Consider the following 243,793-nt stretch of genomic DNA (forward strand, 5'->3'; position numbering starts at 1 on the left):
GGCTGTCAAAGTTACAAAAAAATAGGTGTGCTCCTAACCCAATACTTGTCTTTTTAATTCTGTGCATCCAAATACTTGTAGTTAAAAGTTTTAAGAATTAAGCCTACTGTATGTTGTTCTGTCCTAAACCAGCAGTTTGTCACCCAAATTTATTAAATAAACAGGGGGGGGGGGGGGGGGGGGGGTCATCAGATTATTCTCCATTTTATTGTAACTGAGGTACCGTTCAGTTGAGCGAAAATTGTAAAGGGGTACTCGAGCTGAAACCTCCAGATAGAAGGGGTAGTTTCAAAAAAAGGTTGAAAACCCCTGACCTACAGTATAAACTATCAGGAATAGATAAGGGAAATGTTGACTAATACAATACAATAGGATTTATTTGAAGTTGTTGAAGGGCACTGGTCTCTTAAACCCAGAAGTTCTGATAAACCCCTATGCCTCACTATATATTGATGGACATTACATAAGCAAATGAGATGTTCTTTTTTTTTTTGGTATACCATGTTCCTAAATGTTTTCTGGGAGAGTAAAAAATACATTAACTTTGATTCATGTACTAAGGGTTACTCTTAAATGAATTAGCGGTCCAGTTTATGGTAAACTGTGCATGCATGACTTAGAAACTCGGCTGTCAGCTAAGCAGAATATCTCAAAAACTGGCTTGAATTCGAAAATGCAGTTGGGACATTATCTAAAAGCCAGAGCAGCCCAGAAACTGGGATGTTATCAGAGCGGCCCAGAATTTGGGACGTTATCTGCAAACCAAATCGGCCCAGAATTTGGGACGTTATCTGCAAACCAAATCGGCCCAGAATTTGGGACGTTATCTGCAAACCAAAGCGGCCCAGAATTTGCGACGTAAATGAAAACAGGGGCAGTCTATATGTAAAACTGTGATTACTAAACTAATGTATCCTGTAACAAAACTGCAATAGTGTATACATTTTATATTAAAATATATCGCAAAAACGATTATAGATATATGCTACTTGAAAGAAAAAAGTACACCACCACAGAAAGCCAATTCTTACATTCGTGCATAACATGATAATTCATATAAAGTAATTACCCATAGTTTGTTATATCAGTACAGCGTAATACCACATTATATTTTAATGGAAAGGTTGTGGAAAGCAGATCACTCTCTCTCTCTCTGATCACAATGTTAAAAATGCCTGCAAGCTTTTCCACTCGTGTGACGACATATTCATGTGACAGACATGGACCAATCAAAACGCGAGACTGTTATGCGGTTCCATCCCAAAAACCTGGCCTGTGTCATACCTCGATTTCCTGGTTGCCAGCCACACTTACAAACTGTCAACACCAATACGAAATAGTCCTTTGGTTGGTAGCGCACAATTTATGGCATATTATTATTATTTATTTCTTAGCAGACGACCTTATCCAGGGCAATTTACAATTGTTACAAGATATCACATTATTTTTACATACAATTACATTATTTTTTACATAGAATTACCCATTTATACAGTTGGGTTTTTACTGGAGCAATTTAGGTAAAGTACCTTGCTCAAGGGTACAGCAGCAATGTCCCCCACCTGGGATTGAACCCACGACCCTCCGGTCAAGAGTCCGGAGCCCTAATCAGAGAAATAATATTGAGATCAACTGTCTTAGTGTCAGTGTATTTCACCGTTTGGTAAATAAACAAGGTCCCACAATCACATTCAGCTTAAATAGCATTCCTTCTCCAGCCTTCTGTGCACATTACTTGAATATATCAACGGAACGCCGCTGTGCTCAAGGCAACTGCGGAATCCTAAATACTACTGTAGGTATGCCTAACCCTAGCCAAATACTGTAAGGGCAGCACAGAAACCAGGATACAGTTTGAAATTAAGAGGAGACAGACTTTTCACAGAGGGTTGGAGACAGTTCTTTACAGAGAGAGTGGTGAGGGGATAGAATGGGTTACCCAGTCATGTTGGTGAGGCAGAATCATTGAAATCCTGCAAGAACCGACTTTGAGTCCAATCAGCCACTAAGTGAGCCGAATGCCGCCTTGTTCGGAAATTGCCTTTGTATTTTATTAGATCTTCCTGGTGTTCGGTGTGCCTCGTTTAGGACAGCTCTGTCTATGCCTTGTAGTGAAAACAAATTTGAGATCATGCTTAGTTTGGGCTCTTTTTAGACTGCTGATGGCTCTTTATCTTCTGATTCCGCAGACAAGATGAGACGCTGTTGCGGGCTTGTGACACTGAGAAATGAACCAGGTAATGCAATTCTCTCTGTGCACAGAGCAGCGACTGTAAGAACAGGTTTCAATGCTTTTCTAAGGAAACTAATTTAATGTGAAGTCTGGAAATAAGTTCTCTCCCTCCCTCTCTCTATCTTTCGCCCTCTCCCCTCTCTCTCCCCCTTCTCTCCCCTCTCTCTCTCCCCCTCTCTCTCCCCCTCTCCCCTCCCTCTCCCCTCTCTTTCTCCCCTCCCTCTCCCCTCTCTCTCTCCCCCTCTCTCACAGTGCCTCTAAAGGGGATCTCTGTGCAGTTAAAGGTCCAAGGCTTTGTAGCGGATGTCTGTTCCACTCTCAGCTATGAGAACTCCGAGTCCAGCCCGGTGGAGGCTGTCTTCGTGTTTCCCATGGAGGAGGACTCCTCGGTCTACGACTTCCACGCCGAGATCGGGGGGGTCAAAATCCAAGCTGAGATCCAAGAGAAACAGGAGGTAGCAACTTCTGGGTTGTGTTACAGTTATGTTAACCCTAAACCAGCAGCCTGAACTAAAGAGAACCTGTCTGTAGTGCAAGACCGCCCAACCATGTGTAACATGGCAGGAGGTGGGCGCAAACCAGTGACCACTCGCGCTGCAAGGGAGCATCTGTGCCAAAGAGCCTGGCTCGTCTCGGAGGTCAGAATCCTTAATACAAGCGTGGGTGACATTGGTGGGGTCGTCCCTTTGCAAGACTGCAGGATGTCTCGAGTGGAACCCTGTCACCTGACTTGGTCCATATCTATACTATTCCTATGTGTAGTGATCGTTTCTGTTGCTTTTCCCTCTTCCAGCTTTGGAGCTAAATTGGTTTAACAAACCCTGAGGTCTGGTGCAGTATCCTAGTGTGAGAAGGTTAAAATCACAAGGCTTAGGTCTTCAGGAGACTGCATTGATCACTTTGCACAGGCAGCAGCTAGTTGGACTGATTGGTCATGGTATAAAAGCTGTGAGAGAGACAAGGTGGGGAAGCATTCCACAGAAGATGTTGGCATTATGCAGAAGTCAGTTGACTTTGTGTTTCCCTTGCCTTGTTCATAAAGGTGTAAGGAAGATAGCACACTTGTTGGTTTCTTGTTCCTTTTTGTTTTGTAGAAATCCTGCCAATAAAAGAATATTTTTTTTCTTTGTGAAACTGTGGTCTTTTATACACTTCCCCATAAGGCCTGAAACAAACCCTCTTTAATATTTTGGCTGTAATACTCGCTTCCCTCTGGTTGTGATAGTCTCAGGTAGTTCTCGTCTGGCGTCAATGTGTTCCCCTTGTCATTCCACTATGATATCACTTTTGATCTGAGATGTATGGCTAGCTCACTGCTCTTCCTATTGCCCTTCTCAGTAATACAGCACCCGACTATCACGCGTTGTTCAACGTCATATCTCTCTCCTTCGAGTCATGGTGTCAAACTTGGTGTCATACAGTTCATTTTAAACTGTTTAATTCTCGCCTCCCAGACAAAACGGTACCTGATCTAGGATCCGTGCGATCCGGCACAAACTCACCCCTGGAGATCAGGAAAAAAAAAAGCTAGGGAGTCTTACAAAAACAGTAAAGAAAACCAGAGCAAAACAGACACATAGTTCTTTTGCTCTACTCCTATTATGCACTGGACTCGCCTGACCTCAGCACCACGTTACTGGATTCTCGGCTGATGCACTATCCTTGCACTATTGCACTACTAACATGTCACTGTAGATATAACTTGTTGTAATCTTAACTTATTGCATCCTAGTTCATATTCTCTCTTTCCAGGCGCGTGACACCTATGACGACGCCTTGAGCAGCGGACAGCAAGCCTTCCTATTGGAGGAGAGCGATGAGAGCCGGGATGTGTTCAGACTGAGCGTGGGCAGTCTGCCTGCGGGACAGAAAGCAACCGTCTGTCTGTCCTATGTGACGGAGCTGGCTGTGGAGGCGGACGGGGCTCTGAGATACTGCCTGCCTGCCATCCTGAACCCCCGATACACCCCTGCTGGTGAGAGCCCAATACACAGGATAGATTCAAAAGAGTAGAGTACAAAGATGAGACCACACTTAGAATAGAGAATTTGACTGTTAACAGCACACTATTATTATTATTATTATTATTATTATTATTATTATTATTATTATTATGATCATCACATTACAGAAAGGACACCTTTGGCTAATTCATGCTTAAAAGAATGACTTTTTTAAAAATGACTGGACATTCCTCTGCATTCCGTTGGAATGTTCTCTCTGTACCGAGATCAATGTGCCTTTTATCTTGTATCTGGTCAAACTGCTCCCCTTCTGAGGTTGTTGTTTCCTTTTCAAAAACATATTCGTGCACCATCTCAGTTTAACACAGAGCTGCAAAACCACAAAAGCCATTATGTGCTACATGTTTTTCAAGTACAGCAGTGAGCAAATGTATTAGAACACCTCAAGATTAGTCATTTATAGCCTTTTATATGCCTACCTGCATGAAAACTTCTGGGGGTGAGGATTTCAATTTCCGCTCAGTAATCAGTGATATAGAAACAATAGGCAGTCGTGTGAAAATGTTAGTCCACTTTGTGCTTTAATTAGGCATCTTAAACAATTTCTAAAAAGTCTCCTGCATTTTACCATTTGTGGCTCTGTGTTCCTTATCTCTTACTATTTTAAATGAATTGCATGTGTGGCCTATTAAAGTCATACATTAAATTAGACTAATTTGCCTATTTTGACAATTTTCTAAGATTAAGTTCCAGTGGTTTGATTTCACGTCAAAACTACAGAAGCAATGGGGTGCTCTAATATGTAGTCAAAAGTGCAGAGTACAAATCAAAGGAGGTTATGATGAAGTTGTATACAGACTGATGAGACTGCACTGGGAATACTGTGTTCATTACAAAAAGGACACATTTGGCTAATTCACGTTTAATAAAATAATTAATTTTGAAGGATTTTAATCTATTAAACCAAGAGCAAAGACGAGTTGGGAGGGGGACTTGATTGAAGTCTTTAAAATCTTAAAAGGAGTTGGCATAGCTAACCTGAACCAATACTGTAAGGACAGCACATAAACCAGGACCAGAGGACACAGTAGGAAATGCAGTTGAGATAGACTGAGGACAGAAGGAAGGAGACACTTCTTCACACAGAGAGTGGTGAGGGGATGGAATGGGCTACCTAGTCATGCTGTTGAAGGAGACACTTCTTCACACAGAGAGGGGTGATTGGATGGAATGGGCTACCTAGTCATGTTGTTGAGGCACAATCAATGGGATCCTTTAAGACCCGACTTGACCAAGTTCTGAGATCAATCAGCTCCTAGAACCGGACGAGCTCTGATGGGCTGGACGGCCTCCTTTCATTCATAAATGTTCTTATTATAAGGTATGTAACCGTATTGATATTCTCAAGTATGATCCCGTCTGTCTCCCTGTCCTGCAGGCGCTCAGTCCCTGACCACTCCAGTGTCCGGAGCCTCTGGAGAGTCGGTGCCCTACTCTCTGTCTTTCAGTGCCCACCTCGCCTCTCCCAGTGGAGTCGCCCAGGTGAAATCCAACTGCGACCTCACGCCTCTGGAGTATCTCGGAGACGACAAGACCCAGGCCCAGGTAACAGCCCCCCTCCGTCTGGGAGTCTCATTAAGGCACAAGCCGAAACATTACTGGATAAAGTTTCTGAAAAGCCTTAGTTGATCCCTAAAGGACCATCACAGGTATTTCTCTCTCTCTCTCTCTCTCTCTCTCTCTCTCTCTCTCTCTCTCTCTCTCTCTCTCTCTTTCTCTCTCTCTCTTTCTCTCTCTCTGTCTCTCAGGTCTCTCTGTCTCCAGGTCACAAGTTTGATCGGGATGTGGAGCTGCTGGTGTACTACAGCCACCCCCACCAGCCCACCGCTATTGTGGAGGGGGGGCTAGCCTCGGCCACGCCTGGTAAGGACACAGTGCCTGAGATGAATGCTTCATTGGGCGATTCATGTTCCATTTGCCCATTGATACTGATATTTTGCTATAGTGTTTCATTTAGCAATTTATATTTACAAAGATGGACAATAGAGGGGGAGAGCAATTGAACAGTCTCCATGCTGGATTGTTTGTTTCTGGTGATGAGAGAGAGGGAGGCATGCCTCTCTTCAGATTGGATGACTTTCTGTTGCTCGTTCTTTTGAATGTAATAGCGACAGATTTGCATAAAACGAAATTATGAAAATAGACATTTCACATTGTCCGTGGAATTTTATTGTGTGAATCTTATTGTGGATTGATTTTGTAGTTTTTGATTTTTGACTCTTGTGTTTTTGAGGCTCATTGATGGGGGACCCGCTGGTGATGGTCAGTCTGTACCCAGAATTCATTGCGGCTGCGTCGACGCCCCAGTCCAGCTATGGAGAGTTCATCTTCCTGGTGGATCGCTCGGGCAGTATGGGATGTCCAATGAGCAACGAGAAAGCAGAGCCAATGCGCATTCAAAGCGCACAGGTATGGACACAGACTTCTTACGACAAGTAATAAAATTGCTATCAGCTTGAAAACAATGTGCATCCTAGGGAGTTACGAAGATCTGAATCGATTATTTTGTGTATTTCACTTTTCTTAAAATCTTTTTTTTTTAATGTAGTAGTCGACAATTGTTTTTATCATTTCTTTTCTCCCAATTTGGAATATCCAATTATTTTTTGGCTCAGCTCACCGCTACCACCCCCGCGCTGCCTTGGGAGCGGCAAAGACGAACACACGCTGTCCTCCGAAGCGTGTCCCGTCAGCCGACCACTTCTTTTCACCCTGCAGGCCCACCATGCAGCCACCTCAGAGCTACGGCGTCATAGGACAATGCAGCTCTGGGCAGCTTACAGGCAAGCCCGCAGGCGATCAGCCAGACTACAGGGGTCGCTGGTGCACACACAAAAGTAGATGTGCAAACATCTACTTTTTATATAACTTGTGGGCAGCGCTCGGCCAACTGTGCGCCGCCCCCTGGGGAACTCCCGTCCACGGTCGGCAGTAGAAAGCCTGGACTTGAACCGGCGACGTCCAGGCTATAGGGCGCATCCTGCACTCCAGCGGAGCGCCTTTACCGGATGCACCACTCGGGAGCACCCTTAAAATGTTTTTAAGCAGGTTAACCAAGGAACAGGCAGAACTTCACACTGTCCGTAGCACTTGACACACCATTGCATGACAACTGTAATGTAACAGACTAACGATCCGTTTACTAGTTTGGTAGATTTATTTTATATCTGGTCTCTGCAGGACACTCTGCTGCTTCTCCTCAAGAGCCTGCCCCTGGGCTGTTTCTTCAATATCTACGGCTTCGGGTCGCACTTCGAGGCGTTCTTCCCGTGAGTAATTCTCTGTGTGTGTGTGTGTGTGTGTGTGTGGGGAGGGTCTCTCTCTCCCTTACGCCGACACTATGTAATCCCAAACAGATAAGGAAAGATAGAAGCCATAATGTTAATAATGCTGTACCAGTTAGTGTTACGGAACCCACTGCAGAGTTTACGTGTTACATTACCGTTGCGCCTCATGGATCATAAATCAACCAGGCAATACATTTGTAAACAGTTACTAAGGAGAGCTTGCCAGGAGAATACATTCGTCTTCTAAGGATCGCAGTGTATCCGGATAACGCTCCCTCCTGCAACACTGTTAGATTTCTGTTCCCACAACACACCACTCATTTCAGTCCCCAGCAGTGTTGCAGGAGGGAGCGTGAACTGGATACACTGCGATGTTCAGAAAGAAAACTCTCTTTCTCCTGGTTACCATTCCCAAGTTGAACACAAATAATTCCCAAGTTGATTTACATATAATGTGTGAAAAAAACAATATTAAAACAATCTTGTTTTGTGATATGGACGACACAGGATACAGCAAAGGTAAAGTAACATGCAACATGTAACACTTTAAAGACTTCAAATACCCTTTGACCTGTGACCTAAAATGGTCGTCATATTGTCGTGCAGTTTTGGTTTTCCAAATACAGGCTTCATATTCGTATTTGGTACAAAGCTGTGTTCTATGATTCTCTGGGTCAAGTTGTATTGTGGGTATCTTACTAGGGAATTACTTTTCATATAAGTTACAATTGCGTTCCTGTGTGTCTCTCAGGGAGAGTGTGGAGTACACTCAGCAGACGATGGACTCTGCTCTGGGGAAGGTGAAAGGAATGGGAGCTGATTTTGGAGGGACAGAGATCCTGGAGCCACTGAAAGACATTTACAGCAAAGCCTGCCGACCAGGACACCCCAGACAGGTGGGAATGTGACTGTGACCGATAACCTGTAAAATAGGATTTTCAATCAAATATAAACTAGTAGCTATGGTGACGTCACCAGTAAATTATGCAAATGAGTACCTGTGGCAAAGTGCCCCGCCCCTGTGTGCATTTGTGTGTTCTGTGTATGTATGTTGCGTGCGTATGTTAATGTTGGTGTATAGATTGGTACACGGGATATAAACGGGTCTGTGTTTCACGTATATTTAAAAAGTGTATATTTGTATTTAGGCACGGGATTGCACATCACGCACGTGCATTTAAAATATAATATGCGAGCACGGGGTTGCACAGAATTAATTCACGTGCTGGGATTCAAGTGAATAATTAATTAGTAATTGAATCCCAGCACAACAGTATATATAGATGCACGTTTAGTCACTCGGTGGTTAGGTGTTCGGTGAGTGGAGAACGGGATTGGAGCGGAGGTAAATGTTAATGAAAAGAGTAAGAATTAGTAGTTGTTTTCACTCACCGTGTTTGTCTGTTTGTCTGTCCGTGCACCGTTTGTTTAGTGGTAGTCCGTTTTGTTTATATGTTTATTTTGGCGTGTAGTGCCGTGTCCAGCGTTTTTGTGTTTCAAACCTTTTATTTTCTGTGCTGTTTTATTAAATGCTGAGCGAAACCATTCGCTCAGCTCCACCAAACTCCAAGTCTCTGTCTGTTTGTGTTCCTGTTTCTGGTCTGACGCCACCCACTCCGGCCGTCTTTGTGACAGTACCATCAAAGGTTCGAACCTTCCTTCGGTAATGTGTTCCGAACCTTCGAAGGTCAAAATGTACCCTTTGTTGCAGCTCTAATAATTTCTAATGATTTGTGTCCAAACAGAAATGAAGAATTTAGCATCTTCATTTGAGCCCAATATTCAAGAGTTACACACATATTATTTAAACATTGTCTTCATACAAAATAAAATAGCACTGGTTATTACAGAAGTGAAGGTAGAGCTCAATTACCTATCCCCCTTCAAGGTCAGCAGCAAGGACTTGGAGAGCATCTCAGTGTCTCTCCTGTGGCTATATTTATATGCCTTCATGAAGCTGTAAGCTATAAGCTTGGTGTGTTGCCAGCTGGTTATTGTTAACTTGTTGATTGTATTTAACAGCAGTATTTTCTCTGGTAAAAAGGGTGTGTTCTTGAGTTCAACCAAAGTGCCCCCTTTTCAGACAGACACACACTCTTCACATTCACATGTCAAAACGCAACTTGGTTCCTTTTCATAAAAGTCTGCATTCTCATTGTAGTTGTTTTTAGCTACACAGACAAAATCTCTTTTCCTATGAAGACAACTTATGTCTGATAAGTTCAGCTTGCAAAGCTTGCTGGACAGTCTGTAATAGTAACAGTACTACTGCAAATGCTATTAAAAAAAGCATACCAACCTACAATCCTCAGCTTTTTTTATTTAGATACAAATATAATATTTTATGAATCTTTTGCGCTTTTTTTTTAAAGAGGGGACCACTATCTTTTCAGGGATACCAACATGTAAGGGTTCTGAGTGTGGTAAAGGTCAATGCACTCCCAGCTGCATGGAAAATGGATAACATAAGAACATAAGAACATAAGAAAGTTTACAAACGAGAGGAGGCCATTCAGCCCATCTTGCTCGTTTGGTTGCTAGTAGCTTATTGATCCCAGAATCTCATCAAGCAGCTTCTTGAAGGATCCCAGGGTGTCAGCTTCAACAACATTACTGGGGAGTTGGTTCCAGACCCTCACAATTCTCTGTGTAAAAAAGTGCCTCCTATTTTCTGTTCTGAATGCCCCTTTATCTAATCTCCATTTGTGACCCCTGGTCCTTTTTTCTTTTTTCAAGTCAAAGAAGTCCCCCGGGTTGACATTGTCTATACCTTTTAGGATTTTGAATGTTTGAATCAGATCGCCGCGTAGTCTTCTTTGTTCAAGACTGAATAGATTCAATTCTTTTAGCCTGTCTGCATACGACATGCCTTTTAAACCTGGGATAATTCTGGTTACTCTTCTTTGCACTCTTTCTAGAGCAGCAATATCCTTTTTGTAACGAGGTGACCAGAACTGAACACAATATTCTAGGTGAGGTCTTACTAATGCATTGTAGAGTTTTAACATTACTTCCCTTGATTTAAATTCAACACTTCTCACAATATATCCAAGCATCTTGTTAGCCTTTTTTTATAGCTTCCCCACATTGTCTTTTTCATAGTTCCCTTCTTCAATTTCAGTATCTCCCATATGATATTTATAATGCACATTTTTATTGCCCGCATGCAATACTTTACACTTTTCTCTATTAAATTTCATTTGCCATGTGTCTGCCCAATTTTGAATGCTGTCTAGATCATTTTGAATGACCTTTGCTGCTTCAACAGTGTCTGCCACTCCTCCTATTTTTGTGTCGTCTGCAAATTTAACGAGTTTGCTTACTATATCAGAGTCTAAATCATTAATGTAGATTAGGAATAGCAGAGGACCTAATACTGATCCCTGTGGTACACCACTGGTTACCTCACTCCATTTCGAGGTTTCTCCTCTAATCAGTACTTTCTGTTTTCTACCTGTTAACCACTCCCTAATCCATGTGCATGCATTTCCTTGAATCCCTACTGCGTTCAGTTTGAGAATTAATCTTTTATGCGGGACTTTGTCAAAAGCTTTCTGGAAATCTAAATAAACCATGTCGTATGCTTTGCAGTTATCCATTTTCAATGTTGCATCCTCAAAAAAGTCAAGTAGGTTAGTTAGACATGATCTCCCTTTCCTAAAACCATGCTGGCTGTCTCCCAGGATATTGTTACCATATAAGTAATTTTCCATTTTGGATCTTATTATAGTTTCCACAAGTTTACATATAATAGAAGTCAGGCTTATTGGTCTGTAGTTACCTGGTTCGGTTTTGTCTCCCTTTTTGTGGATTGGTATTACATTTGCTATTTTCCAGTCTGTTGGTACAACCCCTGTGTCAAGAGACTGTTGCATGATCTTGGTTAGCGGTTTGTAAATAACTTCTTTCATTTCTTTGAGTACTATTGGGAGGATCTCATCCGGCCCAGGGGATTTGTTTATTTTAAGAGCTCCTAGTCCCTTTAACACTTCTGCCTCTGTTATGCTAAAGTTATTTAAAACTGGATAGGAACAGGTCGACATGTGGGGCATGTTGTCCGTGTCCTCCTTTGTAAAAACCTGTGAAAAGTAATCATTTAATATATTTGCTATTTTTTTTCCTTCATCTATGATTTTGCCATTTGTGTCTCTTAGACATTTAACCTCCTCTTTGAATGTTCTCTTGCTGTTATAATATTGGAAAAACATTTTGGAATTGTTTTTAGCCCCCTTAGCAATATTGATTTCTATCTCTCTCTTGGCCTTTCTAACTTCCTTTTTGACTTGTGTTTGCAGTTCCAAGTACTCTTTCTGTGTGCTTTGTTTTTGGTCCCTTTTAAACGCTCTGTAAAGTGCCTTTTTTCGCTGAATATTTTTTTTAATTGATCTATTAAACCATTTTGTTTTAGATTTAGATTTGTCTACTTTTGGGATATAATTGTTTTGTGCCTCTAGTACTACATTTTTTAAAAAACAGCCATCCTTTTTCTGTCTTTGTGCCAGTGAGGCACCTTGATCGTTAAAATAATTTACGAATATTCTGACAATTTATTTATTGGGGATACCAAGATTTTTAGTAAGCAAGTATGAAGAAAATATGTTTCATATTTCTCTCTCACTCTCTCTCTCTCTCTCTCTCTCTCTCTTTCTCGCTCTCTCTCAGCTGTTTGTCTTCACAGACGGAGAAGTAGGGAACACAAAGGATGTCATTAATGAAGTCAAGAAGCATGCTGGCACTCACAGGTACTGGTTACAGATCAATTGCAGTTTTCCACATGGTCAAAATAAGGACATCAGAAAATGTACGAACGAGAGGAGGCCATTCGGCCCATCAGCACTTGTGCGGTTCCCAGCAGCTGATTGATCTCAGGACTTTGTCAAGCTGGGTCTTAAAGGATCCCAGTGATTCAGCCTCAGCAACATGACTAGCTGACGCAGATGGTGAGCGGTAATGTGGAAGTCACGTCACGCACACGCATTCCAGAATTAACCGACAATGGTTTTACTAGTGACACAGTGTATAATACAGTCCAACAACAATGGTGATGAAAATGCAGTTCCAATACTAGATCTACATGCTGTGCAGATTCGTGGTGTGCTGGGGAAGGTGCTGGTGTAAGTGCTGAGTCTCAGCTCCAGTCCTCTCTCTCCCGGGTCACGCTGGTATCATGCGAGACACAAAATTAACAAACACGGCGTTGCTTTGGATAAACAGGTTCCAACATCGAGGGGAGGGTCTCTGTCGCTGCACCCCTAATATACACCTAAATCCCACCCACACAATCAGCACGTCGCCACGCTAGAGCCAATCAGCAAATACAACAGTGCAGATTGCACAGACGGGATTCGGCTGTATTACAGCTTCGCTCCTCACCAAGATGGCCGACTTCCGGTTGGCTCCGGGGTTGAAGTTCAGCACATCCTGTGAAGAGCGTATTGTTCCCCTTACGCTTCCACTGGTCGGGAAGGAGATTTACAGCTCGGATTCATTCTCTCCCTGCCACAAGTAGCCCATTCCAGAACCTCACCCCTCTCTGTGTGAAGAAGTGTCTCTTTCCCTCTGTCCTTGGTCTCTCTCCACTTCATTTCTAACTGTGGTCTCTGGTCCTGGTTTCTGTATTGCGCTTAAAGTATTGTTTATGTCAACTCAAAAGATTTAAAAAACTTCAGTCATGACCACCCTAATTCTTTTGTTTGTTGAAGTGGAGGTAGGGTTAGGACAGAGGGAAGGAGACACTTCTTCACACGGAGGGGCCTAAGGGACAAGATGGGGAATGTAGTGAAAAGATGACAAAGCAAAAAACATATCGAATGACTACTTTGTAAGCAACTATAATCATTTTACTATTGATCTTAATCTGTGTTATTAATGATACTTGACAACAGTGAGTAAATTCAATCCAACTTATTTATTAAAGCTTACATTAAAGATTAGCATTCAAAGGTAGTAATACAGAGATGCACAGTTAATGCAATTATACCTCCAGACATGGTATAGTGGTCATTTAATTTAAATACATTTACAGCATTGGTGTGCAATATCAACCTGAACTGAAGGCCATTCTTTCAGGACAGAAGTGAAGGATGTCATCGTGAGTCTCCCGAATAGCCCACTGAATGTATCTATTTTATGTGCTACAGCTAACAGATAGGCCAAGTCATCTCTATCAACCCTGTACTTCAACCTTGTGCTGTTCACTCTGCCACATACACAATCTTGGTAAGACCAGTTTAAGCCAGACCAGTGGCTTGTTCTTATGAACCTTCACAGCCTTTATTTCAAACGTACAATTTGATCCTTCAAGAGCAACCAGACTAATCCCAGGATGAGCTCTGAAGATTGAGGTTGAGGGCACGGAGTCTGTTTAGCCGAGAACTAAGAAGAATTAAGAGGGACCTGATCTGAAATCTTTAAAATCTTAAAAGGAGTTGAAAAAGTTAATACCTGAAACGCAGTACAGAACCCAGGACCAGAGGACACAGTTAGAAATGAAGTGGAGATTGTAGAGACTGAAGACAGAAGGAGATCCCTCTTCACAGAGAGTGGTGAGGGGATGGAGTGGTTAGTCATATTATTGAGGCAGAATCACTGGGATCCTTTTAAGAACTGACTGAACAGTTTTGAGCTCAATCAGCTTCTAGGGATCAGACTAATGCGATTCCAGTTTTTCTTTGAAAGTGTACAATGGGAAATTAATATGTGTTTTGGGATCATTTTTTAATATTACATTTGTTAAATAAACAAATAACGACATGGGATCTTTAGTGACCCCAGAGTATTATAGGCGCTCTTGGCCCACCTGGATGGCCCTGATGTATATATCCACTATCCCACTATCCAGTATCCGCTGTTTCCACTGGAGTTTGGTTTGTTTCAGGTGCTTCACGTTTGGGATTGGAGAAGGAGCCTGCACAGCTCTGATCAAAGGCATGGCCCGGGCAGGATCGGGTCACCCCGAGTTCATTACAGGCAAGGACAGGATGCAGCCCAAGGTACGAGGCCGGGGATTGTGACGGGAAGCGTGGCTGTAGCGATACGCTCTAGCTTGTTAACCAGTATTTCAATTGATATTTTAGATTGCACTTTGATAGTTTAACAAAAACGTAATCTAATAACATTTTTCAGTAATTTGCATTACTGTAATCTAATTACATGTTTCAGTAACTTGCATTACTGTAATCTAATTACATGTTTCAGTAACTTGCATTACTGTAATCTAATTACATGTTTCAGTAACTTGCATTACTGTAATCTAATTACATGTTTTAGTAACTTGCATTACTGTAATCTAATTACATGTTTCAGTAACTTGCATTACTGTAATCTAATTACATGTTTCAGTAACTTGCATTACTGTAATCTAATTACATGTTTCAGTAACTTGCATTACTGTAATCTAATTACAGTAATGAAATGCGGTAATAGAATTTATGTGACAGAAAAACGTGTGTGTGTGACAGGAAATGTCTTAGCTCTAGGATTTATATGTTGCTTTGCTTTGTCTGTGTATCTTCTTGTCCCTTCTATTGGAATTGTGTAAGTTCTCAATGTAAAGGCAAGCTTGTGTAAATTTACCGATAAGGATATTCCTTATTTGGGTTCCGCGTTTCCAGTTTATTCCGAATTTTACCGAAAAATTGCGGGATTTTTTTTTTAACTGGACGTCGGTTTTTACTGATTTATACCTGATTTTTGTTTATTATTCAATATTTTCCTGGTACTATTTTCTAGGAAATACACAATATTTTGATTAAAATGCTGTTTTATTTTGACTCTGACATTGTAATAAGCAGCTCTACGGTGTCTATCCTAGGATACAGCAGACGTTTAGACATCAGATGATCAAATAACATTCAAAAGTGTTTCTCTGTCACTTCACAAACACATTATCACCTGATTATGTTGCTCAATCAAAGTCTGATTATTGTGGCACTTGCTGGGCGTAGTAACTACTATCTTGATCAAAAACTAAATTGAAATACTCTCACGAAAATATAATATTTTTAGTGGATGAGGAATGGAGAGAAAACATAAATCAGTTTATGAATATTCGAAAGAAAATGAATTGTTTCGAAGTGTACAAAAAGCAAAAATAGCAGAAGTGGGTCAGATGAGGCAGAGGATGCACAGCGCTGCAGATACTGCCGCATTGAGGTACATGTTCACACTGACAATAAAATAACATACTGAAAGTAAGCGACACGTTAAACTAAAACAAGAAAGTGAACCGAGAGGCAAGCAATCCATGTATCCTGCTTTTACACGTGCTTTAATAAAAAGAAAGCGCAGAGTGACTGTTAATGAGTTTGTCAGAGCGCTGTGCTTTGCTGGACAGCCACTGTTTATTGCAGAGAGGTACTGTATGTATTGGTGACTTCGTGCGACACTGTCTGTAGTAAAACACTGTCTAACGCCGACAATCTTAATCGTAAATATTTGACAGAAAATGGTGATGCTTTAGTTGTCAATTTTCTTATCTTTTTTATGATTTCAAGGTGAATAAACCTGGCTTGTTTTGTTCTGATGTCAAGTTCATACCTTCTGTAGATACTATTTCCGTCAGCACAGCGATTTCCCAAACGTTTGCAAAGTACCAGCTAACTTGGGAAAATGTGGCTTCGACTTGCACGGATTCTGCTTCATCATACATGTCAGGGACATTATTAATCAGAAACCAGAACTCATCATATTCCACATGTAAAGTGTTTTTTTTATTTAGATTCCCCCCCCCATTTTTACCAATCTTTCAATTAAAAATTATTTTGTACTGATTTTATGTCAAATAAACTCCAAAAAATTCCCAGAAAAATTTTTTTAAAGATAAAAACCAAAAACGCGGAACACTAGGTATGATATGTGGAGGATGTTGGTGTGTTTGTAACATCTTGCAGTGATATATCTTATTAGCAGGGTGTGTGTGTCAAATGCACGGATTATTATTAGAAAGTCCAAGAAGATACCACAGCTGTCATAGAAACAAGTGACAAAATGACTTGTTTATTAGAAGGACCAAGAGGGTACCAAATTATATTGGAAAACTGTGAAAGAATGATGTAACTGCAGGTTCATTTCTATTGTATTTTGTATCTTGCTCTTAATTGTATTGTAATTCTTGATATGTATTTTTTGTATACAACTGTAAGTCGCCCTGAGTAAAGGTGTCTGCTAATTAATAATAATAATAATAATAATAATAATAATAATAATAATAATAATAATAATAATAATAAGGCTTGTATAGATTTTATTTGTCTGATTCTCCCAGGTGGTGCAGAGCCTGAGGTTCGCACTCCAGCCTGCTGTCAATAACATCGTCCTCAACTGGGACGTCCCGGCTGGACTGGAGGTTGTTCCTGTGTCCGAAACGCCAAAGGTCCTCTTCCGGGGTCATAGGTCAATCCTGTACGCGCAGCTCAAAGGAAAGGTATGACAGAGGAGGCGAACAGATTCAAAGAGCAGCCGTGGACTACCTGCTGGTAAAGTACAGGGAGGCCTTCTGTAACATCCTCTCTGTCTCTCTCCAGTTTGATGAGAGTGCGGTGGGTCTAGCGAGTCTTCAGTACAGTCTGGGAGACGAGCCCCACAAGACGGAGATCAGCTTCAAACTGCAGTCGGACAAGCACACTGGGTATGACTCCTAACCTCTTACACAGCACACGAGCACACTGGGTATGACTCCTAACCTCTTACACAGCACACAAGCACACTGGGTATGACTCCTAACCTCTTACACAGCACACAAGCACACTGGGTATGACTCCTAACCTCTTACACAGCACACAAGCACACTGGGTATGAGTCGTAACCTCTTACACAGCACACAAGCACACTGGGTATGACTCCTAACCTCTTACACAGCACACGAGCACACTGGGTATGAGTCGTAACCTCTTACACAGCACACAAGCACACTGGGTATGACTCCTAACCTCTTACACAGCACACGAGCACACTGGGTACGACTCCTAACCTCTTACACTGCACACAAGCACACTGGGTATGACTCCTAACCTCTTACACTGCACACAAGCACACTGGGTATGACTCCTAACCTCTTACACAGCACACAAGCACACTGGGTATGAGTCGTAACCTCTTACACAGCACACAAGCACACTGGGTTTGACTCCTAACCTCTTACACTGCACACGAGCACACTGGGTATGACTCCTAACCTCTTACACAGCACACAAGCACACTGGGTATGACTCCTAACCTCTTACACAGCACACGAGCACACTGGGTATTAGTCATTAGCTCAATGGGTAGAATAGAGAACGACTGCAGTTCGATTTACACCAGAGGAGGCAAGGGAGGCAGTACCTCCTTAAAAAATACAACCATGTGCAAATGTATTACAGTACCCTAAGATTTGTCATCCTTTATATACCTACCTGCATGAAAAGCTCAGGGTGTAAGAATTTCAATTTTCGGTCAGTAATCTGTGATGCAGAAACAACAGGCACTCGTGTGAAAATGTTAGACCACTTTGTGCTTGAATTAGGCATCTTAACTTCTAAAGTCTCATGCATTTTACCATTTGTGGGTATGTGTTCCTTTTGTCTTACTATTTTAAATTAATTGCATGTGTGGCTTATTAAAGTCACTAATTTTCCTATTTTGGCAATTTTCCAAGATTTTCAGTTCCAGTGGTGTGATTTCATACTCACAACAAATCAAAACAACAAAAGCAATGGGGTGCTCTATAAATGGATTTTAGATTATTTGTTTTACTGTAATACATTTTGAAAAATATTCAAACAACTAGATTTTTTTTTCATTTAAGTCGGTCTCTAACCTGGTATGTTTTCTGCCTTTGTAAAACAGTTTACTTAAATATTTTCACGGTATGTAAACATTATAAATTATGGTCAGTTTTCTCCTTGTGATGCTTGAGTCGTTCTCAGATGTATTTTACAAAGAAACCGTTTGAACAACAAGCACTCAATTCCTTGTGTACCTTCAGGAGTTAACAGTGATTGGCTGATTTTCTCACATGTGATTTATAATCGTACATCTAGTACTGTTTTTTTCTGTATTTTTCCATGACAAAGGAGATTTTTGAGTAGATGCCTTCTGAACTTGTCAGTGATCTAACTGTACCTTCCAAATCTCAGTGCTGTCTCCATGACTAATACCATTGCTCCATGAGTGCAGTGCAGTCCTCGTGGACGTTAGAACCACAGCACTATGAACTTGTCAGTGTTGTTCTGGGCAGGCTGACGACTCACCGCCTGGCCGCACGGACCCTGATCTGCTCCCTGGAGGAAGGAGGGAGTGTGGAGGGAGAGGGTGGAGATAAAGAGAAGGTGAAGGAGAAAGTGGTGAAGATTAGCACCGAGGCCCGAGTCATCTCAACACACACGGCCTTCATCGCTGTGAACAAGGACCTGAATCAGGCTGTGCAGGGGCCTCTGATCCAGAGGAACATGAGGCCACAAAGTGAGTGTTATTCATTTATTTACCCGGAGGTGAGTCAGTGTCTCCCTTAAGCTGAGGGAATACGAATCCACTTTGAGGCTTGGAACTTGGTTTCAGGAGTAGGTTTCAAGCCAATGCATGGCACAGCAGGGGAGACTTGGGTTTGATACAACAAAGTTGCCTCAAACTAGGTTTCCTGGAACCAGGTTTTAAGCCACTGTTCCTGAAAAAGTGTCTTTGTGTTCCCTCAGCTTTATATGGCGACACGCCCACCAGCCGGTCAAAGAAACCGTCCAATCCACAGCTGCGATTCCCTGGAAACAAACTCAGCTGGCAGGCGGAGCGTCAATAATTAACATAAAACCCACGACTGAATAATAATCGGAACAGAAACACCTCTCCATGTGCAGGACCTCATGCGTTCCTTAAATAGATCTATTCAGTTGTACTGTTAGGATGACCCAGGGTCTGATGGGAAATGTTGTAGGAACTCACAAAGACAGAGGATCGAATACAGCACTTGAACAGTAATAACATACTGCAAAAAAAACCAAAAAAAAACCAAGATAAACAAAACAAATATCCTATACGTAGGCTAGGGCTAAATAACATGGCTTCAGCTACCAGGGGTTAGTTATTTAACAGCACGCAGAGCTCAGACACCACCTTCTCTTTCAACCTCTCTTCCCATACTGATCCAGGCTCTGGCTATATATACCTGAGCCTAGGTACATCCCACCCAGGACTAATCCAAAATATTAACAAATATACTTTAAAATCTTAACAGTGATCTTCTAAAACCCCACACAGCTATAATAAAGAACAGTGTTTATAATCACCTTATCAATCTAACACATATTACCATTGTATAAATATTTATTTTAAAACCAACAAGTGCTTCCCTCCCCATTGCTACAATCCCAGAAACACAAACTACCTAAAATACGGTAAGTACAATTTAGCTGCACCTTGTTTAATGTGAATACGGTAAAACCAAAGACTTAACCGTGCCTCCAACAAACATGGCGACCTCTAGGCATTGCTGCCCCTCACAAACATGGTGACCTCTAGGCATTGTTGCCCCTCACAAACATGGTGACCTCTAGGCATTGCTGCCCCTCACAAACATGGTGACCTCTAGGCATTGCTGCCCCTCACAAACATGGTGACCTCTAGGCTTTGCTGCCCCTCACAAACATGGTGACCTCTAGGCATTGCTGCCTCTCACAAACATGGCGCAGCTCAGAAAAAACTAAAAACTTTTAACAAAGTTTGCCATTAAAAGTATAAACTGAGAAGTTTGGTAGTAGTTTTAATACAGTAATTTTGTTTCTTTACTACTTTCATGCCATCCACGTATCTCTCTGAACATGCGCACCTGTCCAGGGAGATAACAGCATTCAGCCTTTAGTAGCTTCTTTTTAACCACGTCTGGTATTTATTAAATCAGTTAGGTATTTATTTATTTATTTATTTTTCTCCCACAGGTTTCCACTGGCAGAGCACCCTCGGGACAACACATTTATTTATTTGGTCTTACAGGCTACCGTTATGCTATGCGTCTTAGTATATCAGAGTTTCCTTATTACAGTTATTTTTTTTAAACTTCACAGCAAGCATTTATTTGTGTTTGCCGTGTTTATTCTGGGATGGGACATGCACCATCACATGTACCTTCCCTGACTTCAGAGGTCTCTGCAGTTCATTCAAAGAGGGTTTGAAGCAGTCGCTATTGAACCCCTTGAATTGCAGGTCGATGCTTTTCATCTGAAAAGGAGCAGTTTTGTCTCAAGCTCTTTGCTGTCGTTTGAACCAGTTCTCTCTCTCTGATGTCTTTTCAGTGATGCAGTACTCCACAATGAAGCGGATGAAGATGTCTAGTTGTGCCATTGGCACTCCTCTAGGTATCCAACCAAGGTTAATGCAGCAGTGTATGATGTCTTCTCCAGGTATCCAACGAAGGTTAATGCAGCAGGGTATGATGTCTTCTCGAGGTATCCAACCAAGGTTAATGCAGCAGTGTATGATGTCTTCTCCAGGTATCCAACCAAGGTTAATGCAGCAGTGTATGATGTCTTCTCCAGGTATGCAACGAAGGTTAATGCAGAACTGTACGATGTCTGCAGGTATCCCACTAATGGCATTGCCGCAGTTTACGGGGTTACCTAATACTGCTGTCAATCAGTGTGGTGAAACTGGGCCAGGTAAGTGAAAGAGTTTATTCTTTGTCTTTTTGTTTCTCTTTCAATTTTCTGTCTTGTACATTCTCTACATATCTATCTTTCTTTCTTTCTTCCTTTCATTTTTAAAAATTCTTTTTTTCTCTTTTTTCTTTCTTTCCTTTTCTCCTTTCTCATCGATGGTCTGAATCGACTCCTCTTTTATACATTTTCTTATATTCTTTTTACACCTGATTCCCTCTATCTATATTCTATCTAAATTCCCTCTATCCTTCTTTTTTCCTTTCTTTTTGTCTCTCTTTTTTCTTTCTTGGTCCTGCTCTCTATCTTTGTCTTTCTGTTTTCTTGTGCATTCTCTAAATTTATTTTTCATTCTTTCTCTTTCTTTTTTTCTTTCTCGACTCTTTGTTTTATAAATGTTCTTATATGCCTTTTACACCTGATTCCCCTGTAACTTAAATAAAACCAACGTGAACAAGATTCTGCTAGCAGAGTGTTTGGGATGGTATATCAGACGCCCTTTAGAAACGTATCAAACTGCTTTTTAGTTGGGTTTCGGATCTTTTTTGTGTTTGACTTTCTGCAGTATTTCAGGTATAAGAAGTCCCTCCATGTTGGTATTGTGTTGAGTTCTGATCTGTGACAGTGCTGAGCTGTCTGGACATGTCTACCTCATTTCTTGATGCTTTTTCTTTTCTTTATAGATAAAGAGGACCCCATGCTAACACTGATCTCCCTGCAGAAAGCTGATGGCTCCTGGGAGCTCAACGAATCACTCGTTTCTGTGTTTGAGAAGGAAGAGCAAGAAGCCATCAGCAAAATGCCAGCCGAGGTAATTAACTAGTGAATGGAAATGTACCTGTTAGCACATCCGTTCGCTATGTAGGTCTTAAGTGTGCAGTTTTGAAAGAAACCCATTTTGTAGCAAACATGGGCTATCGTTTTAAAACCTGACCTCTGGCACTTGTTTAGGTTAAAGAAAGTTCCCATGCCTTATTCTCTGGAGATCGGTTACACTTGCACTTCCTGGGTCATTTCACCTCAGCAGTGTCTTCCGGGTCAAAGCATGTTCTTATGTTCTTATGTCAGCCAGTCAGGGAAGCCATTGAAGGGGTGGGGAGTTGCATAAGTGCATGGCAAATAATGAAACAATTGTAGCAAATTAAACAGGTAAAATAATATAATGGTTAGAAAATAAATATTAGGGAAATATAGATGATTCCAAGTGTGTGAAGTGTCTCCTTCCCTCTGTCCTAACCCTATCTCCACTTAGTCTCCATCTGTGTCCTCTATCCTGATTTCTGTGCTGTGCTTCAAGTCCTGCCCTGTCCCCCAATCCTGTTTCTGTAAAATTTCAAGTGTTGCTCAACTGGAATCTCTGCCTTGACATGCACTTTATAAGCACTGCTGTTTCAGTGCAGTTACTTCCCCTGTTGTGTGTGCAGGTGAGTGACAGGGCCGTGTGGGCGACGGTGCTGGCGTTGCTATGGCTACATGGCTTCAAGGCGGAGCTAAAGGAGGAGTGGGAGTTCCTGGCAATGAAAGCGCTCTCCTGGGTCAAAGCACAAGCAGGTAAAGAACTAACTACCTGACAGTGAAGCAGCAACCAGGCCCTGCTAGCTAAACACTGAACTAACTACCTGACAGTGAAGCAACAACCAGGCCCTGCTCGCTAAACACTGAACTAACTACCTGACAGTGAAGCAACAACCAGGCCCTGCTCGCTAAACACTTCAGTCTGTCTCATCTATATATGTCTCATCTATGTATCTATTTTAAATCTGGCCAGGATCCTGCTTTTATAATTGTTTTCTGTCGATTGTTTGAGTGGTTTGTTTCATTTTATTATTATTTTTTTTTGTTTTAATGTTATTTCTTGCTGCCTTCTGTTGCCGAGATCCCCTTGTAAACGAGATGTATATCTCAAGGGCTCTATCCTGGTTAAATTCAATACATTTCAGATGTGGACCTGACTGACCAGGTGCCTGGTGAGCTCAGGCGGGCACCTGCTGGGATGGCCTTTGTCCTCCAGAGGCCTGCACTGTAGCTCTCTGATTTCGAGTTCCTGGGTGTAAGGGGGTGACTGGCTTGGGGATCGGAGGACGCCCTCTACCCTTCAGTTCTCCTGAGCTGTTGTGGGGATTTGCTGCAATGAGGGAATGTAACTGGACCTACTAAATTGGAGAGAAAATCAGGGGGTAAAATAATTGGGCACTAAATGTATTAAAGAAGTTTGAGATTTACAAAACCAGCATCTCTGACTGTGTCTGTTAGAGCAGGGGTCCTCAAAGCTTTTGGACTGCGTCCCCTTCCTCTTGTCTGTGGTACATGATTCCCTCTTATTGTAATAAGAGCAGACTTACCACTGCAGTAACAGTTTACTGATTGAGTCATCCAATAATATGCAAGCTTCAATGAAAGGCACCAGTCAGATGCACAGCGCCATCTAGAGACTTTGACATGCCAGGAGGTGTCGGCAGTAAGGTTTGCTTCAAGTTAATATATATAGGTGAAGATTTTACTGAACCTTCTCACGCCCCCCCAGGATACATTCTGCGCCCCCCAGTTTGAGAACCACTGTCTCAGTGTATTCTACTCTATAAAACTATGTGAACTGCCACAGATGAAAGCAAGAGCTGAAATGTTTGCCATTGCTTCCCTGTTAATCCCCGCTGTGTGTTTCAGGGGCCAGTTTGAAGCTGTGTCTGGAAGCAGGGAACCGTCTCCTTGGCTGCAAGGTGGAGCCGCAGACACTTGATCTGTGACGGTCCAGACCTCAAAGAGTCTCAATCAGCCTTCTATACCCACTGCAGCAAGCCAGCTCCTGCTTTGAGCAGCACACTGAATATTTAGCTGTGTAGAAATGCTATATCTGATCACTCAAATAGCCTCAATCAGCCTTCTATCTAGCGACCCACTCCACTTGTTCAGAAACAGCAATTGTACTGGAGTGGAGGTCTGTGGGTAGAAAAATGTTTGATTTTTAGTGCAATAACATTATACTAACATACAGCGCCTTTTCATTCAGTCCTTCTGTTTTATTTTCATATGTTACTGATAATGGCTTATCTAAATATTTTCTGAATGTTTCTTATGCTTGAACGTTTCACGTTATGAATAACAAAATTACTTTTATGCATTTGAGAATTTCTTGAAAATAGACCAGGAATTACTGCATTTAACTAGAAATCTCTTGAAATTTCTATCAGTTTTGTGGAAGTTATTTTGTGTTGCTTATATTACTGTTTCAAAGCAATGCTGTAAATGAAGACGGTACTGAGGTTACTAAGCCTTTAAGTAAATCTTATTCTCAAAACAACATACCAAAACCCTTACTGTGTTGCTCCTTTTACCAGACGTCTTTATTTTCACTCAGTCAAAGCCACTTCCTTCCTGTGTTACATGCATTAGGGTCCCACTGGAGCATTGTGTTCTGCTGCACACAGAGTAGGAACCTGGTGGTTGGGTCCTTTTGTGTGTAAACACAGGAAGGAGTGTTACAGTCTGGTGTTGTGACATGACTAGAGGCAGTCCAAATCTGTGGATAAAGGATGTCCTTTGCAGGCTCCCGCGGAATGCTCAGTCTTCATAAACAGACTGCTAAAGTGACCTGGAATATAGAACTTAGCTGGTCGGGTCTAATTTTGTTAAATGAACAGATGTTTTATCTCCTTTTGAAAAGTAGGATTCAATTAAAGGCTGGAGTTGAGGCTTTGAAAATGTGGCCCAATAAGAAGTCTCATGTGATGTGATGTTTTTGTTTGACAGTTTCTAAAGATTTTACTGACAGAAATGCTTGCTATATTAAAATGGAAGTACTTAACCCATACATTGTTTGATATGATTATGTTCACTTTATTACCATTTTTAGAAGCCATTATTAATACAAATACTAAACACATAAGATGCTTCGCAGAACACTCCGCAGATATCTACTGAAACTTTCTCCAGTTATTTGCATATTGTCCCACATATTTCTCCAGTTATTTGCATATTGTCCCACATATTTCTCCAGTTATTTGCATATTTTCGCACATATTTTCCCACAGTTATTTGCATATTTTCGCACATATTTCTCCACAGTTATTTGCATATTTTGATGAGGAGGACCTTGTCTCTTTAAGCTTTGATAATTGCATCCACACAATTGGCACGATGTCCTGGATTGCTGAGCAGGTATTCCTACTTGGGTTTAAAAAATAAAGATGAAAATGTGATAATGAAGTTAAGCGTGACTCTGTCCGATACGTGTGTTTGTCAGTGTGAATGCGTCTGGTATTTTCAACCACAGGAAAGGTTTGCAAAAAGGAGACTGAACTACTCCCTCATATCTACCCAGCACTAGAGGGAGCACCCTTTCTCTTAGGGGGGTGAGGGAGGGAACAGCTTGGTCTCTATGCCTGAGGTCTTCCCTGGACTAGGCTGCTGAACTGCTCCCTCGACTGTAATGTTGTTCTATTGTAAAGATGGTCCTTTGAGTATTGTTTTCAAAGTTTAGTAAGACTGGAAGTAAGACTAATGGGTCTGAAGCTGTAAAGATCGAATATAATTGTGTTATATTCTGCTTTACTTCCTCGGTTCATTTCACCCCAGTAGTGTTTTATGAGTCAAAGCATGTTATTGGCTGAAAGCATGTCAGTCAATTGGTGAAGCCTCTGATTGGCTATTGACAAGAACGAGAAAACAACGTGAGACTGACGGTGGGATTGAAGGACAGTTCTGTTGCGCGGATTTGCTGCGGTGAGGGAAAACAATTGCACATTTTAAATTGAAAGTAAATGATAACGCACATGACATTTATAAAAAAAAAAACTAAAAAAAAATTCTGGTGGAACATAGCCCCAGAAGTTAAGATAATATAAAGCAAATAAGGGAGGGGGGTTTCCGTTGCACTGCAGTGACTGAACCTGTCTGATATAACGCGGCACACCCGTGCAAATACAACATTGGAAAAAGTATTAACAATATCGTGCTGTTTAAAATACTATGTAAATACTGCAACGCCAGCTCTCCTGTGTCTCTATAGACAGAAACAGAATGCACTAAACCGGAACCGCGGCATTGTAATCTGCAGTGTCAATAATTGCGCATACATACATTATAATCAGCAGTCATGAAGTATACAGACGAGGAAGACTCTGTATACTAAACATAGTCTATCAAATCAAACGACATTTCAAAGTTACCATAATAAAGGTAATAAATAGAAGGTATCAAAATTCATATTTTTGAAAATTACGTTATTAGTCAGTATAGATACACGTTTTCAAAAGCACCCCACAACCCCCCAAACAGTAGTTTTAAACAAACAAAAACCCTGTGGTGATACCCTGTGGTGCAAAATGAGTCATAACAGGAGTTGCTGACATTAACAATAGGACGAACGAATAAGCGTGGTTTATTCCGTACTAACCAATGGACAGCGGGTTCAGAGGGGCATTTTTTCTGGGCAAACTGGCAAGTTGCGGGAAATGGAAGAGACATTTTAAAATCCCGTGGGTGCTTCTCAGTGTTTATTAACACGCAGCTGCTGAAAAGACAGACATATGAAGGTAAGAAACTGAAAGTACGCAGTATTTTGGGGACAGGAAAAGACCTCCCAAAATCTACAAGAAACGCTTGCTGGGTCGGACTACATATTTTTTTTTGACTAAGTTTGAAACTTAAAACTGCGTCAATGCTTTCATTCATGCGTGCTGCTCTCGTACAAAGCGTCTATTGATGCGCATTTAGAATTTACTGCACAATTTTCTTTTTGTATTAAATTCCTGCATGCATATTTTTTGCACTAAACTGTATTCGTACATCTGTACATGCTGGGTTAGACCTACAGTCAATAGTCAGTGGTCTGGGTGGAGCCACGGTGCGCATTTTCCTATGCGCAAGGGGCAGTGTTAGACTGGAGGGTGGACGCACTATTTTGGTGTTAATCGTGTTTTATTTCGTGTGTTAAATATTTTGTTATTAGATATTAGAATATTGAAAGTTTCGGGGAAGATTCTTGCTGGCATGCCATGCAGCAATAATAATATTTCTTCAACTGGATGTATGCTATATTGTGGTTATTTTGAGGTCTTGAAAGAGTCTTGACAAAGGACTTGACTTGAGATGTCCTGCAGTGTGTTGATGTCATGCTTTCTATTTTGTGGACGAACTATCTTTGTTCTCCAGTTTTAAATTATTGTCTAATCCTAAAAAAATGTAAATATTCTACCAGACATTTAGTGTATGCAAAATACAATTTATTTTAAATGTTTAAACAATTTCTTGGGGGACCAGGAGATGTGAATAGTCAGATTATTTTCCCAAATGTTTTCATGTGGTGGGTACATCCTGCATTTAAAAACATGTTCATGCAGGATTGCACCGATAGCCTTGCAGCCAAATAATGTTTCTCAAGAAGAGGCAAGGTTAGCCCTCCTAGTTTAGAGAGGGGGAGTCTCCTTTTCTTTATTCTGGGCTGGAAACCTTCCATAGACAATCTACCCAACAGTGACAGCATATGCTCCACTATTAATTCAAATTATTATACTGATTATTGGTAGCCTAAAACTTAGTTACATTCTCCACGTAATATCATTATTTAAATGCAAGTAAAGATTTTCCCATCCAACTAACAGCATGATTTTTCATGGACCTGGCTCCCCAGGTAATATCTATAGGTCAATGTCTTCCATCTTTTTAGTTGTAAAATTGACTCCACTGGGGCCTGGGGTCGCAAAACCCCTTGCGGGTAGGAAAATGTGCACCATTGCTCAACATTGGTTAAACCTACAGAGTCCACTCACTATTTTCTGTCGGAGTCTAACCCTGGCAAGGGGTTTTGGGAAGTGAGGGCCCAGGGGCAAAGCCAAGCTCAGTGCAGTACATTTTACACCTACAATAATTATTATTGTATTGCCAACAAATTATTAACCTTGTTTTTAGAACCAACCTTTTTATCCTAATAAAACCGTCCCTTTAATGACAGTACGGTGGAATATGAAAATATGGTTTATTTTTGTTAGTTTTTTTTATTTTTCAACAGACAAGATGAGAGACTGTTGTGGGCTTTTGACGTTGAAAAATGAACCAGGTAAGAATATGTACAGTCGTGTGCAAATTTGTTAGAACATGCTTCTGTGGTTCAGCAGTGGGCACATATGTTAGAGCACCCCATTGCTTCTGTAGTTTTTCACACACGCGTACCTATTGTTTCTATATCCCTGATGATAATCCTCACCCCCGAGGTTTTCATGCAGGTAGGTATGTAAAGGATGTCCATGACAAATCTTGGTGTTCTAACAAATGTGCACATTACTGCACGTCTGTATTTCTGTAGGGCAGATAAACAGGGATGCATGTACTGTAGTATTAATTAGTGTCGGGTCTGATCGATATATATTTTCACAGTGTGTCTCCCTCTCTCTCTCCCTCTTTCTCCCTCTCCCTCTCCCTCTCTCTCCCCTCCCTCTCCCCTCTCTCTCTTCCCCTCTCTCTCCCCTCCCTCTCCCCTCTCTCTCCCCCTCTCCCCTCCCTCTCCCCCTTCTCTTCCCTCTCCCTCTCTTCCCTCTCTCTCCATCTCCCTCTCTCTCTCCCCTCCCTCTCCCCCTCTCCCCTCCCTCTCCCCTCCCTCTCCCCTCTCTCTCTCCCCTCCCTCTCCCCCTCTCTCTCACAGTGCCTCTGAAGGGGATCTCTGTGCAGTTAAAGGTCCAAGGCTTTGTAGCGGATGTCTGCTCCACTCTCAGCTATGAGAACTCAGAGTCCAGCCCGGTGGAGGCTGTCTTCGTGTTTCCCATGGAGGAGGACTCCTCGGTCTACGACTTCCACGCCGAGATCGGGGGGGTCAAAATCCAAGCTGAGATCCGAGAGAAACAGGAGGTAGCAACTTCTGGGTTGTGTTACAATTATATTAACCCTAAACTAGCAATGTAAGCTGAACTAAGGACCAGGAGCCTGTAGAACTCAACTCCCATGTTAAAGGACCAGTAGAACTGTTTTTTTAGGGTAATTTCCCTTTGAAGATTGAATATTTTCTATAGGCCATAAAGCCTACAGTACTGATTTTCTCACAATACTTCCAGCTGTAATGTTGTGTTTTGAGGCTTGCAGAGTAGAATGGATTTGTGAAATTGTTCATCCATTGCTCCACTCCTTCTTTTTAGTCTCTCTGTCAGTATTTGGGTGAGGAGCTCCAGTGATGAGACTCAATTCTTTCTCTCTTTCCAGGCGCGTGACACCTATGACGACGCCTTGAGCAGCGGACAGCAAGCCTTCCTATTGGAGGAGAGCGATGAGAGCCGGGATGTGTTCAGACTGAGCGTGGGCAGTCTGCCTGCGGGACAGAAAGCGACCGTCTGTCTGTCCTATGTGACGGAGCTGGCTGTGGAGGCGGACGGGGCTCTGAGATACTGCCTGCCTGCCATCCTGAACCCCCGATACACCCCTGCTGGTGAGAGCAGGATACACAGGGGATAGACAGCGCTGTGCAAATGTATTAGAACACATCAAGATTTGTCATTTATATCCTTTCTATACCTGCCTGCGTGAAAATGTTGCACCACTTTGTGGTTTAATTAGTCCTGGGGTTCTTGATGTGTTCTAATAAATGTGTACACTACTGTAGATCTGAAGAACCGCTAATCCAGTTGTCATGAAACCTGAATGAAAAAAAAACACAAAAATGAGGTGAGATAATGTTTCTGAATTATCAGGTCTCTGTCTCCCTGTCCTGCAGGCGCTCAGTCCCTGACCACTCCAGTGTCCGGAGCCTCTGGAGGGCCGGTTCCCTATTCGCTGTCTTTCAGTGCCCACCTTGCCTCTCCCAGTGGAGTCGCCCAGGTGAAATCCAACTGCGACCTCACGCCTCTGGAGTATCTCGGAGACGACAAGACCCAGGCCCAGGTAACAGCCCCCCTCCGTCTGGAGTCTCAGTAAGGCACGAACTGAAACGATGTCTACTTGACTTCTCAAATTTCCATGAGCACGGATTGACAATCCGAGCTGATCCGGGTTCTCCCGCATTCCTCCTGAACCCACGTTGATGGTCTACCCGAGTCGAGTTCTTGACGTGTGTTGGCAGTTCTTTCCCAGCATGCCTTGCAGCTAAGGTCACGTTCATTTGTTTACAAAACCGAAAGGATGCATGCTATTGCTTTGTTGTTCAGAAACCAGGGCCAGTGGACACAGTTATAAATAAAGTGGCGATAGACTTAGGACAGAGGGAAGAAGACTCTTCTTCACGCAGAGAGTGGTTAGGGTATGAAATAGGCTATCCAGTCATGTTGAGGCAGAGTCACTTGGATCCTTTAAGACCCAATTTGATAAAGTTCTGAGATCAATCAGCTACTAGGAACCGGACAAGCATAGAGGGGCCTTATCTCGTTCATAAATTACCTTGTGTTCTAAATTAATTTTCTAATGGTAAAACGTTTATAATCTTATCTCAGAAACTGCAAAGAAGTTGATAGAAACACTCTCTCTCTCTCTCTCTCTCTCTCTCTCTCTCTCTGTCTGTCTGTCTGTCTGTCTGTCTCTCTCTGTCTCTCAGGTCTCTCTGTCTCCAGGTCACAAGTTTGATCGGGATGTGGAGCTGCTGGTTTACTACAGCCACCCCCACCAGCCCACCGCTATTGTGGAGGGGGGGCTAGCCTCGGCCACGCCTGGTAAGGAATGATGCTTTAATATATAGGATGGATAACTTTAAACATGTCCACCAAGAGCCTTATGCTAAACTGTACTTTCGACACGTGTACACTGAGTGTAGACTTAAAGATGCAATAAGTCTTAGAAAGACAAAGTTAACCCTAGCTACTACTTTAGAAGCAGCACAGAAACCAGGACCAGAGGAACACAGTTAGAAATGAAGTGGAGACTTGGTACACAGTGTAGGAGACACTTCTTTACACAGAGGGAGGTTATGGGATCCTTCAAGACCCGAACTGTTCCTTTAAAATAGATGTAGCTAGCAAAACAATTTAATAAATTGTCATTAAATGTGGAGTTTTGAAAGAAACACAATGTAGCACTGTGACAGGGTACACCCCGCCCCTGTGTTGATTTTGTATTGTTATTATTGTAATGTTTTGTGTTTGTTTAAAATTGGAGTGGAGACTTGGTACACAGTGTAGGAGACACTTCTTTACACAGAGGGAGGTTATGGGATCCTTCAAGACCCGAACTGTTCCTTTAAAATAGATGTAGCTAGCAAAACAATTTAATAAATTGTCATTAAATGTGGAGTTTTGAAAGAAACACAATGTAGCACTGTGACAGGGTACACCCCGCCCCTGTGTTGATTTTGTATTGTTATTATTGTAATGTTTTGTGTTTGTTTAAAATGAGGATTTCTTCTTATTGTTTGACCACATGGATGGGGTTACAGCTCCCCATCCAGCTCAGCTCGTGAGAATGCGTGGTCAGCACAGAATGATTTATTGACAAATTGGCCGAGAAACCCTGTGCAGAATGTGGTCCAGGGATAAACTAGGTAATTGATGGCCAGTTAATCCATAAGACACAATATAAAAACCAGCATGCCTTTTGGTTTTGTAAAAGTCTTTTGTTTTTGTTTAAATATTTCATTTGATGTAATAAAGAAAAAAGAGCGTTTTTGTAACCTCTTTACCATCCTTGACAGTCACAAGCACACCTGTATTTTCATTTTAAAACATGATATCTGGTACTACACTAGGCTAAAGAAAGCTCTCGGTTTCTATGCCTTATTCTCGGGTCATTAGCTTCCACTTGCACTTCCTGGGTGGTTTCACTTCGGCAGTGTCTTCTGAGTCAACACGCTACTGGCTGAAAGCATGTCAGTCAATAGGGGGAAGCAGTTGATTGGTTATTGAATTTAAAAAAGCCATTGAAGGGGTCAGGAAAATGTTACCCTCCAGGTAAAGTGACCCAGGAAGTGGAAGACAATCTCAAAAGCATGGCTTGCAAACAGGGATTTCATTAACGCAGAGTAGTACAGATTTTTTAAAATGAAAATCAGGCGTTTTTTAAACTTGTGTTTCTTTCAAAACTGCCCATTTGAGACTTTTGGTTCAAATGGTGAGAAAGGGTGATGAGCTAGACAGTGTAAATGAAACAAAGAGGTGGTTCAGGCAAGGAACTCACTTTAACCTTACATCAAGTTACGTAATCATCAAGCCTGTTTTAGGCGCTTCCAATAGCAGATCAAATCGTCAGTCAAATAACTGGAATCTTATTCGTCTATCAATACACGTTCAGTGATCGTCAAGGAAAGGATGTTTATCTTACCTCAATCCATTACCTCCCCACTGTGCTCCAGAGTTCACCTCCTCCTCTCCAGACTCCATCTGCTTTTTGGTTTCGTCTAACGGGGGAGGGCAGCTATCCTGCCCCCCTGCCCATGGCTTCTCTACTGTCAGCCTCTCCACTTATCTCCTAGCTAATTTATGGGCAGGGGTATCTCTCTGGCCTAACCTTTCGAATGTAGTGTAAAATATGTAGAATGCAGTAGTGTTGGCTAGTCTGTTATAATAAATAATTTATCGCATTATTATTATTATTATTATTATTTATTTCTTAGCAGACGCCCTTATCCAGGGCGAGAATTTCCCGACTGAACTGTAGGTGTCCCATGCAATGTGTGGGAATTTGAGAGAGAGGGGTGAATGGATTGGTCACTCTAAAAGTACATACCATTTTGTGATGCTTGATTAGGCTTTGGTACTTCCTGTAAGCTGTCCTTGATTTTTCTGTTGGTCGATTTGATGTTTTTGACTCTTTTGCTTTTGAGGCTCATTGATGGGGGACCCGCTGGTGATGGTCAGTCTGTACCCAGAATTCCCTGCGGCTGCGTCAACGCCCCAGTCCAGCTGTGGAGAGTTCATCTTCCTGGTGGATCGCTCGGGCAGTATGGACTGTCCAATGAGCAACATGGAGTCGGGGCCAATGCGCATTGAGAGTGCCCGGGTACGGACAGGGTTGGGTTTCATATTCAGTGATATAGAAACAATAGGCACTCATGTGAAAATGTTAGTCCACTTTGTGCTTCAGTTAGGCATCTTAAACAACTTCTAAAAAGTCTCATGCATTTTACCGTTTGTGACCTGTGTGTTTCTTTTCTCTTGCATGGCCTATTAAAGTCATCAATGAAATCAGACAATCACTGATTTTCCTATTTTGACAATTCCCCCCCGATTTTCAGTGACCGTGGTTTGCTTTCATATGTCCAATGGTGTGTTCTAATACATGTGCACGCTGCTGTGTGTTCCTGACATGCGCGTTCAATCTGGTGTCTGCTCTGCAGGACACTCTGCTGCTTCTCCTCAAGAGCCTGCCCCTGGGCTGTTTCTTCAATATCTACGGCTTCGGGTCGCACTTCGAGGCGTTCTTCCCGTGAGTACTGCAGCAAATCGGCCAGCTTCCTGATCCAAAAATCCATTTAGGAGAATAATACCGTTTACGAACGAGAGGAGGCCACTAGGCCCTTCTGTGCTGGTTGATCTCAAAACAGGATCCTAATGATTCAGCGTCAACAACATAACCCATTCTATAAGTGTCTCCTTCCCTCTGTCCTGAGTCTGTCTCTACTTAATTTCCAGCTGTGTCCTCTGCAGCTCGACTGCACTGCAAGTATTAGCTAGAGTTCATTTAAAGATGTCAATCAGACCCCCCCTAATTCTTCTTTTTGCTAGTCTAATAAAATCACTCCCCTCTGTTTATCTTCATAGCTCTTTCTTTAAGCCCTGAGATTAGTAACCTGCAAAGCTAGAAATCATTAGAACCTCCTTTTAGTCTTTTTTGGGTGTCAAAGTTCTAGATGAAGTTCCCTTCACTTTGACCTGTGACCTAAAATGTCCGTCATATTGTCGTGCCGTTTTGGTTTTCCTAATACAGGCTTCATATTCGTATTTGGTACAAAGCTGTGTTCTATGATTCTCTGGGTCAAGTTTTATTGTGGGTATTGTACAAGGGAATTGCTTTTTATATAAGTTGCAATTGCGTTCCTGTGTGTCTCTCAGGGAGAGTGTGGAGTACACTCAGCAGACGATGGACTCTGCTCTGGGGAAGGTGAAAGGGATGGGAGCTGATTTTGGAGGGACGGAGATCCTGGAGCCACTGAAAGACATTTACAGCAAAGCCTGCCGACCAGGACACCCCAGACAGGTGGGAAGGGGGGTGAACCGTAGCCTTCCAAAAGTGTTGAAACCAAGAATTTCCAATCTACTGCTGAAAGACACATTGTGCTAAAATTAGAATTGGGTTCAAGACCGCCCTTAAATCCCACATGCATTTTCCAGGAGGATATTTCCAGTTGCCAGTGGGAAGAGGGAGGTAAAGAATGAAATTGCTGCATGAAACAGTTATCCAATTCTGACCTGTCAGAGAAATCTAAGATGGTTTTAATTCATTTCCATCCCACTCCTCCCCCATCTCCACCCTTGTACTGCAAGCAAACTGTCAAATTACATGCAAGTAAATAGATGTATATTAAACATTAGCTGGCATTGTGAAACATTTGCAGTAAATCGTGTAAGAGTTACATACAAGACAAGTTCAAAATGTGATCATTTAAAACACGGTTTGTGTTCTAGTTACGTTACTGATTTATAATTGAGCTGCTGTGGCTTTAAGAGAGTGATGTCATGTGCCGCAGTGCTTGCTGGGATGGTGGAGGAGTTCTGGTTGCAGTACAAGTGTGGAGTCAGGTCATTACTTTGGCAGCTTCAAGCTTACAAGAATCAGTTCATATTCCTGTTGTTTATAGTCAGAAAAGGCATAATCAAGTGACTGTATATCCGGGAGACACCAGAATATACATTACCTGGATTGCTTTCACAAGCATCTGTCTGGAAGTGGTTTTCTACCTCCGACCGGCTGGCTGCAATTGCATTATGTTACTTGTGATTGCCTTTCAATACAATTTCATACCCCTAGAAACAGATGTGATTCATAGATGGGATGCTTAATCGATCAATAGAAAATGTCAAGATTAAACGTCCCAATAGAACCAATTTTGCACTTCTCTCTCTCACTCTCTCTCTCTCTCTCTCTCAGCTGTTTGTCTTCACAGACGGAGAAGTAGGGAACACAAAGGATGTCATTAATGAAGTCAAGAAGCATGCTGGCACTCACAGGTACTGGGAGTACTGGCACAGACTGGGACAAGATCCAGCCTTTTGCCCTTTGACCTCTCATTTCCAGTGTTCGTTACATCATCCAGAATGATAATGATTCCACAGCAGGGGTGTCTAACCCTGGTCCTGGAGAGCCACACTCCTGCAGGTTTTCTGGGTATCTTTAAATCATTGATGGCTAAAGACCTGGAACAAAATGTTACAGTGTTGATCAATTCAGAAAATAACTGGGTTCAATGAAGTAATTGAGAACTTGTGTGGAATGAAAACCAGAAGACCCTGCGGCTCTCCAGGACCAGGCTTGGCCATCCCTGCTGTATACAGTATAACACTTTATGGTGTTCGTAGTGTAAGAGTTAGTATGGAAATATCCTGTATCTGCTATCATTTCATTTGTGATGACCTGTTTCAGCAATACCCAGCCTGCTGTTTCCACTGGAGTTTGGTTTGTTTCAGGTGCTTCACGTTTGGGATTGGAGAAGGAGCCTCCACAGCTCTGATCAAAGGCATGGCCCGGGCAGGATCGGGTCACCCCGAGTTCATTACAGGCAAGGACAGGATGCAGCCCAAGGTACGAGGCCGGGGATTGTGACGGGAAGCGTGGCTGTAGCGATACGCTCTAGCTTGTTATCCACTGTTTCCATTGATATTTTACCTGTGTTGGGGAGTAACTCATTACTAAAAGCTGTATTTTGTTTCACGGTTATCATGGATTTCACTACTGTAATCTAATTACATTTTTGAGGAACTTGCATTACAGTAATCTAACTACATTTCAGTAACTTACTTTTTCAGACAGGTAATGCAATGTTGTCCTGTATTGTATGTGAATAAAATAATATAGATACTTTTCGTTACATTTATAAAAAGGACTACAGCGAATGCGTAACATAGAAATCAGAAAGCGCTTCAACAGTGCAAGTCAAACCTAACATGAAGTGAAGGGCGGAACCATTAAATCAAACCAGAGTCTGGGGGTGGGACTAGAATAGAGTACCCACGGCCTGGAAGAGAGAATCACAGTTCAGTGATGTACAATGAATGGGTTACCCTGTGTGTGAATCACAGTTCACCGGTCTCCGTGTTTGACTCTCCCAGGTGATGCAGAGCCTGAGGTTCGCACTCCAGCCTGCTGTCAATAACATCGTCCTCAACTGGGACGTCCCGGCTGGACTGGAGGTTGTTCCTGTGTCCGAAACGCCAAAGGTCCTCTTCCGGGGTCATAGGTCAATCCTGTACGCGCAGCTCAAAGGAAAGGTATGAGAGTGGCGAACAGATTCAAAGAGCAGCCGTGGACTACCTGCTGGTAAAGTACAGGGAGGCCTTCTGTAACATCCTCTCTGTCTCTCTCCAGTTTGATGAGAGTGCGGTGGGTCGAGCGAGTCTTCAGTACAGTCTGGGAGACGAGCCCCACAAGACGGAGATCAGCTTCAAACTGCAGTCGGACAAGCACACTGGGTATGACTCCTAACCTCTTACACAGCACACAAGCACACTGGGTATGACTCCTAACCTCTTACACAGCACACGAGCACACTGGGTATGAGTCATTAGCTCTTACACTGCACACAAGCACACTGGGTATGAGTCATTAGCTCAATGGGTATTCACGAGGCAGGAGCCAGGGCCTGTATAAGGGATTACTGAATAAAGCCAAAGTGCTTGTGACTTAGTAACAGAATATGGGTTTCTCCTTGACTATTCGGAGAACTGCACTCGCTGAGGTGAGGCCGAACCGATCGACCTCCCCCAGAGGAAACTAAGGGAGGATAGAGGATGAACCAAGGTCTCCCTGGCTTGCTGAGTCGTCTAGTCGAGAGAGGTTAGACTCGGCTGACACTCCGAGGCCGCATGGAGAGTCTTGCAATCTACGCAGGGAGAACAAAAGCACTGGAAAAGAGAATAAGAAATAAAAACATAGGTTGGGAGCAGCTTTCTCTTCGAAGGGGAGACTGGCATGGGTGCAAATGAATAGATTAGCAGGAGAATGGAAAAGGAAATCTAGTTAAAGTTATTTGGCTGGGAGTCCCCTCTGGTTAGCGGGAACCTTCCTCTCAGAGGGCAAAATGACGTAGTCTGCCTCTAAGGTCAGGAATTGAGCTTCACCTGCCCCCAAAAGAGGACCCCAGGCTCCCCGCAACTGCATCGCCAATTCAAAGAAGAGATATTAACTAATCTAACGACTCGGTGGAGTGGAAAAACCCCGCCTTTGTGGAAGGAAAACTCCGGGCATACTTTGTTTAGTGGAATAATATCGAGGAGAGAAGAGCGAATGAATGTAAGATTCCACTGCTGATTTTAAGGTTGGCTGCTGATGTTGCTGCACCTATACAGAATGAATGGGAGAATACGATTGGAGAGTAAACAGTTTAGAATGAGCTGAAGACCAGACGATTGCAATTGTAAATTTGAGTTGAAAACCAGTTCTCTGGATGGAGGGATGGATTGAGGGGAAAGGTTTGAGCTGAGGGAGTCTGAATTGCGTAAACTAGAAGGAGCATCGCCAGTGTTATTAGAGATACCTAGAAGTTGTAGGGCTTTCAAAATAAATGTATTGATAACTGAAATCCAGACTAGCTGGCGAAGAAGTTGCATAAATAGAAGGGAAGAGGAACGGCCTTAATAATATGAACAGTAGATTCATTAACACAAGAGATTAAGATAGTTTTTTTTTTTTTTTTTTTGTGAAAATGGGCCCCAAAGATAGGCCACAACGACAATAGGGAATACTTGAAGTAAGGCTGTGGATTTAAGCTGAGGAGGAAGATTTTTGATTTCTAGAGGCCAGACATCTGAGAAGCAGACGAGAGAGAGCTGATCTAGGAGTGCTTCAGCTGGAGGGGCTGTCGTTTAGATGAAAGAGGGCAGATGGAATGTGAATGAGCATCGCCACAGAAACTGCACATGTGTAAAAAAAACGGCATCCTTTGGAAATGAAGAATTGAAATAATTACACAGCTGACTGCCGCCGGAATGTTTGATGGGTCTTCCATGGGAATCTTTGCTTGTTAAAAAAGCAGGCGGAGCTGAAGAATGAATAGAAAAAACTGCAGATGCACGATTCCTAAAAAAAAAAAAAGAGGTTGGCGAGAGCAGGGGGGGAATAATTTAAGGCTGACGAGGAGACTGAAGAGGAGGCTGCCTTTGGACACAGAGAGGTAGAATGGGTTGAGGAAGCACAGGAGACCACTGAAGAATCTATTAAAGAGATGAGGATCGGATCAAGACCAGTCAATCAGTGTATTGTCCAATGCTAAGGAAAGAGTCCCGGCTCCAGCCCCCCGAAATACACAAAGGTTCTACGAATAGAGAACGACTGCGGTTCGATTTACACCAGAGGAGGCAAGGGAGGCAGTGCCTCCTTAAAAAATACAACCGTGTGCAAATGTATTACAATACCCCAAGATTTGTCATCCTTTATAGATAGATATATATATATATATATATATATATATATATATATATATATATATATATATATATATATATACACATACACAGTGCCTTGCAAAAGTATTCAGACCCCTGACCATTCCTCTCATATTACTGAATTACAAATGGTAAATTGAAATTTTGTTCTGTTTGATATTTTATTTTAAAACGCTGAAACTCAAAATCAATTATTGTAAGGTGACATTGGTTTTATGTTGGGAAATATTTTTAAGAAAAATAAAAAACTTATATCTTGCTATGTTGCTTTCTAATTCAAAACTAAAACATATTTGAAGTAATACATTTTGAAAAATATTCAAACATTAAAACATCACTAGAAATGTTTTAAAATTTAAGTCGGTCTCTAACCTGATGTATTTTCTGCCTTTGTAAAACAGTTTAGTTAAACATTATAAAGAATTTAAAACACTGAAATAGGCTTCACCCTTTAAGGTACAAGGGACATATTATTAAAACCGATGCTAATTTTCTAATTTCGGCAATGAGGTGCACGAAACAGGGTTTAAAATGTACTGACATCTGGTCATCCAAATGGTCAGTTTCCTCCTTGTGATGCTTGAGTCGCTTTCAGATGTATTTTACAAAGAAACCATTTGAACAACAAGCGCTCAGTTCCTTGTGTTCCTTCAGGGGTTAACAGTGATTGGTTGATTTTCTCATCCATAATTTATAATAGTACATCTCTCCAACCCCAGCCACTCTGCTGGATTCCTCCCACTCCTTCACTCCTTCGACTTCTGTCTCTCCTTGTCCCCTCCTACCCACAAAGCTGGCCGTCAACTGGACCTCACCTTCTCCAGGGCCTGCTGCCCCTCCAACCTCTCTGTCACCCCCCTGGACCTCTCTGATCACTATTTCATCTCTTTTTCTCTGTCTCTCCCCCCTCTCCCTGCTCCTCCTACCCCCACTGTCACCTCTCGCCGTAACCTCCGCTCTCTCTCCCCCTCTGTCCTTGCCTCCACTGCTCTCTCTCACCTCCCTCCTATCGACTCCTTTTCACAACTCTCCATAGACTCTGCTACCTCCACCCTCTTCTCCTCACTCACCTCCTCCCTCGACTCCCTCTGTCCCCTCACCTCCCGACCCGCTCGCCCCTCCCCTCCCCATCCCTGGCTCTCCTCTGTGCTCCGCTCGGCAAGAATCACACTGCGATCTGCTGAAAAGAAATGGAAGAGAACCAAACTCCCTGCTGCCCTAGACCTTTACCGCACTCTTCTCTCCTCCTTCTCCTCTACTCTCTCCTCTGCTAAATGTGCTTATTTCCAATCTGTAATCCAAGCCTCCACTAACAACCCACGTAAACTATTCTCTACCTTCTCCTCCCTCCTAAACCCTCCCCCCCCTCCTCCTCCCTCCTCTATCTCCCCTGACGACTTTGCCTCCTTCTTCTCTTCTAAAATCTCAGATATCCGCAAACTCTTTAACACCTCTCCCTCCCCCGCACCCCCTCCTGCTCCAACCCCTACACCCACTACATCCCCTACTAACTCGCCCTCCCTCTCCACCTTCTTGCCCCTCTCAGACTCTGACCTCTCCTCCCTGCTCCAGGGTCACAAACCCACCACGTGTGCCTTGGACCCCCTCCCCACTCACCTCTTTCAAGCTGCTGCTCCTGCTCTACTCCCCTTCATCTCCTCCCTCCTCAACACCTCTCTACTTTCTGGCATCTTCCCCTCTGCCTTCAAAAAAGCCTCTATCACTCCCCTCCTCAAAAAACCTACCCTCGACCCCACCTCCCTCCAGAGCTACCGTCCTGTCTCCCTCCTACCCTTCCTCTCCAAAACCCTCGAGCGGACTGTACACCGCCAGCTCTCTGCTTTCCTGTCCAACCACTCTCTGCTTGACCCTCTCCAATCTGGCTTCCGCTCTGCTCACTCCACTGAAACCGCCCTTCTCTCTGTCACCAACTCACTTAAGTGTGCCCGAGCTGCCTCTCTCTCCTCTGTCCTAATTCTCCTCGACCTCTCTGCTGCCTTTGACACTGTTGATCACTCTATTCTACTATCATCTCTTGCTGACCTGGGGATCTCTGGCACTGCTCTGGCCTGGTTCTCCTCCTACCTCTCCAACCGCACTTACCAGGTAACCTGGCGTGGAGCAACCTCCACACCTCACCCTCTCTTGACTGGAGTCCCCCAAGGGTCAGTCTTGGGTCCTCTCCTGTTCTCTCTCTACACCCGCTCCCTGGGCCCCCTCATCGCATCCTATGGTTTCCCATACCATTTCTATGCTGATGATGCTCAGATTTTCCTCTCCTTCCCCACCTCTGACTCCACCATCTCCTCCCGTATCTCTACCTGTCTGTCTGCTATTTCCTCCTGGATGCACTCGCATCACCTCAAACTCAACCTCTCTAAATCTGACCTCCTTTTCTTTCCCTCCTCCTCCCCCTCCTCTGATCTCTCTATCTCTGTTCCTCTGGAATCTACCACACTCTCTCCCTCTTCCTCAGCTAAAAACCTTGGAGTCACCCTGGACCCCTGCCTCTCTTATTCCCAGCACATCTCCACTCTGGCACGCACTTGCAGATTCTTCCTGAGCAACATCCGAAGAATCCGACCCTTCCTCACCAACTATGCTACCCAGCTCCTGGTCCAGGCCCTGGTACTCTCCCGCCTAGACTACTGCAACTCCCTCCTGGCTGGCCTCCCTGCGTCCACCACCCGTCCGCTCCAGCTCATCCAGAACTCTGCTGCTCGCCTGGTGTTCTCTCTACCTCGCTTCGCCCACGCTACTCCACTACTCCGCTCGCTCCACTGGCTCCCGATCACCGCTCGCATCCAGTTCAAGACTCTTGTACTAGCCTACAGATGCCTTGATCAGACTGCACCCAGCTACCTCCAGACCCTCATCTCTCCCTACACCCCCACTCGACCTCTCCGCTCCGCCTGCACTAGAAGACTGGCTCTACCTCCGCTACGCTCCCCTGCCTCCCGAGCCCGCTCCTTCTCCACCCTTGCTCCGCAGTGGTGGAACGACCTTCCTACAGATGTCAGGACTGCCCAGTCCCTGACCACATTCCGGCGCCTCCTTAAGACTCACCTCTTCAAACAGCACCTGTAGAACTCCTCTGTTGTATCCTGGGACACTATCACCCTTCATTTAAATATGCTTTATTTTGCTCTTATCTGCCCCCTATTTTACTGCATTTAATCCTGTACCTCAGAATATTGTAATCTCCCAAGTGTTTAATCTGTAGTATTTTGTACTTAATCATATCCTGATGTAACTATCACTACTTAATCATATCCTGATGTAACTTTCACTATTATCTGCTGTATTATTGAATTGTGGTTTGTCACACTTGAGAATTATTGTATTTCTTGTTCTTATTGTATGACTTATATTGTAACACTTGAATGTATTTGTATTTGCTTGCGATTGTAAGTCGCCCTGGATAAGGGCGTCTGCTAAGAAATAAATAATAATAATAATAGTTTCTGTATTTTTCAGTAGATGCCTTCTGAACCTGATCTAGCTGTACCTTCTAAATCTCAGTGCTGTCTCCATGACTAATACCATTGCTCCATGAGTGCAGTGCAGTCCTCGTGGACGTTAGAACCACAGCACTATGAACTTGTCAGTGTTGTTCTGGGCAGGCTGACGACTCACCGCCTGGCCGCACGGACCCTGATCTGCTCCCTGGAGGAAGGAGGGAGCGTGGAGGGAGAGGGCGAAGATAAAGAGAAGGTGAAGGAGAAAGTGGTGAAGATTAGCACCGAGGCCCGAGTCATCTCAACACACACAGCCTTCATCGCTGTGAACAAGGACCTGAATCAGGCTGTGCAGGGGCCTCTGATCCACAGGAACATGTGGCCACAAAGTGAGTGCCTGTCAACCAATCAATCAATCAAAACCTTTATTTATCCAGATGAGTCAATTCAGAACAAATTCTCATCTATACTGTCCAGCCCATTGCACACAGTCACCATGCTGAGGCGCTAGGGAGGCCGCGCTTTGCTGGATCCCTGGAGCCACCATCGCCGTCGTTGTGTGTGCTGATGAATAAGGCTTGGTGGTCCAGTGGTTAAAGAAAGGGGCTTGTTCTACAGGAGGTTCTGGGTTCAATCCCAGCTCTGCCACTGACTCACCTGTGTGTGTGACCAAGTCACTTAACTTCCTTGTGCTCCGTCCTTTGGATGAGACTTAAAAGTGAGGTCCTATTGTAAGTGAATCTGCAGCAGCAGCAGTAGTGATGCATAGTTCATCCCCTAGTCTCTAAGTTGCTTTGGATAAAAGTGTCTGCTAAATGACTTAATAATAATAATAATAATAATAATAATAATAATAATAATGAATTTAATCAATGAGAATAATATTACGTAACTTTATTGACATGGCAAACATACCTGTTAGAGAAGAGATGTATTCGAACAGACATATTATTTACAATGTGAAATAATGTACGTTTTGGGTTTCTGAACAATTTGTTCCATGTAATAGGAAATCGTACATTGCACTGCCTACAGGATCTGTTTTTCTGCTAGTGCTTTTTCGAATGCCCTTCATTCAGAGTCCTCACTCTACCATTTTGTCTTTCAGGGAGGTCTCTGAGAGGCCAAGCCTTGAGTTATAGTTTCATGCCGCAGGTGGAGATGCTTTGTGACGATCAGAGTGATTTGTTTTGTGGAGATGTAATGTATATGGATAGCGGTTTTAATGCCATGTCGTATGATACTGCACCAGACGCAGGTAAGTAACTCGACAAGATTGTGAAATACAGGTTTGTTCGTTCGTTCATTCTTTCTTTCTTTCTTTCTTTCTTTCGTTTGTGTAAGAGAAGCATTTATAAAGTTGGGGCCGTTCTTTTGCACAGGTTATGTAGAGCGTCAGAAATGAGGTGATTTTTGTTCAGGGACACACACTGGAGGAAGCAGTAGCTGAACGGCTTGGGTTTTGATTTCACACTGGTTTTCCTTTTCATCCTGGCTCTTCAGAGGTGAAGGAGGACCCCATGCTAACGCTGATCTCCCTGCAGAAAGCCGACGGCTCCTGGGAGCTCAACGAATCGCTCGTTTCTGTGTTTGAGAAGAAAGAGCAAGAAGCCATCAGCAAAATGCCAGCCGAGGTGAACCACTGAGAATTTCACTGGAGAGCTGAATTGACTGGTCTAGTGATCAGCAATGTGCAGGTCTGAGAATGGAGTGTTTAGACTTTGCTAAAGTGTTTTTCTGCAGAGGGGATAGAAGCCAGTGGGGTTATCTCTCCTCGATTGATCAGAGCATTCACAACATAATGATGGTCTTGATTGTACTAATGTTAACTCATTAAGTGCTATTGTCCTCATTTTGAGGACAAGGCTACCTTTGCAATTGTTTGGAGCATTTTTAACTGGCAGCATCTACCTGTTATCAAAATGTTATCTTTAACTATCTTGTTAAGATAACATTACCGTGATTTTTTTTTTTTTTTTTTGTTAAGGTGAAATTTCAAGTAGAGTTGATAAATGCTCTAATAAAATCCATTGTGACTTAATCCCAGCATTTTCCTCTCAATGCCATTTGTGTGTGTGTGCAGGTGAGTGACAAGGCCGTGTGGGCGACGGTACTGGCGTTGCTATGGCTACACGGCTTCAAGGCGGAGCTAAGGGAGGAGTGGGAGTTCCTGGCAATGAAAGCGCTCTCCTGGGTCAAAGCACAAGCAGGTAAAGACCTAACTACCTGACAGTGAAGCAACAACCAGGCCCTGCTTGCTAAACACTTCAGTCTGTCATTTTTATTTTCTGAAGGTGAAAAATAACATTTAGAAATACTAGAAGAAACTACAATTTAATGACTAACGTAACGTATCCAAAGCACAACCACAGGGTTCAGCAGAACAGGTATGCTTGACCACCAAAAACCCCACTGCCTTTACAGTATTTATTGTAAAAAAAAAAAAAAAAAAAAAAAAAAATTAACAAAACTAGAAACTCTTGTTCTTTTTAATAGTAGGTCTATACCTAAATACTCTCCTGCTATCCTCCTGCTCACTGCTACATTAGAGAGAGACTGCAGCTACATAGGTCTTCAAATGAAACCCGTTTTATAGTGATTTGCATTTTAAAATATGATAGATGGCATTAGACTGGGTTAAAGAAATCTCGGTTTGCAAGCTGTGCCTTCAGTTAGTGTTGCACTTCCTTGGCCACCTGGAGGGGGAAATGATCGCCACCCCTGTCGTTAACCAACCAGCTGATTCCCCCGACTGACTGCTTTTAGTTACATGCTTTGGCACTGCTGCAGAGAACCAGCAAGTGTGACAGTTATCCTGAGAATAAGGCATAGAAACTGAGGTTTCCTTAACCTGGAATAGTACCAGTATCGCGTTTTAAAATGTGCTACAACTTTCCAGACTGCACATTTGAGACCGGTAATGGATGTACCCCATTGCTTCCCTGTTAATCCCCGCTGTGTGTTTGGTGTGTTTCAGGGGCCAGTTTGAAGCCGTGTCTGGAAGCAGGGAACCGTCTCCTTGGCTGCAAGGTGGAGCCGCAGACACTCGCTCTGTGACGGTCCAGACCTCAAAGAGCCTCAATCAGCCTTCTATACCCACTGCAGCAAGCCAGCTCCTGCTCTGAGCAGCACACTGAATATTTAGCTGTGTAGAAATGATATATCTGCTTGCTCGAAGAAAGCAAATAACCTAGACTGGAGGTTCCTAATCGATAGTCTACTGTGAGTCCAAGAGTACTGCTACTGCTGATGTTAAATACACGACGTTATAACACAGCTATTTGTATACTTTAATATTTGACTGTGTGCACGTTCCGCAAGTTACAAACAGTTCTTTCATAGTTTGTCATATCTATTCAGGGGCAGTTATCTTGTAATCATATTTTACGATGACTGACGCCTGTATGCAAGTATCAGCCCCTGTATTGAATAAGATTTGCAGCCGAAATGTTTGCCTGAATTTGTTACCGAGCTTGGCATTGGCTAAATAGTTGGACATTGCTGGAGAGCACTGACTTTAATTGAACTTGTTAACGCTGTTTCTGATATCGATGGTTACAATGCATAAATAAGTAACGCGAAGTACCACAAATACTTCAGATCTCTCCAGTGTTTGGGTTTTTGCAGAAATGGTTTTGATTTATTTTGCAAACAAACTTGTACTGCGTGTGTTAAAAGACAAAAAAAAAAAAAGATTAAAACATGATAACCAAAAGAAGTTTGGGATTGTACTGTTGTGTGTGTTTGTAGTTTTCAAGCTAAGCTTGAGGCATGGAGACTGAACTGCACCCTCCCTCACCCCCTAAGAGAAAGGGTGCTCCCTCCAGTCCAGGGCAGCAGAGGCATGGAGACTGAACTGCACCCTCCCTCACCCCCTAAGAGAAAGGGTTCACCCTCCAGTTAGTTTCTGACCTGGTAATAACAATGGGAAGTTTATTTTGATATTCCCTCGGTTTCTTCTGAATAATCACTGTGTTTCTTTGGTAACTGTAAAAACACATATTAACTTACTTCCTTCTGACGGTAAACTATTCTCTCACCCCTTTTGCTTTGTACAGCGTGTATTACACATAAGGGCTTCTGTTTTTTTTAACCGATAAAACACCCCCGATACAAAAATGAAACTGGTGTAGAGCCAATAAACACCAGAAAAACACTAGACACGGTTCCTCAATTCATGTTGATTTCACCCCTTTCCCATCTAAAAAAAAAAAATACAAAAACAAACTACCTTTCCCAGTGCTTTGAGGCAATGTCCCGCCTTCCTGACTTGCATCTATCATTGATTTGTTCAGAATACTTTAAACCCGCCCCAACTACTGAATGACAGCAAATTCCTACATTTGTATTGGAGAAACGAAATTAAAATTAGGTATGGAGACTTGTTTGCGGGATTTAAAGCTATATTAGTTACAGATACGTAGAATTTAAAACAAAATTGCAAATTGTGGCGAATTGTAAAAAAAAGCCTAGACACTCGTGCCCATAAGGATGTCGTTGTGGAAGACAGCAAAGGAAAAAGGAAAGAACTTAAGTGTGCAAGTACTGTCGAGTTACTAAACATATTGTGACAGAAAATGACGGCCAAGCATTTTGGAAAGTAACCAAGAACAATAATTTCATTCAGTATTTAAAAAGTGAAATCCCCGAAAAAAAAAAAAAAAAAACATTTACATAAAACTGGAAAAAAGTTTAAAAAAAATAAGTACGATACACGTTGCAAACATAAAATATACAAAATGATTAAAAACAAAGCATTAACATCGTACTGTTAGTTACCATATACACACTCATTGCGGAATAATACAAAGCAAATTATACTGTATATCTACTTGCTGAAGCGCTTTTTATTTTAGCCGACGAGTTGTTCAGTTGTAGCAGGCAGCAACAGCAGAAAGGAGAGGAAGGCTCATGAAATTAGTTGGAGACTTTAAATTGATGAGAAGCAATTACCCCCCGTAGTACGAATTAAAACGGTGTGTCACCTTCCTCGTCTACACGCAGGAACTCCACAGCAGATGTCAATGAGCTACTGCCAGCCTTGCAGGTTTCTGCTCTGAGCTCCCTGGGCACCTGGCCAGTACAGGGTCCACAGTAGCGCGATGAGGAGAAACAGTCTCTGCCGGTTTTGGCTCCCTAACCCCACGTCGCATCCGACGCTCCCTTCGGAGTCCCCAGAGAAGACTGGCGACTTCGCACAGCCAAGACGTGAACCTGTGTGACTCACCCTGCACACCACGTGGCCATGCCTTGACCAGGTGAGCCACTCAGACTCTTACTGTTTCTAATATCGACCAATCTTTCTCTGCCCAAATGTATTGATTAAACACTAAAGGAAGGACGAAATTAAACCAGTTAATATCTGTATATACACATGTATTTATTTACTCAACATATTACAAAATAATAAGCCCAATTACACTACAGTAGGTCTACAGTTACACGCTGGCTGTATTTGTTAGTTTCTTATAGTTTTTTGGTTGTGTTTTGAAGTTAAGGATGGTTTGAAGGCATACCTCCATTTTGTCGATGGGTTTCCTGTCACCACTGGGGTCGTCTTCAGTCTGTTCCTTACCCAGCTCCATTTTCCACTTTTCCTACAAAGCAAAAACAGTAACACTTTGCATTAAGTGTCTGCGTATCGGAACACCTGCTAAGAGAACACTTCAGCTAAGAGAACACCCTAGTGCTGAAACTGAATTTTTCCCATTGTAAATGCTCCGCCTAAAGGAACAGGAACTTCGCTTAAAATAACACCTTTTTGGCACCGATAGCGATTTGTTCACAACGGATACAGTACTGTTTTGTAACCTGAACTCATCATCATCAAACTTAAATTCAAATGGTTTATTTAGGGCAGCAGTGTGGAGTAGTGGTTAGGGCTCTGGACTCTTGACCAGAGGGTTGTGGGTTCAATCCCCAGTGGGGGACACTGCTCTTGTACCCTTGAGCAAGGTACTTTACCTACATTGCTCCATTAAAAACCCAACTGTATAAATGGGTAATTATATGTAAAAATAATTAAATAATGTGATATCTGTATAATGTGAAATAATGTATAATGTGATATCTTGTAACAATTGTAAGTCGCCCTGGATAAGGGCGTCTGCTAAGAAATAAATAATAATAATAATAATTCAATTGTTCCAGAACCGCTGTCATATCATTGCTTCGTTTTGCATTCTGATTTCCACGAGCGCACCTCATCGCTACAAAATGGCATGTAAACAAACAGCGAAATGCGCCGCTGTTTCTCTTGCTACAAAAAGGTGGAAATTGTTGGGCTCTTGAAAAAAACCTGAATCAGACACAAGTCGCCGCGCAATTTGGTGTTTCCCGTTCTTGTGAGCTGCTTCACCATTCTGTTAAATTATTTTGTGCGTGTCTTGAATATTATTATTATTTGTTTATTTAGCAGACACCTTTATCCAAGGCGACTTACAGAGAATAGGGTGTGTGAACTATGCATCAGCTGCAGAGTCACTTACAACTACGCCTCACCCGAAAGACAGAGCTCAAGGATGTTAAGTGACTTGTTCAAAGTCACACTGAGTCAGTGGCTGAGGTGGGATTTGAACCCGGGACCTTCTGGTTACAAGACCTTTTCTTTAACCACTGGACCACACGGCCACCTGTACATGTATTCATAATTTAATCTAGCTAACTTCTGTGATTTAACACATACATTTTTTCTTTAGCTACATTTGTTTAACGCGCGTTAATTGTCCTCTGTCTTGACCCTCTCAGCATATCATAATTAATTTCCAGTGGCATTATTTATTAATATATGCAAGTGAAGGACTTATGAATGGGAAGTTTTTTTAAACTTTGACAGTTCATTGGATAGAAAGACTGTTACTTATATTTGATAGTTCCAGTATCGCAGAATGCATCTTGTCTGTTGTACCACCTGCCTGCTGTAAACACGCTTTTTCTTTGGGTGTTGTCGAGTTTCGGTGGGAAGTAAAAATATTTTGGCAGGTAATACGAGCACATCGCCTTCAAGCAAATTCTTTCGGCGAGCTGGCAAACGCGTTGTTTTCGAATGGAATATTTTTTGGTTCCTTGTAATTATATTGTAATTATATATTCCATGAGATTTAAATATGAAGCCACTTGTACTGGACTGTAATACCTGAAACAGAAGAAGAAAAAAAAAACATGCGATATGTCAAACACACTTTTGTGGAAAATGAGCTGGCTTGCGCAGGGTGACACACAGCGAGTCAGTGGCTGAGCTGGGAACCTCCTGGTAACAAACCACTGCCCCCCCAGCCTGATAACTGGGTGCTTAAAAATGGTAACTCAATTGCCTTTCAGGTAACCAACTGTGCAAATGATCCTTTAAACAGTCCTTAATAAATAGGGCTCTTAGGATCTCCTTTCCAAAGCGTTCCCTCCATTCCTTAACCTACTAACTACCAAATTAACTTTTCTCTGAAAAAATCAGAACACAAGCTGTATTTATGTAATTTGATGCGTTGCAATTAGATTTAATAATTGATAAGAAGCCCTGCTGTTTAAATGAAGACCAACCTCTTTATTGATAAAGGGGTGTGTATCGCTGTACACGTCTCCATCATACACCGGCTCCATTACTTCCTAAAAAAAAAGCTGGTGTCAATTTTTGGTGTCTTTCACCTTTCGAGGCCCAGGTTCAAAAACAGCACCAAGTTTGTTATGGTGCGTTTGGGTTTTGTAAATAAAGCCTGTTGAAATTTCAAAGGTGTTTAGTTACATTTGTCAGGGATCGGGTTAAAATACCCATCCCTGGAAAACATGCAGAATGTGGTCTTGTTGATTAACTGGTTGCCAATTAGGGTCTGCGGACATGTATAAAAGAGCAACTGGGAGCTGGCTTCATTGTTCTAATCTGAATAGACTGCGGAGAGCATCCATTTACAAGGAAGGAAGGAAGGAGGCTGTGTGGTCCAGTGGTTAAAGAAAAGGGCTTGTAACCAGGAGGTCCCCGGTTCAAATCCCACCTCAGCCACTGACTCATTGTGTGACCCTGAACAAGTCACTTCGCCTCCTTGTGCTCTGTCTTTCAGGTGAGACTTAGTTGTAAGTGACTCTGCAGCTGATGCATAGTTCACACACCCTAGTCTCTGTAAGTCGCCTTGGATAAAGGCGTCCGCTAAATAAACAAATAATAATAAACAAATAATAAAAGAAGTCGTTTCGTTCTCTGTGTGGATAGCAGTCCCTTGCGAAAACAGGGCTCATTATGCCATATATTCAGATATGTTTGACACAACGTAGGTCACCCAGCAATATCCCGTTCAGTGTGACGCTCGGTCACTGTGAATTGCACGATCCAAAGAGACACTCGAAGGTTCAGTGGGTGTCCTCTGATCCCACGACCGAGCCAGCTTCCTCTTCTACACCCAAGGAACTAGACAGTGGATGTCAGCGAGCTACCGCCCTCTAGAGGACAAAGGCCAGCCCTGCAGGTGTCCACTCTGAGCTCACCGGGAGCCTGGCAGATAGGGGCCGCTGTAGCCCTGCCAGTTTGGAATCCCCAGCGAAGACCGGCGACTTCGCACAGCCAGGACTCGAACCCGTGCGTACAATTCATTTTTGAGGTCGACCGCCACTTTATTTAATTATGAGTAATTGGTGCTAACCCTAATTTAATACTGCGGTGATGTATTTAAAACTCTGTTGGAGTTGCCAACATGCTAAACATATTAAAAGAATGTTCAAGAAATGTAAGATTTTACATTGTTTTACTCAATTAAACGGGATGGAAGTTTTGCACCAAAAGAGGCCCGTAGAACGAAACAAACCCCCCATCTTCAGTCTGGCCGAGTCCCTCTGCACTGACCAGCACCTCGTTCTGCCTTCTAGGCTTCGTTTTCATCTGTCTCTTGAAAAGTGTCCAAACAGATTGATGAACATCAATTTAAAGGGATTGGAACCATCTAAAAAGCAGGTACCCTACAGTACTCCAGTATCCTCTAATAAGAAATGCTCATAAAAAGAATCAATAAGATGGGATTGCTGCCTACAAGGGATGGCCAGAAATGTAGCATTTACTATGAAACTACATCAGGGTATTTGCATAAATGAACTTGTCTGTTTTTTCCATGTGTATCTAATCTTATATCAGGAGGCTTGGTGGTCCAGCAGTTAGAGAAAGGGGCTTGACACCAGGAGGTTCAAATCCCAGCTCAGCCACTGTGACCCTGAGCAAGTCTCTTAACCTCCTTGTGCTCCGTCCTTCAAATGAGACGTAAAACAAACTAGGTCCTATTGTAAGCGACTCTGCAGCAGCATTTGTGATGCATAGTTCATCCCCTAGTCTTTGGATAAAAGCGTCTGTTTAATAATAATAATTAATAATGTCAGCCCACAGAGGATTAGATATTTGAAGAGAGAGAAATATAAGGAAATAAGAAAGCAGAACGTACCTTTTTGTTCCGCAAGTTTACAATGCAGCTGCAACCGAGCACCCTTTTAAGTCTCAGTATTTGCTGCAGTGTGTTTCACAACCGCTGTTAAAGTCACAGTACTGTACCTCTCTAATCTTACTGGCTGTCTTGATCACCAGCTCTGATCAGTGTGCAAAGGTTTCCTCTTCTTGGAAGTCACATGTTTGGTATAGCCAGGTACAGGAATGGGAGAGGATGTCCTAAAAAATCAACCTGTTTGACAAGCTAGTATATTGTACAAAGGCGTGTTTTTTTTTTTTTGTTTTGGCGTGGCACACTTTGCATTCATAATACATTATTCCTCGCTTATCCGATTGTGATGAAACTTGGTATTAACATTACCTAGCTCAAGTTATTGAGGATTTCAGATTCTGGGGTATAGGGAGGCGTCTGCCTGTCTGTTGCATATTTACGTGTATCTTGAAAACACAAAAAGTGATTCCCCACATTGTAAATTAGTTATTTGATATACTTTTTCCATGACCCCTTCAATGGTTACAGTACTGAATGACATCTAGATTATTAGCTTCTAATGTGAGATAGGCATGGTTCAGCTGTGTTCTTCAAGATACAAGTGGCTAAGCTTGCAGTCAAGTGCAATTGAGTGATCAATACTGTGAAGGGTTAAACCCACCTCATGCGGTTTGATTGACACTGCTTCTCTGCCAGAGTGAAATATAAAAGGATACTGAGAGAACAGGGCTGAGGGGCAATCCTGGTTTCAACTCCTTTTTAAAATCAAACGTATTGTTATTATTGTTTGACAGCCTGAATTAAAATGCCCCATCCAGATAAAATCGTGAGACTGCGTGATCAACAACGATTGAGTATTGACAAACTGGCTGTTGACCGGGCTTATGATAAAACCAGTGCTGAATGTGGGTGAGGGATAAACTAGGCAAAGTTAATCCTTCTGCCACAATGTAAAAACCTGCAGCTTTGCCAGATCGAGGTTGGTTTCAAAGGCGGAACGGGAGTTACGAGTAGGAATGAAACCTAAAGTAGACAGTTGCTACGCGTGCCTGGTATAAACCAGCACCATACTTGTTTGCTTGTTCCGTGTTTGTTTTGGCCACTGTGCCATTTTGTTTTATAAAGCGTTTCTGTTTTGTTTAAACCTTTTATTTATAAGTTAAACGTGCGCCTCAGCGCTTTCATACCCTGCAGCACTGACTGAATGTGCCCATTCTGTTCAGGTTCTGACGTCCCCCACGAAGCTATCCTGTGACAGGTGTGTTGGAATTGATTAAAATAGAATATGGGCTTGTGATGGGGTGCAGCCTATTTTGTGGTGGTTTTGTGTTTTTTGTATTGTTTAGAATGGATATGAGTGAGTTTGGGGTGTGGTTCAGTGAGTTTGTGTGAGGAATGTGTGGAATGTGCCTGGGCTAATGAGGTGCGAATTGTCCAATTAGCCCAGGCACCTGTATAAAAGGGAGTGGTGGGGTATGTTAGTTGGTGAGTGTTTGTGAGAGTGAGAAGACCTGTGTGTGAGAGTTAGTGGTTCTTTTTTGGTATAGTTTGTTTTTGTGTTTGTCTTTTTGGTTGGCCAGCGTGCCTTTTGTTTTGTGTATTTTGTTTAATTAAAAGTCTTTTATTTTCCCTGCACATCCTGACTCTGAGTCTCCTTACCTTGGTCAGCCTGTCACATGGCTTTACACAATGCATACCTCTGCTTGCACTGTGCTTTATTAAACTTCAATGTTTTTACTATGGGGTAAACTTGTGTAGGGTAAAGCTGATAAAATATTGAGCGTGCACATCAATTTGCAGTTTAACAACTATATAACGGTGTCGCCATTCTTTGTTTTTTTTCTGTATGTTTTATTAAGCAGATTCGATTGAATAGTCAACATTTTCTGTACGGGATCAAGTTTAAAAACTTCACAAACTGAGACCGAAATCAATATTAAGTATCACAGTGAATGTTATGCCTACGTATGGTCAGAAGTTACTTTTGTTTTAGATTTTTGGCTGCATAATTGCATCCCTACTTCTGTCATTTAAATCCACACTATGCTGCGCGTGGAGAACTGTGTGAAGTAAATTACTTGCTTATTTAGAATTGTGATACCAGCTTCACTGAGGGAAGAGAAACCCAGTTGGATTCACAACGGTCTCCAGGGACTGATTAAATGCCACGAACGTGCAAAGGTGCCGGTATGGTGTCCTGGCATCAACAACGATAAGAGAAAAAGTGCAGACAGGTGAGTTCTGTCAAATCAAAACAAACCAACTCAAAGAAAGGAACCTTTGATGACCACCCCCTTGCAACAAGGGCCCTGGCACAAGATTGCAGCATATCTGTGTGAAGGGACAAAAGTGCCTTGTGGTTGTTGACTACTTTTCCAGGTTGATTTCCAGTCGTCAGGTGATTTACAAGTTCAAAAGTACGTTTTTGAGTAAACTCACAGTCCTTAGATGTTTTAATGTCCTTTTCCACTGGGACATCGCTAGTTTATGTCTTCCTTGCGTCAAAATGATTGTTGTTGCACGTGTGAATTATCTGTACATAATTCAACTGTCCGCTCAGCTTAATCCAGTTCAGGCGCCACCTAGCCCCGGTCACCTTGACTTCAGATTAAGACCTTAAAAATGCTCAAATCCAGATGTCCATTTTATAAAGCTTTTTTTTTTTTATCAGGATCCACTTTTGGGTGGGTCAAAGCTCCGTCACCCAGCCTTGATTGACCGATGTCAGAGGTTGCACCTCTATTTGAGGGCGGCTCTATCCGGACCATAAGTTGAGATCTTGGGAAATGTAGTTTAACCATTCTTCTCTATTTATCTTGTTATTTTCTTAGATATTTTAATTATCACTGAAGGTGTATTTCACTAGGGTCGGTGGTCCTCCATCACCTGGCCTTGGTGACCTCTGACCAACGTCGGAGGTCGCACCTCAAACGAGGGCGGCTCCTATCGGTCCAGAAGGCGAGATCCTGGGCCAAACAGTGAATCATCCTGCACTACACTTTACATCTTACAATGCTGGGCTTCGATCTTTGAACTGCAAATAAACTCCAGCTAATTTAAAAATGTCAGTTTTAGTTCTCTTTTCCATACCTACATTGTCTCTTGGTAGATTTGCACCTTTAAACTTGTTTTTACTTTCAGAAAATCAGGAGCAAATTTTGCTCTGGACCAAAAAGCTGTGAAAATCACTCTGTATTCGCTAAATTCATTTGCCAATTTACAATTCTCAGGTTTTTCAACGTTTTAATTAAGAATCAGAGTCGGATTATTAGCAGTAAAGGGTAATAAAAAAATAGAAACTGAAAAGGGGGGGTGGGCAAAATATATTGCCACTTAGGGGCATCAGCTGCACCGACACTGGTTTCAGGATTGTCTGATTAATTTACTATTGCTGAATGACTTGGGTGGAGCATTCGTTCTCTATTTTACCCCCAAACAAAATCCTGAGTCTTCAGCCAGAAACTGGCTTTTGAGGGTAAATTGAAGACCCCATTTCAGGGTACCATTCTACTCTTGAGACGTCATTAAAATATTGAGCATATTTTTAAAGAGGAAACAGTTATCTATTCAGGGTATTTAGTAAGCAAGGGGTCTGAGTGAAGAGACTTGGGCAATACAATCTGCACCCCTAGTCTTGCTGTAAATCATTTGCTGTTTCCAAGCTTTTGAACACTTACTGCACATCTTTAGCGATTACTCACTAACTAACTCATGAGTGGCAAATTCAATGACAAACAACTTAATTGAAGACATTGAGAAAGACTTCTAGTCAAAATGTTTGTCATTGCGTGAATTACATTTCATTTAGTATTGTATGCATCCAGTACAGTATAGAAGACTTATTGCTCAGTAATGTACGATCTAAACACGCTTAATATATCAAACTACTGATAATGTAAACTTGCACTGATCAACACAATATACTGTGTAGTGCACAGTTGCATTGTAAAACACATTCATGTAAACCCACTCCTTTCAAATATGATGTTATTATTATTATTTTATTATAATCAAGTTTTTTGTGTCTTGTTTGTGCTTAAAATTACTGGAATCATGCTAAAACTAAACCTTGTACAGAGAATAATTCAATCTATGTGAAAAAAAACAATCTTCCAAACTGCAGTGTTGTGCATCTGTGTTTTTACTTCTCTTTGAAGGTAGCTTGAGTATAATTTAAACATTTTCTTCTTCAAATACATCCGAGAGCGACTCAAGCATCACAAGGAGGAAACTGACCATTTGGATGACCAGATCCAAGCTGTCAGTACATTTTAAACCCTGTTCTGTCCACCTTATTGCAGTGTGGGCTGAATGGCTCCCTCCCATGAGCACATATTTTTCTACATTCTTAGACACTGAGAGACAGAGGGATTCAACTGCAGAATGTACCAAATAAGAAGTCTCAGAAAATGTAGTTTGAATCATATTTATTTCTCAAGATGGAAATAAATGGCCAAGGCACAGCTGACAGTTAGCATGACACACAGTACAGTGGACAAATCACTACACACACACACACAGAGGCCAGCAGATACAGGAAGGCATTGTTTAGTGCAGAGAACGCCATGGAAGACACATGAGATCAAACACAGCCTGCTTTTTATTAGCTTCAGTTCTGAGTTTGGGGGGGGGGGTTAAACAAAGATTTGAGTAGAACAGCGAGGGAGGGAGCATAGCGTTCTAGTTGCAGTGGCACTGAAAGGGTTAAAATCCGATCGGAACCGTGGATCTGTGCATGTTCTTTTTTTATTTTTTTTACATTCTATTTTATAGTGTTTGCGATCATTCTAAGTGGTTCTGGGTTCTATTGCTTTGAAGAATTGAGTTCATTTTCCCCTAAATCTGTCTTTACCTGGCTTTGAGCTCGTCTGGAGAATCCTAACTGTCAAGCCTCCCTCGTTCCATTCACATCATGCTGTAACCAACTCTGTTCGCCCCATCTACAGTACACTCTGTCTATATTTGAGGAGCAGATGAGACTAGTTTAAAAGTCCCATTGTCCCGTGATTGGAATGGAATGGGGGAGGCTGTTCAGTCCTGGCATTTAGGATTCTCTAAACAATCTTAAAGCCAGGTAAAGGGAAAACACACACATTATCTGGAGTCACAGAATGATTGTAAGGGGATTGTAAAAAAAAAAATCTATTCAAATGATATCATAGTGACATTATCCTTAAAACATAATAACAAATAAATAAATACATGAATGAATGAATGAATGAATAAATAAATAAATAAATAAATAAATAAATAAATAAATAAATAAATATATACATTCATACCGTGAGAAAAAAATAACATTTAAAAAAAATATCTACTATATTAAGAAGACAACGTCCAGTAAGAGACAGGACACAGGGTTCAATGGGTTACGATTGAATGACCTGCGTGAGGCTGGCACAGCAATACGTTTTCAGCTTAGCGCTGCTTGCTTAACAATCACAATGTACAGTATTAGTCGTGGCAGAGAATTCACACAGCACGTCCGAAGTCACAAACGAAATCACGGTGCTGTGCAAAAAAATAAATAAAAAATAACCTCCACAATTTTTTTCCAATCATTGGAACAAATGCATTTTAACTAAGTAATAAAAAAATAAATAAACACTAATGTTGCATGCCGTCAAATATTTTGGTGTTTTCTAAAGCTGCAGTTGCGGAAGCTGACAGCAGGGGGCGGTGTCTCTCTCACTGGCTCTCCTTCACTTTCTCCTCGTAGGTCCCTGCTCCCTTATACGCCCCCACGTACCCGCTGGTGTCCGGGAGTTCCTCCCGCCCCGCCCGGCCACGCCCCTTCCCCGTTTCATCGAAGCGTTCCTTGTGCGCGCCGGTGAACTTGGCCGTGTCGGTCAGTCTGTCCACTGCGCCTGCCTTTGCTGTTTTCTGAAAAATAATCAGCGAGACGGTGACATTTCTATTGGAGGATCTCAAGAACATCAATAAAATACCAGCCAACTGGAGATAGGGAGATAGGGTTAAGACAGAGGGATGGAGACACTTCTTCACACACAGAGGGGTGAGGGGATGGAATGGGCTGCCTAGTCGTGTTGTTGAGGTAGAATCACTGGGATCCTTTAAGACCCGACTGTATGGGGAATTGCTGCGGTGAAGGGGAAAAGGGGGAGCGGCTTAGGAGAGACGATGCACTCACGGTCACCCCGATGTTAGCTGGCTCCTTGCCCGCTATCAGACGGTAGGTCTCCTGCAGTGCCTCTTCCTCGCCCTTCCCTTTGAATCTCTTGGGAGCGAGCTCCTTCAGAGCCTGCTTGAACTGCTCAAAGTTCACCACTCTGGCTGACTTGGACCTGCAACATGATTAGAACAAAGGGACATAAAAAAAATGGTAACGCTTTACATTGTGTCTCTAATTACTGTGTATTTAGACAGTAGTTACTTAGTAAACACATGTGCACTTACACATCATTACAATGTTATCATGCATCGTTACAATGTACTTAATGTGTAAATATTTTTTTGCACGGTATGTGTAAGTACATGATTGTATCAGAAAGTGTTAGGGATAGAGTTAGGGTTAGGGTAACATAATGCTAAAAGTACATTGTAACTATGAATAATAGCATTTTAATGATGTGTAAGTGCACATGTATTTACTAAGTAACTACTTTGTAAATACACAGTAATTAGTAACTTAATGGAAAGTGTTACCCAAATTTACAATCGAGAAAAGACCATACCTACAATTCATCAGCACTAGATTTATTTTTTATTTTTTCTAATGCTTCATTAGACTTTGCTGTGCTTTTTACTATGGGAAACTTTTAAAGGAATTTTGGGAACTGATTCGGGCAGAATTAGTTGATAAAATAATGAATAAGGCTTTGAGGTCTGAGGTTCTCGCTGTTTCTTACTTGACTTTGGTGAAGACAATGTCCACGTCGGTGCTGGTGATGTTTTTTCCGTCGATGACCCGGCAGTCCTTGCACAGCTTGACGAAGTTCTTCCCGGTCATCTCCTGACCGCTGGCCTTGGTATCTCCATGGACTGCAAACTTCTTGAAGGATTTTGCCAGCTCAGCCAAGTCCGCTGCACCTTCTGCCATCTTGCCTGTGTGAATCTGCAGGAGCAGGGAAGCGGGTCAGTTTACGTCAGGCTGTATTTGCAAACTTTTTTGGGGGTGTTTTAATCTTTACATTGGCTTATAATCAGTTCATCAGTGCAGAATCGATTATTCCCATTTCTCATTTGCCACAGTGTTAGGCTTAACGAAATGTCACGTTTACATTAAGAATCACTTGAATTTGCTAGTTATGCAAGATCTTTTTAGTGTGAGTTTACAGTCACGGTACGGCAGTAAAAATGAGACTGTCCTTCCAATCGACTTTTAGAACTCTCAACGAGGAAGTAATCTGCCATTGATTGGCACGCGATTGTAAAGGTGAGGGAAGGGCAGGTTTTTATTGTTTTTTAAATCATCACATTAATAAATAGGTGTGTTTTGGGTTATTTAATACCTGCGGACAAAATACTTCTTAAAGGTATCAGAACACCACTTCAAATTCAAGTAGACCCTTTGTGTCCCACATTTGGGGTGATAACAGATACAGGGAGATTAAAATCACAATTCAATGAACATTTAATCGAATAACACACAATCATTTTTTATTTTTTTGGTATTTGTTAAGAACATAAGAACATAAGAAAGTTTACAAACGAGAGGAGGCCATTCAGCCCATCTTGCTCGTTTGGTTGTTAGTAGCTTATTGATCCCAGAATCTCATCAAGCAGCTTCTTGAAGGATCCCAGGGTGTCAGCTTCAACAACATTACTGGGGAGTTGGTTCCAGACCCTCACAATTCTCTGTGTGCAATATCTGTCTTGGGTAAGGTTTACTTGATTTATTTTCTTAGCACTTAAATGAATGACCGTCTCGTCTGTGCAGAAAATCAATTCCTTTAATGGAGTCTAATTGAATCACTGAGCAGAAGATTCCTGGAAGAACTGCACAGGTCACATGCTAAGAGCTGATGGCTAAGTGCAGTGCCTGTGTCTGAATAATCACCACAGCTTGGATATCCACAGGGAATCACTGTGCACATTACTGCTGCCAGAGAAACACACTACGGGTAAATGTAAGAGTAGGCGAAGTGCAAATAACTGTGGATGCAAAACTCAAATTGCATTGCAGCAATTATTTTGCACTGCGCCCTATGCAAGCTTAAGAGCAATGCAAATTACTCAACACGCACAAATAATGAGCCGCAATTATGATAATGAGGATGAAATAGAAAGGTTTTCTGAGAAGGAGCTGAGAGTCCGTACGGCTGAGGTCACTCAGCATGAAACTGAGTTGTTTGGAAAAACCTCACTTATGCATGTATCCTTAGGAAATGATATGTATTGGCCTGCCCTTTTCAGCGTGACATCCAGAAATGTGCCTAGCACCCTGGGAAAGGTGGATTGGGCACTCCCTACAGACATTCCAACTGTGGTCTGAAAGGAACCAGAGGCTAAGTAGTGCAGAGAACACAGTGCTTTGACATGTGCAGGGATAGCTGTCCCTAGACTGACTGTGGGGTCTAGCTCATCCCTCAATTTAGCTAATAGGTCTAGGATGACCTGCGGAGAGAGATGATAACGTTTTAGCACTGCATCCTCTGGCATCCCAAACAAAGTGACCCTGGGATTGAATATGCAGGGTCTTCTTCGTCTTGCCCTTCTCCTCCGAACGTGTTCCTGTCTCTCCTCAACAAGAGCCAAGTGTCGCCGCATCAGGAAGTGTACCTCAGCAGCCATCCTGAAGCCAATGACAGGTCTCTGCAGGTGTGCTGTTATACAGCTCTTAGTTACTCACTTCTACAATGGCTTGCACCTTGTAAGAAGAGGTGTAAAGTTTTTGGAGGGTCAGCAATTGCCTAAGTGCAAGGCAAAGTCCTCACATCACATTATAATGTTTGTGCATGCTTAGTATCCTGATCCTGCCCAATTCCATTCTCTTTTCTTCATTTCAATGCATTTCAATATAATTTTAATGGATTAATGATGGCAAAGTGCAAACTGACACCCCATACAGAATCTAACACTAGCACTGTAATAATGCCAGTACCACTTTCATCACATTTGAACAGGCGTTTTCCACTATATCCCTGTAGCTACAGCGATTTCATCCCCTGCGTGGGAAAATAATGTTCTTTGAATCATAAAAATATCATGTTTTCAAATGATCACCGCCAAGCCATTTCTGATTATGACTTACCATCAGAATTCGAGCAATTAAGCAAACAGTATACAGGTTAGATTTAATTTCATTTCTTAAAAGGTTATGGAATAAACACGCTTTAAATACATTTGGTATGTTTGTATACCTTAAAAAAAGCCAAGCCCACCAACAGAACACCTTTGTTTACGTACTGCAGCATTTTTGCTTGTAAGAATCCGTTGAATATATCTTGAAAATGTAATTAGTCTGTGCGTACTACTGTCAGACTGATATCTTGTTTGAGCATATTCATAACATCCTACACCTTTAGAGACATTCTAAACGTTTACATTTGATGACAGTTTATTCAGTGTGGACCTTCCGATGTTTACAGACAGATTGAAAAACAAACGGTGACATACTTTCATGCGACAGAACTCCAGTCGTCCATTTACGTATTTGATAATATACACTTATCGTTATAATATACACAATCGTTCCACAAATGTTTTATATTGTATGTAATAATAATAATAATAATAATAATAATAATAATAATAATAATAATAATAATAATAATAATAATAATAATAATAATAATAATCATCGGATACATTCTTAACAAGCAATAAGACAGGTGAATGTCTGGAATTCAGAGCTTACCTTGTGTAGTGTAGTGTACTGTTTGTGAGGAGAGTATGTCAGTCTCTAGCACAGTCTGGGATGCGCTCGCTGTGTGATGTGTTGTTGTGATGCTTGTCTGCTTACGCACATGAAGCAGGCTGGAGGACGGTACTGCCCAGCACTAAATGACGTCTTTCTCTCCCTCTCCCTCCTCTGTTTCTTTGTGCATCGCTTCCCTCCTCCATCTCACACTCACACAGACACACACACCCATATACCCAAGTCTCCATCTCTCTCACGTTTCAATTTAGTAATGCGTGTGTGTGTGTGTGTGGTACTCAATTAGGGCTACATTTGACATTATATTGTCCCTTGTTTTATAATTATATATTATCTTTTTTTTTTCTTTTATTTGGGTATCGAAAGTAAGCAGAACGCATATGCAGGACATGTTACAGAATAGCAGGTTAAAATAACCTTAAGATATTACTTACAGTCTGAGCTGAATTTTAAAATGCCAATGCAAACCAATAACGACGCAGTGGCATCGGTGCCAAGTTTCATCAACTGGAATACTGGTCCGCACTATTTGCTGCTGTGAGGGGGAGGGGTGCGGACAATGATTAATCTTACCTAAATGATTACAATTACATTTGGAAACTATAAAAGAAAAATAAGACAACAACATTGGCTAATTTCAAATGATCGAATTTTCCACTTGAATTAAGAACCCACCAATGAATGGAATACAATAATATGTTGAGAATAACACTTTTTTTAAACATCATTGTTATTATTTATTTAGCATAGGGAAGCATTGTAAAGCACAGAGAGGTCTGGTAAAGCATAGGGAAGCATTGTAAAGCACAGAGAGGTCTGGTAAAGCATAGGGAAGCATTGTAAAGCACAGAGAGGTCTGGTAAAGCATAGGGAAGCATTGTAAAGCACAGAGAGGTCTGGTAAAGCATAGGGAAGCATTGTAAAGCACAGAGAGGTCTGGTAAAGCATAGGGAAGCATTGTAAAGCACAGAGAGGTATGGTAATGCACAGGGAAGCATTGTAAAGCAGAGAGAGGTCTGGTAAAGCATAGGGAAGCATTGTAAAGCACAGAGAGGTATGGTAATGCATAGGGAAGCATTGTAAAGCACAGAGAGGTATGGTAATGCACAGGGAAGCATTGTAAAGCAGAGAGAGGTCTGGTAAAGCACAGGGAAGCATTATAAAGCACAGAGAGGTCTGGTAAAGCATAGGGAAGCATTGTAAAGCACAGAGAGGTCTGGTAAAGCACAGGGAAGCATTGTAAAGCACAGAGAGGTCTGGTAAAGCATAGGGAAGCATTGTAAAGCACAGAGAGGTGTGGTAAAGCATAGGGAAGCATTGTAAAGCACAGAGAGGTCTGGTAAAGCATAGGGAAGCATTGTAAAGCACAGAGAGGTGTGGTAAAGCATAGGGAAGCATTGTAAAGCACAGAGAGGTCTGGTAAAGCACAGGTTAGCATTGAAAAGCACAGAGAGGTATGGTAATGCACAGGGAAGCATTGTAAAGCACAGAGAGGTAAGGTATTGACTATAAAGAAACAAACCAATGCAAACTAAGGTAACTATAAAGTATAACCATGGGGAAACTTCTAAATGACTATAGCGCACTTTTATAAGGGTATGAACAGACATGACATGGCTCCACAACACTATACATTCACTTCCTGTGTTACACACATTAGGGTCCCACCTGAGTTGTACACCTGTGTTCAAAACTGCACATAGGAATCTAAGTGGGTTTCTATTACCAGTATTATTATTATTATTATTATTATTATTATTATTATTATTATTATTATTATTATTTATTTCTTAGCAGACGCCCTTACCCAGGGCGACTTACAATTGTTACAAGATATCACATTATTTTTTACATTCAATTACATTATTTTTTTACACATTATTTTTACATACAATTACCCATTTATACAGTTGGGTTTTTTCTGGAGCAAGGTAAAGTACCTTGCTCAAGGGTACAGCAATAACACAGGAAAAGCAGAAAACGAATTAATCTTTGTAGCTGCTACTATTTATTAGGCTTTTCACTTTTTATAGATATTTGGTATACAACTTGATTCATAATTCACACAACATTGTCGGAACATAGTGAAAACTGGAGGGTACGTGGAGGAGGGCAGGCACTGGAAAATGGCTATGGCAGTCTGTGATGCACCGTTTGGCCACCAGAGGGCAGCTCAATATCATCAAGTAGAACTGAAAACGAGTCAAAACAATGCAAAACAACTAATGTTGCACGAATTATTATTAATCGCCCTTGTATATTGTATGGCCCTTATAGCAAAAAAGGTTGGACAGCTTTGTTATTAGGTTTTTACTGTAAAACATACTGCCTGCGCGCTAAACATTTTTCTTTCTTTCTTTCTTTCAATGCACCTTGAGATCCCCATCTCTACGTACTGACTGTTATAATTATACTGTACTTCAATATTGTTTTCTCAGAGAAAATGTATTGTTCAGTTCTAATCTAAAAATGTCCCAGTTTTTCACTCTCTAAATCTAAACGTCATCGATGGAACAGTCCAGTATTTTTGGGCGTCGAAATTCGACATGACTGTGACGAGACGCTGTCTGCAGCTTTAAAAAAAAAAAAACTTTGTCCCACAGAAAGTGACTACGCCTAGTAACGACGTATAATAACACGCAGTTTCTGCGATATTGTGAATGAGGTTTGTGTGTGAACAGTGAAACAACACTAGACGCCCGGCTTATTCTGGAAGTTTCTGAAGTTTAATTACACAGTACAACAATGCACTCTTGTGCAAAGGTCAAAGTAAGTGCCATACTCTCTCTTATAGGAACCACAACGAATCGTATTATTCTTTCTGCTATGATAAGCTATACGCTGAATTGTTGTTGTTGTTTTTTTGTTTGTTTGATATAGATATTTTGTTTTGTGTTTCTAAAAAAATAATTAAAGCGACACCGTACCGTAAACAAATCTCTGCGGTAGTACAGTGCACGCCCTCTACAATTTGAGGGCATTCGCATTTTTTAATGGTAGTTCGTGTGTGCGTGTATATGTCGCAGAAAACGTATTTATGAAACTGCCATTTGTTACTTTTCTAGTTTTAAGTGGCGTGTTTGTTTATACAATCGACTCCTTGCCGGGGTGTCACTTTTGAACTGTGCAGCGCTTTAAGAGAAGTATTTTTTTTTCGGTTTTGTTTTCCGTGTAGTTGTGAGACAAGGTCGACCCCCGAGTATTACGACGTTGCTGTGGGTTTCGGTGGTGAGCTGCCGGTATAAACAAGTTCACCTCATTCGCAGATTATACTGAACAGCAGTGTTATAAACCCGGAGACGCTTTCTCAATGACACAGTGGAGTCTGGCAGCGCATTCCAGAACCGCAAGGCTGTGCCTAAGAAAGAACAACACAACTGAAGAGGCGAAAAGGACTGATGGTGAGATCACCCCTTGTGGAGACCTCTCAGCACAGGTCTTACAGAACCTCAGAAATGCAGGAGAACAAAACATGACCTTCTGTCTCTCAGCGGTTTAAGAGAAGAGCGACTAAGTATAGGTTAGGTAGAGTGACCAAGGAGCTATTTAACAGACTGGACAGGCAACACAGCCTCGGTTAATGAAGGAATGAAGTAGAGTGTACAGTAAAAAGATAAAGTTTACACCTTACTGTTCAGGTACTACCAGACTTCTCTCTCCCACACGCTCCGGACCTCATACTGATTACTAGTGAGTTACAGAATTGATTTTAAAGTAATAACTTAATGGATTTGGGCCATCTAATTTCCAAGAACTACTAGCTCTGTGTATTCCTATTGGTTCATTAAGGTCGGAAAATATAGAACATTTAGTTGTTCCATTTAGTTTATTGTCTTAATCAGTTTTTTTTTTTGTTTTTTTTTTTGCTGCCCTGCTTCTCGTTTGCAGGTTGAAACACAGGATTCTGTTAAAGTCTAAATTGAAAACGTGCTTTTTTTTAAAAAAATGTGCTTTTATATACTTGGTTGTAGCTGGAGTGTATTGTAGAGGTGAGCGCTCTTGTTTTTAACTTTGTACAATGCTCTGGGATGCTGTGGCGTGAAGGAAGGGCCGTATATAAAATTGCATCTGGATTGTATTTTACTACAGTATCTACAGGTGTTTTCTGTAGTTTGAGGTTAAACAAAAGCCATCGGTTGTCACTTCTGCCTTGGATTGTATAATAACAGTTCCTAAAACGTTTCCTTTGAAACTTCCCCAGCCGTTTCAGTGAATTCTCTCCTAAGAGAAGTGTTTTATTGCACTTCAAAATCCAAGATAATGGATCATGCACTATATTGATAAGAATCAATAAAAACAGTCATAAAAAGTTATTAAATAAATAACTTATAAATAACCTTGAGTTTTTATTGCAGTGTTAATATCTATGTTTTTTCTTCGCATAAGGTAATAAAACTTCTGAGAAACTGAGTCAAGTAGACCAGCGTGTTTGTACAAGATAAAACCTGCACGAAGATTCGGCTAGCCTTTTCACCAGTGTACCATTATGAAGATACTAATCAAAATGTTGGTCTGCAAAGTTCCTTTGAAGTTTGACCGGATAGTTTGTATAAGAATGTATATAGAGTGTATTTGGGTTAACTCATCACAGTAGAGATGCCCCAGCTTAACAATAATGAACTGTTTAGTTTTGTCGTACTCTGTTTACTTCTATATTCTTCCATGATTTATGGTACTTTTGAGCTGCAAGTTTTCTCTCTCCTTGTCATTCTTGAGTAAACGGGCACGCTGCAACCTGCAGCAGAGAATGAATGTGAGCTGCAAGCTCTCCTGTTACACAGGGACGTGGAACCAGAAATTAATAGAAGGGGATTTTTAACAGGAATCACTTCAACATAGGCTGGCTTATTACATTTGTAAAAAAAAAAAAAAAAAAAATTATGAGGAACACCAACTTCTGAAACGAAACAGAAACAGTAATCAGTTACTCAAATATTGTGGTCTTTCTTTGTTTTTGTTTAACCCTTTCAGTCCTGAATTATTTTTTTTTTGTCGTGCTGACGAATAAACTCCTTTATTGAGTACGTCCACGAGAACGGGACAAAGTATAATTATTTTTGTTTACAAATATGTATACGTGGCCATGAGTGGCTGAGCTAGCAAAAAGCACGGCCGCGTGGTGTGCAGGGGGGAGTCATACAGTCAGGGGAGCGCAGGAGTCCCCGAGGGTCTCTCCTGGTAAAGGCACGGCCGCGTGGTGTGCAGGGGGGAGTCATACAGTCAGGGGAGCGCAGGGGTCCCGGAGGATCTCTCCTGGTAAAGGCACGGTCGCGTGGTGTGCAGGGGGAGTTACACAGTCAGGGGAGTGCAGGGGTCCCCGAGGGTCTCCCCTGGTAAAGAGGGAGCGTCACGGATTAGGGGGTCAAACCCAGCAGAGACTGTTTCTCTTCATCGTGCTACAGCGTACCCTACCAGCCAGGCATCTGTTGAGTCGCCAGGACCTCTTGGCTTGGTTGGGGGATGGGAGGACGCCCACTGACCTTAGAGAATTGCTGCGGTGAGGCAATGTAAATTGGGGAGAATATCGGGAGAAAAATAAGAAGGTACTTATGAATTTTTCTGTTTTAGTGTCCCCCCTCTTTTGAAAGTGTATTTTTTTCACATCAGACTGGAATTTTTGTAACAATTATGTTCTGTTTGTTATCGCATGCTTATTAATATTAACCACAGTGGTTTAAGTCTAAATAATGATATCATGACCACCAACAATAACGCATTGTATGACATCTCGTTTTTTGTAAAATACCTCTATTTTGTCGTCTCTTGTATGAATTAAATTGAATACAGAATAGTTTTGATACGTGCATTCCAGCCACCTCTGTTACCCATAGCTACAGTATTGGTATCACCCAGCACTTAAGAACCATTTATACTTGCTGCAATACAAGATAGATTATATGATTAGTAATTTTCTAAACGATTATTCAAATAAACAATTGCACAACAAATGTTCCTAAATATTTAAACGCTTACCTGAAAAACACTAAATGCTAAATTGTAGACTATTTAGTTTTTTTTATGTCCACCTTTTAAAGACATTTTCAGTGAATTATCAAACAAAATAAAAACATAAATAAATGTAAAAATAACAACAGGCACGTGAAATGTCCCCTTCTTGTATAGGAGAGCGCGATCTTTATCAGAAATATTTCCGAGCTGGTGTCTCTTTCATTTTCAACATTAAGAAATCTATGCAGTGTGTGTTCAAACATTTACCTGAAGCAAACTGAACCGGCTGCCAGGTTCCTCAATGCAGTGTAACAGGCAGTTGGTCAATCAGGCAAACGTTTGCTGTATTTATTTTTAAGTGATCTTTCAGATTACACACATGCCCATCCCTAGCTAGAATGACTATTTGTTTTGCCTCCCGAAGCTGAGTTGGCAGGTAGCAGCAGGATTATTAGATTGCATCTTTGAAACGGCAATACATTTTATTTTGTAAAAAAAAAAAAAAAAAATAATAATCGTGATTGCAAATACATTGAGAAATATTTCATAATCTTCAGGTTATTCTTTAATGAGTCATTTAGCTTTTATCCAAAGTGATTTACAGAGACTTGGGGGTGAACTATGCATCTCAACTGCTGCTGCAGAGTCACTTGCAATAGGACCTCGGTTTTACGTCTCATCCGAAGGACGGAGCACAAGGAGGTTAAGTGACTTGCTCAGGGTCCTGGGAACAAGCCCCGTTCTTTAACCACTGGCCCCTAACCAGACCAATCCCAGCAGGGCTTAAAGCACTGAGCTACAAATGCAGGCTGAAAGAACTGAACCTAGCCTGGAACAAACAAGAATCAGGAGGGACGTGATTGAAATCTTAAAAGGAATTGACATAGTTAACCCGAACCAATACTTTAAGCGCAGCACAGAAACCAGGACCAGAGGACACGGTTGGAAATGAAGCAGAGATAGGCAGAAGGAAGGGGATACTTCTTCACACAGAGAGTGGTGAGGGGGGTGGACAAAGTTCTGAGATCGATCGGCTCCTAGGAACTGGACGAGCTTAGAGGGGGCCTCCTGTCGTTCATAATTTTTCTTGTGCACTTCCATTCTTTAGATCGGCTTCAAATGTGCAGTTTTGAAAGAACCGTTCATTATAGTAAATACAGATTATTTTAAAAACATCTGGTACTGCATGAGGTTAAACAGAATCTCTGTTTTCAAGCCATGCTTTCAGATAGTGTTGCCCCCTGATTGGTGGGCTGACGTCCTTCCTTCCAGTAACATGCTTTGATCAGGAAGACACTGCTGAGGTGAAATGACCCAGGATTTTCTGAGTTAAAAGCAACCAGGTCTTAGGTTGGAAAAAATAAATACAAAATAAAACCAGAAACTGATCAACAAACTTTTCTTTAACCAAGTGTAGACCCAGATATCACGTAACTGAATTTTGTTATGACGTGTGTTTCTTTCAGAACTGCACATTTGAGACCCAGGTAGCTAATGAAAGTGCAAAACGTGGAAAGACTGTGTTCTCTAAGCGAGGTTAAAAAACATTCTTGCCTTTCTGGCACAAACAAAATTCTGATGGACCCCTTTTTTGTTGTTGATCTTTTTTGCTTGTATTTTTCTTTATTTTTCTCACCTGACTTGGATGCAATCTGACTGTCATTTTGTTCTGGCTCTCGCTTTATCCAGCTGTGCCAAACTGTGTTTGTTACACTAATTCTTCTGGGGGCCGGGGTTGAGACTGTTGACCTGTGAGAGTTTAACGGACACCAAAACTTTCCCATTTGATTTCTTTTGTTAGGACACGAGCCCACTGGAGCCTGTGGAGGATGCAGACCTTTTAAATGACAAAGCTCCCCTGTTGAATACTGAGGTATGCTTTCGTTTAAGATAGAGATCTAGGGGTGTTCAATTGCATTACATTAAATAAACATTTTAAAATGAAGCAACATATTTTTGGAAAGTTTGCATGATAACCAGCTGTGGAGAGTTCATCTTCCAGGTGGATCACTCGGGCAGTATGGACTGTCCAATACGCATTGAGAGTGCCCGGTTATGGACACGGTTGGGTTTCATATTCTTTCAAAATCTGCACACAATGAATTGCATGTGTGGCCTATTAAAGTCATCAAATAAATTAGACAAATCACTAAATTGCCTGTTTTGACAATTTTCAGAGATTTTCAGTTCCAGTGGTTTGATTTCACATGCACAACAAATCAAAACTACAGACGCAATGGGGTGTTCTAATACATTAGCACACTGCTGTATATAGGAAAAACGCTTAATAATTATCGAATTAACATTCCGTAGAAGCATAACAGATCATGCAAGCAGGGGTCACAAGTGGAGATTAGATAAAGGGGCATTCAGACAGGAAAATGGGAGGGACTTTTTTACACAGAGCCTGGAACCAACTCCCCAGTAATGTTGTTGAAGCTGACACCCTGGGATCCTTCAAGAAGCTGCTTGATGAGATTCTGGGATCAATAAGCTACTAACAAACAAACGAGCAAGATGGGCCGAATGAATCGTTTGTAAACTTTCTTATGTTCTTATTAATCTGCAGTGTCCCGTTATCATATAAGACACTAAAAAAGGTTTCCTGGTTGTCTTACAGTATTTACAAAGTGTATCTTTCTGGTCAATCTGCTTCATAAGACGCCAGATCTTGTTGTTTTACGGTTTCTTTTACTTTTTACTCTGGTGGTCTAACGTGACCTACAGCCCAGGAAGTGATACGAATATATACAGTAATGCTGTACAAAAAAGAAGACCACCCTAATGTCTTATATTGAGAGCAGCGATAGTGTTGGTGAGACATTTTAAAGCATGGGTTAACATTCCATTAACAGGTGGTTATTTCTGTGGAGTTTGTAATTACGTCTCTGTGTAGATTTGCAACCTCTTTGCAATTCTTGGTCACCGTAAAAACAGGTCCTTCACTTTTTCTACTTTTGAGCAAAAAAAAAAAAAAACACTTTTGACTTTTTTTCAGGACACAAGCACAATGGAGTGGGAAAAGCTGAAAAGTAAAGAGACGAGTCCCCTTGAGAATGCAGAGGTAGGCTTTCAAATCAGCAGTTCCAGAGTTAGTTAGTTTGCAGCACAGGGCCCTGCTGACACTGACTCTCTGACCCTTTCAGGACTTGAGCTTGAAGGAACCTGTGGAGAGACCGACTGGAAATGCTCACAGCAATCGTAGGAACCCCTTCATGAAAACAGAGGTATCCCTTAGCATTCAAAGAAATTGTTCCAACAATGCCACATCAAATTGCATGTCCCGTCACTGGTATATATATAGAAAGTCCAGTTATATTTTCCCCCTCGCAGCTGCTCAGGAGAACTGAAGGATCAATGGGCATCCTCCGATCGCACGACCTAGCCAGCTTCCTCTTCCACACCCAGGAACTCGTTACTGGAGGTCAGCGAGTTACCGCTGTCTGTAGGACAAAGGGCAGCCCTGCAGGTGTCTGCCTGAGCTTGCTTGGCGCTTGACCGGTAGGGTCTGCTGTAGCGCGATGAGGGGAAACGGGCCTTTCTGGTTTTGCCTCTCAAACCGAAGTGACTTCGCACAGCAAGGATGGGAACCTGCGCTCCTGACTGTATGACTCACCCAGCACACCACGAGGCCGTGCTTTTAGCATGTGAGCCACTCGTGGACCCCAGGGATATATATTTGTACATACTGTAGCGTGCACAGTGGTAGGCAGCAGCAGGGCTGGTAGGTGATGTAATCACACACGAAGACATAAGCCCGATATACGCTCCTTGCAAAGGAGCCGACTCTTTCGTACAGTGGTATCGGCGCTATGCTTTAGTGCGAGAGGTCCTGGGTTGGTGCCCGCCCTCCGCCTGTGTGTGGATTGCCTAGCCCTCTGTGATGCGCCTGCCTGCCTTAACCGAGATCGCTACAATCTATTTAGAGAAATGATTGTCAAATTGTAATAGAACTTGCTAAGTTAAGGACATATCACAATATGATACCTGTGGAGCTTTCCGTTTGGCCCGTCGAGCATCAGCTGCCCTTCATTACAAAAGCTGAAATTACAGACAAGCAACATTGAAAAGTCGCCTTTATCTACATGGGCATTTTGTCAATCTTCGTACCGCTCAATCACAGAGAAAAATGATGATGCAGGGATCCAGACTGCGACTAAAATGGTTGCAAATACAACGATAAAACTGTTTTTTAGGGGTTAGGCACAAAAATTTGGCCTCTAAAATTAGCTCTCAGATTGTGCGAATGAAAATATCTAAAATATTTGATAACGTGTTTGCTGTGGTGTACTTAATATAAAAAATATGGCGGAACGAGCTCACTTCATTTTAAACTTGTTTTTACTGAAAAATTAACGGTGACATGTAATCAAGAGCTGTGTGTGTTACATGCTGTCAGCTCAGGACTAACACTGAGCATGGGAGCTGCAGCATGCGATTCTCATATTACAACTGGACACAACTGAAGGTGCGGTCACCAATTCCATACACAACACGTGCAAAATATTTAAAATATAAACATGCTGAGTTCATTGCAGTCATCGGCTGCATAGATGAACCATTCAGCAGAACGAGGCAACAAACAAGTGAGTACAGACTCAACAAACCTGCTTGTAATGGGGTAGGTCTTGGTTTTACAACAGCAGTTTAAGATTGCACACAGTTACTGGTACACCTGGTGGTCCGTGCTGGAAACACTGGTGCTTGAGATGAAAGGGTTGAAAACTACTGACTTAGAGAACCATGATTATGCTTTTTCTTTTAAACATGCACATTTGATCTTAAAAAAAAAACCTGTTTAACAGTGGTAAGAAATGCACCTGTCATCGATGGCATGTTAAACATGCACTTGTTTATTTTCCTACTGTATACAATCAAGCCATGTATTTAAGTTAGAAACTTTTTATTTACATTTAAACACATTGGAGTTAGAACATGTTGATACATATTTAGACACAGGCAATAAGAAAGGGAAATTATTATTCATTTCGCATGAATTTAACATAATTTTATTTTCCTAGTTGAAATAAAATTAAGATTAATAGCATGCTGTTTTAATAACATTAGCGGGCTTTGTATAATTATTTGTGTGTAAAATGTTGTTTGAATATTGTCAGGAAAGTATCGGGACAATTTGCTGTCTGTTTTGTGTTGTTACACGGCGATCAGACATGGTATTGTAAGTGGTTATTTCTGAGATGTGTCAGCTGATTGGTGCAAGTGTAGTGTTGCAACGTTCTGTTATGTAAAGTGTGATTGGATAGTCAGATTTTCATAACCGTTCATAACACATCATGAGCGCCCTGGCCCGCCAGAGAATGCAATTGAATACCACTGCTGTAGAGTGTTTATACCCGTGTTACAGAATTGACAAAATCAATGATTTGTGTGCTTCATTTTTCCATGAATGGTTTTATCCAATATTGACTATCAACACCTTTATAGTGTGGTTATACTAACACAAAAGACAAGCATGTGTCTAATTGTATTAATTTATATTCTTAGTACTGCAATTAAATATGGCAGAGTTCCCTTATTAAGTTGTGTTGACAAGCAATATACAGCAGTGAGCACAGAAGACCTCCAGATTTGTCATTTATATCCTTTATATACCCGCCTGCATGAACACATCTCTGGGTATGAGGATTTCAATTTCCAGTCAGTAATCAGTGATATAGAAACAACAGGAATGAATGTGTAACAATGTTAGACCACTTTGTGCTTTAATTAGCCATCTTCAACAATTTCTAAAAAGTCTCCTGCATTTTACCGTTTGTGGCTCTGTGTTCCGTGAATTGAATTGAATTGAATTGAATTGAATTGAATTGCACGTGTGGCCTATTAAAGTCATCAATTAAACAAAAACTAATTTGCCTATTTTGGTTTTCAGTTCCAGTGTTTTGATTTCATACGCTCAACAAATTAAAACAATAAAATGGGATAAGATTAATGCTTTATTTTTCAACCTTGAGTTCCTCTAGTTATAGAAGTGGACTGTGCACAGTAGTAAGTTGTATACTTTAGTTTGTATTTAATATTCAATGTTATTTCATTTTTCTTATATCCCCTTCAGTCACTGTGGGCATAATTGTACCATGTTAAGTTTCCTGTCTGTATCTATTTTATAATGCATAATGGGTTTAAAAGACTGGGCGTTTTAAAACTTTTTCAGAGAAACACTTGATTTGTTTTGATTTTGGGTTTTTTTTAGGATAAGCGCCTAAAGGAGCCAGGAGAGAATAAGAAAGAAGGTGCTCATTGCAGTGGGACGAGCTCCACAGTGAATACTAAGGTGGGTCGCTGTCTCTTTGTGAGGATTTTGGGTCATCCTCTGCTTTAGGAAATATTCATATCTAGTTATATATGCATCACACCAGAAAACTTAGATATGACAAAAGCAAGCCGCCTCCTTCACAATTCAATAGATGGAAATTCAAAAGAGTTATTATACCACAAATACTGTGATTCTTTCAATGTATTTGTTTACGACTGTAAGTTGCCCTGGATATGGGTGTCTGCTAAGAAATGAACGAATAAATAAATAAATAATAATAATAATAATAATACTTACCTGAAAAACAGTTCATGCAGTAGAATATTTTGTTTTTCTGTTCACCTTTTAAAGACATTCCAGTGAATTATCAAACAAAATAAAAACAGAAATACATGTAAAAAAAAATAAATGACGTAAATAATGTGTAAGAAATGCGACAATAAGGCAAACTGCATTTAGTGATAAAGAGTGTATATTTACACTATTCTTTCAGAAATGGGAATTTTCACAGAGAGCGTTAAATCTGTGATAACTGTGGAAAAAAATGCAGCCTTATTTATGGTTAAGAATGTACAGAGTGTACATTTATCTTGTGTAAGTCACAGCGGATAACGTAGGCAAGGAAAAATTAATGTGCAAAATGTATACGATAAACAAAACATAGCAAAACAAATGTAGAGGATTGGAGCTAGGAGAGAATTCTGTATTTGGAGATTCCTGTAAATGAGAAATATTTAGTGGTTTAATGGAGGTAGCAGCAGCAGCAGCAGTGAGAACATATTCAAGGTGAAGCTGGCACTGGGATCCTTCAAGAAGCTGCTTGATGAAATTCTGGGATCAATAAGCTACTAACAACCAAACGAGCAAGATGGGCCGAATGGCCTCCTCTCGTTTGTAAACTTTCTTATGTTCTTATGAAAGGCAGGGGTCTGTCACATTTAAAACCTGCGTTCTCTCCAATAGGAAAGCAACAGTCTTTTGGATTGGTGGAAGAACGAGGAAGGTGAGTTATAATGAAGTTGATTCCCTTGCTCTTGTACAACTCGTGGTGTCAAAATGATTGAAAGCAATTAAAAAAATATGTATATGAACATAATTTAGGTCTTTTATTTAACATCATGTCATCAAATACACTACAAAATTATAGTCTGCCGGAAGCCATAATAGTAGTACAGCAGTATTTCATGTTAGATTTCAAAATGTCACATTTTTACATTTTTGTCAGTTTTTGAAAACTACAAAGCGGTGTGGAATTCAATATGTTAAAGGGCACATGAGGACCTTTTTATTTTATTGTGTTACATGTTCCCATGTGTTGCTACAACTGTTTACCTAAGGTGTGTGTATTGTTTTATTTTATTTTTATTTTTTTACATTTTGACCACTTTTTTAAACTTTTAAATTGCATTCCCTGCCTCAAGATGGCTTCCCATGTACCTGCATGGACCTCTCAGAACTACATTTCCCATCATCCTCCTGCTCACATACGTAACTGAGATGGATTTACCAGTGAGAAGGAGGGTGATGGGAAATGTAGTTCTGAGATGTCCAATATTATATTAAACATCCTTATTTTAAAATGTGATATCTAGTACTACACTAGGTTAAACAATCTCTGTTTGGAAATGAAACTTTAGGATAGTGCAGCACTTCCTTGGTCATTAACTAATCAGCTGCTTCCCCTGGTGAAATCACCTAGGAAGTGAGTTAAGCATGGAAACTGATAACTTTCTGTAACCTAATGTAGTACCAAATACCATAAATTATTCTACACATACCTGCTAGAACATGTATTACAGTTTTGTAGGAGATATAATATTGAACACACTTGCATGAGGGTTTGCCTTGCAGGTGTTATTTGGTCATCCTCACCCGTGTGATAGAAGTTAGAAACTGGACAATGCATTATAAGATTTATATCCAGCTTGGGGGGACTGTCTGTCATAATGGTCACTTTACTGCAGGGTGGGATGACTGGGACTCTGATGAAGAATTCACTGACGAACAACAAGCCAGGTAAGATTAGATATTTCTTCATATTTCTTCTAAAATTACTTTTATGCCTCAACAACGAGGCTAAGCAGCCCATTCCATCCCCTTACCACTCTGTGTGAAGAAGTGTCTCCTTTCCTCTGTCCTAAGGCTATCTCTAATTAACGACCAACTGTGTGTCCTCTGGTCCTGGTTTCTCTGCTGCACTTAAAGTATTGGTTCGGGTTAACTATAGAAACTCCTTTTAAGATTTTAAAGGCTCACATTGATCTAAACTATGTTTCTTTTCTAATGCAGTAATAATAGACAAGTAACTGGGGTCCTCTTGACAACTGACTGGATGGGAAGCCACAACTTACATTTTGTTTTTAGGAACTTGGTTACAGTTGCTTGCGTTTGATATTGCATCGTGTTTTGTGGCTTTTAGAATGTGGAAGGTATACAGATATGGAGGAAGTTGGCTGACATTTTTCTTTCAGATATGAAAAGACCAGTGAAGTGTGGCAACACATAGTTATGAAAGAGGCAAATAATTTGTGTTTACATTTTTCTCCTTCCTAGGGTCATTGCCACTACAGCTTGCAAAGTGTTCAAAGGCATCAGGCTCTTCATGCAGCTGTTCCTGGACCGCTTTGAAACATTCCAGAAGTACATCAGCGAGCTCTGCGTGATCGCGGACGGAGTCGACCGCTTTCACAAGAAGGCGACGATCGCCAGCATCACTGGAGGAGCTGTGAGCGCGGCCGGTGGGGTGACAGCCATCGCCGGCCTCATCCTGGCTCCCTTCACATTCGGGACCTCCCTCATAGTGAGCGCTGTGGGGCTGGGGGTCGCCACAGCCGGGGGAGTGACCAGCGCCTCCGCCAACATTTCAGACACGGTCAGCAACTCCTTCGACCGCAAAAAAGTGGAGAAGATCATCGAAGGGTACCAAAACGAGATGAAAGACATCTCGGAGTGCTTGGTGTTCGTGAAAAAGGGCATGGACAACATGCAGAGGTTCGATATGTCCAAGGTCAACGACAGCATGTACAACCAAGCTTTCCCAAAGTTAGGAGGGGCGCTGCAGAAAGGGACGAGGGTCGGGGGTCAAATTAACGATATTATCCAAGTGGTCCAGCTGGCCAGACTGACTGGTGGGGCGGCCACTGCAGTCCGAGTGGTCAGTGTGGCGTCCGTGGTTCTGTCCGGGTTGTCCGTGGCTTTAGATGTGTTCTTCATCGCGAAGGACTCCATGGAATTGTGGAAAGGGGCCAAGACCGATTTTGCGGCTAAAATCCGTGAGGTGGCAGCTGACCTACAAACAGGCTTGCTGGAGCTTAATAAAATAAGAGAAGAGCTTCAGCAGACAACCAAAGGGCTTTCGGAGACGCAGGTTCCCATTCACTGAGTTGTTTTTCCTCCAGATCAAATTGCACACAATTATCCATTTTATCGAATAAAAAAATTTACGAAAGCCAACCCCACTGCTGCAAGTTCTACACTTTACATTCCTGAAGCCGTCTGAGATACAGAGTTGTAGGGTTATTGAATTCCTCTACAGAAATGTATGCCCTTAACACTTTCAGTCCTGAATAATTTTTGTTGAGCTGAAAAATAAACTCTTTGCCTATACATGAGAACACTCTACCTCAGACTGGGACTAATATGTGTTAGCATACAGAGCTAGGATAAGGCAGGACAAGGGTTAAAATTGGCGTTTGTTGAATATGGCTGACATTGTTGGGTTTCTGGGTAACGGAGATCAGAGTGAAATAGTGGCTTCACATTTGGTACACGGCTGTGGTCTATAAGTCCGGGAGCCAATATTGCATAAAGCGCTCTAAAAGTTGACTTAATAGTCCCTAAAAGTAGTAGAATTTTAATGTCCATTTTTGTAAGCTACAGGTCTCACAGAGAAATAAATAACAGGTATGCTAAAAAATATGGATTGCAAAAGTCTTTAAATTTGCACAAACGTTTTTTAACAAAAGAACACAGTTGTACATAGTTTGCAGTTCTTCCAGGTTTAATGTCACTTAAAACATGTGTAATGGTTCATTGACAGACTATCTGGGCTCTTTCAGGGCGTTTATTATATAAATATAAATGCTGTAGCAATGCAGGTCAGCGTCTTTGGGGTACCTGTTGTGATGACCTACTTCAGTGTGGCTCTTAACTAGAATGCTTCTCTTTATCTAAATCAAACTAGATTAAGTTATATATTCAGTTGTTTAGTAAAGTCTGTGCAGGCCAGCTGCATATGGGGTGCCAAATGTAAAAAATAACACAAATATTTTTACCTGTCTTTATTCCCCAAAACATGACTGTTTTTCCCCAATTTATAAATATTGTGAATAATGCATACATTCAGGTATAATTTATAAATCTGAAAATATTTAACAACTTCTAACCTTTAAATAAATACTTAAGTTAAATCCTAATTCTGGGTTTTGCTAAATAATGATTTCAATTTTAAACAAATATTTAACTGAAATATAAGTTAAATCCTAAATCTGGGTTTTGCAAAATAATGATTTAAATTTTAAATAAATATTTAAGTTAAATCCTAAATCTGTGTTGTGCATGGGCTGGGAACAGCTAGCTTTTAGTAAAGTCAGTGCAGGCCAGTAGCACAGGGATTTCCCCACGATAACCTGTGTTTGCTTTAGCACAAAGGTACTCTTGGCTTCCCTTTATCTCACACAGTATATAGTAATAATAATATATTTATATAGCACCTTTCATAGTGGACCACCCTCACAAAGCGCTTTACAGAGGTAGGCTGTGAACTGTGCATTATATGCAGAGTCACTTACAATAGGACATTGATATAACATCTCATCCGCAGGATAGAGCACAAGGAGGTTAAGTGACTTGCTCAGGGTCACACAGTGAGTCAGCCAGGTGGGATTTGAAGCGGTGACCTTCTGGTTACAAGCTCTGGACTTTAACCACTGGACCGCACTGCCTCGATTTTGTGAATGCTTTTTAATACTAAGTTTTTGGAGTGTATTGTATTACGCTGTCAGAAAATGGATGCTGAATTTTCAATGCCAAGGAAAAGAGCTCTCAAAAACGGAATGCCTTACAGCAAAAATACCTGTGCAAAATAATCCACCTTCCCTCTTTGAAGATCAGACAATGCTGACTAGATTTGCTATGCAGAAGAGCCAAAAAAAAAATTTTTGATTGGAAGGTGTTCTAATGCCAAAACAAATACTGAAGGAACATGAAGAATCATTTTAAAAAAATCAGGTTCTTTATTATTTAAAATCCATGATGTCAAATCCGAGACCCATAGAGACCTCGGAAAAATCTATCAACGTTTCAAGTCAAGACATTTCATTTTCACAATTAAACAATTATCCATTTAATTATATTGTATACGTTGTCTTTTGTACAGAATTCTTATTATTTTCAAAACAACAGTATTATAAGGGACAGAAAATACAAAAGACGGATAGAAAAAACGTCATCATACTTCAAATAACTATAAAAAAAGGCTTGAAATCCAATTCATCGTTTAAGCCTGTTGGTTTCAAAGTCTCCAAAGTGTAAATCCAATATGTCTCTCTTTTTAGTAATTTTTTTATTGAGATTACCTCCCCTTGTGGAAACCGTTCTAATTCCTAAAATAAAGGGAACCTGCTACATTATCTGAGCGAGTCTGGGACTTCAGATCACCTCAGTCTTCCCTTTGAGCTCCATGTTGTCCAAAGACTCAGGTAAAAGAATTCACTTGACAAAAGAAACGGTTCGATTTCTTCCAAATTTGAGCTGTATAAAGCATAAGGAAGCAAGACACAAGGATTATTACTCACATTAATCGCGCTGCTTCAGAAATGGGCTATGAGAGAGCAGTTGTGCAAGCAACTGACACAGACATAATCCTCCTCTGCATTTCTTTTTCATCAAGAATACCTGGCCTACAGGAATTATGGGTTCAGAAGAAGTAAAGGTTCCAACCCATCTGATTTCCAAGCAACTGAGTTCTAAATTTAAGATTTCAGAATACTGCTTAGTGTGCTTCCATTTTTACTGGCTGTGACAGTCAGTTATCCTTTCAGGAAAGGGGAAAAAATAAATTGCAAAACTTGTTTTGGCTTCCTGCAATGATTTCACTGCCCTTGCAAGCTTTGGGTGAGATACCATCTCATGCAGGTGAAAAAAGTGTTTGACAACGTTATGTCAGAGGCAAAGGCACTATTCGTAAGGCTCTACGGCAGAGAGAAATTTGACACTCTAGACAGACTGAGAGCCCATCTTTTCTGAACAGTGTCTGCCAGAGCCGACCTTAAAAGCTTGCCTCCTACCGATCTTTCTTTTCATCTGCAAGCTGGGTGCTCTTCATCAAATATTAGTTCTGTGTGGTCCAGTGGTTAAAGAAAAGGGCTTGTAACCAGGAGGTCCCCGGTTCAAACCCCACCTCAGCCACTGACTCAGTGTGTCCCTGAGCAAGTCACTTAACCTCCTTGTGCTCCATCTTTCGGGTGAGACGGAATTGTAAGTGGCTCTGCAGCTGATGCATAGTTCACACACCCTAGTCTCTGTAAGTCGCCTTGGATAAAGGCGTCTGCTAAACAAATAATAATAAATAAAATAATAATATATGTGAGCAAAAGTGCTTGAATGATCCAACACTTCCAGACCCATTGCACTTTGGCAGAAGAGTAACCAATGACATCCTTAGTCCAGTACTAATGACAGAGTCACCTAAGCCACTGTCACTGGAAGAAAATTATTTTTGTGGGTGTAAGAAAGGACGATGACTTCGCCATTGCAGATGTGCAAAAAAACGTTTTTTACTTCTCAATCCCAGTATTTATTTGTGGTACTTTTTCGGTACCCAGATTTGCCCATCTCTTGAACTAATATTGTCTTGTCTTAAATACTTAAGTAATACGTTTTGCAAGTGCAGATGTGCTGTGACTAAGCAGTTTGTTTTTTCATGTCTTTTAATCTGTCAAAACTGTATAAAGAATGTATATGGGTTTCTGCTGGGTTCAGATCTGCCCTTCTTAATTGTATTGCTGTCCTTTAATACAGGAGGGAGGGCCTTTTCTTGGAATGCTCTGATTCCGGAATGCTCTGCCTCCTTCTGTCAGGGAAACTGGGACTCCGACTGATTTTAAATCAAGATTGAAAACTGATGTTTACAAAATAGCTTTTTCTATCTTAGTTTTTCTAATTTTACTATCAAAACGGTATTTTCTTTTTGTCCATTTTTTTAAATTTCAGTTTTATTAAATTTTGTAGTTTTGATTGAACAGTTTAATTGTTTTTTTTTGTTTGTTTTTGCTTGAAGCGCTTTGGGATCCCAGGGCTTAAAGCACTGAGCTTCGATGGCTGAAAGAACTGAATCTATTTAGTCTGGATTAAAGAATTCGAGGGAGGACATGACAGTTTCAGTACAGTACGGAAATCAGGACATGAACACAGCTGGAAATGAAGTGGTATTAAGACAGAGGGAAAGAGACACATCTTTGCATGAGGGTATGGAATGAGTCACCCAGTCATGTTGCTGAAGCTGCATCAATGGGATATTTTATCACCCAACATGATACAGATTACTACTAGAAACTGGACAAGGATTGGTAGGTCTCCGCTCATTCGTAAATGTTTGTATGCGCTTATAGCTCTCCAGGAACTAAACAGGTTGTATTTTTAAATACTAGTGTGGAAAAGACTTATGTCATGTTTAAGTAACTATAAACGTGATAATTAAGGAAACGGTGACATCTAGTGGGAAGAATTAAAATAACATTTAGCCACCAGAGAAGGCTTAAGCAGTAGGCACACATTTTTTTTATATATCTATTGTAAATAACAGAACACGGCGAACGAAGTATTAGTATTTTATTTAGTTAGTGATTTTATGAAGCGATTCGGGTATTACAAATTCAGAGTATAATTACATAGAGTTTCTGGATATTGTAAAAGGCGCACACTGACGGAACATACCATTCGACCGTATCTAAGGGGGGTGGATAAAGAAGGAAACGCAACAGGGAATAAGGCATAGAACTGAGAGCTATACGTGTCTGCTATTACATACTTATTCTAAAACTGCACATGTGTATCATATATGTATCTAACGAAACTAAAAAATGGATAAACTACGAATTTACTCTGATTGGTTAAACAGCATCACATGACCGTGCTGGAAAAAAACCCGTACACCCACGGGCTTGCATACTAACGAGCCGCTTCACACTGTGTAAGATCAATACGCACCACATTATCCATTCCATCACAAACTGCTGCTGCTGTTTTATTTGTTATAAAACCACTGCCACGAAATGAGTGACACTCCACCCATTTTCTTTAATGGATTTGCAGATGGGTTTCCAGAGAACTGGTACAGCTCCAACTTTCACAGGAGTCCACCTGAAATAAAAATATAATTTGAAAAAAAAGTACCGGTAAATTCTACAGGGACTGTCAACAAACAGAAGAGACTACATGAGGCACAGAATGGGTTTTAATGTATTTAAAATAAAGTTATAATACTGTATTGATCTCGGTTAAGGCAGGCAGGCGCACCACACAGGGCGAGGTAATCCACACACAGGCGGAGGGCGGGACCTCTCGCACTAAAGCATAGCGCCGATACCGCGGTGCAAAAGAAACGGCTCGCGGTGCAAAAGAAACGGCTCGCGGTGCAAAAGAAACGGCTCCTTTGCAAGGCGCGTGTTTCGGACTCATGTCCCTGTGTGTTTGTGTGATTACGTCACCTACCAGTCCTGCTGCTGCCTACCCCCGTGCACGCTACAATACAATTAATACAAAAAAAAACATTAGTATTTTACTGCTGTGTGAACATCCTAGTCAGGATTTCCACATGACAGACCATGCAATCGAATGCAATGCTAAAGCCAGACTTGATTTGAAATTTGAAATTTGAAATGTGATATAATATAATTGCAGGGCGCTTTACGGACCACCTACTGTTTTTTTTTTCCTGTCATGTTATCATGTCACACGCTTCAATAAAAACGTGTTTCATAAATTCGCCATCAGTTATACTTTTTTTGTTTTTTGTCGTGAAATTAGCCAACACACTTTACAGCTGGCAAGTGTAAGGACTCCACCCGCTGTCGAAGTTCGCTTCGTACGTTTTTGTTGCAACTGCAGACTGTTGTTTTATTATTTCAAGTTTATGTTTTCGCTTGTCACTATTGAATGGATAGAGTTCACTTGTATGCATTTCACAGTGGCGTTTCCTTGTTGTTTTCAATTACAACATTTTCTTTTCTTTTTACCGGCTTTCGCCGATGTTGGCTGATTATTTTCTGTAGGTGTATTGCTGTCAGAAGTTGCTTTAGGCGTAACTCTGGTAACACACGTATCCGTTATGAAACAGTCTACTTAAAAAGCATCACTTAAGTCTTATTAAAATGTATTGCTGAGTGATCGATGAAGTGCAGAGTTGTAAGTGCAGCGTATTTTAATTTTGGCGCCTCCTGCTGGGAGAGTCCAAATAGAAGCCATAAAAGGGGGGTTTCGATGAAACCTCGCTTCCAGTGGAAAAACCAACTCCTGAAAAACAAACGCCTTTTTGTTTTTTGTTTTTTTAATTGACTGAAAAGGATATTCAGTCTCATAAGTAGCTCGAAGGGGAAAGTACCATATTACTTCGAATTAACGTCGGCACTAATTTGAAGTAATACGGTAATGTCGACATCAATCATGTGCTTCGCCCTCTACGCGTGACGTGTCGCTTTTACCAATAAAGATCGTCACAAGAAATGGAAATGTGCAGTTTATTTTTAACAAGTGAAACTTAAAACGAATTATTCAAAGCAAATTAAAGGTTATGGACTATATAACACTGCAGATGTACACACAATAGCATGTTCTTTTTTAAATTTACAAATTGTTTTAATTATGTTTCTTCTTCCAAATGATAATTAACTTTGCAATGGCCGTTTTATACGAGGTATAAACCACATCAGGACGTGCGGTTCTGAAATTGCTCCCTGGTACTGTTCTGCATTTGACAAATCAACTTTATACAGTCTTTGTTGATTAGATGTCTCTTTCAAAGCCTCGATGCAGATCAGAGGATCATTTTTAGGCAACAAAGTTGCTCAGTTGAAACATGAACAGACCTAAAATGACAATCTCAGCGGCGAAAAATTCACAGAAGCAAGGCAACACAGAGACAACTAAACTAGGAAAGCGTTGATGCAGTATGAATCCATTTACAGACTATAAGGAAAGAAAAGACGGTTAGCTGTTGTTTTACACTCTGTAAAAATAAAAAAAAAAACAAGGCTGTAATGATGTCTTCAGTTTTATTAATTAATTAATTAATTAATTAATTAATTAATTAATTAATTCTTAATTTGAGAGCGCTGGATTCTTTTACCACTCTTCCCAAATTTAAAACTATATCCCCTTACTGCAGCATCTCTCCAAAACAGCTCCGGAGGAAGGAAGGTCAGTGGATGTCTTCCGATCCCAATTGCAAAGGTCAATTGCCCCTTTACTCCCAGGAGACACAGGGGAGAGCCAGTGCGACACTCCCTTTGGGATCCCCAGCGAAGTCTGCACATTTGCAGTTTGTACATGGACCTGCACGCCCCTGTCTTACTCCATATTCTCCTTTTAATCATGCTACTGCTTTTTTGTTTTGTGCTTTTCTAAATGTTTGGTCATAGAAAAACTCTTCACTGTAGTGTCTCAGTTTGGATTGTAAGCAATAAGACATCATAATTCTTACCAGTGGAGTTCAGTTACATTATTAAATTACATTATGAAACATTCCAAACAGTACTTTCACAACAGCAGACTTTATCAAACACATAATCTAACTTGCAACTAGTTGGCCTATTTATACCTTCTGAGGCTATAATACACACAAAAAACTTTTTTTTTTTTCTTTTAAAAGCCAAAGTTTAGGAGAAATTATACGGAAAAGAAATACAAAAAAATGAATATATATATATATATATATAAGAACAATAACACTTACACGATACTTCAGAAGGTGCACTGTGGGCTAAAATGGAAACAAGATATCTAAGTACAGTAAGATATAATTTATACACTGAGTGAGATTCTAACTTTCGTTTTACGCATTAAATAAAATGCAGCTTTGCTTTGAGGTGCACTCGCCCAAAATACATGAGATTGCCTATGTTATAACAATAGGCCAACATATATTATAAGCATACATTGCTGTGCAAAAGTCTTAGACATTTTTGCATGTTTCTACTCTGCGTTTTTCACGTCTCAATTCCGCATTGATTATCTGATCCTGCCATGCCTTACATCAATTTAAAGTATTTTTAATAGCCTTTATATATATATATAATATATATATATAAAACGTTTTCATTTTTTTTTTTTTGATCCTTGGATTGCTTTGCTCCCCCCCTAGGGGGCGCACCCCCTCGTTGAGAACCTCTGGGTAAATGTGATGGACTCGCCACCACAACACCTCACACCAGCTGCCCAGGCACACTTCACCTTGAGCTGCCGTGATCACAAGTTCTTGAAGACCCTGATCACCGCGAACACCACAACACATGCAAAACAACAGAATCAGTGGGGTGTTGTAATAAATTTGCACACTGCTGTACGTCTCCCAATCACCTTGCACATTGAAAATATAAACTAATTTACAGTCTGGAGTAACTAGTTTGTAAAACCGCCACTGTAAATCTCACCTGTTTTTCTCCCCTCTCACTCTTGGCTGTTACAAAATGATGACCTTTGTGCTCTTCATCGATACAGGATGGACAGATAAGCTGCTGGTCAGTTCTGCAATACATTTCCAAGAGTTGTTGGTGCGAGTTGCAAAGTTTCTCTTTAAAGTCTTCAACTGGATCCACCAGTGCGTGCCACTTTAAAGCAGGGTTTTCATTGTGAGGCTTGATGTGCTTCTCACAGTAAGACGCCAGGCACACCAGACAAGATTTCACAGCTTTTAGTTGTCTCCCAGAGCAGAAGTCGCACATCCAGATTTGGCCTACTGGCAAACTCTTCCTTACACAGTGGGCAAGTGTAAACCCCCGAATCCCAATGCTTCTCGATACAATCTCTACAGTAGCTGTGGCCACATGGAGTGGAGATTGGGCTGGTGACTATATCTAGGCAAATTGAACATCTGACCTGGTCTTCGTGGATGAGACTACTTGCTTCCGCCATGGCGAACTGAGAGGAACAGCTGGAAGATAACATGACAAGAGAAACTGTGCAATCTTGATTAGGCTCAGGAAGTTGCAAAATCATGTGATTGGCCAAAAGCTGTGTCATTGGTAACACTACATGAAGTGTCTCTAATTACTGTGCATTGACAGAGTAGTTACTTAGTAAATACATGTGTACTTACACATCATTACAATGTTATTATGCATAGTTACAATGTACTGAATGTGTACATTTTTTGCGTGATATAACCCTAACCCTTTTCAAATACAATATATGGAAGTACACATTGTATCAGAAAAGAGGTAGTTTAGAGTTTAGTAGTAGTTTAGTGATTGTCTTCCTATGAAACTGAGACAAATATGGTATGTTTGCTTTTGCCGTGTCGCAAGGTCACTGTTGTAAATGCTGAATAGGGGGTGAACTATGCATCACAACTGCAGAGTCACTTACAATAGGACCTCAATTTTACATCACATCTGAAAGACGGAGCACAAGGAGGTTAAGTGACTTGCTCAGGGTCACACATAGTGAGTCAGTGGCTGAGCCAGGATTCTAACTGGGAACCGCCTGGTATTAAGCCCTTTTTTCTTTAACCACTGAACCACCAAGAAATGCTACATTATTATCATTATCAGTATTAGTGTTACTACTATACTTTATGAGCCCTGTTTTTGAAGCACATGCACAAAGAATTCAATAAATATAAAACTACTATTCTGTCCATCAAAAATATTGTTTCTTACTCATTATGGTTATTTGCATTTCTTTCTCTCTGCACTTTTTTCCAAAATAGCACCTTCTGTGGCACTGAATACATTTGATATGCCAGTTCCCTTACTTGCTTTCCACACAGGTGGGCTCCAGACACCCGATGTTTACGTCAAATTTAAAAAGCTATTTTCCCTGGATAAGAACGCTCTGGGTTAAAACAGAGCTGGCAACTTCCTGGAAAGAGCCACATTAACCTCAGAAACATGAGAAGCTTCCTGGCTGTATCCAGGCCTGGTGTGTGACAATGCCCCACAGTGCAAGGTGTGTCTTGCTGCTTAGCAGGACCGGTTTGGGGACTCTATAGAGGTTCTTTGTTTAATGTACAAAATAGCATCAACAGCATGACTAGGTAACCCATTCCATCCCCTCACCACTCTCTGTGTGAAGAAGAGTCTCCTTCAACAGCATGACTAGGTAACCCATTCCATCCCCTCACCACTCTCTGTGTGAAGAAGAGTCTCCTTCAACAGCATGACTAGGGGACCCATTCCATCCCCTCACCACTCTCTGTATGAAGAAGAGTCTCCTTCAACAACATGACTAGGTAAACCATTCCATCCCCTCACCACTCTCTGTGTGAAGAAGAGTCTCCTTCAACAACATGACTAGGTAACCCATTCCATCCCCTCACCACTCTCTGTGTGAAGAAGAGTCTCCTTCAACAGCATGACTAGGGGACTCATTCCATCCCCTCACCACTCTCTGTGTGAAGAAGTGTCTCCTTCAACAGCATGACTAGTTAACCCATTCCATCCCCTCACCACTCTCTGTGTGAAGAAGAGTCTCCTTCAACAGCATGACTAGGTAACCCATTCCATCCCCTCACCACTCTCTGTGTGAAGAAGAGTCTCCTTCAACAGCATGACTAGGGGACCCATTCCATCCCCTCACCACTCTCTGTGTGAAGAAGAGTCTCCTTCAACAGCATGACTAGGTAACCCATTCCATCCCCTCACCACTCACATGTTTGCCTTATTGACACACCGCCTCTTACACTGCATTCAGGAACCTGGCAGTCGGATTAGTTTGCTTCCGGTAAATGATTGAACACACACTGCATAGAGCTGCACGGTTTCTTTAAAATATTTCAGTTAAAGATCTCTCTGTCCAGTACTAGAAGGGGTCATTTCAGGTGGCTGCAGTTATTTTTACATGTATTTATGTTTTGATTTTGCTTTCACTGATGGTGAAAATAGAATGTCTTTTAAAAGGTGGACATTAAAAAACTAAATATTCTGCAATTTAGCCTTTACTGTTTTTCAGGTAAGCAATTAAGTATTTGGGAACATTTGTTGTATAGTAACTCTAGAGAAAATGATCTGTTTTGAATGTCACAACGGCATTTTTTAATAAATTTTATTAAAACTTTAATAAATATTTTGTTTAATTGTGAAACACATTCAAATACCCATTTTTATGAAATTTAATGACATTTTTTTTTTATTATTATTATTATTTGTTTATTTAGCAGACACCTTTATCCAAGGCGACTTACAGAGACTAGGGTGTGTGAACTATGCATCAGCTGTAGAGTCACTTACAATTACGTCTCACCCAAAAGACGGAGCACAAGGAGGTCACACAATGAGTCAGTGGCTCAGGTGGGATTTGAACTGGGGACCTCCTGGTTACAAGCCCTTTTCTTTAACCACTGGACCACACAGCCTCTTTTTTATCATGAAGAAATGACAGCCTTAGTTATGCACCCTGATTTCAGCTGTGGTGTAACTAAGTCTGCAAAGGACAAAAGCTGATGTTGCTATGGCACTGTGTTCAAGTATGCCTGTTTCGCATTTTCCTTTTAGTTGCCTGTTCAATTTAATTTCTTTTCACCTTGCGTTTCCTGTAAACTGGGCCATTTTGCTTACACGAAGGAGGATTTTGAAAAAAACTGCAAGGAAAGAGTTTATGAAAAAAAATAGAAGTACAAAAATTGAGATGCTGCTATCAGGGAAAGAATGTTTGATTGTCTGAGAAAGGGACTTGAACATGAACAGAGCTGACCTCACCTGAACTGGGGCAATTAAGACTGGTCTGATTGACACACAGAGATAAACCAGCAACTAAGCCTTGCATGTAAAGAGGTGCAGAGACTGATAAAAGAGCCACACTTAGGAGGTGCTCAAGAAGCAGACCTGAGTCCTCTCCTGACCACAGACCGTCTCGTGCTTGCGCTTCTCCCAGAGGATCAGGTAATGGATCGCCACTTCATTTCTGCTTGTAACTAGGTGCTACATTATTAAGTCTCAAAGATAATGTTTAATGTGTGCAACTTTTGACAAAGGGGCTCAATGAAGGACATTTTGAATTGTGCATCCATCTTTGTGGTCTGCGCTCCTTTTAGTTTGAAATAAAAAGTGTAAAATGAAGCTGGTTTATTCAAAGTGTTCCTGAGCTATTAAAAATCAACAAAGAAGCGCATCTTTTCAAAGCATTTATTCTTTAATTAAGTCCTATTTTTTGGAAGATGCAGAAAACTGAGAGGCATATCAATTGAGAGTGTTTAAGAGACCTCCCCAATGCCATTACCTTATTATTATTATTATTATTATTATTATTATTATTATTATTATTATTATTATTATTATTATTATTATTATTATTTATTTCTTAGCAGACGCCCTTATCCAGGGCGACTTACAATCGTAAGCAAATACATTTCAAGTGTTACAGTACAAGTAATACAATAAGAGCAACTACCTTGACGTTTGATGCTATTTTTCTAGTCAGTATTTATCTTATTTTTTTCAGTAGTAAACTCAAAAAAGCGTATTGCGTCACATAACTCGCAAGCGGTTCTGGGCGTTGTAGTCTTTCTGGCTTTAGTTGTAGGAAATAATGGGTGCATGGTTTGCCAGTTCCGCTTCAAAATAGCGGAATTGGGCTTGCCCGTGCAGGCAGTACGTTTCTTCTTCGTCGTTTTTTAGGACATATTTTTGTGGTTTTGTTATTCCTGGTCCCTTATGTCAAAGTAAAAAAAAAACAAACAAACAAACAAAAAAAAAACTGCATTCATAAAAACTGTAGGCTCCCGGTCTCAGTGCACAGCGCAACTCTGCCTCTTTAAATGTTGACAAGCGTGAGCAGAAAAGGGGAGTGGCTAGGGGGGTGCGCTTCTTTTGGGCTTGATTAAAGAACGAGGTCGCTATTTTTCAGTCAGGAATCTGGCGACTGTCACCGGAAGTTTTGGAAACTTGGAACGTCGTATCAGGGGATCTGGAGCCAGATAAGCACAGGTCAATAAATTGCATTTCTTATACGCTATTTTATGATTGTTTCAGGTAAGAATGCAGCATATTGTTTGTTTAAGTGGGAGGTGTTACTATGGGAAATTTGAAGACACAAGTGAGTTCTGTTTTTCATTTAACGTGGGGCCAGTCCTGCACAACATGTGTGGCCTTGTTAATACAACATTTCTGTTTGATATCATTCAAGACTCGTATTAGGAAAGTTACTAAAGTATAATGCTGTCATTTGAGAGCTAAACTTAGACCTATTATATAGGTACCTGATACTGAAAGACGAACGCATGCCTTTGCCTCATCTAGAATTGATTGTTGTAATGCATTTTCTGTGGTATTCCAAAACGTAAAATTTCAATTTTATATATATATATATATATATATATATATATATATATATATATATATATATATATATTAGACTCTTTTAATTGTTCTATTTCTACAGACTAGTTTTTTTTTTTTTAATTAAAACCACATTTTGTATCTCGTTTTTAATTTCTGTTAAATTAAATCCTGTATTAGACTATACAATTGTGAGTTGTTGTTGTTGTAATCTGCTTAGGGAGAAAAGAAAGTCCAAGGTAAGAAAGTAACAATTTATTAAAATGCAATTTATGTGAAATGTACCCATTGCCGTGTAATACTGTTCCCTGTGAAACCTTTGCACTGCATTTAGAAACCTGCCACGTCTGGCGGTTTTTATACTACCAAACAATGATATAAGATGCAAATAATTCATCTTTTGTTAAATTAAGGGAACACAAAGCCACTTTTTCAGGAACAGCAGCTTGAAACCTGGTTCCAGGAGACCGGGAGACCTAGTTTGAGGTTTGCTGAATCAAACCCCAAGTCTCCCCTGGTGTGCCGTTCAGTCTAGTCTCCTGAAACCAAGTTCCAAGCCACAAAGAGGCTTAGTGTTCCCTCAGCTTTAAGGACATAGAACTTTGGACTGACCAGAATAATCTCTTTTGAGATGGAAAGTTGCCCAAGTTACCCACCCTTGTCATTTTATTTTTCAGCTGCTCCCAGCGTTTCATCATGGCCAGCAATCTCCATGAAGACCAGTTTACTTGTTCAATATGCCTGGATATATTCACCAAGCCAGTCTCTGCTCCATGTGGGCACAGCTTCTGCATGAGTTGTATCCAAAACTACTGGGATTTGTGGGACATCTCTAAATGCCCGCTTTGTGAGAAAGTGTTTCACGGAAGACCAGATCTCAGCATTAACAGAACCTTAGCCGAAATTACGGAGCAGTTCAGAAAGGACAGAGTGAGCAGCTCTGTAGACTGTGCTGCCCAGCCTGGAGATGTGCTGTGTGACGTCTGCATTGTGAGAAAGCTAACGGCTATCAAATCCTGCCTGGTCTGCCTGGCGTCGTACTGTGAGAAGCACATCAGGCCTCATTATGAAGGACATGCTTTTAAGAGGCACACACTCGTGAATCCAGTTGAAGACTTTGAAGGGCAAATTTGCAACGTGCACCAAAGACTCCTGGAAATGTATTGCAGAACTGACCAGCAGGCTGTCTGCTATTGCTGTGCGGGTCAAGAACACAGAGGTCATGAAATTGTTACTGTGGAGAGTGAACGAGCTAAACAAGAGGTAAGATTGACAATAAAGATCTAGGCAAAACTACAGAAGAGTTATGTTTTTTTTTCTGGACCATAATCTGCAAATGTAGCTCCTTCATGGTAAGTGAATTGTGCAGAACCATTTATATGAGTGTTGTGTGTGGAGGCCATGCACATTTTAGATGCTTGTATTATGCTCTTTTGCATAGTGGTTAAGGTGCTCGCTTGCAGCGTGCAGGGTTGCTGGATTGCTCCCAGCCTCTGCCCGGTTACATTTGCTGTAGAACATGGCTGTTTGTTTTTGTTTCAGCTCAGTTGTAGATCATAGCTGTTTATACTGAAGATGTCATTGTAAAAAAATACAAAAATACAATGCTGACATACAGGAGGCTGAGTGGTCCAGTGGTTAAAGAAACGGTCTTATAACCTGAAGGTCCCCAGTTCAAATCCCAGCTCAGCCACTGACTCACTGTGTGACCCTGAGCAAGTCGCTTCACCTCCTTGTGCTCCGTCTTTCAGATGAGACGTTGTTGTAAGTGACTCTGCAGCTGATGCATAGTTGACACACCTTAGACTCGTATGTTGTAGAGTGATTTGTGATGGTGGTCCACTATGAAAGGCGCTATATAAAAATTATTATTATTATTATTATTATTATTATTATTATTATTATATGCTTTACCATGCTTTAAATATGCTTTATTACACTTTGCTTTACTTTCACTATGGGAAACTTTGATAAGGGTTAGTTTACCATTACTTTATTTTTTTAAATTTTTTTTTAGTATGCTTTACAACACCTCTCTGGGCTTTACAATGCTGACCTATGCTTTGCCATGCTTTCACTATGCTTTATTACACTTTACTGGGCTTTTACTATGGAAAAAATGTTATAAGGGTACCACGCCTCTGACCTATGCTTTACCATGCTTTCACTGTGCTGTATTATGTTATGGTGTTCCTATAAGTGTTGTCTTTCGACACAGTGTCTGCAGGTGGAGACGCAGAGAGAAATCCAAAAGAGAACTCAAGAGAGACTGGAGAAGATGCTGGAGCTGACACAGACAGGGGAGCTGCTTGAAGTAAGGACTGTCTGGTCAAAAGTCCTCATCATTTTATAGCGTCCTCCCAATGTGCCATAGATCTGAAACCTTAATGCATAGGTCAAGTTGTAATGCTGGGCAGACTGGCGGGGTTCAGCCCCTCGGTTCTTATTGAGTTCTTAGTAGCTACTCAAAACTTTGTCAAGTCGGGTCTTAAAGGATCCCAGTGATTGTGCCTCAACAACATGACTAGGCATTCCATCCCCTCACCCCTCTATGTGGATATGTACATCTGTGTTTGTGTCCTCTCTCAATCAGAGCTCGGCACTCAGAGAGGCTGTGGAAAGCAAGGAGATTATTACCAAACTGATTCGCTCTATTGAGGGAATCCAGTCTGAGCTTATCGAGCAGTTGACAAAGGACCAGGAAGCGGCACTGAATCAGATTGAGGGCCTCAAGAAACAACTGGAGAAGGAACTCTGTGAGCTAAGCAGGAGAAACGAAGAACTGGAACAGCTTTCAAAGACTGATAATCACATCCGTTTTCTACAGGTAACCTTCTGTTGTGGACTGGCTCGCTATAAAGCCAACAGCTACGGCCAAACGTTTTGCATCACCTTGTAGAGGTATTTAAAAAATGGACCAAACTTTCAATGTTATTTGCAGCTGTAAATTCAATCACCTGTAACTATAAACTACTAAAAGAAACTTAAAATTCAGTGACAAACGTTTTGCCAATGTCTTCAATGTGTTTATTTAACCAGGATAGACACAGCAGCGAGCACATTTATTACAACACCTCCATTGCTTCTGTAGTTATGATTTGTTGTGCATATGAAATCGCACCACTGGAACTGAAAACCTTGGGTAATTGTCAAAAAAGGGAAGTTAGTGATTGTCTAATTTAACTGATGACTTCAATAGGCCACACATGCAATTGGTTTAAAATAGTCAGAAAAAAGGAACACATCCACACATGGTAAAATGCATGAGGCTTTTTAGAAGTTGTTTAAGATGCCTAATTGAAGAACAAAGTGGTCTAACATGAGTGGCTACATCACTGATTAATGACTGAAAATTGGAATTCTCACATCCAGAGGTTTTCATGCAGGTGGGTATATAAAGGTGTGGCAAAGTGGTTAACAATGTGCAGGTGCAGGAATGCAGCGGTGATCAATAAACAGACAGACAGCAATAATCCAGGTGCAATGATATTTTAATTGTATTCCAGTTGTCTGATGATGCAAAGACAGTAAATAATAATAATGAGAACAGGCAATACAGAGGTGTGTATTGCTGTGATTTAATTCACGGGTTGGTCTCGAAATAATAGTCCCGATCTTAAACACCCACAGGTAACACAAAACACAAACACAAGTCCACAGTGAGTGCTATAGCGCTCGTGGTGCAACTACAGTTTATTCGTGAACAATTAGTGCAGTGATGTCCGGGTTTAGTGCAGGCCTTTGGCGACAGCTCCGGATCGTGTTCAGCCGTCTAATAGCAACAAACAAAGTGATTCCTTAGACACGACAAAACAAACAAAACACTCACAATTACAATACACGTTCTCCTTCCGGTTCAGCTTTTAACCATACAAAGGAACAGATCACTTCGCTACATCCCCTTTTGCACCGTCACACATGACTCCTTGGTTAACGAGCGCAACAGCTCCTCCAGTCCGCAGCTGCCACATCACTTTGCTTCCGGGTCGATGATTTAGTGTATCCTAGCTCCACCGCCTTTCTAGATGTCTGACTTCCTCCTAACCCTGGGAATTAATTGTCTGGCCATCCAGTTCAGGGCACTCTGTTCCCTTTACACAGCGCCCTCACAGGTCGGGAGGGAGATTTATCACCAAGAATCATTCTGTCTGTCAGAAAAGGTTATAAATGACACATCTTAAGGTGTTCTGATACATTTGCACACTATTGCATATCACTGGGGGATGTGGACTCCCCAATTGATAAAGTGCATTTAGGTCATGCTAGTCCAATTTTCATTTTGTTTTCACAGTTTCAGTAGGAATGTTGCTGGCATGGATGATGTTTTGCTTCCTGTAACTTCTCTGCCTCTCTTGTAGAATTTGAAGTCTCTGTGTGTCCTTCCTAATGCTGCTGCCTTGCCCAGTGTTCAGATAGACTTCTCTTTAGAGAATGTGAGGGAAACTTTCTCAGCGCTTAAAGGAAATCTTGAGCGATCGTGGAAGGGAGAGACAGTGAGGAGATCTAAGATGGGTGAGTGTGAAACCTATTGTCTTCAGTTGCTAAGCCTAAGCTTAGTGCTGACAGTCTATAGGCCCTTTAACATCTCAGTCTTTTCAAAGAGTTTATCTTTATACAGAAACACAGTTTTCTTTTGGTTCTTTTCACGGTGGGAAAAATTAAACGTGATTTTAATTCAGAGGCTGAAGCATGGGAAATCTGAACAGCAGTTCAAAATCAATTTCTTTTAACGTGTCTTTTACCCTGCCAATCTAGTAGCCTGCCATCAACTCCACCCACAGTGAAGCTAAAATGTATCCCATGACTCCATGGAACTGTGGGCAACAACCTCTCTCGGGGAAACCCATGGTCCAAGTGCCCTATGGATTCAGGAATACACAAACACTCCATTACAGCGTATATAAAAGAATTCACCACCTACCATACTAAATAAAAGCAGATGTATTATATCTGTTTATTTTGTGAGGGCGTGAATTCCTGTTCAGTCATTGGTTTCGCCTCTCATTATTTACAGTTTTTATTGGTTGCCGTGTCTACCAAATTTGATTGACAGATGACTTTTACCAGTCCTAAACAAGCAAGACTAATTAGGAATTTAGCTATGCTTTTTAAAATGGGGGGGGGGGGGGGGGGGAAATGAGAGGAGATGCTGTCAGTGATTAACTTCATGAAACGATGTACACAAGTGAATCACTTTGACAATTATAGTCAGACATAAATGTCGGTGCAAATGAAATCAATGTAAAAAAAATATAACGCTTAGCAGTGGTGTAGTGCAATGTTTAGCAGCGAGGGGTTGCTGTTATCTTTGTGAGGTTTATAATATCAGGAACGTTTGTACATAAGACATGTTCTGATCAAATGTAAATTTCATGTCTTTATTTTCAGCGCCAGTCTCTCGGAAGATATTTCATGAGAAAGCATCTTCCATCAGAAGCTGTTCCCTGGCCTTTGCAGTTCAGTTTCTAATACCTGTCATCATAGGTGTGATTGTTCACTGTGAGTATCGCTTATTTCTGTAGTCAAAGAGTACCAATAGACAACTGATGAATCGCTGTGAGGGGTCCTTGGCAGGTCATCCATCAGCGGGAGGTTCAACTGCTTCAGATAAATGACTTCAAATAAATTACTGTATCGCATTTACCTTAATGTATGCAGGACAGTTTCAACAGTCTTGTGATATTCAATGCATTCACATCTCTAAAATGTTCCGTTGTTATATATAGGGGAGCAGTGTGGAGTAGAAGTTAGGGCTCTGGACTCTTGACTGGAGGGTCGTGGGTTCAGTCCCAGGTGGGGGACACTCCAGTAAAAACCCAACTGTATAAATGGGTAATTGTATGTAAAAAAATAATGTGAGAACAATTGTAAGTTGCCCTGGATAAGGGTGTCTGCTAATAAATAAATAATAATAATAAATAATATATAACAATACATCAAATTACCCGTCTTATTAAAAAAACAGTTTCATTTTATACATTTAATATTTTGTTATGATAAATAGCACCATGGCACATTTGCCTTATTGTTTTGGTTTACTGTTTTCCCACAAAGCAATGTAGCTGACTGACTTCATAACCGCCGCCAACAAATTCTGCTGACTAACTTTGTTTTGTTTCTTTTTTTTTTTCTTTCAGTTTACAGAAGCTCCAAGACAAGTAAATATTTATATTTCTAAACCCTCAGAACATCCTAAGCCAAACAGGTTGCTCTGTTCACTCACATTATAATGCTTCTAACTGTATTTAGATGGTTTTATTACACCAATTAAAGGTAAATTAATAGTATATATAGTGGATGGCCTCCTCCTGTTTTAAAAATAATGCTGCAGTTTTGCACATTTACCCACTAGGCTGTTGTTTAATTATTACATTATTAAAACTCATTAATTCTGAATTAGCTGTTGCACTAGTCTTTGGACCAGTTCTATTTATGATACCAAAAAAAATGTATTCTTTTGTCTCTTTGCTCATTCCTATATTTTCTTGATAGTTTGTACCTCTTGTCCATAGCTGATGTCACTCTGGACTCCCGTACTGCGTCCTCCCAACTCATTCTGTCTGAAGATGGAAAACAAGTCCGATGGGAAGAATCTGATCGCCCCAAAAATACACGTGGGTTTGATACCCGGGCCTGTGTTCTGGGCAAGGAGGGGTTCACCTCAGGGAGACATTACTGGGATGTGGAACTGAATGGGAATAGTCTGTGGAGATTAGGAGTCACCACACAGTCTGCCCAGAGAAAGAGGTGGTTCAGCATAAACCCACAGAGTGGTTACTGGACTTTGGTGCTGTGGTATGGAAATCAGTTCAAGGCTCTTTCTAGCCCTGAGACCCTCATCCCACTATGTCTGAAACCCAATAAGATGAGGGTGTATGTGGATTACAAGCATGGGCAGATCTCCTTCTACAATCCAGAGACAGTATCTCTCATCTACACTTTCATTGACACCTTCACCGACCAACTATATCCTTTCTTCTGTACAGTGGACAATAGAGACCTTATCATTGTGTCCCCTGTCGTCACATGATGCAATCCAACAGAGAGACTAGAAACCACAAGGGTTTGTAATAACCTGAACAATGTAAAACGTAACCATGGCTTTGATCGCTTTAAAACAGCAGAATTAATTTTTTTGAAAGTTTATCCTTGCTGTAAAAATGTGTCCATTTTGATTGCTGACCATCTTTGGGCTTTTCGTTTTTATTAGGTACTACATTGTATTGGTAGTGTACTGTGTACACTTACAATATAATGACAATTGTTATGCAAATGTATTAATATGTTTTATTAAGAGTGGTTTAAAATTCATCTTGCTATCTCTTTAGCTTCAGTAACGTTTCTATTTACACGTCTCCCCAGTGACAGAGATACGTGTAAGTCGCCCTGGATAAGGGCGTCTGCTAAGAAATAAATAATAATAATAATAATAATGTTGGTTTTAACTACAGTATATCTGAGGATCGCTCATTATTATTATTATTATTATTATTATTATTATTATTATTTGTTTATTTAGCAGACGCCTTTATCCAAGGCGACTTACAGAGACTAGGGTGTGTGAACTATGCATCAGCTGCAGAGTCACTTACAACTACGTCTCACCCGAAAGACGGAGCACAAGGAGGTTAAGTGACTTGCTCAGGGTTACACAGTGAGTCAGTGGCTGAGGTGGGATTTGAACCGGGGACCTCCTGGTTACAAGCCCCTTTTCTTTAACCACACAGCCTCATTCAGTTGTGCTGAAACTTGTTATGGGCATTCATTCATTCATAATTTACTCCACATACTTTGGATGTAGCTTGCGGTGATATGCTTTATCACAATTCTGAAACCTGATAGGCTATTGAAGGCTATGTCATAGAAACTGCTTGCCTGAATCTGAAGCTTAAGCATTTATTATGATGTATTGTACATGCTGTGGATGTAGGTCATGAGGACTTACATATTAATTATATTGATAAATGTAATGTGTTATTTGCATCCTTGAGAGGAATACCTGGTCATTATTGCTCTGTTCAACTTTCCATTGTGTTGCTAACGATTAAAAAAAAAAAAAAAAAAACTCCTCCCCCTCATCATTGTTTAGTGGAACTTTTTATTCTTAAAGGTTTAGTTGCTGAGGTTTTAAAATTAATTTGCTTACCTCTGCCATGTTCACAGCTCTAGTTCTGCTGAAAAAAAAAAGCATTGCATTTAGGAGTTTATTAATTTAATTTTTCTGTGTTTATTTATAGCTAGTTTCGAGTTTTATACAGATACCCCCAAATTTGTTTTTTTCTATACTGTATGAAAGTATTGTTTTCGCTTTCTTTCCAAAACTTTGGGCTGTTTTATTCTGTCTCAATATTTACAGTAACTCGACAGTACTTGTACCTTCTTTCCTTTGCTGTCTTCCACAACGAAACCCTTATGGTCCCGGGCATATTCTTGTGGGGTTTTTTGTGTGTTTAGGCTTTTTTTTCGGGCGTGTAAGTCCTCCCTCTCAAACTGCAATATAGCTTTAAGTCCCGCGAGCAAGAACAGTCCTCTGTTTCTAATTGTAATCTCGTTATAAATCTTGCAGGCTTGTACAATCCTCCCTGTCTGTGAAGACTCCAATAGCAGCAGGGCAGCAGTGTGGAGTAGTGGTTAGGGCTCTGGACTCTTGACCGGAGGGTCGTGGGTTCAATCCCAGGTGGGGGGGACACTGCTGCTGTACCCTTGAGCAAGGTACTTTACCTAGATTGCTCCAGTAAAAACCCAACTGTATAAATGGGTAATTGTATGTAAAAATAATGTGATATCTTGTAACAATTGTAATTGTAAAAATAATGTGATATCTTGTAACAACTGAGAAACCATTTCCAGTGTTTATTGGATATACGCGGATTACATTTTTTTGGTGTCGGTGGTGTTTATCAGTTAAATCAGAAGCCCTAATTATTATTTATTTTATAGCTGTATTTTTTTTTTATTTTACACCAGTCTGTGTTATTACCCACCTGATACCATTATTGATACCTGCCTGTGCCTTTGTCTGTGTGCTACAACAAAAAATAATAAATTCTGCAAATAATTTCTAAAAATGACATTTAAATTGGGACCAAACTGGTTTCATTTCCCTCAAGCAGATTTGGGGAACATAGGTCAATCGATTACTTGTGCAAGGAATACATTTATTAAGTCATAAGAATTGAGTAAATAAGCCTCACTGAATTTAAAGCCTTGCTCAGCACACCTTTATTGAAGGGTGTAAAGGTGAATTGTCTTCCGCATGCCAGCTAAATCTTTATATGGCTGAAAGCAAAAAGCTTTTCAGTGGCTATCAGGAAATATTACATCACTAACTATTTGGAGGTTGAACTTTGGCCCTGTGTTGCTTCTGAAATCTGTGCTGTGGTGTTTGTTTCAGAGTAGAAACTTATTTTTTTCAGTGAACCCTGGAAAAGGTTGCAGGTGAGTGTCTGTATGTGTTTTAAGCCTTCATTTCCTGGGTCCCTAGGGCAGTGTTCGGGGTTCTGACTGTGGTTTGTAGTTTTATACTTCTGACTGATCATAGTTTTCAAAGCTTTTGTTTTAATCTGTTTATAAACGCCTCTTTGTCAGTGCTCTTGTGTAATTTCTATACTGTGAAAAATAGAACAGAAACCTGGACCACAGGACAAAGTATGAAATTGAGGGGAGACAGAAAGTACAGTAGGTGATATTCTTTCACACACTGAGTGGTGGGGGGTATTGCAATGGTTGTCAAGTCCTTCTCTGATGCTGCTGTGGAATCAGTTTGTTATTAGGAACTGAGACGTGCTGATGGGTCGAATTCCTTTGTGAGGTGTTTATACTTGTAAGTATTTATACAGCCTGCTATATCAAATTAGTACTGTTTTGAAAGTCTGCTGGTGATAAATTATCAAAATAGTATTTTTAACAATGTACCTTTAACAGGGTGATGTGTTACATGTGTGGGTCATCACTGAATAATACTGAGACAGACACAGAGCATTGGTGTTGACACGACGCAGATTTATTTACAACACAAGCGCTAACGCTAGGGTACCAGCAATTACTAACGAAAACAAAACAAAGCTAAAAAAAAAAAAGTTTGCCACACAAAATGCCGAGCGCTAGTCCCACTAACAGGAACGTCCCGCTCCAGGAAACTGCTACTCCACGTAACCCTCTCGCACTGTTTGGGATCCACATCCCCTAAGCTGACCTACTTCTGTTTCTTCCAAAGTCCCGCCTCCCAGCGACTCCAGGCCGTTCCGACGGTCCTGGCCGGCCAATCGCCTTCACAGGCAGCGTCTTGCTGTTGATGGGTAGTTCCTGCAGAGCGGACGCTCTTCTCCTTGATGTAGGCGCACACACACGCTTCAACTTGGCGCCCGTCTGTGTAGCAACGGCCTTGCAATCGCCTTGAACTGTGGCGCAGACGCTTAACTCCACGCAGTATCCCCGGGCACGTCCCCCCCAGCCAATCCAGACCTCGTGGTCCGCTCAGCGCTGGTGAGCCTCACTGCCCAATCAGTTTGCTGCCCAATCAGTTTTTCTCAGCTGCACACACTTGCGCAGGAACCAGGTAGAGGGCTCCCTGTCACCATGCCCCATATCTAATCACACCTGTATTTATAACCATGGTTACCTGCTTTATATTTTGCACAAAGGAAATTCTTAACAAACTTAGACGGCAGATCTGCGTAGCCAAAACGATTGACTTGTTAGCGAAACAGTAGCTCATGAATTCAGCTACACTAATTGATTAGATTTACATTACCTGCAATCGCTGATTTTGAACATAAATCAATGATTTTATGCATCCAATCAAAGCAGGAGTATTTTTTAATCAACAAAATGTGTTTATAAACTAGCAAAGCTTAACTTCCGCGGTAAAAAGAACACTAAACATTATTTTACAATGTATTGTTACCTGTTAAGTCTACTATTGCCCACATACCTTTTTGACTTGCTGAACAATGGATGTAATTGATAACTGTGTAAAAGTGCGCTGTGACGTGTTTGCTATTACTCTCACACAAGCACCGTCTCTCCTGTGTGTGTGGATGAGTGTGGGTGGGTCATGTGACTAGTGCGGACCCAATGAGAAACTATCATCATCTATGGTTGCTAAGGAATAAAATATATATTTTTTAATCTGCTGGCACCAGGATTTAATGTTGTGGGCGCTAGAATCTAGCACCACAGCGCCACATTTGCACACCTGTGTATTGATTTTTGTACAGTAACTATAACACTTCCTGTTTGAACGAGCGTGAACCAAAGTCAGAGAGCATCTCCAAACCAGTTTAGCTGCGCTATGACAAAATGCACCGTTCTCTGTAAAGCTTCGCCTTTAACTCCACAGCGCTCCCTGCTGTTTTGTTTAATGCATTTCCGGCTCTCTTTTGCCACCTGGTGGCAGGAGTTATGACGTGCAGCTGATTCAATGGTGGTCAGAAAAAAACAGGATTGCATGCTGCGTTATCGTACTGCGACAGTCTCGCGACAGGGAAATAGCTGGCTTTGAACACTGCATGTGTGCTTTCCCTTTTTCTTTTCGAGCGGAAACTACAGCACAGTATATTCACTGTTTCTTTCAGGCTCCCTATCGTACATATGAACTTCCACGGTTTCCAGGAGGGTTTACATAAGGTTGGGGTCATGGAGAGTCCAGACACACGGGAAGTGGACACAGAATCCATCGCCACGGAGGCGAGGGAAGCCAGGATCACCCGATGGTTTGGTACAGTTGTCAACACAAGGCTTCTCGTGACTGGGGTAAGGGGAGCCACATACTGCACTCATCCGACTGTACAAAATGTTCACAAAGCAACAACAGAACAGACAACAGTTATAAATTGATGACCATGCCACATATATCGACAGTATGTTGAAGTAGTATAAGATAAGAAATGGCCATTAGGTGTTTAATCGCAATGTAATAAGCCGTTCTTGAAATGCATGGAAACCTGTAAGCGTGACTGTGATAGGGGGTTGTGGGTAATCCACTTATAAACAGGGAGAGACAGAAATGTAGTGAGAACACCGGTCAGCACTCGGGATATGACAATTGGTAACACTTTCCTTGAAGTGTCTCTACTTACTGTGTATTTACATAGTAGTTACTCAGTAAATACACGTGCACTTACACATAAATACAATGTTAGTATGTGTAGTTACAGTGTACTCAATGTGTCATTTTTTGCATGATATAACCCTAACCCTAACTCTATCCCTAACCTTGACTTCTCTGATACAATTGTGTACTTACATATACCGTGCAAAAAGATTTATAGCAGTTACTCAGTAAATACATGCATATTTACATATAATTACAATGGTATTATGTATAGTTTCAATGTACTTCATGTGTAAATTGTTTTGCATGAAAAAAGAAACAAGGACCAGGGCCACAAATTGAGATTAGATAAAGGGGCGTTCAGAACAGAAAATAGGAGGCACTTTTTTACACAGAGAATTGTGAGGGTCTGGAACCAACTCCCCAGTAATGTTGTTGAAGCTGACACCCTGGGATCCTTCAAGAAGCTGCTTGATGAGATTCTGGGATCAATAAGCTACTAACAACCAAACGAGCAAGATGGGCTGAATGGCCTCCTCTCGTTTGTAAACTTTCTTATGTTCTTATATGTAAAGTACGCAATTGCATCAGAAAAGGGTTAGGGTTATAATGCACAAAACGATTTACACATGAAGTACATTGTAACTATGCATAATAACATTGTCATTATGTGTAAGTGCACATGTATTTACTAAGTAACTACTCTGTAAATACACAGTAATTAGAGACGCTTCATGGAAAGTCATATTGTGTAGGTCTGTGACGCTTCTTTCTCTCTCTGGCAGGTCATTCAGATCTTCAGTGCTGTCACCATTATTCCTACAACTCTGTGCTTTATCTGCATGGATTTTGGATGTGCGGTTTCCATGACAACCCCCATGTGGGCTGCCATTTCTGTAAATATGACATTATTTGTGATTTTTTTTTTTTTTTGTATGCTCATGTGACATGTTATGGAGAAATAATAATAATAATAATAATAATAAATACCCCCACAAATATTGTCTATTTTGTTCATGCTTTTGTATACATTATTATTATTTATTTCTTAGCAGACGCCCTTATCCAGGGTGACTTACAATTGTTACAAGATATCACATTATTTTTACATACAATTCCCCATTTATACAGTTGGGTTTTTACTGGAGCAATCTAGGTAAAGTACCTTGCTCAAGGGTACAGCAGTAGTGTCCCCCACCTGGGATTGAACCCACGACCCACCGGTCAAGAGTCCAGAGCCCTAACCACTACTCCACATTGTTTTTCTCAGTTATACTAGTATACCATCAATATATAGCATATCTGTATGTATTTGTGTTAAATATGTTTTATGTACACATTCATTGCAAAAAAAAAAAAAAAAATGCTAGGGTAACGTTAAGTTTGCGACACAAAACCACACAACGAGGGAAGCTGGGGTTCAGTTTTGACACTGCAGCATGTTCTACCTGTTTATCTTTTCATTGTTAACATCCTGACAATTTTTCACACTTATAAGTTTAAAGCCTGTTTCAAAGCTCTTTTCAAAATGTCTGCTCTAGTGCATTATAGGACAGATCTCAAACCCCAGGGCACTAGAGCGGCCATTTTGAAAACAGCTTTGAAACAGACTTTAAAGTTATAAGTGTAAAAAGTCGTCAGGATGTTATCAATGAAAAGATAAATTACAGGTAAGGCGCTATATTTAAAGTGTTACAGAACCCCCCCAGTGTTTACAAGAAACAAATTAATGTACCTTTGTCTGTTGTTAACATATTCCTGATTGTTATAATATTTTATAATCAACTAGGGAGTTGATTAAAAATTCAAGAGTCTGTTTAAAAATATAACGCTGGGATACAGAGAACACAGCAACGGTAACATGATATTATTCTTGTAAACTCTGCAGGATGTTTCTGTAAGACTTTAATACTACTTGTGGGTGTTTTTTTGTTGCAGTATTTGGTGTCCGGGAGCCTTGCTGTCGAAGTGCAGAGAAGACCAAAGAAAGCCAAAGTAAGCGTCCTCTGTCTGTCTATATATCAGGACTTGGGCATATAAAAGGGCTCTGGTGCCTTTCTGGGTAGGCCGCAAAACCAAAAGCAACCCAACAAAAATCTCTTGAGCAAAAACGCAACGAATGAACCGTCTAAAAATGTTAAATACAGTACAGTATGGTTCATTTGTCAGAAACATGTGCCTTATTTTAAGTGTCCATTTGCTTTACACGTTAAAACATTTGTAGTTAAAACAACAACAAACAAACAAAAAAACGAAACACTAAGTGCGGTACAGAAACCAAGACCGGAGGACACAGCTGGAAATTAATTGGAGATAGGGTTAGGACAGAGGGAAGGAGACACTTCTTCACACAGAGAGGGCTGAGGGGATGGAATGGGCTCCCTAGTCGTGTTGTTGAGGCACAATCACTGGGATCCTTTAAGACCCGACTTGACAAAGTTCTGAGATCAATCAGCTGCTTGGAACCGGACGAACACTGATGGACCAAACAGTGTTCTGATAATTGTTGCCAGCCCACTCCAATGCTGTGTCATTGTCTGCAAGCCTTACAGTTTTGCATTACATCTCTAATCTAACCCTGGCCTCTCATTCTCTCTGCAGGTCACAGCTCTCATGGTGCTCAATATGTTCAGTCTGCTGCTCGGGCTGTGTGCAATGATCACATATGGACTGCAGATGGCGATAGAGCCCAAGTTATTGACATGGGAACAGGTGAATGATATAACTGTCACACTAGGACAGCAAGGTTAGCGTCTTGGAGGGATAGTGGCATAAATCTACCCAAAAGTAAAGCAAAAAAGCAACACAAAACTGGTGTTATTATTATTTAAACATTTCAGCCCTTCTTACTGCACATGTTTGGTTTACCCTGCAGAAGATCGGTGTGTATGTTGCAAAAGGCACGGCTGTCTTCTTCACACTCCAGTGTCTCGTCGCCTCTGTGTACACACTGTTCCTGATCTGGAGGGGAGTGAACAAATATCCTTGGAACTACAGCGCCACCTACAGCCAACTCAGAGAGGTACAACTTGATTTGATATGGGAAAAGTATGAAGTATTATTATTATTTATTTCTTAGCAGACGCCCTTATCCAGGGCGACTTACAATTGTTACAAGATAACACATTATTTTTACATACAATTACCCATTTATACAGTTGAGTTTTTACTGGAGCAATCAAGGTAAAGTACCTTGGTCAAGGGTACAGCAGCAGCGTCCCCCACCTGGGATTGAACCCACGACCCTCTGGTCAAGAGTTCAAAGCCCTAACCACTACTCCACACTGCTACTCCAGTATGCATTGTGTGCCTGAAAATATACTCTGTAAAAAAAGATTATTACACAGCAAATGTTAAAAGATCAAGCATAACTTTTTCATATATAGATACAATTTGGGGATCTTGCATAGATTCAAAACCAGTGGATAGAATGACCAAGCGAATCTGTTTCAAATTACACAGCAAGGTTCAGTGATCAAAGGAAGATTCAGGTGTTTTATTTTGGTTTAAACATTTTTTTTTTCCATATGTTCTACTTGCACGGGGGCGCATATGTTATGCAGCGCTCCCGATTCATGGAATAACTCCAGTACTCTCTGGGCGTTCACGGCGCGTCTTCTAGAGATACAGTTGTGTGCAAATGCTTCTGTGGTTTGGATTCGTTGTGCATGTGAAATCAAACCACTGGAACTGAAAAGCTTGGGAAATTGTAAAAATAGGCAAGTTAGTGAGTGCCTGATTTAATTGACTTTAATAGGCCACACATGCAATTCATTTAAAGTAGTCAGAGAAAAGGAACACAGAGCCACAAATGGTAAAATGCAGGAGACTTTTTAAAAGTTGTTTAAGATGTCTGATTTAAAGCAGAAAGTGGTCAAACGTTTTCAGACAAGTGCCTATTGCTTCTATATCAATTACTGACCGAAAATTGAAATTCTCACACCCAGAGGTTTTCATGCAGGTAGGTCTATAAAGGATACCTGTGACTAATCTTCTATTATCCAAAACAGTCCTTCGTTTGTAGTCTCTTGCATGAGGTAGTTGGATAGGGAACAATAAATAAAGAGATGGACTTCTTTTTATCATCCTGACACTTACCACTAGTAGTCACTAATTAAATGCGTCCATAGGCAGTGGCAGACAAAAAGTATTGGCACCCTGCACTTAGCCAATGGTTAGGGCTCTGGACTCTTGACTGGAAGGTCGTGGGTTCACCCAGGTGGGGGATATTGCTGCTGTACCCTTGAACAAGGTTCTTTGCCTGGATTGCTCCAGTAAAAACCCAACTGTATAAATGGGTAATTGTATGTAAAAAAAATAATGTAATTGTATGTAAAAATAATGTGGTATCTTGTAACAATTGTAAGTCACCCTGGATAAGGGCGTCTGCTAAGAAATAAATAATAAGAAGAAGATCATTCAAGAAAACATTAAATACAAGAATCTAGTGAACATTAGCCACAAATTAATAGGACAAAGACCAAAATACGCAATTTCTGGTAGTTTTACAAACAATCCTTTATTTATATATATATATAAGCAATTGTCCTATGTGTTTTGGGTACGTTCCTTCAACGGGAACTAGTTGAAATAGTTGAGTCAAGAGAGGATATGAGTTTGGTTTGGTTTCGTTCTTCATTCTGTCTTGCAGGAAGTGTCATATGATGGCGGTGCAAGAAGGTCCAGTGAGGAAAGCAAATGAATCATAATGTTTACTTCTGTTGTCTTTATTTATGTCATGTGTCCTGAATAAAAGATTTTAGATAACAAAAAAGATGTTTCCATCGTCGACTGAGCTTGGAGAGGGAGGGTTAGGTATTTGAGACCAAAACAGCTAAAAAGGGAAATAGAAAACCATAGTGATGCTTCACATTGTGTCTCTAATTACTATGTATTTACAACAGTAGTTACTTAGTAAATGCATATGTACTTACACATCATTACAATGTTGTTGTGTATAGTTACAGTGCACTTCATGTGTAAATCTTTTTGCACAATATAGGTAGGTACACAATTGTATCAGAAAAGGGTTAGGCTTAGGGTTTTATCATGGAAAAACTATGCCTAATAACATTGTAATGATGCATAAGTGCACATGTATTTACTAAGTAACTACTCTGTAAAAATTAGACACATTTAATGGAAAGTGTTACCAAAACCATGTGCCAGTTGCCAGGGGTAACCGTGCCACAAGAAAATGATCAAAAGGGAGTCTGCTGTTTCAAAGATAAATTAAAGATCCACTATCATAGTTTAAACTTCACGATGTTTTACATGCATTCCTTTTCAATTCTAAACCATGCTACCATACTGCTTTCCCATTTCAGAAAGACCTCCTTCCTGCTTTAAAATGATGTTTTAATGGTGTCTGAAATACAAAAGCTGTTGTGGCAGGGTATAAGGTGTGTGTGTATGGGGGGGGGGTGTATTAGGTAGCAGGGAGGGGGTTAAATTGCTCCCTGCAGAAACATGTGGGAATGTGGCTGGAGCTGTAAATGGAATAAGTGATGATTAATGAGGCTCCTGTCACAGGTGTATAAAAAGGATAATCCTGGGTGTTCATGTGGGTATTAATGTTGGTGATGGTGATGGAGGTGAGCTGTGCTGTGCTGTGCTGTGCTATCCAAGCTGTGCTGTGCTGTGCTGTCCAAGCTGTGCTGTGCTGTCCAGACTGTGCTGTGCTGTGCTGTCCAAGCTGTGCTGTGCTGTCCAGGCCGTGCTGTGCTCGACCTAAAACCACCGTATTTAAAGAATATGTACTGTTTTGTTTAAATGTTTTATTTATTGTTTTATTATTTATATTAAACGTGCATATTAGCCCTTGAAACCTGCAGCTTTCTGTGCTCTGAGTCTCTCTCCCTGCCAGTAACAGTGTGGTCGTCACACATGTCTGAAACTGATAGGTCATTGAGTTCATGCATCCCATGACACTACTTATGACAGGCAGACCGTATCCTAGCAACCTGAGCCGCTACTGTTTGTAAACTCATTGGAACTGTAGAGTAAGAACAATCGTTGCCTCATTGACGTTTATCATGGCACGCCGGCTACTACCTGACCTAAAGAATATAGAAGATGTTTACAGACTCCAAACCAAGATCTGGGTGCCCAGACAGGACCCAAATAAGAAACTGCAGTACCCCCAGGATATGTTCCCTGAATAGGACTCCCGTGGTACTGGAGTGTAGTTATAATTGGGTTACACACCCAAAAACAGACAGTAACACTTAACATTGTGTCTTTCATTACTGTAGTTACTTAGTAAACACATGTGTACTTATACATCATTACAATGTTATTATGTACAGTTACAATGTACTTAATGTGTAAAACATTTGCACAATATATGTAAGAGCACAATTGGTTCAGGATTAGGAGGGTTAGGATTAGTTTTAGAGTTAGGGTTATGTCGTGCAAAAAGATTTACACATTAAGTCCATTTTAACTATGCATAATAACATTGTAATGATGTGCAAGAACAAATGTATTTACTAAGTAACTACTATGTAAATACACAGTAATGGAAAGTGTCACCAAACAGACTTATTAACTTAAAACCAAAGTGTGAATTATTTCCAAATGATTGTATTTTGGTTGGTTTAAAGTGGGCGTGACTTTTACTCAGGCATGATGAAGGGCAGTCTTTGGGGTCCTCATGGCAGCAAGTGCATCGTCAAGATGGCGAAGATGGGCGTGAAGAAAAGGGAGAGGGCGATTAGCCAGAATAATCTCTTGATCACATGACATAGCGTGTGATAAACCCAGCTGACATCAGGGATTTGTTTCAAAGTGGAGAGGAAATTCTCCTGGGGAAAGAAAAAAACAAAACAAGTTGTTCGGATTCCATTTCCTTTTCTTGGTTCTCGGATGTAACAAGAAAATCAGTTGCCAGGTGAATGCGGGTTCTATAATTGTTGGTATGTTTTTTTTTTTTAAAACGTACAATTTGAAAACCTAAAAATAACTAGTAGCAAACCTAATGCAGACCACCCAAGAGACCCGCATTTCGCTGGTCAGACCCAAAAATTGACATTAGAACCCGCAGACCCGTCACAGTCATCGACATCCGCAAAATCAAACTGACGTGTGAGATCACTGTGTGGGGGATGCGAAAAAGTGAAGCTTGTGATTCTCAACATATGATTGCATGTCCACTCCATTCATTGGGTTCTTAATTCAAGTGGCAAATTCTGTCATTTTAAATGAGCCAATATTGTCGTTGAAATGTCATTTTTATAATTTAGTTCAGATTAATCTTCTGAATATTATCTTCAGTATTATTGCATCTGAAATAAATTCAGCACCACTTTTATTTTAAAATCTGTAAAAAGAATAATACATTAGGTTTATATAGTTGGGTTTTCATTACGTTAGCGGAAACTACGGTGACCATAGGGCTCAGTGTTCAGCAGGACATTTCAAGCTTTTCAACTCGCCACCCAATGCATTCTGGTAAGCGTAGTCCTGCTTCTCTAAGGAAAGAATGGTACCCGAGACAGGTAAAATGTACCAGAATGCATTGGGTTGCAAGTTGAAAAGCTCGAACTGTCCCAAACTGTCCTGCTGAACACCGAGCCATATGGTCACCTTAGCTGAAATTAACAAAAAATATGCATGCCAACATAAAAATGGAATACAAAAATCAAATACAGGAATTTGGGTGTGTCAATGTGATCTATAGATATATATGTTACTGGTTTGAAAGGAGGTATAATTGCAGTGTACACTTTTCGGGGGGGGGGGGGGTGGTTGTACACAAAAAGGTTAAAAAATAAATATTTCATTAAGTTTTGAACAAAAAGTAAACCCCGGGCAGTACACTTTTTCAAGATATATGTTTTTACTTCTAGCTATGTATTATAATATTTACGGACAGACGGTGGGAGGTGGGGAGGTGACCGCCTCCCCCCCCCCCGCAGGTCCCAAAAATGAATGTTGGTGGGCCCCTCTTGACTGCCCGAACACATTGAAAAATACACCTCCACACACGCGCTTCAATACTGTTGCCAGTGCTATAACTGGCACGGGCCAATCTAATCAGCCCGAGTGTTGCTTATAGAACGTACAGGATGATGCGCAGAGTGGGCTAAGTAAGTGAGCTGCTCAGAGCAGTGAAACAACCCACTTCATGGCACACTCAGTTCCGCTCTCTCTGAGCAGCTCAGAGCTGCAGAGCGGATTTCATCGGTGATCAGCCGCTCAGTTAAAATACGTTTGTACATTTTTGATTAACCTCTAGCATTTTATTTTTTGCTTGCCAAACCTATTTAATATCAAATCTTATTTTTAATTCAATAGAGCCTTCTGATATAATATTGGCATTAATGTGTTCCTCCTTCCCTCATGTTCATGACAGTGTGTGCCTGGCAGGGAGTCTCACATCAACACAAAGACAGTTTGAATACCTGATCCTCTCATGACAGTGTGTGCCTGGCAGGGAGTCTCACATCAACACAAAGACAGTTTGAATACCTGATCCTCTCATGACAGTGTGTGCCTGGCAGGGAGTCTCACATCAACACAAAGAGTTTGAATACCTGATCCTCTCATGACAGTGTGTGCCTGGCAGGGAGTCTCACATCAACACAAAGAGTTTGAATACCTGATCCTCTCATGACAGTGTGTGCCTGGCAGGGAGTCTCACATCAACACAAAGACAGTTTGAATACGTGAGTCCCCCAAGGGAAGCTACATTTCAAATAGACTTTAGACTTTAGCAGGAGTCTAAAGTCTATCTGAAATGTGAGGAAAACCCATTTCTTTTCAATGCCCTTGTATTTTTCATCAATAAACCCTTCACTGTTTACATTAATGGTATTCCTAAGCAATCCGCTGGATTCTTAGTATCTCAATAGTGGGCATTTGTATGCCAAATATTTGCAACTCCTGTTATGTTTTCAACTATTTTATGTACTGATTCTTTACAGTTTATTGAAAGTTTATCGACTTTTATTTCAGCACTGTTATGGTCTTAAAAGTCTACTTTCTGCACATCAGCATTGCACTATACAGCACCCTACTGGCAATGTGCCGAATGAGCTCAGACAGGACACCTGCAGGGCTGGCCTTTGTCCTCCAAAGGCCGCTAACTCGCTGGCATCCTCTCTCGAGATGAAAAAGGAAGCTGGCTTGGTCGTGGGATTGGAGGATGCCCACTGACGTTCCGTTCTGCAGAGCTGTTGCGGGGGGAATTGCTGTAATTATGCATTCTAAATTAGGGAGAAAATCAGGGGAGGAAATACTTGGGCAGGCTAAATAAAAATAACAAATACAAAGTGAAATTGAAATAAAAAATCTGTCAAAGAAAACCAGATTGAATAATCCATCCTTGAGTTCAGTATTTCTTTACCTGGGAAATCACCTTGATAACGGGTCGACTCTTGCATTGATTTCGTCTCAAAATCTGGTGACTGGGCTTCTGGACACCCCCCTCATCCGCAGTGTCTGTTGTCTCCTGCTTGATGATTGGTTGAGACTTACAGGTAACCGATGTCCGAAACCTGATAGAAAATAATAGGGTAACACCTTACATTGTGTCTCTAATTACTATGTATTTACATAGTAATTACTTAGTAAATACATGTGCACTTACACATAATTACTATGTTATTATGCATCGATACAATGTCCTTAATGTGTACATTTTTTTGCACGATATAACCCAAAACCCTAATCCTAAATCTGACTCTAACCATAACCCTTTTCTGATACAATTGTGTACTTACATATATAGGTCAGGGTTAGGGTTCAAGAAAGGAATAGTAGATCATTAACTGTGTAATAAATGACATCACAAACGCATTCATTGATTTAAACAGAAATAGTGAGTGTTGTTATCATGGCATCAAAAGCCTATAAGCCCCTCCACTGTTTGTTTTCAAACACACTTTGGTATGTTAGACATACTGAAACATTGGGAGGTTGTGCACTTTTTTACCCTATTTTTCTTTTGTATGATATATTGATATATGCTTCTTGCAAAGATAGTCCCTAGACCAAGGGTTGTTAGTGAAATTTCTTATATCGCTGCGGAAATCAGCACATCTAAATGAAAATGAACAGGAATGTAACTGTTCACAAAATGTAATTGCTGCAAAGTTAATGTTTGGATCAAAAAGACTAGAAATAGTTATAAAGCATTCGGATAGACCAACTTAGCCAAGCCTTGTTCGGTTAATACTCAGCTTAATAATATCACCAGAGAGGCTGATAGCACATAAAATGATAAAAGGATTCACTCCTGTGGCATTAATGTTATGTAAATGAAACCATAAGGTACCAGTAAGTATTTAAACAGAGCTGATTTTTTTTCTTTTAAAATGTCTTACATAAAAAAGAAAGAAAGAACAATAATAAAGTCTTCAAGAGCTCAGCCAATCAGGTTTCAAAAGGTTATAACTTGCACTGTGATGTCATTTCATTCCACTCATAGAAGCATGGCTCACTATGACATCATAGACTGTATCCATAGAATTAGAACTGTGAACTTCAGGACAACTGAAGAAGCATTCTTGCGTGTGTTTGTAAACTCAGTGACACACCTTTAAAATAAACAATTCAATAACAGCATGTTGATACGACAGCGTTATACTGAGACATTTCAAAATGGTGCTGCAACACCAGAGCTACCACTGTAGATGGAAGCATCGCCAGAGTTGCAATGGTGCACAACCAAGCACATTTTTCAGGGAAAGCATTAGGTGAGATTAGGGATGTCAGATATTCCTTCAATTCACTGACGCACTCAGAATTTAAAAAATCCACATCGGTGTAATTATAGCAGATCAAAACAACTCATTATTTTCTTTCTTTTCTCATCTTAATCAAAACATTATTATTAAATATATATTAGTGGACATATAATAATGAACACTGATAAATATCGATCTAGGCAAAATCAACAGTAGACAATGATAGAGCAGGAACCTATGTGGAATAGGTAAGAAATGAAGTATTAGCGAACGATCCCTTTAAAAACAACACGCTGCCAGGTAATGATTTGAAAGCAGTTACCTATTCTCTTTACCAGCTGTCACAAGCTTCCTCATCACTGTTCCCCACTTTGCTGTTGGAGGGTTGAGAAATCGAACGCCTGAGTTTATAGCGATTGGTTAGATAGGGAGACATCAACAGTAACAATATTGAGAATGAGTAAAAAGGGGCTCGGTTTCACACGTGTGATGTCATGTGTGTCCATTGTGATGGACTGTGATTGGCTGAAACCTGTCTTGCAGGAGCCTTTTTCAGGGGCTCACAAAACAGCGTACTAAATACCACTTTGAGTAATGTGTTAATTTTGAATTATTTATTTAAATATCGTGAATAGGTGCCGACTCTCTCAAATTTCAAGGAACCAGCAACAAATGTTGTAGGGCTCTGGACTCTTGACCGGAGGGTCGTAGGTTCAATCCCTGGTGGGGACACTGCTGTTGTACCCTTGAGCAAGGTACTTTACCTAGATTGCTCCAGTAAAAACCCAACTGTATAAATGGGTAATTGTATGTAAAAATAATATGATATCTTCTAACAATTGTAAGTCGCCCTGGATAAGGGCGTCTGCTAAGAAATAAATAATAATAATAATAATAATTATACCACTAATCTGTATTATCATGAGTATTATTATTATTATTATTATTATTATTATTATTATTATTATTATTATTATTATTATTATTATTATGTATTTCTTAGCAGACGTCCTTATCCAGGGCGACTTACAATTGTTACAAGATATCACATTATTTTTACTTAAAATTACATAATTTTTTACACATTCTTTTTACATACAATTACATTATTTTTTACACATTCTTTTTACATACAATTACCCATTTATACAGTTAGGTTTTTAAAACATACTTTCAAAAGTTCTTAACAAATTGATGCAATTGTAAGTGTCGCAATTGCCTGTAGCTTTCTTACATCTCATTATAATATTTGAGAACTCTTATTTGCACTGTCTCCACCCCCTTTTTGTGAATTCATGCAGGAACGCCCAGAATTACATATTCATCTATGCTTGAACGCAAACAGAAACTGCAGCCGCAAAGCATTCCCTAAAAAGTCGCAAATAGTATTGCGCTTGTCTAGTACATTTCACCAGACTTCTGACTCGTTTGCAACCAGATTTTGCCCAGCGTACCATTTTCTGACGTTAATCGGGTATGCGTACTACATTCTGACGATGTACCACTTTCTGACACTACAGCGGGAAAAAAATATTAGCCTGCGATGCAAACAAACATCTTGAAAGCAGATCTTTTCAAGGAACAAACGATGTCACAGGGAATCTACAGATCACACTATGAATAAGCAGCTTGTGAGTGATCCACCAAAGTAGACAATGTAGAGAAAACTAACAACTATAACACAGGTTAAAACAACAGACCACACAAGTGACCCGCATTCCATGGGTCAGATCCACAAATTGACATTAAAACCCGCAGACCCACGAAAGTCATTGTACATCCGCAAAATCAAACTGACGTGTGAGATCACTGTGTGGGGGATGTGAAAGAGTGCAGTTTGTGATTGTCAGCATATGATTGCATGTCCACTCCATTCATTGATGGGTTCTTAATTCAAGTGGCAAATTCTGTCATTTTAAATGAACCAGTGCTGTTGTTTTCTTTTCTTGTATTGATTTGAAATTTGAGCTGATGACCTATGATATAATGTAATATACTCGACACCTCACACACATGCTTTACAGAGTTCAATTTGCAGATACGTTGTGAATGTTGTGTTCAAGCATAAATACTGGACACAAAACATATTAGATATTTATTCTGAGCACATGGCAAGCCATGGTAAACTGTTTTTGCCGCCTCCTTCAATTTGCCGCCTGTTCTGCCTATATGGTTATGCCGGCCCTGCTCATAGCTAGTCCTGTGACCTTGACAGGTATGGATAATGTATACAAAATTGTGGACAGAATTTTGGCTGTATTCTTCTTCTTCTTCTTCTTCTTCTTCTTCTTCTTAGTAGTAGTTGCCGATTCTTGCCGATTCTTCCTGAGCAACATCCGAAGAATCCGACCCTTCCTCACCAACTATGCTACCCAGCTCCTGGTCCAGGCCCTGGTACTCTCCCGCCTAGACTACTGCAACTCCCTCCTGGCTGGCCTCCCTGCGTCCGCCACCCGTCCGCTCCAGCTCATCCAGAACTCTGCTGCCCGCCTGGTGTTCTCTCTGCCTCGCTTCGCCCACGCTACTCCACTACTCCGCTCGCTCCACTGGCTCCCGATCACCGCTCGCATCCAGTTCAAGACTCTTGTACTAGCCTACAGATGCCTTGACCAGACTGCACCCAGCTACCTCCAGACCCTCATCTCTCCCTACACCCCCACTCGACCTCTCCGCTCCGCCTGCACTAGAAGACTGGCTCTACCTCCGCTACGCTCCCCTGCCTCCAGAGCCCCCAGTGGTGGAATGACCTTCCTACAGATGTCAGGACTGCCCAGTCCCTGACCACATTCCGGCGCCTCCTTAAGACTCACCTCTTCAAACAGCACCTGTAGAACTCCTCTGTTTGTATCCTGGGACACTATCACCCTTCATGTAAATGTGCTTTATTTTGCTCTTATCTGCCCCCTATTTTACTGCATTTAATCCTGTAATTCAGAATACTGTAATCTGCCAAGTGTTTAACCTGTAGTACTTTGTATTTAATCACATCCTGATGTAACTATCACTATTTAATCATATCCTGATGTAACTATCACTTATCTGCTGTATTATTGAATTGTGGTTTGTCACACTTGAACAAAAGTTATTGTATTTCTTGCTCTCATTGTATTACTTGTATTGTAACACTTGAAATGTATTTGCTTACGATTGTAAGTCGCCCTGGATAAGGGCGTCTGCTAAGAAATAAATAATAATAATAATAATAATAATAATAGTTAAATTATAGATAGTATTATTACTAAAGTTTTATATTTTCATGAAAATTCTTTGTCATCATTCCCACAAATGTTACCACTAAAATAAGAGGTTGTTTTTATTGTTGAATATTTTTGTTTGTGTGACGTTTCTGTTTAATTTATTTTTTTACTTAATGTTGTTATTGTTCGTATGTGATGTGAAAACGTGTGTCTCTCTGCTTTGAGTCTAAAGGCCTCTACACACCGGATGCGATGCGACAAGCGAATGTCTCGTACGACACACCGCACCACGACAAAATAAATAAATAAATAAATAAATAAATAAATAAATAAATAAATAAATAACACATGTATTTTTGATACGAGTCGTTCACACTGTCTGCGATGCGAAGGGCGACACTGAAGCGATAAAGATAAAATAGGACTGGTGTCTATTTTTGCGATTTTGTCCCGCGTCAACTAACTGACCAATGATGAACAGCTTCCCTTGCAAATGTGTTCAGTAAAAAAATAATGATGTACAAGCGGGTATTTTTAATCAAATTCCGGTTCCAAAACTATTTTGAAAAACATGTCTGTTTGTCAAAGTACTCAGTACTGCCACAACCATGCAGAAGTCCAAAACAAGGACAGGAAAAAGCAAATATCTCATAGTTTATCCAGTTTCCTTCGAAATGGAATCCCATATATTGCATTTAAAATCGTTATCTTTATAATTGTGATGGCCTTTGTCATAAAGCTCTGTAAGTTTTTTTTTTTTTTTTTCAAATGCAAGTATTATTTTTTCATTCTTCTGCTTCACCAGACGCGATGTGACAAATGAAACTACAGCCATGGGACAAAATGAATAAAGACTATACTTTCAATAAGCGTCTTTCACACTAGGGTGACACTGGCAGCCTTAACTAAACAAATTATATTAAAATATTTAAACAACTGGGGCGGGCATTGGTTAACCGCTGTGACTTCAAGATTAGACTTTTTTCTGGAAAATTCAGACCATATGATGGACAGTAGCTCCAACCAATAGGCTTTTAATAATATAATTAGGGGCGTGGAAATGCTTATAATTTTGCTTCAAAATAACTCACCAATAACATTTTGAGTTTTATTTGATGGACAAGGGACTTCACCAATAAGTAAGTTAAGAATTTAGAAGCGAGGAATCTATAAAGAAAAACGCGTTTTTTTTAACCAATAGGTGATAAAGATGATCTTGGTGGGTGGGGTGTTTCTGTGACCAATCATTAGGGTTGCACAGCGAGGACGAGGTATCAGTTTTCACATCACAGCCGCCATTTCGTGAAGAAAGTCTGAGGCGAGCGACTTAGAGGCGTAGAGAAATTCAGTCCGATTTAACAGAAAAAGCGAAATAACATAGCGAATTGTAGTATTATTTTTTATTTATAAACTCCTGGTGAGTATTTTGAGTTGGAAACCATATAGCTTTATTTTTTAAATGTGAAATATTTTGGATATATTTTTTACGTATTTTTTGCATGTGAAGGATACGGGTACCTACTGCTTTTAAAAAAAAAAAATTACAGCATCTACATGTGACCAGTATTTTTTAACTTGCTTTTTTTTTTTTTTTTTTTTTTGGTTTTTTCTTTTTTTTTTAACTGATGAACGGTGTTTTTCATAACTTATTTTTGAGCAACCACACTTAATTTTTAGGGAAAAAAAAAGCTGACGTGAATTGCATTTTTGACTGACATTTGTGAATTGAAAGGAGTTTCTATTTTTGGATACGGTTAACTTGTTTTGTGTGTGTCGAGAAGGGTGGATATTTTGATGCAGACGTTTTAAAACGTTCATTATATTGTGCCGGTTATGTGAAGGATGTTTTTTTTCTGCTGTATTAGGCCAGACACTTTTCTTCCAAAGACCAAACAGGCTTCAATATACGAACGTTTTTTTTTGTGTTTTTTTTTTTTTAAATGACAGTGAAAGTAACTGTAATAACTGTAAATTAAACATGTGTTTTACAAATATTATTGCTCATTAAATACATACGGTTAATATTATAAGTGTATACAGTTAACAGTTACCGAAATGTAATCGAACGACCTGTACACAATCCTAGGCCCATTCTGGTTGTGTAATCCATTTGCAAGGATCGCATTTCAAGTAATTTTAATTGAGTGCACAATGACTTAAAAAAAACAAACAAACAAAAAAAAACACCCAAAAATGCATTTATTGTAGCCAGCCATGTTTTACCCCCTCGGTAGTTAAAAATTATGCACAGTCCTAATTGAATCGGGACGATATTTTACTAATGAATGATGTACTGGTTGCTATTATACAACTTTTTTTTTTTTTTTTTTTTTAGCAGTAATGTTAAACCAATGTAGTAAGTGATGTGTCGCATAATTAAGAAAACGTACATCTGCAGCCGCAATACATAGTACAAATAAATCCGTCATTGTGTCCTGGCAAGTGTGTGTGTATCTATATATATATATATATATATATATATATATATATATATATATATAATAAAATCTACAATAGTTATAGCATCACACGGTAGAAATGTCGCGGCCACTGCTGTTAAAATGCTGCTTTTACAGGTGAATTAGTGTCAATGCATTTTGTAGACGCAATTTGTTAATATAACTGGTTGTATTTATAAACCACTTAACTGCTCGTTTCTCTAAACTTGGGTCAGTACAATGCTTACTTTTATTACCCCCTAAAGTTAATTCCATACATTTCAAAATATGAAAGGGCACAAATGCACCTGCTTTTTAATTTAGCCACAGCAATATCAGCCTAGAAACTAAACAAGCACAGAAAATTAACCAGTTTTCAGTTGCCAAATTAATTGTCGTCAGGTTTTATAAAATAGTCGGAGGGTGTAACTCCAGGTCATAATGACCACGGCTTGGTGCTACTGAGGGAAATTCTTGACCAACCATTGCTGATGTATATAGTCTGCATTTCCAGTACTAGCAACTGTAAATATTGATTTATTGAAGACTACAATTTAATCCTGTAAGGCAGTGGTTTTCAACCCCGGTCCTGGGGTCCACTGTGTCTGCTGGTTTTCATTCCAACTGAGCGCTCATTTACTTAACTAGACCCTGAATTGAACAGAATTTGCTTAATTAAGAATAAGAACGTTTACAAATGAGAGGAGGCCATTCGGCCCATCTTGCTAGTTTGGTTAGTAGCATATTGACCCCAGAATCTCGTCAATCAGCTTCTTGAAGGATCCCAGGGTGTTGGTTTCAACAACATTATTGGGGAGTTGGTTCCAGACTCCATTCTCTGTGTAAAAAAGTGCCTCCTATTTTCTGTTCTGAATGCCCCTTTATACAATCTCCATTTGTGACCCCTGGTCCTTGTTTCTTTTTTTCAGGTCGAAAAAGTCCCCTGGGTCGACATTGTCAATACCTTTTAGAATTTTGAATGCTTGAATCAGATCACCGCATAGTCGTCTTTGTACAAGACTAAATAGGTTCAATTATTTTAGCCTGTCTGCATACAACATGCCTTTTAAACCCGGGATAATTCTGATTGCTCTTCTTTGCACTCTTTCAAGAGCAGCAATACCCTTTTTGTAACGAGGCGACCAGAACTGAAAACAATGTTCTAGATGAGGTCTTACTAATGCATTGTAAAGTTTTAACATTACATCCCTTGATTTAAATTCAACACTTCTCACAATATATCCGAGCATTTGATTTAGACCATTTGAATTGTTTTCAGCTCTCAAACAGGTGCATATTCCAAGTTAGCTATAACATGTTATAGTACCTTTAACTCTGCAGCTATTTAAGCGCTGAAAACCATTATTTATAATTAAGCAAATTATCATTTCAGTTAATGGTCTAGTTAAGTAATTGAGAGTTCAGGTGGAATGAGAACCAGCAGACGGGATCCTCAGGACCAGGGTTGAAAACCACTGATTCAAGGTACAAGGGAAATGTGTCCCTCAAATACAAATGATACTAACTTTTAATTTATTTTATTTTAGCAATGAGGTGCACAAAATAGGGTTTGACCGCTTGGATCTGGTCATCCAAATGGTCAGTTTCCTCCTCGTGATGGTTGAGTTGCTCTCAAATGTGTTTTAAGAAGAAACTTGTTGAACATCTGCTCAATTCCTTGTGTTCCTTAAGGGGTTAAAGGGCTTTTTGGCATAATAGTATTAAAACCCTGGAATATTGGTATTACTGGAAGTGCATCCCTTCCTCCTTTTGTGCCCAATTGTGTACACTTATTGCGGTACTCTCAACAGGTAACCATGTAACCTAGACATTTTATCATTTTTATAAGACTGGTTTACAAATTGGCACTATCTTTGGGCAGACTTGCACAATTAACTAAATTTAAAGCATTCCGAATATTCATAAATTCCTGTTAAACCCAGTGTTGCTAAAATGTGCTCTGTGTAGTATGCAACACAGTTCATAATATACAAAAAAACTGCACACTGTCAAAAGAAAATAAACATACTGTAGTTTTTCCATTAGTGAGATAACTATTAGGGCCAGTGCTTTCTGGAACTGCCAAAGTAGACCAAGGCTGTTATTTTAGGATTTCCTTGGACTGTGAAATATTTGTCCTTGTTCTGCTTCAATTTCTGTCCCTATATGGTGTCAAGGATGTCCACGGATAAAATGGTAATTGATCGCATGGTTTTTGCTAAAGCTTTATTTAAATTTTTTTTTTTTTTTCCACCCCAGGTGTTCCCTCTACCATGGAAATATGTAACTCTACATAAGATTCAATAATAATAATTCGGGCATAGGGCAGCAGTGTGTGGAATAGTGGTTAGGACTCTTGACTGCAGGGTTGTGGGTTCAGTCCCAGGTGGGGGACACTGCTGCTGTAGCCTTGAGCAAGGTACTTTTACCTAGATTGCTCCAGTAAAAACCCAACTGTATAAATGGGTAATTGTTTATAAAAATAATGTGATAAAATGGGAACAATTGTAAGTTGCGCTGGATAAGGGCATCTACAAACAAAACTGTTCTGTGCAGTAAAACTGACCAGTGTTAAATGGGGACTTCCGTGCACACAGGAAAGTTACCTTGGTGTGTTGTGATTTTATCGGAGCATATCTCTGGTAGCAATATTCTTGTATACAAACTTAAAACAAATAGAAGGGACTTGACCCACCTGTCCAGTGTTTTTCTGTATTTTTTTCCTGGGCTTCAGACAAGATGGAAGATGTTAAACCACCAGTAGTAGCTAGTGCTGGGCCAAATATTTAAACAAACACTGCCTGGAATAAATTTAGAAGCAGTCTTTTTGCATTACTATAACTTTTTATAAATGACTAACAAAAGAATATCCTGCAAACGAAGTTTGAAATTAATAATTGAATAATCCTGTAATTGGTGTTCTACTTTGTCAGCTTTTTCAAAATGAAGACATTTGAGTTTTAAAGTATTTAAACATGAATACAAAAGAGAATGTTCACCTCCTCACTAGTGCCAGATATACTTGCACGGTAGAATTGTCTTCATATTGTCTAGTACTGTGTTATTTTGCCCTGTTTTCACAGCGGCATGGTCCGTCTAAAGAATGCTGCAGCCGCCTGACTTTTTACTATACTGTATTAAAGAGAAGTTTCCCATAACATGGATCTGTATTGAAGTGGTTTAATCCAATCATTTTATTACAATTTAAAATGTGCGTTTAATTTAAATAATGGGTGCCCGTTGAATTCTGCACTATATGAATACAACCAAAAACCGCCAGGTGTCAAAAGTTTTTTGCAACTTTGTTTGTCCTTGTTTTTCACAAAAAAAAAGTGAGTTGCTTGTCAAAGTGTTTATACCAATAATCTTAGGTGCTACAGTTATAATTGGATTGTAATGTACCACCCTTGTCGGACACATTAGAAATATGCATGTAATTGTGCCCTACAGGAGTACAGCCATGTCTTATTTTAGTAGCGTGTTGGTCCAGGGATGTGACTGGAATGTAAGCACTGTGCAGAAACAGGTTCTCATTCCTACCCTTTTGTTGTTTCTTACAAAATAACCTTCCCAAGGTATCTTTAACAATTTCAAGATGGAAAGGGTACATTTTTTCACCCCTAAGTGTGCTAATACTTCTGTACATCGAGCTTCAATTTAAAATTAATTACTGGGTACACTTGAAGCTGTTGAAGTGGTTGTTAATTAGGGTAAGGCTCCATTCCTAGTGCTTGGAACTGTTCACAACGTTGGAATACGCAGGAAGGGGTTGATAGCGTTTTTTCAACGATCAGATTTTATAATTTTTTTTTTTTTTATTTAAATACCACTACAGCGACATATGTATCTAGGACAAAAAGGATTAGACAAATTGTAGTCCCTGGACCAACAGGCAAATCTTCCATTGGGGGTGAATTGACAGTTAATACAGATAATCTTATTCAATGAAACTGTTTTTTTAATGTTTTTTCATGTGGGTTTATTTATTTTTATTTTTTTGTAAATCTAGTTGTGTATCTGCATCTGACAGACCAGCATTCTGTTAAGGCTCCTAAAAAGTTTACATCTTTTTCTAATTCAATTTTTTTTTTTTCCCCCTCATTTTTTTGTTTTGTTTTTTGCAGCGACTTTTTAGAACAGCGACAGGACCCGTAAGTCATTTTTTTTTCTACTTTTTTTCCGTTCTATTTTTCATGTCAATTTTTTTAGTGTTTTTTTTTTTTCCTATAAAGTAAATCAAAATTCCTTTAGTGATGGTTCCAATTCTAATCTTTTCAGAAATCTGAACAATTTTTTAACTTTGAAAAGAATGTCTCTTGCCTTTTTAAAAACATCTTGAGGAATATTTAAAGTAGACAGTCCAGATTTGTATCTTTTTGCTTGTGCTCGACCTTTCCCCACTGCAGAATTTTTTTTTTTTTTGGGGGGTGGGGTAACTTGTTTTTAATCAAGACATAAACAAGACTGGACAAATGTACTTTCCCTGTACTTGTACCTGATTTTTAGAAGTTTCTGATCTGTATTACAAAATAATTAAGTTGTGCTAGGCTTGGGCAACAATAATCATAATTCTTAACTCCCTATTTATAACTTTCTCCCGTAGCTTATAGTTCTCTCCACTTTTTTTGCCGGTTGCCTTTTTAAAATTAAAGCCATACCACTCTTTCCTGCAACAGAGGAAGTTACTGCATTCAAGTTAAATGGCATGGCACTTAACGCATCTTTTATAGGTAAACCAGGTCTCTACAGAAAATAAGAATACATCTTGCAACAGGGTTGGAAATGACTCTTCGATTGCATAGCAGTTTCACCTGTTCCAGGTTTTACTATGAGCTTGGTTAGCCACAGCATATGTAGGTAACAAGCTCAGGTGTGTCTTCTTAAACTCATAGTAAAACCAGGAACGGATCAAACGTCTATGCAATGGGAGTCTTATTTCCGTCCCTGTGGTAGGGATGCTAATTCTTTGAGCTTTGAATAACTTGTAAGAAATTATTGATTATAAGATGCATTTCAGTACAAAAATCCATATTAAATATTGATATCACAATTACACCAGCTGGTGCTACATTTTCTTAAGTATGTTCTTATGAATCCATGGGGGGGGGGGGGGGGGGCTTGCAAAATTAGCACTAACTACCAGTCTAACGAGGCCAACGCTTCATTGACACAGTTCCTGTAATAAGTCTGATCAATTCAGAGGAGATTTAGCCAGGTCTTACTGCTGACACCTGATCATTTTACTAATAAATCTCCAGTTGTGCAAATCAGGTCTTGGCGCTGGGAAAGTGAATTTGTCTAGTCATGTACATTAAATGATTTGGCTGTAGAGGTAGTTTTCCAGTGTCTCTTTTTGTTTGTTAGTTATTATTGGGGTCAAGACAATTATATTAGATTTATTTTCTTGTGCAACAGGTATTGTGACCCCACATACTTTAGCTGCCTAGTATGTTAGTTTTGGTTGTCACTTATGGGGTCGTAATATCTGTTGCATAGGAAAGAAGTGAATGGTATAAAAATTAGGCAGTGCTTCCAGGGATATATGTTCTCCTCCAAGAAGTTTTGGGGCAGCGGTGGCGTATTTGGTCCAAATGTCTTGGTAGACCTAAACAGATTGTCCCTATTGTTTTATATGGGCAAGCAAGTCACTTAGACTAGGGTTGCCAATGTTCACTATCTTGGTGGCCATAAAAATGGGGATCGGCAATGGAGACTGGTCCGTCAGTCCCAATGCTTTTTGGAGGGGGTGGTGAAACAAATTTTTCACATGGATATGGACCTTTTTAGACTACATGGGAGGGGATGGAATTAAGACAGCAAGTCATTAAAGGTTTTGCAATATTTGTCGTACCTGAGCTGTACCTCTAGGAGGTAACCTTTGTGCATTCAGTCCAGATCATCATTTATAATGATTGAATTGAACTAAATTAATCTCCTGAAAGTGTGTTTTCACAGTCAATAAATTGCAATTCAAGATTTTCATGGTCAGGTATATTGAGTAAGATGCTCGATTCAGTTTATGTGGAGAGCAATGCATTGGATGTTTTAAAGTGGCACCAACCATGTCAACCAATCAGACGGCCTGGATGTGATGTTTCTTCAAACAATCCAGAGAAGCACGTTCAAGGTATTTTTTAAAGAAATCTGATTTTGTTTTCAATGGAAACACACATTTTTAAACACTTGCGTTTTGGTTTTGCAAACCGATCTAATTTGACTGTCCTAAAAATGGGACGCAGTAGTTTTATAGGTCAAAACAAAGGATTTAATTTCTGTGAAGAAATTGATTTAAAATGTGTTAAATTACATAGAGCTTGTGTTCTGATTTTAAAAAATAAATAATAAAAAAATTGATGGGTTAAATTGAGTTGTGACTGGGATAGCAGTAGTTCACAGTAAACCTGGGATGGCTCAGACTGTTACACAAGGGGATCGTATTTCCATGACTGTACTGATTCCTTACATATCCTGTACAGCATCTGTAGATCATCGTCACAAAAATCAACCTTCGATGATGGTCCACCTCCAGATGGACTGAATGTTTGTGGGTGGTTATCTAATGTGCATATTATTTAACCTGCATTCGAGGAGGGGAGAGATGGGGGGCAGCAGTATGAGAGGTCAGAGTAATGAATATTAAATTGTGAAAGCCAGTACATCATCAACAACAAAGCTCAGCACTGGAAATAAAATAACCGTCAAACAGACAAAGCTCAACACTCAAATTTAATTTTATATATGCCAAATTGAAAAGGCTGATGCAAAGCCTAGTAATTTAAAGTGGAAACTGAATCTTAAGTTGGTTGTGATTCAAACTTCCAGCTCGCCATTTTCCTTAATCGTTCAGCTAAATCAATACTGAGCATTGTAGTCAAGTGAAGTATGGAATAGTTGTATGTTTGTCAGTCTTTTTTCATTTTCATTTAAAGTAGGAGGTTAGTAGAAGATGGGGTTATGGGGCTTGAAAAATCCTTTGAGCACATCTACAGCCAGTTCATTTAACAGATTCCTTGTGTAATACACTACTAACAAGTTCAGTCTGTGTGGCACTCTTGTGGAGTTCTGAATTCATGTGCATTTCAGTGGCATTAATCTTCAACTTTTCTAATTTATTTTGTAGGTTTCTTGTAGCATGCTTATTGCATATTAGCTAAAACATCACATGGCCTGCCACAAAGCACAACCACCAAGTATCTTTCTTCACCCATGTAGAAACTTCTTGGGCTTTAACCTCTATGTTTCTTTGCTACTGGTGCAGGTATAGTTGTGAACTTACTGTTCTGGGAAGTATGCCAACCCAAAATTGACATTTTTATTTACTTCAAAGGGCAAACGGTTAGCTTGTCTCCATTTCTTTTAGAGGTGTAATGATTGCTAGCTTAACTGAGTCACATTGTCAGGTTTTAAGACATTTGCTTCTGCTAAACTGGGTTCAGTATTAGTTTGCTCAGATGGGGCAGTGTTTCTGAAAAATTATATACATTTGTGATTTGTTTAAAATCGTTTTGCAATAATTTATTACACACAGAAAAAAGTTGGGAAAGACAGAACCAGACACCAACACGGAGAAATTTATTTCGGGCACAAAAACAATGTCCCATTTATATAGATTCCATAATACCAAGTGAGAAATGTGATTTCTAAATTAAGACACAAGATAAGCTCTGTGTTGGTTTCTGCCTCCAGCTATTCCATTGTTTTCTTTTGCATTTTATTTAAAAAAGGAAAAAAAAAACTGCCAATTTGTTCTTAAACATTCATGGAACCAACCAGTCCTTACGTTTATTTTTAGTTTTCCAAGATTGAGTGTACATACTTTCCCATGGTACCATTTCACATTAACTACAGAGTCAGAGAATGCGAAAGTACATTAATTTTATTAATAAATAATAAATGCGCTTGTGAACTGCATTTTCGAACAGTTTATTTTATTATTATTATTATTATTATTTATTTCTTAGCAGACGCCCTTATCCAGGGCGACTTACAATCGCAAGCAAATACAAATACATTCAAGTGTTACAATACAAGTAATACAAGAACAGCAAGAAATACAATAATTTTTGTTCAAGTGTGACAAACCACAATTCAATAATACAGCAGATAATAGTGATAGTTACATCAGGATTTAATCATTTTACAGTTTTTAGAAGTTTTCTTTTGCAATTCCTGTAAACGTTAACAGTAAGTTGCATTTCTTGCGTTATTTACTTCTGTTAACTGATTAAAATACATACAAACAATATGTATTGGCATTTACTTGAACAACATAGCATAAGTACAGTACATCAATATCAAGTAATAGGTATATGAAATAGAAATGACTTATCAAATGGAAAAGAGTAATGTTGAAACGGAAAATCACTTTGGTCTACGAATTACATTAATATACCCAAGTGGTTGTGGATATTTATTCATTTTATTTGCAGATTAGCACAAACCGACGTAAGCCTTCCCACTTCCTTAGGAGATTAGCATGAGCTGTAAGTTGCCCTGGATAAGGGTGTCTGTTAAGAAATAAATAATACAGGAAATCAGGAGAAGCTTCCCTTTTTGGCTGGTGGTTGCAGTCTGCCAGAAGACCTGCAATACATGGCTTACTACCTTGAATTTGTAGTGGCCACTTACTGTAGAAGTCACATTAGTGTTGATGTATGACCCTGGAAAAGGGTCAGAGTTAATGTAGATTGTACACAGTCTGTTTTAAGACTTTCAATATGGAATACTGTTGTAGCTCAGTTTTGCCAGATCGTGTCGCTGCGAGAGGCACTCGGATAGATCAGCCAACAATACAGCTGGTGAGTGCGTAGGAGTTTGACATTTTTCAATTTGGAACAGCAAATTGACTCTTGAAGTTGACTGTTTTCAATTATTACTACTATGAAAACGATTTTTATTTTATTTTTTTCAAATTCTTAACTTATTTTACCAATTAAGTGCTTTGTTAGCTTTCGCAAATGATGGGCATTAATGGATGAAGACATGTTGTGTTTGATGTAAATTGTTGTAAAATATAATAATATGAAGTTAACGCTAGAACCGCAGAGATTTTGGACTACATACAACCGCCGCACCCGCAAAATGTGCTGCTTCATTTTAAAACGGCTTCGATATGAAAAAATCGGATACACCTTTAATATTTTTATTTATGAACATCATACGTAACATTTTCAGAAACACTATTTACATTGAAATTAAACTTCATTTCTCTTCAAAAAGAGCACATACATGAAACGTATAAAATAAACTATACAATAGACTTGTGTAAACAGGTGTAGAAAGCTGTGTGCACATATAAAATTAAAACATATCTAGTTATAAAAATAGCATAAAACAAATATAACTTAAGCAACTTGAAAAGCGCTTTGAGTGAAACAGTTCAAAGACTGTGTTCAGAGTTTTATTACAGCTTTGTAAGTACAGTCTATGCAGAAAACATGCTTTTCAACTGTACCAGTGCATTTGCCGCAGACTGCCTTTTCACAACGGACGCAGACCTCAGAAGTTCTGTTTTTATTGCATTTAGCAACCTGGTATTGTCTTATTCTGTGTGCCAGAGGGCACAACGCTGGCTGAAGGTTGAGGGGCGTTTGCCAGCCAGCTTTCGTGTCTCTTATCAAAATGTTTCTGCTGTAGCTCCAGGGCTAGCTGCAAAATGAAGTTCTTCTGAGAAAGTGTGTTGTCGGTGCACTCCTTGTACAAAACCAATGCGTTGATGGCTGCCAGGTCCAAAACCATTATAAAATAAAAAAACAGCCACAGGCCACCTGCGAGTACCACCTTTGACCGAATACAGCCATGCCATTTGATCCAGTATAGCCACACCGTACTTTGTTGCATTGTAAAATGCAATAGTCTCTGGCTTTCATTTAGCATGGGTCCCGATGGTCAACAATTTGTGCAGAGAGCTTAGAATAAGCTATTTATTTATTTATTTTTTTACACCTGTTACACTCGGGGTGGTACAGTTGTTCTGCATGAGGAGTGTAGGTGGCTGGGGGGGGGGGGGGGGGTGCTCGCATGGCTTGAGCTGTTGTTGGTAACTCTAGTCTTGCCTTGTTCACTCCCTGGCCAAAGAGAGAAGAAGAAAAGAAAAGGTATTTGGAATTCACGTCAGCTGCAAGCCAGAATTTGATGCCAAACTTGTCTGGTTTGTTGGCCATGTACTGTGTCCAGCCACAGCGTGCCTTTGTGGGAAGCAGCTGCTCATCCACTGTGATGTTAGGTCCAGACTTGTAGCAGGCAATGCTATTTGTGATGAAGCTGCCCCAAACCTCTGATGCCATGGCAAATTTGTATGTAATAAGTCGGGCTGCTCTTATTGTTCTCAAATCAAAAAATATGACTCAGGAGTTCCCAAAAGCGATTCTGTGACATTGTTTCCTTGAAGAATGGAAGACCCCACTTTTGTGACCAGTAGCTCTCCACATAAATGCTTTTGAGCGCATATGCGCCATGCACATACAGAATTGCAATGAATGCTTGTAATTCCTCCAAAGACAGTTCCTGCTGTGCCTCTGCCACGGTACGGCACTGAATGTGAAGCAACAGTTGCGTAGAGCTCAACGACAGAAATACACAGAGTGGCTTATCTATGTTTTGTTTTGCAGCGCTGTTGGGCCTGAAGCTTCAGATAACACACATCAGAAAATGTTTTTTCTCAAAATCTCATCACCGGGATTATATAATTTTCCAAACTGTCCCGTCTTTGCCCGTCTCATGAATTACGCTTGGAGAAGCTGATGCAGCAGGTGTAGTTGTCCTTGGTGCTGGTGGTGCTGAAGCGGCAGATGCAGGAGGAGCCGCAGGGACAGCAGCTATTTCTCCAGTACTGGATCGGCCATGGCCACAGCCTCTCCCCCTGGTCGGCATTTGTTGTGTTTTGATCTGCAGGTAAATCTGGCTTGGTGTCCACGCTTTCACTGTCAGAACTGCTGGTTTCAACAGCCCAGGATGCGTCTGTCATTATCACTCACCCCGCCATCAGAATCTCCTTCAGCCAAATCTTGTAACAGCTCAAGCACGTTCGTATTCAGTACTCGTCTTTGAGCCATCTTCTCCATCAGTATACAGATAATAATGAATTGGAGTGCCCACAAAGTCTAATAAAAGCTAACACCAGCCAGCCTGTCGCCAGCCCTACACCGAATACAAAATAATTAGCATACATGATCAAGAGGTGACTGATCAAGCCATTGATCACAACACCTGGGTTTACAATGTTCAAGATTTTATTACAAAGGACAGTTACAAGCTTGCTGAGCTGATTCAGAGGACAGGCAGACGATAAAAAAGCAGCATAGCTATATCGCACTGTACTGTGATTCAATGTATATTTTGAGACAACTGCTAATAAAATAAATATATGATGTGTAGAATGACTTTCATCAGTGTTTCAGCACTCGACAGGAGTATGTAATACGTTCTTTCACAATGACTGATTTTATTATAACGCCCAGACTAAATTGTTGGCTATATTGTATTGATTGCGATATGGTGCATAAACTGCGGGTCTGGCGATTTTGAAGAAGCAAGTGCTTATAATTTACTCATTTTTACAGTTCTGCAGCTGAAACACCTTATGGGTATTTAGTTCAAATATTAACCCTTTGCGGTCCATTTATTAAATGCGCGTCAGGCACGCCAGGTCTAATTTATTTTCACACGCGCAGTTAATTTTAGATGCGCTGTTTTAAAAGTATTTTTTTTCACAGTCAAACGGGTTTAAATGGCCCTGCATATCAACAAAGCACTCGCTAGGCATCTCCAGCCCCGCCCCACCCTTTCGTTCGCTATAGCTTTCACCTATGTAAGAAATAAATAATAATAAGTCGTATATACCGATCAATCATCTCCTGATCACTCGTTTTATCACCAAACTCCTCAATAATGCGATCCAAGTCATTATTTTATTACTATAACATCTCAAAAAAGCTCTGCAAATGTCCGTGTTCTCTGTGCACCGATTCACAGGCAGCCAGCTTGTTTACTTACGACCGCCCCGTTATCTGATACCAGGGCCATGTATGACTATTCATGAGATACGCCTTTTTTTTTTTTTTTGACTTGTCTTGGCTTCTGTCGTTCCCACTTGGCCATTGAATGGTTTTCTCTACTTTTTCCGGAGAAAAAACGACTAAAACCCGTTTTTTGCGTTTCTATAATGATGTCGGACAGGGTCCGACAATGGACCTGATAGGAATAATTGCAATGTCGGACCAGGTCCGACAATGGACCGCAAAGGGTTAAGAACGGACGTGGAGATATTTAAATTTTGAATTGCAAAAGCCATTCAAAAAGCAGCTATGGCGGTGCTTGTGTTAAATCACTAAAGTATTTTTTAACAAAACGGTTGATACAGGTAAAAGCAGGATTTTAAGCTGCTGACAATGGGATTCAGCTGATGTCACAGAAGTTGACTGGTATGTACTGAAGTACTAAAAACAAAACAGCGCTTCGTTTATAATCAAAATAGCGAACTGTTAAAAGTTACTCAACTTTTAGTTTGGTTGTGTTCTGTTACTTTGGACAGGGTTGGCCTCAGTTGCTTCTTTCTCTTCATGTAATCCCAGACCGACTCGATGTTGAGCTCAGGGCTCTGTGGGGGCCATACCATCACTTCCAGGACTCCTTGTTCTTTACGCTGAAGATAGCTCTTAATGACTTTCTCTGTATGTTTGGGGTCGTTGTCATGCTGCAGAATAAATTTGGGGCCAATCAGATGCCTCCCTGATGGTTTTGCATGATGGATAAGTATCTGCCTGTACTTCTCAGCATTGAGGACACCATTAATTCTGAACAAATCCCCAACTCCATTTGCAGAAATGCAGCCCCAAACTTGCAAGGAACCTCCACCATGCTTCACTGTTGCTTGCAGACACTTGTTCGTGTACCGCTCTCCAGCCCTTTGGCGAACAAACTGCCTTCTGCTACAGCCAAATATTTCAAATTTTGACTCATCAGTCCAGAGCACCTGCTGCCATTTTTCTGCACCCCAGTTCCTGTGTTTTCGTGTATAGTTGAGTCGCTTGGCCTTGTTTCCACGTCGGAGGTATGGCTTTTTGGCCGCAAGTCTTCCATGAAGGCCACTTCTGACCGGACTTCTCCGGACAGTAGATGGGTGTACCAGGGTCCCACTGTTTTCTGCCAATTCTGAGCTGATGGCACTGCTGGACATCTTCCGATTGCGAAGGGAAGTAAGCATGATGTGTCTTTCATCTGCTGCAGTAAGTTTCCTTGGCCGACCACTGCGTCTACGGTCCTCAACGTTGCCTGTTTCTTTGTGCTTCTTCAAAAGAGCTTGGACAGCACATCTGGAAACCCCTGTCTGCCTTGAAATTTCTGCCTGGGAGAGACCTTGCTGATGCAGTATTACTACCTTGTGTCTGGTTGCTGTGCTCAGTCTTGCCATGGTGTATGACTTGACAGTAAACTGTCTTCAGCAACCTCACCTTGTAAGCTGTGTTTGGCTGTTCCTCATCCAGTTTTGTTCCTCCTACACAGCTGTTTCTGTTTCAGTTAATGATTGTGTTTCAACCTACATATTGAATTGATGATCATTAGCACCTGTTTGGTATAATTGTTTAATCATACACCTGACTATATGCCTACAAAATCCCTGACTTTGTGCAAGTGTACCTAGAAGAATTGATGCTGTTTTGAAGGCAAAGGGTGGTCACACCAAATATGGATTTGATTTAGATTTTTCTTCTGTTCACTCACTTTGCATTTAGTTAATTGATAAATATAATCTATTAACATGTCTATTTTTGAAAGCATTCTTACAGCATTTTTTCACACCTGCCTATATATATAATATATTTAAAAAAAAAAAAAAGAAAAAAAAAGAAAGCTTAGATAAATTATATGCAGTATCTAAACAAAATGACAACTAAGGGCTTCAGACTCTTTCGATATTCATAATGTTTAAATACTCATTAGTCAAACACCTCAATTATAATTGATTAAACACATGTAAAACCCTGGGCTGATACGAAATCTGGATGGAGAGCCGATGCGTTGGATCTTAATAACAAAGGAATCGGATGGTGATAGAGGAGGGGGTTGACCTAGGTTCAGATTTTCAAGAATATTGTGTAAAAATTTAAATACAATGTTGAATTTGGTATCGTGCCCAACAAGGGGATTAGGTGAATTAAGTGGATTGAATTTAAGTAAGCTGTAGTAAAACCCACAATAACTTCTCTTAACTTAGGATCATGAACACAGAAATTCACAATTGCACCTCATTTAATGTTGACTGATCATGTACTTTGTCAATACAAAAATGTAGTCCCATTCTAAACAAAGGAGGAGGCTTATTTTTATAGTGCTGAATAATTTATTTTTATATTAAATTAATATTGTAGTACAATATTACAGTACAGGGGTGGGTACTAGATGCTTTCGGGGGAAAATATCTCCCAAATGAACAGAAGAAAATGGGGGAATGGGAGTGGATGACATTCGGCCCAGCTGAGCTTGTTTGGTTCCTGGTATCTGTTTGAAGGATCCTGATTGATTAGACACATTCAGGAGTTACAATATATATATATGGATGTTATAAACATCAACAATTTACTCAGGCTCCACTAGTGTTTTCCACTAGTCTAACAACTTTGACAGTTATTAATACAGCTTAGTTTGGGTGAGAAGAAACCAAGCTTGTCATTTTGCAATCTTTAATTCACATTGATCAGAATCTTCAAAAACTTGTGACCCCAACAGCTCAAAGTAAACTATACATGAGCAGCTAATCTGAAGTGTTGTAGTAGCTAATCCATCACATTTACCAGTCAAATCTGGTGTTCCTCTCTGCACATCCATAATGCTAAAAACCCTCTCTTTGTACTGCAGAATACAGGTCTATCAGGATTAACTGTTAGCTTAAAACAAAATGGCTAAAATTGCAGTAGAAGATCGCCATAGAATTGTTTCTGCATAAAGAAAGAAAAATAGAGTGAAGTAGCATTGAATTGACAACTAAACTGGCAGAAGGCACAGGTGTTGTCCATCCATCAACAGTACACTTTGGAAATCAGGACTTAAAGGATGTGTTGCGGTAAGATAACATGTTAAAGGGGAACGAGACTAAAATGCTAAAATATGCACAAGAACACAGAAATTGGATTGGGAAAATGGTCAAAGGTGCTTTGGACAGACGCGAAACTTCTAAAGAGCCTTGTTTGAAGCCAACAATTAAGCATGGAGGAAGTTCAATTCAAGTTTAGGGGTGCATATCCACAAGTGTTTGAAAATTGATGGTATATTGACAGCAGCAAGGTACAAACACATTTTAATCCACCATGCTATCCCCAGTGGTGCAAGACTTATTGGTGTAAACTTCATCTGGAATAATGCTGGAAACAAAACATCTGGAATAATGCTGGAAACAAAACATCTGGAATAATTAAAACTTATTTGCAAAAGAAAGAGGAAGCTGGAGTCCTTCAACGCATGGAAGGGCCCCCTCAAAGCCCAGATCTCAACATCATTGACGCTGTATGGGACTATTTGGACAAAGAAAAAGTAATAATAATCCCAGCATTTTAGATGATCTTTGGAAGTGTGCAGCACCATTCCACAAGAGTTTATAACACAATGATTTGAAAGTGTCCCTAGAAGAATTTCAATGGTTTTGAAGGAAAAGGGTGGACATACTCATTATTCGTCTGTCAAGTTATATTGTGTATAAATGTGGTGATTTTAAGAATTAGAATTGATTATTTTTCAAAGATATTTGCATTGAACAGAGTTTACTTATGCATCAGAGTAGAAAAATGCAAAATGGCTGACTTGCACAGCTGTGTGTGTAATTATATAATTACACTCTCTCTTTGTTGGCATTATTAGTCATTTTAAAGGGGTTGTTTAGTAACCCTATCTCTCAAGTGGTGCATCTTGTAGAATGTGCAGCAGCAAATGTAGCGGGTATTCGTAAGAGTGGTGGAGTATGTATATGAAACTACGGTCCAAACATGCTCACGTAAATCTGCAAATTTGAATTTCCTGGTTTTTCCTTACAGCAGCTTTTAAGAGAATCCAGTCAAGCAAGTTGCATACAGGTGTTTTCAGTTTTATGCAAAAGCTGGCATTGGACCCACACCATTATTTTAAAAAAACACCCAGAAAACATGGACGCAAGAAATGATAATTCTTGTTTGTATGTTTTAGTGAATACATGCCCTTCAGTAATTTGGGTTTTGCCTTTTTAGCAAAACATTTTGTTATACAGTATAACTACAGTGTTGCCTACCAAGATACCCAATTAAGTCTTCCACCCATTTTCAGAAATGTGTAATTATTTAGTTGAATTGCAGTAAACTTACTGATAAACAAATTATGCAGTGAAAGGAAGTAAAACTTGGGTAAGCTCTGCATTGCTAAAACAGTTCGTCCTGTTTGCTGCGATTGTTGATCTACCCATACACAGACTGTTGCAGTCCTAGAACTGTCACATACTGCTTTATTAATATAAATATAATGTGATGCCACTATATACAGTCATCAAATACATGGTATTTACATTTGCCTTTGCTCTACAGTGCAACACTTGCAGTAAATTGGCGTTGCCTGTCCACTCACACTGGTTTTGCTTGTACCCACACTGGTCTGGCATATATGGAGAAAGCAAATGTGGCTTTGTAACATGTACCACGTAGGTGACGTGAAGGTATCGGCTGGAAAGGGGTCACTGCAAATAAATCTAGCCAACGTAACATCTGCTTGTCAGCATATAAATAAATATCTTTCCTCTTAGGAGGTGCTCCTATATGCGTAGACTACTGTAGTTACAACGCAGCAATGGGTAACCCGTCATGTCTACACTTGGTTAGAACTGATAATCATGTGTATATATACCGACTTTCAGCAGGCCTTTTGAGATTCTGTAATAGGATTTGCAGAACATTGGGTGTAGAAGCCCAATTTTGCTGTTCTTGTGGTGGTGACTCAGCTAAGTAATGTGACACAGGAAGTGTTTCCTGGTAAATGGAAAGGACTGCCTTGAGATTGCCCTCTGCGTTACTGAGATCCCTGTACTAGCATGCCATACCGCTGACTACAGTACATAAGAAAACGTGCGAACGAGAGGAGGCTGTTCAGCCCATCTAAGCTCATCTGGTTCCTAGTAGCCAATTGATCTCACAACTTTGGTAAGTTGTGTCTTAAAGGATCCTAGCGATTGTGCCTCAACAACATGACCAGGTAATCTAGCAACGTACAGTAAAAACTTACTGAAAGGCCAGCTCACAATTAAATAATGACTTGTTTCTGTAGGGTGAAGGTTCTATTTTATACAGGGTCATTCTTAACGCACTATACAGTAGGTACTCAGGAATGTTACCACGGGCGCATTCAATAGAAAAAGCGCTCCAGAGCGTCTGAACGACCTGCACACCGACCCTGCTACGTAACGGTAGAGAATCTAGGTCCGAGCTGCATCGCTGGAGGTTCAAAGTGGTCAACCAGCAATATCGGTGGGGTGGGTGCCTGCATATTGATTTTTTTTTTTTTTTTTTCAAATCTTGATTTGTATGACCAACACACTAAGTAAATCTGTTGTCATTTTAGCTTTTTAAAACCGATTTTATGTTTTTTTTTTTTTTTTAAAGTGACGATTGTATTAGAAACTTGTGCCTCAAGATGTATAACCAAAACAAGTGTCCAATTACAAAAATACAGTTATAGTCATCACATGTAAAAGTACAAAAATTGCAAAACTTGCTAAAAACAACTTTTAGTACACAGTCCAGGGCTTGTAACCAGAAGGTCACCGGTTCAAATCCCACCTGGCTGACTCACTGTGTGACCCTGAGCAAGCCACTTAACCTCCTTGTGCTCCATCCTGTGGATGAGATGTTAAATCAATGTCCTATTGTAAGTGACTCTGCATATAATGCACAGTTCACAGCCTACCTCTGTAAAGCGCTTTGTGATGGTGGTCCACTATGAAAGGCGCTATATAAAAATTGAGATATATTATTATTGAACGCACTCCAGATTGCATGACAGAATTATGATGGTTAAACATCACGCACCTCCAATTTATTATGGACAATGTCCTAATACACTGGAATCAAAGATTTTTCAAGGGCCAGGCTAATGGTAGAGCTCAGTTTGAACACAGTATTGCGTTGCTTTTTAATAATAATAATTTATTTCTTGGCAGACGCCCTTATCCAGGGCGACTTACAAGATATCACGTTATTTTTACATACAATTATTCATTTATACAGTTGGGTTTTTACTGGAGCAATCTAGGTAAAGTACCTTGCTCAAGGGTACAGCAGCAGTGTCCCCACCGGGGATTGAACCCATGACCCTCCGGTCAAGAGTCCAGAGCCCTAACCACTACTCCACACTGCTGCCCTTTTTAATCAGCCTCTGTATCCAATTCCGTGTTTGAAAACTGAAGAGCATTATCCAGTCCTGATCTGCATATCTGAGCTAGAATTAAGCTCGTTAAAATGCACATATTTTAAGACTTGCACTTTCGTAATTATGGACCCATTAATCTCCAATTGCAGATTATCAGTTGAAACCCTTTACTAGCATCAGGGCGTTCTTAATGGTTTCAGGTTAAATAGCTAATCCTGTGATTATAGTCGGTGCGTCTGAAGCAGAAATGCAGTGTGGCTCAATGGTCTCTTGACCTACTTGAGGGATATACCCTGCATTGGTAGTACATTTATTTGGGGTGTCACTGAACTTGTCAAACATAAATAAGTTGACAAACGAGAGGCCATTCTGTCCCTCTAAGCTTGACAAAAATAGTAATAACAGATTGAACTGAACAGACTTGACATTGAAATAGATATATGCATTTTTTTAACCATTGTTTTTTTTCTTCCTCCCCTCTCTAAATAACCCTGCTTGCTCATATTTGTTGACCTGCTGAAAGTTTCATTTCACAGGTTCCATTGTCCTTTTCTGATTGCATTTTGAATGTCGAAAGTGGATCGCTCTAGTTCTGAATCCTGTGCCTGCTTTAAAAATTATATATATCTATATATATATATATATATATATATCTATATATATATATATATATATATCTATATATATATATATATATATCTATATATATATATAAGATAGATAGATAGATATAAATTAAATGGCAGACACAATTCTAAACCGTAATCAACCGTTCAATAAAAATGACTTATGATTAAGCAAATGTTTTTGTCACAGTAAAAGTAGATATAAATCGCATAAATCAGTCAATTTCACTGAATGATCACAGCTACAAATAATATACATATTAAATATAGTAATACAACATATTGTAACATTTGGCTAAATAAACAGCTATTTTAATTTATTTCAACACATGCTTCTAGTGAAGTCATTTAAACAATAAGTTTTCAAACAATTGTAACTTTGTGTGTGTGTGTGTGTGTGTGTGTGTGTGTGTGTATATATATATATATATATATATATATATATATATAAATAAAATGTACACTGAAATGTAACTTTTAAAATAAATGTTTAAGTTGTATGTTAACTTTACACTGCTGCCAACTCGCTTCCTGTTTACACGCTGCGTGGAAACAATTGGCAAAATTCACGGGTGGAGACCATCGTGATAAAATCAAATTCTCCTTTATGATAAATGCTGTGTAATTTGTACAAAGTCATAATAAAATTGGCATTAACCAAGGTAAATACATATCTTGAATGACCGCCATGGTGAAAATTACAACAAAAAAATTGTGAAAATCAAAGCAGATATGACCTGAACTCTCGAAGTACATGAGTTTGTTCTAAAATATAAAAGAAAGCCATGAGACATACCAGTAGCCTGTATTTTACTGTAAATTGTTTGGTTTTTAATTTACTCGAAAGCATACGCTGAGGTTTCATGTTCTGTATTACCTCAGTGATGTTGCTTGCCCCGCTGACTTCTGGGAACGAGACGCTGTGAACCGCAGCCCTGCAGAGACAGACACTTGATAGCTTCTAGCTCTGAAGCCAGACCTCCCTCCCAGCACCCCCCCACCCCCCCCCCCACAGTGAGAGTACCCCACAGCAGCAGATAACATGGAGTGAGTCCCATTTCTCTCCATCTTGTACAGTTACCCCCCACCCCCACGCACACACACTCGCCCCTCTTTGGGCACATGTCGATGCTGCAAAACTTGCTGTTAAACATTTAAGATGACTGCCAGTGCAGGATATATCGGTTTGGCAGGTTGTATTTTAAGTTCTCTAGACCTCATCCATGTATTAGATTGATTTCTGTATTATCAATTTAGACTTGCTGATAATTGTAGCATTGTTTTGATTTTACTGGGTTGGTAATCCTTTAAAAATTACTTGTGCGTCCTATATAAATGTTTGACCAATTAAATCGGCAAAGAATTTAATTGATGACCTTTGGCCACATTATTAGCCATGTGACTCCCCTTTGTACTCCTGAGCTGGAATGAACGTTCTCAATTCCTACTTTTATCAAAAAGAAATGCGTTTTGAAAAAGTGTGGTAAACTGCCATAGAATACTTGGCTGTGGAGTGACATCTTTAACAAACGCTTGGCTGTAAAGATGTTAAGAAATCATTTAAAATAAAATAAAAAAAATATATATTCGGAGGGTTTACTAGCCAGGCTAAGATTCCTTAACTCTGTTTCTCTCTCTCTCTCTCTATAGTCTGTCCCCAACCAGCCTGATGGCGGGCAATATAACCAACAAGAACGACCCTCGCTCCCTGAACTCCCGCGTGTTCATCGGAAACCTCAACACCCTGCTGGTGACCAAGGCCGACGTGGAGGCCATCTTCAGCAAGTACGGCAAGGTCGTGGGCTGCTCCGTGCACAAGGGCTTCGCCTTCGTGCAGTTCCTGAACGAGAGGACCGCGCGCGCCGCCGTGGCTGGGGAGGACGGCCGCATGATCGTGGGGCAGGTGCTGGGTGAGTAAGGCTGGAGTCGGAGCGTCTTGAGCTAATAGATTGAAACTGAGGTGTCCAACGGTTAATCGCTCTTGTCAGTAGAACACAAGAAGATCAACGAATTAATGGAGGCCGTTGGGACCGTCTTTTGTAACAAGCAAACGAAAAGTTCCGATACTGTTCCAAACACATACAGCATGGTAATCTGCTAAAGGCTACTTGTTGCACTTCCATTTACTTAAAATTTAGATTTGTTTCTTTGTAACGTTCTGTAGGCTGTTTTTGTGTGTGTTGTTTTTTTTTAACCCATTATTGATGGTTTTTAATTAAATAAGGTTGTATCATGCACTGGTGCACCTTGTTATGGGGACCAGATTTGAACACAGTATTGATCCGGGTCAGAAGGAGACATTCTTGATACAGGAGGTAGGCAGGACTTTTTACATGGTAGTGAGGGTTTTGAATTGTTTCACAAGCCTCGTTGCTGCCAAATTCACTGTGGTTATTTTAATAATTCGACTAGATCTGGGATTCATCAGCAACTCGGACAGCCATACTGGATCTTTCCTGTGATCTCCATTTCATTTTTTAAGCACATTTAATACTGCAAGTGAAGAACCCCATCTGGCAGCTTGGCTTCTGTTCATACTTCAGTTTTATTGACCTCTGTTAAAAATAAAAAAAAATGAAGATGACAAATACAGGAGTGTTTTTGCTGTTGTAAATTCTTGTCCAGTCCCCAGCTGGATTTTCCGATCCTCACAAATCTGTAGCTCTTGTGGAAGAGTCTGCACCTGAACCCCACTCCTACTTCAAAACATAGCTTTGGGGAATCTCCTGGGGGGTGGGGGGGTGGTATTTCTTGCTCTCCCCCCTCTGGCGATAGTCCAGTGTGGGGGATGTAAAAGCAAATGTACATTTGTTATATCCAGACACATTCTCGGGCACATACACTACAGACACAGATTTAACACATTCACTTTATTTTAAATGCACAATCGGTCAAATTTGAAACACAGACTTGAGTTCAAACGCATACAAAATGAAGGCTTAAACACTTTATATTTACCTATGGGTCTTGCACTATTGTATACAGCAGGTTGTTTGTTCAGAACTTCAGTCGCTACACAATCTCACACCGGTGGGGGAAAGCAGTCTCTAAGCAAGGGTTCCTCGCCTCGATAGTCTTGCGATTCACGCTTGGGCTGAGAACGTCAATCTTTGAAGCATGCTGGCGCACAAGTAGGCACAGCAGACGCAGAACTGCATTGCTGTGTGAACACATGCGCTCGGAACTCTTCATTTCCAAGTGAACTGTAAGTATTGCGGTGCATTTTAAATTATGAAGGAAGCATTTGAAAATTTGGAAAACGCCAGCTTGCTTGTGTAGTTTTACTGGAGCGCTCATTCATTGCACAACTTTTGATACAGTCATTTTATTATACTGATTTGTTCCCATGCAGGGCAGCAGCAGTTTTTGGTCGTCGCTCATTTCAGTTTGCAGCAGCCAGTGACTGGAATGAGTTTTAACAAAAGTTCAAATGAGAACGGTTCATATCTGAGGTTGCTTTTAGCTGTAGCGTTGACTCATTGCTGACTGGCATCTGTTCCCGCTGTGCTGCTGTTGAGTTTTATAATTGATTGTGTTTTTTACTTGTGTTTGTTGTTTGCTGTGGTGGTGGGAGCCTCTTGCCAGGTCGACATTGTAAATGAGATTTTTGTTCATAATGAGAGCTGATTGCCTGTCTATCCCGGCAGGATTGTATCGTGTTGTGCATCTATGTGGGCTGTTCATACAGGCTTGCTGGCTGGACTGCCACTGCTGTGATGCAGGCTGGTTAAGTAAAGTTTCTCTTAGTGGAACCTCAGCCTCGGGACTTATGAAATAGTGACAAGATATACTAGAGTAGTGCTGGGACAAATATCTGAATATTCAAACAAACATTTTTTGACATGTATTCGGATACAAATATCAGATGTTCGTATTCGCTAGAAAGGACAAAAATACCTTGCACTTATTTACTGCCTCACCAGAATTTGCGAGAAAATGGCAAATGAAAAAATAGCTCTGTGTGATGTAAGATAGATCAACACAGCAGAGCCTCTATTTAAAAGTTGTAGACGGCAAAAAGTAAACAAGCCAGATTATGCTGGCGCACGCATAGTGATTTCTGGGACAAAAATGCGTTATGCTGCTTTAGAGCGAGCCAGAATCTCATGGGACAGAAAAAAGGTAAGCACTTCATTCTGAAATGCCTCGCTTAAACAGGACCCGACTTCCTGAAAATGTTGTGTAGTGAGTTTTATATAGACTGTATATATTCTGTTGCGACTATGTGGAATGTAATAAACGAGAACCAAAACAGTGTTTTCTTTTTTTGTTTTTTATCCCCTTCACTTTTTATAATGCGATTTCCACGTTTATTTAATCAGGTGAAATATGGGTTATATTTTCTCAAACGTAATAATACAAAAAATAAAATAAAAAAACTCAATTTTACAAACACGAAACTAAAATCCAATTATCAATGTCTGTCTTTCTTTCATTGAAACATTGCATATTCTTTTTTTTTTTTTTAGCACAACAGTGTGTTGAAGAGACTTCTAGTTTTGAATAGCTATGAAAAACAGATCAGTGTTTCAATATTCTCACCAGGAGAGTTTAAAAGCCTCCCTGCGCGCGCAGGTGGAAATCGGGTTAGCTCAGTATTGCAGGGGATTTGAAGACACTAATCCAGCAAAGTAATCAGTTTTTGAATTGCCCTCCTTCTTGTATAGAGATGGCTGTAGACCCTCTGCACTGATGACAACACCAAAGCAGGACTCATTAGACAGGACATCTGCACTGCCAGCTGGGTATCAACACTAGGCTGTTTTTGAGTACACTTATTTTTTTTCAACAATCTCTGAATAGACTCAAACCTGAATTAACTGGCTACCAAAGTGATTGAACATTTGTGCCTGTGCAGAAACACAAGAGACTTAGGACAAAGGGAAGGAGACACTTCACACAGAGAGTCGTGAGGGTATGGATTGGGCTACCTAGTCATGTTGTTGCTATTGAATCACTGGGGTCCTTTTAAGACTTGATGAAGCTTTGAGATCAATCTGCTTCTCTGAACTGGGTGGACCGAATGGCCTCCTCCTCCTCGTTCGTTTTAGGACTATGCCTTCAAAAAGTGAAATTAAACAGCACTAGATTAAGGGAACACCAAATGCAGGTACTAGCGTTGCTTGAAAATGTAGATTTTTTCATCAGCTGTGGTTGGCAGGATATTGAGAGAGTGAAGGCGGGGACTTTTTTAATCCCTCGTGTTTTCACACAGAGCCAAACCTGTAATCACTCCAGTCCGGAGCAGGCTTGCCGCATGGAGACTGAACTGAGACAGAAAGCTTTTAGTTGCTCCCCCCCCCCCCCCCCGAGTTAAATTGCAAAAATTAAACACACAACGTGTAAGTGAAACTACAGTAATCTGCAGGTATTTATTTTAATAGCTTGTTTTTTTTGTTTCTCGTTCTTGTTTCAGATATTAACTTGGCATGTGAACCGAAACCTCATCGATCAAAGTCTGGGAAGCGCTCATCTGGAGACATGTATGGGTAAGAGTGGAATTTCATTGTTGCTTTATCTTCACAGCTGGGCACGACACTGGATAGCCTCCGACGCACCAGCCCACGCTGTGTGCGATCCTGAAAACTGTGCAACAAAATACAGTGTATACTGGTAGCTGACTAGCAATGTGAATATTTTAATTGTAAGCTGTTTTGAATCAAACAGAAAGCGTGTGGTTTCAGGTGGACGGAGGTGCAGTTGCGTTTGCAATCCATTACGTATAATTTACTTCAGGTCTTTTAACATTTCACATATCAAGCAGCTGAAAATAGAAAACCAGGCAAATGATTATTACTGTGTTTTTTTTTTTTTTTTTTTTTTAAATTACCTGTGGCAGATGGTTGGTTGTTTTCCCCTAGTGTATTGTGGCGCAGAAAATATTAATTATGATGCTCCAGTTTTTAATGTGTAATTAACCTGAAATAAATCTGGTCCCTTGCGAGCCTCTTCCCTTCCTTGTGACCTGTCTCATCTGTGTCGCAGTTACTGTGTCTCTCTGCTCTTATTTCTCATGCAAACTTGATTTAACACATTTCATTGAATTGAAAGACCCATGTTTAGTGTAATCAATATTTAAGTCTTAACCCTGTAGTGCCCAAGCATGTTTGAAATGAGAAAAGCTGCTTTTATTTATGTAACTAAATACCGTTTCTTGTTTTAAAAAAAAAAAAAAAAAAAAACATTTCCTGGCCGGTGAAACACAATGTACTGCATATGAATAATTCTGGCTTTTGAGGCTGGCTGGATTAAGAGGGGTGGCTAAGCATTGTAGCACATGTGATAGAGAAATTGGGATTACAGGGTTAATTTCCTATACACAATGCTTTACGCATTCTCATACACAATTACTTGTGGTGACCTTAATCTGATACGTTGCCAAACATGGTAACGTTAATCATTTAAAACACGTTTTATTAATCTAGTGAATTGCTTTTTTTTTTCCTCCTAGTTCTTCGTATGATCTGGATTATGACTTTCAGAGAGACTACTACGACAGGTAATAGGGTTTCTGCTCATTTTAAAGGGGTTTTCAAATGCCTCAAATCCAAAGATACTGTTACCAATCCATTCCAGGTGATCGAAAAAAGCTAGACGCTTTACAGAAGCCTGAAATGCATTTATTTGAGGTGTCACTGAACCTGTAGAGCATGCAACACCTAGTAATATAATATATCCATCTGTTCTAAGTAGTAATCCATATTAAAAAGCAGTTGATCAATCCGTGTTTTAAAAGCAAGGCTCTGTCCCCTGCAGGATGTACTCGTACCCGTCCCGCGTCCCTCCCCCTCCCCCTCCTCCCCCGTCCAGGCCGGTGGTCCCGTCCAAGAGGCCGCGGGTCAGCGCTAGTGGGGGTGGCCGTCGCACCAAGAGCAGCTTCTCGAAGGGCAGCCAGCGAAGCTCCTCACGCAGCGGTGAGGATCAGAGCACAGATAACCCAAGAACATGAGACCTGGGGTCAATTACAGTTGTGATTGTGAATTTGAAACTTGGCACACCTGTGTAATTGTAATTACCATATACTTGATCAATTACAGTTCAATGACACACCTCTCCAAGCTTAATCATTCACGGTTCCATGTGTTTTACATTGCGACCATTCTCATATTCTCCACCACTTTTTAGTGAAAAACAAAACAAAAAAAAAAGTATGTTTCTGTGTTTGTGACTGTTGTTTAATGCTTGGTAGATTTGCCAAATGTATTATTATATTTAGTACTAACGAGGATTCAAATCTATAGATTTAAGAATTGCATATTTTTGCAGTTGGCAAATTTTGCATCTAAACAAAGCAATGCTGATGTCGTTACTGGATTATACTGTTGTATACTGTGGAAATTTCACAGTGGCATATCTTATGTTAAGCTAGTTGAAATTTGTGCTTGTTCACATTACTAAAAAAATAAAATAAAACTACATTTATTTTGTAAGTTCACAATTACAAAGAATGTTTCACTCTTGTATCGTGATCCCATATCACATCGTTGTGAACCCAGCCAGGCAGGATTTGTAATTCATTCTCTCTCTCTCTCAGTGAAAGCTGATGACCTGCAGACCATTAAGAAGGAGCTGACTCAGATTAAACACAAGGTGGATTACCTGCTCGAGAGCCTGGAGAGGATGGAGAAGGACCACGGCAAGAAGTCGGGTAGGGAGGAGAAGGGATGCAACAGGGCTGGGCACACGTCGGCCACGCCTTGCTTCACTTTCTAATAACCAAGAACAAACCTCCTAGTGCAGGGGTGGCCAAAGCTGGATCTTCCACTGCTGGTCTTTGTTCCCTGGAGTAGTTCATTATATAATTTGTGTTCCTGCCTGTTAAACCTGGAGTGGAATGGCCTGAAAACTAGTGAATTGGCTTGAACGTATTACTGCTGAATTAATTGTTCATTTATTTTTGTAGATATGCAAGTTTATTTGCTTTTTATGCTGCATCTTGATTTTTTTTCTGTAAAGCAAACACTACAAAAGAATGAAACAGCTTAACTACTTGCTTTATACACATTGGTATATCAATTTGATGTTTTGAAATGAATGTTTCCTTACAATAATGAAACACTGTTTTGGGTGAAAGCATGTCACTGACAAATCGGGAAAGCATCCGATTTGAAAGCCAGGTGACCACGGAAGTGCAAGGCTATGTGAAAGCGTGTCTTGCAAACAACAGATGGCTTTAACCTAGTTTAGCACCAGAGATCTTATATTTAAAGCTAAAAAAACATGTGTTTCATGATCGATCGGTATGTACGACTATTATTATTATTATTATTATTATTTATTATTATTATTATTATTATTTATTTCTTACATAGGTAAACGCTATAGCAAACGAAAGGGTGGGGCGGGGCTGGAGATGCCTAGTGAGTGCTTTGTTGATATGCAGGGCCATTTAAACCCGTTTGACTGTGGAAAAAAATACTTTTAAACAGCGCGTCTAAAATTGACTGCGCGTGTGAAAATTAATTAGACCTGGCGTGCCTGACGTGCAATTAATTAATGGACCACAAAGGGTTAACCCTTAGCGGTCCATTTATTCAGCGCGTCAGGTCCAATTTATTTTCACACACGCAGTTTATTTTAGACGCTCTGTTTTAAAAGTGTTTTTTCACAGTAAAACAGGTTTAACCCTTTGCGGTCCATTTATTAATCGCGCGTCAGGCACGCCAGGAATAATTAATTTTCACACGCGCAGTTAATTTTATACGCGCTGTTTAAAAGTATTTTTTTTCACAGTCAAACGGGTTTAAATGGCCCTGCATATCAACAAAGCACACACTAGGCATCTCCAGCCCCTCCCCAGCCTTTTGTTTGCTATAGCGTTCAGCTGTGTAAGAAATAAATAATAATAATAATAATAGTCGTACATACCGATCGATCATCTCCAGATCACTCGTTTTATCACCAAACTCCTCAATAATGCGATCAAAGTCATTATTTTATTACTATAACATCTGAAAAAAGCTCTGCAAATGTCCATGATAGTCTCAGTGCGCTGACGCACTTAGCCAGCTTGTTTATTATGGACGCCCATTATCTGATACCTGATACCATGTATGACTATTCATGAAATACGCCTTTTTTTTTTTTTTTTTTTTTTTTTCCGACTTGTCTCGGCTCCTGTCGCTACCACTCGGCAATTGAATGGTTTTCTCGGCTTTTTCCGGAGAAAAAACGACTAAACACCCGTTTATTGCGTTGCTATAATGATGTCGGACCCAGTCCGACAAAGGACCTGTGAGGAATAATTGCAATGTCGGACCCAGTCCGACAATGGACCGCAAAGGGTTAAAAGGCACTGCATATCAACAGGACACTCAGTACTGCATCTCCAGCCCGCCCCACCCCTTGTTCACTGTATTCTTCACATACCTCTACATAGTAGTGCGTACCGATAAATCATCTCCTGATCACTCGTTTTATCACCAAACTCCTCAATAATGCGATCCATTTTTATTACATCTAAAAAAAAGCTCTGCAAATGTCTGATATTCTTTGAGCGCTGGATGCAGAAGCAGCTATCTTGTTTGTTTATGTCTGTGTTATCTATGTGGTGCCGGGGCTATCTGTATTCATGAGATACGCCCCTTTTTTTTTTTTTTTTTCGGCTCCTATTGGTCTCACTCGGCCATTGAATGGTTTTCTCTGCGTTTTCCGGAGAAAAAACGACTAGAGACCTGTGCCTTGCGTCTTTTTGATGATGTCGGACCAGGTCCGACACAGGACCGCAAAGGGTTAAGATTGATGGAATCCTTGTGCAATAGCGCTGTGTTGATCTGGTGTCCTGCTCCCCATGTGTAGATACGAAGAGCAGCAAGCCGGACGAGCCTCAGCCCCAGCACAGCAGCAGCAGCAGCAGCTCCAAGAAGGAGGAGGCAGTGAAGATGCAGAGCGAGGCGGTGGGAGACTCGGACGATGATGAAGGGGACCTGCTGGACGAGGAGGAGGAGGAGGAGGTACAGAGCGCTTTCACTGCCCTAGCGCCGTATAACAAACAACCATGCAGACCTGGGCTCCATTACAATAATAGAAACATTGTCTGCTGCAGTTTGCAATGGGATTTTGTTCAATTTCAATTAGTTACGATTATGCTGCAGTTATTTCAATTCCAGTTGCACTGAAGTAACATTAAATAGCTCCACACATTTAACACGGTTACTCTGTTTATTGTACCAAGCAGTACTCGCAGCTGCTAAACCTACTATACTGTAATATTTTTTACACTAAAGTGGTTGAAAATCCAAGAATGGTTCGCTCAGTGCAACATGGAACTGAGAATAATTACGCTGGGAAAGGTGTGTAATTGAACTCAGTTACGCAGGAGTGCGAATTACAATTACATTGGAATTACGAATTCCACAATTACAATTGTATTTTACAGTAGCAAACGCTGTCTAAACTTGTATTGAATGCAAGGGTCTGTTTCAATGTTTTGGCCCATATTGTATTTTTTTTTTAAATACGAAAGTTATAGCATAGTGTTTATATAGCAGAAGGCATTTTAGAAGATGTTAGTTAATGAACCTTTTTTTAAAGTACATTTTATTAAGTTAACCCTATGATGAAGTTCGGTTTATCACAGGTTAAACTGTTGTAGAATAAAAGTTTTTCATCCATAATTTCACTCAAAATACAAAGTAAAATGTTTAGAAACTGCTTCGGTGCACTGAAAATGCCATCCAGGAAGATGCTACGTGGCTGTTTTATTTAATTTTTTTGGCTGTGTGAACTCGCTGTTCTTTGCTGGGCATTCCAGAGGGTGTGTTGTGTTGGCTTCCGCAGTTTAGGGAGCCAAAACCAGCAGGGGGCTGTGGACCGTACTGACCCGGCAACGGGTGAGCCGAAGCAGACACTTGCAGAGGTGGCCTTTATCCTCCAGTGGCTGCCAGCCTCCACTCTCGAGTTTCTGGGTGTAAGGGGGTGATTGGCTTGGGGATCGGAGGACGCCCGCTACCCTTCAGTTCTCGTGAGCTGTTGTGGGGATTTGCTGCAATGAGGGAATGTAACTGGATGTTCTAAAATTAGGGAGAAGACCAAAGAAAATCGGACGGAATTTATTTATTTATTTATTTTATTTATTTATTTATTTTTAAAAAGGGGGATTATTTTATTATTATTATTATTTATTTCTTAGCAGACGCCCTTATCCAGGGCGACTTACAATCGTAAGCAAATACATTTAATGAGACATTGAAATGGTCTCTTCATATCCTGAAAGAACATTTTCTGGTATTTTTGTTTTTTACAGGCAGGTTCGATCATGTTCTGCTGACTCTCTTGCAGGTGAAGAGCCGTGGGGGGCGTGAGGAAGAAGAGAACGACGAAGAAGACCGGGAGCAGGAAGAGGGGGAGGATGATGGGGACAGTGCTAACGGAGATGACGACTCTTAAGATACCCTGCCTGCTCTCTGGCAGTGACTCCCCTCCCTTCCCCTGTGAAACGAATTAAATCAACCCTCCCTGCCCCTCTGAAATTAATTACATCAACTCTTCCCTCCCCTCCCCTCCTCTCCCTGCCCCTCTGAAACTAATTACATCAACTCTCCCCTCCCTGTGACTGTGTGTCTCTCTGACCTGTCTCTTCCCTTTGTCTCTCCTGTTTTTATTTTTGATACCTCCTTAAATAAACCATGTGTTTTATATCCTACATGGGTCTTTGTGGGGTTTTTTTTTCAATCTAGATGTTATGGTAGTTCTCATGCATGCTTTGAGTAGGCAAGAGAACAGCAAAACGTCAAATATTGTACAAAAATTTAAAGTAATCCTAGGTAACAATGTGCAGGAACCCATTTTGTACTTCTATTAGCATAATGGGTCTCAAGTGTGCATTTTGTAAAGAATCGGGAGATGCAGTTCTCCTATTTCTACCACCAGAGGGAAGTAGAGAACACAAGCCTCTATTTGTTATCTCTGTTAGACAATACAGAGACTCAAAGCAGTGCTGACCCAGAATTGAATCAGTTTCCTTAATGTCTGGCAGCATTGTCCTTGTGTTCAATTCAAACTTTTATTTAACCAGGTAAAGACATTGAGAACAAGTTCTCATTTAAAATGCCGACCTAGCCAAGAGGCAACATAAATACAACAGACAACAATACATAGACAGTTAGAAACATTACCGCAACACAAAATTAATTAAAACAAACAAACAAAAAAAAAACCTAATAAAATCAGCATCTGCTCTGACAAGCACATGATACAGGGAAAAGAGCTTCAAGCTTAGAAAAGAAAGCACCCTCTGAGATAAAACCAGGAAGTTTAAGTCTTGATTATTTATTTCTTAGCAGACGCCCTTATCCAGGGCGACTTACAATTGTTAAAAGATATCACATTATTTTTACATACAATTACCCATTTATACAGTTGGGTTTTTACTGGAGCAATCTAGGTAAAGTACCTTGCTCAAGGGTACAACAGCAGTGTCCCCCACCTGGGATTGAACCCACGACCCTCTGGTGAAGAGTCCAGATGCCTAACCACTAATCCACACTGATTGATTGTAATTCCAATCGTGAGCAGCTGCATATTGGAATGAGTTATGCCCAACAGCAGATGTTGAAGATTATTTGCAATTTGTTTATTTATTTTCTAAATACTTTCATATCCATCCTGCTTTCTTCTCTATAATGCTTATTTTTGGCAGGTTAAAAATAGTTGTTGAAATAATGCCTTATTTTGTGTATTGAACTACAATAGTTTTGTACCAGCAGCTTTTCCATTTTTTTCCCACCCCTACAATGGTGTCTTAAAAAATCTACGGATCCAAACTGAAGTGAAGAGCCAACATATTTGGGGTCCCCCGAGTAGCTCGCCTGGTCGAAACACGGCTGTGTGGTGTGCAGGGCGAGTCAGTCAGGGGAGCGCAGGTTCCTGTCTGCGCAGTTGACTGCCTTCGCAGGGGATTCCCCAGGGAGTGTCTCATTGCCTCTGGCCCTCCTGCGGGTTAGGAAGGCAGGGACTTTCACTCCCCATCATGCTACAACAGACCCTACTGGCCAGGCGCCTGCTGAGCTCAAAGCGGACTCCTGCAGGGCTGCCGTTTGCCCTCCAGAGGCCGCTAGTTCGCTGACGTCCGCTGTCCAGTTCCTCGGTGTGAAGAGGCAATTCTCTTGGTGACTGGAGGATGTCCACTTACCGCCACTTCTCCTGAGCTGTGGTGGGAAATTGTTGCTGTGAGGGAGCAAAATGGTACATTCTAAAACTTTGGGAGAAAATCAGGGGTAAAATAATTAGGAACTCCTACATTAAATAGGGCAGCAGTGTAGAGTAGTGGTTAGGGCTCTGGACTCTTGACCGGAGGGTTGTGGGTTCAATCCCAGGTGGGGGACACTGCTGCTGTACCCTTGAGCAAGGTACTTTACCTGGATTGCTCCAGTAAAAACCCAACTGTATAAATGGGTAATTGTATGTAAAAATAATGTTATATCTTGTAACAATTGTACGTCACCCTGGGTAAGGGCATCTGCTAAGAAGTAAATAATAATTAAAAACAAATAAAAAGGGGGCTATTTATCCTAAAATAAAGAAGAATTTGGCCAGATTTGAAGTGTAAAATCTTAAATGACTAAATTAACTCTAACCCAGGACCAGGGGGCACAGTTTGAAATATGGGGGGGAGAAGACTTGGGACAGAGGGAAGGAGACACTCCTTCACACAGAGTGGTGAGGGGATGACATGGGCTCCCTAGCCCTGTTGAGGCTGAATCACTGGGATCCTTTAACTTGACACCCAATTTAACAAAGTTTTGAGATCAATCAGCTACTAGCAACTGGATGAGCATTGCATGGCCTCCTCTCGCTTGCACAGTTTCTTATATTCTTAGTAGCCTTGCTGACTTCAACAAGTTTCAGTGGTGTGATAAGCAAATGTGGCAATAATTGGAAACCATATAACATGCATGACAGAGATAAAACAAAACTAAAAAAATTAAGCCCTTTACATTCTACCTTTCAATCCTGAAAACGACTTACAACACTGTCAACAGGAACAAAACAGGACTGTAAAACAAGTGGTCTGAATTGTGAGGTGTGTTGTATAATGCAGTATGCTCTCCAGTATAAATCACCCCCTGGCCATGGCCCAGGACTCTCTGATTCAAATTAGATTGCCTCTCCCCTCTCTCCAGTGACAGGAAGACGAGCAAAAATAAAAAACAGCTCTCTTAATAGCTGCACTGTGGAGATCAGGGGAAAGGTTGAGAATTTAGCAGAGCTCCAGCAGTCCAGGCTCCAGGCCAACACCAGTGTAGGAGATCAAACTGTACACTCTATCCTCTCTATGCCTCTGTCTTCCATGCACTATACTGACAGTATAATTATTCAGTACTTTATATACAATTATAATAGGGTTACCACTCAGACAGCCTGGGGAAAATGGAATTGTCCTAGTGGCAGTTTCCAACCTTCATTTTTTGTCTCGGTCATAAATAATAAAATTGTTAAATCGTCCCGATTTTACTATTCAGTTTTTTTTTTTTTTTTTTTAAGTAAAAAACTTTATTAGTGTAATCAGCAAGTTAACAGCAGAGCCGTTCACAAACAGAATAAACAACATTGTGGATTATGTGTTTAATCGTTCTGATTGTGTTTCACTTGTTTAAATCTGGAGTTTTGCTCATGTAACATGTTTTGATTAGATGAGAATAGAAAGACAATAATGAGCTGTTTTGATCTGGTATAAATACACCCAATTGTGTTATTATACACTGTTATTCACTCTGGAAATCTGGTAACACTAAATAATAATAATAATAATAATAATAATAATAATAAATCTGGGTAAATAAACAATTTAACCGTTTCTTCAGATGGAAAAGCTGCCAATCTTCTGTCCACTGACACGTGTTACCTTCACCAGCTTTACAAAATAAGTAAAATTGCAGCGTTTTGTATAAAAACAAATGTTTTATTTACATAAATGCAGACTTGGGTTAGATCTAGGGTTCCTACCTCTGACTTACAAAAAAACAGGACACCAGAGTCCTTTCGTACAAAAATAAAGAAATAAATCATATACTTTGACATTTAATGTCCCGGGAAGTCTTAGATTTCCCAGGACAGCTGCCTCAAAATGAGAACAATCCAGGGAAAAACAGAACGGATGGCAACCCTAAAATCCAGCTGTTGACCCCGCTCATTCCCTCCTCTTCCTCCTCCTCCTCCTCCTCCTCCTCCTCCACTAAGCCCATGTCTGTCACTCATTTGGTGCAAACACACACGACAGGATCAATTACGCCATCTGCTGGTCCCAACACTAACCTGTTTGAAAGGATTTCAAATTATCTCGCAGTGTCTCTGGTCTGAAAATTGATCCACTCTGAGGTCCAGCCCTGACTAGCTACAAAAAAAGATCTCAATGCACTCGAGAAGGTACAGAGAAGGGCAACTAGGCTGATCTAAGGACTTAATGACATGAGCTATGAGGCCAGGTTAAAATAATTACAGCCTGGAAAAAATAAAGGGAAAGAGGGGAATTGGTTGAATTCTTTAAAATCATAAATGGTATGAATAAAGTTAACCCAAGACACTACTTCAAATTTAGCAGAGAGAGAAGAACAAGAGGGCATACGTGGAAGCTGAGTAGAGTTTAGACAGAAGGTAGGTTGTTTTACACAGAGAGTTACAAATGCAGAAATAGCCTGCCAGGTTAAGTAGTAGGATCTAAAACACTGGGAACATTGAAAAAAAAATTAGATTGTGTGATTTTAAATTAGTTTAGAATCATGTACTAACAAGAGACAAGCCTTGATGAGCTGAATGGCCTTTTCTCATTCTCAAACAAATCCAAATGCCTATGAATTTACATCTGTAAACCTCAACACTTTCAAACAGCCCAAAACCAGACTGCTTGGCATTCTGATCGGCTCGCCGATCCCAATCCAAGAAGACGTTCTGGCCAGGAAGCTCCTTCGTTTCCTCCTTTCCCCAGCCCACGAGAGGTTAAGTCTGCACTGCAGCTTGTTGGTGTTTCAAGCCTGAGCTCCCTGGAATGGAACACAGTGATTTCTATGCTGTTTACCACCTGGGGCATGCTGGGGCTTGTGCAGGGTATTGTGGGAACAGAAACCTCTCTGCGCTGTGTAACCTGACCCCTAGCAGTGAGCCGCAGATTACAGCCAGCTCCCCTCTGCTGCTGATTAATTGCAACAAAGCTAAAAACAACCACCAGACTCCCCTTTGCATTGCTAAGGAAATCCACAAACACCGAGAGCAATAACATCCATTCTACCATGAACAAGTACAGTACAGACCCAGCATCTGCGCTATCTTGGTGCTCTCTTCTAAAGACGGCTGCTCTCTCTCCGGAGGAGTGGGTACGGGGAGCTCATGGCAGTGTGGCACCGGGGCGATGGATGAAGGAAGGTCCGGATACGTGATAGCAGGTGCATTCTTGCCAGTCCGACGTTTGGAAGGGTCCACCATGCAGAAGTAGCAGTTGCTTGAGTGGTCAGTGGGTTCCCGCCAAATTCTTGGGATAGCGAACTTCATGGCTCTCTTTTCCCCTCTGTACCATCCTACAAAAATACATTTATTTCACCCATGACTAATGTGTAAGAGATTCTCGCAACATTTTTCATATATGATAGATTTTTTCAATAACATTGAAAATTGTAAAACATTTTAAAATTAAAAACTTTTACAATTTTAAAAATTTTAACAAATTTTATAACATAAAATTCCGAGCAACAATTGTCCATCTTACCTTCCAGAGTTTTTTTGCAGTGCTCGCAGGTGAAATGAGGTGCCCAGGGTTTGTCTTGATCCCCGACAGGCATGCCGAAATATGCCTTGTAGGCCTCACACATCTTAGCAGATGCTTCCACGGAGTACTTTTTCGCTCTTGTCTTGATAAATTGGCCGCAGACATAGCAAAATGCGTCTGCCGGATGCTTGCAGCCTCTTGATGCCATCTCAGAAAAATGCAGCTATGTATCCACTTAGGCAGCTGGAACTAAACTGAACTGGTGGGCTTAAGGCCCCTGTATTTATACTACTATTTATATTACTGGAAAGTTCTAGAAAGTTCTAGAAGTTACTCAGCACTGAATCTATCTGGAATGTTCTGGAAAATAGGTAAATTTCAAAATATCACTGTCCTGGTCACAAAAGCAAAGTTTGTGGGGAATAATAACCATTTTCTATACTTTTGAGGCATAAGCAATTAGGAAATAACACTTACTACCCAGGAACCAAAAAAAAAAAAAAAATTGTTACACAGTGTTATTATTATTATTATTATTATTATTATTATTATTATTATTATTATTATTATTCATGTCTGTCTGGTTATTCTCGTCTCCGACTTGTCATAACCCACTTATAGGGCATTACAATAGGCCTATTGGGGCGTGGTCATTTTAGTAAAAATTAATACATGCTTGAAGTAGACTGGAATTCTGAGCGCTTTGAAGTTGTGAATTATATAAAATGATAAAGTCTAACAAACAAACTAAAACAAGTATTCTTTAACATTTTAATATCATTAATATTATTTACCACATCTTAACGTTAGTATAGATAGGTGCATTACATGATGCATCTATATACTGACTTTAAGATGCGGTTGCTTCTGTAGCATTCGTTTGATGTTTTGGACCCCGCACTTCATCATCACCGCCTAGAACCCCGCGCAGCCTAGCCAGCCCTGCCTTCTCTGTACTTTCCCCTCTGCAATTTGCAGGCCTTCAAGCAGTTGTTGCAGTTCCTACTGGGGTCAAAACATGTCAGTCATTCGGGGAAGCAGCTGGTTATTTGAGGACAGGAGAGGAGATGAAGGGATCATGTAATGTGATAGAAGACACATACTGTACTTGAAACATTGCGCAAACAAGCAAGGTCTAAAATAGAACTAAAATAGTCTAAAATAACAACCTTTACCATACCTCTCAAATATATACCTGAGCATGCTTCCGCTGTGTTTTAGTACACATCCTGTGCTTTTACTAGGGCATTGCTTGTGCATTGCTTGTGATTTTTATTAATCAGCTTTTATAAAATAAGCTTTTAATATGTTTTCAAATATATATTTTTTTTAATAAATTCCAATTCTTTCTTTCTTTCTTTCTTTCTTTCTTTCTTTCTTTCTTTCTTTCTTTCTTTCTTTCTTTCTTTTTTTTATCAAAAAACTGTTTTTAATTGTTCTGTTTCTAATTTTACAATTAAGACCTCATTTATGTCTCTTATTTATTTCTATTTTAATAAATTTTGTATTAGACTGTTTTTTTTCATTTAATGGTTTAATTGTTTTGTGTGTGTGTGTGTGTGTGTGTGTGTGTGAAGCGCTTTGGGACCCTTGTGATGAAAGGCGCTATAAAAATTTGAATTGTATTGAATTCTTATATTTTAAGTGTATGAGCAGCAAGCACGTTGACAGGTGTGTTTTTACACAAGTGTAAGCTAAATATTGTACGTGTGTTTGTGTCGCGTCCTCCGCTAATCCGGAACCTGCAGCTGTAGAAGCCACAATGAAAATGTGTCTCCAGAGTGTTCTAGCTGGCCTGTCAGCAGGCTTGATGCAGACTCCCTGCTCTAAGAGAGACTTCTGTTCAGAAAATCCGGGGATGAATGCCAGCGCTCTTTGTTTCAAGCTAGTTGATTTATAGAGCTGGAAACAAAGCCCCTCTTTCAGTCCTCGCTTGTGTTTCGAATCGGCTGCCTGGAGCTCACAGATAAAACTCCCTGGGCAAAAATATTTGTTAAACCTTCTGAAAAATTCAAAAACAAGAGAAACAGGGCATTTTGCATTTTGCTGTTTGATGAATCGACCCTGAAAAACATATCTAGATTTTTTTTTGCAAGCTGTTTTTAGCAGCTAGAATAGTACCGTTTAAATGAGTGCTGCCAAGCTTTATTATTTTGCTTGCATTTTGGCATTTATTATACATCGCTGTAGATTGAAGTGCCTCTCTGTTTCATCCTGGTAAAGATTATTTCTGTAGCATCTTTGTTAGCTAGAAATGTACGTGGCATGAACTGCTCCCTTCCTCCCTCACCCCCCTAAGAGAAAGGGTGCTCCCTCCATTCCAGGGCAGGCTTGAGGCATGGAGACTGAACTGCTCCCTCCCTCCCTCACCCCCCTAAGAGAAAGGGTGCTCTCTCCAGTCCAGGGCAGGCTTGAGGCATGGAGACTGAACTGCTCCCTCCCTCCCTCACCCCCCTAAGAGAAAGGGCGCTCCCTCCAGTCCAGGGCAGGCTTGAGGCATGGAGACTGAACTATTCCCTACGGGTAGTTTGTTGCCGGATAATTTCACTCAGACTACTTGCTCACTAAATATGTTTGTATCCCTGAATAGATAATTGTCTCCTCTAAAAATATGCAAAGGCTTTTTTTAATCTAAACGCATGGCTGAAATATCGTGGTGCACACAGGAAGGCTTCAGAGTTTAAAAAAATAAAGCAAGCTTGAAAACGAAGACAGTAAAATGTTAAAAACAAGTACATTAAACAGAGAAGCGTGTCTGTTAAAAAAAAACACAAAGTGTTTTAAAATTAACAAGGATCAGATGCTGTATGTACAGAGCTAAATATACCTACACAGAACTAAAGTGACACAGGCTGGTCTTAAACAGAGAAGCGTAGCTGTTGAAAAAAGACTACAAATGTGTTAAACGCTTTTAAAAACTTCTTAACCCAACACATAAATAAATACATAAATAAATAAATACATACATAAATAAATACACATACATAAAATGTGAGACCCTGTATACATTGTTAATTTAACATTTTAAAAACCTTATTGCATTATTTATTTTACGCAGCTGGATGTACAAGCACGTCTAAAACAGTACAGTCGACTGTTTTCTTAAGATCAAAATTGACTTGAAACTACAATCTTTAAAACTGTTGCTTTAAAACCACACACATGGCCCTTAACCGAGGTAAAACTTCTGTAAAAACTAAAAACACATGACAGGAAGGCTAGTGGCACTTCCACAACACCCTCAGCACACTGGGGGAACTGCCAGCCACACTCGCAATTCTCTCTCAGTTTGTTCAGATACAGACAACCACTGACACTGAAAAGGTTTGTCGCGTTTTATTTTAAAAATGTTTTTTCTTTAAGTAAATACATTGTAAGAAGTCTAACATAATGGCAACCGATCGACATTTTAATGTTTTAAACTCAAGACACTTGGTACGGACATTTCAGAAGTCGACCGTTCTGTTTTCACACGTGCTTGTACATCCAGCTGTGTAAAATAAATAATGCTGGGTTAAGAAGTATTTACATTTCTTAAACAGGTTGTTCCTTAATCATTTTGTCTTTTTTCAACTGACATGCTTCAATGTTTAAGAACAGCCTATGTCGCGTTACTTCTGCATAGGTCTATTTAGATCTGTACATACACCATCTGATCCTTGTTAATTTTAAAACACTTTGTCTTTTTTTTTAAGACACGCTTCTCTGTTTAGTACTTGTTTTTAACATTTTACTGTCTACATTTGCAAACTTAAACAGAGGTCAGAGAACCATTGGCAAACTCAGACCACAACATGGTCTCATTTGAAGTGCTTTTTAAAACCCCAGTAATGACTAAAGCTAAGGTTTACAATTTTAGAAAAGCAAACTATGAAGGTATGAAGCAGAGACTAACAGAAGTAGATTGGAGTAAAATAGAGAAAACATCCACAGAAAAGGGATGGCTGTTTTTTAAAAATGTAGTACTAGAGGTGCAAAACAATTACATCCCAAAAGTAGACAAATCTAAATCTAAAACAAAATGCCCCAAATGGTTTAATAGATCAGTATTAGATCCTCTGCTATTCCTAATCTACATTAATTACTTAGATTCTGGTACAGTAAGCAAACTTGTTAAATTTGCAGACGACACAAAAATAAGAAGAGTGGCAAACACTGTTGCAGCAGCAAAGGTCATTCAAAATGATCTAGACAGCATTCAGAACTGGGCAGACACATGGCAAATGACATTTAATAGAGGAAAGTTGAAAAATAATAATGTACATTATAAATATCGTATAGGAGATACTGAAATTGAATCTAATTGAAGAAGGAATCTATGAAAAAGACATAAGAGTTTATGTTGACTCAGAAATGTCTTCCTCTAGACAATGTGAGGAAGCTATAAGAAAGGCCAACAAGATGCTCGGATATATTGTGAGAAGTGTTGAATTTAAATCAAGGGAAGTAATGTTAAAACTTTACAATGCATTAGTAAGACCTCATCTAGAATATTGTGTTCAGTTATGGTCACCTTGCTACAAAAAAGGATATTGTTGTTCTAGAAAGAGTGCAAAGAAGAGCGACCAGAATTATTCCTGGTTTAAAAGGCATGTCATATGCAGACAGTCTTGAACAAAGAAGACTACGTGGCGATCTGTTTCAAGCATTCAAAATTTTAGATATTGACAATGTCGACCCAGGGGACTTTTTCGACCTGAAAGGGACCAGGGGTCACAAATGGAGATTAGATACAGAACAGAAAATAGGAGGCACTTTTTTACACAGAGAATCGTGGGAGACTGGAACCAACTCCCCAGTAATGTTGTTGAAGCTGACACCCTGGGATCCTTCAAGAAGCTGCTTGATGAGATTCTGGGATCAATAAGCTACTAACAACCAAACCTTGTTTGTAACCTTTCTTATGTTCTTATGTTCTTATTTTAATGAGCAATCTGGCTCACAAGTTCAGTGGTACCCTTAATATGATTAATCTACTAACAATGCTGAATGACTGGGTTTTACCCAAAACATGATTTCCCTGAGTGGAGGCTGCCAAGACTGGTACAGTATTAAATGTAGTGCTGTCCTTGGCAGTCCTCAGCCAGAAACTTATTTTTAAGGGTAAAAAAGAAGAGAAAATTTCATACCCAGTCATACATTGCATTGGTACTAAGTGGATCATATTTGGGGTACCACAGCATTTGTGGGAGAGACTGTTCATTAAAATCTCTTGCATATTTTATAGAGGAGATGATTTTCTATTCAAGGATACCGAGATGTTTAGCGAGCGAGTAGTCTGAGTGAAATTAAACTCCCCAACAAACTCCCCATCCCCCGCTGTGCTGCTTTCCTAGAAAAAGGAGAATATTTCAGGGGACCGCTCTACTTGTGAGAGGTCTTGCTTGTTAAAGTATTTAGCATTTTTTTAAGAGGAGATGATTATCTATTCAGAGATACCCAGGTATTTAGTAAGCAAGGGGTCTGAGTGAGGAGACATACAATCCCACCCCTAGTCTTGCTGTAAATCATTTGTTGTTGCCATAATTTATGCCAGTACTTTTGTGTGTATATATATATATATATATATATATATATATATATATATATATATATATATATATATTAGATAAGGTTTACTGGAATTATTTTGTTAACTCTCTGTGGAATTTGATGGATCTTCTTTCTTATGGTGCAGCAATGTTTCAAATTGTGTGTGTGTGTGTGTGTGTGTGTGTGTGTCACTGTGTGTCTGTGTGTGTGTGTGATGTGTGTGTGTGTGTGTGTGTCTATGTGTGTCTGTGTCTGTGTGTGATGTGTGTGTGTGTGTGTGTGTCTATGTGTGTCTGTGTCTGTGTGTGATGTGTGTGTGTGTGTGTGTGTCTATGTGTGTCTGTGTCTGTGTGTGATGTGTGTGTGTGTGTGTGTGTGTCTGTGTCTGTGTGTGATGTGTGTGTGTGTGTATGTGTGTCTATGTGTGTCTGTGTCTGTGTGTGATGTGTGTGTGTGTGTGTGTCTATGTGTGTCTTTGTCTGTGTGTGATGTGTGTGTGTGTGTGTGTGTGTGTGTCTGTGTCTGTGTGTCACTCTGTGTGTGTGTCTGTGTATGTGTCTGTGTGTCACTGTGTGTGTGTCTGTGTGTGGGTGTCTGTGTGTCACTGTGTGTCTGTGTCTGTGTGTCTGTGTCTGTGTATGTCTGTGTCTGTGTGTCACTGTGTGTGTGTCTGTGTGTCTGTGTCTGTGTCTGTGTGTGTGTTTGTGTGTGTCTGTGTGTCACTGTGTGTGTGTGTCTGTGTGTGTGTCTGTGTGTGTGTGTGTCTGTGTGTGTGTGTGTCTGTGTCTGTGTGTGTCACTGTGTGTCTGTGTGTGTCATTGTGTGTGCGTGCCTCAGTGTGTGTCTGTGTGTCTCTCGTGTGTGTCTGTGTGTGTTTCTGTGTGTGTGTCTGTGTATGTCTCTCAGTGTAGTGTGTCTGTGTCTGTGTGTGTCTCTCAGTGTGTGTCTATGTTTATGTGTGTGTCTCAGTGTGTGTGTGTTTGTGTGTTGTTGTTGTCAAATAGCTGGGACTTTGTCTAGAAAGTAGGTCAGGCTGATTTATGATGTCATCCCCTCTTGAAGCGAACAGCCATTCAGAGCGCAAGGGAGGCTGGGGTCTTGAGCAGTCAGAGATCAACCCCCTGCCTCCCTCCCTCCCAGTCTGAAGGACAAATCAAACATCTAACATGAGGAGGGAGGCGACTGCCTACAAACAACTGCCTCTTTGTACCAAACTGTAGATTGTACTGCTCTCTAGACACTACTTACAGCATGCAATTTAAAGAACAGGCAACCTCCGACCCATGCAGAGGACCGAACCACACACTGTACAGAACGGCAAGCTTAATGTTTGGAGTCATTCTGATGGGTAGTTTGCATCGTCCTTTTAACCCTTTACTGCCCCAGGTATGTTCCTATACCTGTTTAAAGTCAAATATATTGGACACTGGGTAGCAAAAGGTTACAAAAGGAATCTGTTGCAGTTACATTGTTATTTGAGCAAAGTTGGAACTAGTTACAGTAGCTTATAAGGTTGAAAACAATTACAGATACAAATAGTTTACATTTTGTATCCTACAGGGATATCCTAAGAGGAGAGGGTGGGCCTTTTCTTGTAACGCTCCTACATTCTGGAATGCTCTAATTCCGGAATGCTCTGATTCTGGAATGCTCTGATTCCGGAATGCTCTGATTCTGCTTTTGTTATGTCAGTTTTCCTATTTTTACAATCAAAACAGCATTTGTCCTATTTTAATTCCAATGTTATGTTTTTTTTATTAATATATATATATATATTTTTTAAATTGTTCCATTTTTTTTTACTCCCTGGCTTTATATCTTAGTTTTTCTAACGTTACAATGAAACATTTCTTTATTTTTTTTAATTCCAACTGCATTATATTGTTGTTTTAGGAATCTTAATTGTTCTAGTTTTTAATATCTTTTTCATTTATGTTTTGTATTCGACTGTTCAATTTGAGATTTCATTTGTGTGTGTGTGAGTGTGTGAGTGTGTGTGTGTGTGTGTGTGAAGCTCTTTGGGATCCTTGTGATGAAAGGTGCTACAGCAATGTGTATTGTATTGTATTGTACAGGGACCGTTTACATTTTACAGAAACAAATAACAGCGCTGTCAGGCTGCAGGTTGAAATATCCTTTGAAGACCCAGACATTTCCTAGTGAGATGGTATGAAAGGTTTGACTTTTTGAAGTGATGGGGCCGCACAACCCCCCACCAACCCACTCCCTCCTGGCCGGTCTCCCTGCTTCTGCTATCCGTCCGCTCCAGCTCATCCAAAACTCTGCTGCTCGCCATGTACTTTTCCTTCTTCGTTTCTCTTACACCGCTGCTCTGCTCCCTCCACTGGCTCCCTATCACTGCTCGCATCAAAACTCTTGTACTCGCCTATCGCTGTCTCCACCTTTCTGCTCCCTCCTATCTCCAGACTATTATTTCTCCCTACACCCCCTCTCGTCCCCTCCACTCCGCTGCTACCAGCAGACTAGCTGTACCCCCCCTCCGCTCGCCCTCTTCCACAGCCCGCTCCTTCTCCACCCTCACCTCTCAGTGGTAGAGCGACCAGCCCACGGATATCAGGACTGCTCAGTCCCTGACCACCTTCCGGCACCTCCTCAAGACACACCTGTTCAGACAGCATCTGTAAGCCTCATAACTCTCGACTATACTGGACTAGATGGCACCCAACTGTACCAGTACTTGCATTATCTTGTACTTGCACTGAACTGCTCCACACTTTGCTGTATTCAACTACTGGTCTCAATCATAATTATACTTGCTGTATCTTGTACTTGATTTTACTCCTAAAGATATCCATATTCATGTGTTTTTGAAATCTTATTTGAAATCGTTCTTATCCATTAATTGTGCTTACTACTTTGCTCTTAATAGAAGTCACTCTTATATCCAAATATTTTTTTAAGTTTAACTGCTCTTAGTCGAAATCACTCTCAAATGTAATTATTTACTGTATTTATTTTTTCTCATTTGAATTTGCTCTTACTACTGATTTTATTGAATTATATAACTGCTAATAATAATAATAATAATAATAATAATAATAATAATAATAATAATAATAATAATAATAATAATAATAATAATTGTTAGATGACTTAAATATAATTTGTTCACTGTCGGCAGTTAGGATTCCCCAGAGAAGCTCAAATCAAACTCAGACCAAACTCTTTACCAAATACACCATTCGCATGAACCAAGAGTTTGAACCCCAGAGAACAGTCCTGTATTTCAAGCTAAGATATACTAAACTGATGAAAAGCTTTGAGTCCATTTGAATGGTCTTTCGTGCTTTGAAAGAAAGAAATACAGAGGGGGTCTCTTCGATTTTGGGCGATGGTCCATGTCTTTCTGTCTGGGTTTTGATATTTCTTCTTTAAAAGTTGTTTTTTTGGCAGGAAAGGGCTGGTGGAAGAATGGCTGTGAAGAAGGCTTGCTGGGATGAACGATCTCATTTTTAAAGCACTTAGCAACTAAATCTCAAACAGACAGCATTTGTTAACTAGGGACTGTTCCTAATAAAGTGGCCACATCCTCAGTACTGAAAACTTGGTCTGTCTGACTTTCCAAGTAAGCCGTAGGCCAAGCAAGACCCTATTTCAAGATGTATAACAAAGTAATGGCTGTTTTTTTTTTATTTGGCAGAAAGTCATTGATTCACAATAAGAAGTTTAATAATTTGAGTGCAGAAAACAGGACCTGAGGACACAGCTGGAAATTAAAGCGACATAGACTTAGGACAGAGGGTAGGAGACATTTGTTACACAGTGAGTGGTGATGAGGTTATGGAATGGGTTGCCCAGCTGAAACATTGTCACTATTTCAGATCAGATGTGAGAGAAATTTAGAGATCAATCACCAACTGGGAATCAGGCAAGCAATAACGGTCCGAATGTCAGTTTGATATTTTTTGATGTTTCTAACATTATTCCAAACTTTAGCCTTCAGTGTCCTCACTTTATGTGGGGTTGTTGAGGCAAAAAAATAGATTTGGGTCAGTCTGAGACATCAGAAGATCATTAGTCCACCCAGGAACTTGCGTCACTAACACTCTCCAGGGCACATTCATCTATCTTTCTACTGGCTGTTCATGAAAGTGGCTGGTGAGCTGAGGGAGGAGGGGAGGAGGAGAGAGGGCTTTGAAACGGGATGCCCCGTCCACTGGTAGATGGTTCGCAGTTGCCTTCCTGTCCTGTGGCTACAGGATCAAAGTGCTTGTCATTCTCAGACCCAAGTTTCTGCTCATCGTTCGCTGGAACAGAAAGGCTGAGTTCACTGACTTTGAGTTTGCTGTCATGATGTGAGATGCTGTAAGGATGACAGCCATGGAAATGTGGATTAGCATATCCTCGATCTTGGGATTGTTTGCAATAGGAGATGAATTGTGCCGGACACTACAGTAGTATTGCAGATATGAAAAGATTTCCTGGACACTAATGCCACTAATTTAGATAAAATCCCCAATTTAAACCGTGTTGATCTAGGTCTATTTGCTGCAGATGACTGGTTTCAAATCCATTTTCACGTGGTCTATGCAGTGGATAGAAATGTGGAATAAGAAATCCTACACCTTGAGATCTTGACCATGGAGGGATTCACAATATGAAGTTTATAACTTAGGTGAAATGCCAGATCATTTTGTTTCATTCCTCTCATACTGCATCAATAAAATACTTTGTTTTTACCTAATCAACAGTGTCCGTGGGGTTTGTACTGAATTACTTAAGTAGGGTTATTGTAATAGGAATAAATTGCCCATGGGCACTATTTTCAGTATCTGGACAGTAAAATATCTCTGATTAAGTGCAATTGCAGATCCATATATATATATATATATATATATATATATATATATATATATATATATATATATATATTAAAGGGTGTTTTGGAACACATCATGATTTGCAGAAGGTTGTATAGTTATTACTGTAAGTGTTACTGAAGGAAATGGATAAATTGAAAAGAATTGCTCAGTCATTGCTTCTCCACATTATTACTATTTCTTAGCAGACACCCTTATCTAAGGCAACTTACAATTGTTACACAATATCACATTATTTTTACATACAATTACATTATTATTTATTTTACACACAATTACCCATTTATACAGTTGGGTTTTTACGGGAGCAATCTAGGTAAAGTACCTTGCTCAAGGGTACAACAGCAATGTCCCCCACCAGGGATTGAACCCATGACCCTCTGGTCAAGAGTCTAAAGCCCTAACCACTACTCCACCCATTAAGCAATTGACTTGTCCACTCTCTTATTAAGCTATTTTGTCTCCATTGAAATTTCCAGAACCTCCTTGGTTATATATATATATATATATATATATATATATATATATATATATATATATATATATATATATATATATATATATATACACACAGTGAGAGAGAGAGTTATTATCTGATTATGATGAATTCACAACACACAGAACTCCTGCCAAACTGGTTATGCAAAGCAGAGGTTTTCAAACACATACGCACACGTTAATAGAAAATTATGCTTATTGCAACACATCTAGCACTGAAATCCATTTTTGTGATTTGTAACAGGCGTCAGCCGTGGGATTCAGTGCAATTGATCCAGTATGCTGTGTCTGAGCCAAATAAAACTACACGCAAAAAAATCTTTTGCACCTTTTACAATGAAGGATTATTACAGGGGGTTCGGTTAAAGTCTTTACAATCTTAAAAGGGGTTTGTACAACTTATGACCCGGTCGTTTTATTAAACTGCTTTTTGGACGTCGCTCATTTCAGTTTGCAGCAGCCAATGACTGGAATGAGTTTTAACAAAAGTTCAAATGAGAACGGTTCATATCTGAGGTTGCTTTTAGCTGTAGCGTTGACTCATTGCTGACTGGCATCTGTGCCTGCTGAGTTTTATGATTGTGTTTTTCACTTCTTATTTCTTGTGTTTGATGTTGTTTGCTGTGGTGGTGGTGGCAGCCTCTTGCTACGTCAGCATTGTAAATGAGATGTTGTTCTCAATGGACTTATCTGGGTAAGCAGAGGTTTAGATTGAATGGTTGAATGATGAGTTCACCAAGTTAAGCCTCAGCAATACTTGAAGCACAGAAACCAGGATACAGCTGGATGCTGAGACTAGTCAGAAGCTGATCTTCAGTTCAGGAAATGTACCAGAGTTTCTTTATAGAAGCAGGCGCCATCCATAGATCTGCCTCTCTGGGTCACGTTTTCTTTTGTTTTTCTGCTAATACACAATCAATGGTGCTTGAATTTACTAATATGGGCTCGTATATCTTATAATTTGCATTACATGGGAGTAGCTGTTATTTATTTAATGCTAATATTGGTCTTGACTTAACGGCAATGCTAATATTGGACTTGCCGTAACGCTGGCTCCAAGGATCAGCCTATTTGCAGCCTCCCCTGCCGCATCAGCACACACAAAGGCTCCAAGGATGCTGGCATGAAACTAGAACTGAAGACATGGGATTAGAATTCAGCACATCAACAACGTTTTTTTTTTTTAAAAATAATTTCAATCAGAACCACTAAGAAAGAATGAACATTGTAAAAAGATAAAAGCACACAAAAAGACGAAGCTGTTTATTGTGTAATAACATTTGGAACTGGTGTTTGAGGCGCGCTCCTGCATTGTCTCTTATTTCTCGTGCCGTCGCATATTTTAAATTGATATTCTCTACAATGTCTTTGTCCGGTATTAAAAGCGAGGGTTGTCTGTGGGTTGCTAAGGGCTTTAAGTTTGTTTATCCCAGGGTAGAGAGAGACAGCGAGAGCCATTGTTCACACCCTCACTTCTTGCCAAAAAAATGAAAAAGATTTCCCTTTTCATTTCCTCAGAAAGAGTCTTACAGAACGCCTTGACATTTCTAAAAGTTAACAGAGCTGGATATATATATATATTTTTTCAACTGCTTTCCAAAATGAAATAATAATTTAAAAATATGCAGTTGTTTATGTGTGAGAATGGGCCGCCATGTGAGGGTATAAGGTTCAGTTTTTCTAAAATATAATTTATTACAAGTGTAATGCTGTTCAGGCCAGTTTGGGTACAGTTGAATCGAATTTTTTTTCGGAACTTTCTCTAGCCCGCGTAGGATACATTCTGCGCCCCCTCGGTGAGGGGCACGCCCCCCCCAGTTTGTGGACCACTGGACCACACAACTGCAGCCCATAGAAAATAGGACCTGAACAATATTCTAACGCATTGGGCTGCAGAATTGGATAGGGTAATGATGACTAGAGGTTTAAACAGAAATCTACACTGAGATAAAGGCGTCTGCCAAATAAACAGATAACAATAATAACGAGAGCCGTGGAACCAAATGCAGAAAAACGGTTCTTTCATTTAAAATAAATAAATACATAAATAAATAAATAATGAAAAAGGAAGAGATGAAAAAAAATATGAAGCTACGAATGGTTTGCCAGCATAATCCATATTTATGCAACACACAGCACCAACACTCTGCGGTTGCATCACGCAATACACTATATATATATGGAAATGGATAAATAGACTCAATACCGTGATGCCTGAAGGTTTAAATGGAAAGGGAACAGCAGATCGTTACATCATTACCGATGTACATATACGTGAGTGTTGTTACCATGGCATCAAGAGCCTATAAGTACCGCCACTGTTTGTTTTCAAAAACACTTTCCCTTGACAAAGGTATGTTAACCATACCGGAACATTATGAAGCTGGCTCAAATTTGTATGTATATATGTCATTTTAATACTTTTCTTTCTACACAATTGAAGAAGGGCTTTTGTTCTGAAACGTCCTGAAATAATAATAATAATAATAATAATAATAATAATAATAATAATAATAATAATAATAATAATAATAATAATATTTTGTGCATTACATTTAAAAAAAAACAACAACAAAAAAACAACTGTGGTTGTATAATTTATATGTATAAACAAAGAATGCTACATGCTTAATGGGTCTCTTAAAGCTGTCTTTGTCCGTTAATATTTAGTGTTTATTTTTATCAAGACGTGCCTCTGCAGTCTGCAGTCTAGCCAAGTCTCACGAGAAAAAAAGCGGCACTGCCTTTCAAAACAAGCGCAACGCATGTTATAGTATTGGTATTTATACAAATTCCAACCCGCGACTCTCAAAAAAACAGACCCCCTCCCGCTTATTATAAGCGGACTTGGCAGCTGTGAATAGGAGAGGCATTCTAGGCGTTGATATAGCAGCTATCTCAACTGAGAAACACAACCAAACCTCAAAACGGGGGAACCAGGAGAGAGAAAGACCCTAAAACGAGAACAAAGGCACCCCATAGATCTACAAAACCTAACAGACCGTATTAGAAACTGACTTTAGCCAAAGACTTTATTTGTAGGGTCAGCTTTTTGAGCGACGGAGCAGAAAAAACAGATATGGACGACTGCAAAACACCCCTCCTCCTCCCAGAATGGTTGCTCCCTGTTGTTTGATTGACGGCTCCAGTTTTGACGCGGGTTATTATTTGTGTAAAGAAGAAAAACACAGGAGAATTTTAAGGAGACTGAAGGAAGAGGTGGGAGAAAGAAAAAAGCCTTGGAGAAAAGCAGACGGAAGATATTGCATTTGCAGTTTGAGGTAGGTGGTTACGTGTCGAAAGTTGTTTTGTATTTTCTGGCACACTTGCACGATGACAGCAGAAGTTTTTGGTCCGATTTCGATCCTCGCGCATGTGTCTTATTTTTCTTTTGTCGTGACATTACATCAGCGGGATTTTGTTTACGTTTTTCTCGACCACGCAAACTTTAAAAAAAAAAAAGCCCCCAAAAGTGTATTTTTAGTTTATCGGCGCGCATATTGTTCCCTAACAAAACAAATCTAAATAAATAAATAAAAGTTGTTCTACACGTTGTGTCACATTTTTTTTTTTCTTAAATGTATTGTGCATTGGCTTATTGGACTGAAGTTGTTGTAAACGACATGTCACAGATGTGGTGACACACAGGTAACTGGTTTTCTGCACGTACACAATGGCTTTGCAATTATTATTATAGCTACATATCAAGAGTTTCTATACAGAATCTCATTTGTCAGTGTTCGTATTTCTTCAAAATATGTGCATGTGTAACTATTTGTATTCTGTAGCATAACAGTGTATCTGTCATTTTTCCTCTATATACAAATGTAACTGAATAATGCATTGATGCATTTTTTTAAAATCTGTTTAAATCGATTTGTTTTTTTCAAGTTCAGCTGGTGTTTTTTTTTTTAAATCCTGAGAGCGTACATTGAGATCGACCCTTCGCCCCCATATAACCGAGAGGGGCGGGGTGGTGGAGCTGGGAGAGAATATTAATATAGCTTGTGTGTGTAAGCTTCGGAGTTTGACAAAGAAAAAAAAATCCTATCGCGTTATTTAAACCGTGGAGAGTTATTTTCAATGCAAAAGTGGGCGAGTGAAAGTACGTGATTTGAAAGTAAAAACACATCTCAGACACGTACGTTCAATACGGAGGTTTTAAGAGTAATGCTTCTTTTAAAACGATTGTTTGACAGATACAAGGCTTTTACCATTTTTCCAATCGAATCTCGTAATGCAACCATATGCTGTGTTGTCGGTAATGTTTGTGCTCCTCTGTCATGACTGGTTAATTCAGATATATAACAACATTATTTAAATGGATTTCATAAAAGCCGTTGGGCTTTTTTTTAAATTTGTTCAAAAATAATTGTACGGATGTATTTCTAGTACAGTGTGTGCTGAGAGATTGCAAGGGAGACGGCGTGGTCTAGTCAGAATAATAAGAGGACAAAGTCTATTCGTTCTAGCTGGGGGTAGGCTGCCTTGTGGTTTAGTGGTTAGAGCTGAGGGACAAGGAGCGCGCTGCGTGGTCTCATGGGTAGGGCTACAGTACGGAGCAGTGGTGTGGCGTAGTGGTTAGACTTAACCAACTGGGTGTTTGCAATGAAATGAGAAAAACAACACACGTTGTTTAATGTTTTAATTAAGCTACATGGTATTGCTTCTTGATTCAAGCATACTGAATATTGATGTAAAACCGTGCTTATGTATCGGAGCGTTTTCACAGTACTAGATGATGGAGGTTAGACTCTAGAGCAGGCGTCATTTTAAAAAAAAAGTCTGATTGCTTTTTTTTAAATTAAGAAATAAAAGTAAGGGGAACTGGCAGTAAAATAACAGAAGTACAACTGACCTAAAGCCCACAACACAACCCCCCTCCCTTATTATTATTATTATTATTATTATTATTATTATTTATTTATTTATTTATTTATTTATTTATTTATTAGCAGAAACCCTTATCCAGGGCGACTTACAGTCGTAAACAAAAAATACATTTCAAGAATCACAGTACAATCATTAATACAATTAAGAGCAAGATAAAATACAATTTCTAGTGAGTACAAGTATATTACAAAATACGATTCAATATCGGAGCAGATAACAGTGTCAGTGATAGTTACATCAGGTTACGATTTAATGCAAAATACTACAGATTGAATAACACTTGGATAACACAACACCCTCCACCCCCCCCTATATCCTCTTCGGTGAATGACATTTGTAGTAATTTCAAAACAGTTTGTGTGAACTCTGTGGTGTGCCAGAAGTTGCCCTGCCATAAATTAATATACAATCCCCCCCCCCAAACTACCCTGACCACCCCCCTCCCCTACAGTATGCAACCAAAATATTTTAGAGTGTTTCTGGGCTGTGTTCTGCAAGCTGCAAGCGTACCTTTTGTGTGGTTCTGTGCAAACAAGACCGTGCTGTTCATGTGACATGCTTTAATATACCTCTGACATGTGCTTGCAATGATTCTATAGGGTGCGGCCCCTATAAGAGTCGTAATGACTGGCCTGCAGTCAGGCAGTGAGCATGTGCAGAGGGAGACGGCACTTCAACCCTTAGGGATGCAACATAAGAGATGAGCTCAGCAATTCGGAATTCTGTCCGATGTGTGAAGGAATTTAGCACCAATCTAATGTATTATTAACTAGCTGCTCCTGCTTTACCCTGGGCACTGAAATACAAGTAAAAAAACTGCCTGCAGTTGATGTTTGTGTTTTTGTTTATGACGGCAAGTCGCCCTGGATAAGGGCGTCTGCTAAGAAGTAAATCATAATAATAATAATAATGTTAGTCACCCCCTAACCCTCCTATCTAGCTCCGTAGCCGTCCTGCTGTCTTCAAGGGAGATTGCATTACATTTTATTTGTCGTGATGCAACAATGTTGTGACACTGACTATTTAAGCAACTGGACTAACCAGAATTGTATGTGCACTTAGAGTACTGTATCTAATCCTGAGCACATGGCACTGAAGGGACGTTGACATCCCGCAGAAACGCAACCAGACTAATCCCAGCAGGGCTTAAAGCACCGAGCTACGAAGACAGGCTGAAAGAACTGAACCTAGCCTGAAACAAACAAGAATCAGGAGCGACGTGATTGAAGTCTTTAAAATCTTATTGACGTAGTTAACCCGAACCAATACTTTAAGCGCAGCACAGAAACCACGACCGGGGGACACACAGTTGGAAATGAAGTGGAGATAGACTTAGGACAGAAGGAAGGAGATACTTCTTCAGATAGAGAGGGGTGAGGGGGTGGTGGAATGGGGCTACCCAGTCATGTTGTTGATGCAGAATCACTGGGATCCTTTTAAGACCTGACTTGACAACGTCCTGAAGGAAAAGGGCCTAGTTGAAGTGTTATGAGTTTAACTGTTCTCAGCCAATGTCTTCCCAATCCCACAGGCCATACGCTCTTTACAGGAAGGACAGTTCACTTGGAACAGCCCAAACAAATGTGCATTCCCTGTAAAGAAAGCACTCTGATTTTCATTGTTCAGTACAATACCCAGCAACACGTGTTCAGTTCAAAACCAGAGTAAAACCACGATTAGGATCAGCGACTCTGCACAACCAGGATTCAATCTAACTGGCTCCAGTTTGTACGACTCATGCACTCTACACTCTGTTGTTAATTATCTCCCAAGTTGCTTTTTCCTCTTAAAGAAAAAAAAAAGATAAGAGTTCTTGAAATCGAATGCTAATGCTAGTTTTAATTTGTTTGGTTTTCGTTTACTCCTATCACTGGTAGGGGCATTGACCAGACATCTGTTAATGTGTGGCAGATATAAGAGGGGAAATAGTGGGAGTTTGTAGGGGCTGTTTTCTGACTAATAATTATACACTGATGCACAATGAGAACACAACAGTCTTAAGTTTTAAATCAGTAGCTCTTTGGGCACATACATAATGTTATTTACATTTTAAATAGTGAGCAGATAGGTTTGTTGACTGTTTGAGTAGTATTGTTCCTTGGGATAACAAAATACTGAGCTCAAGTCCTGTGACTTCATAAAAAAAAACACCAGGTGCTCAGTGTTTGGTATTTTGAGTTGAATTAAAATTGCCAAAATGAGTTGATTAAGAATCTGTATAAATTCTGATTTGAATTAGCGCAAGAACGGCGAAACAATCAAGACACATGTGGATCACTACTATTATTTATTTAATAATAATAATAATAATAATAATAATAATAATAATAATAATAGAATATCCGAAAATGTTTAGCAAGCAGGTAAACTGTCAGGCTAAGCAATGTTTATTATTGTAGCGTTACTTTTGTACAGCAATTGCAGATCAGTGATCTCTGTCAATCTATGTAAAGCAGTGACATATGTATTGATTTCATAAATGCATAGGCCCCAGCTTTCTGTTATCGGCAGATTTGGACTGGCGTTAGGCATGAGCTAATTTTTTTTTTATACTGCACAGGTAATGCAGCCTGTTTTCTTCTTCTGTGACATTCAGTTTTCATTCAGGCTTTGTAAAAAGAGTTCTTAGTAAGTCGTTCAGTACAGTCGAACTAACATCCACAGCACCGAGTAAATCAGCCCTCACTCCTGCCTGAGCTTTTAACATTCAGAAAACCTAAGAGGTCATTTCTCTCGGCGTATCGCTGCTTCCTTATCTCCTGGCTGGTGTTCACAAAGTTTCCTTTGCAGTTGAGCGTTTAAATAAGATACTTTAGGGTCCTGTTGACACAGCTTAAAAGCCTGTGTTAATACACGCCTGTTCATTAAATACAGTTAACTGTTTTAGAACGTTAAACAAACAAACAAGAGGAGATGTGTTTATTTTCATTTATCAAACCGACTTAACAGCTTTTAAATAACTAAAGCTCTATGGGTAGGACCCTTCGTGGTGTTTAAACATTCAGTTTAAACCATGGGAATCAGATTTCCTGTTAATTTGAGAGGTTTAGGCTTGTCTAGTTAGTTATCTAGGCTGGTAGGCAGAGAACAAATGTCAGTGTGGTCTACTGGTTAGTGCTGAGGGAGTGGGAGGCAGGCAGTGTGGTCTACTGGTTAGTGCTGAGGGAGTGGGAGGCAGGCAGGCAGTGTGGTCTACTGGTTAGTGCTGAGGGAGTGGGAGGCAGGCAGGCAGTGTGGTCTACTGGTTAGTGCTGAGGGAGTGGGAGGCAGGCAGGCAGTGTGGTCTACAGATTAGAGTTGAGGGACAGCTGTGTGTCCTAGCTGTTACCGCTGAAAGGGTTGGTAAATTGATTTTAAAACCCGCTATCTATTTGTTAGTACGTGAGTGTTTATCCTCAGTAAGCGCTCACATTATTCTGTAACGGAAAGAATGAATCGATTGTTGAGGAATAGACCTGAAGTAAAACACGGCACATTTAACTAGATCTAATCAATTCTGATGGCTTGATAAATGCGGCTGCTGCACATTTGACAGGGTCAGAACTGAGTGCCGTGTTGTTGTCTGATCTCGAAAGGACAAGTCAAGGTTGCATTGATTTAGTAGACTCCCCTTCGTTTCTTAGATGAAATCACAGTGACAGATCGTTCGGATGTGGAAGGTACCCTCCTAATAGAGTATTACGAAGCTGTAACGAAAGTTGATTAGAAAAGCAGACTCGGTCTGCCATGATATTGATCATACTGCATTAAATTTGCATTTGATGAATAAAAGATCTTCCCCCAGTTTCATACATACACCTTAGAGAATCGCTTTTCCAATTGCAAATGTGCTTGTAGCATTCTTTAGCGCAAGTTCTGTATTATATCAGAATGGGAACAGTCTGTGGGTCTGTACGGTACAGTGCAAATATATTAGAACCTCTGTAGTTTTGAATTTCTTGAGCATGAGAAAACAAACCACTGGAACTGAAAAGCACGAAAAATTGTAAAAATAGGCAAGATTGTCTAATTTAATTGATGACTTAAATAGGCCGCATGTGCTATTCATTTAAAATAGTCAGAGAAAAGGAACATAGAGCCACACAGGGCAGCAGTGTGGAGTAGTGGTTAGGGCTCTGGACTCTTGACCGGAGGGCCGTGGGTTCAATCCCAGGTGGGGGACACTGCTGCTGTACCCCTGAGCAAGGTACTTTGCCTGGATTGCTCCAGTAAAAACCCATCTGTATAAATGTGGAATTGTATGTAAAAATAATGTGTAAAAAAAAGGATATCAATTTCAGGTCTTGAAGTGTTGTAATAAATGTGCACACTGCTGTGTATCAATCACACTGACGTACAGTCGTCCGGCTGGCCACGCCTACATTTTAACACACTTTGTATTAGTGCTGGAACAAATATTTGAATTTTCAAACAAACACTGCCTGAAATGCATTCGGTGGCAGAAAGAGATGTTTTGGTGTTTGTTCATGTGACACAAACGGCTGATCAGAAAGGTATCGGGCACAGGAAACCGATGCATAAATAAATAAACCCCATTCTGCTGCAGACAAGAGAGTTTCTCTCTTTTATAACTAGGGTCATTTGACGTGGAGCCGGGTTTAGTTAACTCAAGTTTTGTTTACTGTAATATATAGGGTAAAAAATGCACCTTTTGTGTTTCAGCCAATTCAAAAATTCTTTACAAGACATCTCTTATGTACCGGTTATGAATTAATGACAAACATAGAATGAACTACTTTGTCACGCTGTAAGTTTGAGACCAGACCATGTTTCAAATCTTAACAACCATTTCATTAGTTCCAAATACCCACGTTATATTCTGCAGTGAACGTTAGTGTTGCAGTACCTGCCACCAGTATTCACGGAGATAGGCAATTGATTGTTTTTCCAAAACATTTTCTGGATAACAGTGATCCGGATTTTGCAATCCTATATTCTGTAATCGTAATTATTTGTAATCTGAATAAAAGTAATGCAGCAGTGACATTTTCTGATGTGCCTCGATCACAAAATCCCGGATTACAAAATCCAGATCACTTTGATCCAGATTACAGGTTTTGAAAAGGTAATCCAGGTAATCTGATCAGTTGCCAATGTCTGTTAATACCAGTGGCATGCATTATATTAAGATGGTGTTAATGTGATTCATTGCAATGCAGTTTGCAATGTGTTTGTGGGGGTGTGCTTCTTTCTGCCAGTATTGAGTCACAGCTTCACCAGTGGTACCACATTGAAATGCTCTGATACGCAGACGTGAGTCCGTGTGCTAGTGGCATTGCCAGTACTGCAGCATAGCACAGGGTTCATCGCGCACAGGACATGCACAGCTGCCATGAAACCAGACTCTCTGCGCCAGCTGCTTTGAAATATTTTTAAATACGTCCTGTTCTTTCCGTGGCAGGCCGCAGCTGCACTGTGGTCACGTTAAAGTTCGTTCTGCCCAAAAAAAAAAAAAAATTACCAATGACACAAGTCATGTGCAAGGGGTTCCGCAACGCCATTGGTCCATTTGAGACCACTTGGGCTGGAGAGACATGTGGACACTGCTTCCCATTCTTTCTGAGAAGTGTATTGAGGAACTGGAAATGTGAACATTAGTCTGAATGGCCATCTCAGCACGTATACAGAAGCAGCCGCCAACCAGGTGCCTTTTAATCAAAGTCTGTCAGACCTCCTCTCTAACCCCTAAGGATCTGACACAATAAGGTGTGGTGACTTTCACGTAATACAGATTGCACATTTACATAACAGTATAGTCATTCACACAAAGGGTATCCCAAGTATCCTTGTATTGGTTACCAGTGAGTTGCCGACTTGATTTTGAAAGTTGCTGTAATAACTTATAAGGTCCTTCATGGATTAGGGCCATCTTATCTCCAAGAACTACTAGCTCTGTATATTCCTGTTCGATGCCGAACTTGCGTGTGACTTAAATTGGAATTGAAAGAGGGAACCACTGTATAGTATCAAAGAGGACAGCTGCCCAGTGGTTAACCCCAGACTTTATGACTGCCAGTTTTTTTCCCGTGTGGATCAGAATAGCAAAATGTCTTATCTGTCCTCCGCGAGCATGAAGGATTGCAGCAGGGCTGCCAGGTTTGATTGTGGAGACGGGACTCAAACAACTTGTCTGCTTGGCAGGAGAGGGACTATTGAAACTCTGAGAATGCAAATGTCAGGTTCGTGAAAAGCTGTGCGGAAAGCAGGTTCCTTTGCAATGGGGCGGAGGGAGTAGAGCTTTTTATAAACATGATGTAGGTCTCTCTGCGCCCTGGGAACAGGAATTGGGTTTTCAAGATCTGGCACCCGACTATGCCTTTCCTTGGCCATGCTTCTAGTCAGTTGTGCTGCTTTAAAATGCGTGTTGACGGGAATCGTAAGACTTATAAACAGTTTGTGACTGCTGACCCCCCTCGATTGCTTAAACTGATTTCACTGGGACCTGGTTTCCATCCAGGGGTCAAGAAAGTAAACAAAAAATGTTCCCCAATGGCCTAGTAAAGACATGGAGCACAGGGTGAATCATGCAATCAGGAGCTTGCTGTTTTTGAATTCTGGTGGCAGCAAGTTTGTCTGGAGGCCCGACACTCCCAACTCGGTCTCAGCTCAGCTTTTCAGGGAATCCAACTTAAGACTTTTATCATATCTCATGAGTTATACATAACTCTGTTCCCTTCTGCAGCAGTATCAGTCCTATACACATATGGGCGTTGGGCAGATATGCACCAGTACCATAAAGGAGGAGTGGAGCAACACAACACAGGTCCTCCATCTACAACCTTTAGACTCTTTCACGAGACACGGTCATAAAGATATAGCTCTCAAAACATAACAACAGCTGGACTGACCCACCCATAATGTTAGCCAACATGTACTATTTTTTAAAATCTTTTTCAAGAGTGGTAATGATAGCTTTAAGTTCTCTAATTTTACAGAGGGTGCAAGTCAAAACAGGTAACTTTGTGTGAACACTTAGGATCAAAATACTGTAACTTCAGATGCCTGGGGCTATGTGTTTGAACCCTCCGCCTAACAATTAGGTAATTTCATTTTCTAAACAGTAGGAACAGGACTGTCCGTATACCTTGGTTTCTCACGGTATCTAGTCGGAGCGGTAAAATTAACACACGTTTGTCTTTGGGTTAATAAAATGTCACTATAATAAGTGCATGGGCTGATGGTTTCTCTTGTAACCTCTCAAAAGAAATTTTGAAATAAAAAAACAAGCGCACTGGAAAAGTTCTGCACCACTTTGATGCGTGTTCATGAGCCTGTAGCGAGCGGGACTCTTTATCTCTCGGCCCCACCAGGGAAACCAAGAGCTTTTTCGCCAGCTGTAGCGCATTCCATATCGTTATTTGTCAGCATAGCAAAGCTTCACAGTGTTGAAATACAGCTAGCCAGATGCCCCTCAAACTGAACCAGAGCGGATTGGATTTTTAAAATAGCGATCTTCTCTTACAACTCAAGAACAGCAGCAATGTTTCTCCAGGCTCTTCTCTTACTGGCATGGTAGAATCCCACGGCAGAACTGAATCGTTTTCACAACTTCCCCTGGGAAACGAATCCAGTAACCGCTTAGGGGTAGAAACGAATAGCCAACTGCAGGACCATAGTAATGTTTTTTGTGTGTATAAAGGGTATACTAGTAGCGAACCAATAGTCTGATATGATAGATCGTGTTAAATTGCTTTCACTTATTATAACACAATAAAGTTACTAAATCTGATGTAAACAGCTACGAATTTTAATGAAGGGCTTGTAAGTTGTCTTAAGCTGTTTCTTATTTGGTCTGGAACTGGAACGGAGTAGCTTTGAGAATCAAGCCCAAAGTCAGAAGTCAGAGCTGGTGCCATCTATTAATCTGCTACTTGCTTTAGTGTTTCTCTACACTAGATGGCGCTGGTGCTCACTAGGATAAAAGCATGTTAGCTGATCTAGCCTGCATTCCATATGTGTGTGTATATGCGTAATTATGTACGCATGTATGCGTGCGTGTGTGTGTGTGTGTATTGTGACAGCCGGGAACTTTCTCCTGGTCAGCACAGATAGTTATGACACAGAACCAAGGTTATTGATTTGAAAACAGGGCGGCACCTGCACTTCTTTTGAGAGTATTCAGGTATTATCGTGATCTTCTTCACAATAAAAATAATACCACGACACCTATTTCCCTTTGGAGAGCTTACTTCAATGTAAACAGTTTCTTTATCTCACCCACTGGGTAGCTAAGCTACTTACCGGTTACTCTTTCACCAAATGTTGTTGAAGCTGACACACTGGGATCCTTCAAGAAGCTGCTTGATGAGATTCTAGGATCAATAAGCTTCTAACAACCAAACGAGCAAGATTTCTTATGTTCTTATGTTCAATACTCTGTCTATTTTAACAACTCACCTTCACCCTTCAAATCTAACCGTCAACACCATGTGCGACCCCAGATCGACCCCAGATTGACCCCGAACAAAGGAATCAGTTTCCTTTTTATTGTCAACCAGCACAGCCACTTACAAAACGAATACCTGTGAAACACCTGCAGCTGGGCTGGTTTATCTTTCAATTAAAACCCCTAGCGTTTCTGGCACTTGTAGTTTTTTTTTTTGGCGGACGCCATTTTTGTAGGCCTTATTAACTGTAACTCTGCAGTGTCTCCTGGGAGATGCATATATATATATATATATATATATATATATATGAAGCGTTTATTTACCTTTATGAAGCCTGTCTGAGATCCTATCATAAATGCAGCCCTGTCGGTTGCTATCAGAGATATAGACTGCATGGTTAACTGGCGGCCTGCATAGAATTGCTGTATAAAACTCTGGCGTCTGCACTGCCTTCAATTATAACCATCTTTAGGGCTACTGATTTTCCATTTTTGGGAAGAGCAAATTCCGTTATGTGAGAGTAATCCTGTGTACAGTACTCCACAAATGGAGTTTACCGTTTTACTGGCATTGCAGTAACCAGATTAAAATATGAAACGCTGATCAAAAATGCGCACTGTTGACTGGCTCGTTGCTCTACACAGGTTCAGTGCTGTGTGTCACCTGATTGTAATTTAAATAGAGCCCCTTTTAACAGAAACGCGTCATTAACCCTCCCAATTGCTTCTTTGCTAATTCTGCCTTGTGATTTGCAAGATTTAGCGTGTCTGCAGACAGAATGTCTTTATGAAACAACGGTGCATCCTTTACACAGTAAAACCATCAATTTCCTTTAAGGAATGTGTAGCTAGAAAAATTGCTTTGAGGTCGTTTCTTCATCGTCAGATCACATAATGTAATTAAGAAACGGCCATGGTTTAATATTGCTAATTATAGCTTTATAGCATGGAAAGAAATAAACGAAAACAATAATTAAACACGCAATTAATTTGGCTGGCTTACTTCGGGAAAGCCCCACCTGAGCGCAGTACAGTACCTTATTTTTTCAGCATAGAAGAATGCAGTGCTTTGCTGTCGTCTTATTTGCTTTCTTGTTCTCTGTGGCAATGTGATATTTTAATGGTATTGACTCCTACATGATCAATGGAATGACAGCAAAACTCGCATAGATAATCAGGTTTTAATTAGCTCTGTCTTTTACTGAAACATGGCATTTTTTTCTTTGTTGGTGCAGACGCCATGTTGTGTTTCAGCAGAGACATGTGAGTGAAGTCACATGATGAATAAACTCAACCTGCAAAAAAAAAAAAAATGCACATGGTATGTCTTCTTCAATTACTTTAATATACACTTAAATTCACATTTTGATTTCAGTTTTACCAGTTTTCAAAACGCTTGAGATGATGATAGTTCTGAAATGGTCGTTTTTTAAAGGGCAATAAAATAAAAAGTGTCAAAGTACGAGTATTATATTTATACTTCTATTTAATGCAGAGAGGTTGTGCTTCACTGATTAGGATTGAATTGTACGACGAGTTCAAAACTGCAAAGTTCATGAGCAACACCGGGCAGCCCTCTCCATAGAGTCAGAATCGCCAGATGCCCGCTTCGCCCGCCCTGTACTACTGGATTTGCTGGAGCCCGAGCAAGTTCCGCACTAATGTGACGTGCATTTTAACAGGTAAATCAGAGAATCAGCTGCAGACAGATTTGAATATGCTTATGTTTATGCTTTGCAGGAATGCTCTCAAAATGATTTACCTCTAGATGTTGGAGTCTTTATTGAAGGTTATATTCATGACAATAACATGCAAAAGTTAGTAAACCGAGTGCGAAGGCTGTTAACAGTTATTGCGAAAATGCACACATTTTAACCTTATAGGGAATGCTGGTGTGTGTGTGTGTGTGTGTGTGTGTGTGTGTGATTATATATAGATATCATAGATTTATATAGATATCAGAGATTTTAGATTAGAAGGAAGAGGCAAAGTCGTCAGCGGAGATAAAGGAGAGAGGAGGAGGGGGGAAGGGTTGAGGAAGGAGGAGAAGGTAGAGAATAGTTTCCGGGGGTTGTTAGTGTAGGATTGGATTATAGATTGGAAATAGGAGTGTTTAGCAGAGGAGAGAGTAGAGGAGAAGCAGGAGAGGAGGAGGGAGCGGTTGAGGTCTAGGGCAGCAGGGAGTTTGGTTCTCTGCCCTTTCTTTTCAGCAGATCGCAGTGTGGTTCTTGCTGAGCGGTGGAGGCAAGGACAGAGGGGGAGAGAGAGCGGAGGTTATGGTGGGAGGTGACAGTGGGGGTAGGAGGAGCAGGGAGAGATGGGAGAAAAAGAGATGAAATAGTGATCAGAGAGGTCCACGGGGGTGACAGAGAGGGTGGAGGGGCAGCAGGCCCTGGAGAAGGTGAGGTCCAGTTGACGGCCAGCTTTGTGGGTAGGAGGGGATGGAGAGAGAGAGAGTGAGAGAGAGAGAGAGAGAGAGAGAAGAGGAAGGAATCTGGCAGAGTGGGTGGGGTTGGAGAGATGGATATTGAAATCACCTAACAGGACAGTTAGGGTAGACAGAGAGGGGAGGGAGGAGAAGAGATAGTCGAGTTCATCGAGAAAGTGAGCGAGAGGTCCAGGGGGGTGTTACTGTACAATTAGCAGGAGTTGACAGGGAGAGGTTAATTGTACAGCATGAAATTCAAAGTTGTTGAGTGAGGAGAGGTCAGAGGGGACAGAAAAGTGTAAGGAGGGAGAGAGGAGAAGACCAGTCCCACCTCCCCGTTCAGTGAGATGCGGAGTATGGGACAGGACGTAGAGAGAGGACAGGGCAGCAGGAGTTACAGTGGTATCAGGAGAGAGCCAGGTTTCGAGAGAGAGGTGGGAGGCAAAAGCAGAGATTAAATCAGCTTTGTTAGCAGAGGAGTGATGTGAGGGGAGCGAGTGGGGAGGGGGGGGGGGGAAGGCAGAGTGATGAGGTTAGAGGGGTTAAGGGAGCAGCAGTGGAGAGAGGACAGAGGACAGAATAACGGGGATGTGAGAGACAGTCATAGCAGGACAGGTGAAGACAGGTAGGTACAGTAGTAGTGGGAGCAGGAGCTGTGGGGGGAGGGTACAGACCTGTCTAGTAGTTGGCGTCTTCCAGAGCGCTGCTAGGTTCGGATTTTCTTCAACAGCCTCTCGCAGGTCTCCCACAGCTAGACTACCGGCTCGTTGGTAGAGAGGCTCTTTGGCTGGCGCACAAATAGGCTAGCTGTCTAGTCTAACTAGGAGGATAAAAGCTGTGTGTAAACCAATCAAATTACAAATCAACCTCTATTCAATTTAACCACACTCACCTGGTACTAATCACAAAGAATAAATCATGTAATTAAAACAACACCACCTTTTATAATGTTACTTAAATACAGCTAATATTAATTACTTGAAGCAGGATCACTTACCTATCTGCCTGACTCTGGTTACCTGTATTACTTTATGAAAACATGTCTATGGCCACTGTTTACTGTGAAGAAACGGCAATTGCAAGGAATGAAAAACAAAGTAGAAAATAAATAAAATATGGTGTCAACTTTATGTACTATTTATTTCAGGAATAAACCAAACAACGTTTAACTTGAACTGCTATTTGGCATCCTTTGTTTTGTAGTTAATTCACTGGAGTAAAGCAAGTCTTGCACAACTTATTCTTTACTCCTGGGATATTTTTCTACTTTAATGTGTTACAAAATAAAGGCACAACATTTTAAAATCCCACCCTGATCACTTCTGATTGGCTAGCTGTGGAAGAAGCTGATCTTCTATTGGTTACAAAGAAACCCAGAAATAGCAGCCTGAGAGCCTCTGGTAAGGCAGACGTATTATTTACGTTTTTGTAAATTAGCAAATAAGCGATGCTGTTTTCTTAACACATGAACCTGACATTTAAATGCAGGAGTCTAGTAAAGTTACAACAACAAAAAAAACCACCTTGGTCGTTAAGGTATTAGCGGATCAGAGAAAACCGTGTTGTGTAATTTATAACACTTCCTGGTCAAGCGCGTACTTGATGGAATGTTTAATAAAAAAAAAAAAAAATTTTGGTAGAAAAACAGTACAAAATGCAGAGAAACTTGACAGGTTATACAGAAGTCCTTTTAAAAATCTGGGGTTCAGCAGTTACAAAACTGAAAGAACGTCAAGAAAAATCAGAATGCCACAAAGCAGCAGTAATAGTTGGCAATGATTTTGTATCTGTGATGCAACAAACTAAAACACCTGTACATCAAGAGTTGGATTCCACTTGGAGAAAGAGTGGAAAAAAAGCAGGCAGAAGCTAGTTTTATATTTGAATAACTTCCAAGTATTGCTTACTATAGTTGTACTCTTACTATGTTATTCAAATTTATTGTTCCCAGAATCTCATCAAGCAGCTTCTTGAAGGATCCCAGGGTGTCAGTTTCAACAACATTACTGGGGAGTTGGTTCCAGACCCTCACAATTCTCTGTGTAAAAAAGTGCCTCCTATTTTCTGTTTTGAATGCCCCTTTATCTAATCTCCATTTGTGACCCCTGGTCCTTGTTTCTTTTTTCTAGGTCAAAAAAGCCCCCTGGGTCGACTCTGTCTATACCTTTTAGGATTTTGAATGCTTGAATCAGATCACCGCGTAGTCTTCTTTGTTCAAGACTGAATAGATTAAATTCTTTTAGCCTGTCTGCATACGACATGCCTTTTAAACCCAGGATAATTCTGGTTGCTCTTCTTTGCACTCTTTCTAGAGCAGCAATATCCTTTTTGTAACGAGGTGACCAGAACTGAACACAGTATTCTAGGTGAGGTCTTACTAATGCATTGTAAAGTTTTAACATTACTTCCCTTGATTTAAATTCAACACTTTTCACAATATATCCGAGCATCTTAAAATGCCTTAAAATGCATGGCTAATGAGCGGCGGAGCGCATTGCATGACGGAGCGCATTTTGGCGGTGCTGACACGGCCTCAACTAGTCAAAAGTGTCACGATACATACGGTACAATTTTAAGGCCAGCGTAAACTCTGCACGATGGCCTTAACGCCATCGCAAACGCTTGATACATGACCTTCATACAGCCGTGTGCAAATTCATAAGAACACCTCAAGATCTGGTTTGATTTCATTTGCATGGCAAATTTCACTAACTGAAGCAATGGGGTGTTGTAATACATTTGCACACAGCTGGAGGTGTGTTGAGAGTGTTTATTCCTTCATTGAGGGGAGGTCTTGAGGCTATGCTGAATTTGGACGAGATTCAACAAATTTCTTTCCTGTACAGTCTGTTCAAAAGAGCCCTTTTATCAGACAGGAAATTATGTTATTTGGGCGTAGGGTGTTGGCTGGGGGGAGAGCTGCGTGTTTACAAGTCTTTAAAATCCATTTGGCTTCTGATTATCAAGGCTTTAAAACCAGTGTTAACCAAGTTACTGAGAGTATTGGGTGACGGGGCTGTATAGAGGCTCTGAGTATCTTTCTGTCCTCTGTGTATCACATTTACATTTGCATACTGAAAAACATTTTTAATTAGTTGGGATGACACTTGGATGCACAGTACGTACATCAAAAAAGACCCTTCAGTTTACACCACACATCTTTTTAAATGTACTAGGACGTTGATGTATGGAAAACTGAGGGAACACGAAGCCACTTTGTGACTTGAAACGTGGTTTCAGGAGACTAGGTTTCAGACCTCTGCACGGCACACCAGGGGAGACTTGGGGTTTGATACAGCAACCTCAAACTAGGTCTCCTGGAACCAGGTTTCAAGCCACTGTTCCTGAAAAAGTGGCTTCTTGTTCCCTCAGCTTTATGCGCTGATCCTCGTGTCTGGCTATCTGTCTGTCATACTCTACGCGGTGAACACAATAACTGCCTTGATTTTGCACTAACCTTCAGCATACTCTCCTGGCCTCCTCTGCATGTTTAGAACTGCATTTATCTGCAATCAGTGTTTTAAACCCTTCAGGCACTGTGCTATTATAATGTCGTTATGAGAACGCGCTGTGCATGGGCTACACAAGTTTGTTTCTGTCTTAATTAATTGCTCGTGAAAAGTAAGAGACTGTTGCATTGGCATCAGCCAGGCATTCGGCCCACAGGGAAATCAAGAGTATTCAGTAAGAAAGGGGTCAATGTGAAACAAAAGCTGCTTTTAAGTGCTTTAAAAAAAAAAAAGAAATACTAACATAATGGAAACATTGATAGAAATTAAAAAAAATAATAACAAAGTAATCAGCACCCTGTACAGTAATTTAAATACAAGCGCCAGGCTTTAGTATTATTATTTTTTACTAACTCAAATTAAAAGTAATTCATAGCAAAGCTGGAAATGTCCTGTTTAAAATAAATAAATAATACAAAATAAGGATTTTGACTTGATTTTCTAAAAGGTTTCATCATTTATAGTATCCTGATGCATTGCAAACAGCAGATAACTGAATACCATGTGTGAAGACCAATGTCAAATCGGAATATAATACAATACAATGCATTATACAGGATTCTGGAGAATTCTGCAAGGACATTAGCTTGCTAGACCTCACTGTGTTGCCCCGTACAAAGCTTGCATTATCTTATCTCCGCTCCCCACCCCCTCGAGTAAGCAAAAGCTTCCGTTTGTGAGTAATCCAGCCATTTCCCTGGCTGTCGAGTCTCGCTCCTGACAGATCGCACGAAAATTAGTCTCAGTTGACAGGCCATTTAAACAATCATTTCACGCTCCAGTGAGCTGCAGTGCTGCTGGAGGAGAGGCAATTGGAAAACACAGACACACACGCACACACAGACACAGACACACAAACACACAGAAACACAGACATAGAGACAGACACAGAGACACAGCACAGACACGCACACACACGGCTTGTCGCCTTGTTACAAAAAGGTATTGCTGCTCTAGAAAGAGTGCAAAGCAGAGCGACCAGAATTATCCCGGGTTTAAAAGGCATGTCGTATGCAGGCAGGCTAAAAGAATTGAATCTATTCACTCTTGAACAAAGAAGACTACACGGTGATCTGATTCAAGCATTCAAAATCCTAAAAGGTATAGACAATGTCGACCCAGGGGACTTTTTCGACCTGAAAAAAGAAACAAGGACCAGGGGTCACAAATGAAGATTAGATAAAGGGGCATTCAGAACAGAAAATAGGAGGCACTTTTTTTACACAGAGAATTGTGAGGGTCTGGAACCAACTCCCCAGTAATGTAGTTGAAGTTGACACCCTGGGATCCTTCAAGAAGCTGCTTGATGAGATTCTGGGATCAATAAGCTACTAACGACCAAACGAGCAAGATAGGCCAAATGGCTTCCTCTCGTTTGTAAACTTTCTTATGTTCTTATATTCATTCCCTCATCTAAATACTCCTCAACTGAAGAGCGAGATCATCACAACACGCTAAGAAGCAGATACTTACTATAAAACTCACTACACTGATGAAGGCATGAAACTATTGTGTCTACTCGATAGATTAACCGTGTTTCATTTACAGTGGTTTTCCCCCTTGCTGAGTGGAAGTCTCAACTCCAGTCCTCTCTTTGTCTTGCTGTGCTAGTATCCTGAAACAAACAAACAAAGCACTATACCGGTTCGCTCCGGGATTGAAGTTCAGCCCATCGTTTGAAGAGTGTATTGTATTGTTCCCCTTACACAGCGCCTCCACTGGTCGGGAAGGAGATTTACAGTTCAGATTCATTCTCTTCTTGCCACACCCCTTCACAACTGTTTAAATGGTAAACCAGAAGTGGGTACACGGTTTTGTTAAGAAGAAAAATGATCTTTCTACAGGCGAGTATTTCTAACTGATTTACCTGTGATGTGTGATTTAAAAAGAAAATCGAAATATTCAGGAATATGTTGAAAAATACACTACTGCCCTACAGACAGCACGGCATAAGGCAGAACACTTCCTGTAAACACTGAAGGTGGTTTTCCAACACTTTTAACCTAGATTCCTGGTTTTATTGCAGTCTTGTGGGGTTTAATGGGTTAACTCCGCATGGTTGAGGCTGCCTGGAGCAGCACTGATAACAATACGAATCAGCTCTTGCCAACAACTGCAGTGAGACCTGAGCTGAATAACTGATACTGACCTTCACTTGCTCTCCCTCTCTCTCTCTCTCTCTCTCTCTCTCTCGCTCTGTTTTTATCTCTCCCCTCCATGCCTTTCACTCATCTCCTCACTTTCAAAACGTATCGGAAACTGAATCGGATACAAGGAATTCTTGTGTTCAGAAAGAACACAAAGCATAGCCAGTAACTGTAACTATCGTGAGCGAATGTGGAAGGGACCGCGGTGTAAATCTCCCCACGCCTTTAAAAATCCATGTTCTTTCCTCTTATTATCCCTCACTGGGGGTGTGCATATAGAGGAGGGGAACTTGCTTGGCATTTGCAGCTGTGGTCGGGGTATACAGTATAGGGTGAATTCATGAGTGAACTCAGGCGTGCTCACTGGTTGCTCCCAGTAGCGGCACTTGCAAAGGAAAATCAGTGTACTGCTTTGTGTCACTGTGCTGCTGTTATTGAGGTTTTGACACGAACCAGTTTGCTGCTTGTACGTTTCTAACTCTGAAATATGCTGTCAACCTCCATCGAGTTCTTGGTAAGACTGTCAACTTCCAGCTTTGATTGGCTACTGGTATCAGTGTTCTGCAAGACGGGCTGTGCCAGTAGATTTTCTACTGCTAGTAGCCACTTTGTTCCCTAACTCCTGCCTATTTTGCGCTTCCAGTAACTACACAGGTCTCAAATGTGCAGTTTTGAAAGAAACACATGTTTTAGCAAACATCTGGGGCTAGGTTAAAGAACCCAGTTTGCTTGACTTACCTTCCAGGAAGTCTCACTGCTTTACTTCCTTGGTCATTTCACCCCAAGCATGTCGGTCAATAGGGGCTTGATTATTGACGGTAAAGAGCCCAGTGTTGGGGTGAGGGACAGTTTCACCCTCCAAGTAAAAGCGTGGCTTGCCAACAGTAATATTTAACATAGTCTAGTATCAGATATCATGTTTAAAATTAAAATGCATGGTTGCTAAATGTGTCTTCAGAATTGCACATTTAAACCTGACGAATGGGTGTGTACGGCACAGAAAATGCATGGAACTAGTAAGCTAGTAAGTACTCCAAGAATATTTGGGAGAAGGTGTTTTTTACTATTGTTTCAGGTTATTTTTAAGTTCCCATTTCTGCGCTTGGCTGTTGGGTCTGTTTCCTGGAGGAGGCAGGGTAATAAATAGGCTGTAATGTCACAGTGAGATGCTCTGAATTCTTGTGAGGCCTTCGCAGTCACTCGGCTAGTGTGAAGGAGTTCAAAAGGTGGAGGCGAGATAAAGACATGGAGAAACACACGAGAGAACTGATTGATTAGAAGACCAGTATGATAGATTAGCCGGTTTACATCTGCCCGGTTTTAACACACAATTCTGGGACAGCATTGGCTGATTCAGTCATCCTTGGGATCAAGCGTATTTAAGATTTAATACTCAAAGTGAAAAATATTTTCTAACGTACTGTATATTTTGCGGTAATTTAAACCTGTGTAGAAAAAAAGGTATGTTTTAAAAAGTTATTCCGTAGTGCAGGGGTGTCTAACCCTGGTCCTGGAGAGCCACACTCCTGCAGGTTTTCTGGGTATCTTTTAAATCATTGATGGCTAAAGACCTGGAACAAAATGTTACAGTGTTGATCAATTCACAAAATAACTGGGTTCAATGAAGTAATTGAGAACTCGTTGGAATAAAAACCAGAAGACCCTGCGGCTCTCCAGGACCAAGCTTGGCCACCCCTGGTACAAGGAGTTCTCTCTGTGTGAATCCTTATTATCAGTGTCATTATCACTGCTCCCCCCCTCCCACCACACACACAACCTTTAAAGTGGTCCTAAGGATCACATGTTGCCATTCTTAGCGGCTTTAAAAGTACCGCAGAAGCAATCCGACGTTAAAGATTAACGCTCCTGGGCCGCGAGAGATGATACTGCTGGCGCTGGCAGGTATGTTAGTGATATTCTCGCTGCACAGCTGTTAATACAAAATTAGAACTTCAGAATTAGAAGTAAATCAGCCTAACCTGCATTCAAAGTGAATGCATAAGCAGCACACACACATAGACACATACATACATACAGACACACAAACACACACACGCACAGACACACACTCACAGACACACACATACATGCATACAGACACACATACAGACACACATACACTCACACTCAGACACACACAGACACACGTGTGCGCACACACACATACAGACACACACGTACACACTCACGCACACACAGACACACGCACACACACACACAGACACACACACAGACACATACACAGACACACACACACATGCAGATTTCCAATGGGGCTACTCCTCCTATAAGAAACATATGGATGCAAGATCAGTAAATGCCAATGTTTTAGTTCTTCAGCCTCTGCAGATTCCCGGCTTCTCATTTCTTCCAGGGTTTCGTTGTATCACGGTGTGTTTGAGCATTTGGGTAGTAAAGCTTATTAATCGGATTCCCTAATCCTGAGATTATCTGCTCACTTGCAGTTAGCTGCAGGATAAGTGTAGCAGTGTTATAAAAACTCGTTTCAGTCTGGGCAGCTGGCTTTGTGAATGGGGTGTGGGGAATTCATGTAGGGCTGGAGATATGGTACTAGGATCATCCTTGTAAGCATTATTACCGGTATTTAGTTTATTTACTTATGTAGTAAGTAAATAAACTATTGGGATTAAGTTTAATATTTGAATACTTCTTTTTTTATCACAAATTATTGAGAGTATCTTAAAGGATCCAAGAGTTTCAGCCTCAGCAACATGATTAGGCAGCCCATTCCGTACCCTCACCCCTCTCTGTGTGAAGAAGTGTCTCCTTCCCTCTGTCCTAAGTCTCCTAGATCTCCACTTCATTCCCAGCTGTGGTCCTTTGGTCCTGGTTTCTGTCCTGTGCTTAAATTAGTGGTTAGGGTTAACGTTGTCTGCTCCTTTCAGATCATATGTATGAAAGAAGGAAGGTTGTGCACCTCATCTAGACTTGTCCGTTTCCTAGCAGCTGATTGATTGGTTGCTTTAGTGAAGTCTCTTTTTGTAAAACACCAATCCCAGCGCTTTTTTTATAATGTATTCTAGATCCTTAGCCAATCAGAGACAGTTGTTGGAGAAGAGGCCTCGCTTGCTGGCCAAGTGCTTTGTCACATGACAGCACAAACCCAAACAGGTCCTCCTTTTTTCTTTCAGTGCCACAAATTAAAACTGTATCCATACCGACATATATTTTTGAGTACATTTCTAAAACGCCTGCTCTGCGGATCATTTAATGTCAGACCACCGAGAAACCTCACAATCGCACCTGTTCTGTTTCCGTAGAAACCGGCAGTGATCGAGTCACCATGACGACAGAACTGCAGGAGATTGCCATCACGGAGGAGAAGCCTTTACTTCCAGGCCAGCTGGATCCGACAAAGGTGAGAAATACCTGGTTAAACAGGTCAGGAAATTGAATTGGATTATACAGTACATTAGTGAAGGGCTTCGAGCAATATAAGTTTTTATTATCTACCTTGCTACCATCTTGCTAGCAGACTTGCTTTGTCTAACTAGAAATGCATTACAATGCCATTGCTCTGTCCCGCATTATATTTTTAAACATATTCTCGGCTCTCTTGAAGTTATTAACCACACATCATGGATCTCATGAATCAGCTTGACAGTACGTTTCTCAAAATGCACTCCGCGTTCGCCAGGGGAACAAGAGACAGTATGCTCGTAACATGATCAGAGGTAGCCACATATTATAAATAGGGCTTCTGATTTTCGGTTTTAACTGATAAAACCCGATAAAACACCCCCGATACAAAAAAAAATGAAAAAGGTGGCTAACCAATAAACACCGGAAAACACTGGAAAAACAGTGGAAATGGTTATTCAGTTCACGTTGACTTTACCCTATTCCCATTAAAAAATAAAACCTACTACAAAAATAATAATAAATACATTTCCCAGTGCTGCTAGACAATGTCCCGCCTTCCTGACTTGCATCTATCATTGATTCGTTCTGAATACTTTAAACCCGCCCCAACAGCACATTCCTGCATTTCTATTGGAGACTCCGCTTGCGAAATTTAAAACGAGATTACAATCAGGATGGAGGCATTCGGGATTTCAAGCTGTATTACAGTTAAGATACGGAGGATTTAAAACAGAAATGTGGCGAAATGTACAAAAATGTCTATGCACAAAAACCCCAGAAAAATGTGCTCGTGACCAGAGGGGTTTCGTTGTGGAAGACAGCAAAGGAAAGAAGGTACAATTTTTAGTGTGCAAGTACTGTCCAGTTACTATACATATTTTGACAGAAAAGAAAAAGTGCTCAAGCATTTTGAAAAGTAACCGAAAACACTAATTTCATTCAGTATATCAAAAACGAAAGCACCGAAAAAAAAGATTTACATAAAACTCGAAAATAGCTAAAAATAAGCACCGAAAAATACAATTAATAAAACCCGAAAAAAAACTGAAGCCCTAATTATACATCACTAACTCTAAATAATAAAACCACGAAAAGCTGTTTACCCCCTGTTTATATTGAGCCTGTTGTGGTTTAAATGCTTTGAACATTTGACATTCTGAGATCTACTCTCTCAGTGATATGATCAATTGTAAGTCACCCTGGGTAAGGCTGACCTCTAGTGGTATAGTTTGGTATTTAAAAAGATTGACCTTACCACACGTTCTTTCTGTTTACTAAATACTTGCTGCATTTTTTTCCCTATAAAAATTGGCATATTTCACTGTCTAAAAATAGGCACTTTAACGTAATGTTTATTAAAGCAGAATTAAAGCAAAATGTATCATTTTCTCGAGAGTTATTATACAACAAAGGTTCCTAGATATTTAAATGCTCACCTGAAAAACAGTACATGTTAAATTGCAGAATATTTGGTTTTCATGTCCACCTTTTTAAAAACATTCAACAGTGAACGATCAAACAAAAAAAAAAAAATGAAAGAAAAAAAACACAAATAATTATAAACCCTGTGGCTCTTCTTAAAATCTCTGTCTCTCTGCAGGAAGCTGAAATCGCTGCTCGGATTTTGCTCGATCATGGACAGGTTGGTGTCGCTTCCTCGTTGTTCTCTGCTGTACCATAGTTCTGCCTCTCTGTTCCGTACACCTCATTGCAAGAATAAAAATAGTCAGCATCCTTTTATGTCCCTTGTACCTTAAAAGGCTAATCCTTACCTGCTCATCCACTCTGTAGTGCCCTTGCTTCCTCCAGTCCCCTCTCCCCCTTACAATGCCACCCGCAGCCTGTAATAGTTTTGAAGAGCAGTCATCTTAATGCACAGGTTTCTTCTTTTCCCCCGCAGGAGCACAGCATTGAGACTCCCTATGGCCTGGTCCACGTGACCATCCACGGCTCCCCAAAAACCCGCCGCCCCGCCATCGTAACCTACCACGACGTGGGACTGAACCGTGAGTAACCAACACCCTTCACAACAATTGTTATGTCTCAAAAAGAGCAATTTAAAAAAGGAATTGGAGCTGCAATTGGAATTGGAATTGGAATTGGAATTGGAATTGGAATTGGAATTGGAATTGGAATTGACCTCAACCCTGCTCATTGGCGCCTGCCATTCCCTTCCTAGATAAGAGCTGCTTCGGCCCGCTGTTCAGATTCGAGGACATGCAGGAGATCACCAAGAACTTCGTGGTGTGCCACATCGATGCCCCGGGACAGGAGGAGGGGGCGGCAGCCTTCCCAGTCGGGTGAGTTTCTGAAGAGCTTACAGTCAAGGGGGCGCAGGGGTCTCCCCTGGTAAAGGCACAGTAGTGTGCAGGGTGAGTCATGCAGTCAGGGGAGCACAGGTTTGCATCCTGGCTGTGCAAAGTTGACAGCCTGGGGATTCCACAGCGACAAGCACGGTTTCCCCTCATCACGTTACAGCGCACCCTGCTGGCCCAGTGAGTTCTAGCTGACGCCTGCAGTGCTGGCCTTTGTCCTCTTGTATATCTGAAGCTGGTGTGTAACCCTCTAATTTCTCGACAGATATCAGTACCCGTCTATGGATCAGCTGGCTGAGATGGTCCCATGCATTCTGCAGTACTTCAAGTAAGTTGTTCAATGTAGTTTCAATGTTATATATATATATATATATATATATATATATATATATATATATATGTATATATGTATGTGTGTGTGTGTGTGTGTGTGTGTGTATATATATATATATATATATATATATATATATATATATATATATATATATATATATATATATATATATATATATATATATATATATATATATATATATATATATATATATATATATATATATATATAAATAAATCTCTCTCTCTCTCTCTATGCATGCATCTCCAAATAGGGTTAATAATTTAATTCCGGAGTTCTGTAACATGAAAACAGAACTGAATTCACTCAGTGCTCATCAGCTACCTGGTAACTGATTGGTCCCAAACTTTGTCAAGTTGGGTCTTGGAGGATCCCAATGATTCAGCATCAACAAAATGGCTAGGCAGCCCATTCCATCCCCTCACAACTCTTGTGTGTAGAAGTGTCTCCTTTCCTCGATCTCCACTTTATTTCCAGCTGTGTCCGGTGGTCCTGCTTTCTCTGCTGCGCTTAAAGTATTGCCTAGGGTTAACTTTATCAACTCCTTCAATCAAGCCCCCCTCTAATCCTAGGCTAAACAGAGTCAATCTTCAAAGCTCTGGAATCTCCTTATTTTGTGTTGCGGAATCAGAATTCAACACAGGGTTCTAAGTGTGACCTCATCAGTGCATTATACAACAGTATGAACATGTATTAGCACACCCCATTGCTTCTGTAGTTTTGATTTGTTGTGCATATGAAATCAAACCACTGGAAGTGAAAAGCTTGGGGGAAATTGTCAAAATAGGGAAATAGTACGAGAAAAGGAACACATAGACACAAATGGTCAAATGCATGAGACTTTTTAGAAGTTGTTTAAGATGCCTAATTAAAGCACAGTGTGGTCTGACATTTTCACACACGAGTGCCTGTTGTTTCTGTATCACTGATTACTGAGCGGAAATTGAAATTCTCACACCCAGAGATGCTTTCATGCATGTCGATATACAAAGGATATAAATGACAAATCTGGAGGTGTTGTAATACATTTGCACACTGCTGTACAACCTCATCAGAACCTCCCTTGAATGGCTCGACATTGTAAAGCAGGAGAGAGAGTGCTAGCTCATCTCGCCAGGACCCCGAGACAGGAATTATCTTGAGATTCTACAGCTCGACTGGTATCTTGTATAATATATTTTTAACAAAATGAACTAGAAAAAGAAAGGAAAGTTAAAGAAATGTGTGACGAATCTTGTTGAAACTGACAATTGTGACACTTCAGCGATGAGTGGATTGCAGCAGCTCCGCTCTGATTGGTCGTTGTGACTCTTTAGTGATGAGTGGATTGCAGCAGCTCCGCTCTGATTGGTCGTTGTGACTCTTTAGTGATGAGTGGATTGCAGCAGCTCCGCTCTGATTGGTCGTTGTGACTCTTTAGTGATGAGTGGATTGCAGCAACTCCGCTCTGATTGGTCGTTGTGACTCTTTAGTGATGAGTGGATTGCAGCAGCTCCGCTCTGATTGGTCGTTGTGACTCTTTAGTGATGAGTGGATTGCAGCAGCTCCGCTCTGATTGGTCGCTGTTCTCTTTTTTTGCAGTTTCCGCAGTATAATCGGAGTGGGCGTGGGAGCAGGAGCCTACATACTGTCCAGATACACAGTAAGTTTAATGAAGCGTCCTGTATTTATACACACAGCAGAACCCGTCGAATCCGATCCCCTCTATTAACCGATGGACCTCTGTGTGTCATTCACGCACGCTGCTACCAGCTGAACGGTACTGATGGAAACTGATCAATGCACATTTTATTACGGGTCTAAAACACTAAATTGAGCTCCTAGCAGGACAGAATGGATTCAGCTGCAGATTAAAAAAAAAAAAAATCCAGTTTCACGTTTTACATGCTGTCACTTCACATGAAACAAAATGCCCATTTTAATGACGTTCAATAAAAGAAAACAAATCACTGGATTGGTAGAATCACTGTACCGTGAAAAGCTGAAACAAACCCCACACTAAGATCATTACTGGGATTATTTTTTGCCAATAACTGCCAATTAGAATTTCAGAGTGAACATTGACAGAGCTGACCTGTGTCTCTCTCTCCCTCTCCCTCTCTCCCCCTCTCCTCCCTGTCTCTCCCTCTCCCCCTCTCCTTCTCTCTCTCTCTCTCCCTCTCCCTCTCCTTCTCCCTCTCCCCCTCTCCTTCTCTCTCCCCCTCTCTCTATCCCTCTTTCTCCCTCTCTCTCTCCCTCTCTCCCCCTCTCCTTCTCTCTCTCTCCCTCTCTCCCCCTCTCCTTCTCCCTCTCTCTCTCTCCTCTCAGCTCACCTTCCCTGACTCTGTGGAGGGTTTGGTTCTCATCAATGTAGATGTCAGTGCCAAGGGCTGGATGGACTGGGCAGCTGAGAAGGTAAGGAGTGGGGCATTGCCCTATCTGCCAGGGGTTCGGGGGTTTGGAGCCAGTGCCACTGTTTTTATATACCAGTTGCTGAACATAATTTAGATCTTTTATTTAACATCATGTGATCAAAGAAACTACACAATAATATTGCAAAAAAAGTCTACCGGAAACCATAATAGTCACATTTTTTCAATTTGTGTCAGTTTTTCACTAAGTATGTGGAAAACTACAAAGCGGTATGTAATTCAAAATGTTAATATTACATTATTCAGCAGGTTGACTTTATGAAGCTAAATGAATTCATTCTATAGGGAGCTGCAAAACATGTGGCCATAGCTGTAGGTCTACCAAATAAGTACTGTAGCTGTAAAGCTTATTGTGAACAATTGCAGACCACTTTTTTTAAATTAAAATCTCTTGCTGTGAATTGCACGAAGTACAAACGGTGTTCTGTGTTGAATTGTCTTGCAGTTGACCACTTTAACCTCCTCACTGACCGAGAAGATCCTTGGCCATCTTTTCAGCCAGGTAAAAACGTGCAGTTTGAGTGTTTTAAATAGAATGATGGCAGTGTTTAAATAGGGGTGTAACAATGCATTCTATATCGATGAACTGTGATGCTTATTTACCTGGTGTATCCGATCGTAACGCAGGTAGCTAGCGTTTGCACAGAGCTCATTGTAGTTCACAGAGTGGGTTCTTGAATGAATAAATACTGTCCCTATCCCATTTCATTTTTGTGTTTTTAACAAGGCCCTCACATGTACTGCGACTGGCGTTTCATATTTGTCAATCGTTGTCGAACATCCAGCAAAGTAGGCTAGTGTGTGTCTGTGGTGGATTTGACCAGATAAAGTTAAACCAGATTTAAATGCAGTTATTAACCAGACAGTTCAAGAACATTATTGTAACCGATCCACAGGATCTGTGTATGACCTGTAGTAAATGGTAAGTATGATGCATATTTCAGAGGAGTTCTATAAGATGGAACCCAGTTATCTCCGGGTCTTTATTGGCAGAAATCAAGCTATTTTAAACTTTTTTTTTTTTTTTTATTATTTATTTCTTAGCAGACACCCTTATCCAGGGCGACTTACAATTGTTACAAGATATCACATTATTTTTACATACAATTACCCATTTATACAGTTGGGTTTTTACTGGAGCAATCTAGGTAAAGTACCTTGCTCAAGAGTGCAACAGCAGTGTCCCGCCCTGGGATTGAACCCACGACCCCCTGGTCAGGAGTCCAGAGCCCTAACCACTACTCCACACTGCTGCCCCTGTACGTACCACACTGCTGCCCCTGTATGTACCACAAAAACAGCATGAATCAATAAATAACCTCTGTCCTGAGACCAGGTTTGTCCAGAGAAATAAAATATGTCCGTCAAACGCGAAGTTTGCTTTACGTGAGACCACAATAACATACATACTAGGAGAGCGATGGTTGTTGTAGTAGTATTGAGATTTCAGTATTGTGAACGTCCGTCCCCGAGGGCTCGCTGGCAATTTCAAATGAAAAGTGCGCTGCATAATGTATGCCTCCACTATCTCACTGGATTGTGTGCTTCTGTGTTTGTTACTTTGCAGGATGAGCTGTACGCCGGCACTGAACTGGTGCAGACCTACAAGGAGAACATCTCCCAGGCTCCCAACCTCTACAATATCGAGCTGTTCTGGAAGAGCTACAACAGGTAACCTGCAAGCAGAGAGACAGTCACTCCCACACACACACACATACCTGTATTTACAGCTCACAGACACAAGAGAGAGAGTCACACACTGAAAACTGCAGGGATGTAATTACAGCATACAGCCACCAGAGGGAGACAGAGACCAAGAGAAAGCAAGAGCAAGCCAGTCTCGCATTCACACAATTAAAACTGCAGGGATAGAACTGTATTTACAGCACACAACCATAAGAGGGAGACAGAGTCGTACATAGTTCACACACACCCACACCTAGTCATGTTGTTGAGGCAGAATCACTGGGATCCTTTAAGACCCGACTTGACAAAGTTCTGAGATCAATCAGCTGCTCGGAACCGGACGAGCTTAGATGGGCATACATTTTCTTATGTTTTTCTGTTGAAATCAATTGAATTGATCACAGTCACTATTCAAATTTGATGTAAAATGAACAGGCGCTTTTATTCACGATACCTACAGGCCAGGAACCGACGACATCAACCCCCTCAACCCACCAGCCCCCACTCCTCCTCAGGAGGACCTGGGTGGGGACAGTCAGACATGAAATTATAAACAATAATGGAATCCATGTATGCAAGTTAAGCACAGTAACACACAAATACAGATACAGGAATAACACCACCAATGAGAACAAACTTACACTCAGTGCACAGTCCAGAGGCCACGCCCCCCTGATAACACAACCAATGAGAATGGACACACACTCTTGAAGACAGTCCCGGGGCCACGCCCCCTGATAACACAACCAATGAGAATGTCACTATAGTACATTGTGTTGTAATTCCGGTGTTAACTCACCTTCCCAATGTGCTTTTCTCACACAGCCGCAGAGATCTGAACATCGACCGAGGAAGCACTCTGAAGTAAGCATTTGACAGGCTGAACGTTTGCAGTTCTTTGTTGCTAATAATAGGAAGCTTCGGGGTCCAGTGGTTAAAGAATGGGGCTTGTTACCAGGAGGTACCCAGTTCAATCCCAGCTCAGCCACTGACTCACTGTGTGTGTGACCCTGAGCAAGTCTCTTAACCTCCTTGTGCTCCGTCCTTAGGACGAGACATAAAACAAGCTCCTATTGGAAGGGACCCAGCAGCAGCAGTTGTTGATGCATAGTTCACCCCCTAGTCTCTGTAAGTCACTTTGGATAAAAGCGTCTGCTAATTGACTCATTAATATGTTTTTGTTTTTTATCTCAGCACGTCATTATGTGTAGTTCAGTCATAACTAGAAAACAAGCAGTGGTTGAGAATGTTGTAATAGTTTTTGAAACTCTGCAGAAAGGTGATCCTAAGATAGCCAATCAAATACCCACTCGATATATCGCGGGTGTCGGGGTCCAGTATAAATCCACTATATATTGAGGGCCACGATATAGCGAGAGACCCATAGAAAAACAAATAGGCTAACAAATACTGTACAACCACTCCCTCGTTTTATCGGGGGCATCAGGGTCCAGGATAAATCCCCTGCGCAACCTGCTTTTTCTCATTTTTCGTATAAAAAGCAGCACACTGTTTTAATTCGTTCAGCAGAGGGGTAATTGCTGCTCATCAACTTCAGTCTCCAAATCAATTTCTGTCTCAAATGCACAAACCCGCTGCTCTGAAATATTCCATTCCCAACATAGGAGGCTTGTTGCTAGGGAGCTGACATCACTGCCTTGTGGCTTTTGCTAGTGCATTGCTGCTGCCACAAGTGAACACCTCGTTGGCTAAAATAAAAACCGCTTCAGCAAGTAGATATTTAATTTGCTTTGTGTTATTGTGCAATGCGTGTGTATATGATAACAGTACGGTATTAATGCCTTGTTTTTAATTATTCTGTATATTGTTGTTTGTGGTGTGCAGTACAAAATAAAATGAACAGTAATTCTAAGTGCCTATGTATATTGCAGCAAAGGCATGTGCAGTTAGACAGTAAAAATGGGGAGCCAACTCCAGGACTGCGATATATCTGAATCCGCAGGATAGCGAGGGCCAATATAACGAAGGGTGGGTGTAGTATAGCAAATATATTGCTATGCAGTACCGGCACAAATTATGACAAATGATTTACAGCAAGACTAGGGGTGGGGATTGTATTGCCCATGTCTCCTCACTCAGAACCCTTGCTTACTAAATAATATCTTACTAAGTATCTCTGAATAGAAAATTGTCTCCTCTTTAAAAAATGCTCAATATTTTAATGAGCAAGACCTCTCACAAGTAGAACGGTCCCCCGAAATGTTCTTTTTTTTCTAGGAAAGCAGCAAAACTAGGGATGGGGAGTTTGTTGCTGGATAATTTCTCCCAGACTACTTTCTTAATACTCTCTCTCTCTCTCTCTCTCTCTCTCTCTATCTGCAGGTCTCCAGTCATGTTGGTGGTTGGAGATCAAGCCCCTTATGAAGATGCTGTGGTGAGAATCATTTTGAAATTATTCAGGCTGAAAAAAAATATATAAATAAATAAATATTCTGTATTCTGACACCTCGCTTGTTGTTCCTTTTCTGTCCACCAGGTGGAGTGCAATTCTAAGATGGATCCCACACAGACCTCCTTCCTCAAGGTACTATTGTAATTCTACTGACATAAATACACCTTGTGCTTAATTCTTTTTTTCAAATTAATTTGGTACTGGTAATGGGTTAACCCAAGGAAACCAATGTGTGTGGTGTGTCATGTGATCAGGAATGAGTTACCAAGCCATGCAGCTGATGCTGAAGCACTGCTTCGTTTACGATCCAATTGTTGGGATTAATCAGCTGCTCAGAACAATGGACTGAATGGCTTTCTCTTGTACTAACTAGTTTCTTTTATTGTGTTTTTTTTTAGTGTTTTAAAGATTACTAGAGGGACTGGTTAACCAGAGTTTGGAAGGGCATGACAGTGTGTTAATTACAGACACCACAACACAGAAGCTGTCTATATTAAGCTGAGGGAACACGAAGCCCCTTTGAGGCTTGGAGCTTGGTTTCAGGAGACTAGGTTTCAAGCCCCTGCACGGCACACCAGGGGAGACGTGGGGTTTGATACAGTAAAGTTGCCTTAATTAGTGCCTAATTCATTACACGTTTCTCCTTGTTTTATTATGTTTGCTAGATGGCCGACTCCGGTGGACTCCCTCAGCTCACCCAGGTAAATAGAATCCCAGTTTCTTTTCCAGCAATTCCTACACACCCTGATACAATTTGCATTCAGACATCTGACAAGCACACCGCACGCGCTTACTCGCATAGTAACAAAAGCAAATTCTTCAGTGCCGTGTATTGTATTAACTTGCTTTCTCTTCTATCCTCAGCCCAGCAAACTGACTGAAGCCTTCAAGTACTTTGTGCAGGGGATGGGTTACAGTAAGTGCCGCAGTGATACTGAACTCCAGAAAGAAACAAACCTCGTTCTCTACTCTGACTGGATTTTACGATACTTAGATAATATCAGGAAGAGATTTTGGACACATAAAAAAAAACAAAAAACGCTGTAATTACAATTACAGCAAGATTCTAGCAGGGAGTTTGTTTTCTCTCTTCTGTTTATCATCTACTTAATTGCTGATTTGATCCCATTTTATTTCCCTAGTTTGTGTTTGTTTGCAGATTTACTTTTGTGTGGTGTGTCCCTCTTATGCTAATTGTGTCTTCGGTTGAGGTGTCTTCTGCGAATTGTCTCTCTGTTGTCTCTCCCTCCCCCTCTTCTCTTTATTTCTTTCTTTCTCATTCTTTCAAGCCTTCTTTTAGTCGACAGACAACTCAGTACTGGTTTCTGTAGATTCCAATCCCTTGTGCCCAGCTGCCAATGGGACCACTGGGAGATTTAAAACCATTGACAGGCAGAGATCAAACTGTTCTTTTATTTAGGACTGTCATCCACCCCAGTAGGATGTAGGAAATGACCCACAAACCACTTCTCAACAGCAGTATGCTATTTCAGTTTGATTCTATTAATGAACAAAGTGAAGAGAAAATACCTCTTCACTGCCTTTAGGATTAACTCCCTTGGTTTGTTGGGTAGTTTAATTGGAACTGAGTGTGGTTATAGAAATCATGAATAATTCAGCTGCAAAAATGACAAAGCTTCTTCTTCTTCTTCTTCTTCTTCTTCTTCTTCTTCTTCGTTAGCAGATGCCCTTATCCAGGGCGACTTACAATTGTTACAAAATGTCACAGTACAAAGTATCACATTACAGAATATCACATTACAGATAAGAGCAGTTATAAAGTACAATAAAATCAGCACCAAATAAGATCAAATTCAAATAAGAGCAAAGTAGAGAATGCAGTAAATAATTCCATGTAAGAGCGAGTTTGACTGAGAGCAGTTAACTTATATTATAAATATTTGCTTATACGAGTAAAGTCCAGTAAGAGCACATAAATGATTTCAAATAAGAGCAATTACAAAAAAACATGAATATGGATACCTATAAGAGTGAAGTCAAGTACAAGGTACAGGAAATAGTTATAGTTAAGAGCAGTGGTTGAATACAGCAAGGTATGGAGCAGTTCAGTGCAAGTACAAGATGATGCAAGTACTGGTACAGTTGGGTGCCATCTAGTCCAGTATAGTCGAGCGTTATGAGGCTTACAGATGCTTTCTGAACAGGTGTGTCTTGAGGAGGCGCCGGAAGGTGGTGAGGGACTGAGCAGTCCTGATATCCGTGGGCTGGTCGCTCCACCACTGAGGGGCGAGGGTGGAGAAGGAGCGGGCTGTGGAAGCGGGGGAGCGGAGGGGACGAGAGGGGGTGTAGGGAGAAATAATAGTCTTAATTTTCAGCTGCTTACCATTATGATTTTTTTTTTTTTGCACCATCCATTTCCGTACTATCAATAAAGGTGCTGCTGAATTCAGAAAGGTATAGACGGCGATAGGCGAGTACAAGAGATTCCATTCGCACACATTATTATTATTATTACTGGTTTTACATCTCATCCGAAGGATGGAGCGCAGGGTTAAGTGACTTGCTCAGGGTCACACACAGTGAGTCAGTGGCTGAGCCGGGATTGAACCGGGAATCTCCTGGTAACAAGCCCCTTTCTCTAACCACTGGACCACCAAGCCTCTTTAGCAGTCCTTTCTAAAGCCATCTCACTTCAGAAAATAAAGCTTTCAGGAGCAACCCCACTGTAATAGGATCCCTTTATAAGGTCTTCTACTGTGGGGCACATTAACACTGTGTTCCTCTCCACAGTGCCTTCAGCCTGCATGACACGACTGTCCCGTTCGCGCACCGCCTCTCTCTCCAGCTCCTACTCCATCGACGGGACCCGTTCTCGCTCCCGCACCCTGTCCCAGGGCAGCGACCCGGACCAGACAGCCGCGACACTCCCCCAAACCATGGAGGTGTCCTGTTAGAGGAGCCGAGGAACCGCAGCACTCCGACCAGCCAGCCATCCAGCCAGCTGTCTCCTCCTCTGCCATCAAGGGCTGCCTTCACGCAGAGGAGGGAGACTGCAGATCTACACCGCTGCTCCAGAGGCATTTCGATATGGTGGTTCATTGAGCACATGGAGAGGGGGGAGGGGGGAGGAGGGAGGAGGGAGGGAGGATAAAGTACCCAGAGATCACAAGACAACTTATCTTTTTGACTGTGTTTTTCTTCCATGCTCTCAAGTAGCCACCGTATTTTAAAGACAAGCGTGAAATGTGAAATGCTGTGTGTTACTGTTTTTAGTTTCCTTTGTTCTCACTGTGTTTGTGATTTTTACAGTTGATCTGGATAATTGTTGGTGCTGCGCTATAGTGGATGCACGGGCAGGCAAATACACAACATTACAAGTGAAGCCAGCAGTGCAAGAAATTATCTAAAGCTTTTTCTGTGTTTGCAATAAAATCGATTTGATACCTGGAAATGTGAAACATCAGTTTAATACCAAGCAGGTCACCCAGAAGGCAACTCGAGACATCACTGTCAGACAATGAGCTTTCCTTTGGATAGAAATTCCTGTTGGGATTTTTATCCCAGCATATTGCCCTGAAGAAAGCCTAACTAGCGGAACCATTTGCAGACTACAATGGATTTGGATCACGTATAGTATACAGTAATGGTCCTGCTAGGGTAGCATCATGCTACAACAGGACTGCACTGCAGTGAATTACCAGCACTGTGTAATGGTTTATACAATCAATCCCATTTCTAAATAATGACAGTGTTAGCAAGCTACAAATTTTCCCTTGTGATACAATTGCCCCTTAAACAGTACAAATGCATTAGCATTGTAGTTCCACTGTCTGTGTGCGTGTCTGTCTGCATTGGCATTGACTATCGTGTCAGATTCTTAGTAGGAAATCAAATGGTGGAGTTAGACTATAACGTGACACTGACTATTAAGGAAAACGTGAAAGAAATATCGGAAAACATCACAAATGATTATCCAGGTTGGACGGTAAATATTTCACAAAGCTTAAAAAAAGAATACTGTAAAATGTAATTTTTGTGCTCTTTTGATCAAACCCAAACAATTTTATTTTGCGTGATAAAAGGATGAATATCTTGTTTTTAATCAAATAGAAATGTGACACTTCTTTTTTTCTTTAGGGAGGGTCGGGGTGGTGGGATGGGTTTCCCTTTTCTCTTTTAAATGCATGGCTTTTTTCACAAATTGAATAATAATAATAAATGGTAAATGGAGCATAGATGTAGGGTTTGAATTGTATTCAACACATTAAGGAGAAATCAGCTAGCGCTTCCATTATATTTTAAGTATTATTGTTATTATAGTAGGGATCCTATTGTTAACCTTGTACCATTTTTATACCTGCCGTTACTTAGTGTTCTCCCCATGGTTAGACTGATGTGTCTGTGTATATTTAAGACCTGAGATCCATTTGTAAAAGATCATGGGAATCCTATAGTGATAAGTTGCTAGATACGCTCTGTAGCTGTGTTGTGGTAGCACTGTGGGGACAGACCGCTTTACTGTTCTACAGTAACTCTGCTCTGAGCTTCTGTTATACTTCTTGGGGTTTCGGTACCATTCCTCTCTATGTAACTGCTCTTGCGTTATATAGGGCTTACATGTGTATCTATCTCCTGGTCCCTTCACACAAGATGGATCTCTGCAGGGCTGTGCAGCATCAATATCTTCAGATCTAACCATGCCTGCCAGGGGAGAACACTGAGGTATGGGAGTGAGAGACTGTCCTGTGCCCTACTGTGCTGTACTGTGCCGTACCATGCTGTCTTTATATATAAACCCCACTTGTGTTTGAGGTCTGTAGATCAAACGTGGCCAGGGGCAGCCAGCAAATTTTGGAAGCAGTGTCGAAAAGATCTGGTTTAAATTCAAGAAGAAAGATTAGTCAGGATTAGTTACAAGAAATTCTCAGAGGCTGCAATTACAGAAAAAAAAAACAAAATTATTTTGCACACATCTTAAGGTCTGGGGAGTGATTATTTTATGATCTTTTCACTTAAGTGACCTTATTAAATATTTTTGATCACTGCTAGAAGTTGTTTTAACTGCACAAAGAGTACATTGTACCAAAATATTTTGAGTTTTAAACATTAGCCAAACCTCAAAAAGTGCAGAGAAACACTCCCTCGCCTCCTGAGAGAAAGGTTGGTCCCTCCAGGGCCGACTTGAACCATGGTGACAGAACTGCCTGTTCGCTCACCACTAAGCCCTGGGAACACGGAGCCACATTGTGGCTTGGAACTTGGTTTCAGGCCCCTGCATGGCACGTCAGGGGAGAGTTGGGGTTTGGTACCAGACTTCAAACCACTTCCTGAAATGGCTGTGTGTTCCCTCATCTTAAGAAAAGGGGCGTTCTCTCCAGTCTAGGGCAGGCTTGTGCTAAAACTGCACCATGGTTTCATAAACACAAACAGTTAAAAAAAAAAAAAAAGAAAGAATTGCATTTCTAAACTCAAAACCAAATGTTAGAGCCAAAACTAAAGACAATCCTTTAAAAAAAAAAAAAAAAGAAAGAAAATTGTAACAGGGATCATCAGCATGCCTTCCAAAATGTGTTGTGCCACTTGGAGTAAAAAAAAAAAAAAAAAGCAGAATATGTCTCCTCCTCCTGTCCCTCTTCTGCTATACCTGATGTGAAGGAGGGTTAGTGGAGTGAGTGAAGGGCTTTCTGCACCTCTCCTTTTTCTTTCTCCAGTGTCGGGCTGTGTAAGATTGCTCCGAGTGTCTGCGGAAGATTTATCTTTCTTTTTCTCTAGAAGTAAAGCAAAGGGAGTTTCATTTTTAGCTTCATCTGCTAGTTACTTGCCTCATCCCTTTTAGCTGGAGAGCTACTGGGCAAATTAACTTTGTTGCAGCTTGAGAATAGCATAGGGGATAACATACAACACAGAACACCATTCTGTTTTGATAATAACATATTAATATTGATCACCGCGTTTCAGTACCAGGTAAGACCCATTAACTGGATGGCCAGTAACCTATGAGACCGGCACGTTCAGTCATGTATACATTTGCTATATAGACTTATTTTTGTTTTGGGATGTTCCTGTTTTTCACTAGGGCAGGCTTGAGGCATACAAACTGGACTACCCTCCAAGAAAGAAAGCAGTCTCTCTCCAGTCTGGGACAGATTTAAGGCAGGGAGCCTGCACAATCTTCAGGCATCACAAATGAAAATAACACTGATTAAAAGGGCTTTTTTTGCCCCCTTTGCTTTAGTGGTGGTTTGAAACTGTTCTGGTTGAGCCTTCTTGTTGGGAATGCACCCGTGAAGAACCGATCGGTATTCTAGCAGAGAGATGTGGGCTGTATGAAGGTTCATAATGGGTTAGGGTTTATATCAGCAGAGGTGTCCTGAATCTGAAGGCACTGGGACGCCACGAAAATATGGATTTCCTTAAACAAGAATTATTATACAAATTCAGATTTTACCTGTCAGTGTGTCAACGGCTTCGTCTGTGTGTCCACGTCAGTGGATGCACTGTTGCTGTCGTCTTTGTCAGCATTTTTAGCTTTCGTAAAGAAGTAGTTACTAATGCTCTTTTCATTCAAGAGGACTACTGACTGAATCAGACAGTTGTGCAGGAGATGCGAGTCATGTGACTTAGCTTGCCTATAAAGAGAGTTCCGACTCAACTACACCAGGGGTCCTCAAACGTTTTGGACCGCACCCCCTTGCTCTTGTGTATAGTACTCGACGCCCCCCCCCCCCCCCTCCACACACGGATGTATACTGGTAAAAAATTTGACATGCCACTGGTTTCTCTAAATTTTATAATTTTTTTGCATGAACCAGCCACCAATCCATCGTAATATGAGCAGACGTACCACTGCAGTAACAGTTTACTGATTGTGACCAATGCTTGCTAATGTGCACACCGCTTAGCTGATAAACAACATCACCAGATAGCAGCAGACTTTATCCAATAATATGCAAGCTTCAATAAAAGGCACCAGTCAGATGCACAGTGCCATCTAGAGACTGACATGCCAGGAGGTGTCGGCAGTAAGGTTTGCTTCAAGTTAACATATATCGGTGTGCGTGGTAATTAAAAAATCCTATATTTCTTTTTACAGATAGTTAGAAACATGCCAATTAAGACCCCATTGTATTACCACGAGGATTTGCGGATCTCCACCAAAGGCTACTTCCCAATGGATTTGAAAAACAGTACAGTCATGGTGCTGATACAGTAGCAAATTGTCTAGTACTAATAGAATGCAGTAGCGGTGGAATAGATTACCCTGAGTTGTGATTGGCATCACGTCATACTACCAGTGGAAGCTTTGTCTCATTGTACGTCTGCTACCTTAATATTGAACCAGGTCATTGGCATTGCAGGACCACTGTCTTCAGTGTCATTGATGTAGTTTTATAATGATTTTGAATGCAAAAAGTTGGATTTGTAACATGAAGATGTAGCTGGGATATCAAACTGAGGACCATCATGTATTCTGTTTTTTTTTTTTCCACAAGTCCCTTTTCGTGTTTCATTTAATTCAGTTGGCATGCTCAGAACGATTCGTAAGCTGAGGGAACACGGAGCCACTTTGTGGCTTGGAACTTGGTTTCAGGAGTCTGGGTTTCAGGGGAGACTTGGGGTTTGATAGAGCAACCTCAGACTAGGTCTCCCGATCTCCTAGATCCAGGTTTCAAGCCGCTTTTCCTGAAAAAGTGTCTTTGTGCTTCCTCAGCTTTAATTAAACATGGCAATTGTGATGTTGTACTGTGTGGGGAAACCATTTCACCCAAACATATTTTCAAAAAAATAGTCGCAAGTTTTCTTGGTATAATTGCTGCTGTGTGAAGCTGATAAGACTCTGTTTAAAATATGCTTTGACTCTGGAGTAGAGAGACCTGATAGATGAGACCCAGATAAAGACAAGGTAGAGAAAATGTTATAGCAGGGAATTAACAACAGAATGCTACTCAAACCATCACATTGCAACCTATTTTAACGTTTGCCATCTGACATCACAATGGCTTGGTGCCCATCTTTCTTTTACCATATAACTGATTTATATTACCTAAATTGTTTTAACTTTCAGAATCAAAGGAGGGCGGTCCTTTTTGTATCTTTTGTATGTGTTTCTCTTGTAGCAGAATGGGGTTCACTAATAAATTGATGTTTTAGCAGTTGTATACTTTCTTTTTAGCGTTAGTCTCTAAAACAATTGACTGTGTGATTAATTAATCTGTGTAACATTCAAATTAAAATTGAAAGGGAATAACTGGATTAAAAACGTGTGATTCATTTTTTATGAACCTGAGTGATGTGTTAAACTGAACTTCTGTTTTGAGTGACAGATTGAGAGTATTAAAGCTCTAGATGCTGACCCTAAGATAATGAGCACTTACTGGTTTTCTGGTTGCCTAACAATATATGAGGTGTAGAATTAGATAGGATTCATTGAGGAATGTTTATGACCAAGAGGAGGCCATGGGTGCTATCGATGCTTGTCCACTTCCAAGTAGCCAATTCATCTAAAACATTTTTCAAGTTGGATCATAAAAGATTCAAGCGATTCTGTCTCAACAACATGACTAGACAACCCGTTCCATATCCTCACAATTCTCTGTGTAAGTAAGTGTCTCCTACCCTCTGTCCTAAGTCTTATCTCCACGTCATTCCCAGCTATGGTCCTGGTTTCTGTCCTGCATTTAAAGTAGTGGTTAGGGTTAACATTGTCAACTCCTTTAGGAACATAATACCTATGAAAGAGGGAAGGCTGTTCACCTCATCTAAGCCCGTCCGGTTCCTAGCAGCTGATTGATCTCAAAACTTTGTCAAGTCGGGTCTCAAAGGTGTTGGAATCTATGGAGGAAGCTCACTGGTGGATGAAGGCCATGGTGATGATGGTACCGATAGCTCGGATTTGTGTTCACAGCCGTGGTGAGGTTGTGTGCTACTACCATGCTTGTATACTTAGTCCTGATTTCTGTGCTATGCTTCAGGCATTGGTTACAGTAAACTTTGTCAACTCCTTCTATGATTTTGAAGACTTCTATCAAATCCCCATTAATTATTCTTTGTTCTATTATTAAATCCATTGTAGCTCATTAGTCTAAACCATGGGATTAGTCCAGTTGCTCTTCATTGGGCTCTCCAAAGCTACCATGTCCTTTTATTAAAGTGGTGACCAGGTTTGAACACAGTATACTAAGGGCAGTCTATCACACAAGAATTAAAAGAAGCCTATTTAACCCTTGGGCTTGACATCCTTAAAGACACAAATGAAACACATTCATAATGAATCATACTTGTAATAAACACATTTTTAATGTTAATAAAAAGTACAGTCAAGCATTAATCGTTCTCCATTGCTGATTAATTTCCAAATGTTACACACACTGGTACGTGACAATACGGACACCCCCTACCACTGTCTAACCAATAGGGACACCCCCTTTCACTGTCTAACCAATAGCCTTCAACACCAAAGCCTTTGAGGTCCCCTCTCTACAAATGGTGCCAAAAGGATTTAAGCAGATAGGGATCCAAAATAAATCCAGGATGGCATCAGTATTAACACAGTATGTAAACACAGTCTATCTAAGCATAATGCATTGAGGCAATACTAGTTAATCAATATATCTTAAAAAAAAAAAAAAATATATATATATATATATATATATATATATATATATATTACCATATTTACTCAAATTTAAAAAAATGTAAAAGTTCACATTTTGCAGGGGAACGACTTGGATTCGAGGGCGATTTGAGTGTTTTCAATTAGGGGACCAATTTACATTTGCACATGTCTCTTATTCTGAGGTGCTTGAACAAGAGCTATTGTACACAGTAATGCCTGCCACTACAGTTATTACTTTTCACATGGTGCCCGTATATTAAAATGGCTATGCAGCAAACTTCATGTAAATTGTATGGTGCAGCTTTTAAAAGAAAAGTGATCTTGTTTGCTGAAGAAACGGGAAACTGCGCCAGAATCTGGGGCTTCTACAAGGACTATATATATTTTATTTTCCTGTTTGTAATATAGTTGGTGACTGACTGAGGCTTTCATGCACAGTAATACAGTGTCCCATGCTGGCACCTACCAATTAAAAGGCAATTTGGGCTTTTAATTATTGTGGGTTTTTTTTTTCATTAAGAGTTAAATGTGACTTGCATTCAGGGTCTTTTTAAATTTGAGTAAATGTGGTAATTGCCATTCAGGTGTTTGCACTTTAAGCCAGAACACAATGGTTAGTTAAAACTTGATTATTATTATTACAAAAAATATTGATTTGTTGCGGTTAAAGCTGCATTAGAATTCCACCTCCATGTTCGTCTTTTGAGTCAACCGCTTGTTTTCAAAAGCAGAACCTCATTTTTTTACCTGTGTGAAACAGAAGACAAATGCATCACTTTGTGTATTGATTTATTCATTTGATGTTTTAGAGGATGAAAAATGCACTCCTATTGTATTCCTAAATCCGAAGGTATCGGAACGTCACTAAAATATAGATTTTCTTAAATAAGAATTATTACACAAATTCACATTTTGTAGGAATACTGAACTGAAGTTACACATATAATAGGTCACACCACAAAAATATAATAAATATTTCTACATCATTACTTTACCTTAAGGTGAGCATATGGCTCCATGTTCAGCGGGACAGTTTGGGGCAGTTCAAGCTTTTCAACTCTCAACCCAATGCATTCTGGTATGTTCCACCTGTCTCAGGTACCATTCTTACCTTTAAGAGAAGCAGGACTACACGTACCAGAATACATTGGGTTGTGAGTTGAAAAGCCTGAACTATCCCAAACTGTCCCACTGAACACAGAGCCATATGGTCACCTTACTTTACCTGTGTGTGTGTGTGTGTGTGTCAGTGGCTTCGTTTGTGTTTGTGCCCACAGTCGTAGTTGATGCACTGTTGCTGTCATCTTCATCAGCATGTTTAGCCTTCGCAAAGAAGTGGTTCTTAATGCTCTTTTCAATGCATCAAATGACTACTGACTGAACTATGTGAGTCATGTAACTTAGCATGCCTGGTATTATGTGGCTTCACCACTACAGCCTACAGCGTTCTACTGCGTTCTGGCTCGACCTCATGAACATGACTGCCTATGCTGTAAACATGAGCTCACCTTTACCACGGTAACAAAGCCACTGTAGAGGAAGGAGATGAGAAAGAGAATGATGAATGTGCACGCTGTGAACCACACCCCCTGCATATCATCCTCTGCGACAAAATAATCAACATTATCATCATGGAAGTCTTTCTCTTCTATGATCTCTGAAAAAAAAGATGATGTAAGATTCAACCATAACGTCAAGGATGCAATCATAACCAAGGAGGTCCTTTTAGCATGAAATGACATGTGGACTCCACGCTATCAGAAGCTTTGATTTATCGGTATGTACTACTATTACGAGGTATGTAAAAAATATAGCGAACAAGGGGTGGGGCGGGGCTGGAGATGCAGTACTGAGTGTCCTGTTGATATGCAGTGCCTTTTAAACCTGTTTTACTGTGAAAAAAATACTTTTAAACAGCGCGTCTAAAATAAACTGCGCGTGTGAAAATAAATTGGACCTGACGCGCCTGAGACGCGCTGAATAAATGGACCGCAAAGGGTTAAATATAATTAAATGTCTCCCAATCTCACCTGGTTTAATGATTTTACGGGACAATGTTGTGTTGGAGCCTGGATGTTCCAACAGGCAGGTATAAATCATACCAGGTTTCCATTCTCTCACTGAATAGGTAACCTGACTTCTGGTGCTGAATTTACCATCAGCTCCCTTCGATGGCTGAGCCATGGTGTAGTTTTGAGACACAGGCTCCTCATTCAAAAACCACTTGATTTCAATATGCTTTGGGCTAAATCCATACACCAAGCAGACCAGTTCACTTGAGGACTGAAGAAGCTGTATTGTGGGCTTTGTTGGTATCACAGAAGCTGGAATAAAAGAAAAGGGTCAATGATCAGAATATAAGTGTGTGTGGCCCGTGTCAAGTGGGTAGTAGATTGACCCTGGAGGTATGTATTATACTCATTATGAATACTAGTTTGTACTTGTTACTTGTCACGACCCTAGTTCCTCTGGTGTGTTATTCAAGTTTTTATTATTTACAAACAAAACCATTCATACACAAATAGAATCTAATTACTACATTCATGAAATAGATTCTAAATGGCAGCTGATACTAACTTACCAAAGAGATTGTCAGGTGTTTTAGCTTCAAACCATTCTGTGCCATGAGCAGCTATGCAGCTGTAAGTATTCTGAGTCATCCACTCACTTTTGGGGATTGTGAGTCTACTGACCATTGAATAGGAGACTCCCCCATTCTCAGGAGCGACGGGATTGTTCTTGTAATTAGCGGCATCAATCTCTTTATCACCCTTCTGCCATTTCACATAGATATCACTCGGGAAGAACCCAGTAATGATGCATGTCAGCTCTGCGCTGTCGGCTCCCAGCTGATCTTCAGAGGGTTGCCGAAGATCCAGGATAGGATTTTTGTGGTGACCTGTAAAAACACAAACAGCGCGAAACAAAAATGTGTCATAAAACCATTACAAATAATAGCAGGTTATGTTTCCCTTAAAATGTCAACGTGAATCAGCACTTAAGCAAATTAAAAAAAATGGCAGTTGTATTAGTATTGTCTGGCTAGAAAAAAAGTACAAATAAATAAAACCTAAAAAAGAAATGTACCAAACCCTGCAAAAGGGATATTAATTGGACTGATTTTATAATCATAAATTCAAAAACAGCTCCATTGATTGTTTATGTTAAGATCTGCAGTAGTGTAAACTGGAGCAAAGGGTGATAACACTTTACTTAGTAAATGCATGTGTACTTACACATAATTACTAAGCTATTATGCATAGTTACAATGTATTTAATGTGTACTTTTTGCATGATGTAACCCTATCCCTAGAGCCCCATGTTTTTCGCAAATACGAAATAAAACGAAATGCAACATATAAAACAAAATAAAACAAAATGCAAATATAAAACGAAATAAAATGAAAAATCATTATAAAACAAACACAGAATGGCATTTTTAAATTTGGAGGTTCATAAAAAAACGACTTTATAGACATGGTGTGTAGGGAAACGGAAGCTCTGACTAGCACTTGTGCAGATGTATAATTTGAAGCGAGTCATTTCGGAATTCAAATTGTGATGGAAGAGAAGAGACGTTTATTTCTAAAATGCCTAAAACGCACATAACAAGCAGGGGATGCATGCAGCTGACGGTGACAAAATAATGATGTGCAGATTTTGCAACTGTCAGCTGGAATGGGAGTCAAAAGGTACTGTCGTTAAGCATTGGCTTTTTCATTTTGGGGAAAATATGGCTTGTTTGCTTATAATTTGTAATAGCATGCAAATTCTTTGTTTTATTTCGTGGTGTGAACTTTGCACTGGAGCAAATGCTGTTTTGGTTCTGAACGGATTTGAATGAACGAATCTGCTTTGCGTAGTGTTTAAATACTGAGAAACTCCAGGCTTGTTGTCTACTGCTTTAGTGCAATGGGATTGAAATACAATTCCTATTGTTTTTCCTAACTCTATAGGGTTCACCCAATGCTAAATATCCTGTCAGCGACCTGGTCTTTTAAATCTTTTTTCCCCAGGCACTGTGAGAGGAAAGAGGAGGATTAGAGCTTTAACACTAGCACTGCCATAGCCACTTTTTGAACGGCTTTTGCAATTCAAATTTAAATATCTCTGCGTATGTGAATATCTCGTGCATGTCCGTTCTTAAGTGTTACTAAATATTTGAATTAAATACCCATACGGTGTTTCAGCTGCAGGATTGTAAAAATGAATAAGTTATAAGCACTTGCTTCTTCAACCGCCAGACCCACAATTTATGTGGCATATCAAAATCAATACAATATAGCCGACAATTTAATCTGGGCTTTGTAATAAAAACAACGTCATTGTGAAACAACGTATTATAATCCTGTTGAGTGCTTGAAACACTGATGAAAGTCATTCTATACATCATATATTATTATTATTATTTACACTACATTTCTCAGGCAGAATAACTGTGCCACCCTGAAGGTGACGGCGCATAAAGATCTATGTATTCTAAGCTCTCTGCACAGATCAGTGACCATCGGGACTGATGCTAAACGAAAGCCAGAGACTGTTGCATTTTACAATGCAATGAAGTACAGTGTGGATATACTGGATCAAAAGGCACGACTGTATTCTGTCAAAGGTGGTACTCGCCGGTGGCCTGTGGCTGTTTTTTATAATGTTTTGGACCTGGCAGCCATCAACACTTTGGTTTTGTACAAGGAGTGCACCGGCAACACAATCACTCGGAGGGACTTCATTTGCAGCTAACCCTGGAGCTACGGCAGAAACATTTTGATCAGAGACACGAAAGCCGGCTAGCAAATGCCCCTCAACCTTCAGCCAGCGCTGCGCCCACTGGCACACAGAATAAAAGACAATGCCAGGTTGCTAAATGCAATGAAAACAGAACTTTTGATGTCTGCACCCATTGTGAAAAGGCAATCTGTGGCAATGCACTGGTACAGTTAAAAAGCGTGTTTTCTGCGTAGATTGTACTTAGAAAGCTGTAATAGAACTCTGAACAGACAGACAGAGCCTTTGAACTCCGTTTCACTCAAAGAGCTTTCACATTGCATAAGTTATGTTATATTTTTGTTTTATGCTATTTTTATAACTGGTTATTTATGTTTTATAATTTGATATGTGCATACAGCTTTCTACACCTGTTCACACAGAAGTTTATTGCGTAAAGTTTATTTTGTTTCAGTTTTTCATGTTTATGTATATGTGCTCTTTTTGAAAAAAATAAGAAAAAAAGTTTAATTTTCAATTTAAATACGGTGTTTCTGCTGTGAAAATGTTATGTATGATGTTCATAAATGAAAATAATAAGTTGTATTTGATTGTTTGTTTTTCATTTTCATATCGAAGCCGTTTTAAAATAGAGCCGCACATTTTGCGGGTGCGGGGGTTGTATGTAGTCTGAAATCTCGACGGTTCTATTGATAAAACGAGGTCATACGCATGTATTTCCGGTATTGGACCATGTAAGGCGATAGCCGTGATGGAGAGTGTTTTGGAATGTTGCTGCTGGGCTGTAAGACAGACGAACCTCGGTGCAGTACACAAACATTTTCACACTAAATCTTTACATAATAAGAGAAATGGCGACATCGAAGGCAAAAGGACCTATTTTCTGATAAATATATATTTTTGTTTTGTGGATCAGATGTATGAGACGAGAGCTGTTAGAGTTTGGTTGCCATGGTATCCACCTTGCAGTCCATTCAAACCACAGTGAATAGCTCCATATTATGTCACATGATCAGGGTCCCTAGGACAAATAATTTGAATGTTTTTTTTTTCTTTTGCACATTTTTCAATTGTTTTTTTTTTTTGTCCCTTTCGTATATAATTCCTTTATTTCTTATCCAATTTGTTCAATTTTTTCCCATGTTCCTTACATGTTGAAGTTTCATTGTACACTGTCAGATTTGAGCTGGCCATGCTAAAATAAATTTTACAAACAATAAATAATGTTTTTTTTTTCTATAAAGCATCTGTCTTTTTCTGTGGTTTTTGTTAATTGTATTGAACAGGGTGAGTTTCAGACTATTTCACTAGTGTGTGCACGTTCATTTCATGTATGACATGTACCTGTAACCTTTATAGTTAAAGAGCTATAGCCACAAATCTAACAACAGTATAAAACAGGTGAAAATAGCTGGGACCCTAAGGGGTAGATTGTTGTATGTGTAATTATTATGAGAGCCCTACAATAATACAGCATTGTAAATATATACTTTTTATTTTATCTTATTGTATTTTGAATAGAGGGCTAGCAGTATTTCATGTAAATAGGCAGTTAATTAAAAAAAGAGTTGGGGACTGTACATTACTGTTACTGCTGCTAATGAAAAATTATAGCAACTACATTATTTTTCTGTGCGAGGTCTGTTTATGTCAAAATCTTTAAAAAAAAGCAGATGTTTAACCCTTTGCGGTCCTATGTCGGACCTGGTCCGACATTGCAATTTTCCCTTTCTGGTCCAATCTCGGACCCTGTCCGACATCAACAATAAGACGTAAGCAACAGGTCTCTAGTGGTTTTTTCTATGAAAATAGACGAAAAAAACATTCAGTGGCCGATTGAGATCGATAGGAGCCGAGAAAAGCCGAAAAAAAGGGGTGGATCTGAGTAATACACTTCGCCCCCGGCACCACAGAGATAACACGGTGTCGCAGGTGACACTGAACTAGTTATACGGTGTAGTAAAATATTGGACTCCTTTGCATGGAGGATCTCAGTAAGCTACAGTGCACGGTTCATCAACTGATTCAGATTCAGTTATGTTAAGTCTGCCAACTGATGATGTATGGCAGAACAGTAATTGGATACCAAAAAATATGAATCACAGTGAGTTTTGACCTCCTTTAGTATTTTGGATGGAGCGCATACCTTGCAAAATGACCTGGTGTGAACAAAAGGAAATATAGAGAAATAATATGTACAGCTAAACGTGTCCAAGTATCTTATAGGAATGAAATCAGACCATGGAAATCCACACCTGTGATGGAGAAACACTGGATCAAGGGACTTCTTGTGGAAACAACTAGAGCGAAACCTGGTACAGAAGTTGAATCCTACTGGGAACGTATGGATATGCTGGACATGTACGAGGCGATTTCAAATATGGAATGTACTTTAACATAAAATTGAAGTGTTAGAAGTTTTTTGAAGTAGGGATAAAGAAAGAGTATCCTTGTACCGCCAGTAGGTGGCTCTCTTGTTCCATGAAATAGGTCAGTCTACACATGTTTTATATAATGAACGATTTACCGCTTGTATATCTTATCTTCAGAAAGCATGACGCTTGATAAAAAGTACCATTCCGGCTAAAAAGTGAACATTAATCATACCTACTAATTTATGTTCCAACAGAACAAGATAAGAAAGAGATTTTTTACCATAAATAAATTAACATTAATCCTTGAACAGCCAAAGTCTTAAGAAAAAAACCTGTCTCGGCTGGATTTTGTATGAACAAAGAACAGGGTCAAGCCTAGTTCAGTCATTATAAAAATATAAGAGTCGAATGCAGTTATACTGGACTGTATTTGGATTTAAATCTTAGAGGGAATCACCAAAGAAATAAAGTGATATTATAAATTCTAGGAGCAACTGTTAAACTAAAGTGAATTAATTGAAAGATTATCTTATAATGAAACAGGTTCAGTGCTAATTGATACTGTTTATAGTTCATAATAGTTAAAGAATAGTAATTAGACACAAAGGTATTATAAATTAATAAAATAAATGATTAACCCCTTGTTTAGACAGCATGATATTTGAAACTAAAAATAATTATTTGATTTCATAAGATTAATAATATGTTTTAAGTATTTGCTATAATAAGAAAACATATTATTTAAACTAACAAGTATTATTGCTTGTTCATGACTTTACTGTAGTGATAAGAAGATTAAAAGCTGGAGCAGTATTCGATTTAATTAATTGGGAAAGTGGTAGTTTCTTGATCCTTCTATTGAACAACAAGACCTCTAGACATTATGATATCCATTGAATTATAGAATTTAAAAGGTGTTGTGTTATGTTTTTGTGTTTAGTTTGTAATGATATATTATAATGTACCTTGTTATTAATCCACTATACTATTGTCTAATGATGGTAGATGGAGTCCTTATAATGTGGTGCTTTGAAACTGCTGCAGTGAAAACGGTGCCTCTCTCCATATCTAAAAAGGAGGAATGTCTTGGGTTCCACTTCAGCAAAGCTGCAAGTCTTATAGATTTGGAACTTAAGGTTTATGGAATTAGTGGTTTAGCACAGATAAGAATACATCTTGAAATAATATGCAAAAATTATGGCTTAACAGACATTTATAGGTCATAAATCTAAAAAGTGTTTGCACAGACTCTGGCTTTTAGTGCATCTATTAAGGGATGTAATGAAAACTATTACCACTTAAACTTAGTGAAACTAATTGACTTAAATACTGCATGAGACAATCTTTTGTCAAATACTCTGTTAGACAACGGTATATGGAATTAAAACTGACTCATTAACAAAATGATGAAACAACATACGGTTAAAAGAAACACATACCTTTAATTTAGCAAAATATAATCAATTAGAAGAAGATGTCACATATTAAGAACATCTCTCATATATAACATATATAAAAATAGTGTTTTGCATGCACATATAACAGTAGTGTTTTTATATTATATTATAAATCAAGATCCTGGGAACTTTGGTTCACTTAACTTTTCAGATAAAGGAGGGGCTCGGAGGAAAGCAAAAAGTGAGATCATGAAGTTTGGAGTAAGACAAATGTGAAGTCTTGAATTTATTGAGTACATGACACCTATTAATTCTGAAAAGTTAGTCCGGATCTTTTGAAAACTATTATTTGTAAAAGGAAAAGGAGCTGTCTCACCTGACTAATGATTGGATTTAATTGAGGCATCCAATGGGACGAAAAACCTATAAAACTGCATAGTAATTACAATGGAGTTACCACACTCATCCCAGACAGGGTAAGGTGGTCCATCTTCTGCAAACCAAAACACAATTAAGCTGATTGAACTAAATTTAATTTGCCTGGTGAAGACAGTCATATCCTTTTACGATTTATATTCAAGGGTAAGCATTAATCAATTATTATTTTATCTCACATGTATTGCATGTATTGCTATAAGGGACTCACACTATGTTTTAGAAATAAGAGAGTGATTTGATGAATGTGCTGAAATAGAACATTGGGTACTTTAGGTGATGTGTTCTTGACTTGCTTGTTGGCCTTGAATACATACATATATATATATATATATATTAAAGTTTTAACGTTGATATCTGTTAAGACACTGGACTGCCCAGTGTGTCTGTCAGCTGGGGATACGAAGTAGCCTGTAACTACTCTATCCAATATTTAACCGTTAATAAACCGAACGAGTACTAATCATACTCCGATTCGTAAAAAACTTTAAATACATGAGTCTGTCAATATCTTGGGTGCTATATTAGTCATCTGGATATATTGCGGGTCCAGTGCAGGAACAATACCCCACTAGGAGTAATAACATCTCTGTCCTCCTAACGTCTCCCCTGAGATAAGAGTGTGTACTGAGCTATATGGAAAGAGTACGTAAAGAATTTCGTGACAACGGACATAAACAAACAAGATAGCTGCTTCTGCATCTAGCGCTCAAAGAATATCACAGATATTTGCAGAGTTTTTTGAGATGTTATAGTAATAAAATAATGACTTGGATCACATTATTGAGGAGTTTGGTGATAAAACGAGTGATTAGGAGATGATTTATCGGTATGCACGACTATGAAGAGGTATACGAAAAATACAGCGAACAAGGGGTGGGGCGGGGCTGGAGATGCAGTACTGAGTGTCCTGTTGATATGCATTGCCTTTTAAACCTGTTTTACTGTGAAAAATATCTTTAAACAGCGCGTCTAAAATAAACTGCACGTGTGAAAATAAATTGGACCTGACGCGCCAGAGACACGCTGAATAAATGGACCGCAAAGGGTTAATGAAAAATATGTATGTTGTTAAAACATGATGTATACTATACTATTATTGATATACATCTATTTGAGTTGTTTTATTAATGTGTAACTGTAATAAAACAAAATAAAATGAAATTAAAGGAATTCCATGGGGCTCTACCTATCACTATCCTTGTTACTAAACCTAAACCCCCTAAACCTAACTATAATCCTTTTCTGATACAATTATGCAATTACATATATTGTGCAAAAAGATTTACACAGAAAGTATAATTAGAGGCACTTAAAGTGTTACCCAAGGGGCATTGCAATTCGTTCTTTTCTGTATTAGATGTAGCCATGTTCACTCTTTACAAATATCATGGAATTACCTTTCTCTTTGGTAATAGACGCCTCTTTGGTGGAACAAGGGTGTGTGACTTTGCAACTGGCTTTGCTGTAGCTTTTCCATTCAGCAGCAGAGACTGTCAATCGCCTGGTGATGCTTTGGGTATTATTCATGTTTTGTTTGACATCAACTGATTCTGATTTATGTTCTTTTCCATCGGTAATCCAGGAAACGGTGCTGTCGTTGAGCCCGACCACAAAACAATCAGCACTTACACGTTTCCCATTGAAAATGTCTTCAAATGAGGGTTTCTGGAGATGAATAGTTGGCTCGACGCTGGAGCAAGCTGAAGTTGAAATAGAAAGCTTGTTTAACGGCTTGTGGGAATCTATTGCACTGAACAGTGTTTGAAAAAGTCTAAGTTTAAACTGGGGAATCAGCAGTAATGGCTGGATTTTCAATTCCCTTATTAAGCTGTTAATAAAAACCTTACCATTCTGTCTGAAACGCGATATAAAAATAAATACAGCTGCTTTGTCTCTGGAGTGGGTGGAGATTTAGAATGGCTCAGCTTTTTACAAAAGGCGGGTTGGTTAATTTGCCTGTAATTTATTGAATACATCATAGCAAGAATCTGACTAAATGGCAGTCAGTTGATACTAACCTACCAAAGAGATTGTCAGGTGCTTTAGCTTCAAACCATTCTGTTCCATGAGCACAGACTGGCATGCTAGTCCCTCCTACTGAATTGGCTCTCTATCTTTAGACCTGAGATTGACAGTCATCACTGCCATATAGGCCAGGAGTTGATACAATGCATTTTTTCCATTCCTTTGTCTCCGAATAACAAGTAATAGCAAAATCACATGTTGTACTCATACACATTTCGGATACTTACACATGTTACTCGGCACACCCCAGGTTTATGTGGGGTCTTACTCTTTACAAACAAAACCATTCATATACAATACAAATCACATTACTACATTTATGAAATAGCTTCTAAATGGCAGCCAATTGATACTAACTTACCAAAGAGATTGTCAGATGTTTTAGCTTCAAACCATTCTGTGCCATGAGCAGCCTTGCAGCTGTAGGTATTCCGAGTCATCCACTCACTTTTGGGGATTGTGAGTCTACTGACCATTGAATAGGAGACTCCCCCATTCTCAGGAGCGACGGGATTGTTCTTGTAATTAGTGGCATCAATCTCTTTATCACCCTTCTGCCATTTCACATAGATATCACTCGGGAAGAACCCAGTAATGATGCATGTCAGCTCTGCACTGTCGGCTCCCAGCTGATCTTCAGAGGGGCGTAGAATCTGAAGAGCAGGTTTACTGTAACCTAAGATAACAATCAAAAGAAAACAAAAAACAGAAAGAGTATCGATTATGTTTAGAATCAAAGAAAAAACTATCACATGATCATCACACCAAGTGAAGAATGATGAGCAGCCATCAGTCAACATAATCATATATTTGGCTTTGCAAACTATGACTTGTAAATATGTACAAAAAAACAACCCAACCTTAATTCAGATCTACACAATGCAAAACTCAGCCCTTTATTAGTTGCAGAGATAATCCAAATAACAAATTCTAACAGGCTCTAGATCATATTCACATCTCACAATGAATGTTCATGATGGGAGCTTCAACGTGACTATACTGTGCCTCTATAATACTGGAATTACCTGTCTCTTTGTTAATAGACGCCTCTTTGGTGGAACAAGGGTGTGTGACTTTGCAGCTAGCTTTGCTGTAGCTTTTCCATTCAGCAGCAGAGACTGTCAATCGCCTGGTGATGTTTTGGGTATTATTCATGTTTTGTTTGACATCAACTGATTCTGATTTATGTTCTTTTCCATCGATAATCCAGGAAACGGTGCTGTTGTTGAGCCCGACCACAAAACAATCAGCACTTACACGTTTCCCATTGAAAATGTCTTCAAATGAGGGTTTCTGGAGATGAATAGTTGGCTCGACGCTGGAGCAAGCTGAAATTAAAACGAAAGCTTGTTTAACGGCTTGTGGGAATCTATTGCGCTGAACAGTGTTTGAAAAAGTCTAAGTTTAAATTGGGGAATCACCAGTAATGGCTGGATTTTCAATTCCCTTATTAAGCTGTTCATGAAAACCTTACCATTCTGTCTGAATCTCGATCTAAAAATAAATACAGCTGCTTTTTCTCTGGAGTGGGTAGAGATTTAGAATGGCTCAGCTTTTTACAAAGGCCGGGTTTGTTAATTTGTCTGTTATTTATTGAATACATCACAGTAAGAATCTGACTAAATGGCAGCCAACTGATAATAATTTACCAAAGAGATTATCAGGTGTTTTAGCTTGAAACCATTCTGGGCCATGAGCACAGACTGGCACATTAGTCCCTGCACCTTCCCCCCTGAATTGGCTCTCTATCTCTTGACCTGAGATTGCCAGTCATCAGAGCCCTATTGGCCAGCTGATTCAATGCATTTTCTCATTGTTCTCTCTCAGAATAACAATAGTAAAATGACTTGCGCATACTCATTTTGGATATTCGTTTGTACTTGTTACTCGGCACACCCCAGGTTTTTATGGTGTCTTATTCTTTCCAAGCAAAACCATTCATACACAAATAAAATCACATTACTACATTTATGAAATAGCTTCTAAATGGCAACTAATTGATAATAACTTACCAAAGAGATTGTCAGGTGTTTTAGCTTCAAACCATGCTGTGCCATGAGCAGCCTTGCAGCTGTAGGTATTCCGAGTCATCCACTCACTTTTGGGGATTGTGAGTCTACTGACAATTGAATAGGAGACTCCCCCATTCTCAGGAGCGACGGGATTGTTCTTGTAATTAGCGGCATCAATCTCTTTATCACCCTTCTGCCATTTCACATAGATATCACTCGGGAAGAACCCAGTAATGATGCATGTCAGCTCTGCACTGTCGGCTCCCAGCTGATCTTCAGAGGGGCGTAGAATCTGAAGAGCAGGTTTACTGTAACCTAAGATAACAATCAAAAGAAAACAAAAAACAGAAAGAGTATTGATTATGTTTAGAATCAAAGAGAAAACTATCACATGATCATCACACCAAGTGAAGAATGATCAGCAGCCATCAGTCAACATAACCATATATTTGGCTTTGCAAACTATGACTTGTAAATATGTACAAAAAAACAACCTAACCTTAATTCAGATCTACACAATGCAAAACTCAGCCCTTTATTAGTTGCAGAGATAATCCAAATAACAAATTCTAACAGGTTCTAGATCATATTCACATCTCACAATGAATGTTCATGATGGGAGCTTCAACGTGACTATACTGTGCCTCTATAATACTAGAATTACCTGTCTCTTTGGTAATAGACGCCTCTTTGGTGGAACAAGGGTGTGTGACTTTGCAGCTAGCTTTGCTGTAGCTTTTCCATTCATCAGCAGAGACTGTCAATCGCCTGGTGATGCTTTGGGTATTATTCATGTTTTGTTTGACATCAACTGATTCTGATTTATGTTCTTTTCCATCGGTAATCCAGGAAACGGTGCTGTCGTTGAGCCCGACCACAAAACAATCAGCACTTACACGTTTCCCATTGAAAATGTCTTCAAATGAGGGTTTCTGGAGATGAATAGTTGGCTCGACGCTGGAGCAAGCTGAAATTGGAAGAGAAAGCTTGTTTAAAGGTTTGTGTGAATCTATTGCGCTGAACAGTGTTTGAAAAAGTCTAAGTTTAAATTGGGGAATCATCAGTAATGGCTGGATTTTCAATTCCCTTATTAAGCTGTTCATGAAAACCTTACCATTCTGTCTGAATCTCTATCTAAAAATAAATACAGCTGCTTTGTCTCTGGAGTGGGTGGAGATTTAGAATGGCTACGCTTTTTATAAAGGCCTGTTTGGTTAATTTGTCTGTTATTTATTGAATACATCACAGTAAGAATCTGACTAAATGGGAGCCAGTTGATACTAACCTACCAAAGAGATTATCAGATGTTTTAGCTTGAAACAATTCTGGGCCATGAGCACAGACTGGCACATTAGTCCCTGCGCCTTGCCCTCTGAATTGGCTCTCTATCTCTTGACCTGAGATTGCCAGTCATCAGAGCCCTATTAGCCAGCTGATTCAATGCATTTTCTCATTGTTCTGTCTCAGAATAACAATAGTAAAATGACTTGCGCATACTCATTTCGGATATTCGTTTGTACTTGTTACTCGGCACACCCCAGGTTTTTATGGTGTCTTGTTCTTTCCAAGCAAAACCATTCATACACAAATAAAATCACATTACTACATTTATGAAATAGCTTCTAAATGGCAGCTAATTGATACTAACTTACCAAAGAGATTGTCAGGTGTTTTAGCTTCAAACCATGCTGTGCCATGAGCAGCTATGCAGCTGTAGGTATTCCGTGTCATCCACTCACTTTTGGGGATTGTGAGTCTACTGACCATTGAATAGGAGACTCCCCCATTCTCAGGAGCAACGGGATTGTTCTTGTAATTAGTGGCATCAATCTCTTTATCACCCTTCTGCCATTTCACATAGATATCACTCGGGAAGAACCCAGTAATGATGCATGTCAGCTCTGCACTGTTGGCTCCCAGCTGATCTTCAGAGGGGCGTAGAATCTGAAGAGCAGGTTTACTGTAACCTAAGATAACAATCAAAAGAAAACAAAAAACAGAAAGAGTATCGATTATGTTTAGAATCAAAGAGAAAACTATCACATGATCATCACACCAAGTGAAGAATGATCAGCAGCCATCAGTCAACATAACCATATATTTGGCTTTGCAAACTATGACTTGTAAATATGTACAAAAAAACAACCTAACTTTAATTCAGATCTACACAATGCATAACTCAGCCCTTTATTAGTTGCAGAGATAATCCAAATAACAAATTCTAACAGGCTCTAGATCATATTCACATCTCACAATGAATGTTCCCGATGGGATCTTCAACGTGACTATACTGTGCCTCTATAATACTGGAATTACCTGTCTCTTTGGTGATAGACGCCTCTTTGGTGGAACAAGGGTGGGTGACTTTGCAGCTAGCTTTGCTGTAGCTTTTCCATTCAGCAGCAGAGACTGTCAATCGCCTGGTGATGCTTTGGGTATTATTCATGTTTTGCTTGACATCAACTGATTCTGATTTATGTTCTTTTCCATCAGTAATCCAGGAAACGGTGCTGTCGTTGAGCCCGACCACAAAACAATCAGCACTTACACGTTTCCCATTGAAAATGTCTTCAAATGAGGGTTTCTGGAGATGAATAGTTGGCTCGACGCTGGAGCAAGCTGAAATTGGAAGAGAAAGCTTGTTTAAAGGTTTGTGTGAATCTATTGCGCTGAACAGCGTTTGAAAAAGTCTAAGTTTAAATTGGGGAATCATCAGTAATGGCTGGATTTTCAATTCCCTTATTAAGCTGTTCATGAAAACCTTACCATTCTGTCTGAATCTCGATCTAAAAATAAATACAGCTGCTTTGTCTCTGGAGTGGGTGGAGATTTAGAATGGCTACGCTTTTTACAAAGGCCTGTTTGGTTAATTTGTCTGTTATTTATTGAATACATCACAACAAGAATCTGACTAAATTGCAGCCAACTGATAATAATTTACCAAAGAGATTATCAGGTGTTTTCGCTTCAAACCATTCTGGGCCATGAGCACAGACTGGCACATTAGTCCCTGCACCTTCCCCCCTGAATTGGCTCTCTATCTCTTGACCTGAGATTGCCAGTCATCAGAGCCCTATTGGCCAGCTGATTCAATGCATTTTCTCATTGTTCTGTCTCAGAATAACAATAGTAAAATGACTTGCTCATACTCATTTTGGATATTTGTTTGTACTTGTTACTCGGCACACCCCAGGTTTATGTGGTGTCTTGTTCTTTCCAAGCAAAACCATTCATACACAAATAAAATCACATTACTACATTTATGAAATAGCTTCTAAATGGTAGCAAATTGATACTAACTTACCAAAGAAATTGTCACGTGTTTTAGCTTCAAACTATTTTGTGCCATGAGCACAGCCTCACACTAGTTCCGCCTCCTTCCCCCTGAATTGGCTCTCTATCGCTAGACCTGAGATTGACAATCATCACTGTGCCATATAGGCCAGGAGTTGATACAATGCATTTTTCTCATTCTTTTTTCTCTGAATAACAATAGCAAAAAATTACATGTTGTACTCATACTCATTTCGGATACTTGTACACGTTACTCGGCACATCCCAGGTTTATGTGGTGCCTTATCCTTTACAAGCAAAACCATTCAAATACATATTCAAATCGCATTGCTACATTGATGAAATAGCTTCTAAATGGCAGCCAATTGATACTAACTTACCAAAGAGATTGTCAGGTGTATTGGCTTCAAACCATGTTGTGCCATGAGCAGCCTTGCAGCTGTAGGTATCCCGTGTCATCCACTCACTTTTGGGGATTGTGAGTCTACTAACCATTGAATAGGAGACTCCCCCATTCTCAGGAGTGACGGGATTGTTCTTGTAATTAGCGGCATCAATCTCTTTATCACCCTTCTGCCATTTCACATAGATATCACTCGGGAAGAACCCAGTAATGATGCATGTCAGCTCTGCGCTGTCGGCTCCCAGCTGATCTTCAGAGGGGCGTAGAATCTGAAGAGCAGGTTTACTGTAACCTAAGATAACAATCAAAAGAAAACAAAAAACAGAAAGAGTATCGATTATGTTTAGAATCAAAGAGAAAACTATCACATGATCATCACACCAAGTGAAGAATGATCAGCAGCCATCAGTCAACATAACCATATATTTGGCTTTGCAAACCATGACTTGTAAATATTTGCAAAAAAACAACCTAACCTTAATTCAGATTTACACAATGCAAAACTCAGCCCTTTATTAGTTGCAGAGATAATCCAAATAACAAATTCTAACAGGCTCTAGATCATATTCACATCTCACAATGAATGTTCCCGATGGGATCTTCAACGTGACTATACTGTGCCTCTATAATACTGGAATTACCTGTCTCTTTGGTGATAGACGCCTCTTTGGTGGAACAAGGGTGGGTGACTTTGCAGCTAGCTTTGCTGTAGCTTTTCCATTCAGCAGCAGAGACTGTCAATCGCCTGGTGATGCTTTGGGTATTATTCATGTTTTGCTTGACATCAACTGATTCTGATTTATGTTCTTTTCCATCAGTAATCCAGGAAACGGTGCTGTCGTTGAGCCCGACCACAAAACAATCAGCACTTACACGTTTCCCATTGAAAATGTCTTCAAATGAGGGTTTCTGGAGATGAATAGTTGGCTCGACGCTGGAGCAAGCTGAAATTGGAAGAGAAAGCTTGTTTAAAGGTTTGTGTGAATCTATTGCGCTGAACAGCGTTTGAAAAAGTCTAAGTTTAAATTGGGGAATCATCAGTAATGGCTGGATTTTCAATTCCCTTATTAAGCTGTTCATGAAAACCTTACCATTCTGTCTGAATCTCGATCTAAAAATAAATACAGCTGCTTTGTCTCTGGAGTGGGTGGAGATTTAGAATGGCTACGCTTTTTACAAAGGCCTGTTTGGTTAATTTGTCTGTTATTTATTGAATACATCACAACAAGAATCTGACTAAATTGCAGCCAACTGATAATAATTTACCAAAGAGATTATCAGGTGTTTTCGCTTCAAACCATTCTGGGCCATGAGCACAGACTGGCACATTAGTCCCTGCACCTTCCCCCCTGAATTGGCTCTCTATCTCTTGACCTGAGATTGCCAGTCATCAGAGCCCTATTGGCCAGCTGATTCAATGCATTTTCTCATTGTTCTGTCTCAGAATAACAATAGTAAAATGACTTGCTCATACTCATTTTGGATATTTGTTTGTACTTGTTACTCGGCACACCCCAGGTTTATGTGGTGTCTTGTTCTTTCCAAGCAAAACCATTCATACACAAATAAAATCACATTACTACATTTATGAAATAGCTTCTAAATGGTAGCAAATTGATACTAACTTACCAAAGAAATTGTCACGTGTTTTAGCTTCAAACTATTTTGTGCCATGAGCACAGCCTCACACTAGTTCCGCCTCCTTCCCCCTGAATTGGCTCTCTATCGCTAGACCTGAGATTGACAATCATCACTGTGCCATATAGGCCAGGAGTTGATACAATGCATTTTTCTCATTCTTTTTTCTCTGAATAACAATAGCAAAAAATTACATGTTGTACTCATACTCATTTCGGATACTTGTACACGTTACTCGGCACATCCCAGGTTTATGTGGTGCCTTATCCTTTACAAGCAAAACCATTCAAATACATATTCAAATCGCATTGCTACATTGATGAAATAGCTTCTAAATGGCAGCCAATTGATACTAACTTACCAAAGAGATTGTCAGGTGTATTGGCTTCAAACCATGTTGTGCCATGAGCAGCCTTGCAGCTGTAGGTATCCCGTGTCATCCACTCACTTTTGGGGATTGTGAGTCTACTAACCATTGAATAGGAGACTCCCCCATTCTCAGGAGTGACGGGATTGTTCTTGTAATTAGCGGCATCAATCTCTTTATCACCCTTCTGCCATTTCACATAGATATCACTCGGGAAGAACCCAGTAATGATGCATGTCAGCTCTGCGCTGTCGGCTCCCAGCTGATCTTCAGAGGGGCGTAGAATCTGAAGAGCAGGTTTACTGTAACCTAAGATAACAATCAAAAGAAAACAAAAAACAGAAAGAGTATCGATTATGTTTAGAATCAAAGAGAAAACTATCACATGATCATCACACCAAGTGAAGAATGATCAGCAGCCATCAGTCAACATAACCATATATTTGGCTTTGCAAACCATGACTTGTAAATATTTGCAAAAAAACAACCTAACCTTAATTCAGATTTACACAATGCAAAACTCAGCCCTTTATTAGTTGCAGAGATAATCCAAATAACAAATTCTAACAGGCTCTAGATCATATTCACATCTCACAATGAATGTTCATGATGGGATCTTCAACTTGACTGTACTGTGCCTCTATAATACTGGAATTACCTGTCTGTTTGGTAATAGACGCCTCTTTGGTGGAACAAGGGTGTGTGACTTTGCAGCTAGCTTTGCTGTAGCTTTTCCATTCATCAGCAGAGACTGTCAATCGCCTGGTGATGCTTTGGGTATTATTCATGTTTTGTTTGACATCAACTGATTCTGATTTATGTTCTTTTCCATCGATAATCCAGGAAACGGTGCTGTCGTTGAGCCCGACCACAAAACAATCAGCACTTACACGTTTCCCATTGAAAATGTCTTCAAATGAGGGTTTCTGGAGATGAATAGTTGGCTCGACGCTGGAGCAAGCTGAAATTGAAAGAGAAAGCTTGTTTAAAGGTTTGTGTGAATCTATTGCGCTGAACAGTGTTTGAAAAAGTCTAAGTTTAAATTGGGGAATCATCAGTAATGGCTGGATTTTCAATTCCCTTATTAAGCTGTTCATGAAAACCTTACCATTCTGTCTGAATCTCTATCTAAAAATAAATACAGCTGCTTTGTCTCTGGAGTGGGTGGAGATTTAGAATGGCTACGCTTTTTACAAAGGCCTGTTTGGTTAATTTGTCTGTTATTTATTGAATACATCACAGTAAGAATCTGACTAAATGGCAGCCAGTTGATACTAACCTACCAAAGAGATTATCAGATGTTTTAGCTTGAAACCATTCTGGGCCATGAGCACAGACTGGCACATTAGTCCCTGCGGCTTCCCCTCTGAATTGGCTCTCTATCTGTTGACCTGAGATTGCCAGTCATCAGAGCCCTATTAGCCAGCTGATTCAATGCATTTTCTCATTGTTCTCTCTCAGAATAACAATAGTAAAATGACTTGCGCATACTCATTTTGGATATTCGTTTGTACTTGTTACTCGGCACACCCCAGGTTTTTATGGTGTCTTGTTCTTTCCAAGCAAAACCATTCATACACAAATAAAATCACATTACTACATTTATGAAATAGCTTCTAAATGGCAGCTAATTGATACTAACTTACCAAAGAGATTGTCAGGTGTTTTAGCTTCAAACCATGCTGTGCCATGAGCAGCTATGCAGCTGTAGGTATTCCGTGTCATCCACTCACTTTTGGGGATTGTGAGTCTACTGACCATTGAATAGGAGACTCCCCCATTCTCAGGAGCAACGGGATTGTTCTTGTAATTAGTGGCATCAATCTCTTTATTACCCTTCTGCCATTTCACATAGATATCACTCGGGAAGAACCCAGTAATGATGCATGTCAGCTCTGCACTGTTGGCTCCCAGCTGATCTTCAGAGGGGCGTAGAATCTGAAGAGCAGGTTTACTGTAACCTAAGATAACAATCAAAAGAAAACAAAAAACAGAAAGAGTATCGATTATGTTTAGAATCAAAGAGAAAACTATCACATGATCATCACACCAAGTGAAGAATGATCAGCAGCCATCAGTCAACATAACCATATATTTGGCTTTGCAAACTATGACTTGTAAATATGTACAAAAAAACAACCTAACTTTAATTCAGATCTACACAATGCATAACTCAGCCCTTTATTAGTTGCAGAGATAATCCAAATAACAAATTCTAACAGGCTCTAGATCATATTCACATCTCACAATGAATGTTCCCGATGGGATCTTCAACGTGACTATACTGTGCCTCTATAATACTGGAATTACCTGTCTCTTTGGTGATAGACGCCTCTTTGGTGGAACAAGGGTGGGTGACTTTGCAGCTAGCTTTGCTGTAGCTTTTCCATTCATCAGCAGAGACTGTCAATCGCCTGGTGATGCTTTGGGTATTATTCATGTTTTGTTTGACATCAACTGATTCTGATTTATGTTCTTTTCCATCAGTAATCCAGGAAACGGTGCTGTCGTTGAGCCCGACCACAAAACAATCAGCACTTACACGTTTCCCATTGAAAATGTCTTCAAATGAGGGTTTCTGGAGATGAATAGTTGGCTCGATGCTGCAGCAAGCTGAAATTGAAACAGAAAGCTTGTTTAATGCTACTATTGGAATAATATATTGCACTGTACAGTATTTGACAGATCTGTTTTGAAGAACAATATGAAAAGGGATTTGAAAGTGTGTATTAACAATGCGTTGAAATTTGCTTGTGCTAAATAAAGGGAAAACACTGGGTTCCATTCAGAAAGCCTGAATTCATTTATTATTTAAGGCTGTTTTACACATGGATTTTGAATAAAGGCATAAAAAAAGACTTCTAGTCGAAACGTTTGTGTCACACGGCTGGCTGAGTGGTGCCGTCAGACCCCGGAAATGAATAACACACAGGACAGATGAGGTGAAATGATGAAGACGCTTGCTTGCGCCAGTTTATTTTAAATAAAAAGGTTTTAACAAAACACAGGACACGGCACTTGCGGCCAAAATAAACAGACAAACAAAACAAACAGACACTAACAAACATGGTGGACGAACACTAAACAAACACGTACTGTGCTGGTCCTCCAGCACCACGTAGCAATTGCTTACTTTTTACGGTTTATTTTCTCTCCTCACTCTCTCCCGTTCTTTCGCCCTGAACACACAACCCCGAGTGAGTAAAACGTGCATCTATATATACTGTTGTGCTGGGATTCAATTACTAATTAATTATTCACTTGAATCCCAGCACGTGAATTAATTATGTGCAACCTCGTGCTCACATATTATATACTTTAAGCACGTGAAGTGAAGTGCAATCCCCGTGCCTAAATACAATTATACATTTTAAATAACTTGTGCTGCACACACCCATTTATATCCCGTGCAGCCATCTCTATACACCAACATTAACACACCACACGCAACATACAACACAGAAATGCACACAGGGGCGGGGCACATTGCCACAGTTTGTCATTGAACTTTCTTTTTAGTATTTCTCAATTCAGATCATTTTTATAAACTTTTCCCCATTCATAAACACATAACGCTATATTTAAATTCTAACCGGTTTGGGTTTTACTGACCTGTACATATGCTGACTGTCTCGTTCGTTGTTTTAGAGTCGTGTAAAACGACACACGAATACGTGGTACCTCTCTTCCACTCCTCCATGGAAATCGCCAGGTGGCTGATGAGGGTGAAAGCTTTCTTTTTGCTGTCTTTTTCGCTGGGAAAGGCTGAAGATTTGTTAGGAATGTAAATACTTCCATTGATTTGCCAATCTACTTTAATCTGTTTTGGGTTGAAGTCTGCTACGATGCAAGTCAGAATGGGGTCTGGTCGATCAATGCCTTCACAAGGTAGAGGAAGTAAATGGATATTTGGTGGGCTTGCGGGTACTGAAAAAGAAAAGCAGAATAAAATTGTAACACATAAAAATGCCAACTTCTCGTAGGAATGTCTTACCATCGACCCAGTATTGCCAAACAAATGCTGCTCCCTATAATTCATTTATTAATTCATAGATTATGGTGATGCTGTACAATGGACACTAATGAAACTGCTTTGTCAAAACTTAATACATGTTATGACCCCTTCCTCACTCCTTAAAGCCGCAATTCTGTTTACTGCCACCTGATGTCAGTATAACCATTCTATATAACGTGGTGAATACATATTCAAACAGGGAATGTCTACAGCTGGCTAAAAGACAGTTAATACACATTCTAGGGTAAGTCACAGTGATGTATACGTGCCATGGACCACGTCTACTTCGAGATCTACTTTTCACTAGAAACCCCAAACAAAAATTATTGATATTGTGTAAAAAATAGATTGTGCAATACAATATAAACACAAATGCATGCCTGCCATTCCCTTCACCATGCTTTAACAGGGTCATGCCTAAAGGCAGTCCAAATCTGTGGATTCCTCAGAAATCTCGGAATGTTCAGGCTCCCGCGGAATTCTCAGTCTTACACAGATTCTTCATATTCTGCAGCTACATCGTCATCATAATGATCACAAACAGACTGCTAAAGTGACGTGAAATATAGAACTTAGCTGTTCGGTTCTAGTTTTGTGAAAGTAACAGATGTTTTGTCTCCTTCTAAAAAGTATGAGTTAATTCAAGACTGGAGTTAAGGCTTTGAAAATGTGACCCAATAAGAAGTCATGTGATGTGATGTTTTTGTTTGATAGTTTATAAAGATTTTACTGATAGAAATGCTTGATATATTTAAATGGAAGTACTTAACTCATACATTGTTTCATATGATTGTTTATGAGTTACATTTTTATAAGCCATACAGATACTAAACACATAAGATAGCTCCACAGAACACCCCACAGATATCTACTTAATGTTTCCGCAGTTGGTTGCACATTGTCCTGCAGATTTGGACTGCCTGTAGTCATATCCTTTATATTACAGTAGTATGCAGACCCACCTTGTCACCAGCTCACCATTAAGCAGCTGAAAGCAATGGTGTAGTTTAGTACCTCTTTCTTTATAAAGATGAGTTAGAGGGATTACACTACATCAGTGATGTTAATAAGGTACTCTCGTGTGATGCCACTAGATGTCAGTATAACCCCACTTACATCCGGAAGAATCGCTTGTGTTTTCATAAAGAGGGGGGACCTTTCAAAGCATTATCAATATAATGAGACTGTTCAACCTGCAGTCATATAGATGTGCCACAACCAATCAAGCTCTGCTATATACTCTAGACTCAAAATATCTGTCATAACTCGCTGTACACGAGCGCATCCCACACAGTTCTGTCAAAGCTGGTTCCCATCTATAATAGTGCAGCAAGATTTATACTGAATGCAGATTACAAGCATGTATAGGGTCGCTCAGTCTGGAGAATAAAAGGCTCTGTCATTTTTGTATTTAGTTTATAAGGCTTACACTGGAAATGCACCAAGTTACCTTACATCTGTTAGAGACATGTAACTCTACTTTTGCACTAAGATCAAACGATGTGCCTACCTTTAAAACTCCTCAATTGAGATCTAATACGGGCCGACGTCCCTTTGTATATCAAGTATCTCACCTTTGGAACTCAGTGCCTTCGAAAAATAAAAACAGCCTCTTCACAATACCTTTTTAAATCACTCAGAAATATTAATGAAAAATTTCACCAGGGTTGCAGATCTTGCAAATATTAACGTCCTGTAAATTGGAATTGGGTTTTATGATTGTTTTGTTTGAATGATTTGTTTAATTTTATTATTAAAATTATTATTGCTATAACGGTATTTCTTGCTGCCCTTCTCTTGCAAGGACCTCCTTGTAAATTAGATGTATAAGTTATCTCAAGGGCTCTATCCTGGTTGAATAAATACAATTAGAAATTTCAACCTCAATTGAACAAATATATGTATTTCTCAGCAGACACCCTTATCCAGGGCAACTTACAATTGGTATAAGATATCACATTATTTTTACATACAATTACCCATTTATTCAGTTGGGTTTTTACTGGAGCAATCTAGGTAAAGTATCTTGTTCAAGGGTACAGGAGCAGCGTTCTCCATCTGGGATTGAACCCACAACCCTCCAGTCAAGAGTCCAGAGCCCTAACCACTACTCCACACTGCTGCCCTTGTACCATTTACCAAGTTTATTTTTGTCTGAATTCTTTTTCATAGAATTTGATTGTTGACCGACCCCCATTAGGATTTATTTTCCCCGAGCTGCTTCGGAGTTATCTTGCAGTGGTTAAAAACACGTTGGCGAAGAAGAAATTAGGAGCGTCTTCATGAAGAGACATACACTAAATAATATTTTAGTACGAGCAAGACTTCCACAAGATTCTTCTGACATATTACAATATAAAATAGAATAAAATATAGGTTCTTGGGTTATAATAAAATACACAGCTCTGGCCAAATGTTTTGCATCACCCTAAAGCATGAACTCATGTTGTCGAATGAAACCTGCTAAATAATGTTACGTTAACATATTTCATTACATACCACTTTGCTGTTTTCCATACAATCAATGAAAAACGGACAAAAATGGAAACATGTGACATTTTGAAATCTAACATGAAATACTACTGTACTACTATTATGGAGATTTTTGTGATACATTTTTGTAGTTTCTTTGATTACAGATGTTAAATAAAAATCTAAATGATGTTCACATATATATATATATATATATATATATATATATATATATATATATATATATATACTGCTGTGCAAAAGTCTTAGTCACATTCAGGAGTTACAATATATATGGATGTTATGAGCATCGACAATTTACTCACAGCCTCCACTACTGTTTTCCACTATTATAACAACTGTGACTGTTATTAATACAGCTTAGTTTGGGTGAGAAGAAACCAAGCTTGTCATTTAGCAATCTAATTCACATTGATCAGAATCTTCAAAAACTTGTAATCACAGTAACTCAAAGTAAACTATACATGAGGAGCTAATATGAAGTGCATTAGTAGCTAATCCATCACATTTACCCCGTGGTTCTCAACAGGGGGGTCGCGAAGCAATCCAAAGGGGGACGCGAGAAGCGTCCAAAAAAAAAAAAGTTTTTGATTTAAAATGTATACGTGACATGACATTCTGCAGATGGCACAGGTTGATTCTATGGTTGTATTTTCTTGCAGATTTGGACTGCCTGTAGTCATGTCCTTTATATTACAGTAGTATGCAGACCCACCTTGTCACCAGCTCACCATTACGCAGCTGAAAGCAATGGTGTAGTTTAGTACCTCTTTCTTTATAAAGATGAGTTAGAGGGATTACACTACATCAATGATGTTAATAAGGTATTCTCGTGTGATGCCACTAGATGTCAGTATAACCCCACTTACATCCGGAAGAATCGCTTGCGTTTTCATAAAGAGGGGAGACCTTTCAAAGCATTATCAATATAATGAGACTGTTCAACCTGCAGTCATATAGATGTGCCACAACCAATCAAGCTCTGCTATATACTCTAGACTCAAAATATCTGTCATAACTCGCTGTACACGAGCGCATCCCACACAGTTCTGTCAAAGCTGGTTCCCATCTATAATAGTGCTGCAAGATTTATACTGAATGCAGATTACAAGCATGTATAGGGTCGCTCAGTCTGGAGAATAAAAGGCTCTGTCATTTTTGTATTTAGTTTATAAGGCTTACACTGGAAATGCACCAAGTTACCTTACATCTGTTAGAGACATGTAACTCTACTTTTGCATTAAGATCAAACGATGTGCCTACCTTTAAAACTCCTCAATTGAGATCTAATACGGGCCGACGTCCCTTTGTATATCAAGTATCTCACCTTTGGAACTCAGTGCCTTCGAAAAATAAAAACAGCCTCTTCACAATACCTTTTTAAATCACTCAGAAATATTAATGAAAAATTTCACCAGGGTTGCAAATCTTGCAAATATTAACGTCCTGTAAATTGGAATTGGGTTTTATGATTGTTTTGTTTGAATGATTTGTTTCATTTTATTATTAAAATTATTATTGCTATAACGGTATTTCTTGCTGCCCTTCTCTTGCAAGGACCTCCTTGTAAATTAGATGTATAGGTTATCTCAAGGGCTCTATCCTGGTTAAATACATACAATTAGAAATTTCAACCTCAATTGAACAAATATATGTATTTCTCAGCAGACACCCTTATCCAGGGCAACTTACAATTGGTATAAGATATCACATTATTTTTACATACAATTACCCATTTATACATTTGGGTTTTTACTGGAGCAATCTAGGTAAAGTATCTTGTTCAAGGGTACAGGAGTAGCGTCCTCCATCTGGGATTGAACCCACAACCCTCCAGTCAAGAGTCCATAGCCCTAACCACTACTCCACACTGCTGCCCTTGTACCATTTACCAAGTTTATTTTTGTCTGAATTCTTTTTCATAGAATTTGATTGTTGACCGACCCCCATTAGGATTTATTTTCCCCGAGCTGCTTCGGAGTTATCTTGCAGTGGTTAAAAACACGTTGGCGAAGAAGAAATTAGGAGCGTCTTCATGAAGAGACATACACTAAATAATATTTTAGTACGAGCAAGACTTCCACAAGATTCTTCTGACATATTACAATATAACATAGAATAAAATATAGGTTATTGGGTTATAATAAAATACACAGCTCTGAGAAGTGTCCAAAAAATAAAAAAAACAAGTACAACTTTTTTTTATAAATTTAAAATGTATACATGACATCATGACGTTCTACAGATGGCGAGGGCTGATTCTATGTTTGTTCCCCCCCCCCCCCCCCCAAAAAAAATGTATAAGTCTTTTGCACAGTAGTGTATATATTTTAAAATTCTAGGTGAGGCAAAACTTTTGGCCAGAGCTGTATAGGCTCGGGCTGTATAGAGATTTGAAGTTATTCATACAATTCAAGGAACTGATATTTGAATCGATTCTTAAGCTGATCACAGAGCGAACTCAGAGAGGGATCCTCTCTTATGAAAGAAACCGTATACTGTATTTGCTCCCTTCTCTGATCTATATGCACTTTTTCTAGGAATTAAAAACAAACTGCAATTCCATGCTCTGTTTAGAGGCAATAAAGCTGAAAGTCCATCAGAAGCCTCTGTGGGTTAAGCACTCAGCCCCCAAACCACTGAATATTTTAAGAGCTGTGCTTGGTTTTAAAGTGTCACTGAAGAGTGTAATTAGAAAAATGAAATCCTCTAGGAAGTCTAAAGAATGTAAAACTTTCCTTATATTAAAGTATAGTGTTGCTGAAGATTTAAAAAAGTCTTTACAAAGTAAACATGTCACATAGGCACTGATGTGTGCACAGTATGCATGTACGACTGTAGCTTTGCTGAATTGTATTTGTTATAATACTTGGTAACTTAATTTATAAGACAGAACTAGTAGTCAACTCCTTTTAAGATTGAAAAAGACTTAACCCAATCCCCTCCCTAATTCTTCTTTGTTCCAAGCTGAATAGATTCATTTCTTTGGACCTATCTTCGTAGCTCAGTCTTTTAAGCCTTGGATTAATGTCCCTTTGATACAGAATTGTCCTGTCTCACCGGTGTGTTATACCTCCTTTGATTTGTACTATACACTTTTAGCTATATACCCAAGCCTTTGCTTTTTGATTGCTTCCCTGCACCGTGTGGCTGCTGACTGCGATGAGTCTATTCTATTAACACCAAGGTCTTTCTCTTGGTAGGCCTGTTCTATTTACTTACCACACAATTGGTGTTTTGTCAGATGAATGTAATCTATGATTATTGTGATGAACTACTATAGTGGGCAGCAGTATGGAGTAGTGGTTAGGGCTCTGGACTCTTGACCGGAGGGTCGTGGGTTCAATCCCAGGTGGGCGACACTGCTGCTGTACCCTTGACCAAGGTACTTTATCTAGATTGCTCCAGTAAAAACCCAACTTTATAAATGGGTAATTGTATGTAAAAAAAAGAAATAATGTGATATCTTGTAACAATTGTATGTCGCCCTGGATAAGGACGTCAGCTAAGAAATAAATAATAATAATAGTGACATTTATATTATCAACTGCTGTTTCAGCAACGGCTATGAAAAAGTGACAAATAAGCATTAACCATTTGACGGAACTAAAAACCATTTTGAAGCGGCAAATCCTTGACCCTAGATGTGCAATGGTTCACACGGCACCTGTTTGTTTCATGTGAAACTGCAGCAAAACTGTGTTGAACCAAAAATAAACCCACCTGCTTTCAAAAGCAAGCTGTCTCTTTTTTTCTTCAGTTCAATAGGGTTTTCCCAACACAATAAAATACTTACTGATTCTTAATTTTAGGAGCTACCTTTTGTCTTGGTTAACTGTTATTCACAAGATTACTAAACATATCTTCTTGTTAATACACAGTAGAACAACCTATTGGTGATTTTTTTTCATGGCAAAAACTGTTTATTTCACAGCATTTCACAAAAACAGGTATTTCAAGATATTTCACGATTAAACATAATATTTTCTTAAAGCAGAAAAAATAGGGTTGTGACATTCAAAATTGATATTTTTCTCTGGAGTTATTATGCAACAAATGTTCTTTAATATTGAAATACCTGAAAAACACTAAATGCTAAATTATAGAATAGACAGCTGGTGTCTTTTTGATAACTCACATATGGTGAAAATAGAATATTTTAAAAGGTGGACGTAAAAACCGAAATAGTCTACAATTGAGCATTTACTGTTTTTCGGCTGAGCATTGAAATAACTTAGAATTCAGAACTCAGTCCTGTGATTCTGTTACACTGCACTGATATATTTGATAATAAAATTGCTATATCTTTACTACAAGGTATAATTCAGGTAATCTGCAGCTAAAGCTAACAGTTTATGTACTTGGCTACAATTTGTTCAATTTACCCCTTTGACGTATCTATGCTTTAAATTACAATTCTGTTTTTTTTAACGGTCTTCTCTGATACCTGGACTCGATCCATGTTGTTTATTTGCAATTACTCAGATTGCATTAATTTATTTATTTAGAGTACCCCATTATTTTACCTATTTTTTTTAACGAAATTTAAAAATAAATAAATAAATAAACAGTTAAATGAACGATATCATCATTCGACTTTGATATTGAGTGTAATTTCAGTACAATTACCGGCGAGGTGTTATTTTGCTGTACGCGTTCAAACATGGAACAACTTGCCCGGGCATACGCAAATGATTTTAGCTCAGAAAACAAGGAAACGTCTACTTGAAAGGGGTACGTGTATTGAGTTTGGCCCTTAAAAGTTATTTTTAATATCATTTTTTTCACAATTCAGCAAATGTATGTGATGAGCACCATATTGGGTTAGCTAACATTGTAAACGTGTACGATTTTGTGTGTGAACGACAGTTTGCCTTGTTTGTAGTGATTTGTGCAGTGGTCACTCACACCACTTCTGAATTAATCTTCCCTTAATTAGAGCCTTAATTAGAGACATCTAATCAGTAGATTTTTTAAATTATTATCATCAGAGATGTGTATTTTAAGAGATGTGCATTTTCCTTAGCTGTTCTGCCCTGCATGTCTTGGATGGTATCAACAAAGGTGTTTATTTGTATTGTTTATTAATTTCCCTTATTCTACTGAAAAATAACTGCATTTTACAAATGCAATGTGCTCTGACTGTTCATACATACTGTATACATGAACCTGATGAAGACACGCTGGTGTCGAAGCGCGCTGTTTGTTTCAATCATGGTTTTAAATTAATAAAGATGCATTTTATTAAAAAAAATAAATGAGCAGGATTGAAATAATTAATCATTTTGAAGAAAAATGACAAGAGTGCGACCATGAATGTCTCTACGAAGACTTTTTGGTAAGCCGTTTAAACTGGTAGTCTGGCTGAAAGAATTCTGAACTTTTGTTTTTCAGTAGAGATTTCACTTCTTGTTGCATGTAATTATCTTATACTGGTCAGCACCTCGTCAATATTAAGCATTGTAGTGCACAAATGCCTTATATATATATATATATATATATATATATATATATATATATATATATATATATATATATATATATATATACTGCTGTGCAAAAGTCTTAGTCACATTCAGGAGTTACAATTTATATGGATGTTATGAGCATCGACAATTTACTCACAGCCTCCATTACTGTTTTCCACTATTTTAACAACTGTGACTGTTATTAATACAGCTTAGTTTGGGTGAGAAGAAACCAAGCTTGTCATTTAGCAATCTAATTCACATTGATCAGAATCTTCAAAAACTTGTGATCACAGCAACTCAAAGTAAACTATACATGAGCAGCTAATATGAAGTGCTTTAGTAGCTAATCCATCACATTTACCCAGTAGTTCACAACAGGGGGGTCGCGAAGCAATCCAAAGGGGACGCGAGAAGCGTCCAAAAAAAAAAAGTTTTTGATTTAAAATGTATACGTGAAAATGTGTATATATATATATATATATATATATATATATATATATATATATATATATATATATATATATTATTAGCTCAAACAGCCAGCTGCTAATAATAATAATTATATATAATTATTTTAGCAACTGCTGTCTCCCTGTTTAGGCATAACCAACATGACGATTCAGTCTTTGGTATGCAGTCCACACAGGCAGCATGCATATAGACCTCATTAAATGCAATTATTATATATTCTATCCATCTGTTTAAATGAGGGAACACAATCACATGCACAAGTGTGAAAATAATGTAGATTCTCCACATGTTTAAATCTGCATATTGTTTTAACACAGGTCTGTAGCAACTTATGAACACAGCTAATGGTTCTGAAATGTATATATTTAAAGCAAGCATATACATCAGTAGCCTATTCAATACTTTCTTGCTTTACATTGTACTGTAGGCAATACCGCTATCCGTGTATATATTGGAAGACGAAAGAAAAATAACAGGTACATAAACTGACACATGCATCACATGAGTTAAAAGCACTGGAAATACAAACGTACCACCTTCTGACAACATTAGAAACAGCCATCATAAACATGCACGAAGTACTTGCAATACAAAGTATATCGTTTTTTGACAGTGTACCATTTTCTGACCTTACACGGGTCACGCTTTGGTACACGTACCACATTCTGACGGTGTACCACTTTCTGGCCCTACACCGGTTTGTACCGAACATTCATTTTCACCGTTGACAGTGCATTTAAAAATGGTTAGTTGCAGCTACATTTACATATATATTTTACAAGGCAGTTATTTTAGTCTAAACCCTTACATACTAAATACATGGTTTTGTTTTTTTCTTTATGTAGACTAGTTGGCTTAACCCCTGAAGGAACACAAGGAACTGAGCGCGTGTTGTTCAAACGGTTTCTTCTGAGAGCGACTCAAGTATCACATGAGGAAACTGACCATTTCGATGACCAGATCCAACCTGTCAGTACATTTTAAACCCTGTTTGTGCACCTCATTGCAAAAATAAGAAAGTTAGCATCGTTTTTATTTGTAGAACACATATATCCCTTGTACCATATACTGTATTTTTATTACACATATTGTCTTTTCCATTTTCAGAAAGAAAAACATAATAATAATAATAATAATAATACTACTAATAATAATACTAATACTGCTACTACTACTAATAATAATGCTTTGAAATTAAGTTTAATAAGGACATTAAAAATGATTTATTAAATTGAAGCAAGCATGTTTTCAATTATTTAGCATGGTTCTGTACAAACTAAAATAAATACCTATGTTGCAATTGTTTCTCTAATATATTCACACGCAAACTTATTTAACCAAAATATAATTTGGTGCTTACCTGCTTTATGCAATCTATATCACCCCAGTCAAACACAAATGAATATATTTGCTATTTATATAAAAGTTACATTTAGTAAGTATCATGCTTCATTCAGGTCTAGCCCTTGCAACGTTTCTCAGGAAACCCCATTTTACTGGGTAAGCACAAGACCATTGGAACTATAAAACTAATAAATGACAGGTGATATGCATCATGAATATTACAACTTTAAATGTGAAGATCAGAAAACTATGATTTTCTCAGTTGGGATATGCTTCCTCTAAGAAATGTGTGCCTTACAAAGTAAATACATTGTGCAAGTTATATAAACTCGAATTCTGTGCTTGCATGGTCTGGAGTTCTTAAAATGAATAAATAAAGTCATCTTTTTTTAAAAGGTGACGTGAGTGGTGGTCTTCTTCTTGTAGCATGTAATACTGCCAAAATAACAACACGCTGTTAATCAGTCCTTATTGCAACACGAGCATATAGGCTAAAATAAATCTTTAAAGTATACTAGAAATAATTCTACTACATTTTACCTATTACCATTCATAGTTCTCATATTTTCCCATGTGAATGACGCACACGTTATGATAAACTTGTATTAGATATTTAATGGTATTTTTAATGCTTACCAGGTTTTCAGAGTGAAAAACTTGGACTTTTTTTTTAAAGTCACTGACGTCATATCAACTTTGAAGCCGTTACAATAACAGTACATAATAACTCAATCATATATATATATATATATATATTTTAAATGAAACATCGAGTGTAATTACTGCAGATCACAAGAACTCGTTGTATCCTTTCTATTGGCATCTATCAAAATATATTAAATGTGCAAAAAAGTAAGGTTAGAAAGAAATAGGTTAGCTATTACCATTTAATGATATACACATAATCCATAATATTTTGTATTTGGTTACACTTTACATTGTTTCGTTAATTGTGTAATTACACCGTTGTTACTTAGTAAACAATGTGCACTTCCACACAATGTTATTATGCATAGTTCATGTGTACATCTTTTTGCACGATGTATGTAAGTACACAGTTGTATCAGAAAACGGCTAGGCTTAAGTTTAGAGTCTGGGTTATATTGTGCAAAAAGATTAAGAGTAGGATTATATATTTTTAATTAATATTTCTTAAGAAAAAAAACATGAGACCTGTGAAATTATGCCATTAGGTTATACTGAAATTATTTTGTTACCTCTACTGTTAAGTATTTATGGTTTTCTTTGAAAAACATTTTTTGATATCATTGCATATCCTGGTAAATTGTACATGTAGTTCTTGCTGCAGAATCTGGCAGTGGACAGGGGAACAGTAGTTCACATGACTTGCCGGCGGTGGCACGTTATAATTTGCTTTTGATTTTAAACAATGATCAATTTATTAAAGTTCTGATTGCTTGTTAATACACAGAAGAGATACAGTGACAACTCATTAGACAGTCGCAAAGTCAAATAGGTCGAATCGTCGATATTCTACAAACATAATAGATTATGTATTTTCAATACATTATCAAAGGGCTTGCTCAACTCCAAAGAACATTAAATTTGAACAATGAAGGGCATTTGTATCCTATGTTTCTAGAAATCAAACGAAATCAAAAAATATATCTGCGGGGTCTGATTGCAGGTTAAAGGACTTGCTTTCTTCTTTGAGCCGGGGACGCTCAGGCAAAACAATATCCCTCACAAGTGCAATAATAAAATAAGCAAATAAATGAATACATCAAGTTACCTTTGATCTCTGAGAACAGGATATTTTAATATGCCGTTTGTTTCGGTATGCGCCCAGCAGGTGTGAACTCACTGAAGGCTGACGCGTGCAAAAACAAGGAACCGAGAGGCCCCTGGACCGAGAGATTCTGTGAACAAGACACGCTTGGAACGCAAATAAGCGGTAACTGGTGGCTCAAAAAAGATCAACTAAGGTATCGGGTTTGATGAATGCAAACGAGTTTGTGCAGAAGTGAAACTTTCCATGCGGCGCACCTGCTTCTGTTCTGGACACAGGCATGCAAAATACACTATAATTTCAAACACAATTAGAAGAGCTTGCTATTATTATTATTATTATTATTATTATTATTATTATTATTATTATTATTATTATTATTATGAACGATCGTAAGTGTTTAATTACCCTCTACAACCATTCTTAACAAATGTCGGTCATATATATATATATATATATTATATATATATTATATATTATATATTACTTGATCGAAGCAATCAAAAAACTATATTTTATACAGGATGTTGCATCTCAGTGCATAGATCCATCTTAAATGTTTTGATGTATTAATGTATTCATCTTTTTACCAAAATAAAATACAATATCACACTTTTAAACCGTTTAAACTGTTTTAATATGGCATTGTTTTTTTGTTTATAAAACAATAATAGTAAAAAGATTTTAATGTATTTAGAAATACATGTAATTAACTATTGCAGGTAGTTTTGAGAAAGCTATTCGAATGTAATGCTTTATATTCACGACCTAGTTTGTGCCGCTGTATAGTTTTTAGTGTCTGTTATATAATTTTGAAATCATTAATTAAGGTAGCATGTCGACTTATTAAACACAATCCTTCATCACTTCCATTTTACTTTATATATATATATAGGATCACAAACTTAACATTATCTTTTTGTTTTTGTGCAATTAATAGACTTCAGAATTGCTCCCTTTTGTGTTTGTAAGCAGATTTAGACCCTGTTAACAGCAAGCTAATTGATATCTGCAATATTATTGCTATTAGTAT

At 40.0% G+C, this 243,793-nt stretch overlaps 9 protein-coding genes across 24 annotated transcripts in view; 7 read left to right on the forward strand and 2 right to left on the reverse strand.

The window, feature by feature from the left end:
- LOC117398181 (von Willebrand factor A domain-containing protein 5A-like) overlaps nucleotides 1-24,972 on the forward strand; it is a 29,115-nt gene extending 4,143 nt beyond the window's left edge. For 2 of the 4 annotated variants that reach the window (XM_059016808.1, XM_059016809.1), the window contains exons 2-18: nucleotides 2,190-2,237; nucleotides 2,486-2,688; nucleotides 3,986-4,208; nucleotides 5,636-5,802; nucleotides 6,006-6,120; nucleotides 6,491-6,666; nucleotides 7,438-7,526; nucleotides 8,296-8,440; nucleotides 12,207-12,286; nucleotides 14,422-14,536; nucleotides 16,810-16,968; nucleotides 17,069-17,172; nucleotides 18,763-18,986; nucleotides 20,807-21,169; nucleotides 21,850-21,977; nucleotides 22,591-22,717; nucleotides 23,831-24,972. In XM_059016808.1, coding sequence (XP_058872791.1) covers nucleotides 2,195-2,237; nucleotides 2,486-2,688; nucleotides 3,986-4,208; nucleotides 5,636-5,802; nucleotides 6,006-6,120; nucleotides 6,491-6,666; nucleotides 7,438-7,526; nucleotides 8,296-8,440; nucleotides 12,207-12,286; nucleotides 14,422-14,536; nucleotides 16,810-16,968; nucleotides 17,069-17,172; nucleotides 18,763-18,986; nucleotides 20,807-21,169; nucleotides 21,850-21,977; nucleotides 22,591-22,717; nucleotides 23,831-23,910 — 2,541 coding nt within the window. In that variant the 5' untranslated portion in view covers nucleotides 2,190-2,194 and the 3' untranslated portion in view covers nucleotides 23,911-24,972. Of the gene's footprint in view, nucleotides 1-2,189; nucleotides 2,238-2,485; nucleotides 2,689-3,985; nucleotides 4,209-5,635; nucleotides 5,803-6,005; nucleotides 6,121-6,490; nucleotides 6,667-7,437; nucleotides 7,527-8,295; nucleotides 8,441-12,206; nucleotides 12,287-14,421; nucleotides 14,537-16,809; nucleotides 16,969-17,068; nucleotides 17,173-18,762; nucleotides 18,987-19,216; nucleotides 19,658-20,806; nucleotides 21,170-21,849; nucleotides 21,978-22,590; nucleotides 22,718-23,830 lie in introns of those variants that run through there. The other 2 variants (XM_059016810.1, XM_059016811.1) reach the window with 2 other exon arrangements.
- An 848-nt stretch (nucleotides 24,973-25,820) lies between these two features.
- Nucleotides 25,821-45,716, forward strand: LOC117398180 (von Willebrand factor A domain-containing protein 5A-like). 3 transcript variants are annotated; one of them, XM_033997154.3, is made up of 18 exons: nucleotides 25,821-25,885; nucleotides 28,173-28,220; nucleotides 28,803-29,005; nucleotides 29,354-29,576; nucleotides 29,862-30,028; nucleotides 30,675-30,789; nucleotides 32,892-33,067; nucleotides 33,405-33,493; nucleotides 34,120-34,264; nucleotides 35,156-35,235; nucleotides 35,692-35,806; nucleotides 36,334-36,492; nucleotides 36,590-36,693; nucleotides 42,288-42,511; nucleotides 43,231-43,380; nucleotides 43,626-43,756; nucleotides 44,206-44,332; nucleotides 45,100-45,716. In XM_033997154.3, the coding sequence occupies exons 2-18, from the start codon at nucleotides 28,178-28,180 to the stop codon at nucleotides 45,177-45,179; spliced, it is 2,331 nt and encodes a 776-aa protein (XP_033853045.3). In that variant the 5' UTR covers nucleotides 25,821-25,885; nucleotides 28,173-28,177; the 3' UTR covers nucleotides 45,180-45,716. The 3 variants fall into 3 exon arrangements, with proteins under 3 accessions (XP_033853045.3, XP_033853044.3, XP_058872795.1); XM_033997153.3 differs by lacking the exon at nucleotides 25,821-25,885 and adding an exon at nucleotides 26,557-26,697; XM_059016812.1 differs by lacking the exon at nucleotides 25,821-25,885 and adding an exon at nucleotides 26,751-26,771.
- A 10,225-nt stretch (nucleotides 45,717-55,941) lies between these two features.
- On the reverse strand, nucleotides 55,942-61,470 carry LOC117398024 (tubulin polymerization-promoting protein family member 3-like). Its single transcript, XM_033997017.3, has 4 exons — nucleotides 61,350-61,470; nucleotides 58,399-58,604; nucleotides 57,681-57,834; nucleotides 55,942-57,412 (listed from the first exon to the last, which is right to left on the reverse strand). Exons 2-4 carry the CDS (start codon nucleotides 58,587-58,589, stop codon nucleotides 57,218-57,220), a joined length of 540 nt encoding a protein of 179 aa, XP_033852908.3. The 5' UTR covers nucleotides 58,590-58,604; nucleotides 61,350-61,470; the 3' UTR covers nucleotides 55,942-57,217.
- A 2,456-nt stretch (nucleotides 61,471-63,926) lies between these two features.
- Nucleotides 63,927-80,842, forward strand: LOC117397993 (apolipoprotein L6-like). 2 transcript variants are annotated; one of them, XM_059016896.1, is made up of 9 exons: nucleotides 63,927-64,139; nucleotides 64,637-64,771; nucleotides 69,121-69,192; nucleotides 70,318-70,383; nucleotides 70,466-70,546; nucleotides 73,531-73,611; nucleotides 74,557-74,596; nucleotides 75,558-75,609; nucleotides 76,147-80,842. In XM_059016896.1, exons 2-9 carry the CDS (start codon nucleotides 64,769-64,771, stop codon nucleotides 76,973-76,975), a joined length of 1,224 nt encoding a protein of 407 aa, XP_058872879.1. In that variant the 5' UTR covers nucleotides 63,927-64,139; nucleotides 64,637-64,768; the 3' UTR covers nucleotides 76,976-80,842. The 2 variants fall into 2 exon arrangements, with proteins under 2 accessions (XP_058872879.1, XP_033852864.1); XM_033996973.3 differs by lacking the exon at nucleotides 64,637-64,771 and having other exon boundaries at nucleotides 63,928-64,139.
- Nucleotides 80,843-89,600: 8,758 nt separating this feature from the next.
- LOC117397997 (E3 ubiquitin-protein ligase TRIM47-like) lies at nucleotides 89,601-99,151 on the forward strand. Of its 4 annotated transcripts, none has more exons than XM_059016900.1 (8): nucleotides 89,601-89,732; nucleotides 90,761-91,346; nucleotides 92,302-92,397; nucleotides 92,677-92,910; nucleotides 94,442-94,595; nucleotides 95,472-95,582; nucleotides 96,221-96,241; nucleotides 96,596-99,151. In XM_059016900.1, the coding sequence occupies exons 2-8, from the start codon at nucleotides 90,780-90,782 to the stop codon at nucleotides 97,111-97,113; spliced, it is 1,701 nt and encodes a 566-aa protein (XP_058872883.1). In that variant the 5' UTR covers nucleotides 89,601-89,732; nucleotides 90,761-90,779; the 3' UTR covers nucleotides 97,114-99,151. The 4 variants fall into 4 exon arrangements, with proteins under 4 accessions (XP_058872883.1, XP_058872885.1, XP_058872884.1 ...); XM_059016902.1 differs by having other exon boundaries at nucleotides 89,604-89,777; nucleotides 96,576-96,691; XM_059016901.1 differs by having other exon boundaries at nucleotides 89,605-89,841.
- A 288-nt stretch (nucleotides 99,152-99,439) lies between these two features.
- Nucleotides 99,440-107,965, forward strand: si:dkey-30c15.13 (uncharacterized protein LOC558731 homolog). 2 transcript variants are annotated; one of them, XM_033996968.3, is made up of 7 exons: nucleotides 99,440-99,521; nucleotides 101,660-101,837; nucleotides 102,924-103,034; nucleotides 104,077-104,133; nucleotides 104,740-104,850; nucleotides 105,014-105,160; nucleotides 106,790-107,965. In XM_033996968.3, the coding sequence occupies exons 2-7, from the start codon at nucleotides 101,676-101,678 to the stop codon at nucleotides 106,838-106,840; spliced, it is 639 nt and encodes a 212-aa protein (XP_033852859.3). In that variant the 5' UTR covers nucleotides 99,440-99,521; nucleotides 101,660-101,675; the 3' UTR covers nucleotides 106,841-107,965. The 2 variants fall into 2 exon arrangements, with proteins under 2 accessions (XP_033852859.3, XP_058872886.1); XM_059016903.1 differs by lacking the exon at nucleotides 99,440-99,521 and adding an exon at nucleotides 99,671-99,906.
- A 9,317-nt stretch (nucleotides 107,966-117,282) lies between these two features.
- Nucleotides 117,283-149,112, forward strand: LOC117398178 (heterogeneous nuclear ribonucleoprotein C-like). Of its 5 annotated transcripts, none has more exons than XM_033997151.3 (10): nucleotides 117,283-117,443; nucleotides 122,589-122,615; nucleotides 138,351-138,515; nucleotides 139,119-139,378; nucleotides 142,885-142,957; nucleotides 143,920-143,967; nucleotides 144,225-144,382; nucleotides 145,003-145,116; nucleotides 147,267-147,421; nucleotides 148,714-148,844. In XM_033997151.3, the coding sequence occupies exons 3-10, from the start codon at nucleotides 138,511-138,513 to the stop codon at nucleotides 148,735-148,737; spliced, it is 837 nt and encodes a 278-aa protein (XP_033853042.1). In that variant the 5' UTR covers nucleotides 117,283-117,443; nucleotides 122,589-122,615; nucleotides 138,351-138,510; the 3' UTR covers nucleotides 148,738-148,844. The 5 variants fall into 5 exon arrangements, with proteins under 5 accessions (XP_033853042.1, XP_033853038.1, XP_033853040.1 ...); XM_033997147.3 differs by having other exon boundaries at nucleotides 117,286-117,443; nucleotides 148,749-149,112; XM_033997149.3 differs by lacking the exon at nucleotides 138,351-138,515 and having other exon boundaries at nucleotides 117,286-117,443; nucleotides 148,749-149,112.
- Nucleotides 149,113-168,174: 19,062 nt separating this feature from the next.
- LOC117398137 (protein NDRG2-like) lies at nucleotides 168,175-207,079 on the forward strand. Of its 2 annotated transcripts, XM_034912982.2 has the most exons (16): nucleotides 168,175-168,319; nucleotides 189,683-189,780; nucleotides 191,386-191,427; nucleotides 191,686-191,791; nucleotides 191,965-192,085; nucleotides 192,366-192,428; nucleotides 194,037-194,097; nucleotides 194,763-194,849; nucleotides 195,312-195,368; nucleotides 196,434-196,537; nucleotides 197,378-197,416; nucleotides 198,896-198,947; nucleotides 199,050-199,097; nucleotides 199,631-199,666; nucleotides 199,830-199,881; nucleotides 201,717-207,079. In XM_034912982.2, the coding sequence occupies exons 2-16, from the start codon at nucleotides 189,706-189,708 to the stop codon at nucleotides 201,878-201,880; spliced, it is 1,107 nt and encodes a 368-aa protein (XP_034768873.1). In that variant the 5' UTR covers nucleotides 168,175-168,319; nucleotides 189,683-189,705; the 3' UTR covers nucleotides 201,881-207,079. The 2 variants fall into 2 exon arrangements, with proteins under 2 accessions (XP_034768873.1, XP_058873041.1); XM_059017058.1 differs by lacking the exon at nucleotides 191,386-191,427.
- Nucleotides 207,080-209,023: 1,944 nt separating this feature from the next.
- Nucleotides 209,024-241,147, reverse strand: LOC117398136 (titin-like). The gene is made up of 19 exons (XM_059017057.1): nucleotides 241,027-241,147; nucleotides 230,829-231,143; nucleotides 229,527-229,829; nucleotides 228,863-229,177; nucleotides 227,875-228,177; nucleotides 227,211-227,525; nucleotides 225,853-226,155; nucleotides 225,189-225,503; nucleotides 223,831-224,133; nucleotides 223,167-223,481; nucleotides 222,179-222,481; nucleotides 221,515-221,829; nucleotides 220,528-220,830; nucleotides 219,864-220,178; nucleotides 218,875-219,177; nucleotides 211,124-211,441; nucleotides 210,573-210,866; nucleotides 210,051-210,199; nucleotides 209,024-209,289 (listed from the first exon to the last, which is right to left on the reverse strand). Exons 2-19 carry the CDS (start codon nucleotides 230,914-230,916, stop codon nucleotides 209,278-209,280), a joined length of 4,872 nt encoding a protein of 1,623 aa, XP_058873040.1. The 5' UTR covers nucleotides 230,917-231,143; nucleotides 241,027-241,147; the 3' UTR covers nucleotides 209,024-209,277.
- Nucleotides 241,148-243,793: the final 2,646 nt, after the last annotated feature.

This window comes from Acipenser ruthenus, chromosome 54 (genome assembly GCF_902713425.1).
Source record: "Acipenser ruthenus chromosome 54, fAciRut3.2 maternal haplotype, whole genome shotgun sequence".
NCBI lineage: Eukaryota > Metazoa > Chordata > Actinopteri > Acipenseriformes > Acipenseridae > Acipenser > Acipenser ruthenus.

What these genes read in the sequence shown, in the direction of transcription:
- LOC117398180 (XM_033997154.3), top strand. Translation starts at nt 28,178, where the DNA reads ATGAGAGACTGTTGTGGGCTTTTGACGTTGAAAAATGAACCAG. An exon ending in GACGTTGAAAAATGAACCAG is followed by an intron (nt 28,221 to 28,802) that starts GTAAGAATATGT and finishes TCTCTCTCACAG; the next exon opens with TGCCTCTGAAGGGGATCTCT. An exon ending in CTGGGTCAAAGCACAAGCAG is followed by an intron (nt 44,333 to 45,099) that starts GTAAAGACCTAA and finishes GGTGTGTTTCAG; the next exon opens with GGGCCAGTTTGAAGCCGTGT.
- LOC117398024 (XM_033997017.3), bottom strand. Translation starts at nt 58,589, where the DNA reads ATGGCAGAAGGTGCAGCGGACTTGGCTGAGCTGGCAAAATCCTTCAAG. An exon ending in ATTGTCTTCACCAAAGTCAA is followed by an intron (nt 57,835 to 58,398) that starts GTAAGAAACAGC and finishes ATCATGTTGCAG; the next exon opens with GTCCAAGTCAGCCAGAGTGG. An exon ending in CAGCTAACATCGGGGTGACC is followed by an intron (nt 57,413 to 57,680) that starts GTGAGTGCATCG and finishes ATTATTTTTCAG; the next exon opens with AAAACAGCAAAGGCAGGCGC.
- LOC117397993 (XM_033996973.3), top strand. Translation starts at nt 64,116, where the DNA reads ATGCACTCTTGTGCAAAGGTCAAA. An exon ending in ACTCTTGTGCAAAGGTCAAA is followed by an intron (nt 64,140 to 69,120) that starts GTAAGTGCCATA and finishes TTCTTTTGTTAG; the next exon opens with GACACGAGCCCACTGGAGCC. An exon ending in GTCCCCTTGAGAATGCAGAG is followed by an intron (nt 70,384 to 70,465) that starts GTAGGCTTTCAA and finishes TGACCCTTTCAG; the next exon opens with GACTTGAGCTTGAAGGAACC.
- LOC117397997 (XM_059016900.1), top strand. Translation starts at nt 90,780, where the DNA reads ATGGCCAGCAATCTCCATGAAGACCAGTTTACTTGTTCAATATGCCTG. An exon ending in AGACAGGGGAGCTGCTTGAA is followed by an intron (nt 92,398 to 92,676) that starts GTAAGGACTGTC and finishes TCTCTCAATCAG; the next exon opens with AGCTCGGCACTCAGAGAGGC. An exon ending in CATAGGTGTGATTGTTCACT is followed by an intron (nt 95,583 to 96,220) that starts GTGAGTATCGCT and finishes TTTTTCTTTCAG; the next exon opens with TTTACAGAAGCTCCAAGACA.
- si:dkey-30c15.13 (XM_033996968.3), top strand. Translation starts at nt 101,676, where the DNA reads ATGAACTTCCACGGTTTCCAGGAGGGTTTACATAAGGTTGGGGTCATG. An exon ending in CCATGTGGGCTGCCATTTCT is followed by an intron (nt 103,035 to 104,076) that starts GTAAATATGACA and finishes TTTTTGTTGCAG; the next exon opens with TATTTGGTGTCCGGGAGCCT. An exon ending in CCTACAGCCAACTCAGAGAG is followed by an intron (nt 105,161 to 106,789) that starts GTACAACTTGAT and finishes TCTGTCTTGCAG; the next exon opens with GAAGTGTCATATGATGGCGG.
- LOC117398178 (XM_033997147.3), top strand. An exon ending in GCGAAGCTCCTCACGCAGCG is followed by an intron (nt 144,383 to 145,002) that starts GTGAGGATCAGA and finishes TCTCTCTCTCAG; the next exon opens with TGAAAGCTGATGACCTGCAG. An exon ending in ACGAGGAGGAGGAGGAGGAG is followed by an intron (nt 147,422 to 148,748) that starts GTACAGAGCGCT and finishes ACTCTCTTGCAG; the next exon opens with GTGAAGAGCCGTGGGGGGCG.
- LOC117398137 (XM_034912982.2), top strand. Translation starts at nt 189,706, where the DNA reads ATGACGACAGAACTGCAGGAGATTGCCATCACGGAGGAGAAGCCTTTA. An exon ending in TTGGCCATCTTTTCAGCCAG is followed by an intron (nt 195,369 to 196,433) that starts GTAAAAACGTGC and finishes GTTACTTTGCAG; the next exon opens with GATGAGCTGTACGCCGGCAC. An exon ending in CACAGACCTCCTTCCTCAAG is followed by an intron (nt 199,098 to 199,630) that starts GTACTATTGTAA and finishes TATGTTTGCTAG; the next exon opens with ATGGCCGACTCCGGTGGACT.
- LOC117398136 (XM_059017057.1), bottom strand. Translation starts at nt 230,916, where the DNA reads ATGGAGGAGTGGAAGAGAGGTACCACGTATTCGTGTGTCGTTTTACAC. An exon ending in TACACCTGACAATCTCTTTG is followed by an intron (nt 226,156 to 227,210) that starts GTAAGTTAGTAT and finishes TTCCAATTTCAG; the next exon opens with CTTGCTCCAGCGTCGAGCCA. An exon ending in AACACCTGACAATCTCTTTG is followed by an intron (nt 210,867 to 211,123) that starts GTAAGTTAGTAT and finishes CTTTTATTCCAG; the next exon opens with CTTCTGTGATACCAACAAAG.